At 37.9% G+C, this 288,358-nt stretch overlaps 11 protein-coding genes across 30 annotated transcripts in view; 6 read left to right on the top strand and 5 right to left on the bottom strand.

Annotated features, from left to right (window-relative positions):
• ABCB11 (ATP binding cassette subfamily B member 11) overlaps nt 1–12,246 on the bottom strand; it is a 39,556-nt gene extending 27,310 nt beyond the window's left edge. For 2 of the 4 annotated variants that reach the window (XM_041473393.1, XM_041473391.1), the window contains exons 1-6: nt 12,152–12,246; nt 7,491–7,539; nt 5,417–5,658; nt 2,383–2,470; nt 1,390–1,523; nt 560–731 (exon numbers count right to left, since the gene is read on the bottom strand). In XM_041473393.1, coding sequence (XP_041329327.1) covers nt 560–731; nt 1,390–1,523; nt 2,383–2,470; nt 5,417–5,658; nt 7,491–7,539; nt 12,152–12,246 — 780 coding nt within the window. Of the gene's footprint in view, nt 1–559; nt 732–1,389; nt 1,524–2,382; nt 2,471–5,416; nt 5,659–7,490; nt 7,540–7,630; nt 7,679–8,925; nt 8,948–11,198; nt 11,205–12,151 lie in introns of all 4 variants that reach the window. The other 2 variants (XM_041473390.1, XM_041473392.1) reach the window with 2 other exon arrangements.
• An 8,813-nt stretch (nt 12,247–21,059) lies between these two features.
• DHRS9 (dehydrogenase/reductase 9) lies at nt 21,060–29,672 on the top strand. Its single transcript, XM_041473274.1, has 5 exons — nt 21,060–21,107; nt 25,095–25,425; nt 26,973–27,231; nt 28,444–28,607; nt 29,422–29,672. Exons 1-5 carry the CDS (start codon nt 21,060–21,062, stop codon nt 29,670–29,672), a joined length of 1,053 nt encoding a protein of 350 aa, XP_041329208.1.
• Nucleotides 29,673–33,147: 3,475 nt separating this feature from the next.
• LRP2 (LDL receptor related protein 2) lies at nt 33,148–147,376 on the bottom strand. The gene is made up of 79 exons (XM_041473093.1): nt 147,283–147,376; nt 130,914–131,021; nt 128,835–128,957; nt 126,306–126,422; nt 118,266–118,376; nt 118,024–118,137; nt 117,446–117,562; nt 116,495–116,638; nt 114,979–115,098; nt 113,227–113,355; nt 111,898–112,067; nt 109,418–109,641; nt 108,438–108,644; nt 107,266–107,468; nt 106,492–106,632; nt 105,354–105,557; nt 104,279–104,471; nt 103,008–103,133; nt 102,582–102,712; nt 101,693–101,830; nt 100,490–100,771; nt 99,049–99,288; nt 98,291–98,410; nt 97,815–97,931; nt 96,289–96,666; nt 95,174–95,422; nt 92,803–93,014; nt 92,153–92,337; nt 91,015–91,243; nt 89,739–89,916; nt 87,620–87,748; nt 83,873–84,039; nt 82,018–82,161; nt 80,965–81,074; nt 79,889–80,066; nt 79,359–79,572; nt 78,661–78,900; nt 78,338–78,526; nt 76,429–77,349; nt 75,723–75,888; nt 75,092–75,250; nt 73,872–74,161; nt 72,675–72,878; nt 72,046–72,288; nt 71,291–71,416; nt 69,485–69,604; nt 68,525–68,656; nt 67,456–67,657; nt 66,709–67,004; nt 65,693–66,209; nt 63,935–64,087; nt 63,320–63,490; nt 61,812–62,035; nt 61,230–61,407; nt 60,092–60,288; nt 58,291–58,536; nt 57,490–57,618; nt 57,213–57,332; nt 56,548–56,664; nt 56,147–56,263; nt 54,576–54,713; nt 53,727–53,849; nt 52,650–52,778; nt 50,424–50,555; nt 48,962–49,093; nt 47,177–47,320; nt 46,277–46,442; nt 44,218–44,346; nt 43,328–43,548; nt 42,719–42,898; nt 42,084–42,203; nt 40,107–40,197; nt 39,468–39,535; nt 39,187–39,307; nt 36,482–36,611; nt 34,473–34,592; nt 34,270–34,377; nt 33,769–33,840; nt 33,148–33,309 (listed from the first exon to the last, which is right to left on the bottom strand). The coding sequence occupies exons 1-79, from the start codon at nt 147,374–147,376 to the stop codon at nt 33,148–33,150; spliced, it is 13,989 nt and encodes a 4,662-aa protein (XP_041329027.1).
• Nucleotides 147,377–169,115: 21,739 nt separating this feature from the next.
• LOC121356586 (collagen alpha-1(XXVIII) chain-like) lies at nt 169,116–201,633 on the top strand. The gene is made up of 35 exons (XM_041473220.1): nt 169,116–169,275; nt 170,066–170,634; nt 172,284–172,304; nt 173,632–173,691; nt 174,721–174,774; nt 174,852–174,896; nt 175,697–175,723; nt 175,991–176,035; nt 176,632–176,676; nt 177,305–177,358; nt 178,109–178,177; nt 178,845–178,913; nt 180,671–180,739; nt 182,903–182,971; nt 183,413–183,481; nt 183,567–183,635; nt 184,804–184,872; nt 186,072–186,143; nt 186,738–186,806; nt 187,479–187,550; nt 188,430–188,498; nt 188,915–188,983; nt 190,689–190,757; nt 191,779–191,847; nt 192,301–192,369; nt 193,748–193,816; nt 194,506–194,574; nt 195,381–195,461; nt 196,475–196,510; nt 197,631–197,667; nt 197,796–198,353; nt 199,025–199,266; nt 199,838–199,922; nt 200,007–200,096; nt 201,429–201,633. Exons 1-35 carry the CDS (start codon nt 169,116–169,118, stop codon nt 201,623–201,625), a joined length of 3,585 nt encoding a protein of 1,194 aa, XP_041329154.1. The 3' UTR covers nt 201,626–201,633.
• Nucleotides 201,634–203,477: 1,844 nt separating this feature from the next.
• On the top strand, nt 203,478–214,162 carry BBS5 (Bardet-Biedl syndrome 5). Of its 3 annotated transcripts, XM_041473310.1 has the most exons (12): nt 203,478–203,592; nt 204,745–204,827; nt 205,616–205,681; nt 206,525–206,574; nt 207,102–207,229; nt 208,092–208,227; nt 209,216–209,311; nt 209,821–209,883; nt 210,603–210,737; nt 210,849–210,932; nt 212,613–212,636; nt 212,751–214,162. In XM_041473310.1, exons 1-12 carry the CDS (start codon nt 203,531–203,533, stop codon nt 212,850–212,852), a joined length of 1,029 nt encoding a protein of 342 aa, XP_041329244.1. In that variant the 5' UTR covers nt 203,478–203,530; the 3' UTR covers nt 212,853–214,162. The 3 variants fall into 3 exon arrangements, with proteins under 3 accessions (XP_041329244.1, XP_041329246.1, XP_041329245.1); XM_041473312.1 differs by lacking the exon at nt 210,603–210,737; XM_041473311.1 differs by lacking the exons at nt 203,478–203,592; nt 204,745–204,827 and adding an exon at nt 205,302–205,415.
• Nucleotides 214,163–214,883: 721 nt separating this feature from the next.
• On the top strand, nt 214,884–222,606 carry KLHL41 (kelch like family member 41). The gene is made up of 6 exons (XM_041473308.1): nt 214,884–216,075; nt 218,704–218,861; nt 218,950–219,057; nt 219,923–220,108; nt 220,650–220,796; nt 221,596–222,606. Exons 1-6 carry the CDS (start codon nt 214,966–214,968, stop codon nt 221,705–221,707), a joined length of 1,821 nt encoding a protein of 606 aa, XP_041329242.1. The 5' UTR covers nt 214,884–214,965; the 3' UTR covers nt 221,708–222,606.
• On the bottom strand, nt 222,132–242,579 carry FASTKD1 (FAST kinase domains 1). Of its 3 annotated transcripts, none has more exons than XM_041473303.1 (16): nt 242,446–242,579; nt 239,068–239,154; nt 237,828–238,329; nt 237,407–237,472; nt 236,388–236,513; nt 234,817–235,212; nt 233,594–233,704; nt 232,324–232,455; nt 230,807–231,293; nt 229,943–230,057; nt 229,351–229,479; nt 228,446–228,577; nt 227,313–227,426; nt 226,912–227,053; nt 225,811–225,928; nt 222,132–224,795 (listed from the first exon to the last, which is right to left on the bottom strand). In XM_041473303.1, exons 3-16 carry the CDS (start codon nt 238,160–238,162, stop codon nt 224,706–224,708), a joined length of 2,493 nt encoding a protein of 830 aa, XP_041329237.1. In that variant the 5' UTR covers nt 238,163–238,329; nt 239,068–239,154; nt 242,446–242,579; the 3' UTR covers nt 222,132–224,705. The 3 variants fall into 3 exon arrangements, with proteins under 3 accessions (XP_041329237.1, XP_041329236.1, XP_041329238.1); XM_041473302.1 differs by lacking the exon at nt 242,446–242,579 and adding an exon at nt 240,660–240,768; XM_041473304.1 differs by lacking the exons at nt 232,324–232,455; nt 242,446–242,579 and adding an exon at nt 240,660–240,768.
• A 108-nt stretch (nt 242,580–242,687) lies between these two features.
• PPIG (peptidylprolyl isomerase G) lies at nt 242,688–263,966 on the top strand. Of its 3 annotated transcripts, none has more exons than XM_041473305.1 (13): nt 242,688–242,894; nt 249,203–249,282; nt 249,397–249,471; nt 251,613–251,720; nt 252,213–252,257; nt 254,103–254,190; nt 255,291–255,320; nt 255,414–255,553; nt 258,864–259,068; nt 260,737–260,904; nt 261,367–261,451; nt 262,233–262,369; nt 262,691–263,966. In XM_041473305.1, exons 2-13 carry the CDS (start codon nt 249,222–249,224, stop codon nt 263,808–263,810), a joined length of 2,262 nt encoding a protein of 753 aa, XP_041329239.1. In that variant the 5' UTR covers nt 242,688–242,894; nt 249,203–249,221; the 3' UTR covers nt 263,811–263,966. The 3 variants fall into 3 exon arrangements, with proteins under 3 accessions (XP_041329239.1, XP_041329241.1, XP_041329240.1); XM_041473307.1 differs by lacking the exon at nt 242,688–242,894 and adding an exon at nt 243,162–243,180; XM_041473306.1 differs by lacking the exon at nt 242,688–242,894 and adding an exon at nt 246,739–246,797.
• A 5,772-nt stretch (nt 263,967–269,738) lies between these two features.
• LOC121356427 (coiled-coil domain-containing protein 173-like) lies at nt 269,739–278,205 on the bottom strand. 2 transcript variants are annotated; one of them, XR_005955559.1, is made up of 8 exons: nt 277,964–278,205; nt 277,045–277,201; nt 275,919–276,058; nt 275,436–275,628; nt 274,713–274,877; nt 273,565–273,671; nt 272,665–272,861; nt 269,739–270,145 (listed from the first exon to the last, which is right to left on the bottom strand). XR_005955559.1 is itself a non-coding variant. In XM_041472784.1 (7 exons), the coding sequence occupies exons 1-6, from the start codon at nt 278,059–278,061 to the stop codon at nt 273,570–273,572; spliced, it is 855 nt and encodes a 284-aa protein (XP_041328718.1). In that variant the 5' UTR covers nt 278,062–278,205; the 3' UTR covers nt 269,739–270,145; nt 273,565–273,569. The 2 variants fall into 2 exon arrangements, 1 of the variants encoding a protein (XP_041328718.1); XM_041472784.1 differs by lacking the exon at nt 272,665–272,861.
• Nucleotides 278,206–278,308: 103 nt separating this feature from the next.
• Nucleotides 278,309–288,358, top strand: part of PHOSPHO2 (phosphatase, orphan 2) — a 13,540-nt gene continuing 3,490 nt past the window's right edge. For 3 of the 10 annotated variants that reach the window (XM_041472793.1, XM_041472792.1, XM_041472794.1), the window contains exons 1-3: nt 278,313–278,440; nt 283,068–283,189; nt 286,097–286,223. In XM_041472793.1, the coding sequence (XP_041328727.1) occupies nt 283,171–283,189; nt 286,097–286,223 (146 nt within the window). In that variant the 5' untranslated portion in view covers nt 278,313–278,440; nt 283,068–283,170. Of the gene's footprint in view, nt 278,441–278,779; nt 279,195–283,067; nt 283,190–283,452; nt 283,585–284,565; nt 284,719–285,229; nt 285,343–286,096; nt 286,224–287,122 lie in introns of those variants that run through there. The other 7 variants (XM_041472787.1, XM_041472785.1, XM_041472788.1 and 4 more) reach the window with 7 other exon arrangements.
• LOC121356425 (coiled-coil domain-containing protein 173-like) lies at nt 279,949–287,109 on the bottom strand. The gene is made up of 9 exons (XM_041472782.1): nt 286,734–287,109; nt 285,103–285,314; nt 284,683–284,856; nt 284,393–284,589; nt 283,324–283,480; nt 282,196–282,335; nt 281,178–281,370; nt 280,689–280,853; nt 279,949–280,192 (listed from the first exon to the last, which is right to left on the bottom strand). The coding sequence occupies exons 1-9, from the start codon at nt 286,771–286,773 to the stop codon at nt 279,983–279,985; spliced, it is 1,488 nt and encodes a 495-aa protein (XP_041328716.1). The 5' UTR covers nt 286,774–287,109; the 3' UTR covers nt 279,949–279,982.

The following is a 288,358-nucleotide window of genomic DNA, read 5'->3' on the forward strand; positions in this document are numbered from 1 at the left end:
CCCCTTTTCACTGTTCTTTGGACAGTGACAGGAAGTTCATAGGAAGTGGATGGAGAAGCAGAACAGAACAACTGGAGAAGGTGCAGCAGCTTCTGGGAGCAGGGACAGTTTGAGGTAAGTTTGAGTAGTTGTTTTCAACCATTTTATGTCTCTGAAACTTAGCACCCATAAAAGTCACTCATTTACATAGAGCAATCAAGTCCTGTATCTTGTAGCCATCTAAAGCAGGTGTGTAGTAATTGAGAAAGGTAAAGGCCAGCTTCTGATCTCAGCATTAATACCCATCCACAAGACCCACAAGAAGGTAAGCTTACACTCCCCTCTTAGAAGCAGGATTTATTATTATGGGAATCAGAAAAAACAAAGTGAAAGCAAAGCCCACCTCCCCTCTCCCACAATCCTCCCTCCATCCCTCCCCTCTCCCTCAGTGCTACTGGGACCATAATCTGTCTCTCTTGACTTTAAAGGGGTGTAATCAACTGCACCAATCCTCACAGTTTTCTGGCCAGATCTTTCCTGTTCATTATTGCTCAATGTGAACCTTTCACAATTCACTTACCAAGCCATAGAGAGCTGCTCCAACCCCAAGCAGAGGGCTGACTGCAATGATAACCAAGGTCAGTTTCCAGCCACTGACAAATCCCAGTAGGAATCCACCTACAAAGGTGGTTATGCGCTGGATGAAGATTGCTACTTGATCAGCAATAGCCTCATTAATTTTGTTAACATCACTGGAAAACAACAACAACAGCAAAAAAAGTCAACAGAAGAGCTGTGAGCATAACTTTTGTTTGTGTTGTGGGTCTCTTGGCCACGTTTGGGTTAGTTGCTTTTCACTAAAGAGGGCCCATCCTCATCCCTATTCTTTCACCATTACCCCATATAAAGACCTTGGAGTACAATGAGAAAACCTGATGCCTTCACAATGGAGAAGCCTTTTAGACATGATTATTGCACAGAATATACTATCCTTTCTCAGGAAATGTTCTGGCAGCAGACTGATACACTAACTGGCTCTTACTACTGTGCCCCAGCTGATTCAGGAAGTATGTACTGGTAGCCAAACTGCAGATCACTCTGAAAGGACTGAGGACAAAAGGAGAAGAGAGGAGAGGACAAACTGGAAAAAGAAATCCCACCCCAAAACCCATCTAACCCACACACACATTTGCTGTCAGACAAGGCATGAAATGGAAACAATTGTGGTTCAGCAGTTATGGTACTTAGTTAAAAGATGGGAGAGCTAATCAGTCTGGTTGCTGCTTCCACGAACATAGCTGTTTTTCTACTACAAGGTGTTTATCACATGCCTGATTATTGGCATTCTGCAGTGTTTGGAAGGAATTGCAAAATTTTTTCTGTAGCATATGGGCTTCTTAGATTACTTACTCAGAAATTCGGGTATTCAGTTCTCCTACAGATGTACAGTCAAACCAGCCTATATCCATTCGCATTATTTTCCTGAAATAAGCTTTCCTGATTTTCTGTATCTGACGAGCTGCAGACATAACCCAAAAGCAGATCTGGGAAAAGCACAAAATAGCTGATAATTGCAGTAAAAAGTCTTTCTACTCCCAACAAATCAGAAAAAACAATTTGGCTAGAATAGGAAAGGCTATTGGTAAAATTACTATTCAGGTAAAATACATTCTGGCTACATAGCTGTTTTGATCGTCAAATAATCCAACAATTTTTTATAGCCTCTGGATCAGGCATTTGTCTCAGTTCTGATAAGATGGGAGGAGAGGCAAGTGAAATTCCTTATGCTGTTACATGAATGCCATATGGACAACATTTTTTCCATCTACAAATGTAAGTAATACAGGGATGGCAGCCATCCTACCTCTGCAAAATTCTTGGATAGTTTTCAGGAAGGAGATTGAAAAGTCATTTTTGCGATTACAAAAAGCTTCAAAAGCCATGGGCCCTTCAGCAAACTATGCAGGGATCATCCAAGCTTTTGACTCACTTCATAAGGACTGAACAATTACTACAAAATATGTAGGGTACAATTCTTCTCCAACATTAGTTTTACACTAGTATTGCTCTGTAATATCTCTGTAACAGAAATAGGGCTCAACACAGTTGAGATGCCTACTGGGAATCTGCATGCCCTTCAGCTGTTATTTTTGGAGGGCATGTGGATTCCATAGTAGCCACAGTTGATCAAGTATTGCTTGTGGTGTGGGTAAAATGCATCCTTTTACAAAGGTATGCATGTGCAAATCCAAGGAGCTCTCAGATTGTCAGAGCTAACATATTTCAGCAATGGAATGAGAAAGCATCTGTTCTGCTCAAATAAGTAGTAGTAACATAATAATTATAAACTTAATTATTTAGTGATTTAAACTTTGAAATCAAAATGGAAAACAAAATACTGACTTGGAGGTATCCTAACACAAGTATGGCACAACCAATTCCTGCATAGTATCCTGCAAACTTGGTCATTTCATATTCAATATCCAGCAGCCTGAAAAAAGAAAAAGGAAAAAAAAGGAAAAAAGAAGTGAGTAATACTTTTTAAAGTTTCTCACAGGTTTCTAATCTGATCCTCAAGTTAGATTCAGACCAGGTGGAAGTCAGCTTGTTTTGCTAACAGAGGCATTGTCTCCCAATACCGAGGCTATTGCTAGTGGCTGGTTTCCTTGTTCTGGCTGTTGCACAGGGGTTCGGAGCTGGCAGCTACCAAAAAACGTTCCACCATCCCACAGCACCCCTGTAGTCTCCAGGAAATGGCCCCAGACTGCCTGCTCCAAAACAGCACAGGTGAGAGGGTGCTTCAAAGAGCTGCCCACCAAGTTTTCATTAGATGTTGAATGTGCTTGCTTCGTGCCATTATAGCAACTAGTAACATTCAGATTTCAACTGCATTTTATAGGGAGAAGTGAGGGCTGCTAAAGCCAAATAAAATATTACTTTGTCCCATAAACTTGCTAACCTAAAAGGATAACTTGTTCTGTTACACAAGTAGTAGTGATAATTACTCCTAGAATCAGTGAAGGCCACTGAATTGCTGCTTTTGCATTTAATCTACTTTGAAATAGGTTGTTATGGGTTATACATTTAGATAACTTTTTAAAAAACATCCTGCAGGACAGCAAATTTTACTTCATTTACCCAAAATTTTGTACCCTGAAATTTTAAGCCACAAGGGAACGCTCTGCACCTGACTAGATCTCTGACAAAAAACAAGCATGGAAACAACTTAGGTTGTTAACCTAAGTTATCTGACACAGATATCCACAACAATTTTACAGGATAATTAGGATCGTGGAGCAGATCCTCCTAGGAACCGTGCCAAGACACACGATAAATGAGGTGACTGGTGACAGCCAATGTGACTTCACTAAGGGCAACTCATGCTGGACAAATTTGGTGGCATTTTTTATCAGAATTACAGCATTGATGGATGAGGGAAGAGTGACTGACATCATCTACTAAATGGATTTGTGCAAACCATTTGATACTATCCTGCATGACATCCTTGTCTCTAAACTGGAGAGAGATGGTGGATGGACCACTTGGTGGATAAGGAAATGACTGGATGGTTGCACTCAAAGAGTTGCAGTCAAGGGCTCAATGTCCAAATAGAGACCAGTAGCAGATGATGTTTCTCAAGGGTTGTTATTGGGACCAGTGCTGTTTCACATCTTTGTCAATGACAAAGCGGACAGTGGGTTTGAGTGCACCCTCAGCAGGTTTGCTGATGACACCAAGCTATGTGGTGCAGTTGACACGCTGGAGAGTAGGGATGCCATCCAGAGGGATTTTGATAGGCTTGAGAGGTGGGACTGTGTGAACCTCAACAAGGTGAAATTCAACAAGGCCAAGTGCAAAGTCCTGCACCTCAGTTGGAGCAATCCCAAGCACAAACACAGGCTGGCTGAAGAATGGATTGTGAGCAGCCCTGGGGAGACAACTGGGGATGCTGGTGGACAAAGTTTAACGTGACTTAGCAATGGGTGCTCTCAGTCTAGAAAGCCAACCATGTCCTGGGCTGCATCCAGAGCAGTGTGGCCAGCAGATCAAAGGACTTTGCCTCTCTACTCTGCTCTGGTGACACCTGGAGAGCTGCATCCAGCTCTGGGGGCCCCAACATAAGGAGGACATGGACCTGCTGAAGCAAGTCCATGAAGGCCATGAAGATGATGAGTGGGCTGGAGCAGGCTGAGAGAGTTGGGTTTGTTCGGCCTAGAGAAGAGAAAGCTGTGGGGAGACCTAAGAGCACCTACCAGGACACTACGGGAGTTTACAAGAAAGCAGGAGAGAGACGTTTTACCTGGGCATGGAGGGAAATGGCTTTAAACTGTAAAAGAGCAGCTTTAGGTTATAAAGAAATTCTTCACTGTGAGGATGGTGAGACACTAATACAGGTTACCCAGAGAAGTTGTGGATTCTTCATCCATGGAATTGTTCAAGGACAGTTTGAATAAGGCTTTGAGCAACCTCATCTAGTGGAAAGTGTCCCTGTCCATTGCAAGGGGATTGAACTAGGGGATGATCCCTGAAGTCCCTTCTAACTCAAATTATTCTATGGTTCAATGAATGTGTCCTGCTCGGTCTGTAGTTGCTGCTTCAGAGGTACAGAGGTCAATAGTAAATCCTGTATGCTATCTGCCAGCCCATCTCCAAAAGCTGGTTTGGATGGCCTGGAGCAAAATAATTTGCCCCTAGTCACCTACATCTAAGAATATGAATAGCTTCCCATGTGCCCTGAATTTCAGAGACCTTTAGACAAGTAACTTTTAATTCCAATTAAGTATGTAATGAAATGTCACTCAGAGATTAGAAAACTTTTGTAATGATGCATCAAGAAATTATTCTTAGGAAAGGTTACAGGTTCAAATTTGGCCTTTACAGATATCTGTATCTGAATGAATTATCTAGACTACATTTATTATATTTAATGGAAAGAAACAGCCAGTCTTATGGGGCAGTTCTTTTGACCTGCCTCAGACATCCCCAATAAGCTAAGATGAATTGCATTCTAGAAATGCTCATTTTTCTCAGTGACAAAAGTTTAGCTAACTTGCTCAGGAGTCAGCAGGAACCTACAGGTAGCTAAGTCCTGGCCAGAATGACCAGAAGTCATTACTACCTACAGTGTAATCACAGAAAATAGATTAATGAACTCCGATATGTAACATATGTATCTGTTATCCGAACAATCAGAATCAAAAAATATTCTTGCAGACAACTGTAACTGAAAAACCAAGATCCCAGCTGACCTTCTGTCCCTCCAGATAATATCACCATCTCAGAAACAGGACTATGTAACAAGAACCATGCCTCTTTTCTACCTTATGAACAGAAAATATAACATTTAGAGGCTGAACAGGATCTTCAATAACAATGCATTCTCTGACAAGCTATGATAACAATGGGATACGAAAATAATGATAACATCCATACTTACCCACATCTTATTGTGGCATTCTTTTCATTCTGATGAATAGTACCATTAATCCACACTATGGTGTTATTTACACATGTCTTGTTTGGGTCTTTAAGCTCTTGCATTTCAATGTCATATTCGATAAATGTGTCTGCCATTGCACCGAACACAAGCAACACAGCTGGTTGGGCTACTCCATGAACAATAGCACACAAACTACCAGCAACCATCATTAAAATCTCCATAGATGATGAAAATCGAAACTAAAGAGGAAAGAAAAAAATATGATCTTTGCTGAGAGGCAGTCTTCATACTGGTGGTGTAATGATAAATCATTAACTAGGTGGATCAGATTAAAAAAATTCTCTTTACATTTCATAATTATCTTCAGTATAGAAAGAAGACAAATCTCTCTGTCCAATCTAATCTAATTACATCTGTGATTACAGCCTCATAAATTATTACAAGCTTCCTTTTAACATGTGAATGAATGTATTATCAGATAACATTAATAGCTCAATATCATTCTGCATTACCATCATTCCAGAAACTAGGTAAGAGATTAAGAATAGTAACGGTAATTCATATCTACAGTCTGCTTTGCAGACTTCCAGTGGAGAGAGTGGGAGGGGAGGAAAAAGCCTTAGGGCATTATGTAGAGCCTCTGAATAGTTAGCCAATTTCTCAAAAGTCTGCAGTGCTGTGGTAGGAAACCAACTAAACATCTCAGAGCAAGTTTTCATAGCTAAAATTCTAAAATGCTTTGGCTGAGCCAGGCAGTTGTGAATTGGCTCTTAATCTGAGAGAAATGTGTTGAAAAGAGTTTTCACACAGGTAGCTTGGCAAAGATACAGTGATGTAAGTTGCCTTTGTCATGATTGTATGAAATCTGATTCTCAGTGTGAAGTCAGGTGCAAATATATAAATTAAACTGTCCATATAGAATATCAGTATCAAATGCTATACATTTTAAAATAGAAGTGTCAAGAGGAATCATAGCCTGCTGAAGAACCTATCCAGGTTCTGTAGGTGCTATAATGTGTCCTAGAGAAGAAAGGGTGGGAATTTACAGCATATATGGAAGGGACATTAGGGCAAATACAATAGAAAGGAAAAACCAGTTAACACAAAAGATAAATAAATAAAACATCCTTCTTTAAAAAAAGAAGAAAACAAAAATAAAAGTCAGAAGAAAACTGTAGCTCCACCACTGTTTTACAAACCTTGCTCATAAGAATCCAGGGAATTCACTTGATTTTAAAAAAAGGCACACAGAAAGTGCACAGATATGTGATATCTGATCTCTCAGCACATCTGAAGCAAATATACTGTATTTACCAACTGCACTTCAGGAGTTAAATATCTGTGCAAAAGAAGCTACAGAATTCAAACCTGTCTGCTTGCCCTGTGTGGGGACAGACTGTTCTCTCCACCCATCCAGGAGTTGAGATACTTAGCCAGGTACACTGCAAGGGATGTTACTGCACCAGCCTGCTGCTACAGTCAGGACCATCCTCGTTTGGACACATTACAGACTAACTGACAGGACTGTGTGCAAAACAGGAGTAGTAAGATCTCTTAGCTGCATGCTGCTGGGTTGGATACTTCTTGACTATATTTATTTTAAAATTTAGATGTACCCAATGGAATTGCATCAAAGGCTAGGTGTAGCTCACAATACCATATGGTATTGTGCATCCACAAGTTCCCATGGCAACCAAATCTTCTAAAACCCATGGAACAATTATGAGGGAGCTAAATTATCTGCCAAATATTACACAGAAAATTTTTGGCAGAAATAAGAACAAACCAAGGTCACCTAAATCCCTGCTATGCAACTTACCTCATTTCCATATACGTACCTGTAGCTTAAATATAATGTGTTTAATAGACATTTTTGACACCAAACTGACAAGATGACAAGGGGTTCTAGTGAATTCCCACTGAATTTTATTGGTAAGATTTCAGGCCAAAAGATTTAATCCTTAAAAGTTCAGCTTAGTCACAGCTATACCCCAAAACAACCTTATTGGTTATTGTCACTTATTCTGCAACACAATACACATCAAATATTTATAGACATTGCTCTCATTACCAGCTGAAAGAAGCCAACATGAACACTCTTTTCTTTCTTCTTGGATGACCTTCAACAACAGAAAACATAAAATTATGAACTTGTATTTTAATACTTATTTTGTTTTATATGCTAAGTATAAAGAATTGAACTTAACTCACTTTTCACTTTTCTTCTCTATAAAAGGTTCTTCATATGCATAGAAATTTCTGGCAAAAAGGATAAGATTTTACATTATTACTTTTACTCCCTTGGTTGCTTCTCTGAAATTACATTTTACTTGAGACATTTTGCCCAGAATTTTAAGAGACAAGCTGTTTCTCTCAGATTTCTCTGGAACCAGTGATTTGATGGTTGAAATTTTAGACAGAAACTAGAATGGAGGTTAGGTTAAAATTCTCTAAAGGTTTATACTTTGTTCCATAAGCAGCTCCTCAACACACTGTTCCTATAATGTGGATTGTGGGTTCTTTGAGGTCAGCTAAAGAAAAACCTACTGGCCAAATTGTTGGTTAATCCTTCCTTTAAGACAGAGAAAGTTCCTGTTCCCATAGCAAGGAAACATCATCAGCTGTGTTCATTCAGTGATGAATGAGTAGGTATATTCTGTTTGTGGTGGGTTGTTTTGGTTTGGTTTTTAATGAAGCAAACTATTCAAGCTGTATTTGTCATAAACTGTTTTCAGAAACCAGATCCCAGGAAGCCTAAAGGAAGCTTTCCTTCAGGTATGTATGGATCACATGCATGTTAGATGTGAAAGTCCAGCTGGGGTTTCAAGGTGGAAAGATGTGGTACTCTTCCACCTTGAAACCACCTTTCCAGATAGTGGGCTGGTGCTGTCTTAGATGGGCAACCTGACAATGGGAAAAATGAAGAGATACTCTGGTTTCCCTGTTCTAGAGGTATCTCCCACACTGAGTACACAGTGTCAGAAAGTGTTGGCTCAAATTATAGTATTGTTACAGTCCATCCTGCTACAGAGTTGCCCAAAGGTCTAGGAAGGAGGATGCTCTTAATTCCAATCAGACCTATAATAATAGCTGAAGGTCAAATTCTCTAAATCATCCCAGATTTTAACTATGCAGAATTTTACACTGAAATCTTAGTATCTGAGACCTTTTGTTTTAAAATCTCACAGTTAAGTTTTAAGAGAAATTAATCAAGGCTGATTAAAATTCCTGAAAAATTGATTTCTCAAACTAAAAACACTGAAGAAAGATAAATTTGAATATCAAAAACATTTTCAGAAGGAAGATCATATTGCTGGCATTTTTGTTTTTTAAAGTTTCTAGGACTGCTTTGGTCTACCTGTTTCAGTTGTATCAAATAAGGAGGTTCAACCACTAGAGAACAGCTTTTTTAAAAAAATAAATATTCCATCAATTTGATCCGATAGCATTAACTTCTTTGAATATTCCTAGAAATATTGATTGCTCCAATCATGTGCATGACTTACTCTGATTTCTTGAAGCTGTTACCTGCGAGGGAAAATAAAAGCACAGTCTAGGTTAATGATTATTGTTAAAGTACATAACCTTCTGTAGACATGTGAAATATAAACTCTAGAACTCCATGGGACCTGATCATTCCTGAGTTATAAACATCTTATTCTCACTAATACATATAGCCAGGATGTGGTTTAAACTAAGAACATTATTCAGGACATTTGCCAAAAGTAATTTTCATTGCCAACTGTTTGCTAATATTCAAATAGTTGTCTTGGACACTCCCTCCTTAAGGATACTCAGCTAATGCTCACTCCATGCATGCTCCCTGAAAGGAGGAGTGGTAGCTCTTCACTCTTGTCTTCACAACTTAGAGCCTACAAATCCTGTGGAAGATGAGAAGTTGTGGTCTTGGAGGGTAGGATTAACTTTCCACACTGATGTCTGCTCTTGAGATATTGTTTAAGGAACCATAGCTTAGAGAAATGGAATCATACTACAAGATATAAATAAGTTGTAGGACAATTCCTTAGTTCTCAGAAAAGGTCTGGATTTAGCCCCCTTTCAAAAGATGTTGTGAAAGACGTAATAAAGCACAGCTTGTGTTATCAGGGGCCCCAAAGAAGCGTAATCTGAAGGTCTGATGTAGAAAATATTTGTTGTACATCACTTGAGATGACAATGAATAAAGAGTTAGTTTTATTTTTTTAAAACATTTATTTATTTAATTTTTTTTACCTTTTTTTTTTTTTAATTTTTTACATCACAATTTGGATAACATAAGGGCACTGAGCATATGTACTTTGCTCAATTACAGTGCATTTGCCAGTTCAACAGTAAGTTCAGAACCATAGTTTGCATTTCAAGCACTGCCTTCCTTTCTTCACATCTAGAGACTCATCACTGAGCATGCACAGGGCTGTTTCACACAGCAGTCACAGAGGAAGTTTGCACCACAATTCACAGAGGATACAAAGAAGTCATTGCAACCACAAATTTTGCCTCTACCCAGGGGAAGAAGGCTTTTCCATTACCTCCAGGGTTTTGCATTTCTCAGGAGCACAATGTTAGATGGAAACAGTCTGAGTTTGGGACTGAGAGAATAGCAAAGGCATCTCCTTTTTAGGGTTAATAAGATAACTTTCTTTGGCTTTTGTTAACAATTACTGTAGTGGTTGTATTTTACTCTCTTCTACTTTGGGATGGCAAAAAATATTATTTCAGTAAGGACACATATATCCCAAGAATCTCAGATATTTTCCAGGAAAGTTCTCATTTGTGAAACTGTTATTACAAAGGGTCATTTGGTTAGAAAACCTTTCTTTCGTGAAGAAAGAATATATCTGGTTATTTGAAGTTTGGCATCAGGTAACAACAGTAGTGTTTTGAAACCATTTCTGGAGGATTCTTTAAGGTTTATCAGAAAAGTCAAGGTTTAGAGAAAGCTCCTTCTATAGGCTGATAATGCAAAGTGTTTTGCAAGAAATAAATGAAATGGCTAGTGGAAGGAAAATGGGAGAAACAAGAGCCAAGTGTAAAAGCTCTCTGAGCCATGAATTTAGAGAGCAAAACAAGCACTCTCCAAATGTGAAAAATCCATAATCTATTAATTTGAAAAGGGAAACAAGAGTGTACCAATGCTATTCAATAGTGCAAGAAATTGCAGGCCAGCTCCTGTGAGCCAGCAGTTTTTAGGTCAAGAATTTGTAAGAGAAGAATGTGGAATTATGTTAATTTGAAAGAAAAAAGTAGATGAATAACAGCTTACACTGTGTGTACTGAAAAAGTAGAAAAAGAGGACATAGCATGTTCACAGAAAAGAAAAGACTGTAGGGAAGATATAAGAATTTATTAACCCAAAAGGAAAAAAGCCATAGTTATCTTTGAATGCCCAAAAAAATTCTGAAAGAGGAATTAAAGCATTTAAGAAAGAAATTTTACCATTTGGAAAAACAAAACCAAAAAAGCAGCAGAGACTCAATGAAAAGATGAAGAATACTGGCAAGAATTTTAGTGTTTACTGTTAAAGTGAGAACACACGAGGAAGTTCCATGAGAGTCAAGTGATGAAAAATTGTACTCAAAAAGTTCTCAAATAAGTCTCTCTCTTAACTACACTTAAATGTGTGGTGTTCAAGGGTAGATCCAGAGAGGGTTAATCCTAACTAATTTGCACAAAAGGTGGTTATCGAAGCAAGCCCCACTAGAGATGAGATCTATCAGCAGAATCCCAGTGGGGTTTTAAAGCTTTATCTGCTTTGGGAATAGTGTTCTAGCAGTTTAACAACCTTCTCCTTACATTAAGCAGAAAACAGGGCATATTTCCAAGGAAACCAAGAAACCAGAGGCAACCTCACTTGACAGCCCAAAAGAACAACCCAGCTGTCAAAAGAAGAATGGTCTTTTGCCAGTAGATAGCCTTTTGCCAAAATCTCACAACAAGTAAAAGCAACAAGTGTGTAAAACAAACAGGCAGACAAAGAACAACTCCTCAAACCAGCAAGATAAGTCTAAGCAACGTGGGAGTTCAAAGTAAGTGTCTGGAAGAGATGAACAGTTTTCTGTCCCAGAAGCTGGCCAAATCCCATTAATCTGTATTGCAATTTAGCTTCCATTAGGAACTATTGTTTTGCTTTCCTTTGTACTTTATGATCTGTATAAATATTTAACATCCTCTATTTTTTTTTGCTTTCCTCAGGTCTTACAAAGAGAACTCAAAATATTTAGCAGTTTCTCTTCATGTTTCTCCTTGACTCTTTTTGCATTTCAACTGACAAAATGGAAAAAGGCATATTGCAAAGGAAAAATGGGGAAAAAAGACAAGCTCTGATAAGAGGGAATGCAGATCTTAGCATTAGCTAAGATCTTAGAATTACCTCATAAGAATTCTGCTGAATACATGTATGACTAGAAATATGAGTGTTTGCTGAAAGAAACTGTGTAAGGTAGCACTTTTTATTTTTTTTCTTCAATAGAACCCTTTTACGTGTACAACAAAATATTGAGTGTAAAAACATATGTAGATACCTTGAACTTGTTAATTTATCCATAAAGATTGCCCATGAGTAGGGATTATTATATTTTTTACAGAAAAGTTTTGGGGACAGCATACTTTTGACAGCAGGTAGCATATAACACTATTTATTCCACAGACTACTTGCTTGTATTCTGTACACTACTTCCTTTGCTTAGGCCACCCACCACCTATTCTACATGCTTCACAACATAAGGAGGTGACTGAAGAATAAAGTTCTTACATTTGCCATCCGAGTCAAAAGCATAATTATCCTCTCCCAGTCTCTTGATGCTACGCAGAACTACTGGGTCAGACATGATGATTATTGACTTCAGTCAAAAGTCCTGAAAAGAGATGGGGTGTGGGGATGGGGAGAAGAAGAGTATCAGCTTACATTTGTCTGTGAACATGAAAACATTATGTTATACTCTCCCTTTGCCCTCATGATCCCAGGACAACACCACTGATTACAGCACAAGTTGTAACAGGACAGATGTCATTGACTCAGTGAAACCACAGTGTAGAAAAACACTTTGGAAAGTGCTCAACCCACCCCTGCCAGGCCTCTGAGGCTTCGCTGCCTCCTGCCTCGAGGTGAGGCCGCCCTGCAGGGCTTGGCAGCTCCTGGCAAACAGCCCTGTCCCCAGGCATGGCTCTGCTGAACTGAACTACTGCCTCTGGGAGGGTGGCATCTGGGAGGGTAGCTTAGAGACTGAGACCATAACAGGACAGATCCTGCCTCAGTCACAAGGGAGCAGCAGGACCTGCCCCTGCTTTGTGCTGTCCCAACTGGCAACAGCTGGGAGAACCATGACTGGGGCTCAAGAAGGGAGAGCAGTGAGAGCCCCAGGGCCACACTGACATCTGCATCATCACCACCTGCTGCACTCCCACAGCTCTTGGCTACCAGAGCTGCTCCTCTGGGCAGTTTTATTCCTGTGGTCACACTGATGTGCTAACCAGACATCATACATTAACAGAGATAAGAAGACGAAGTTAATACCTTTTTGTGCTTTCGTGAGGAAAAATCTGCCAGGGAAGCCTGGCATCTGAGATGCACCCAGGGGGAAATGCTGCAGAAGTCATCCCCAGAACACGCCCTTTCACAAGCAATGTTATCTCATCTACATATTTGCTTAATGTAATTATCCCAAGGCATAGTTACTGCACCTTCTTCCAGTCTTTAAGTATCAACTCTTACATGATTATACATCTGTATAAAACACTCACAACCTCTCATTTTAAGCATATTAAGCATTTAGATAACATAGTTCAGTTGTTCTTATTTAATTTTAAAAAATGTTTATCAATTTTGTAATTGACAATTTTAATTGTAACTTTTTTTTTAAGCCTGAATGCTGATACAGTTTTGAGTAACAGGAAAAGTGGAAAAACCCCAATGATTGGCAGACTTGACTGTCTCACATTTCTGAAACATTTTTCTTATTTTTTCTAAAGCTCAACACATCAACTGTTGTCCTGTTCCATAGGCATCATTCATTAGCTTACTTAAACAGATTAGTATAGCAGATTAATGTGCTAGATTATTAAAATAACCTTCCTCAGGGTCTGAATGTTTAATGGGGATCACTTAGAACATCTTGAAAAATACTGTTGCTGATGCTGCAATTTAAAATCAAGATAATAGAAATCAGAGAAAAGAGAAGGCAATAGATCTACCCATGTGTGCAGAATACAACCTAATAGCAGAGAATAACTCAAACTGCACTCAAATGAAATAGCATCTTACTCTAGCCAGTTACAGTGAGTGCAGTTGCTGGATTTTTCAGAAAAAAAAACCCCTCAAAATCCAGATTTAAATAAGTAATATTGAAAAATGCTAACAAAGGAACACATACTGTAAATGGAGTAACATTAGGACCTCATCCAAAGTCCTTTGAAACCTATTTCAAATCACCTCTTTATTCAGATCAGATCTTTATTTAACATAAATGGGAGTGGAGGGGTGGAGAAAAAAAAAAAAAAAAACAACAAGATTGCTCCTGAAAGCACTATCCTTCATGTTTCTCTGAAGTTAGGTTCCTCACATATTGGTGATAGCATTTATGCAGGAAGACATATATTACTTCAAAATAGAACTTAAATGTCTTGTTCTTCAAACAGTCACATTAAAAAAAAATTAAATAAAACTGGAAAAAAACCCAAAAAAAACAAAACCAAACCAAACCAAAAAACACCAGCACCAGCTGTGCACAGGAAATGCAGCATTGAGGTTAAATTGTCCCAAAGGAAAAAAAATACAAATACCTTTCAGTTCAGGAAGTGTCATCAGTTAACTCTGAAATAATAAACAGGACAAATTTGTTACTCACCTGTGGCTATGAAAAATCACAGGATCATAAACAAATTGCAAGGACTCTTCAATTAGTGAAGCACTCAAGCATTTTCCAGCATATTTTGATTATTTTAACCCATTTGTCAGAACTGAATCTTTCAATTGGGTATTGGCTATTTGCACCTGGGTCAATGACCACGCGGTCACGATGTTTTCAGTTCATTGACATCTAATGGAGTGTTTAAATTTGACTAATGCAATCTCAAAACAAAGTCAGTGCACTTGGAAAACAATTATACGTGAGGAGACCAGACAGTTTTCTGGAAAACAACTCACAGTTGAATGCACAGGAAGAATTATTATAGCATAATTTTAACAGCAACTTTATTTGGCAGACAATGTTTGTGTACGCTTTTGTCCCCAGCGTACATGGCAACATCAGCTGAATAACACGATAACTGCTTCAGAGATTAAGCTAAATTCAGATTAAGAACTTGCTCAAAAGCTTGGTTTTCTAACTAAGATTGCCCATCTCCACATGGCTTCTAACTTTTTCCAATTTTTCCTTTGAAATGAAGATTTTACAGCCTGGAAGCACATGCGTAGTAGTGAAATCTCATTGGATACAAGCCCTCCATGGATTTTTCAATAAGGGACACTGATGAGGACAGTGCTATGACCTCAGACAATACCACCACATAGCTTAGAGGGAAATGGCAAACAGGGTTTAGTTCCTCTCTGAAATCAGTTCTCACTACAGAGGGTCCTGACTGATAGGACAAGATAGAAAGACAATGTCTTAATCACAGTGACTGTCAGATCTCTTCAAGTCTTCTGTGCTCTCACACTTCCTATGATAAAGCCTCATGCCCAAAGGTGTGTCACAATTAAATGTAGCTAAGCAGAAATCCAATTTTCCTCAGTTAGCATCATTACTGTGTTTACAATGACAACATAAATAAATGCAAACCCAATGTTTCCTCCCACTATTTTACAGAAAGAGGTCTCCAACTATACCACTGTACGCAGCACAGATTTGAGAATAACAGTATTGGAGGTAACATCACAGTGATAATAATTTAGTCCTCCATGGCACAGAGCCAGAGTAAAACAAACAGTTACTTGCAGTGCAGGGACAGTTACCTTCATGGTAGTGGAAAGGCTGGAAGAAAAATTATATGATGAGCAGAACGCTGCTTTATTTCAATCCCCACTGAGAGCTTCTTCAGGAGCAACATGGCCAAAGGCAGTGCAATGCCTTTAGTTTTCAAGGTACTTTAGCAGAGTTCACACTGGGACACTCTTGACGAGCCCTTTGGGTTTTTTGTTTTTTTTTTCATATTTGGTTTGTGGCCTCTATAAAAATATGCAGGTAGATCTTTACATTGCAAAGTTGGACTGCAGACAGACTGAACCTCTCTGTCTCCCTGGCAGGCTGGAGATAAAACAGACTGTGGAAAGCACTCTAACTGAAAGCCTTGTAATTACAGCACTTCTATTAATTTGATATAAAGTTCCACTCACTGATTAAAGCCCACAGAGATCAGTTTAAGTCCCATGTTTGTAAACATGTCTATTGTCATGGAAAAAACAGGATTTCTCTGTCAGTCCAACTAAATTGGCTTTTATTTTTGTTTATTGACCAGACTGTAGATCAAGCCAAAACTCTGTTGTTTTTATACTGATTTACAGATATACATTATAGCTGATGAAACACAGTTCTGTCTCCTTCTCTAGAGGGACTATTCTCAGTGTCTCTGACCCTGGGCCCCTGGGTTGCTGCCATGGCCCTGCACAAGCATTAGCAGACACGTGGTGTAGCTCTCTGGCATGGCTAAAGTCTCAGGACAGGTAGGTGTGGGCTGGCAGGAGCGTCAGGAAAACAGGGATTCCTCTGTGCCAAGGAGGGCAGGTCCCTACACAGCCTCCAGAAGCAAGCCTGGCCCGGGCTCTGATGAGCAACAGCCAAGGACTACACAGACTGCAACACAGCTGCAGGCAAACAAATGCTTCAGCAAAGGAATACATCAACTCCAAGCAGAGTAAGGAATATTATAAAGAAAATGGTACTTTTAGTAAGGTTTGCAAGAGAAGGAAAGCCAGCCTGTGTACTGGGTCTGTTCTGTTTGCATAGATATGCCAAGAGAAAAATTTCCTTGACCTAAAGGAACTCAGAAATACTATACAGGGAAGGCGTTTACCTAATCTGTTCTTCATACTGTCTTCACTACTGATGCTGCAGAGGAAGTAAAGCAATAAAAACTAGCATCTCTCAATTGCAACTTTTACAACATGCTGGGTAACTTCCAGCCAGCACAAGAAGCTGCATTTCACCAGCATACGTGCTTATGTAAAGCACCAGGAGCAGCCATAGGGCTTGCAGTAAAAATGGGTATCTTAAATCTGCCACGCCAGAGCAGAAATCTGATGTATGAGCAGAAAATAAAAGCAGTGATCCTGTTCCTACTATTATGCTTAAAACATGTAAAGTGATTGCAATTTCCTTTTAAATTAAGCTTAGCCAGAGCAGAATTTGACCATAAGTGCAACTTCATTGCATCTTGCCCTGATGCTAATTGATTTCAGCAGGAGCAGTACTGCAGTAGAGCTTGTAAAAGCGCAAGATCCTACTGGGTAGATCCTACTAAATTTGAGTTTTAAATTTGGTCTATTATGATGTGCCATAGTACCAATTATACTTATTGCTAAATTCCAATCTCCATTTGGCATTTGATCTCTTCATAAAATTGCTTATAACTTGACAAATTATTTTTATTTGAACTATGTTTTCAGGCCAAAAGTGATTTTTTCCCCCTCGAAAAATTATGAATAAAGTCAGACCAGCAAAAGCCTTCACTGAACTCTAAGAGCTGATACAAGCTGGTTTATATTTTTATATTTTCCCCCCTCCCCCAAGTTTCTGAGGGCTCAGAAATGTTTTCCAAATAATTTCCAAACTGAGATGCCTTTGCAACATGAAAAGTGCATCTAGAAATTTCTCACAGCCACCCATCCAGAAAAAATACATACCATGAGTTATTGCACAGCAATAACTTCTGTCTAAGCTTTCTTCTCTGAATTAATTTTCTCTTAATTGTCACAATTGTTACAAATATCTAGAGAACACAGCAAACTAATTCTGGGAACTACCATGGTGGCTTCTTGTAGCACAGACAGGGAGCAATTTGTGTGTCTAAAAACATATAGTGCCATTTTAGATACCAGAACACTTACACAGGCGTGACAGATACCAGATGGGCCAGAAGAAACCCTACCACCAGCCAGAGGTCTTCCCTAAAGAAGGGATTTCCTAAGTTATAAATTGGCTCTACGTACTTGCATTTAGGCAGGCAGCCAGTCTTTCAGACAAGTCAGATAACTAATGATCTACTGCATTGAGAACTAGGAGCTGAATTACACTGTCAGCTACTCTACATGCACATTCTCTCTCTGGGAAGTAGGTAAGATAGCTCACCCCGCTTTCATTTATGGATAACAAGCTGAAAGTTCACATGAATCATGAATAAACCTTGCAGTATTTGTAGGCTGAGTGCCATATAAAGACAGAAATAGAAGTGTTAGTACAGCAAAAAATCCAACAGTGTAAATATTAATAATGTCTGAAGCAATTAAATCATAGGGCTGCCTTCAGGAAAGATATGAAAGCTTTTGGAGTAAAGGTTTGTTGCATTCAACCTAGACTGTTCAAAACAACATTATGAAATCCAGCAAAGATTACAAAAGAGAAAGAAGTTATATGAAGCAATATATATATTCTTCCAGATATTAAAATGCAATATGGAAAGGAGCACTTTCAAAAAGGTGAGGCAATTTCCAGATATTTTTGTCAAAAGAAGCAATACATTTCTCACTGAGAAAGCCTTGCACAGTAGCATTGTATCTCCTCATAATTCTGACTTTTTGGAAATACTGTCATATGAAAAGCTAATCTTAAATGCATCTGCACCATAATATGACTATGCACACATATTTGGTCTAGAAAGATTTATTCAAATCTCAGTTAAAGATTAATTATTCATGTTGGCATGTAGTTTAGAGTGAACTCCCAAACAGAAAAACTTTTATCTGCGGATGTATTCAATGTGCTCAATGTATTTTTTCTGTCATTATTGTTTGCTTATTTATTTAGAAATCAAACAGAAATCAAGAAATTCCCTTTCTTCTGCTAGCCCCAGTGATGAACCAACCATTCAGGACCTGTCAAACAGACACTTGCCAAGCCTGTTGGAGCAGGGCTGTTTGTCTTTTGATCCTTGGACTTTCTTGTTTCACACAGAGGCTTTTTAGAAAGGAAAGCTTTTTATCTTTTCTCCACCAAGATTACTCAGTTAGAAGGATTGATTAGGGAAACAAAGAAACTGTGAAATGACACCACCTACTATGATCTTTATCTTTAGGAATTAATGTTCTGTTAGTTGAATTCAGTCCCTGCCAGACCATGAGAATACCATTAGCTGCTGTGAGACACTATCACTGCAAACTTTAACATTTTTAAGAAAACATAAACAGGATTTGAGACAGGGCACACTAGTTGTAAATACATTATTTAAATTACAAATGCAGGAAAAAATACATTGCATAATGCTATTATTTCTCACTGTATGGAGGACCAGATTGTGCTGACATTTACTCTCCTGGGACCAGACACCTCATTTTCTCAAATGCCAGCAAAAGAAGCCAGTGACTTCTGGAAAGAAGCAAACCATGGTGTGCTGTGCTATGAGTAGCAAGATCTGACCTGTTCACAAGGCTCTATGAGGCAGGTGAGAACATATTTACATATATTTTTAAGGACTAGAAGGGACATTTCATGGGGGAAGATCCATAACATCCACAAGGTCAGAATGTCCTGGGGGATTGCATCCACAGAATATGGATTGGTTTACTTGTTAGAGTCAGCACAATGTGTGCTTCAACAACTTCACCTGTCAGCAGGAATAACTCCAGCTTCTTGCTTTTCCCTGGAGAACCAAATTTTCTTCCCCAATGTTATGGTTCAAGTATGGCAATTTTTCCTTTCTAAGAGTCAGAGATTTCATTACAAAATATACCTAAGGAATCAATAGGAAATTAGTCAAGGTCTGCTTTCTGCAGAGAAAAGCCTGTCTCATGCCACACTAACAGAAAACTATGAATAGAGCTCAGATTTTCCTTATGTGATTTCTTTTCCAGTAAGGTCCCTCACGTGCTGTGTTCTGAGAGAGTTGGAGAATACTCTGCGAAGAAGGGAACTTACTGGGAAAATTCCCCATTTTAATGTTTTCTGAGATGCGAAGCAGGTTCTATTCAGCTTTCTGAAATTATTTCTGCAGTTCAAAAGCAATTTACTGAGGAAAAAAACCAGCAGTAGAGAGAAACTCCTTTTATGTTTTTCTCTCCTATTCTTGCATGGCAAAGGATTGCTACCCACAATAGCAGGATCCCTGACCTGACAGTGATTGAGCAGTGTTTCCCTGCCACAGGCTTTGCATGCTGATGGAGTGCTGTTCTGTAATCATTCCAACCACACTGCAGAGCCTATCATTGGAATCAGGCCAGACAGAGCTATGCAGGCACTTCTGGCAGGCTTGCCCCAGAGAGGAAATTTTTGCCAGCCACCTGTTGAGCCCCATGTCTCCAGCAAGATGCATGCACATCCCGACTGCCCCAAGAGTGCTGAAAGTACAGTAACAACCAATATGCAGCCTGTGGCACTCACAAGCGACAAAAGAAAAATTTCTAGGCCCAAGCCAAAGGGAGCCAGGAGAGAAACGGGGGGAAGAGCTGCCTACCATGCAGAGGATGAACTAACAACTCTGCAGTTCTTGTCAGGGACCAACCACATGTCACCAGCCAGTCTGGGACAGGCTGCCATTACCATCATCCACTCAGCTGTATGGGCAAGATCATTTCCAGCTCCATCCTACCACTTTACTTGGTTTCCTCATTTTTCATTTCCTACTCATTCAGTTAGTTTCAAATCAATCTGCACAAGAAAGCTTATTCATTCATTTTGCTGTTGAAAATGGTCTTTGCCCAAGCCTCCTTGCTGACTGCAGCACCTGGCACCACAGAGCAATGTGAGAGAAGAGATATGAGAAAAGAAATTTTGCTGCCATGTTTATGCAGTAGTACAGAGCTGGATCAGAAGCACCCACCAGATTCTGGACCAAAGATTAAGCAAACAAGACACCCAGCAGTCACACGTTAGCATCTGTGCCCATTCAAACTCTAGAGATTCTGTTTGTACAGTTTGTAGTATCTGAGCATTTATTTGAGAAACACTGAAATTGGTTTGTTCCTAGTATCAAAAAACTGTTCCTAGACTAGTAAAAATAATTTAATCCCTGACATTTTTATACATAAAGAGGTATTTTGAGAGATTAAGTCACAACAACATCATTCACATTCAAAAGAAAAGCTGGAAGTCTGAAGCAAGCTCTATTAAATCAACAGAAGGACTCCTGATTTCACGACAAAGCACAAATCAGTGCTTTCAGCTCAGTAGATTAGTTGTCCTTAATGAGCCTTGACAGTCCCCCAGGCTCTTTAAGTCACTATATATAGCCAGCAATGCTTATACAACATAGGTAGGTGAGGCAGGCATAGAGCATAGCCAGAAGATTAATACCAAGTACATCCCTAAAATAGACAGATCACAGTACAAGTCATTAGCAATAGCAGGGAGAGGGGCCCTGCTGATGTGCTGATTAGGAAAGTACCACCAGACACAGAATTTATGAGATTTATTTTTTAACCAACATGCAGGTCTTGGAGCACAAGTTTATGAGCAATATATGTTCTGACACTGGAAATAACTGGTGAAGGCAACTCATGAGCACGTGGAGGTATAGACTGAGCTTGCAGATGTCTCCCCAGAATGTGAGTAGAACTTACATCTACTGTTATAGTGAGCAGTACCTATTATATGCATTTGCAGGATATCTAAGAGAGCTAAGCATTTGTTTTCTAGTGCACAGACAAGAGACTATGCAGTCCCTTCCTTTCTAGAGTAATTTCAACAATTGTTGCTTATCTTAGCACCTACAGGGTCTGAATAAAATGCTAACTCAGAAATGCTCTTCCCAATATGTGGAATCTTTCCCTACTTCAATTTTCAAGTATTGGGTTGGTGACCTAAGATTTTAAATGGTTTTGCTTCCCTGGGGCTTTTATGATGCTGCGGTAAAAATATGAAGTAGAAGCCATACAAAGAAGATATAATCACAGAGTTTTCATCAGCTGAAAACTCACTGTGCCAGACTACATTCATCTCCCTACAAAATGCTGTGTAGGAGAGTTTGGAGATGTCTTTCTTTTCAGGTAACACATTAATAAAGATCCTAACTTATTTGTTGATCACCAAACTAAATTATCACATATTTACACAGCATACCAAAAAGCACTCCTTTGCCATGAAATAGAAGTGCAAAGCTCTGCATGTACAGAACAGCTCAACTAAGAGATCTGATGTTTTGTGCCTGCCAATTTGTTCAATTAATTAACTGAAAACTAGAGGTTTATAGCTATGGAAGGGTGACTCTGGAGAGCTGTTGGATGATCTTTTAGTGGGCTGCCTGATATATCTAAACCTGCCACTCTGTGCTACGTGAGTGCTCATTCTGAAGAACCACAGTGCCTAAATTTCCCATTGGCAGTTCTTCAGGATGCCTGGCAGGTTGTTCTACCCATTGCAGAGCACTGACTTCTGGAGTTTTGCACTGTCTGCACAGTGGGGGGGGTGAAGGAATCCAAAGCACACACAGGCCCTGCACATCAGCCCAGCCTGAAATTCTGTGGCATAAGCAAACTTCCTGTGGGAGTAAATTAACACCCTCCTTTGATATGGTGTCTATGTGCTTCGGTTTCCTTCAGTGCAGAGCAGCAGAGGGATGCTGTACTTTGCAGTCATCTAGGGATCTTAGAGGGCTCTCAATGCAATCATGCTGCTTTTCTCTAAAATCAATTGCTTTTATAATGGCACATGTGTAGGCACGAGAAGCCAAGCTCTACCACACAAGTTCTCAATTTGCCAGGCAAATATCAAAGTTTGATGGAAAACAGAATTTGCCTTTAGTTATTTACTGGCTACATTATTAATCCAAATGCAATATTTATAAAGATACATCAATACTCTTGAAATATCATGCTGACATTTTCTCTGGAAATGCACTATTTGCCACTCCATACAGCTATTTCAAAATCAATACGATCTTGGAAGCCAAGTGGCTTTTTTTTTTGGCTTTTCTAGAACTTCACAATTATCAAACAAGAGATATTTTGGATAACATTGCACATTCACAGAATTAGAGGATTTTCTTGTAAGAGAACTTTAACTGAGATTTTTCTCTTGGTCCTGACCCCAGGTTCCTTCCAGTAATGACATCATCTAGCAGAATACATAAGGCAGAAGGCTCCAGCAGAGCAAAACCTACCATGATGCTCAGGTCACTGTGTTACTGCAGAAGGAGTGCTAGCACATGGCAAGAACTAGGCAGTTAGGAATTACAGACTTAGTAACACTGACCCAGGGCTGACAGGCAAAAGAAGAGCAGTGGAGACTCCACAGTGCTGCCCTCTCAGCTGTCTCCCCTAGAGTCTTTTGTCTTAGAGAGCTTCTGTGCCAATTATTGCTACATAAACACAGTGGCTAACACTAGTGTTTTCCTTACAGAAGCCAGGTTGGCATCCTGGCCAAACACTCCAGGACTTATCTACAGGTCCCTGTTTCAAATTTAACTTGCTTTCCAGTAGTGCAAGCTCACTGCCCACTGCTTCCTCCCTACAGCACAGCCAAGAAAGGAAGATGTGATTTACAAGTCCTTTTTTCAATTAGGTTGTTTGCCCAAAACTTGAATTTTTTTTATTTAATTTTGTATTGGAAAAAAGGAAACTTGAGTCCTAAAGTTATTTATATGTATCACTGCACTAGCTTGCCAAATACCTTGCTGTGATTTAGTGGCACGGGGTTACCACAGTCTGCTGACAGCAGCTCCTCTCTCTTTTTGTGTCTAGCACTGTTCCAAATTCTACATGGGCAGTCAACAGAAATGCCATTGCCTGGCACATCATTGCAAATGGACTGGGGGATCTATGATCAGCTGTTACAACATTCTGGTTTCAGACTTTATTTTACATTACAAAAGCCTTCATTAGCCTGAGTGCTTTCACATAGTTGTGGTGGCACTTTCAGAGCACTCTCTGAGTCCTCTCGGAAAATAAATGCCACCAACATAGGGAAAAATTACAAAGATGATTTGAAAGTGCACATATTCCTTGTCAAATTTAATGGGGACTTTCACAGCAAGAAAGCCAAGTGTCTAATCAAAGTACCTGAGCTAGAGGGCTGGTTACATCAACCTCAAAACAACAGTGAGATGGGCCACTAAAATAAGCAGTGCAAACATCCCAAAAATTTGGGATTTCAGTTTTCTTCTCCTTCTACTGCAGTTTACAGGAGGGCTTTCAGTGAAAGCCCTCCTGTAAACTGCAGTAGAAGGAGAAAACTCTTACCTGTATATATTTGCTTAGTGGTTTAAAATCAGAGATCATGAGTCCATAGCTCAGAAGTTCATGTTGATGGCTACTGAGGCACTCAAATATCATTAAGTGGTAATGGATGTTGTCACTTGTTATTCTTTATTAGCTTTGTAACTGATTTAATTATTTAATGAGAGTTCAACATCCATTCACTATCAGATTCTGAGATTTCTTTCCATACCTACTTGGTGACGTGACAGCAAAATGTAGGGTCAGAATAAATGCAAATCAGTTCATGAACTCAGTAGGAACAACAGACAGGGTCTAGCAAACAGGCCTAATATATTGAGCTTCCATTAATATTAATGTTTTGAGATAGAAATAATGTTACACAGAAGGCAGCCTTTAAAAATGTCACATTTTAAAGGGGAGATGTCTGCACATCTACACATGTGTAGGTAACTAGAGCCTAGGTGACTGCTTAGAACCTGTGAAAAAGCTCCTCTTAACAGGATGTCTGGAATGTGCTTATTGGATGTCCAATAAATATGTGCTTTAATGAATTAATTTAGTTTAGTTCTTGTAAAAACCAAAATACAAACAGAAAACTAGTAAGCAGTTATCAAGGTTAGGAAACCTTGAGTTTCCTCAGTACCTTTTTTTTTTTTTTTAAGGCAACATCTCCAGGCATTTCCACATTTCTTCATACAAACACACTTTCTATATAGTATGTTCTGCTGTGCTTTGTATCACTGCTAAGAGGCAAGAAGTGACAGAAGATTCAGGCACTGCCCCAAAGTCTATCTTGTCTAAAGGGCAGAGAACAAATCACTTACTGTCACACAAGTCACATAACGCAAGTCACATAACAAATTAGTCATCAGATCCACCACTGCAGCTTACACTTCTCATGACTTGTTCTCGGGGTCAGTCTGCTTCTGTGTTACAGATTAGAAAAGCAGCCTGGGTAACATCATAAAAGTGATCAAAGAGTATCATCCTTTTTCCCAGAGGAATTTCTCTCTCTGTTATCAGCATAAATAATGACCAATGTCCACAAAAAAAACCTTTCAGAACTGATAAGGTCATTCCTTTCAGTCTGAAATGTCCTTAAAGGACAGAGCTGACTAGAAAGTCTGGTCAGCAAAGCTTGAAAGCAGTGAAAATCTATTGAAGAAAGATACAGAAGGTTTTGTCAAGGCGCATGTTATTCATGGATCCCGATCGCATTGTGCCAAAGCTCCTACTCCTGCTCTCCTCTAACATACAATGGGTCTGAAAGGGCTGCAACCAGAAACAAAGCAGGAGTTGTGTCTCAGGAAGCTGGAGGGTTGGCTGAGCACATTTGCTTCACTGCACTTCTACATCATTAACTTTATTTGCTTGTAGCTCTCACTTTCAGACTTCCTGCACATAGCAGTTTTGGCTTCCATACTTTCTCTTATCATTTACTGGATCATCAGAGACAGATACAGAGTGAGAAACCTGGATGGAAAGCATATCTTTATAACAGGCTGTGACACGGGACTTGGAAATTCACTGGCTAAATGGCTTGACAAAAAGGGATTTTGTGTCATTGCTGCATGTGCCACAGAAAAAGGAAGCCAAGAGCTGCGGTGCTGCTCTTCACTCTCACTGAAGACAGTGAATCTGAACTTAGCAGACTCCAACAGCATTGCCAGGGCTGTGGTGTTTGTGACTGAACAGACAGCTGGCAAGGGTAAGTGACAAGGCAACTTCTCAGAAAGATGATTCAATATAACCAAATCTGGTCTAGCTAAAACTTCTGTTGCCTCTCTACTCACTGCAAAGGCATTTTTAATCTCACTGATGAAACACATTCACTCCTCAGTTCTGTCATTTCTCAGTTCAAAGATATTCTCTCCAGCAATGCTGCCCATTGCTTTCACCAACAGGATACCTAAAAATCTATTTGCTCGGTCTGTTAAAACCAAATCATTCCCAGGCGTGCTTTTTTAACTCCTTCTGGTGCAGTTGAAGAATGTCAGGGGAAGGAAGGTACTAACTGGTACCAGAAAATTTTCTTGACAATTCAGCCCACTCAATTAAAAATGGTTAATTCAGGGCTTCTGCAGTCCTCCTCTAGTAAAGAGTATATTTTTGCATGCCTGGATAAGTCTGACATTTGCATTGTACTCAACAATTGCACTGACTACAACAGTTAAACACTTGCAATTTCAGCCAGTTTTGTTGGAGTTGTTACAGAAGTAGCTCTCACTACCCCTATCATACACCTCTAAGCACTCCTGTACAAGAAGAGGAGCTTGGATACCTATGAGACTTCTGTGATGGGCTTGGCAAAGGCTAAAAAGATCTGCATGGTAAATATATTCAACTGTGGCAATACCCATTTATCAGCATTGATAGCTCAGACTAAAGGCTACCAAAGGGCATCACAGCACTACAACTACCAGTTGTAACACACAGTTATACCAACTATTCAAAAGGCTTATTAATAAATTAAGTACCTAAAACAGCAAAACATGTATCTTCTACCATAAGACTTTCTCCTCAAATCTTGTTAAAGGCTTTTGGCCTTATCATGAGTATTCCAGACCATTGCTGAATGCAGAGATCGAGAGCAAGTTTAACAAAACTATTAGTACTTACCCCCTCCAGCAGACTCTTGCTCCCAACCTGTAGAAAGCCACACGTTCTCAGCCAGGATAGTCACTGCTAATGCTTTCACCTCAGTGTGTAAGACTCTTTATGGAGGCTGAGTGCTGGACTTTCAGCCTCTCCCCTCAGGCACAGCTGTCCCCAGCGAACTCTAGGAAACGTCACTACTTATCTGAAGTTCCTTCTAGTAATTTAGAAAGGTAGTAAAACAGTATTATCAATACACAGGGCTAAGCTAGTATCTTTAGAAGCATTGACTAATTCTACACATTTGGTTCAGACCTTTAGACCCCAAACCAGAACTATCATTCTCTCCACTTCTATGCATAATATTTGATTTTCACAAGAATACGAATGTGTATTAGGAGCCTACATACCTGAGCGGATCTGGATAAAGCCCAGCATGGTGGCCCACATCTCCAAACAAAATAGTTTTCCTTTAACACTTTAGCCATGCTCTTCAGCAAATTCTAACAGGCATACAAAATAGACCATCCAAACAAACCCCAGATAATTGTATTCATCTCACTGAAGCTTTTGCAGACTGTATGCTTGATTCCAATGCACACATGATACTCCAGGGTAAGATATTGCCATATGCTGAAATAAATGGTTTTGCCCTTCTAGGGCTTTTTGGCTTGGTGAGCAATGCTGAAGGAACAGCACCTGTAGGACCCACTGACTGGCTAAGGATTGAAGACTTCCATTCGGTCCTGGATGTTAGCCTGCTGGGATTGATTGAAATCACACTCAAGCTTCTGCCACTTCTGAAAAAAGCAGAGGGAAGAGTTGTCAATCTAATTAATGCCAAAGGTCTCATGGCTTTTGTAGGGGGTGGCTACAGTCTGTCTAAATGGGGCATGGAAGCTTTCTCTGACACCTTACGGTGAGTAGCCAGAAACACATGCATGGACCCAAGAACATATTCCAGACATGCTAAGGAAGGGTGACTGTATGTTTGCCCATTTTGATTTCTCTCTGGATATCTTGCCTAAAGGGGAAAAGGAAAATAAGAGGACTGGTCACTTTTTTTAAGATTTCAGTCTCCAATACTATGGACAGACCCAGCAAGGAGCTGCACTTGGAAAATTTTCATGTTCCAGACAAGTTGTTAGCGTGCAGATTTCAGGCATGTGAATCCAGCGCATATCTGAAAGTAAATCAACAATATAGCCTGGTCAGACATCCAGTTTCTTGGGCAAGTTATACTTGCCCGTATATTTTGCTGTAATTCTCCACACCATTCTGAGCTGGCCAATTCCAGACAGCAACCACACTACCAAAGGTAATTGTAACTTCAGAAAATTAAGCTGAACACCCTTTGCTGAAACGGTTATGCTGCACTGCTTCTAGAAAGCTAAGGCCCAGCCCAGTGAGTCAAGTCTTCATGAGTCAGAACAACTAGGAAAGCTGGTTTCAAACCATTATGAGTACTTAAAGAAACCATATCCCCAAAGAAATAGAAACTCATGGCTAATGTACATGTGGTCCCTTCCTTTACACACTGTAGAACGTGGCTTCCTTGGTCTCTTGAGCTGTCCAGCAAGACAAAGATGCCATTTTCATCCCAAAGGAGTTGCACTGCAACTTGAAATTACATAGAGGGAACTACACTATGAGGAAGCCCACTAACCTTTATTGTATTAACATTTAATCATTTATCCATAGCCATTTAGCCATAGGATGAAGTTCTAATCCAACTGAAAATTGTTTTCACTTTTACATTTTCTCAGACACTTTAATAATCTACTGTTGCTGTGAACTAAAATAATGCAACAGTATATTAAATTGTCTAAAGTTTTAGTATGATAATACATGACTAAGATGCACCTAGCTGTTACACCCTTTGCAAGAGTCCAACATAAACCACACAGAGAATTGTGAATCTACTTGACACTGCTTTTTTTCTCTCCGTTGTCTGCTCTGCTTTTACAGAACAAGTACACTGCTATGAATCTAATTTGAACCTTTCAAAATAATTCTGATGAAGATGATCAAATTCTCAAATATTAATGTGACAGATTTTCAACTTACTTATGATTCATAGTTGTGCCATTATTGGATGGTCAGGGAAATTATTGGGTTTTTTTCCTTCTAGGATAGAAATGCGGCATTTTGGAGTGAAAGTAAGCATTGTTGAGCATGGTTTCTTTAAGGCAGAAGAAGTTAATTCAGGTATCACTGAGAAATACCTCTTCAAACTTTGGAACAGACTGACTCCTGAGATCAAGGGCTCCTATGGAGAAAAATACTTAGTTGAATGTAAGTAGAAAAAGGATTGCATGAAAGCTCAGGGGGATATTATCAAAATATATAAATACCTGAATTGAAGCTGTAAAGACAACAGAGCCAAGCCCTTTGAGTGTTGTCCAGGTATAGGACTCAAGGCAAAGGGCACACACTGAAACAAAGGATGTTCCTGCAGAACATTTTGGTGTGAGGGTGACTGAGGAGTAGCACAGATTGCCCAGGGCAGCTGCGGAGTTCCCCTCTTTGGAGATATTCAAAACCATCTGGACATGTCCTGGGCAGCCTGGTCTAAGAGACCCATCTTAAGTAGTGAGGCTTGATGCCAAAGGTCCCTTTCGACTTCACCCTATCTGTGATTCTGTAAACATTTACTAGACATCATTAATGCTCATTAAGGACCCATCACTGACTGTTCTTTATTATGTGTATGTTAGATGAGGCTAGAGATATTAGTTCACACATGAGACTGGTGAGATACAAGGTCATGATACCTTTCCTTGTCCCTCAATACTTACAGAAATGAGCTGCTATGGCCATATGCTACATTTATTGTTTATTGGTATCTGAAAAGTTAGTGCAGTGTGACACAGAACATACTGTATGGAACATCTGGCTCACAGTATGTGCCAGGGAGGTTTTTGTTTATTGGACTTCTGGGTGTTTTGTAGCCTTTACTGTCTCTGCTTTGCTGTAGTTACACTGCTCTCAGCACTCAAGACAGTAGTTTAAAGCAAGCCTGAAGCTGTAGCCAAAGCTTTGGATATAAAGAACACTCTTGCAGAGATGTTGTATATAAATGCTTTCAGGATTATTTTTTTGTTTACAGATATAAAAGCCCAAAGATCATCAGTGAAAAGACTGTGTGACTATGATATTTCTAATGTCATAAAATGCATGGAACATGCCCTGATAGCAAAGTACCCCAGGACACGATACAGAGCTGGATGGGATGCAAAGTTCTTCTGGCTGTTTCTCGCCTACGCCCCAAGCTGTCTGTCTGATATGCTGTTGCGTATTACATTTCCAGCTCCAGCAGAGAGCAGGAGACCAGTTCATGGAGTTCTAATGAATGTCTAGTATTAACACAGTATCAGCTGTGCAGAAATAAATATTCATCCTATCAAAACTAGATGTCCTCTTCTTTATCAGTCATGAGACTGTTAAAATTCTTTTTAAAAGACACTTTCTCCATCCCTCACCCCACCTTACCTGAAATTCTGAGTTCACAGGTAGACTTGTAAATCCAGCATGTTTTTGAAGGCTGTTACTCAGAAACTATACCTCTATAGGATCTGCATTCATAAAATTTTCAGCTACAAAGCTAGTTAATACTATTCACACAAGACATGAAGTCAATAATGAAGTCCAGCTATTGCAGCATATTCCAGAAATTACAATTATAGTATCTGACCACTTGATTATTTAATTCTGCAGGAAAAAAAAACACAAGCAGTTTTACAGATATGCAATTCTAGGAAAAATCAAAACTTAACTGTTCTATGCAAACAGAGCATCAAAATGCATACTTTAACTGTCTTCCTAATATTAGTATAGTTTATGGGGAAAATACAAAAACAATATGCAGTTGTATTTCTTTCATCCTCAGTGTGTTTTGCAAGTTAAAATTATTATTATTTCACTTATCAGATGAAATAGGTCATTAGTGTAGGCTATAGCAAATTCTTTCAGTTGTACAGAGCGTGTTCAGAATGGCAAAACATTAGCTCACGTTACTGTGCCTTTTGTACACTATTTCTGTCTCTTAAGCTGTTGGCCAGAGGCTCACAAATTGGTGCTCCTAGAGATATTAAAATTGAAGGGGTAAAGGTTTTATTTGCTGAAGTGCTGTGCTGGTGATTAATCATTAATGTGCAATTCAATTAAGCTTAAGAAAATACCATGTGCGGGTCAGAACTCCAAACATAAGAAAAGAAGTTTCATCACTATGTGTGAGAGGGCATGTGTGTGTGTTTGCAATGGGCAAAAAAAGGACAGTATGTAAAAAGGGATAGTAACCTTCAAGTATTTCACTGAAGTTCTATTCTCTAGCAAATGGCTTCAAGAATAAATTTATTTTACTTCATCTCATAATAAATACCTGCAGAGAGAGAAATCTTTCTATCTGGCCTGGCAGCTCTCAAGAGAATGTATATGAAAAAATTAATGGTATAATTTATCAGCTCTATAATTGCAGAATACAGACAGTTTTTGAAATCTCTAAAAATCAGCTTTCTTTGAAACAGAGTGTCCAAAATTTAAGAATTCAAGCAGGGACTGTCCTGATAAGGGAAAAAGAATACAAGTGAAAAATCAAGTTACAAGTATAATCTAAAACTTCTGTTGTACAAAGTACCAAAAGCTAAATTTTACATAATCAGAAGGGTATTCAGTAGCTATGCTCCTGAGAGGAGGAGTCCCAGTTGAAGCTTAGGAATCCTTCACCATCAGATATGCTAAACAACCAAACCAACATACTACCTAACTACAGAGTAACCCAGGGTTTTCTTCCGTATCTGAAAAGTTAAAGTTATTACAGGAAAAAAACCAAAAACATTTCTGACACATGGCTCACATATTAGCAGTTTTCACCAACACTGGTTCCAAATCTTTGAGTTGACAAAGACTATTCCCAAAACTGACACTACTTTTTCTCGTGGTATGGAACTGCAGGCAAGTCTTTCGGAAGGGTCAGCCCTGCCTTCTCCCTTTAAAACCTTGTGAATTCTTTCCTTAAGAACAGCACCTTGCATCTCAAAGAAATCCTTACAGATGTGTCTGCTGTGTTGCAGAACTCTAAGGAATTTTCTACATTAATGCACTCAGAAAAAAACTCTTTTAAAAACACATAATGTGCTTTAAAAAAAAAAAAAAAGCATCAGATTCTGACATCAAATATGAAAGGTAATTGAAATAAGGTTTTAATCACTTATGTCCATACTACCTTGATTGTCAGTCTCTCAATAGCAAGAGTTTCATGTTTCAAGGGCCAGTTTATTGAATGTGTGTAACAGGGCAGCTTTCACACTTACAGAGATACCATGCCAGTATCAAGACATCATCTGACAGGAAGAACTTTAGACAGCTGTGTGAAGCAGTAAGCACTATTCTTATTTGACTTTATCTAAAGCATTGTTGTTTTCATCTCAGAGTGCACGGAAGTCTCCACAACTGAAAAAAGTACATAGAGCCTTGACACAAATTATAGAATAGAAATGTGATAAAATAATATGTTTATTAGACTTATTCAGCAGCATCATTTTCCAGTTGTCTTTTCTAATCAAAGTATGTTACAATGTAATTACAAGCATTCTAATTAGAAATAGCATATATTTTGAGAATTTAGATATAAAACAATCAAATAGCAAAAGTCGCAATCATTATAAATTCAGGAAGCTTTTGTATGAGTAGCTAGCCAGGAATACTGAAGAACATGGTCCTGTAATCAGAATTTTCTCAAATGGTTCATGTTGTGGAAACTATCTTGGCTAACTAACAGAAGAGCTAAAAAGATCAACAGTATAGTCTGATGGAAGGTTAGAGGAAAAACCAGATAACTACAAAGACTGCATTAGTAGAAATTGTTTCCCTTTCTATCAATATCCACCTCAGGAAATAAATAGTCAATAAAATTAAATTTTCACATTAAAAAAAAACCTGAAGGATTTCTGAAATGAACCAATATCTTTCCTCTTCTGCTGTTTGGAAATGAGCTGTTACAGAAACCTAGCTACTTCATAGTACAAATTAGTTCCAGAGACTCCAGCCAAGAACAGAGGTATCCCATTGATGAGCAAGAGAAAAGCTCATTAAGTACTTGTGGCACTAAAATCTAAATATATCCAGTCTTCATAGGAGCACTATTAATGGAATTGTGTTATTGGAACCTAGAGGAAAGGTGTCTTATAGATTGAGAGGAAATTACATCAGGCAATTAAAATATTGTAAGAACAACATTTTGCACAGGTTACTATTCAGCACAATAATGCTGTATTGACTCTTTCATCTTTTGTTTAACACAAGATGAAGAGATACCCATTTTTATATACAGTACTATATAAAATAGGTGGCAAAGATGCCCAGAGCACCAGTAGAATTTTTAAAAGGTGCTGTTTTTAAAGGTACACTCTAAAGACCCTGTAAATCAGTAATTCCTTTATTTGCCGTGTTTGGTTTTCTTTTTCTTTTAGTTTCAAGCATTTATATAATTAATTTAGCCCTAAATATATGACCAATTCCATACAAATCTCTACTAGCAACATCACTGAACAAGATAATCTTAGAAAAATTTACAAATGTACAATATATTTATAACATTACTTTCAGACAGCTTCAGTGCAAAGATATACACATAGTACATCACGATAATTGTTCATAAAAATAGAAATTGGCATTTGTCAAAAAAAGAAGGCATAGTTTCAACGTATGTCTCCAGCCACTGGCTAAGAGATGTATATATTTTTATAAAGCATTTGAATGTGAACCTTACTCTTCTGTTTATAAAAAATATATGTGCAAATGGATGTGTCTAATTTTCCCTAAATGAGTTACCTAGTTACACCACAGAGTCCTCTTTAACAAGGTTGGCGGTGTCTTTAAATGTATCCTCTGTTGCCGTGTAAGCTAGTGGTTGGTCTCTCTTCAGAATAATCTTGGGAGGCAGTGAAGGAGCATGGGTAGGGACATTTTCTGTGTCCTGTTGCTGTTCCTTTTCCATCTGAAACAATAATCATAAAATAAAACCTTACATTCTAATGCACCATACATCCAACATTAGCTTTCAGAAACAGTAAATAAATATTCCTAAAGTTAAATGTCATGGTATAAATTATTTCTGCAAAACACCACCTGTAACAAAATGAAATGCTAATTTCACCTTAGATAGTGTACAGCTGAGTAAAAACAATACTAGAAACTTACTCCATGCACTGGAACTTCTACTTTAATGCTTAATGTCAGGAGCAGCTGCGCCACCTGAGCTGAGCCTGCTCAACAAACTCATTGTGCATGATATTTAGTAACCTCTGACAACCACTTCCTTCCCTAACCTGGACTGGAATTTCTGTGCTGTTCCACATAGCAGGAGAATCTACCAATAATCTTTATCCTATGAAAGCAAGAACAAAGTCCATCAGTACATTAGCTGAAAAACAGAACTATATAATATAAACAATACCTCTGCATATATTGGGTTTTCAAAATTAGTGTTTTGTTTCTTTTTTCTCTTGAAGAAACTCCACTTTGATTCCTGAAACATAAAAATTATTAGAACTTCACACATTTTTCTCAAAACTTCTTTGGAAACTGTCATTACAGTGTTGGATTTCACTTGCATTGACTGCTACCCCAGTGACTTCAGATGGATGTTCTTACATCACTATGTTGTAATTCTGAGCATGGAACACAAATTTCTCTTTTTGCTAGATTACCAAGTAATTTCACCTAAAGAAGTATTCACAAAAGACTAGGCAACAAAAATTACTGAATTACTTCATGGAAGCCTATACTCCAGACAAGTGCATCAAAAAGGAAAAAAACTGCCTTGAAAACAACACAAGGGAAATTATTGAGAGACGTGAAACTATAGTATGTTGACTGCAGCTTCCCTAGCATTTCAATTTTTCTGATCTGGAGCAGAAAACAAACAAGACAGCCTTAGAGCATTTTTATTTCCTACCGGAGGTGCATCTGTACTCTGAGCAGTTTCCTTCGGGCTAGTAGATATTACAGAGGAATACACAGGATTTTCAAAATTTTCATTTTCCTCACTACCAGCTGCTGCTGCCTGTAGGAGAAGAAAGAAAATCAACATTCTTCAAAGAAGAAAAGGTGGTCATAAGGGAAAATGAAAGGTGAAAGTCAAGCCAAAATTTATCTTACAAGTGTTGGCCGAATGACTGTAACTGCACCAGCTGTGCTGGCTCCACCATCTCTGGTTGTATACATTGGATTTTCAAACGTGATTGGTTGTTTCCCCGACTCCACTGCAAAGTTTTCATTCTATGGAGGAAAAACCCAACAACCGCAGTGGAATAAACACCTCCATACTCCTAGGAATTAATGTGCAGTCAAACTCTTCATCTTGGGGAACAACACATGTTTACTTTCACACAGGCTTAGACAAAACCTTTATCTGTTAAAATCATGACATCAATCTACTTTTACTCCCTGACTTGGCAGCCTGGACTACTGATTGTTCCAATATTCCCCCTTTCCTAGATGGACAAAAACCCCGACACACATTTCAATACTTGGAAAGTATTTTATGATGAGGAAAGATGACCTTCACAAATCACATCTTCAACAGGGAAGAGATATCAAAGGAAGAATAATATCCAAATAAATATTTTAATTTAGAGACTTCAAAATGACATACAAATTAATAAGCAGTAACTGATATATAAAAGAATGGGATTCATTCATTTTGTCCCAGCAAGGAGATTGCTGTATTTTTTGAGACAAAGCAGTGTGTCCCCTCAGTCATGTCAGATGAGTTACATCAGGTAGGAGGATAATAAAGGAGGATAAAACCCCACCCAGATGCACTTGTCCTGCTCTTTGACACAGCCTCATGACAGAACCAGCAAGGAATAGCACAGGAATAGTACAGCAGCTAGTTTCTTAAACCTGTCTCATTTTTACAAAACCACTCCTTCATGCTACTAGAATATGGCTTTTTTTAACACAGTAAACTCTTGCCAGCTCCCTCAAACTAGATTGACTAAGAATAGCCCCACGGAAAAATATCCAACATCTACTCATGCATATACGATGCTAAAATTTTAGGAGGTACATCCCACAGTTCATCACTGCTGTACACCAAACCCTTTGAATTCTTTCCCAGCGCACATAACAATTTTTTTGTTTATACTCTGATGACATAGGGAGAACTAATGCCACTTAAGTAGAGATAGTCTGGATCCAGACCTGTTATTGGCAATTTATAAACTTGAGCTTTGGTATGTCAGTATCAGGCCAGAAAATGCCAAGTTCTTCGAGCATGAAGAAGATTTGGGCAATATACAAGGCTAAAGCTATTTTTCCAGTATTTACCAAAATGCTCATATGGATGTTTTGTTACACCAGCTGCCTAATTTTAACAATGACTGTGTTTCTTCATCTAGGCAAAGGTCATATAGGAGCTTGTCTTCTTTAGCTGTTTCATTTCATATATATTCACTACCAGTTTAGGGAGTTTCCACCTTATACTTGGCAGCAAGTGCTTACTATTCAAACATATCCATGATCTGTCTCCTACAAGTAAAAGTCATTTGTACATTGTACTTCTTGTGGTAAGCAGGAATAACACAGGGATCTGTTATTTCTCAGATGTGCATAAAAAAACATGGATGACGTAGAGTTACACTTTATGATGTGCCTATAACTGTTCAACATGATTTGTTTAAACTTCATAAATTAAGAAATTTTCAAATCTATACTGTACTGCATAAAATAGTGAATCCTGTGGTTGGGAGTGAGTTTTACCTCTGAATGCTCTAACATACTATCTGGTTTTGAAAAGTACACATTTTAAACTGTTCTATGGAATACAAAGGTCCTAAAAAATTCCCTGTTACAATACTGACATTTGTCTATTCATTCCCTTTATACCCCATGAATGTACTGAAAGACAAAAGAGGGTAATTGACTTAATTTCTGCTATATAGATCTTGGAAAAATGCACATAATTTTAAAGAACATCCTATATTTGTCCTTGCTTTCAAATTATGAAAAGCTATTTCAGGAAACTATCAATCATTGTTCACTTCTTTTTCTAGAACACATTTATTATCCCACTATCATTTTATAGAGAAAAGGCTCCATTCTATAAGCTACTAATTACATTAAAAGAACACAATTTTAAAAATTATTTGAGAACTAAATCTTACCATTTGCATTGCTCTGTCTATAGCAGAATCTCCCCCAAAGCCAGAGACTCCTATGTCCATGGTCACATCTGCTCCAGATCGGAAAGTTACCCCATTGCCATTTTCATTAGATTTTACAAGACTGCTTAAACTATTAAAAAAAAACCCAAACAAACAAAAACAAACAGACAAAAATAAAAAGAAAGTAGAAGAGGGTACACAGAAAGAGAGTTTATAGTACAGGTTTTTTCACTAGCTCTTCTAGGCATAATTATCACTTTGAATTTTGGCAAGCTAGCATCAGAAGTTGTATTTCTTTATTAGTTTAATGAGTTTTTTAACCTATGTTAGCCCACTCAGAATCATCTCAAATACCTTTGTGTGCTCATGTAGACATCAAATTATGTCAATAAAATAAAATTTCAGAAAATTTACCTACATTTTGAACACTCTTACTTCAATGCTGATTTAAAGACAAATGCATGGATCCACACAATTATTCCAATTCATTGAAACTCATTTTTAAAACACCCATCTGAAATTTGACAAAATAAATCCACCAACACCTATACTGAAGACTTATGCATGCAAGTCATGAAGATATCTACAAGACACTGTTTTCATACTAGTGAATGTTCAATCTGTGTATAGATTCATGGCAACCACAAGTGCACTCTAGATATTTATGAATAATACTGGAAATGGTCTGAAAGCACACTGTTGGGCTAAAAAATAATCAGTGAAGTGAAAGATAGAAATCAGTAACCAAATACAGGACATTCCCACACAGAAATCCAAGTACGTAACATCCCCGAGGCATCTAACTACAAATCGGCTCCATAGGTAACCTTTGGTTTCATTTTGTCAAATGTGCCTAACATAAAGGAAGGAAGAAGTACTGGAATTGTATGTCCAGTTGTATGTCCTCACTGGATCTGGCTCATGCTAGACTTCTTTCCTGCAGGTGGTGCATTGTGTCCATACGTCACCAGTTGGCCCTGTAGGCATCAGCTGATTCGATTTTAAAAAGGCAGCTCTTAGCTATGATTCCTGTACGTGGACAGGTCTCATATCACAGGCAAGTGCTAAGCCATAGCTTGAGTGAAGTCAGTATGAGTTCTGAATTTAAAGAGGGATGGAGCAATGGCAGCACTAAGACATATTCATGGCAGAAATAAATGCAAATCAAACCTCATAGACAAAAAACTGGCATCTCCTTTTCATACAGTCTCGTAATTTATGTGGGAAGCATTGCTGAATAGTAAAGATCAAGTCAGAACATTAGAATTTCAGCTTGTTCACTATCTGACAATGCAGGAAGTTTCATTCAAAAAGGCAGGAAACAGGGAATTTCAGTGAGTAACCTGGTAATCTCCTAAAACCTCTTTGTCCTTCAGAATTTACCTCCACAAAAATTTTGCCCCAATTTAGGTACATAAACTCATTAATAAATTGGATTAGAATCACAGATTCATAGAATGGCTAGGGCTGGAAGGAACCTTAAGTATCATCTAGTTTCCAACCTCTCTCTCTGCCATTGGCAGGGACCTCTTCCACTAAACCAGGTTGCTCCTTCCAACCCAGCCTTGTGCAATGCCAGAGATAAGGCATCCACAACTTCTCTGGGAAATCTGTTCTAGTGCCTCACCACTCTCACAAAGAATTAATTCTCAATATCTAATCTAAACTTACTCTCAGTTTGAATCCATTCCCCCCTTGTCCTGTCATTATATACCTTGTAAAATTCTCTTCTCATTTTCCTTGTTGACTCCCTTCATCTACTAGAAAAATCACCCTCAGGTCACCCCTAAATCTTCTCTTTTCCAGGCTGAACAAACCCAATTCTCTCAGCCTTTCTATGCAGGAGAGTTGCTCTGTCCCTCTAATTATCTTGGTGGTCTTCATCTGGGCTCACTCAGTGTCACTAGTTCAGTGGAATCCTCCAGTGAGGAAGCAGTTTTAGCTTCATCCACATTACTGACTACAATGATTTAATTACATTGATTTAAGAGCTATAACTGGGAAACTGGTGCAACGACTACGAAGACGTGCTTTTATGCATTTTAAAACACATAATTAGCTTAAAGCTAAAAAAAAGCAACATATTCAAAGCAACATATTCTGACATCTTTTCTAAAACAAATTAATTTTAAATAATTTAAAATCTATTTCCTTCATCTTCCTTTGATTTAAAACATCTAATATTTTTGATGACATTTCACAAAGCTGTTTTTCACTCAACAGTATGACTGTCAGCAGTGTAGGCATCGTCTCAGGCATTGGAAACAGAAGTTCACTACACCCTGCCATATTTTTAAGCAAATGAATACAGCACTGCAGATGAGTACAGCCTTTCACTGTTAAAAGACCTCTTCAATTCATCTCAGGTCAAAGTTTCATAAAAAATGAAAACATCTAACTGTGGTCTTTTGCATCTTTTTGAACTAAATATGCAGCTTCAGATCTAGTAAACAGTCTTCTATATTGCCCATTATTTAAAAGCTAATTTAGAATGTCAAAGTTTTACAGTCATCCTTTGTTACGCAATAATGATCAGCTGGTATTGCCTGGAATGAAAAATTCACTGGAGTTGCTGCAACACTGCAGTTCCCATACTCCACCAGAATGGGCACACGGCAAAAAAAAAGATTTTTCAGAAATATTTAGAAACAAATATACATTTCCAGTTCACAGACATTCCTGCTCTGAAAGCCTTCAAAACATACCTTGGTAGTTTGGGAAGTGCTGGTAAAAGGGAGCCTGTTCGTCTGTAGTTAAAAAAGCCTCCAACCGCTAACACTCCAATTATTATGATTAGTATGACTGTCAGCAACACTGCTACTGCTGCTGTCAAAGACAGAAGAATAAGAAAACATTCAAGCAAGCATTGTTCAGTGCAAAAAAAAGAGCCCAGAAAATTAAAAGCCTGACCCTGAACAGGTATCATGGTGAGGTATTACAAATTCTTTAGCTCAAATGTCAAATGGAATATATTCTTGAAGCTTACTTGTTCCAGGAGGGACTCCTTTTGACAATCCTATTTCACAATAATTCCCAGTGTATCCATAAGAACATCTGTAAATGTAAGAAGGACAGCCGATTGAATGGCTTTTATTAAGTTTGGGATCTCAGCTTTATTATTATATTCTGAAATGTTTATCTACAATCCAGAAATTTTAACTCCATGCTCAGTAATTATATATTGCACTGACTGTATGTAAATATAGTATGTCTCCTATATTCAGAGAACTAAAAGTGAAAATAGAAAGTGCTGAGTCAGAAGGTCTGGTTTCAGTGGCGCATTGGTGGCACCTGCTGGCTGTTCTAAGCTACATTTATTGAGATTTACTTTTCTATTGTTATAATTTTGGGGTATAGCATTTTATTAGAATCTTCAGAGGTTTTCCTTTTTGGGATTTTGGTTTTGGAGTTTGTTTGGGCTTTTTTTCCCCAAACTGATACATTTACATTGCTTATTTGTTGATATATGTATGCATGTGTTTTTCCATAATTGTTATAAAAATGCTACTGCAGATGTATGACACCTTCTGAAGTGGTTCCAACAGATTTCAAAGAGTTTAATTGCTTCATGAGACTAAACCAGCACAGGCTGAGCCAGGACTACCCTAACAACATACAGACTTACTTGCATTTGGGAAGACTGCTTTCATCTATATAGCAAGTTCCACCATTCATGCACCTGCAAGCTGGTGGCATTGTGGGAGGGGATTCAATAGCTGCAAAATTCAGAAGCCACATATGCATTATCAAGACATCCTCAACAAACTAAATAATATCAACAATGCATTTTCTTTGTCTCTGTAGATCTTGCATGTGCAAACTCACAGGCTGCTTTTCAGAATTTTCAGTTTTGATAGCATATGTGCTTGTTGCTCTTGTGTCTGTTTTTTTCTGCCAAATCATCTTAAATTAATTGAAGCAGAACCTCTTCTCAGAACCTAACAACTTAGTAGAGTGTAGGCTCACACAGTCAGCTCAAGAGCTGTGTGTCTGCTCACTTTCTTTTTTTCATGCAATGCAGCCCAACACCACACTTCACACCTCTCCATTCAGAAAGCAGCAATGCTTTCTTTCTTCTGTCCAGACCCTTCCATTCTACCAGCAGGAAGTTGTACAAAGAAGGCCAAATTGGAATGCAATTACTTATGAAGAAAAGCAATGGATGGAAATACACACAGAGGAAGAGCATTATTCCAATGCTGAATCAAGTGGGGGAAAAAATCATACTAGTCTTCAGTATGAGCTCTGGATATACTGTCAGAAAAGTGTACTTAACATAGGAAAACCCCTAGATCTGAGTCATTATTATAGGCTACAGATTGAGGATGGACATAAATCACAAAATTGTATTCAGCCAGAGGAAGAAAGTGTTGCTACAATGTTTCCTACAGGTAAAACACCCTTCAAGTAAACGGGGTACAAAAACCAGGAAAGGCAGAGGTTTTACAGGCTGTTTCTCAGTAGCTGCAATAGGGCCAAATAAACTAAGTATATGTACAAAAGCTATGTTTGGTCACTGCACAAGCACAGTTTTCTTAATTCCCAAACATTTTATATAAAGTAGTGTGAGTAAAGAATATCAAATTCAGTGTCCCCAGAGCAATAAGCAGCAATTAGCAAACGCAATCAACACAGCTACGGATCCCTAATTTAAACAAAAATTGCATACATTCATTCACTATTACATATTACTATAACCTCTTTCTGCAGCTCACATACATGGCGATAGGAAAAATCACTAATAATTATAAAGAAAATGTAACTTAGAGGTAAGGCAGTGTAAAAGTGATGACATTTTCTCTTTCAGTGCCATAAGAATATAATTCAGAGAAGATTAACCATAGGAAAGATGCCAGACATAATGTTACAAATAATAATACATTAAAGATATGTTCCAAGGACAAGTACAAGGACATCTGGCTACCACCCACACCACTGTAAGCTAAGAATGCAGACTCTAAGCTAGAGAGAAACAGAAATTCTGCAGTGGTATTTTCACTGTTCTCAGTAAAGGTTGAGAAATTCTATTTGATTTGTGCTCCTAGAAGCACTGTGAGGGTTTTGCTGCAATGCAACAAATGCATTGCAAGCATTAAATTCTGGTGCCTAAAAGACTTTCCAGAGTATAACTATCCAGAAGTTATCTCTGTCCACGCTCTTGAGTTCTGTAAACTTTACGTTTCTGTGATACTGATTAAGTAAGATTTTCTACAGAATTGTAAACAAAATTCTTAACAATAATTTGTCAGAAATTCTTAGTTGTGAAATCAAGGCATTCTTAAAAAAAAATTTGAAATTTCAAAAATATTTTGGAATTTCAAAACAAAAATCAGAAAGTGTGACCATTTTTGTAGCTGGGTCTGCTCTGGATGGATTGACAGACCTATATTCATTTTACAAATGACATGCACAGGCATTAAAGAAAATGTACAAGATGACCACAAATCAGTGATGACTGAGAATGTGAAGCCAGATATTCTGACTTACCAATATCTATTACATCAGTTAGCATATCTCTCCATACTTCTAAATCAGTAATGCATTTATATTCCTAAAGAAAAGCTTCTGTTGCTTTCATTTCCAGTTTGACAAATTATTCTACCTGCATCACATTCTGTGCTGCTGCCTTCTAGGAACCGAGTCCCTTGAGGACATGAGCAAGTGTATCCTCCTGGTCTCAGCAAACAGAGGTGGCTGCAGACATCTTTACAAGGATTAGGCACTGAAAAAGTGATAAAGTGATAAAGATTTGAAGAAGCAATGCAGCATATTCTCGAGGTAAGGCAGGGCAATTCCACAGACAGCTGTGTCAACACACCACATTTATACTAAAACTTTCTCACTGCCTTTTCTTGCACCCTGACATTCTTAAGGAGAGACAATGGCTGCCGAGAGCCCAGATAGCACCAGGAACAAACCACTCCAAGTATTAAATGATCAGCACTTTGCCAGAATAAATATGTATCACAACAGTTCTCGTGAGGGAGGGGGAAAAGAAAAATGACAGGGTCATATTTCAGAGAATTGAAAGACCAGTGTATAGTGTTCCACTGTTGATTTCATTTTGGGTGTGCAGAAAATACTTGTCAGCCTCTATTTAATTTTTAGGTTTTCAGAAACTAGTATTTTCATTTACTTATAGACACATTATCAAAAGTTTACTAAGCTCTTTGCAGACATCAATACCAACTTCAATTTCATAGCAGGAAATGGCTCACTGGGATCCTGATTACCCACCTGATTGATTGTATCTGTGCTGGTGATAGATGCGCACTTGGGTAAGCCATGGATTTACAGTCAGCACTTTCACTTTTTCTCCACTTCCAAATTTATCCTTCTTCCAGACTTCTCCTCGTTCTTTAGCTATCCAATATAAATGGCCTTCAAAGACATCAAGGCTGTATGGACTGCCTACTTCTCAAAGGAACCAAATAACAGACTCTCAGCAAGCAAATCTCCAGTAGAGCAGACAAAAATGTTGTTCTTCAGCTTAAATACATGATGTATTGTTTTCATTTTAGGACACATGCATTCATATATTTATATCCTCATGTGCCTGACCTCTTCATGTCTCAGTGTCCACGCTGATTAATACTGATTAATAGTATACATAAAAAAGCAAGAATCCAGTTTTCCACATTATTTCCTATTTGTGTCACAAACTCGACTCTAGGAGTCCGGTTACCAGGTATCCCTGAGCCTTGTTTGCCATTGATCACTGTATAAAGGAGAAAACACTACCAAGACTTAATGTTGAAAAGCTCCCAAATGTAGCCCCACTTATGAAGCCCAAGTGTTTCATAAGTACACATCTTGGTTACTATGAATTGCATAGTACATTCTTACCTCCATGTAGTACAATAGTTCTGTCTGTCCCATCAGGTCTCATGGATTCAATTATATTTTCTTTAGAATCACTCCAGTAGATCCTATCATTGTTCAAATAATCAATAGAAAGACCAGTTGGCCAGCCAAGGTCTTCAGAGACCAGAGTTTGTCTTTGCTGTCCATCCATCCAGGCACATTCAATCTTTGGCTGCCTTCCCCAGTCAGTCCAATACATAAGCCTGAAAAGACAGAATGAGAAATGGATAAGGTTCAGAATTTGGTCACTGTGATTATCCTTTGGAGTTTCATGGAAAAGGTCAGTAACGGAAAAAAAAGCTGTTCAGGAACTTATGTTTTGCACATGTGATTGGGAAGGTCACAGAGTTCACTGAACAATAAATACCGAAAGAACACCCATCAGTCACAATAAAGCTGTAGCATCCATGTCACTTCAGGAAGTTATGCTGCTGTACTCCAACTGAGAGAAGCACGTATCACAATATCTCATGATCTACCATTTAATCCAAGTTGCAGCAAGCCCAGCTATTGAATCTAAAAGTGCATTTACATTGCTTTTCCCCATGGAGGAGACTATGACTGTCCTGCTTGGAGCTGGTGAAGAGACATTCCCATCTATTTCCCTGTTTCAGTAGTAACAGAGAAATTTGGTGGGCACATAATAATGTGGAAAAGAGATTTTTATTTGACCATCTGGCCTTGTCACCGACACAGGCATCCCCGTTAAATCTAATCCTGCAATGCTTTCCCATGCTCACAAACTTTGCAGTGTTAGTAAAAGGAAGTTCCAGAAAACATTCCCTTAGTCTTTCCTGAAAAATTTACCACTGTGGAGTTTTTTGGTTTTGAATAGCATTAGAAATAATTCTGGTAAGCCCTGCAATACTCACCCACGTTTTGGATTGACAGCAATAGCTGCTGGTTGATCCAGGTGAGAAAAAATAAGCCATTTTCTATACCGTCCATCTAATTTTGCGACCTCTATGCGATTAGTCCCTGCATCAGTCCAGTAAAGATGTCTGAATTGCATAAAACACAAGACATTCCAAAACTAAATAGCTTACACTTGGAAGAGGAATAAAAAAATTAAGAAGAAACACTCTATCAAACTTGAAGAAAATTAATATAAAGAAACTGCATTGATTACTGAACTTGTATAGAATATACAGACCCTAAGTATAGGTAAGTTTAGCAAATGTGTGTGATCTGTTGGCTTACTTGTTTTTTTCCTGTGAAAAAGTTTCTGCAGCTACCTCTGGTCCCTGTCAAATAAAGGGCTACTGCAAACTTTCATTGTTACTTTTAAGCAGCAGAAGTGGCTAATAAGCATCTTTAAATACTGTTTTTCAGGAGAAGATGAGGTTCATTACAAGTAAAAATTCATTTACCATGTAATTTATGCAGCAGGTCTAAAGATATCCAGCTTATTAGTTCACAGCTCCTTTCTAACTTTTGTCTTCTGACAGAGATACTAATGAATAAATTGTTCTCACATTAGAAGAAAATGCTTTTAGTCCGAATAAACAGGGTGCTCAGTCTACTCTTCCTTGAATTTTGTTTATCTTTAAAATAATGCCTTTATAAATTTTTTGACCTTAGATAATACACAGACTCATTATTATGCACTCACTAATCACACGGTGCCTTCTGCTTGAATAAATTATCTCCTAGCTGGCCTGGGAATGTGAAAAAATAATTTCTGTAATTTCTATTTGGCAGATGAGCAGCAAGACTAAGTGTCTCAAACCAAGTGTAGCATTTTATATAATGTGCAGATAATGAAACGTAGTTTTTTAAAATACATTTCAACATTGTTCTGAAATCAGCGCAGCACTATATTTGAAGTGCTGGCTGTTCACCAAGATGAAGCTGAAGACTCATCAAGATGCTTTTGATATATATTGTGGATGCTTGCTCTCATGACCATATGAATTTGTGAACAGAATTCCAACACTCCCTTTTGCCTTCAGAGACATTTTGTTTTCTAGGTGCCTCCAGTTTATGAAGCAAACAGCAAAATAACCTGAGGGCTTGCCCAGACCCTAATATATCTATCTCTAAACTGCTGGAAGAAAAGATACAATTTTTCACTTTCTCTCATCATTTTGTATCCAAAATCCAGCAATAGCATTCAGAAGGTTGACTAATCTCTATGACTTCTGTCCATGCAGCTTCCAACAGAACCCTGACTACATTTTATAGTGTTCATCTTCAAACATCAGGTTCCTCTCAACATTATACCACATGAGCTACAGCTGTGCCTGTCCACCACGTCCTTTAACAGTTATATCACAAGATGAATTGACACCATAAACATCAAACTCCCAAGAGTCAGGCCCAGCTTTGTCTCCAAGGTAGTAAACATAAGGGGTGATCTCATGATTTTTATGATTAAGTTTAAAAAATTACCATGTTTTAGGCTAAAAAAATCCACAGTCAGTAAAAGAAAGAAAGGCTTCTGAAACACAATTACAAAAGCCTAACCATTTTCTGAGAAAATGCATCTATTCAAAAACTTCAGAGCTCCTTCTGTTTTGGGATTGCTCATACAGCACAGGGTTGGTAAGGAATGAGCGAAGATAAAAGATAAAATTCCATTGTGGGTTGGGGAGCTTTCCTTCCAACAGCAAAGAAAGCTTGTTCCCTGGAGCATACCTAAGTCATTGAAGAAGAATCCATCTGACATGGAGGCTCGTGTATTATCACTTTACTGATGCACAGCTGATCTGCCAGTTGCACAGAATACGTGATGCAGTCAGCCACATGCACATCTATTAACCTGCTGTCCGGGCAAGGACAGCTTACTACATTGTTCTGAACTACCTTCAGGCTAGACACATTCAGAGACAATTCATAAGGAAGAAAAAATTGGATTTTGCACAGCCTGATCAAACTTACAAACTGACACATTGAAGGTACAGCATTTTTCTAGCTTTTCAGTATACTTACCTTCCAACCCAGTCAACAGCTAACCCATCAGGATTAACTATGTATTTGAGATTCAAGTCAACTTCCTTTGTTGGATTGTTCCTACTGCTGTCAAATGTGGGGAGATAAGCACGTTTGATGGCTCCAAACTCAGAGCCTTGTCCCAGAATGCTGAAGTACACAACACCTTAAAAAAAGATGAGAAATGTCTAGTTAATTACATATTTGTCAAAAATTCTAATTTTTCTGAGGCTCTTATGTGAAGTTACCAGCCTCATTTATTTACGAGTAAGGTTGCTTTTTAGTGTGTAAATTCTAAAGTCATCCATCATATGCAAGATACACATCCAAAGTCATCTTGAGCTAGATTATCAAGAAATATATATTTTTCAAGAGCAGAGGATCTTAGCTCTGAAACCTTTACACATGATTTTGAGAGTAACTTAGATTCTCATAACCCTAAGGAGCAAGTATGGCCCAGGACAGTGGCACTGTGGAAATAGCAAAGAGAGGGAACTTGAGGAATAAGCAAAAATATAAGTTAATACAGGGATCTATTGGTCATTCCTGCTTAGTATAAATTCTTGCAAGACTTGGACCAGGTTTGGGAACTGCAGAGACAGAAGGAAAAGGAAGGGGTTAATCTTCTACTGCAGCATAATCCTAAAGAGCCACAATTCTACAGCTAAACTCACACTAAAATGAAAGGAAAAACAGATCAAAATCCAGCTAAACTAAATTAAAGCATTAAAAGAAACCACAGTGATGCTGGAGAATGAGGAAAGGGGAGGGGCACATTCAGTGGAGACATGGCCAGTGGATCTAATTTGATTTTGCTTTCCAGTGTAAATTAAACACCCATGCTGCAGAAATGCATCTTTTTAAACCAACCACTGCATGGCTGAGTGTTAGCATACTCACTCAGGCCTATCCCTTCAGGGTCCCAGTCGTAATCCAGAGCTTGGATGCGCTCCTGGTTATCAATATAGTCAGAGTACTGTTCTGATGAGATATTGTACCTTCGAATCCGCACATTATCTGGCAGCAGTAACAATGGAGGATTACCTGGGAAACAATAATGAATTTATTTTTATGCATTTCTCATTTTAGAAAAAACAGATGAAAGTAATTTCTAATTAAAACTAGTTGTATCGGTACAAGAAGAAGAGGGAATCTAGGGTCTCTTCTAAAGCTTCAGAGCTATTCAAATTTCATGGCTTTCCAAAATTCATAAAAATTGAAATGCTTACCACTTATTATCCTTTATTATCCCTTTCACCATAGACCTTGCACAGATATAATTCCTTAAAAATTCGTAAACATTACATTGTTGGCATATCACCACATCTCAAAAACAGAATGCCACTACACAATACGCAGTTCCACTTTCCCCCTCAAAATACAGCAAACAATTTTGAAAGTACAAATAAATTGCCAGTCACTTAAGCCATGACATGTCCAAGTTCTACCTTGAAGTTTGTGAATTCTAATGTCTCCATATTCAGATGAATGTTCTCCTGGCCACAGTTTAATTTTGGGTTAGCCTGATAATATCCCATCAGGCCCTCATTTATGAGGGCTGTGAGATTGTATGACAAAGCAGGGCAGAGTTCTATTCTATAGAAATAGAACTTAGGCACAACAAATTTCATTGTTACCAGCTACAATATAATTATCTTCTATCACTTAGCCATCAACACACTTCCTGTCTAGATGCTTCCTGAGCAAAGCCTGTGAAGAAGGGTATCAAAGAACTGGATTTCTGACACAGGCACAAACAGGCAGGCAGGCAGGCAGAAACTGAAGTGTAAATGTCCTCTGCATTTCCAGCCTAACATTCAGCAGTAAATATTTGCTGAACTAGGCCCCTGGACGGGTAACCTGGAGACCTCATTTTCTTGTAGCATTTTTCATATTACAAATAATTTTTAGGTTTCAAAACATCCAGTAGCATGTAAATTTGGTCACAGGCATTCTGCTCTGAAGATTTTACCATTTGACTAGGCATACAATTTTTCTATCATTTAGCTCTTAAAGCTGTTAAAGTGCAACTACTTTTCTAGATACAGTACTGCTTTTAGTTTTTATATAACACTGCTCCATTGTCACTTTTTTCTATTATCTTTACCTCTTTATTTTTATTATTACTGATCTATTACTATTATTTTCTGAGTTAGTCCTGCCTACAGAAGGACTGCCGCACATGGTAGTCACTGCACTGAGGTATGATAAAAAGCCAATGACTGATCTGAAACATTGGCCAAAGTCCTTCTGTTTGTGTGCATCAGTCCCTGAACAATGAATGGCAAACTGTCATCAAACTGCCTTTGATTTATGCCAGTTTAATGCAACTTTTTTCTGAAGCATTATTTTGTTGAAAAAATCTAAACTTGAGGAATAGGCAACATTGATTTCCTTCTGATGATAACCACTGGACAACAGGTTTTTGTGTGCAGAAAATTTCAGGAGGAATTAAGGCAGGCACACAAATCAAGGTATCATTTCTAATGTTTACAACTACAGAAGCAGAGATGAGCACTTCAGTTCCTAATTATGGAATAGGTGGAATACACAGATAGTATTATCTTACAGAATAAAGTTTGGCTTTCATTATCGTCTTATAAAAGAGAGGATTACATTCATTAAGTTGCTATATTGCACTTGCTCTTTACAGGTGGCAGTCAATCTTGCTGTCAGTTAACATACCATCAGCTGCACACTGTTTCCCTTGTTGATCACCCACAGACCTGAAGCCATCTGCACAGAAACATTCATAGCTTCCTTTGGAATTCTTGCAGTCCTGGGTGCATGTTCCAAAGATCTCACACTCATTGATATCTAGACATAAGAAGAGAAAAGATTCTTAAAACTTGATTTATTTCTAGTTCAGTCTTTAGGAGTCTCAGGGGTGACCTCATCACTCTATACAATTCCCTGAAGGGAGGCTGTAGTGAGGTGGGAGCTGGTCTCTTTTACGCTGCCAGCAGTGAGAGGAGCTGAGGAAATGGCCTTAAAATGAGACGGGGGAAATTCAGATTAGATATTAGAAAAAAAACTTTCACTCAGGGTAGTCAGGCATCAGAGTAGGTTGCCCAGGGACGTGGTGGAGTCACCATCCCTGGAGGTGTTTCAGAGGCATCTGCATATGGTGCTGGGTGACGGTCCAGTGATTTAGGGGTTACAGTGGTGATGCTGGGTTGATGGTTGGACTGGATATTCTTAAAGGCCTCATCCAACCTTGACAATTCTATGCTGGTCATCTTTACTCCATGAAGTGGTAGGGCTCTGCTTTCCCCACATACTCTAAAAGATCAGTGACCTAATAAGTGACCTTAAAATCAGCATCTGTTATCAAACAGAACTCCTCATCACTCATCTGCTGTTTACCATGTCTTAACTACAGATTGCCAATAATTACTGCAATCCTGCTTAACAGGTTTATTTTCAGAGATGTATTTTTGATCATGTATTTTTGTGTTAAATCAATAAGGCAAGGCAAAAGATGACTAAAATGAGATGCAAGAGCAAAGCTTTCTTGAAATGCTGAAGACAAGACACACAGTCCTCAGAAACTATATCAGCAGGCAGGAAAGGGAGGGGTTGCCTTGGATCGTGTTTAATAAAACTACACAAATTGTCCACAGGAGCTGGGAGAAACAAGCAGAAGGGTTCTCATGAAAACATACTGAAACACCAACTGGGAAGGGTCTATGTCACATGACCACAAACCATGGCCTTTGAGTAGACTCCTCACCACATTTTATTTGCATAAAATCCAGGGCAAAAATATGACACAACACACTTTTACTGTAGGTCTGTTCTAGAACAGAAGAGAAGGGGAGTATAACCAGCAGGAAGTTGTTTTCAATAAGGAAAACAAAACCCATCAAATTTCTATCCCTCAGATTGCAAACCTACGTGGTGTAAAACAAAAACATATGTACAGGTAGCAAAAGCTTAAAAGAAGTCTTAACTGTGGAGCCAATTTTTTGTTGAATGGGGTATACATGTTAGAAAACATGATTCAGCAGTGGAACATCTTAGGAAGCATCTGATAAACGTATAAAAATCATGTTAGAATGTGAAAATGAGTGGTCACATTAGAATGATGAAGTGACAGGTCACTGAACACTTATCAGCAAAAAGACATTTATAAGATCAAAAATACCTTCACAGGAGTTGCGATTACTTTCACTGGCCTTGTACCCTGGCCTACAGGAACAGATAAAGCCTCCTTCATTCAGATTGGTACAGTTATGTTCACAGATATTTTCTGCACAAGTTCTCTCTGTTCCAGGATCTGAAAAGAAAAAAAAAAAAAACCCAAGAAAGAAAGCAAATTGTACAATTATAACCAAAAAATGAAGTGATAAGGGGGAGGCATAATTTGATCATTATTACAATTAAAAATAGTTTTCAGATAGATTTAGTTAGTTTCCTTTTTTTTTTTCTAATAAAAATTAGAAGACAATAGTAACCACTGGTTAAAAGAGCTGTCAACTAGTGAAGAGGATCAGGAAAAGAGCCATAATCATTAAAGCACACCTTCCTTAACAGAAATTACTTTCTAAATTACCACCAATCTGCAGCAACTGCAGAATTTAAGATGTCTAACTTTGCCAACAGGGCTCACACTTATCCAGTGCTTTCTTATCAGCTTTACAAGAAATATTCTTAATTGATATCATGCATAACACAGGTCCTACATTATTATCAGGAAACGAGAGGGAAGATGACATGTAGCTCATGCCAAACCTAATCTAAAGCTCCTGCAGTCAGTACAGGTCATTGCACAGAATGCACTGCCCTTTAAAACATTCCTATAATGGACAAGCCAAGTCAGGCATAATAGTCAGTCTGTAACAGACAATGAAAATTATACCTGTCTGAAAGTACATATAGAATTCTATTGGCTCATATATACTCTATATATGCATAAAAATATTTGAGTACAAATGTAAATGTGTTCTATAAGCAGAAAAGATAAAGAGTATGCTTACTGGAAGATCATGAGGAAAAGATACAGATGTATGGCAAAAACTTTACATTAAGCTGATTATCTCCTTTTTACATACACATTCCAGCGCTGATTAAATTAAGTTTAAACAGCTCAATTTCATATACATGTAGAAGCATGAATTCATTATACACAAACACACACAAATATTCCACTTTCATTATAGCAGGTATTTGATGTTGGAAAGGCTCCAAATGTCACCATCTGATCTGTATTCACATTTATCCCCAAAGAGCTGAACGCAGACATCAGGAGGTGTCTCACACTGCTTCATTGCCTTTTTATACTTCTATATTTTCATCAAGTCATTGCATTGGGCTATATTACCTAAAGACCATTGGGATGGTAATTAAAAAAGAGAAATCAGCTGCTTCAAAAGGGACTACACTATAGGCTTTCCAAGTTATTTGTGTTTTGGAAGTCTGCTGGATTGCAAATCACCAGTGTAGCATTTGGCATACATTGATTGATGCCATCAGAGCCTGACAAAATGAAATTACAAGTGTATGCTCATATTACCACTCGTCTATACACTGACAAAAAATTAGGGGTTTGTTTTGGTTTTTTCTGAGATTCATGGAATACCTCTCATCTCAAAGTTCAAGTCAAAGCTTTTACATTTAAATGGATGCTAGTAAATACATAATAAATAGTTCATAAAAGCTGTACAGAGGATCTGAGAGGGCCAACAGGCAAAGGACTAGTGGTGCTTAGAAAGTTCTATGGTCACGTCTATAAAAATAAAAATAGAAGCATCTCAATATACTTTTATTTTTAACTGGGCTAGAGCAACATGTATCAGTTCAGAATCTACCCACTAATAACTCCATAGGTTGGTCTATTGCAGTTATGGTTGAAATAGATGGATGTTCTTACCTCTGTAACACAACCTATTTCAAAACAAGATCAAAACCAAGATCAAATATATATATATATATATTTGTGATGCATAAATACTCTAAGACTAAAAAAGACTGTGTTCAGAGCACTGAACTACATGTAATGATGGAATCATTCAAGCTGGAAAAGACCTTTAAAATCATCAAGTTGTACTATAAACGAAGACACACTAAGCCATATCTCTAAGTAGCACATCTACATGTTTTTGGAAGATATGTACAAAAAAATGAAAACAGAAGAGAATTAAAATAAACTAAAATAATGAAAGAATGAAAACAATAAATACTGTCCTTGCTAAGTGAATAATCCTAGAACAGGCTTATTGAAAAACAGTAAGGAAATTCAATTCACAAAGGCTACTTAAAAAACAATACTTTTTACTATGGCATTCAAGAAAAAACATTCATTGCTTTCAGTTTCAGAAAAATCTATTTCAACAGCATTGTAATTTTGTATTTTATTGATATTATTACTTACTGCAGCCTATTTCATCAAAATGGTCTCCACAGTCATCATAATTGTCACAGACATAATGTAGGGGAATGCAATTTCCATTACTGCACTTGAATTCTTCAGTTTTACAAGGTCTTGGTGTTGGCTCTCTACCTACAATCAAGAAGAGAAATATTCCTTTGTCACAGTTTAAACTATTAAGTACCTACAGACAGCTCTATTTCCCATTGCTAATGGGGAAGCTGATGCCATCTGGTAAAACAGTGGCAAGACTACTCTGCAAGTCTGTAGAAAGTTAAAACCATAAACAGGATGTATCATCCTCATTTCTAGTCACATCTCCATGAACTGAAAGAAGTCCTGCTGTTTTATAAAAAAGACAGAAGGAAAATTCTTCATTTTAATAGTTGAGTAAACTTTCCTTTTAATAATGCAAACTTATTAATATTCTTTAATGATATACTTCATACATCTACTGCAGACTTCAAGAAATTATAGAGATATTAGTAAACTATTAACATTTAGAACATTGTACAATAAAGCCAGTAAACAATATCATTAAGCAACCAAAAATATGATTACACTTGAAAATGTACAGCACAGTAAGCAAGAACGATGTAAGTTATCTGAGGGCAAAAACCTACTAAATATTAACAGAGCTGCTGCAGGGTCTGGGCCTAAATATCAAGACTGTTAATATGTGCTTAATAGTGCCACAACTTCAGGAAGTATTACCATTTGTTTATTTTAAAAGTCCCAGCTAACCATCCCATCCCAATTTTACGATACAGCCAAACTCTTTCCTCTTTCTCCTTTTAGGCAGAGCTCATAATAAGATGAGCAAATATGTAGCTGGTGCTTATACTAAAATCTAGTATTGCTTTGAAAATCATGCTCTTTACTTTTCAGACAAACGTTTGCCCAGTTTTGCTACTTGTACAAAGAGCTATAAATACACAGTACCAATAACCACAGTTAAAATTATTTCATAGTGAGCTCTTGTTATCATTATCTAAGGTTAACTTTGACATCCCTTGGGTATTATTGAATATTAAGCACATCAAAATCACTGAATTTGATGCTCAATTTTTGTAAACGTACAGTGTTCCTCTTTCTCGTCACTTCCATCTCCACAGTCATCCTCCTGGTTGCACAGCTCATGACTGTATATACAGCGATTGTTTTCACACCGGAAACGGAATGGAGATTCACAAGCAATATCCACTAAAAGCACAGAGATCAATCAGTCACACTTTGATACTTTAGGCCATTGGGTTACAAATTATTCATATAACTTTTCTCTTGGAATATTTGATATGTTTTGTGTATTTCAAAAGGTGAGGAGGCATTCAGACAAAAAAAATATTTTCTGCATATTTTGGCGATTGTATGTTAGAATGTTACACATTTTTTTATCAGAACACAGTACTTCATCTTTGGCCAAAGACAAATTCTCTAACTACATATAAAACTGAGGTTTCTAGTTTGTTTATGAAGAAAATTGACTGGAAATCTAACATGTTATTTAAGTGCATAACTGACAAAACCAGTTTACGTAGCACCTCCAACATTTAATTATTACACCTCAGGACTTCTCAGTCATATTTACAAAGATGTCCTGACAATACTAATAGCTTTGAAAGTTCAGCACCTGTGTCAGTATACACTATCTGAATTAATCTTTTATTTCAAAGTGATGCTCTTATTTTTGATAACCAACTTGAAAAACATGAAATAGTGACCTTATCTCTCTGATATGCTTCTCTCTACTTTCATAACGACATATACAAACATCTGCAAAGCTGTGAGACATACTGTCACAGAATGAACTTGCATGTAAAGCAAAATTCTTAGCACTCATCCCAAATAATTACAATTTATTTTCTAATTGATCTACTATATGTAGAGATTAAGCATATTATTCATTTTAATATAATTCCTCTCTCTTACAGCAAAGGTGAAGTTCTTCATCAGAATCATCTCCACAATCATTATCCCCATCACATTTCCAGTATGGCTGAATACAGACATGGTTTTTGCATTCAAACAGCATCGGTGGACAGTATGTACCATTAGGATACCGTGTTGCTGAAAAAAAGAAAATTATGACATTTTCTTTTACAATAAAAATTTAATGTTTTCATTAAAAATATTCAGTCCAACACCATATTATTTTTAAAAACACTTATCTCCATAATAGGAGATAAGTGTAATAGGATAAGAGGTGCTTCAAAGATGTACAGCAACAACAGGCTGCAAGGACTGAAGACTTCTTTGCAGCTGCAAGTAATTAATTCAGGTTTAACTGAAGAGTGAAATAACTTACGTTAGACAAGCTTTTGAAAATAAAATAATTTAACAAATGCTACTTGAATTTGTTATTGACAAATCTAGATCAATAATAAAGATAACTAACCTCACTGGCATCACATGGAAATGATTGAAGAAGCACATAAGATATGCAATTTCAAAAGGAGTCATGTTGATATAGCAAAAACCCGCCCCCACATATTCTGTAAAAACTGTGAAAGGAACTTAACTAAACCAAAGAAAAACCAAAAATATTCTTCTACCACCCTATATAAATAAACCATACACTTGCTCTTTCAATGGCTTCTCATATATTTTATTCTCCATTTAAGAACAAATGATTTTATAACTCAGGTTCTGAAAGCGAACTGGTGTGATGTATGTCACAGGATGTGGTAACCATCAGAAAAATAAAGATAGTACTGTGCAGATGCCCTTTCTTACTTAAAGTACAGGTATTAAAATTAAGTACATGGAAAGATGTACTTAATTGGTATCCTTTCTCTTCATGTTGGTGTCATGTTGTCCTGATACCAACCTGAAGAGAAAGGAATTGTCCCAAGTACTGAAGCCAAAGATCATGGAAACATATAAGTCAGAACCAACACATCAGTACCACCCAAAAAGCTGATGTCAGTCAACGCAGATATAGCACAAAGGGAATATTTTCATTCCAATTGGGAACAGTACTTTCTGGGTAAACAGCTGCAGCTGTAGATCCAGGCAAGCTACAGATATTTTTTTTCACAGAAGATCAATATACCAAAGGAAAACAGAAATGGAAAAGTATATTATTTCCTTGGCTTCACTGATACTTTAGGACACTTTACACTACTTTGAGAATTATAGAAAACAATCTCATTACAAATCTTGTTAGAATTTGGTACAACTGAAATAGTTTGGTTCTTGCAGTGCTTATGGGATAGTGAAAAATTTCAATTCAATCACGTGTGTATCTTCTCCTGGACTTGGTAAACACATTCATTTCCTACCATTAAGAATGTGTTTACAATCAGTGTAAGAGATGGCAACACATTATCATTTTAAAAAGCTGATTCAAAATACTATGCTTATCCTGAATTTTTACTAAAATCACTGACCATTGCAGAATTCTATACCTCTAAGGAGTCATCTCACTTAAAAATAGGGAAAAGTGCAAATCTTTCTGAAAGTGAGCACAATGGGCACCAATGGCAAAGCTTGTAACTCACGACAAGTTGCTTCATCAGAGAAATCAAGGCAGTCTGCATTTCCATCACATCTGAAGCGCTCTGCAACACAGTGTCCACTGTCACACTGGAAATAACCTGGGTGGCAGGTTCTCAGCTCTGAAAAGATTCAGAAGTAACTGTTGAAATGTCTTCTTATTCAAAGACAGAAAAGCTTTTTATGTTTTGAGTACAATCTTCTAAAAACACTGGAAAAATTCCAGACTACTAAAACTGTGGTATTCTCTACTTTTGGTGGGGTGACTAATGTGACAGGGTGAATATTACTTCTTTAAAGATGCTTCCCATTAAAGATAATTTTGCAGAATATTTTATCACATTAGAAACAACAGTGTGAACATGTAAGATGTAGATTATACATGTAAGATTCAGATAATACACACCACAGTCACGTTCATCTGAATTGTCTTCACAGTCATCATCGTGGTCGCAGATCCATCGGGAAGGAATGCAGCGCAGATTGTCACAACGGTATTCACTTTCTGTGCACTCACGAGGACCTTCATTTAAAATCAATGTACAAATATGAAAAGTTTCCCAGATGTAGAGTTAAACATCCACACCTATCTCATTGAACCAGACAAAAGTAATGTGGGCAGAGGTAAAATCTTAAAAATTAAATTATGTTAAAACATCATTACCCCCAAGTACTCTTTAAATATGGTAGATATTCCATGTCCCTCTTGACACAGAAAAAACAAAAATCACTGCAGACTTTGATTCAACACAGAATTATACAAAAGCTTTTAATTCAAATAAGGAAAAAAAATCTTCTATTATTGTTTAAGAAACTATACATTTGCACACAGGATAAAATTCAAATGCCAGTTCTCAGTGCAAAACAGAAATTTGTGTTATTGTGATGACTGGATGCATTAGTGTTTTTATGCATCCTTGATATCAGTGTGGTATTTCAGCAAATAAAAGAGAGACTACCATATAAAACAAAGAAGTGTTGCACTTGAGAGTTGCCTTGTTCTCATTAAAAATAGAAGGATATTTAAGTCAAAAGTGGGACTATATAATTACAAAGAAAACAAGAACTCACTGCAGTTATGCTCATCAGAGTTATCTCCACAGTCATCATCTCCATCACACTTCCAGCGCAGTGGGATACATCGATGATTGTCACAACGGAAATCTCCAGAAGGACTGCAAGTCATCTCCTCTGAAGTACAGAAAGTTTGTCAACAAAACAGCACACATTAGCATAGTCTTTGCCCAGGTACATTGTTACTGAGGGCTTTCAGAAAATCTGGGTGTTTGCAAATTGGAGAAATATTCTAGGGACAAAGTAACATTGAAATGACCTTCTCCAAACTTACCACAGCCTCGTTCATCACTGTTGTCTCTGCAGTCGTCATTCCCATTGCACACTGCCCACAATGCTACACAACGGTAGTTGGTTCTACAGCTGAATTGTGTGTGATTGTCGCATCGATAAGCAGGTCCCACTGAAAAAAGGCAGTTGTCAAAATTAATTGTGTTACTTAGCCATTAACCATCCTCCTTGCTTTTCAGCCTCTCCTAACCTTTTATGATTTACAGTCAATTATTTTGACTAAAAAGAGCTATCTGATAATTTTAGTGTTGTAAAAGAGAAAGCATTAAATGTATCTGATTTTACTATCTTTTCCAATCTATGCTCCTTGTATTCTGCATATGCTACAAACCCATCACTGGATCAAATCACACTCATTGTGTTTTTCCATAAACTATTCAGAGTTGGTGACACTGGCAATAGCCCCAAATGTGGAACCCAGAGGAGGCAGCTTGTCCTCAGATGGCAAAAACTTGGTCACAAGTTCTTGAAAACACACATTAGTTCAGAGAGACATGCTATAGCATATAGAAAAATCCTAGCATCAAGAAAGTCAAAGTGAGACGCTGCCAGTTTCTGACAATCTGGCCAGCATAAACAGGCTCTCTCTCCTTCAAGAATATGTAAATAGTAAATTATCACATAGTCTCTACGTTTTCTAACACTTTTTACTGTATGAATGCAATTCGCTTGCAGAAAATACTCCTTTCCAATAAACTTTCAATCTTAGGAAAATTAAATTATGTGGTTCACTCTGCTTTTAGTGCACTTTAATGTAGGCATTTTACTACAGCTGTGTGCTTACTGCATTCGTGGAATGGCTCATCAGAGTTATCACCACAATCATCATCCACATCACATTTCCAGGACTGTGGGATACAGCGGCCATTGTCACATTTAAATTGGCCGGGGGGACAGGTCCTACTGGCACAGTGAGCACTATCTTCATCCGAGTTGTCACCACAGTCATCCTCTCTATCACACTGCCAGGCTTCTGGGATGCATCGTTTGTTGGCACACTGCCACTGATGAGTTTCACACTGGTGATTAGCTGAAAGAATACAGATCAGCTGTTAAGATCCTGAAACTTACAAAAATGATCTGCTGCTGTTATATCAATTGAGCCCTTATGTTTACAACAGTTAAAAACAAAGCCAGAAAGAAATTTAAAGTGTCACATATACTTGTCCAGTTAAAGCAGTTGAGGTACACATTTCTAACATCACATGTTACATTTTCCCCAGGTACCTTCAGACAAGCTCACTAAGGCTCTACAGTTTTCTAGGAGCAAGACATATACTACCTTCTCCTAAAGCAGAGGGAAGTAAACCCAGCATTCAACATGATTGAGGCAGGGTCTCCCACTCACTTCACAGAGGAGCTAATGGCATATTGCCTCTGGCCATGCAATCTTTAGGAGTGTATTGCCTGATGAGCCTGTTTATCTACGAATGAACATGACAGACAACATAGGAGAAGACCATGCTAATATCAGCTGCAGAACCTACAAAAATATAGCCTCTATTCCCAAAGGGCAAAGCACTGGAAGGTGTTATCAGCAGTGCTGGCAAACTGGGGTAGCTCTGAAAACAGAAGTCAAAACTTATCTCTGCTTCCAGAATTTCTTGCTGTACTTCACTCTACTACTTTCTTTTACATACACTGCCAAACTGTACAAGAAAAAAATGTGTATTATAATTTCCATTGATGTTCTAGACCAAAGGATTCTGTTACCACGCATGAGATAAAAAGTAGAAGGAATTACATAGACCTAAACTGATTTTTTATTGTACCCAGTATGTTATGCCGTACCCAGCATTACACAGCTGCCATAATTCTACTTTTAAATTCTCCTGTGGCATACTTAAAATCTCAGCTATTTGAAACTCAGTTAAAATTGACATTCCATTTAATTCTGTCATTGTTAGAACCACGTTGGAATGGAAGGCAATGACACTATCAGTTACATAACCACACTGCTTTTCCCTTTGCTTTACATTACTTGCTTGCAACTGCCAGAACAACATTATTAACAAAAAGAGAAGGAAGGATATACTTTTTAAACTAGACATCAGTATGTGGAATAGCATAGGTTTATAAGGAGATAACATTATTCCAAAAGCATAATTATGCTATATTTCTATAAGACTGCTATCACAAATCGCTCTCCAAAAGAAATCTTTCCACGTGAACTGGATTTTGAGGATGTAATAATTTTGTCCCATCACACAAAGTAGAATAGAGGGAAAATTAGAGTGACCTGGGCATTAGGAAGCCCTAGATTCTTCATAATCACCATGGCTTTACTCAGAGCAAAACTAAGTGAGTCCTGTTTCTAAAATTTTATACCTCAGATGGTAATTTACCTCAGTGCAAATCTGTCTTGGAGGTACAGAAACTGTTTATGTTTTGATATAGTACATTTTTGCTCTCCTTTAACCTGCTTGCACAGAGGTGAATTGCTCTAGCAGGTGCAAGACTACAGAAGACTGCATCTGTCTATCTTACCTTTTTATCTTTGAAAAAGGGATATTTATTATGAAATTTATATGTTGATTACATGTTTTATACTGGCAGAACAGCTTAATTTATGTGTTGGAACATACCACAGAGTACAGGATCTTCATCTGATCTGTCATGGCAATCTGGCTGGGTATTGCATAAGAAATGTGAACTTGTGCAGTTCCCATCATTGCACTGGAACTGCCCCACAGGACAGTACCGGTGAGGACAGGTTGGGGGCTCATCAGAGCCATCTCGACAGTCCCTCTGTCCATCACATTTCCACCAGATGGGAATACACCTACAAAGAGAAAACAGTGTGTTCTTTATTGAGGATATGGCTTTACAGATGTAAAGCCATCCTTTTACAGCACAAAAGACAGTCTTGTCTTGGCGATATTTATTGAAACATCCAAAACACTTAGGATTTCTTCTATTTGTATTGAACACCATCTATTTCATTTGTCAAATGCTAATAAAATATGCCAGAACACTGACACCAGAAACAGATGATAAACAGATTATATTGGTGGACCTCTAGAAGGAAGTTCACAGAAAATAATAAAGATTTAATTTTTATGTTTATTTGTGGTAATCCCCTCTGATATTTTTTAGATCAGTTATTTAATAAGGCAATATTTCAATAATTCACCCAAACTTTAGCACGAAAAAATTTCACTAGGGATTATCATTACAACACTGCTTCAAAAGGCAACCCAATAAGCACACCTGCCTCATAGGCTCCAGGGTGATACATCAGTACAAGAGCTCTTATATCACCATTTCTCTCCCTCCACTACTGTCTCAGTAAAAGGGGTTAGAAATGTGCCCTCACATCAGCTAAATGGCTTTCCTGGGCCACTGGCAGACAGTATATATTTGGCAGAAACAGATAATTGTAAAAGTTGTTTAAAAAAAAATTTAAAAATTCCAGGTTCGAGAATTCAACAAGAAGTGGTTTCTGGAGGTACATGCTTCTAACAACCCAAACTTTGTTACATCAGCAATGCCTATAACAGAAAGAAAAATTAAAAAGTACTATTTAAGGAACCAGCCTACAAGTACTTTTCCAAAATGAAAGCCTGTCTTCCTGTCTTTTCCTGGTTTTCTCTCTGCAAGCATGTCACGAATTCATAATGAGAACAGAAGGAAGATCTAATTTCCTGCCCTTTTGAACAAACTAAACTGTAAACTATATCCTTAAAAACACATAGAAAAAGTGATGGTGAGCAGCAGACTTACCTCTCAGTGTCTGCACAGAGAAACTGGGTGCTAGAGCACATTGGAAGGCAGTGGGCTGTATTGCCAAACTGTATGACCATGAAGTTATCAGGACACTCACAGGAAAACCCCTGACCACCAGCTTTTATTAGGCAAAGATGGGAACAACCACCATTATTGGTGCCACAAGGATTATTAACTGGTAAAATAGAAAAATAAATATTACCATACTTCGTAAATTCCAGAACACAAAGGTTTCAATCTATGACAGATTCCTCTAATACTGTTTTGAAACCTTAAATGTAAGAGGCTGAAAACCAAAACCTAGATAAGTAGGCATTTCAGGAGAGAAATATATGTCACTTCACGTACACAAAATCTATGCTATCAAGCAACGATGTTTTAGAAAGCTAATTTAAAATTATGCATTAGCAGTTATTGCTTTTCAAAGAAAGGGCAATTTGCAAATGTAAACTAGATGCCTACATTTACTCTGTGCATTTTATTCCAGTCAGCAAAGGCAGAAGCTGAGTGCACTTGGGGTCCTTTACTACTAGTCCCCCAATAACAGCTGACCCTCTAAATGCAAATCTGTTTTCTCACCAAATGGTTGTCTGTATGGATGGTAAACATGGATGTCAAATGGTCTGTGTGTGGTATTCACAAGAACAGTCCTTTCTGATCCATCATATTTATTTCCTTTTTCAACTGTCCTTGTGTTCCAGTCAGTCCAATATATTGTGTCTTCAAAAATTGTTACTGCAAATGGATGAGGTAGAGTCCCATCGTATACCGTGTGACGATGATGTCCATCCAGGTCAGAATACCTCCACAAAGAAAAATTTGTGCAAAACATTCAGATAAATGCTAAAATTTCTTTCCATCTTTTCTCTTCACATATTATGTATGCTTATGGTCCTTCATTATTGGTGATCAGAAACATGAAATGTAGAATTGCAGCTTCTTTATGCCCTAAAGACAGATCACCATCCTTAGCAAATTCATTTTAGTATATGGAGGAAAGTAAAACAGGCCATTTCAGGGAAATAAATGGAATAGAGTAACATCCACTGAAATGTATAGTCCTCCAGAAGCACATTAGCAAAGAACAATGAAATTTTGCACATTTATTGCCTTAACAGTAAGTTATTTTTGTCACAAAAGAGACTAGCTTGCCTAGATGATTCAGACTGATAATAATGAAACACTAAAAACAATAAAAGGCTTCCTATATACCTAAATTTTACATGTTTTTCTGATTTAGAGCCTCCTTTGCTGAGCTATCTTTGGCAAGACTTTACATTTTTCTATCATCTTCCCCATATATGGGGAAATTATGAAATACAGGAGAGGAGAAACATACATGTAATTAACTTACATTTTTAAAAAGACATCTCTAATACTATATCATAGAAAAGGCTGCCAAAAGAATTAATGTAGAGAAAAACAGAAGTAAATACAAACATAAATCTAAATGTACAGGTAAATATGAATACAAATATGAACACTAACATAAATACAAGTTATTGGTTTCAAAATATTTCAGTATTATGAGTTTCAAAACAATTTAAATAGTCATATATATATTACTTATTTTTACTGCTATTTAGGTGGGAATTTTCTAGTACTAGAAGCAATGTATAGATTTTTCTTGACTGACAAAAGAATCCCACTTGCCTACAGGAAATTCCATATCAAACTTATGGACATTCAGACATCTTCTAAATGTTTGCATACAACTTACTAGCACATAACTAGTTTAGTTACAGCTCAATTCTCATCTATAAGCAAAAACAAGAGAATCAGAAAATAGGGAATTTATAGTCAATTTTTTGGTTCAGGTTGTATAACTAGACAGAGAAGTTGCATATTTTAGTACAGAGTGTGAACCTTTTCACTGTAATTTTTGGACAATTTTCACTGAATGTAGCAACTCGGTTACTGTGTAATCTAATGATCCATATCATCTACTACTCCAGACATTTTGACTCAAATTTTCTACAGAGTCAGTGGGCAGAAGTATGTATTCTTTTTACAGCATCTATAAATTCTCCCACCACAATCTGACACGAGTGACCATTCAGTTGTTTTAATATTTCCTGCGTACATACTCAATATAATTTAGGTGGGCATCTGTCCAGTAGAGCTTGTCATTGGTGTAATCTATGGTAAGTCCATTGGGCCACTCTAACTTTGTAGAGATGATTACAGTCTTCTCCTTGCCATCCATGCCAGCTCGTCCAATATAGGCTCGATCTGCCCAGTCTGTCCAGTAAATCTGTCTGTTCAAATGAATACTTAAGAGTTAGGATTGTTGAAGTAAATACTAGAAGTCATGCCTCAAATACAGTATTTCCTGTCACAGAACTAAAGCAGAGATCAAGGAAGAAGAAAGCCAATATACATCTTAGTTTAACTGCTACAGCAGACAATTGTGCAATCACAATTGAATTCAGTCAGCCCAAACATCTACCAAACCATATACACTTCTATTAACCTTTTTAGCCTTGCAATCAGAACTCTCTAGTCCATATGGAACCAAATTCCACTTTCAGTGGTAGCTGACAGCCATGCATATACACCCACAACAGGCAAGCTACTATTTCTCCTGAGCTGCAAATAAGTACTAACACCACAGAAATCTAAATGCAAGCAGCCCATATTTCCTTCAGAATACTGCAAGATTATTTGCAAAATAAAGGAAAAGGACTCTTGGAAGGTCATACCCATATTTTGGATGAACAACAATTGCTCTGGGATACTGAAAGCAGAAAGTATTGTTGGCATCCACACACCGATCCACCAGTTTTTTCCGGAATCTTCCATCAAGTTCAGAGACATAGAGACAATCTCGGTAGGCATCCACCCAGTACAATTTTCTGAAATATTTTAGAGTTAATTTATTAAATATTTTTCCCCCTTATTTTGCTTTACAGCATCTTTAATTTTTTTTCCCCCTAGAAGCAATTATCCACTGCAAATGAACACAATACTTCATTGACATCTCTCCTATACCATGCTCCAGGCTGCCCTTTTCACTTCTGTTTTTCCTGTAACCACAATCAGTGGTGCCAAATTCAAACTTGCAAGTGCCCAGTTGAGTAATATTATGCCATTTGCCTACAAATTCCTAAACCTCTCTTCCCTTTCTTTCCTACCAACAATGGCCAGGAGCAGGAAAACAGACATGCAGTGCAATGGACTGTGACCAGGGCTGTAAGGCATTGTAGAGAATCCTCAGCTGTCCCATGCTGCCACCTCTGCTCTCATCAAACAGGTAGAAAAGTCCTAAGTGGTTTGACACCCTAATTTAAACTTCATCTTGAATTTTCTAATACTTCTATTACTTTGCCTCTATCACAGCTGTAAGCCAAGAAATCATACAAGCAGAAGCAATGATTTTTTTAAAAGCCTGCATCAAAGCAAAGCATTAAATTCAATTAGAACTACAGCAGGATACTTTGAAATTTGCTGCAGAGCTGGTCAGCTCCAGCATTCACAGTGTCATTCCAGAAATAGCCCAACAGATATAATTCTGCCTACACCACCCTAAGTAGCACCATTCCCACTAGGGAGGAGGAGAAAACAGTCTTCTCCAACCTGCATATCATGGCATCCTTTAATCCTCTCTCTACACAGAAAACAAGCAGGAAAATTCAACCATTGTACTGCTCTTCAGCCTGCCTGGAACACCTAAAAAAGAACTGACTGAAGGCATAACTAATGGTAGCTGAAATCATTCAATAATTCAAAAGCTGTATTAGAAATGAAGTAGGACCAGTTCAGCTAAAATTTGCCTTTTGCTTCATCATCTCTCCATGCTTCATAAAGCACTTGGGGCTTCTGGCAACATTAATTATCACTAGGTTTAGAGTGGCCACCACATAATGACAGAGGGTCTGTGGCAGTCAATCAGACTACTTTTTGAAACACACAGGCAATTAAAAATTTACCAGAATGAGATGTGTTTTCCATTTACCTCAACCATATGCTGGCCTCCTGACAGAAAATTATGTGGATCATGTTGCTTGAATGTGTCAGTTAAATGTGCAACTTTCAAAAGCCAAAGACACATGCTTTTCACATTGGTACAGGAGCTAAATTTCACTAAGGTTTACTATTTCTTACTTCACTGGGATCTAGTTACCTGTTACAATATTTTGTTTATGCAGAGTGAAATCTTCATGCCAATCCCAACAACTGCTAGCAAATGATCAAAGGGAGAGCAAGTCTGACAGAACCTCAGTATACTACATATCAGAGTAATTTAAGTGTTATGTATTTTTTTAGATTTTAGTTTAGTTTTAGTTTATTAGATGCTAATAAACAATTTCAAAACAGTTGTGTAAACACTGCATCTACAGCCCAAACTATTTCACTACTCATCTGGAATTTCATATGGAGTGGGGAAAAACCCCTAAGATAAACTCCTTCACACATCATTTCTTCAGTAGCTCAGAAAGACAAAAAATGTATTTTCTTACCTGCCAACCCAGTCAACAGCGATACCTTCCCCGTTGGGCACATCATCATTTATCACTGTCTCCTTATTTGTCCCATTTAGGAACATTCGTTCAATGACATTCCTCCCCACATCAATCCAGTATAACCTCTTTTCCACCCTGTCAAAGTCCAGTGCCACCACATTTCTCAGTCCTTGCAAAATGAGAGAGTAAGACTGGCCATCTGCTGTGAGATTTCTCAGATAGTAACGGTTGCTAAAAATAAGGTATGGGGAGATATTACTATTTTGCCGGCAACTTTTTCCATCAGGCTCCCGGATATAGCCTGGGGCACACTTACAGATGTAGGAGCCAGCTGTGTTCTCACAAATCTGGCTACATACTGATGGAGTTTCATTGCACTCATCAATATCATCACAAGTCCGTTTATCAGACATAAGTTTGTATCCAGGATGACAAGTACAGTAGAAACTTGTCTGTGTGTCTGTACAGTCATGATCACATCCACTGATTGAAGGGTCGCTGCATTCATTTACACCTGGGGAAGGAAAGGAGTCCTATTCAAGGAGCCAGCTAGCAGATAATAGTGCAGTCACTTTCCAGTGCACTCTGTCTCTCTCTCCTTGCTACCCCCTGAAAAAGCTGAATGTGGAAGTGGGCTGCTGTAATAAAGGAAAAAAGTAAACAACATAATCTAATATAAAATTATTCTACCACCTCTGAAGTTTGTCACAAAACACCAAGTGCAAAGTATGGACTATGGCATATTTTGGAAATGCAAGAGCAATGCATAACAATGCATGAAATACATTTTGTTTCTATCATTAGCGCATCGACATAGTCAGTTAAAGCAGCACATGATAAGTATGACTTAATTAAAGCAAAAAAATGTAAAAGTTACATTTCTTATCATTTTAATTTCTGAGGAACAGCCATGGAATAGATATGACTGGAATTAAGGAATTGTCTTAAGAGTGTATTTTTTCAAAGGTGCCGAAGATTTTTACATTAGACAGTACAAATGAATCTATACATACCACATCCTTTTTCATCACTGTTATCCAAGCAATCATCCAGCCGATTGCAGACTTTAACCAGCTCAATGCAGTTTCCATTGTCACATTTAAAATGATGGGGAGAGCAGGTCGCTTCTGGTGTACTACAGAGATGTTCCAGCTCATCAGATTCATCACCACAGTCATTATCCCCATCACAGATGTAGGCTTTGGAAATGCAGCGCCCATTCTGACAAGTAAACTGGTGCTGTTGACATGGTTCATAGATGCATCCTCTTTCATCACTGCTGTCACCACAGTCATTCCGCCTGTCACACCTGAAGAAGAATGAACACTTCCTTCAAATATAAGAAGGCAATCACTGTCTTCAGGGAAGATGGATACATACACTCTCCCAGTTTCCAAAGAAGGTTGATATTTTTGGCTCAAATAGAAGAGACTTTCAGAAACTGGGGTCATATTGTATAGTCTGATCTTGTGAGTCCTGCTAATATCCTTATGTGCATTACAGGCTAGACAGAATCATCCCAGGAGAGGTTACTAGTAACAATAAGGATTAAATGCTAATGGTGAGCAATGGAAATATTAACAGAAAATTCTAGAGCATATTCAAGTCAAATCTAATGCACATATGCAGAGCAAATAAACAGTTTCATTACAATATGTAGATCTAATTACAACTAAATGGTGGGGAAAAAAAAGGTTGAATTAGCTCCTTCACAATAAGCAATTTTGGTAATTTCCACAACTGCTTGGGTAGTTACAAACCTGTATGTGTTACGGATGCACAAGCCATTACTGCAGGTAAACTCATTTTCTGTGCAAGACCTTCGTGTGCAGTTCTGGTGTTCATCAAGAGCATCACTGCAGTCAGCATCACCATCACAGACCCACGCCCGAGGAATGCACCTCCTGAGCGGGGGTCGATTGTTGGCACAAGTGAACTCTGCTGCTGTGCAGTTGCGGTTTGCTGAAGGAAAAGCACACTCACTAACCAAGTTATACTCTGTGTATGTGACACCCTCCTCCACCACCCACACAAACAGCTTGGATATCCACCCATAATCCACAGCAGAGCCATGTCCTGCTGCACATGCAGAGACAGATACCACTGCACCTTCTCATGTACAAGACTGCACATTGCTTTTTGTGGGAGCCAAAGCATTCCTTAGGCAGTGTTGACACATGCAGAAATCTGCATCTTACTGCATTCTCAAATAAGCTTTTTCAGCCAGATTTTCTGGGAGCTGAACAGCCTCTTTTCCCTATTTTGTTCAAGGTATTCTGTGCTCCAGGGAGCAAGCAGAGGTAGAAATACTACAGTTAATAAGGGCAAGGACTACAAGTATAACCAGTTGTTCTCAAAAAAAATCACGAAGCAGGACCAGACTTGGTGAACCTTCTTCTCTTTGTTCACCCTCTAAACAGATATACTTCTTTTGTTCACTACTTTTTAAAGATTTTAAGCCACGAACATGTGGTTATTAGTACGCACAAGATGCAGTGCATGATCACTAGGGAGTATCTCCACTGAAGCTCCTCTAGCTGCCCAGATCATACACACAACCCAGGTTAATTATATCTCCATTTCAACTCAACAATACAAAGAAGAGTAATTACAAAATTAGAACAATGGTTTTTTGGGTTTTTTAACCAGTAAAATGTTCGATTTTGATTCAATATCATGAAAATGAAGGTATAGGAAAACTGTACCTCATGCTTAATGTGCACCTTTATAGGGTAGAAAAATTGGCAGTGAGTGAGAGATTGGTCGTTGGTTGTTTTCTAAAAACTCCTGCAGGACGAAGTGCAGTATCTACTTGCACTAACCACCTACCACAATTATGTCTTTGATCCTCATCGCTCATATCCCCACAGTCATTATCACCATCACAGATCCACGTTGCTGGGATACATCTGCCATCATCACATCTGAACTGGTCACTCGAACAAGTCCGCATTTGGGGCACTTAAAAATGAACACAATCGCTGTGCTTGTTAAACTAACCTGCACTGCCATGAAATCTACTGAGGACTATTTCAGGCAGAAGCTTAGGAGAGTGAAATGTAAAAAGAAAGCTGAATTGTAAAATAGTTAATGTATAAGATGCAAAACAGTTTCTTAAGATGCAACTCCAGTAATGTGGAAAGTGACCTACCAGCCCTGCTGAAACCACAGAAGAACCTTGCCTTGTGTTATTTTTACTTTTACAGTGAGAATAATAACTATGTCATAATATCAACTGTCAGTGACTTCAGTTAACTCCTTCTCTTCTTCCCTGGAGATCGCTGTCCTTTTTTTCACCTCCTACCCTACTCCTCTGCTTATTCCCATCAGTTTCTATTGTACATACAGGATTTGTTTACTGTAATACTATGATACCCATATACTGTGTCAACACTGCTCCCCTCTGCATCCCATATTCTCTTTTTCTCCAAACGTAATACTGCATGCACACTTTCTGAACAGCATGACATCTGCTTTTACAGGCAAAACAATACCAAAATACTTGCTATTTTTTGCCATTTGATTCACTACCATCATAGTCTTATAGGAGGTTATATATCAGGAGTAATCACATTACAAGCAATCAGTTGTTGAAACTAAAACCTTCATATTCCATACACAGCTTTAAGTATTTAAAACTCAAATTACTCAGTGACTCAGATTAGAAAGAGTGAATAAAACCCAGAAGATACTTATTTTCCACCTAGTCTGGATTAAACCGTTTGCCTACAAGACAAATTACTGATTTGCCACAACCCATCATGTTGTATCTTCTGAGAGCAGACTTACCACAAGAGGCAGGTTCATCAGAGCCATCAGCACAATCTATTCCTTGATCACAGTACCAATGAGCAGGAATACAACGTCCCGATGTACAACGAAACTCACTATTTGTGCAAGTCAGAGAGACTGGAAGAAAAAACCTATGCATGACTTCTTTTTTTTTATGATACCTTTCCAACTTGTTTTAAGTTGCTTTTGAGTCCATGTTATGCAAAAAATATTACAGTTCCCAAAAATGAAAGAGAAAAATTATGCTAGGAAGGATGTCTTTTCGCAGCCTCTCTGGAAACAGTTCATTGTACAAACTAGCTTTTTATTTGTATGCAAAAAAATGCACTTCATTTTCTCCTATCAGCCAGTACGTAGACAGAATTTGCCCTGGAAATAGGATTGCATGCAGCACCTGTACATATATTCTACATTTATACTTGAGATTTGTGCACAGGAAAATGACCACATTCCAGTGTACTCATTTCTCCAGTGCTCACATCAGGCATAACAGACTCAGTGTTTTACAGGAAATCAAAACGTGCACTAAGGAAGTAATATCTCATGGCAGAGAATTTTCCTCCTACCAATTTTTCTTCACTTGCTGGTAGGAATCTTTCCTTAACAGCAGTGAAGAACAAACCATAACACTGAATAGTTCCAGCTCAGCATGCTGCAAGTACTCTCTGCACTTTAGCCAAGCCCCATACATCCTGGCAGTACTGAATTTCTTCAGTAGTTACCAACACCTTCCTGTACCCTCTGATAGTTTCAAAATACCAGAAGGATTAAGACTGGCCTTTTAACTTGCTCTTCCCTGTGCCTTTAATGATGGAAATCAAAGACAGTTAACTATTGCTCAATAACATCTCAGTGTTTCTTTCATATCTCATTCTCTCTCTCCCTCTTCCTTGCCCTTCACCACTTCTCAATTTATGTAAGTCAGCGGGGACATAAACAGTAGAAGGGACAAAGCACACCTTTTACAAGCAGAACAAGGCTCACTATAGCGACATATTCTTGACATACTGGTGTCCATAGATAAAAGTGGCCACATTTTGGCTACAAAAATTGAACTCATATTTTAGAAAAACTGTGGAAGTTAGTTCAAGGCATGTACCGTTAGAAAAAATAGTGAAAGCAAAAATAATCTACTCAGGCAATACTAAAACTAAATCACGACCTGAAAATATCCATTAAAAATATCCATTATGTTTTACAAATTGATCCATCGTATTTCGTATGGGAAAACTACTATCTAACTTCTGCCTAATAAAAATGTCCTGGCAGAGTTAATCTGGTTTGTAATTAAGGCTGATTCAAAACTAGGCACTTCCATATCCTAACTGGAAGATACAAAAAAGAATGAATCATATGCTAAAGCATAACCACATGAAAGAGCTAAAAGAAATTTGAGACCATAGACAAATTCATTCAGTTAGAAGGAAGAATATTCTAAAGTTCTAAAATATTCTAAAGGAGAATATTCTAAAGTTCTAGAATATTCTAAAGGAAAAAGACAACTTTCTATAATACTTAAGTGCCAAACACCTTGTAAAACAATAAAAAATACAGACCAAAATAAGCAAAAGGAACAATCCTGAAATGCTATACTAAAACTCTGCAAAAATGTATCATCTTTTTTATTAGATACAAGCATTATTTAGATAATTATGAGATAATAGTATCATGCATCTATAACTTCAGTTCTATAAAAGTAGGTGTTTTGAGAACAGTTGGAGTTATATTAAAATAAAAGAGCAGTGGAATAAATTATAGAAGTATCAGAGAAGCAATAAAGGCCCTTTAACTCTCTTAACTTACCACAGTGAGTAGGACTCTCATCACTCATATCTCCACAGTCGTTATCACCATCACACAAGTACGTTCGAGGAATGCAAATATTTGTACTTTGGCATTTTGTAAAACCAGACTGGCATGTACGCTCCGCTTTAAGGAGAGAGGAAAAAAACAAAAGTGCTTTAGCACTATTTTAAACACTGTTATGCTGTTATTTTCATGAACTGCAAAAGTAGCCAATATTGAACTAATCACAGTTTACATCTTAAAGAAAACAAACATAACTGATAACTTTTATAAGGTATGTAATTTTAAACTGTGCCATTATGGGATCACAATAAACACTCCTGATTATTAAATATGGTGTAATTAATATAGCATGACACAAAGTAAAAGGCCATTGTCAAATTACATGCTAATCCTGCAAAAATATAAACCCTGAATCCAAGTTATCTGAAATGATATTTTTGAAATGCATGGAATTACTCACAAGAATTAATATCACATACTGCATGAGTATTCGTTGCTTAGAGCAACATTTATTACTATGTATAACATAATAATTACATTATTATGTAATATCTTAGGGTGCTCCAGAACATGATTTAGCAACTCTATTTGCTTCAAACAGCACTAAACAGTACCTGTAATGTAAATTTAAAAAACTTTTGTCCTTCTCACTGGTTTTGTCAGATTTCTTCACATAAAACCACATTCCCCTCTTCCTTTGTCTAGAGAGTCAGACACCAATAGGCACTAGGTACTAAGGCTCAACTTACGACAATTCCTCTCATCTGATGTGCCATTGTCATAACAGTTGTTTACTCCATTGCAGACATACTGAAGGGATATACACCTTCCATTATTGCAAGTAAATTCTGTGTGGGGGTCACAGGTTCGGAACAAGCAGCCAATCTCATCACTGTTATCTCCACAGTCATTGTAGTGATCGCAGCGGTAATGATAGGGTACACATCGCCCATTGCCACAGGTGAAAGCTGTTGGCTGACAAGTATGGAAAGCTGCAGAAAATAAGAAAGAAAAAAAAAAAGTGGATAAAATATAATCTAAGTTCTCTGGCAAAGGAACAAGTAAAATCACAGTATTTTTACCTGCCAGGGCAAACACAGCTGCAAAACGGACTGCATGAAAGGTAAAATACATATTTAAATTAAAAAACTAGAAATTGGCTATACATGACAAACATTCAATACTACAGTGCTTCTGGATTCTAAAGCAAACCACTAGTCTTTCAGACCTGAAATCTGTGAGCAAGCGAGGGATCATTTCTAAACTACAGCCATAAGACAGCCATAAGATCCATAATCATAAAACCATAAAAGTGACAGAGACTACAGAACAGGCAAGACAGAGTATACTTTCTAAAGCAGTCCTTTTAAATGCTTACCACACACACTTTCCAACTCATCACTGCCATCACCACAATCATTGTCATTGTCACATTTCCACCGCTCAGAGATACAATGTCCATTAAGGCATGTGAAGAAACCAGTATCACACCTGGTACCATTATCCACAATACAGTGCTTGTTGTTATTGGCTAAATACCAGCGACCTTCAGAGGGGCACTGACATTCTGCACCAGCTGGACCTAAATTTGTTTGACAGTTTAAAAAAAATAAAAATAGGACACAACAAAAAGGAAACAAATTCAACATTGATGTTTTATATAGGTTTCGGTGAAAATGTTCACAGTTGTAACACTGGAAAAGGCAAAGCAATTTTCATAATTCCTATGCAATCTATTTACTTAGATAGCAGGGTGATGACTTAGCCAGACTTTTTTCTCAGTTAAGCATATGCATACTCATTAAAACCCACAAAAGTTATTTCAGAGTTCCTTAGAGTTCCTGAGAGGAACTGACCAGAATTTGGAGTATCTTAGTACTTGCTTGTCCAAATGCCTTTTTAGTGGCAGCAAGATGGCATGTGATGCTTTAAAATATCACATAATCAAATATCACATATATACTGATACTTTATCCCTCAAAATCAAAACAGGTGTTCAAAATTTCTTGCAATAGACAAGCTGCTCTTCTCAAAATTAATGAGAAGTGTGAGTTGTTTTCAGGCAAGATAGATCTTTAATGGTATGTAAGACGCTACAAATGAAAACAGGCACTGAATGACTTTTTCAAAGTCAAGCCTTCCAAAAATCTACAACACATGAAACAGCTCTGTAACACTTATGCAAAGAAATAGCAACCATAAATTTTTAGAATGTCTTGTAGGAAGCATCTGATCAGTAAGAGCATATACTCTTAAGGTAAGCATATCCTGCAGCACTCACTTCATGTCTCATCCAAGGAAAGTTTAAACCCCAGAAAACAATGGTTTGGTTTAAGTTAGAGAAACCCATAATTTTCACTTGTGAGGATTCTCAGACACAACCCCTGGGTGTGTTGGTGAAATACCATGATCTTAAATGGCAATTATTCTGACTGCATTTATAAATTAAAGAGATATTAAAAAATTGTGAACACCAAGAAATATTTCAGCTGTCCCCATGTGACTAGAATTGTTATAGTCTAAACTCTAATACAGGCAAGAGTAATAGCTCACAGTATCAAGCATAACAGCTTACCTGGTGCACAGATGTGACTGCAGCCACCATTGAACTGGTTGCAAGGGTTCATACACTGCTGCTGCTTACTTTTAGCCCAGACATGAATATCCATTGGTCTTTGTGGAAGATTCATGATCATTACAATCTGATCTGAACCATCATACTTATTAGCTCTATAAATGCTCCGTGTGTTCCAGTCTGTCCAATATATGTGCTGATCAAACACTGTCATTGCAAATGGATGCAGAGCAGTGCTAACAATTACCTCACGATTTGTACCAGTGAGAGTGCATCTCTCAATCTTCTGCCTACAATAACAAAGAAATTATTACATCTTAAAGAAGTCTTTTAACTTATGTATAAAACCATTCCCTAATTAGTCTGGCAACTGACATCCAGCACAAGTAGTGCTCACCACTAGAGCATTTCAGTAGTGCTCACCAGTATCTCAGGTGCTGCTATGCTCCCCCAACTTCCCCAAACTAGAGTTTGAAACAGAAAAGTGTACGTTCCATTTCACGTCCTGAATCCCTCTTAAGACAAACATCCCATTACAAGTGCCTCGCCCTCCTGCATGCAGATAAATCCAAACAGCCACCTTCTTCCCAGAAGATTCCATAGAGACACGGGCCATGGGATTTATTACACTGCAGAGAACACTCTTCTGATACAACAAAAAAGTCTGAAAAATAACTTCTATGCTGAAGGAATCAGAGGGGAAAGGTCTGATTGCTGCAGTGGTTTCTCCGAGACCATGGGTAAATTTGAATACTTAGAAAACAAAACCATTTTTTAAAACTTTCTTGCTGAGGGAACAAATTCTGTGGCACAAATTCAAGGGTAGAGCTCTGTCTGGTAGGCAACAGCAAGAAGATCAGGCCAAATTTCACAGGTGACAGGCATTAACCATGAGCAATGAATACTGTAAAATGTGCACTGCAATTGTATTTGTTGGAGAAGGCACTTATGAAAGTCCTGAACTGCATGCAAGACAAACAAACAGACAGTGGGTGCAAGTGCATAAAGCAGAGAACAAAATCTACACTGTGACATAATACAACTCATTGCACGGTAGTTTCACAGCAATACTAAACCTGACATTGCATTGCTATTAACTCCTAGCATTCTATAATGTCAATTCAACTGAAATGCTAACCAGCTAAGAAATGAGGAAAAATAAATACAGCTATTAAAATATTAATTAAATGTAAACCAACAAGTGTGTTATCAATACATACAGATTTGCATCAGCCCAGTACAGCTGCTGTTCTTCATAGTCCAGGGTAAGTCCATTTGGCCATACCAAGTTTGTGCTCACAATGGGTGTTCGGAAGTTTCCTCCAAGTGTAGCTCGTTCAATCTTTGCATTTGAACTCCAGTCAGTCCAGTACATATACCTGTCAATAACATAATTATATTTTCACAAAACAAAACTTACAAACTCTGCTTTTGGTGGTATTTCCACCCTTGTGTCCCTCACTGAATTGTGCATTGCAAAACTACAGGAAAAGATCTTCCTCTCTTTTGGCTCGCACTGACAAGGGAGTCTACTAGAGGGATCAGTGGGGTCCACTGCAGTGAACTTCAGAAAATTTTTTCCAGCTCCTATGTGAATCCAGTAAAGCCAGTTAATCTCTTTCTTATATTTTTAATTATAACATTTTTTATGTATAACTGGTAATGAAATTAAAAGCACAGCATCATACAGTAATCCTCTCAGGAAATGTTCTGATATTGAAACAAGGATTCTTCTGAAGCATTCAAGGAATACAACAGAAAAAGAGCTAGGGTTATAGGAAGTCTCTGGCAGTCTTTGTCAAGGTCTAAATTGTAATTTCACCTGCAGTCAAAACAAAGTGCAACACATACCCTCTGCAGGGATCTAATACAACGGCTCTCGGCCGTGGCACCCGGGCGATCACTGTGCGGTTTGATCCATCCACAGCCATCGAGCTGATGGTCTGATTGAGGTAGTCACTGTAGTAAACTCTGTTGTTGATCCAGTCAAAGGCTATGCCATCTGGAGTCCCCAGGTCTTAGGCACATGCAAGCAAACACACATAAGCTCAGCACCGTTTCCTGACATACTAGAGCACTCTTCATCTATTATAATTTGGCTACACCGAAGACTTCTTTGAAATGCCATTGCAAATCTGTCCATTTAAAAACTTAGAGTAGTAATACCTGGGAATCAGGCAGACTGGGGTATACAACAGTGTTATAAAGAACTTTCCCTCACATAGGTTTAAATTCTGGTTGCTATTCTTCAAGTAGCAGGAATCCTCCCTCCCTCCATTATATTAATTTATTACATCTAATTTTAATTTAATATATATCATTTTATCTACAGAATAATATCAATCCAGTTTTATATTTCCATTTCATTGGGATCATGAAATAAGAATCTCAGAAAAGGAAAAAATGAGGAAAAAAAAGGTATCATTTTATTAGATATCTTAACTAAGTGGTCAACCTTGACCTTTAGCATAAAAATACCTGTTGAGATAGTGGTAAGTGCTGCAGGTAATTTTTTTTAAATATCTGATTACTTTGTACTATATTTCAGTGCACTTACCAGATGCAACTACAGTTGGAGAGCTAATTCCTGAGTAAATACTAACATAACTGATTCTTCCTGTTCCTGAAGGATAACTTTGTGTAAAATATATTCGGTTGTTTATGCTGTCAAAATCCAGGGCCACAGCAGTTCTTAACACATTGACTGTGCGGAAGGGAGGACTGTGGTTTTCAGGATCTAGGTGGATACTTCTGAGGGCATTTTCAAGAGCAAAAATCAGGTAATCATCTGTTGAAATGGAACATCTCTTGCCATCACTGCCTAGTGTTCCAAAGGCACAACCACATTTCGGTGTCTGAATGTCAGGGAGGGCAAAACAGAGGTGAGAACAACCTCCATTGTTGTCCAAACAAGGATTGTTGTTGACATCAAGGGGAGAACGTGACTGGAAATTACTGTTGTAAATTGTAACATCCCTTAGCCAATTAATGTTATCTCTTATTACTGTTGGCTGATCAGTATTGCCTGGCTGCTTGCTGGCTTGGAAGACTTTTTTCAGGTTTCGATCCACCCAGATCATGGAATTGCCGAAGATAGTGATACCATATGGAGTTGGATAGCGACTGCCATAACGTACAATTTCAACATCACCACCATCAGGCTGAATTCTTGCAATCATATCTAAGGAATCATCCACCCAGTAAACGTAGCCATTGCTGTGATCTATGGCCAACCCACGAGGTGTGACAATGCCCTCAGACACAAGAACTGTTCTGTTGGTGCAGTCAAGAAAAGCACGTTCGATCTTTGGATTTTGCCCATAATCAGCCCAGAAGACATATCTGTTTTTTGGGTCAACTACTATGTGCCTTGGCATGTCTATGGTAGTTTTCAGAAGAACACGGCGATAAGTTGTGTTTAAACGCAGAACTTCTATAAAAGTCTCTGTCAGGAAGGCATTTGTAAAATAAAGATTTCCTGTATACAAAAAACCAAAACAAAACAAATCAGAAAAGCAAAAGAGAAAGTTAATATTAGCATCAATACCTGAGAAACACAAGTTGCTAAAATACCAAACCACAAAATGAATAACCATCAGAAATCTGTTACTAGTTGGAAGCATAAGGTATTTGACTACCATCTGATAAATTAGAAAGAAGACAGCCAAACTGACAGTAGTCAATTAATTTCTAAATTTTCATGGATGGCCATGGGTATCCGTAGCACAGTTGCCTTTTAAAACACACAACTATGAAATCCATTTAATGGCACAAGACTGTATACAGGAACTAAATGAAGCCTTTACAACAGATGATTATCCTAAAACTCATCCCAACAAGCCTATCAATCAACAGAACAACCTCTGCAAAACACATACACAATACATATACATATATATACAAAACTAAAGTGCTAATGGCAGTTGTTGATTAATGCTTTCTGAAGAGTTAATATTTCAATTAATCTCTAATATGTTTAAATAGGAACAGGGAGTACACATGGAAATTACAGTTCAATGATAAATATTTCTTCTGCTTTTTTTACTTTTCATTATAACTTATGTGTACACACCAGTCTGAGGGTAGATAAAAAGTCCTTTCTTATTTACAATGTCATAACACAGGTTTTGTGCGTTCTTCTCTGGTACATGTTTTCACAATGATAGTTCACAGGTACATACAAACGTACAGACAAGAACAGAGGCCTAAGACAAATATTAAAGCATCAGGTTCTCTACATCTTCTCTGATAAACTTTCAACTTTAAACTTTTTCAACTTTTATAGTTATATATATATAAATAAACATAAGAGCCATTCACTAATTCCTCTTATTTTAAAATCAGTCCATTAAACCACAAGCTAGAACCATGGCACTTCCATTCAAAATAGTTCCATCAGAATCTGCTTATGTTAAGAATATAAAGAATATAAAGAATAACATTCTCCTAAATTCAGCTGTGCTTACCTGCTACCCAGTCAATTGCAATGCCACGGATCCCATTTCGTCCTATTCCATTTGTAACAACATTTCTAAAATAAGAACCATCAGGTTTAATTTTACGTATTGCATTCTGAGAAGAAACTGTGCTACTGAAGTCACACCAGTAAATGAAACCAGACGGCATGTGAACATCCACATGAAGAGCATTTCGTCCTGAAATATTTTGAAAAGTTTTAATTAATGATTTCTTCTATATAAACTAAATTATTTAAAGTATGTGCTATGCTAGAAAGAAATGCCAAAATATTGGCATGACAAGATTTTTTCCTATTATAATATTCACATACCTCTTCCTGCCAGTGGTACCATGGCTTCAGAGTGATCTGATGTCTCTAAACTAAATCCTTTAATTGCAGAGAGCATAGAAACAACTACAAAAGAACTGTATGGCGAACAGGTTCTGTTATCAGGATTTAGCTGAAAGCCGGTAGCACAGGCACAGGCGAATAATCCACCAGGTACAGGCAGGCAAAGCTGCTGGCAAACTCCAATATTATTACTGCAGCCATTTGTGGAACCAGCAGAATCTGCAAAAGACATACATGGCATAACAAAAATCTCAACTGTATCATCACAAACACCCATAGTTATACACCCAAATGCATATAGTTGTATAGTATTAACAATCAGCTGACAAAAATAAAGGTCCTAATCAGAATACATTTTAGCACAGATGTGATAGCACTGAGTTTACTGGTCTCTTGTCATCTAAGATCAATGGGACCAACAATCGGGTAAAACAAATTGAAGCTACAGTAACAACGTTTCTTAGTCAACATGACTTTAATAAAACTACATGAGCCAACAGATGCCTTAACCAGATGGTGGAGCATCTCTTTACCAAAACCAGGCAAAATGCTTCTGACACTTTTCCTGTAAGCCAAATCAAAGCATATCCTTTGAAAGAGCAACCATTCTGTCTCTAAGGAAAGTTTGAGTTTTTGCAAGTTGAATATCCTGAAACATCTCTCTAGCAAATACTCACTGTCTCTGTAATATACTCGTAGGCTCTTCAGTCTTGGGACATTATCTCTCAGTGCTACTTTGTTTGCACCGGTGGCCTTGTCAACTCGTTCAATTACTTCATAATCTCGATCAGTATAGTACAGAAAGGTACCATACACAGCAACTCCCCAGGGATGAGAAAGATGAACCACCAGAGTCACACGATTTGTACCATCCACATTGCCTCTCTCAATCTAAGAAAACATTTTAAAGATTAAGATTATATTTCCTATAGCAACAGTTCAGTGTTATAATACAAAACTAAAATGCAATGCATAATACTAAAATCTCTTTTGTGCATGAAATATTTAGGTACAAGGTAGGAAGAAAAGGCAGGCAGTATATGATTTCTGATCTTATACTTTTGATGGTATTTAATAACAGCTATCCAGATTTTGCTTGGTCCTGCAACTGCCATTTATAAGAGAAAACCGAAGTAACTGAATCACTCATGTGAACCATAGACACAGAGACAGGTAAAGAAGCAATTATTTAAAAAATATGTCCTACCATTCCTGTGCTTGTAACAGCCCAGTACAACTTTTGTTCCTTAATGTCAATGGTAAGAAACTCTACATGGTCCAGGTTGCCAGTGAAGAGGGTTTGTATGCCTGAACCATCCATGTTTGCACTGGCAATCTTTGCCGGGACACCACTGTCAGTTCCCTGGTCTGTCCAGTACAACTTCCTGTAACAGACATTATCAGATCTGTCAGCAAAACTGGCCAGAGAAAGCAGTGGACCAGAGTCACTTGAGCATATGCTTAAAACTGATTCCTCTGTCAGACAAATACTCCAGCACATGCTGAACAGAGCTCACATTGAATCAAACCACAGTGAAAAAAAGCTTATTTGAGAAAGAGAAGAATGCTTGTTCTCTTGACAAAGATAAACACCTGGCTCTCTTGGAAGAGAGAAATGCCTCTTAAATAATTTTTAGAAATCCATAACCTCACCTATTTCATCCCATTATACGATCAGCAGGTAAATGCACTAGAGTATTACAACTATAATATAAAAGAAAGAGAATAATAATTCTGTTTCACAGATGGCTGCAACACTTCAGAGTGAGTTTGGTTTCAATTTTCAATTAAAACTACAGAATCAGAAAAAACCTAGATGAAACAGAAAAAAGGCAAATTGTTCTTTTTGGGAGCAAGCAGCAAAATTATATTTAGTGCTATGCTTTTTGACATGTGACATTTTTCCCGTGTAATACGTCTTTCTACTAGGCTCAAGTCAGACATCACAAGATATTTTGCAGAAAAGACTTTGGAGTACTCTTTATTCTGGGTTCTCCTTTTTCAGGGATTTTTTCACAATCATAATACTCTGCTTTTTTGTTTTTTAATTAAAAAATGGTACTATACAAGCATATTGTAAATTAAGGAGGATTAACATCTATGTAATAATTTAGGAAGCCATGCACTTATTTTTTACAGCTTAAAAAGAGTAAATAAATTCTGCACAAATATGAAACAAATAAAACCATGTCAAATCCAGGATGAAACCTGAAAACCCTAAAAACAAGAAAAATATGGAGAATACACTCATGAGCAAATACAACAGCAGTTTTGGAAATTTACCCTCTTGCTGGATCAACTGCCAAACCAATTGGTGTGCCAGCTCCCAGAGAGGTGCCATCATTGGTAATCAGTGTTTTCCTGTACCTTATGTCACCATGCAGCTTCAGGACCTATGCAAACATTGAACTTATCAGGCCATGCAATATAGAACTTACAGTGCATTTTCAAATTACACGAATGAAGCCTAAATCAACACGGAGTTGAAATTGCAGAAGACTTTCTCAAATACCATGAAAAAAAAGCACATTGTTCTCTACTCCAACCATCTCCCTTCTCTAACACACATCCATTGAAGGAGCTGCTTGCAGCTAAGAACCTGTCTATGGTAACAAGGATCCTAGGTATAAAAACAGTTTATCTCTCAATTTCCATAATATCTTCAAGGCCTGAATGGGTTGATTAAATTCTGATTTAGGAAACATCCCATTTTATTTGCTCAAATTAGCTGCCTTTTAATTTAATAGTAGGCATTTATATTTTGGAACAAGACCACTAATGACTGTGTTTATTCACAGTCATTACTGTATTATGTATTATTTATCCTCCATTTCTCTACTCTGAATGACAATTTTATCCTTCACATACCACAAGACTGCTTGTCTCTAGAGAGCTACATGATACATTATCAAAGCATTTGGGAATGGATCTTACTGCGTTCAATGGCAGCATTCCTTTACTATCAGAGGCATTGCATTGGGATCATTGATTTGAAGTAAGGATAGTAGTAACTAGTCATCATAGTTGCTGTGTGTTAAGCACTAGAAGCCTAAGGTGTTGTAGGGAGAAAACAAAAAGAGAGATTTAGACATAAATAAAATTTTCAGGATAGATCTATGCACAAATAAAGTGTCCAGAATATATTGCTTTCAATCGTTTTGACTATGTTTAAATTTAAGTTTCTGCTGAAGTTTGTAAAGTATTTTTCTACAGACAGATTACACTTTAAAATAAATCTAAGATTTCCATGAAATAAATTTTACTAATTTCAACCTGTATATGTAGCAGTGAAAAATCTAGGCTCTTGTTTTCCAATTGTCCCTCTTAAATAATTACCTCAATTGACTGTGTCCCTGGGTTACTGTAATACAGGTTTGCAGATATCCAGTCTAGTGCCAGACCAGTAGGAGCACCAATAACAGCTGCTGGAGCAAAAACTGTCCTGTTGGCTCCATCTGACCTCACTCTGTGAATTTCACCCTTGGAAAGAAAAATAACAAAAGTTTAAAAAATGTCAAGAGCAGAAAACACTCTTCTATTCCAACTACACCAGCACTTCTATACTGCAACCTCTCCCAGCACAGTTCTAGGAGGAAGAAGGCAAAGGCAGAGATAGGGCAGAACCAGGAACATAAAATGGAGCACAGAAACTAGAGAAATAGCTTTATTGCAGAGGGTGATCCATGACTGACACAGGCATTCCAGCTCTGTTTGGGAGCAATAGAAGCCTGAGGCCTGCAGGTCAGGGATACAGCTGGGGGGCACAGCCCAGAGGCACACATTTGTCAGGCTTTGTCAAGACCCACCTAAAGCAGACCTAACACTTGCCCTGCGAAGGCACCTGCCATTCCACTTGCCAGGACTTAACTTGCTGTTAATGGATGTATCAATCCTTGACCTCCTACACTATTGTACATGTCAGCTGTATCTGCTGGCTGACATCTGTCAATAATATTTTTTCAGACTGCAAGGAAGGTGAAACAGATTCCCAAGTACTTAAGTAGTTTCTCAGGCAAAGATTTGCTTAAATGGGTCTATTTAAATACTTCATTGAACTAAATATTCTAACTCTAAAAGAACAAATAATTAAACAAGTTGTAATTTCTTTATTAGTGGCACAGAATACACTTTAATTATTTTAAAAATTGTATTTACTTCAGAGCTGCAAAATGTAAAGAAAGCAGGTTGGGGAAAAAAGCAAAAATCTTGTGTGGATGAAACATAACAAGTTTTGTGTGAATTGTTTCTGTTAAAACATAATTACAGAAATCTCCTTATCATACTTCATACCATCATACTTCTCCAAGACCTAGTTATTGCTTTTCTTGACAAAAAGAATTGTTTTTAAGTTTCCAAGAGTGAAGACATATTGCAGAATCAGTAGTTTCCTATCACAGCTGTCTCACAGATGACCACAGATATTTTCCTTTTGAAGTGTTCACAAAAATTATGCATTTTTTTGTCTTTTGTTTTTTGTGACAAGTTAGCCTTATAGAACACATATAGTTTCTTAGTTCATGACCAGCAATAAAAGTAATTAGTCAAACAATTATAATTAACTATTAAAAATTAGTTCAAATTCATTCTTAAATCTATAAGCCTCACATGTGCTAGCTGGAAATTATTGTGAGTTTGCAACCATTTTCTACTTAAAGAAAGAGATGCTTCTCTATGATAGTTCATTAAGTGCTCAGACTAAATGCACATACATTCATTCTAATGCTAAGTGTCACTGTGTCCAGTGCACTGCTCCCATGGAGAAGTGCTCTGGCTGTGTTTGCAGAATTGACTCCCAAGTCAAGAGAGCAGAGAGAGTCGACTACAGCACAGCAGAGCCGAGAGTGTGGGTCTGTCAGTGCTCTCCAATCTTCCCTGTTCATGCCTCCGAGCCAAAAAAAAACACTAATCAGATGTCTCTGCTGACAAAAATAAGAACTGCTTTACAAAAGAGATGAAGCTTCTTTACTTGTCCTAGGAAAACAACCAATCAAATAAGAAAAAAATGTTAAAAACCTAAATAAACCCAAAAACCCCAAAAAAACCAACCCCCCCAAAAAACACAAACCAAACAACAAAAAAACCCAAACCAAACAACAACAAAAAAAAGCTAACCTACTTCAGTCCAAAGCACATTTCAAAAATATAAAAGGTTTTAATTTAGTGCACATTTTGAACACAAATAGTAACTTACTGGATTTTCAACCCAATAAATCATCTGTTCAGAGTCATCAAAGTCAACATCAACACCGTTTTGAACTCCTGCTATTGGAACCATAGCATCATTTGTCTTCTCCTCAGGGTTCAGAGAAATTCCGTAAATTATATTATCTCTTACAGCAATAAGGAAAGGGTGTTCAACTGTGAAAACAAAGACTAATTCAGAGTTGCTTGTGGTCAAGAAAAAGGCATTATGATACCTTTCCCCCTCCCAAAAGTTCCCTGATGCTGAGAATGGTGATGTTTTGAAACCACTTACATAAAGGTTTGTTCCCTCACCAGGAGCACAGTTACCAGTTATTTAAAGTGCTGTAACATTTTAAGTTTCAGCACTGTGCAATCACAATGCAAATTCTGAGCAGAAGGAAGTAAATAAGACAGGATCACTCACTGCCAGATAAAAGGATATTTGTGCAGCTGCTCTAAGCTGCTTTTTTCAAATCTCTGAGAAGGGGAACCAGCCAAAGCTCTGAGGATTCTGCAGAACCTGCCTGTGATAGGTTCTAATGCATATTAAGCAGGACCATGGAACAACATCACAGCGGCAACTGCTGATCATTATTACAAAATATAACTGCAGTTCTGTTTCCTTGTTTAATCCCTAAGGGAACAGACATACTCACTTATGGTATATTTACTTTTAGGTAAACTTGTACCCTTATGCTTAAATCTTATTAACAAAAGACAATGCATCAGGTGATCTGAGAAAATGCATCAAAGAGCTGCAGATTAAGAGTCAGCAACTGCATTTCTCATCTGCTAGGGACTAGGGGAAGAGAATCTCCTGAACACAGATTCTCTCTCCTCTTCCTTGTGCTTTGCTCTTTGGAGAACAAATCCTAGCCTCTTCTTCCCACAAGCACAAGCTGCCATTTAACAAGGAACTGGGCTGCTGTAGTAACCCATTTCCTCTTTTACAATAGATCAAAGACTTGCTTCATTGGTTTGATTGTGATTTTCTTTACTGGCTGCTTAACACATTTATATAAATTTTTGCAGTAAAAATTCTGGCATGAAAAGCCACAAAACACAGCATCACTGCACCTCTCAAAAATTATTCTCCATACTTCTCTCTGGCTTCTAGAAGTATTTGTCAAATCTGACTTACTACTTCAAGTTTTACACTTGCAAATCTATACAATCTGATGATTCCTCATTCTTGTGATAGAAAACAGGCAAATTCATTGAGCTATAGAGACATAAAAACCAATGTAGCTTCATCAGATTGGCATTAATATAACTTCTACAATTATTAAACCTAATAGAATTTACAAGAAAAATTACAGTCCATATAATATTAGTGTATTGTTATATTAAATATGCAAATATACCATGTTAATACAATATTTTAATATACACAAATTCTATTGTTTCCAACAGCTTGCTGCATTACCATCTTTTATATCATCCTGAAACATGGTTTAAAAAAAAATAAGTTCAAAGGCAAGTTTTCTTCATCTTATATAAAGACAAAAATGGTGCAATCCTAGAATCAATGAAGTTGGTAGTATTTAACATGCAAAGAAAGTAAGCAAAGACCAGCAACATCACTGCTTGTAGAGACACTGGGCAATCAAACACATGCAGCTCAGTTCAGTCTTTCTTCTGAAAAATTTTGCTGGCTTATTAAACAATGACAGCAAGGATAAGGAAAACAGTAAATATTAGAAAAGAAATGACAAATGCCTATTTGTGTAATATAATCATAAAACAGCCTAAGTTGGAAGAGACCTTAAAGGACCTTAAAGATCATCTAGTTCCACCCTTTCTGCCATTGGCAGGGACAATTAATCATTAGCAATTATTAAAATGTTTTACGATTACAAGAATCAGTATACTTTTTATAACTTTTTCTGGTATACTGACCTTCAGCAAATACATTTATTTTAATTACCCAAATCTGTATATATTTTCTATATACTGTTTTAACTGTATAAATTAAATCCAAATAGAAAAAAATAAACCCATATAGTTTAAAAGAATTGCGCTTCACAGAAAGATAGTGCTATTTCTCTCTTACAGAACATTTATGTCAATAAAAGGGCCACAGCTGTACCAAAGCAGACACAGGGAAATTTGCAACATGTGAAAAATAGAGATAAGAAATGTCAATAGCTCAATTCAGTGGCAAATTGGGTCAACCTCTACACATACATGTGCTTCATCACGTTTCTTTTATCATGATCCCTCTATAAGCCTGTACATGATAAAACAGTGTCGATTTCTAAAAGAATCCCTCTTTTTTGTAATAGATTAAACAAATTTACACTCCATTTCAGATTATATAAATTGGTAATTCCCTTGCTGCTGACTAAGAAACACGTGAATGCAATACAGCCCTTTAAAAAGCAAATTGCCAAGTATCAAGAAGGAAAAGAATGTGATATTGGTCTTTAACATTTAAATAGTTTTAAAAGAAAAGGGTCTTTTGACTGACATATTTCTAGTGCTAGCTCATCCCCAAGATAATTTCAATTAAATTTCAGTTATTTGAAGCCTCCTATATAGAGAGGCACCAAAGCACACTTAATATCTGTACAATTGATGGAAAAATTAATAATGAATGCTTCATCTGACAAAAGCAATGTGGTAACATTTCTAGTCACAAATTGCTTACCACTGATTTGAATTTTTGTGACTTCTTTTTAAATGAACTGGCTATATGACTTTTACAAATTGCTGAGATCTGTGGACTATCCAAAGAAAATTCAGTGGTACTTTTTGATATGAAGTTTTGTTTGCAAAGCTTAGTTCTGTTACAGCTGCATCACATGTAATCATATGTAATTTTAGGCTGTGTTTCTAGACCTTCTGCATTTGGCAAGCTACTTTTTACAATGGAGAGGGGAAAAGCTGCAGATGAGAAATTTTGATCTGAATTTCAAAATGCATTAATTCAGATAGGCTGAAGCCAGTCCTGAGTAGCTGGAAGAACATCTCGCCTGATTAGAGGAAACCAAAAGATCATTAATTACTTCTTAGCAAAATACAGGCTGAGAAAGAATGTGACAGTCACTTCAAATATATATAAAACAAAACCTACCAGTGCTAAAGGACAACTACTCGTGCTATTTATTGTGAAAGACAAAAATAGCATCAGAAATGCTCATAAAATGGGGAAAGACTATATTTGAACAGAAAACTAGTTTTCCAAATATCAAAATTGTGAGGTTCAAATTGTGAATTTTAGGGGCAAGAACCCAGATTAATCTAAAACTGGAGCTTGACTGGTAGAAGGCAACATATATTCGAAGTCAAGGGCAACAAAGAAAAAAACTTCAGCGACCAAGGAAGTGCCTTCTAGTCCTGCATCATGACACTCTTACAATTACAACCCCTGCTTTCAAGCTGAACACTTAAAATGAACACAATGATCTGCCACAGCATGTTTTTATTTTTAACTGATACTAAGCTCCTTCAATATGTATTTCAACAGCCAGACATTCCATGTGGTGAGAAATTCTAAAGTGTGGCTTCTTTAAAGTGCTTATAAGAAAACCAATTTCACCCACTTTCCCCAAATGAAGAATCTGAATCTCTGATTCAGCTCTTTCCCAAACCTTTAGGCCAAGTATATTCCATGTGTCCTAAATGAAGTCTGTCTGGAGTGGCCCAAACTGATTTCATGAGCAGCAGCCCACACAAGTATGCATTTCGCCTGGGAGAGGGATGGATTTGACAATATCAGGTCTTTTTTATCATCTCATTAATACTGCCCTACCTCTCATGCAGTTCCTGTCATCAGGAGAAAGGATCCATCCTGAAGGGCAAGCACAGGAAAAAAAAAGTGGTCCAGATGAAGAAAGTAAGCAGAGGTGGCTACAGGGGGACGATGCACAGGAATTAATACCTGAAAATAAGAAAGGAACTATGAGCAGCTACAACAATATAAGCAACTATAGAGAATATTCTCATTGCTACTGACATTAACCCAGAACTAAGACAGTTTTGCTATTTCTTTAAAATTAAAATAATGAAATTATTTCTAAGAACCACAAGCAATACAATATACTTGTGACAGGATACCATTTTCCACGGAAAACCTGTGCATTATCATAGTGATCTTTGTAACTTTTCTGCATCACAAAAAAAACTTTCAAATTCTATTTCAAACTTTTCTTAATTGCATGGGGAAACCTGTGGGATTTGCAGTCCTTGATTGCAATAACCCTTCTAGATGGGGAATTTAAATTATTTGCTGAAACTTCTTGGACAAACTAAAGACAAAATAGTTGCAATGTCTGACTCAAAGATAGTGGGAATTCAACGCCAAATTTCTTAGCTCACTTTGAAACTGTGAATCAAAAGTTGTAAAATGTAATAAAGAAGACACTGAAAATCTCTCCTGACTGCTATTATTACTATACACTAAAATTCAACCTAAACCACCTCCACAAACTTGCTGGTGAAGATTTTTCAGAATGAGTAATCTTCATAAGAAAACAAAAATCAGATTTTTAGTACATCCTTAGGAATGGCAGCAGACCTTACTCTAAAAAGCTTAGAAGTTCCAGGAATTTACACAATTGTTACTAATATAAAAACTAACAAGAGCTGAAAACAAATTAACATGACAATAAAATAATGGCATAAACGCAGAACTAAAACTGTAAGAAAATTGCTCATGTCATCAGTATAAAAAAATCTAAACTCTGGTTAGTGTAAGATGCAATGGTTTACAAAATAGGAGTGTGGACGACAGTTTTATTACTGCATCTGGAATTTCAATCAGCATGTAATTATTTCTTCATTTGTCAACATCAGTATGTTTTGCTATTCTTCAAGTACTCTATTCCCTCCTTTTTTTGCCTGGCCACATAAAGTACAATAGAATAATTCAGAATGAAAAATTATATAATGTACTAAATACAATGAAGAAAAAGAAGAAAAAGTTCTCCAGGGATATAATTTTTTTTTAAACCTTGGGTTTTAAAATAAAACCTCTCAAACCATAATTATGATTAATCAATTAATGCTATGCCCTGCTAACTGAACAATTTACAGTGAGAATAGGTGGCTATAGTTCTGAACATGTCTGAGGAAGCATTTGGTCCAAAAAAAAAGTGATCCAAAAGTACTAGTGCCTTACTCAGATACTCAGGGAAGTCTCCACCTTCCCTGGCATGGGGGTGTATTTCAAGCAAAAAAAAAAAAAAAGTAATATTTATTAGCTGGAAACATTCCATACACAAGAAATACAACTAAAGCTGAAAGATAATATTCATATCAATATGCTCCCCACTCTTCAAGTCATGCCATGAAATAACAAAAAAGTCTGATATGAGAGATCTCTACCTAACAGAAATAATGTAGGGTTTTTTTAGTCTTTAAGCTGCAAGAGATCACCTGCACAAGATCTCAGAGAGAATATTTAATGCAATGAAGGGGATTATTTATCATTATTGTTTCTAACTAAAAATAATTGTTTCTGACTAAAATAATGTAGAAGTACTTTCAGAGGAATTTGATGACAGTAATCTTTTCAAAAAGAATTATTACTGCACAAGAAGCTGAATCTAGTATGCCACAGAGAGATTTTTTTTTAATTAAAATGCTTTCCAAAAATGCTTCAATTGTCTTGTAAAAACATTCAGAATAAAATGCAAGAAAATGGCACATACTACCTCCTTGTTATTCTCTGAAATTTTTATTATCCTGAAATGCTGCCTAGGTGGATACCTTCCCTAGCACCAGATTGAACAGCTGCAACTCAATAATATGAATTATTTGCTTGTTTTAACCCAACCTATTTGCTGAAAATACTGATTCTTGGTGTTCCAATGAATGACATTACTGCATGCCTATTTCTCCAATTACCAAAGTTGTTTTGATGAACTTACCATTAGGCTGCTTTACTGGATGGACTGCCACAAGACCCAATGGCTGGTGAATGTTATAAATCATAACTGTCTGGTTTCCTCCATGCCATTTATTGGCCCGAATTACTCGATTAGTATAGCGGTCACTCCAGTACACAAAATCTTCAAAAACAGTTAGACCATGTGGATGCTGCAATATCTGAAAAGGCAAGGTTGATTACCAATTTACTTCTGGAGATTTGCAGATGTAAAGCTTTGCAATGAAGTAATAACAGAGGTGAGCATAACTTTAAATAAATAAATAATGAAGCAACTGTGTATCAAAAGACATTTTTCAGGAAAAAAAATGGAGTATCATGTACTGTCTAAAAACAATACATTAATAATGAGGAAAATAGATACTTTTTAAAGCTGGAATGCTATACAGACCCTGTGAGCTGAAGAGAATGAGGAATTAACACAGCAGTCTAGCTATTTTGGGCAGAACCCACAGAAAAAGAGGCAACTAATTGTAGATTTTCAAAAGCACAAGAGGAAATGTCTAGTGAGAATTATGGACCTGTCAAGAATCTGCATTCTTGATAAGCTCCCCTAAAATTTACCAGAGGATCAAAGAAGGTGGAGTATCTAGATTTCAGACAACCAGGAGTGGAAAGATTGCCTTGTCTCCTATATCACACTAATTGTCTCTCCAGTCAAAAGTAAAAGCCCCAAGAATCAATTATTGAAAACATTCACATGGTTACTGATACAGTTTCTGTGTGCCAGCTGAACATCTGCACTATTGTGTTGGTACAAGGACAGTGTTACAAGCTGTCAGCAGCACTTCACTGGGACATAGACTGTAAGAGAGATGGTCTTGATGGAGCTGCTGCACACAAGTCATAGCACAAAACCCTCCACTGCTGTCAAGAATAGTAGTAATAATCACTCACAAAAGACAGGAAAAGTTTCTTCAGGCTTTCTTTACTATATTTGCCTACAGAAAATGCACCACCTAGTAGCAGCAGTGTTAGATGTCACCTTCAGATTTCATACATACAGACAGAACAGATGAGAATGTTATAAAGCACCAAGTCTACATGCAGCTCCAGACTCTGCTGAAGATCTCCTGAGAGACTGAACAGGATTGGCAATTTCTCTTTTTCCAGCAGCAGGAAGCAGATAAAATACTTCACATCTGCTTCACTCAATAATTTTGAAGAAAAATACACCCAAGTCTATGACAATGATAAAATATTTTTAAGTACTATCAGCAGGGACACAGGAAAACAACGGGTTTTTATTAATGTCTTACCAGATCACTTGCAACCACCTGTCGCCTGTTGTTTCCATTGTAATCACAGAAATCAATATAATCAAGATAAGCATCAGCAAAATAGAGAAGTTTATTTGGGTAATCAATGGAAAGTCCATTGGGCCAGTAGATTTTATTATTAATAATCACTGTGCGCATTTTGCCATCCATGCTGGCTTTTTCAATGCGAGGGTTTTGGCCCCAGTCCGTCCAGAACATTACATGAGCACTGAAAAAATAACTCATGGTTAGCAATCTGGGAAAAAAATCTAGCTGCCTATAGAGAAACATTACATAAAGAGTCATTAGCCAAAAAGTAGAAGCAATCTTTCTATGAACAGTACTACATAATGATACTGAAATAATTTATTTTAGCAACATGCTTACTGAAGGTATTACAGTAATTTCTGTTATAAAAATTCTTTCAATACTTCTACTGCTGTTTCTATTTGTCAATAATAGCAGCATATGGAAGCTACTGGTGTCACTGGTTTTTAATGTTGATTATAATCTCATTCTCCAGCTGCTACATAATAATTTAATACAGGCTTTTACTCTAACAGGTATGCATTGATAATGTTAACAGCACTGAAACTAGCAGTAAACAGAGTTCAAGGCATTGAAAACCTCAAAAAAAGAGTAAAATTTTGTACATGAACAGTTCAAATCATCACATTAACTCTATACCACTTGCTGTCTGAAATGGGAAGGTGCTTTTGTGATAACAACACAATCTAGATAATTATTTCAGACTGGAACTATGAAGGTAGGCATATGACATGAAATCACATTAAGTTTGTGGTATACCACCAACTGAAGAGATACATCATAATTTTGAATTAATACTTCTTAACTCAGAAGCAAATGTAGAAAAATCTTTTATAGGTAAAAAGCCATCTTGTTACACTGAAACAGAGCAATCTGTCACCAGTATTTACTTCATGACTTGAAATATTAATCAACTCTGCAAACACACTACAATTACTTGCTTAATTAATTACTTTACAACTTAAAACAATTGTTTTAAGTTGTCTCTTCCACTTATTTATAATTCCAATACAATCTGGGCATGTCTTAAATTTTAATAGTTACATCATAAAATAAGCATCTTAATAAAAAAAAGTTTGAAAAATCTTACTCAGATCTGGGATCTAACACTAGTCCTCTTGGGTTTGTTATATTTTCACTGATCAGCACAGTCCTGTGGCTCCCATCCATTTTGGAGACTTCAATTGTTTCCAGAACGAAGTCAGTCCAGTAAAGGTTACGACCCACCCAATCCACTGCTATACTCTCAGTCACAGTGACACCACTGTCAAACACCTGTTCAATGACACAAAAGCAGGTGGGGGGGAGGAAAAAAAAGATTATATTAAATTTTACCCTTTGCATTTCTATAGATATGGAAAATGATGAACCAAGTTTTCAATATCTTCTAGGTCTATTATGCAGAATGAATCACAATGTACATAACCAAAATGGTGGCAAAGCATAAACCCAAACACTCCTACTAACTCCAGCAGGTCTATTGAAGAAGTTCAAATTTACTAACAGGAAAACCAGTTTATATTTTTATGTTTAAAAAATGGTTTCTTGAAAGCACTCAGTTTCCTTTTTTGAACAGCTATATGAAATGTTAGCTTAGCATCTACAAAGTTGTTTCACTTTGTCTCTGTTATGTCTCTTCTTACTATATTTGGATTTCTCTCTCCCCCTTCGTTAACTGAAGATACAGTGTCTTCATTTTGTCTCCATAAAAGACAAGAAAACTTACTCAGCAAAACTTACTATTTTGCGGTCAGTCCCATTTTGATATGCACTCCAAATCTTATCCTGTGTTGTATCAGACCAAAAGATACGATCTGTGATTGAATCAAAATCAATAGCCACAATATTTGTGCCATCCCGAACCAGAGAATAAATACTGTGTGACTGAGAAGTGATGTTATCCACAACGATTTGATTACGACTTGCCACCAGCAAAAGAAGATTCCCAGATTCTGTCAGAGGAATAGAAATTAAAATAAACCAATGAGCTATTCAAAAGTAAATGGGAGAAAAAGAAACACTGAGTAATTTAACATGACTTTATAGCATCAAAAATGTAGAACCTAGACATACATATTGAAAGGACAAATTCAAATCAGTTCTCAGGCCAAGATATCCAGTCTGTCCATCCTGACTTTTAAATCTACCTTGGCTTTTCTCCATAACTCTTTTTACAGATTTCCCTTCCAGTCTCCTATCTGGACCTTAGATCCCATTCCCCAGTGTCTAACCAGTTTGCTGTCTAACCAGTTTGCTGCTGACATCCAACACTCATTCCTCCATAAACCTCTTTCATCTCCCACTCCCAATTGAACTCCCAAAGTTTTTGGCACCTCCAATTAATCTACTCAGCCTGGTCTCCCTCCTTTGTAACTCACCTTCTCTTTTTTCCACCTTTAGACCATGTGGGAACAAGGGAGAAGAAACAGATTACAGGAAAGCCATAGATTGCTGTAATTAGGTTGCACAGATAAAATGCTGAAAAACAACTGAAGAGTAGCAACCATAAAGACAGCAAAGTACAAGAAACTCGCTATTAGTAACAGCCAAGCTTAAGTGCAGGGAAAATGCAAGGATCTTCCACAACCTGAGTAAATCCCTAAACCAGGAAACCTGTAGAGACAAATTCCACTGGGTTTATGGCTTCTCTGCCCTGTCAGTGTACTATGAAAGAGACAGAGACCAACTGGCATCCAGGCTGTACCAGTGATGTCTGCTCCATTTCGTAAGCATTTAAATTCGTAAGCATTTCATTTTATGAACAGTTAATTTTGACCTATGGCTTACAAGCCTTTCACATTGCTTTTCTTCAAAACATTCTTTTTGACCATTGCAGGCTAAAAATAACAGTGTTCATTTAAATACACTAATTCAATGTAATATTAGTTTCTAATTAACACTACAGCTGACAGTCTTAATTTTCAAGGTCATCTCCTATGAACAGCTCTAAATGGCTGTTTACATTAAGTCTTTTAAAAGAGAAAAATATCATAACCAAAGTGTTGGGGGTTAGGATTTTTCCTTTAGTTGCTTTCTCTCAGGGAATTTTCTCCCATTTGTTGCTATGAGACAACAATGACTCTTAAGAGAGACACTAAGGACATAGCCAAGGAGATAGGGGATGAGTGCAGCTGGCTGCACTGCCTAGCTGAGGGGCATTCTCTCGGGAAGGGCAGCAATACCAGATTCTGGCTGGAGGGTGAGGGGCTGGGCTGGACTGTTCTTGCTCTTGCTGTCAGCATTGGACAGTCGGTCGAGCTGTTGCCACTGCCATCGCCCAGCCCTGTACTGCTTCTTCCTTACTGTGGGTGAGCCTCTGCTCGTAAGAGCAGCAGTTGGACTGGCACCTTATTGACACTCTACCTTGCTAGAAAGGACCCTCACCATCTACCAGAGTGCCTCAGGGGAAAACCCTGGACCCTGAGGCCCCTCCAAAGGAGCCTCACCAGGCTGCACGGAGCCAGGCTGCCGCTGCCCAGCCCTGTCGTTTTTCTGCCACTACTCCGGGTTTTCGCTACACTCTAACCCGGCACCCCTGCCTGCCGGGAAACCCCTGCTGCTCCTGCTACAGCTGTGGAGTTTCCTTTGCTACTCTGGGGTTCCAGCTGCCGCCCCGAGGTTCCCGCTGCAGCCCAATTCTCCATCCAGCTGCCGCCACTGCCCCATGAGGGAGACGCGGCCGAGCTCGCGCCACAGCGCCCCCTGCCGGCGCAGGGGAACCAGCGCACCCGCCCTGCCGGGCCGGAGCCAGCAGCGCCCCTGCCGGCCGAGACCGGAACTGCACGGAAGGGGAAGCGCCCGCAGCGGGAGAAGGCGGCCACGGGGCTCTGCTGCTGCTGCTGCTGCTGCCAGAGTTGTTGGCTCTTCGTCTTGTTATACGTATCTACATGTGTATATATATTAATAAAGAACTGCTATTCCTTTTCCCATATCTTTGCCTGAAAGCCCCTTAATTTCAAAATTATAACAATTCGGAGGGAAGGAGGTCATATTTTCCATTACAAGGGAGGTTCCCACCTTCCTCAGCAGACATCTGTCTTTCAAACTGAGAGACAAAGCTGGACAGTTTTCAGGCACTGCTGTCATTCTTAGACTGACATCAATTTCTCACCTGCTGCTTTACAAATCCTCCCATTAGCTTCTAGAATGTATCCTTCATCACAGTAACACCTAAAAGATCCTCTCTCATTGTAACAGTGCTGACTACAAAAGCCTGGAGGGTCACATTCATTAATATCTTCACAGGTCTTGGAGTCATTTGCAAGCTGGTATCCAATAGGACAGGTACACTGAGCTCCAAAAGGTCCTTGAATACATTCATGAGTGCAGCCAGCATTATTGTCAGAACAGCTTTCCTGATCTGAAGTTGGGTTGCGGAAAGAGATAAACAAATAGTCAATAAATGCTTCCTATGATAAATTTAAGTCTTTACAATTGCATTATTAGCCAAAGCCTGCTACTAAAACAACTGCAGAATCGTCAGTTATGCAGCTTGAGAATGGACTGTGGTCCTTATACAAAATACAACATACACCGTGCACATTAAGGCAAGAAACAACACCGTATGTACTGAATCCCATCAAATGCCAAACAGAAGGCTAAGTATATACAACAACTTTTTCAAAAATAGCTAGAAATATATGAAAATTTTCTGTACCACTCCAATCCTAAAGCTGTATAAATAATAATTTAAAATAGTTTATAATCATACCTGGCTGGGGTTCATCTGAGAATGTGCATTGATTAAAGAGAAGAAGGAGAAAAGAAGGAAAGAAAAAGATTATGTTTAAATCAATTCATAATCAATATAAATACAAATTTTTGCTACAAATTAACTTCTTGATTTTGATAATGATTCTTGAAGTTAAAAATTTAAAAGAGAATATTAAGGACTGAATCACATTTCATCTGAATATAAAGCATGCTATGCTTTAGTGAATGTGTCCAGGAATACAACGTTCATTCCCATGTTATATAAGAATCTAAAGTCAGTGGGAGTCACACTGGAATTCAGAGCACACGATTGGACATAGCAGATGAATTCCTCAGTCATAATTGTAGCATCTTTTCACTGAAAGCAAGTTCCACTTAGAAATTTGAGCTCAAATTACATTGTGCTCACATTTCTGCCAGAAACATTGTGACACTAAATAGAGCATGCTGAATATTCCATTTCTTTCTGAAGACATGACATAGTCTACAGTAGATACTTGAAGAGTAACTTACTGCACAATGGGGATTCATCAGCTCCATTAGGACAATCAGCAGAATTATCACATACTTTGCTGAGATTCACACAGATACTGTGCCCTGGACACTGCCACTGCCAGCTGGGGCACCGGAAAGGCTGAGTCGGACAATCTCTCTCATCGCTCATATCCCTGCAGTCGTTATCACCATCACAGATCCACGCTCGATACACACAGTTGCCATTATCACAGCGGAAAAGCGACGGAGGACACGTTCTGGCAGGACACCTGTGATGTTCATCTGAGCCATCTGCACAATCAGCATGGCCATCACATTCCCAGTTATCAGGAACACAACTTCCATCTGATTGACACTGGAATTCATTCTGGTGGCACATCCCTGGTGGTCTTGTAGCTAGAAAAGTGACATTCAACAGCTCAGAAGCGATTTCAATTTTAGACAGAGAAGCAAAACCACTATGTTCAGTTCATCTCTTATATAACTAGTTACAGTGCTATCAAGAAATGTGTTGCTTTTAGATCAGGCCACAGATTCACAGTCAGTCAATCTACATGACATTTCAAAATGTGACTAATTTAACTTCTACTTTATAATGTGGTCAACAAGGCAATTAAATTATTGTTATACTTTGAGCAAACACATATTTATACCTATGTACCTGTCCAAAGCTACAAATAATCAGTTTCTCTTTCACCACCCTGTGCTGTAGCATTTTAACTAATTTAAGTGTAAAAAATTACTCAACAAAAGTTTCAATCTAATTCTCATGAATACCAGGTTTTTCAGATTAATAGACTTTATTTTACTTTAAAATCCTGAGACTGAAATGCCAAGTAAAACAAAATGTTATAGCCAAAAGGAATGCAAACTGTCCTCTTTGCTTGGACCACCTATTCTTGCCAGCATAATCTGCTTAGTCTACTCCAATATGATTAGAGGGATGAAGCACCTCTCCTATAAGAAAAGACTAAAAGAATTGAAATTGTTCAGCCTGGAAAAGAGTAAGCTTAGGGGTGATGTAATTGTGGCCTTTCTTATAGGCTCCCTTCAGATACTGAAAGATGGGGAGAAAATTTTTACAAGGGCATGTAGTTACAGGACAAAGAGGAATGGCTTCAAACTGAAAGAAAACAGATTTAGATTAGATATCAGGAATAAATTCTTTACAGTGAGGATGGTGAGGCACTGGAACAGGTTTTCCAGAGAAAGTGTGGATGCCATATCCCCGGAAGTGTTCAAGACCAGATGGGGTGGGGCTTTGAGCAACCTGGTCTAGTGAAAGATATCTCTGCCCATGGCAGGGGGGTTGAAATTAGACGATTTTTAAGGTTCCTCCCAACCCATGCCATTCTATGATTCTATTATATTCTTGCACTGGAACCTCTGCTTGAAATTCCTGCTCAGGAAAATGACATTAAGACAAGTTTTCCTGAAAAGAATATTAAGATTTCAAGGAGAGTATTTGACATAACAGATTAAAGGAAATTTCCAGAAGCATCACTCAATAACTGAAGTCTTTCTTTCAGCACCAATATACTTACGGCAGTCAGCCTCGTCTGAGTGATCGTTACAGTCAAAAACGCCATCACACTGGTAGTAGGTGCTGATACACTGGTCTCCACTTAGACATTTAAACTCCGTGGCACTGCAGTTATATACTACAAAATTTAAAAATATTGAATGTTATTTATTTATTTATTTTACAAAGCTAGATGGCATCAGATTTTTCCTACAGGTGCTTAAGTCTGATATGGTATCAATTCCACTGAAGACCATAATTTCCCTGAGGCACAGAAAATGCAGTGACTTTGTAATCCACAGAAAAGAGAGGAAACAGATTTCGGCCCTCCACAAGCAGCCCAGAGATCAAAAGCATTACAAACAGGATTAATTTATGGATAGGTTTATTATGCATTCTGCTGTCTTGGAGCTGGTAATATGAGATCACCAAAGACTCCTTTGGGGGCAAGTGTGAGGAAACAATAAAGAGGCATTCAACAAAGAAAGTTACACTTACTGCAGCCACGCTCATCAGCACCATCTATACAATCTTTGTCTCCATCACAGACATAGAATGGGTCAATACAGCGATGGTCTGGACACTGGAATTGCCTGGGTTCACAAGTACCTGTGAAAGCTATTAAGAATGACAATAAATGTAAATGTGTTTCTTTCCTCTCTTTTGAAATCAGCATATTGCTGAGAAAGTAGAAAAACATTATCCCTAACTTGCAGCATATAATACAGCAACTAGCAATCATATAAATTATAAGTACTAATAAATTAATATCAGGTAATTTTTCATTTATATGTAGGCTTGGGCTCACGGAAAATAAACAAAAGATTCCACGTAGTGGTAAATAACCCAAAAGAAAGTATATTAAAAAATCTTCTATCTTACTTCTGGTAAAAACTTCCAGCCTAGGTTAGCTGGCTACACCATTAGCCATCAGTGAGATCACTCATGAAGTAGGTGTTTAGAACATCTCAGCTTTAACTGCTTTTTGCTAATTACTGTATATGACGTTATGCAACACCATGATTACGATTATCACATTTGCCCCTTTTAAATTTTTTAAGTATTTCTCTGCATTCTACCTGGCCCTGGAACTTCAAATTAGACAAGTTTTCCACATCTAAGGACTACAAAATATCAGTCTAAATTAGATACTAGTCCTTTTTTCCCAATTTCATTTATCATCCTTATACCAACAGATATATCTATAAAGATATGTACAGTTGACTATAAAAACAACAGATAGTCATGATACTCACTGCAGTTTTTTTCATCTGAGCCATCACCACAGTCATTATCAGTATCACACAGCCAGATTCTTGGAACACATCTTCTATTATCACAGGTAAACTGGGTTGCAGGGCATGAAGAGGGTTCTTGTGTAGGACAATGCAATTCATCACTGCCATCAAAACAGTCAATATGTTTATCACAATGCCAGCGACCCGGAATACACTGTCCGCTGGCACAGGTAAAAGCTGAAGAAGCACAAGTATTGTCTGAATAAAAAAAAAAAAAAGTCTTTATAAAGATCTCCAAAACTTGCCTTTCCTGCAACAGTTATCAGTACATTCACTACACTTAGAGAATGTACTAAAATATGCATCAAATTCTAAAGTGCACATTGCTTAGAATTAAAATGTCTGTTATGCAACATGCTACAGAACTGAACAGAATACTTACAAGCTTATTTAAACTGCAAGAAGCAATAAAAAATTAAACAGTTAAGCACTCCACAACAATCTAAAGAACAAGAAAAGGAACTTCTTCTAGTAACCATTTGCTTTATACTTTTCCCCAAGAGATATTCTAGTTATTCTAAAATGGCCCATTAATAAGATACAGTTTACACCTCAGTCATACTAGTTAGTCCTGTGCATTAAGGAGCACATTTTACTACTCTGTCCTATTTTCTTGTTCATGATTTAAAATAATTAACTCTGAAGAAGCACCAGATATGTCATAAACGCCTCTTTGATATCTTCAGTATCTTATTCTCTCTTCCATGCCTTATCAACTGTTATTATCCCACTGTTCTCTCAATTTACTTGAAAAACAAAATACTTTGTGTGAGACACTTTAGTGTAAAACCAGGACATGAACCAACGTGCTTTTAATTTACTTAACTGTTAAAATCCAGATGTAACAAACAGATCAGCATTGCCCAAATATTACAAAAACCAAATCTTATATTCTGATGTTAAGTGAAATAAAAGGTGCTGCTTTAATCTTAGAGGAAGGTTAGGCAATATATATGGTTTTGTTATTTTTCTTATGGTGCTATTTTTTAAGTGTCTTCATCTTTACTAAGATGGCTTGTTCCTCTCCATGCATCCAAATTAGATAAGCTATTGATATTCCAATATCTTTCAAAATTTACAAAAAAATAAGAAGACAACATTTTTCTGTAGAAAATAAATTTTTGTTACTCTGTAAATTGAATTTTTAAAATAGCAAGACATTAATATTTTCATGCATTGTTTAGCTGGCTTGTACTGAATCCTATATTACTATGATATAATTTCCAAAGTAACTAATTATATTCCAAGTAAATTCCAAAGTAACTAATTTCCCAGGAAGATGTCAGGATTTATTCACAGATGCAACCCTAAAAAATTGGAGCTTATTCCAATGAAGCCATACTGACTCATTGAATTTCCTGAACTGCAAACAAGGAACACCAACTGAAGTATTACTTACTTAAAGAACCACAGTTTTGTTCATCACTGTTATCATGGCAGTCATCAACACCATCACACTGATAGTATCGAGGCACACATCTTCCATTGCCACAGGAAAATGAGTAAGAGCCACACTGCAGAGTGGGTGGCTCATTGGATGGATCTTCAACGCATGTGAGTTGATTTGGAGCCAGCTTCATGCCATAAGGACACCCACAAACTCTCTGAAAGTTTGGTACTGGGAAGCAGAAATGGCTGCAGTCTCCATTGGGATTTGTTCCTCTATTACAGTAGTTGGAGCCTTAAATAGTGATAGAGAAGATCAATGCACACACTACAGATAACATCTTGGGAACTATTAAAAGTGCACAATAACTGTAAAAAAAAGTGCTGTAGCAAGTCCTGGTTTTGCATACACTGCACAATAAGGTCAAGCTCATTGACAGCAAGAGTAGCAGTAACATAAAAGAAGTGTTGTATTCCGTATACTCCTCCTGACATAAATGTTTATGGAAGACGAAAACATACTATTAAATTTCATCCAATTTTCTGACAATACTCAGCAACTGTCTGGAAATAAGTATACTACCACAAAAGAGAACCTCTGTCTGATCAAGGCTGTGAGACCAGATCCAATCTTTTGATACCAAGTAGTCAGTGAACCTTAGATTTTATCATGTTTGATGAGTGTATTGGCTGTTTCACAAAATTAACTACAATACCAAATCCTTGGCTTAGATCATACAACCACACAGAATTCGAGAAAATAAGAAAATAAGAAAAAATTACTGATTTATACATAGTAGTTACTTGAAGAATAGTAATTTGATTAATAAACATTTACCCAATTCCAAAAAATAAATAATTCAGTTTAAATAAAACTTCTACCAGAAAAGGAGAAATACGAAGTTGTAGTTGGTGATACAATTGCATAAAACACAATGGAATAATTTAATTTTGTTCAGTTGTTAAGTACAGTAACAGGAGGGGTAGAGGGAAATTGCATCCAGTCACAAAGCAGTGACTGGATGCAATAAAACAATGGATTTAAACAACTAGAAATAAACAACATGTGATTGTAAGTGCCTGTGCTGCCTCCTGTGCATGTCACTTATGATTCAGTGAAGCCATTCATAGAATTGAAACTGGAAATCTGCTGTCCTGACATTTTGTCTCTTATTCCCTATTTCACATCCTTCCTCTGCAGAAGAAAGGGGCTCACCTATTTGGGAATGAGCGTCGTATGCTTTAACATGCATAATGTTACTAATGCCCCTCCGAATAATAGTCATTTCTCCTCCATCAGACTTCCTTACTCGAACTATTCCACCAAGTCTCCAGTCAGTGAAATAGGCATAACCTGTTTTGAAAAATATTTAACATATTATATAGGTATGGCATAAAAGATCAAGTATCATAAAAAAACCTTAGAAGACTTTTCATGAAAATTTAACCATTTTTCATAATTGTTTCATGAAAAAGACAAAAGGACCTTCACCACTTAAAATGCTGCAAAGTGAGCCTTCAGTCACAGGCAGACATAACTTAGGGAAGCCTTCTCAAATTTTACTGAAATTGACACATAGCAAACCCAACTAGAATTACAAATTCCAAGGCAATTTTAAGTAATTCATTAAAAACTACTTCACAGAAAATTTTAGAGCATTTTTGAAGATATTTTTATACACGATGAAAAAGGGTCACATACTGACATCTTTCTTCAGACACAACATAAATTCAGTAATAAACTTTACATATAATTATTAGAAATCCTGAAGTGTTGACTATCTCTGGAGTGGTAATTCACTTTGTCTGTTCAGCATGAATAGCTCACCTTGGAAGCTATAATTAGTACAGCATATCTGATTTGTTGCACTACATTAATTACCTGACCTATCTAAAACTATTTAAAAATAAATATACATAAAACCAGTTCTAAAAACAAGCAAGAACTACTAAATACATATTTTTGGTAGAAACGTTCAAGAGTGCTTTTTGGGAAAACCAGTATTACAAAATCTCTGTCAATTTATGGCACAAACTCACAGATAACCATATGAAAATAAAAATTTGTGATAATGATAGATAATATTTTTCAGTGCCAGACTTACCTCCAAAAATTGTAAGGCCAAATGGGTGAGTCATCTGAGTAATATGTTCAAGAGTCCGTCTGTCCAGCCCATCAAAGGTGCTGTGCTCAATTTTATCAAAAAAAGCATCCACCCAGTACAACCTCAGAGAACTAGAAATAATGAAAATGTTATATTTTTTTAAGTGACATAATGTCCATTACAAAGCACTAGAATTTTCTTACATAATAATATTCAAGCTACAATGAGCTATTGGGCTGTGTGGGGAGGGATTCTGAGAAAACCCTACATTTTAAGGCTTTTCAACCAATTGGAAGATAAGGTCTTCAAGAAAAGAGTGCCAGTGCACGCAATCTGACATCATTCCTTTATTTTTACTCCCTAACAGTTTAAAGGAAGTAACATGTTTGCTCAAAAAAGCCTCTCTGTCTTCTGTGTTGCCCTCACCTCCAGTCAATGGCGAGGCCATTGGGCCAGCCTAGCGTTGTATTGACAATTGGCAAGGCATGGGATCCATCGCTCCAGGCCCTCATGACTTTTGCCGGACGGAACCAATCTGTCCAGAATATATACCTGAAAGGACACATGTCAGAAGACACATAAACTAAATTATATAATGTGATTAAACAGAACAAACATTTGAAAGCGGATTAACACTTTTCTTTGTATCACATCCTTCACATAACTTAAAAAAATACCATTTTGTGTTGTCACTCTCCTCAATTAGCAGTAGTATCAACAATTTGTATTTATCCTGTATACAACCACCAGAATCTTTGGAAGTATTTTGGTCCTTTAGATATAAAATATCATTACTTTGTTAAAATTGTTAAGGTTCTTGTGTAATTACTGATAGAGAAATAGATGCAATCAAAAATGCATCTTCCACATGAATGCTGCAAAGAATTTTCTCCTGATCCATTTAACTTATGATTACAGTCAAAGAGTTGAAGTTAATATTAAATAATTTTATAAAGCAGCAAACAAAAAATGTTGGGATATCCAAGGATCCAGGTTCAAGATTATTATTATGAGATGACTTTCAAAATAGAGTATTTGGTTACTCATGAAAAATCAGTATCCAAGAATCAAGAAATTCAGTAGTACAACATTATGAAGCCAAACTATGCTGTGAAAGAAACACTGCCTTGGCATTGGCAAAGAACACAGAGTATGGAATTTGAAAGTAAGCATTTCCATCAAAAAAAAAGCAGGGCTTTATTTTGTATATGGAGTCACATGTTTTAAGGTCTGTAATCCAGGACATCATCAAATACTACAGACAGTAGTATCCCATATGGTTCAAATAAAGAAACTTAGAGAGATAAAACTACAGAACCAATGCTAGCAGTCTGGGAATTGAAAGTATATTAAAAATAACTTAGCAAACTCCATCTTTCAACTATGAGAAATAGCTTTGTGAGTGACACAAAGAAACCAAGTTCTTTTGCCTTTTTATCAATGAACAGGAGTAAAATGAAAAAGGCATAGTGCTTTTAAAGAGAGTTCTTTTGAGTGCTTCTGTCATGTGGAATTTCTCTCACCATGCCCTTTCCTCTGAATGCTGAATCCTAGGCTGGAATAAAACAAATGAAATAAAGGCAAGACAACTGAAAAGAGATGGTATTTTGAAAAGAGCAAAAACCCAGAACCAGATGTTTAAATCTGTTTAAATCATGAATTTGTACATATAGTTTAAAATGAGAATCTAAACTTACCCAATAACAGGATGAACCACTATAGAACGAGGATTATTTAAATTCTGAACAATAGCTCTCCTGGATTTATCTGCCAGCCTCATCACACTAATGCTCCTGTATCGAGGATCTGTCCAGTAGAGGTTCTTTGAGATCCAGTCAAAAGCTAAATCTTCAACACTTTCCACTCTATTAGCAGTCAAGATCTCTCTTCCTAGAATTTATAACACACATAATGATTGCAAATGTTTAGGAACAGGAGAAATAACATCAGTGCAGTATTCTATTGACAAAACTTGTGGTTCCCCTTGGTAAAAATGCTACCTCTGTGCTACTTAATATAAAGACCAATAACCAAGGGGAGGGAGGGGTGCCCTTTGCTCTAGACCAAGAAGGTGCATGTCCACAAGCACAACTGGAAAAGAGGGGAAATAAAGACTAGCCAAAGGTCAGAGAAAATTCTGTCACTAAGTTTACACTGAGAGTTTTACAAATGAAGGTCAGTAAAGTCAGTGCAGTAACGACACCTCGCTCAATAGCCAGACTTTACCTACTCTTTGCATAGTAATGGTCAGCTGCAGTCTACCATTAACCTGACCCAAGGCAGCAAGCAAGTTCAGAAGACTATATGCTAACATTTGATCATCATTATAAATTAGAGAGAAACATTCTTTACACTAGCATAAATAGGATTTCCAAAAATCTCACAAAGTTAATCTTTTTTCTGTACTACAGTATCATAGAAAACATCCTACTCTCCAGATAGGGAAATTAGAATAGAAACACATAGTTTCATACTAGTGAACAGCATACTTGTCTGCATAAACAGACTGGTGAGGGCAAATACCAGTTGTGAGAAGTACTAAAAATAGTTCATTCCCAAATACATTCAGCAAGTTTGTCAAACAACAAGAGAATTCAACAAGCTTAATATGAATTGTACAAACATTTTTGAGAAAATTTTCCAGGTTACTGGGGTCACACTGAGATTTATCTGTATATCTCATAATGTGACTTTAAACTATTTTTTTTAGAAAAATATATATTACAGTCTCCTTACCATAATTACTCTGCAATTCTCAAGCATGATTCTCACCTGAACCATCAGTTTTCTGTTTATAGATCATGTCTTTACTTGTGTCTGAAAAAAAAATTGTGTCATCCTGAGCAGAGAAGTCAATTCCAACAAAGTATGAAGGGCTCCCTGTTACAGGTATGATCACATCTTCCTGGGTGGAGAGATTGAATGGAATTCCCCGCACTGCCGTTTGTGATGAAAACAGCAGAAACTGTCGCACAGCTGTGAAAGGAAAAATCAAACACAGGCTTTACTCATGCACAAGGGAAGACACCTGAGCATTAAGAAAACCTTTGTTTTATTTTGACAACACTAATAGCCTGGAAGTAGGAAAAAGAAGAATGAGAAAACAGGGATTTAAATACTGACAAGACATAAAAACTGAGGAAGAAAATCAAAACCCAATCCAGAATATTAGGTGATGTGGTCAAGTATTCTACTTTCATTGTAACTGTGGTTCTTACACACTTTTAAAGCAAACATGCCTATGGAAGCAGAAAGCATTTTCTGTACTCTTCTCTTTATAATAATCTATTAAAAATAACTCACAGGCTTTGTCAAGCCACCATAAAACTAGACAATACCTGGGGCAGCCAGATAAATGAATGGCCAAATACTAAAGTTATAGACAACATAATATAACATACTTTGTCAGTAGACAGTCATAGTAAATGTGCATCAGTGACAATTCTGACCTCAAACAGGAAGCAGAAGATTGCTGATGGAAACACATAGCTCTAAAACTGTACCTACTATTCTTGCCATGTGTTCAAAGGGAGATAGGCCAACCTAATCTGCACAGTACTGCACAGGAAAGCAGGCTTATATGCTCAATATAATGCAAAATCTGTGTATTAGCAAGCATTCATGCTTGATTTCAGGATAAAGAGCTCAATCATACAGCTGTCTGCATATATTCCATATATTCCATTTCCATTTAACTCAAAATCCTCATTAAAGGAGGTGAGTTTAAGTTGTGGTTTGAAATGAACATCAGCAGAAATTACTAATGTAAAAGCTGTCGAAAAGAGTTGTGGTGAAAAGACAAAACGTCCTCAGTATATTGGAGCTACTGAAGAGAGGAAAGATGTTCTAGAAACAGCTCTAGAGCTAATGGAGTAGCATTACTTCCAACAATTGTAAGGCATTTTCTTACCAACACAATGTCGTCCATCCACGTGTAGGTCAAAGCCCAGGATACACCTACAGCGATAACCTAGGCCATCATTATCTGTTTTGTGGCTGAGAACACAGACCTGTTCACATCCCCCATTATTGCTTCCACAAGGATTTCTTACTGGAAAATAATACAGATAGAATTATAACTTCCTGTTAACTGAATGGCATCATTATCTTGATTTTTCAGGATTTTCTCCAACATCCACAATAAATCGTGTAGATCATGTGAGAGTTACATCACATGGACAATATACCCCACCAGTTCTACTGTGGAATGCACCAAAATCACACCAGAGGTAACCATCATTAAGGAATTCAGCTTATACAGAGACACTCAGCACACAGCATTAAGACCATAATTTGGGCAATAGTCTTCTGCACACAGACCTATTTCAGAACTATATCTCACAGAATTAATTGAATAATGGTAGCCTTTTCACTGCATTCATTGCAGTGTTGAGAAAAAAAAGTCCTAAACACCAATACTACTCAAACCCAAAGGTTTGACTCCACCAAGTATCAATCTATTTATAAAGCTCCCCCTACTCTTGAATGTTGCATTTGACAGTTCATCAGCTACAGGTGCTGGATGAAACAACTGGGTGATAAAAATCAGCCCAGTTTTACAATACAAATTTATGTATCATAATTACACCTCCTTACAGCAAAGTAAAAGTCTTATAATTTTTACCAACCAGTTTTTGGTAACATACTCCCTAAATCTCCCTTCATAATCTACTTATGGTCTTACCAAACGGCTGCCTGGCAGCATGGTAAACTGTCACTCCATAAGGTCTCAGTGAAGATTGGTAGATCACTTGAGGGTTAGACTCTGAAAATTTGTTAGCTTTCACCACTGCCATTTTGGTCCAATCAGTGAAATAAACACTGTGTTCAAATAAAGTGATTCCATATGGATGAGGAATCAGTGAGCCTCCATGAGCTACTGTTTTCCTGTTATAAAGATGATTTAACATTATTTACCAAACAATAACATTATTAACAGAAGAAAGGATACAGTAATTTTAATTCATTCACTGATTTTTAACAGAGAAGCTACTAAAGTACAAATGAAAAAGATCAAACGAACTGAAGAGAAAAAGCTGAACATACACAGTGCATCAATCTAAAGGATACGGCAGTGAAAATAGACAAGTGTTAGCAAATTCCACGAAAATACAGCGAGTAAAGATGAGAGGAGAAAAGACACCAACATTAATTTTATAATTTACTAATAAAAAATACATTGAATAATAGACCTGTCAAATAAGCAAAAGCCTGTTTTTCAAGTCAATACATAGAAGGTATGCTAAAGAGGACATTTTTTTTCTAGTTTTGAGTAACTTATACTAATCAGAGATTCAGAGATAAGCAAGCTTCTAAACAACACTTGCTGTAAGACACAGTCCCATAAAAACTCAAGGACTCCCTTCTTGCATGCTGTGATTTAGTCTCCCCAGCATCATAATAAGGTGAAGGATGACTTAATTTTTGACAGCAAAGATTTATAAAACGTAAGAAAAGCATTTAACACCTATCACATAAATTAGTGCTTTAAGTGGGATAGTTCATATAAATTCATTCATTAAAAAAAGTGCAAAGAAATTATGATGGAAAATAATGAATATAATTGAAAAATAATAAAAAGCAAATGCTCTAAAAAATGTGTACTGTACTGGTGGACTATAAAATGTACATTATAACATAAGGGCAAGAGGCATTCAAGGTCAAAAAAGAGCAAAGAATAATGAATAAAAGAATGTCTAGAAGTAGCATGACACCATAGACACAAAGGTGCATCACATTCATTATGTTGTAATTTTCATCCTTTATGCATCTCGTTTTGTTAGAGAAATCTTTTTTTGAACTAGACATAAAATAATCAGTGTATCTGTAGCCTGCAAGGAATAATATTTCACCTACCTTTGAAGTCCATCATAAGTTACAGTCTCAATGTAATCAAACCGGCTGTCAACCCAGTAGAGCCTCTTTGACACAATATCCAGGGTTATTCCAGCAGGCCAGCCTAATTTTGTTTTTATCAAATCCTGACGATTTGTGCCATCCATGAAGGCCCTTTCCACTTTAGGATCACCAGACAGACTGTCCCAGTCTGAGAAAAACAAATAACTATAAAGAGATAAAAAAGAAAAAAGGTCACATTTCCTTGAGATTTTATAAGAAACCCCAGCATTCCACATGGAATTTAAAACCAGCACCCTTGCAGAACAGAATTTGTTTCTGACATATTATGAAAACATACTTTATACTTTCTAAACAAAAAGTAATTTTCATTTTCTTTTATAGAATAAATCCATAAAGAAGCATGCTTTCACCCAAAAGACCTCAGAAGTACTAGTTTTCCTTATTAAATCACAGGCTTAAGTTTACTGCCAGAAAAAAAAATAATGACAAATAGGTGCATCATGAAAGCAGCAGCCACAATTACAAGTTGCATGAAATTCCCCTTCCCATTCTCTGAAGATCCATGTTTTCATGGTTCACATATACTTCTGAAGCATATGGATTAAGAGACACTAATTTTCCTGGCTTCATTCCACCTCTTTATTTCAGATAGTAGGAGAACTGTGGGTGCTACCATAACTGAAATCTTTAAGGATAATACTCCTCTGCAGGGCAATTCCACAGATGCCATTTTCAGTGTGGCTCATGCACACAGAACTCCAGCCATGAAACAGATTCCACATGTTATAAATAAATGCATTGCACAGTCCTCTCATAAATTAAGGTGCAGAATAGGTTAGGATAGAATGCAAATGTCCAAAATATTTTATATCTGATTCCAAAATGACCACTCTTGCTGTTTCCTAGCTGTTTTCAATTTACATGGGGATAAGGGAATTTCTGACGTCTTTTACCATTATCTGATAAATATCACTTACCCAACAGTTGGATCAAGTGCTATTCCTCTAGGATTTCCAAGATTTTCAGCAATAAGAGTCACACGGTTTGTTCCATCCAAGTTAACCATATCTATTCTGTTCACACTGGTCTCAACCACATATAGCTTATTGTTAACCCAATCCACTGCTAGATTTTCAGGTGTGTCAACTGAAATATTTAAAACTTCTTGGAAATCAGAGCCATCAATATTAATAGAAAAAACCTGAAAACAATACAAATATTGTCAGTACCCACATGATGTTTTGAATCACAAGTCACGTGGTTTTGTCTTTTATCATCGCATTGATCACCAATCCACAACTATATCTGTATCTGCCAGCAGATACAAGCAAGTTACCGTCTAAGTTATTCCTTAGGTAAGGATTTTTTGCAAAAATCTGGAAACTAATGCAAAAATTATAGAAGGCTTGCCTTCAACTAGTATTTCTGCAAATTGGACAAGATAAAAGACTAAACCAGCCTTGTCTGTTAGCAAATGGTTTAAGAAAAAAAAAACCACACAAAAAAAAACGAAAGTGCATTTGCTTTCCTGGAATCTAGCAAAACCCAGCATGTTTATTGATTGAAAACAAATGACCATGCTTTGGTTAAGCTCTCAACAGTGGCCAGAAACAAGAGGGGGAGCTCTTACTACAGATACCACTAAGGGGAAATAGCAAAATGAAGAAAGTATGGTTCTGTCCATCCTCACAGAAAGGAAGTCTCAGCTTGTGGTCTCCTTTATCTAAGGCTAATTTTAAGAGCATCCTGCTCAAGAGGAATAATGCTGTTATTTTACAAGCAAGTTCAGAGCTACACGAAGTAAACAGTCCAAACACAATAATTTTACAAATACAGTAATTGTGTGATTATAACACTGGGTAATATGAAATGGTAGAATTTTTTTTTTTTTTTGTAACAACAGCATGAGATTTGGAAGGCATTTAAATGAAAATTGAGATGACCAAGTAAATATACGCACAAAAATAAGAGCTGAAAGAGTTGTATAATTTTAAATATTCTTCAGTTCCAAGTAACAATAATCAAGATAACCACTTAACTGTCTACTCTGTTCTTTGGAAATCCTGTTGATGAAAGAGCTTATGGGCATTAGGTTATCTGGCAGTACACTAAATGAGATAAAGATGACACAAAACACAACTCACAATTTTCTGGTTTCATTTATGTCTTAAACTTAAAAAAGAAAAAAAAAGACAAAAAATGCCCTAGTAATATCATTATTTTAAAACATGAGGTGGAAATATTCATCACTTAAGAAAATTCTAAATGCAAATGTTTTTGTCAAAATAGTCTAGCTAGGACTTAATTAGATTAATTAATCTTAATTAATTAATTAGGATTAAACTATATTGGGCAGATAAAAAGGCAGTTCTGGCCACCTGGGGTGTGCAGCAAAAAACCCCATATTATCTTTTATTTTTACCTATTACAAAGCCAGAACAAATCTCCTGTCTCATAAAAGTGAAGATTAGACTCTGACTACATTCAGCCATTGACAAAGCAACTGCAGCAACAGGAACCTACTACAGCCACAATAAAAATGCCAGAACTGTGAACAAGTCAAAAACTGTGCACATAAATCTTGTTCTACTTGACAGCCACGCAGTGAATGTTCTTTCCACAGAACCAGCATGGAACTGTGGTTCCATATACAAAACCTATAGTTTTTATTAGATGTCTTATGTGTAGGTTCAGAATTATGACAGTGGCACCAAATTGATCCATCAGTGGCATTAGCAGGAGCCAGGTCACAGATTCTCCTTCACTCTGCATGACAATCAATCAACATGAGGACAAAGACTATGAAGTTTCAGCATTTGATCTAAGACTTTCTTTGGTTTATGTAATTTATGCACAGAAAAAAGAACAAGGCTGCCATCCAACTTCCACAAACAGTTCTGGAGACTATTTTTTTAAATTACTGTGCTCTACTGTGTCTTGAAGCTAAAATAATTACTCTTAAAAAAAAAAAAAAGAGAGAAAAGTAACACAATATTGGCTCATTACACAAAATACTGTCAATATTTGTTATTCAAGCTCAATTACAGTGTCATTTGAAGTATATGAAGAAGTCTGATTTTTATCATCTTGGAAGGCACACGGCTTTTACGTTTTAAATGATCATGTTTCAAAAATTACCAAGAAAAATTTGCTCCGTTTTGAAAGAATGTCTACTATTTCTCTTAATTAGATTTTTGGACTCCGTCTCAAGTAAAATTAAAAGTTGCTCAAGACATTCCCATATAATAGGATTCTTTGTTTAATATGTCACATGTAATAGTATAGTTGAAAAAATGCAGTCATTAACATAAAACATTTCAAGGAGCTTTTTTGTTAGAAAACAAAAATACAGCCAGCTTTGGCTCTCAAAAATGAGGGCCTATCAACACATTCTGCCTCTTGAAGTTCTCTACTTCCAGGTACACAGAAATACATTCTTCTTGAAACTTCCACCAACCTTATCTTGCACTGTGTCAGTCCAAAAGATTCTGTGCAGGTAAAAGTGAAAGTCCACTCCCACTGCAATCCCACGATTCTGTGACTGCACCAAAGTACGAAAATTCCTTCCATGAAGATCTCCAATCAGTAAATCACGGCCATTGGAAAAAATAATCGATGCAACACCAGCTGAAAGAAGGAGTGACAGAGACAGGATTACTCTGCAGGCAAGATATTTTACAAAGGGGCATTGCAATATATACATACTGGCTCATACACACTGGACACAAAGTCTTAAATAGATGCTCAGACTACAACCTGTATAAAGTTTCTATGTGAGTACTAACTTGGCTGTGATTTGCCTTTGGTTTGTATACTTGGAGCAAATCAGGCAGGAACATGTATTGAAAGCATTTAAAGCCATACCAGCTAAAACTTTTATAAAACCCCTGTGCAAACACCAAAAGACTATTTCTATTAATGCTAAAATGAACCCAGTGAGACTGACTTACAGCAGGTACTAAATTCTCCCATTCTTAAGAGAGAAATATTTAGAAAATGGTGAGCTGAAGACTGGTCTGCAAATGGAGCTGAAGAAAGAAGGAAGGGGGAGGAAACTGAGCAGTTCTTCTTTTCTAAGAACCAAAACTGCTAATCAGCTATGCCAAGCAGGAACTCCCATTCCCACCAATTCTCTGCAGGCAGGAACACCTGCCTTACACAAAAGCCCGTTAGGACATTACATCTCCACAAAGCAGAGTTTCCTTGGGCCTGCTTTCAGAACCGAGCAGAAGGTCAGGAGGAGCCTACAGCTGATGAGAAACTACACTCTGAGAGACAAGTATTCTTCAGAGTTCAGACTCTGGGACACTCAAAGCCAAGAGCATGGCTTCTCTCACAGGCAAGTGTTTGATCTCACCATTCAGCAAAACCATCTTCTGGCAGAGTTCTAGAAAAAATGAGGTTTCCCGATTTCTTGACAACACTAAGTTCCATAGACAGCATGACAGAAAACTGTCCCTCACAGAAATAAGAATTTTTTTTTTCAGGAGTGCTCTGACAATAACCTCCCAACTCTGCAGAAGTCAGGAGTGCTGAAAAAGCAGTGGAGCCTAAAAGACATTTGTTGATAAGAGGAGAAGCAGCCCTGATGAGCAACCAACACTAACCTGCACACGCCAGCACATACAGAGTTGTGACATTTGCTGATATTCTGAAAGCTGTCCTGACGGTAACTCCTTAAGGGCAGAGTTAAAATCAAAGAGAGCTGTGTGGCACAGACATTAAAACTACCTCATGTTACCTAGCTTTATCTATTTGCTCAACAAGACACTTGAAGTGCACTCACCTGAAGTGTTGGCCCGACAGTGCCGGTGATGCTCTAGGAAATAACCTTCCACACAGTGGCACTGGTGATGTCCCACACGATCTTCACACAGCTGGTCACAGACACCCCACATCTGACAGTCATCAAAATCTGTCAAGTGAGTAAGACATATTTATAAAAACCACTTTGTATAAAATTCATGTCACAATTAAGAAGCTGCAACTTTGTCCTCTCTGTTTGCTTTATATTTGCAAAACTATAGCATGAAGAAAGTGAGTTTGCATGTTTTCCCACAGTGTTTCAGTTTTGTATTTCTGGATAACAAAAAAACTGTGTTTCCTGCCCAAGGACCTACCTGCAATTTGGTCGTCTCCCCTGCCCCGCCAAAAAAAACCACTAACCAACCAAAAAAAAAAAAAGGAGAAAAGAAAAATCATTTGAAGGGATGTCATTGTCTACTTTCCACAATACAGAATATGTCTATGAAGTATTTTTCCTGCAAAAGATCTCTACACTTGGCACACACAAGGACTTGGCTGGATTTAAGCTCACTCTGAAGATGAGTTCCACCTTTATTTTAGTGCAGTGCTTAAGCCTTTAAGTCCTACTTGAAGGCAGTGTTTATTAGCTCAGATTTAGTACCATGCTAACAGGTATCTGATTTATAATTAAAAGCTGTCTGTGCACCAGAACCAGCAAGAAAATGTTCCTTTTAGCATGCAAAATACCATATAGGTAGAGTACTGGATCTGGAATTATACAGTACTGACTGTCAGCCTTTTCTTCATGACAAGTTTTGCTCTGGTCACAAATATGTGCTTAGATTTCAGCAAACCGAAATACATTGACTCAGATTTACAAGCCAGAATCTGATAACAGGACAGTCAAAAAAACAACAGAAGACTCACTGAAACTGCAACAGATTTGGGAATGTGTCCTTCATTTATTTCCCACAAAAGCGTGAAAAAATGGAGGAAATTTCATGCCTTATTTCTCTGCCTCTACAAAGAGCAATCGTTCTGCCACTGTAGCTTATACAGCCTTAGGCCACCCAGTATTCTCAAAAATATAAAAATCTCATTAGAGACTGAGCATCTGAAATACTTTTAATGGCACAAACACCATAGCTTGGGTTGAAAACTCATAACAGATATTTACCTCTTTTATTAGGCAGTGCTAACTTTCATGATTCTGAAGTTACTCAATTGCCAGCTACTGAGATAAATCATTTGTCTAATATTCTTCTTTTTTGTGTAAATTATGTATATACTGAAACCCCAAAGAAGACACAACCATTCCATAATGCAAATACAAAATACCCTTTTTATTTTCAAGTATAATGTTCTGCTGTCTTCATATACAGCCACTTTCCAAAAGTAACCAACAATTCAACATCATTAACTGTTTTTCCAGGCATGCAACACACATTACTGAGGCAGAAACAAACTCTCTCTATGTAAACACTTAAAGACCAGTAAAAACTTTTGATAATAAGCCAGCCATCCAAGAGTACATATTTTTAAACCTAATCATGCTGTCACAGTGTCTTTAGGTCAAAGTGAAAGAGGTCTTTATGATGTTTCTCTGGTTTGTTTCTGTGTCAGCATGCTGCCATTGTGCTACTAAAATTTTCATACATTTGCTGACTCCTGAGATTTTCTTATTTGTCAGTACATCCACACAATTTGAAGTAAGTTGCCTTTCTGGAATCCCAACTTTCCCAATGGGTTGTGAGAAGGTACTGGGTATCTGTAGTCCCTGGACTTTACTCACCAATACAAGTACGACTGTCATTGCTGCTTACTGTATATCCTGCAGGGCAATAGCACATCCCTCCTGATGGAGAGGAATGGCAGCGGTACTGGCAGCTCAGCGCAGCGCAGCGTGATACGTCTGAAAGGCAAATAAAATATCTCAGAAACACACCTACTACAGAAGAACAGCTTTCTGCCTTATTAAGAGCTACAAAGCTGAAGTTTTTTCTATGATGAGCCTTCAATTTCAAGTACAGCTTCTTAAAACTAGTCTGCAGAGAAAATGATGTACAAAGTTCCACAAAATCACATACATTTACATACATGCAAGCAAGGGCATAGAACACAGAAGAGAAGGTACTGTTTTTAATAGGTTTTTAGAACAGAGTTAAAGGATAAGCATCAATCTTATATGAACCACCAATGGTAAGTGCTGTGTAAAAAGGTGACCAGAGGAAGCCATCTGTAATGCACCAAAACTTCCAATGGTTCCACAAGACCTACTTATGAGCATCACATCCTTGAGCTCCATCTGTTGGTACATAACCTCATCATTTACTCTTCTATGTGAAAAACCTCTAGTATGCTATATTAAGAAGAATATGTGTATCATTCCAAGATATTAGAATATATGTTTGCATTGTGTTCATGGACAAATGATTCTTTATCATTTCATTCTCCCTCTCTCTCTCTTTTCCTTCACTAATTCTACTACTATTTAATAAACAATTCAGTGGCCAGTGAGTAAGTTATGATTGTAAAACACTTGATAAAGAAAGAGGTGAAAGTCAGCATTTTCCTTTTCCTCCAATTCTTCTGTTAAATGCCTTGCTTTGCAGCTCGTATCTGCTGTAACAATCAAACACTCATCAAAGCAAGAGGTGCATTTTTACAATAAAGTTTCATTTCCTCTTATTTTTTCTGCCCTCCTATTCCAAAAGGCATGATTTTGTTAATAAGAATTTTTATCTTCCTAGAAATTAAAATACACTGGTCCTTGTCCTCAGAGGAAATTGATATTTGTAAGGTTAGAGTGAAATTAACAGGAACATTTAACATGCTCATTGCCTCCAACATAAAAACGCAGTGTACTACTAACTGGAGAAACAGACATCCCAGGTAAAAAGATTTTTTTAAAACCTAATCTTTAAAATGAATTAGTCAAAGCTTAGGATATACTGATTCAGTGCTGTGTTCTGATCAGCACAAATCTTTACTTCTTACACAAAGGGACAAACAGATATTTAAATAAAGAAGGCATGTAGCACACCTTTCCCTGACTTCACAAACATATTTTAGGGTATGGAGAGCAAGTTAAAATCCCTATTTTGAAATTTCATATACAAATTTTTAAAAAATAAATGGTCTCTTTGCAGCATATATGCCTGTTTCAGATCATCCAGTCAAAACAGTGCCAGTGAAAATAGTGAGCTTCCAAAATTTTAGTATTGTTTAGGAGACAAAAGGTGAATATAAAAAGATGTCAATGTTGATGTTTCTGCTAGTCTGTGTATGTTTTTCATTCTAATACATACTGCAGTGTCTGCCTGCAGTGATGTTAGTTTCATCCTCTCCTTCAGGACAGTCTGCAGCTCCATCACACACTTTCCCAATTGGAATGCAATGCCCTGATCCAGGGCAGGCCCACTCTCCTGGGTAGCATTCATGGCGACCACTTTCTATGGAAAAGAAAAACAAGAATAATGAAAAGTATATTTCAAATACTAAAATTTCTTCTCTAACAGCTTTCAAAAGCGTCTCTATCCTTCAATATCCAGTTTCCATTTCTTGCACACAGCTGGGAAAGACTATAAAGAAACATTATCTATACTTACTTGTCATGCTTTCTTTTACATTCAAACTACAATGCCAATGATACTTGGGTAGACAACATATGAATCCCTTTAGTTTTCTGTTTTGTTAGAAACAGTAACACCATTTAGCTTTAAACTAACCAGTGCACCAGAAAGGGAACTATAGTTTTGTGCTTTCAAAACATATAAATGCTAGCTGGATAAACAGAATCATGGTCATCATAGAAAAGGCCAATGTAAAAGAAATCGCATTCACACTTTCATTCATTAAAGCTTCTGTTGCTCACATGACGAAACTTGGCAGGAACTGAGTAAATTTCATTTTGAATCAATGGGGTTGGGTTATTAGAAGCCTCATGTCTCTTAACAGATAACCTGTTCTCCTCCACAGGCAGAAGAACCAAAACAAAATATAAAAGAGAATATAAAAAAAAAAAAAAAATGTTATATGCTAAACTTAGTTTGCATCATACCCAGTATCACAATAATTCTCACACACAACAACAAAAATATTGCCAAAGTTAAAAAAATAAATAAAAATGAAGGTGGAATTCTAAGATTTTAAAAGAAATCAAAAGTATTTAGAACATCTTGACTGGTCTAAATTTCATAGATGTAGGTTAGTGTCATCTTCCTCTGAAAATACCATTGGAAGTTAGCAATAGTATTTACCACATCCTCTTTCATCTTCATTGTCTTCACAATCATCGTCTCCATCGCAAATCCAGCTTTGATGAATGCAACGGCCACTCGGGCAAGTGAAGAAGTTGCCTCTGCAAGTTGCATAAGCTACAGAAACAAACATAAGAAAAACCAATTGCTCTAAGCAGCTAAAAGGTTAAAAATAACAATATTGTCTCATATACAATCATTTATTACATCTCAAAAATTTAAGCGGTCCCATATTTTGTATGTATTGCAAACACTGCTGGTTTCTTCTCATTTAGGTATGAATTACCAGGCTGAAATTAAGATGACAACAACGTAAGTGTAACTATATGTATTAAGAACCAAACTGTCACTCAGTCCAGCAAATTCAAATAGTAACGATATACCCAGGAAACTAGCAGCAAAGACAACGTCTATCAAAATAGCATTGCAATTTTCATCTTTCTGTACAGAAGAATACTTGTAGAACAGTGATTAGCTTTTGATGGCTGCACAGCCAAGCAATCTGCTTCCTGCTATCTGCTTGAACCAGATCTTAGTAAAACAGTTAGAGAAAGTGGGGAAAAAAACAAACATCATACTGCAAGAGTTTTCATCACTCCTATCTCCACAGTCATCATCGTGGTCACAGATAAAGGCTTGCGGGATACACTCTCCATTGGCACACTGGAACTGCGTACTGGTACATCCATGTGCTGAAAAAGATTTTAGCACAGAAACACATACAGAAAATCTGTTTAACTCCAAAAGAAGGTCTATAAAGCAAATTTAGCTTTGGGATGTTTGGGTGTTCAAACACTATCACTCTACACAGGGGACTTACTGCAATTAGCTTCATCAGAAGAATCTCTGCAATCAACTTTGCCATCACATCGCTGGCTCGCATTAAAACATGCTCCATTTGCACATGATAACTGTTCACATCTTGGGTAGTCTAAAATAAAAAATCCTTTATATTAGCATGAAGTTAGACTATAATGAGTCATATCCACCTAGTGTCAACAGAATATCTTGGTTTAAAGGAAAAAGGGAATACAAAACTCCATTACTATAGTCCTATATTAGTAATCCATTTATACAGTATATTGTCTTCTCCAACAGTTATTAAAGAATATCCTCTAGATGGAAGCTATAAAAACTTGCAAGCAACAAGAAAAAAATTAAATGCCTTCCCACAGTCCAAAAAGATTTGCAACCCAAACCGTTTACGATATGATAGAAAGCAATGGAACACAAAAGGAGAGCAAGCAGTGAACATTTGTTTTATTTCTTTATACCTCAGTTTCACACTATCCCAATCTTAATAAAAGTATTTTGATAACAAGGAATTTCCTGAAATTTACAGTTCGTAAAACAGTCCTCTTCAAGTGTCTTGAGTTCTCAAACTCAGAGACATCAGGTCTTAATGTTTTTATACCAATTAAGCCAAGGATATTAAATTTCCAGGTTCCATGAACAATGTTAGAACCGTTGTCTTTTATTACTTGCTTCCCCCTTCAAAAAAGCAAACAGATTCTGCAGAAATAATGACTTTTTAGGTTTTAGATATTCTACTTACATAGATGACCTATATGCAAATACAAGGGATTGTTTCAAATGTTTCAAATTAAAACAAATTCTGAGAACACTTATTCATACAAGCAGCAGTGAGTTCAGTGGAAGTATCCGACAAATTAAGCATATGCACATGCTAGAGTTGAGTAGGAGAGCATGAGCTCATAGCTTATCTTGTTTCTATGCAGACAAAACTTACATTTTTTCAGTCAAATGGCAAGAAAGCAAAGAATTGGTAATTTTAGAAATCAGATTGATAGCACCTTTGTCTCTATATAGAAGATAAATGAACTCAAGACATAGAAGAGTCAAATAGCATATTTTACCTTTTAGATTTTCAGTTTGAATCCTTATCCCATTTTACTTTTCTAGGAGTTAATAAAGCAGATAGAGAAGGCTGACACTTAGGCACATTTTCATCCATACCATGGAATCCAAAACATGGGTTATAAAATTGCTTCAAGCAGATATCAAGAATCCTGAAATTTTTCCACACAGTGGCAAACAATTTTGCTTGCTTCTGCTGTTTTGTGTATTATCACATTCCCACGAAACTTCAATTACCTATGGAATAGGCTTATACGACTTTAACTGTTAAATTGTTAAAATCAGGGGATAAGTAGCTGTGTTCATGTCCACTACAAGTCTAGCCAGACTATCTCCCCAGCTGATTCATTTACATTTCATTTGTTTTCAATTAATTTCATTTTTGTTTACATTTCATTATATTAACTGCAGTTAATATAACGTGCAACCTGCACGTAGGAACAGCGTGCACCTAAGCAAAGAACAGTAGTTACAGATTAGCAGGGTTCCAGCTTCAGCACTGTTGCCTGTGGCCTTCCAGTGATAGTTCCCAATCTTCTATTCTGAAAGTCTGAAAATGTCAACATGTTCCCTAAACATTCTTTGGTCCCACTTCTCAACCAGACAATCACCTTTCTAATACATCCTTTTCTTGCTTCACTTAGGCTCAGATAAAACTCATAATGCTTTGGAAATAACATGGGGTTTTAAGTGTTATCTCCGCCTACAGAAAGGACTAAAGAAAGGCCTGACCTGAGGCCAAGTTTTAAGTTCACCATGGAATTAATGCTTCTTCCCTGTCTGAAAGCAGAGAACCATCAGGAGATCTATGGGCCAGCAGAAACAGCTATGCCAGTACACTGTATTATAGGGCAGTTGGAAGAAAAGGAGGAATACAAGGTATGCAATACCTTGTAAATGCACTGAAGTAGAAAAGCTTCCATGGGATGTATAATGGATGCTTTTGTAATTTTCTTCACTTTTCTTCACATCCCACAGAAATACCTCCAGTGATGTTCCAAACTGTTTCCAATGGACTGATGGCAAGCAAATAAACAATTGAACCCACTGTCTTGCACTGCCTGTTTCTTCAAGAATGCCCAGGCAGACTAAGAATCTAGCCAGTAATAAGATTTTTCTCAAGCTCATATTAAACTCCTTTACAAGAAGAAAAACTTTGTCAAAGTCTTCTCTCCAGCAGCAGACCGGGAAATGCCCTCAGCCTAGAAAAATCTTTATTATATTATAAAGTCTAGAGTATTGTATAAACACAATCACTATTAAAAAATACCAAGAAGATCCATAAGTAAAGATGTTTTGAAGATACTTCAAAGTATACATTCTGACTAAATTGGTGTTTTACTAGAATGTGAACAAATGCTTTTTTTTCTTATTCTCTTTTCAGAACTGGTGTACAGATTCTTTATTTTAATTGTACTTGCACAAGAAAGAACGTTCTTTGAAAAGCCTGACAGAGATTAATATAACTTTTAACTCTGTACAGGTAATCCCATTTCCAATCCCTTGTCAAAAGACCACGGTTAGTAAATTATAGTTCTGATCACAGCCTGCTCACTGATCTGAAAGATATTTTTCACTGCATTCTGCACTGCAGATTGCACTCTTTGTATTAATAGCATATTATTTTAATAAATTGGTTTTAATTATTTGAGGCATTAAGAACTAAGCCTCATGAAAATAGGCAAAGCTGTGAGCTACACCAAAGGTTGTAGTCAATGCACTGCATGGTTCAGGAGCATCTGTGCCATCAGGACAGTTCCTCAGTACCTGGGTTAGTTTCATGTAAGGAGAAGTAGAAAAGGTAAAAGAATCAAGGAAGAAATGCTGACTTCTGTGAGGGCTCAATGCTGAGAGAATGAAGGAAGCCGAAACAGAACTTCAAAACAATACTAGGACATCTGAAAACAAAGGAATGACTGTCCTTGCAATTGTAAAAACCCCAGGACTTAAACTTCCTTTCTTTCTCTCCAAAATTTAGAAGACATTGGTCATGACCTTAGTTCTTCTACTCCCATCACCAAATGGGGACTTCTTAAAAGAAAAAGAAGAATCTGAACCTTGGCAGCAAGAACGGAGGAATGGAATTAATTCCCTAAACAGAATGACCTGTACAATCCAGCTTAATGAAAAGCTCTCCAGCAAATGAAGTTGGAAAGTGAGTATCACATTTTAAATTTAAGTGGAAAGGTCTTACATCAGTCACTGCATTTGGGGCTTGCAAAATAAACATTTCCTAGCTTTTATTTTAATTTTTATTTAAACTAAACACACCTGATCCAAGATTAGTGCATTTGAGTCTAAAATCCCACAGCTGTGCAAGAACTGATAACAATCAGAGAAATTGATTGCACTGTCTCTGTTGTAGGGAGCATATGGAAAAAGTGTCAGTGCTCTGTGAATGACTTGAAGGGGTTCTCTTCCAGGCAATGGGACTTTTTTTTTCTTTCTATGTTGGTGACAAATGGACTAGAAAGAGCAAAACAGGAAGGATAAGGTTCTGAGGTAAAAGGACAACAAGGTAGGTAGTTTGCACCTGAGGAGGTCTGGGAATACAGCTGTACAAGAGACTGAAAGGAGACAATATGAACACAACATTAAGAGAAAAGTGAAGGGAGAGAAAAAAATATAAACACTGTTTTCTTTCACCTTGTTTTGAATGGTCAATAGCTTCCAACATAAATACTGTTTCCTTTACTTTCTCCTCCCAAAAACCTAATTTTACAGAAAACTAAAAAGAAGAAATGTTTCATAGTCATGACAATTCCTATAAGATAACATGAGCTTTGTGAAAACAGGGGGAATGTTTTTCACCTATGTTCATTCCAGTGCTCAGGAAGAAAGGGAGCTCTTCTTTCTCTCCCCACCTCTCAGGCTTTTTCGTAGTCAAAATACTTCCACACAATCTGTCTCCCTGATGCATGCCAATGCTTCAGTTGCAAAACATAAACAACTGGCAAATACCAGCACAAATGACAGACTAAGCACCTTGCTCCTTGTAATTGTTTTGGGGCAACACTTGCAAACATATTTGAATGGAATCTTTCAATGGACACATGGAAGATGCTTGAAATCTATGGCACAGGGATTACTAAACCTGCAGTATTTTGTGCTGTGCCTAACACTTCTGTTCTGCAAGCTGGAAATAAATCCATGCAAATACAGCAACAGGAAATAGTTGCAACTAGTATTTGATTCAGCACAAGCTGATTTCTGTCACACAGCCAGCACTGTAAGCTTCTATACCCTCACCCATGTTACAAGGAGTAGAAACAAAAGGAAAAGAAAAAAGGCAATTTCCTACTAACAAGTGTCTTTTATTGCAACACGTAAAAAATTTTTACAAAATACAGTTAATTAAAAACTCTTTGGTTCACTGCCATGAGTCACCACCTCACAGTGGTCAAAGCATTGCCCAGACAGCTCACAGCCTACCAGAGACACCAGGAGGGAGACTTACTCCAAGCCCGAGTCCTGTGAGCTGCATGACACCAGGCAGTGTTCATAGCAAAGATGCTTTCAGAGCTGGCAGACAGACCAGACCCTCATTCCTAGCCTTAATTCCTGATTTTGATCCCTGAGACTCTGGTCTTTGGCTGCCTGCCTTAGATTGCTCCAGTTTTGCTACTTCCCTGTCCCAAACTCTTCCTGGTGGAGGTATTTCCTTCAGCCTGAACTTCTCCCTCACCCGATAGCTGCTACATGTAATTTGTCCAACATCCAGAATATTAGTCTCTGACTATGGCCTTTTTCTTCTTTCTTGGACTACATCCCTTATGATCTCCTCAGTTCTTGATCTCTGTTCACTTTCACCCTGGTCTCTGCAAATTAATCCCAGACCTGGCTGCCCACTTCCTGACCACAACAGTTATTTAGCATAGCAAACAAGAGGCAGGAATTCACAGGTTAGGCAGCTGACCTATGGCAGCAGCTCAACATCAAAATTAGAATCAAAAATCCAGTGTATCTTGGAAAACACTCAGCCCACTAGCATTGAACAACATGTCTTTAAAGTACTGCCCCTTTCTCCCTCACAGCCTCAGTGTAGTGCTCAGCTGCCAGAGCAGTATCCAGAAAGGTTGTTCTGTCACAGCAAAGCAAAATGGACATGGCTGGGATTTTCATTTCTCAGCTATGAAGCTGAGGCAGGAGAGAGAATTCTATCTTAACTGAAATAAATAAAGTATATAACAGAAAAATTATACCAGTATTGGCTGCCTACTCCCAAAAAGTGTTTGCTACCCCCCAAATAACATGTTTCTGAAATTTTAAAATTAAAGTATTTGCTAGCTGCTGACTATTCAAAAAGCTAGAAAACAGCCTGATATGTGTATTTAAAAAAAACCTAAAAGCCGTAATTTTATGAAATCAAAACAGCTTCAGGGCACTAATTGTAAGACATGTAGCTGAAGCATTTGTTCTGATGTTTATCTTAGTCTCTGCATGGGCAGTTTTCCCTTGCTGCTAATCCCATTAGCAATAAAATGGACTAAGGCACTGAATTCCTTTGTTCTGGTTTTTTACGTGTTTAATTGCAGACTTACTTTATATTGGTGACATTTTGCATTCGACTACTTTCTTATATAATGTAACTTATTCAGGAATAGAAGTTTATCTTCTTTACAATCTAAATCTGTTTTCAGACAGATGAGTGAGTGTAAAGCATAAGTAAAGAGACCTAAGTTTCCATTTTGTTATGCTCCACGAAACACCACAATCAATTATAAATAGCTTTGTTCTTTCATTGTTCATGGATGTTTCATTTTTATAAATTAAAACTTTTAGCTCAAATTAAATAAGGGGGATTTAGTGACAAAGGGAAAGGCCAAAATAGTACTATTCTTCTTACATTTGTTTATATCAGATAATGTGGAAAAGGAAATACATTAAACACTGGGGAAAATGAACATTCAAAGCAAGTATTAGAATCTGCTCCAAAACTAATATGCTAGTACACTATTCTGTACTATACAGTTAATCATATAATCCCCAATTTGTAACTTTTATTTTATGGCTTCTGTTGAAAGTTCCAGGTCTTGCAAAGACAAAAAGGGAATGAAATTAACCAGCCTTCCTCAAGAGTCTTGTCATTACATTCTCCTTGGATCCTCTTGTCTTCAGCACTGTCACATTTCTTTAAACTAGTCTAACTGCTTTCAAGGTTCCAAGTCACAGTCATTCTTCTGTCTCAGAGGGACTGTCAACACATATTCTAATAAACCAGAGTAGAGGCTGTTGAATGATAGGAGGCAGTCCCTCTCCTTGGGGCTAAATATGCTGCCCCCACTACAGTCATGGGGCCCATTTGCTGATGCAGCAATGGCTGGCTTTCCCTCACAGCAGTAGAGTGCTACTGCTGACGTATCTAGAGGGTCCTTTCCTAACTGCCCTTTTAATTTACCTAGCTGAGAATGTTAAACATGAAATAAAATGTGTACTTCAATTTTCAAACATCACAGAAGTGCCTAGTTTGGAAAAAGAGTTTTAAGTATAATCCTTAGGACTCCACTCCAGACTGACACAGATCTACTGATTTATAACAATCACACCATGGCACCTGGCTGTTCCACACTGTATTCAGTGACTGCTCACAGGTTTCTCAGAGATGCTCAGCAATTCCAGTTCTTTAATTCATGGATAATACATTTTTAAAACAGATATCTTTTCTTCAGGATTTTTTTCATGTGTGACAGATTTGCTAAATTAAGTTACCAACTTCATTTCTTACTTTAAGAGAAAAAAATGCCAACCTACAGAAGATATTCTTCCACAATGAGATGGGGTACTCTGGATCTTGGCTTTTAGCCATCTGTATTGGTTACCAGAAGTGACTGTGGGTTCATCACATGACAAATTGCAGGCTGGATGACTTAGCAACATTTTATTCCAGAATATCACATAGTCCTAAATACCCTTCATTCTACATAGGGATAATTTCAGCCGTTTGTGAGTCAAGGATAAACCACATTAGCAGTCAGATGACCATATAGTCTTCCTTTACACAGCATAGGCATATGCCCTTTTTTCCTGTAAACACAGCCATTAACAAAATTTAATTTTTTGCTTCTTTGTGCATCCATTACCACCCCAGTCTCTTCCCCCACCTCCTGCTCTGGGCCTGGTTCTAAGTGGATTTTACAGTTATGCCTGTTTCCCAAAGGCACACTATGTTCTAACAGCTGAAATAGCAGCTTATATGTTAGAAGTCACTCAGGATGTGTGAAGCTTTTCCTTAATACTAACAATGAACAGACATGCCTGTTGCACGCTGTTGTGTAGGTATTAGACAAAAGCACTTCTGAAAAACATTGCCTCTATTCTGGTCAGCTTTCCTTTCCATCAATATTCAACCTAGGCCAGAATTTAGGGAGACTGTCACCAGAGAGGCAGCCTCAACTCTGGAGAAGTTAGGGTGAAAAAAACTATTGTCCATCTGCATTTTTCTGGCACAATATAAACAACACATCTGAATACAATATGACTAAATAATCTCCACAGGAAGCTGCAGTCTAGAATAAAATGCTTTTGAAGAGATTAAATCTCCTCAAATAAGTAATTTGGAGTCAAATTTTGCTCTTCTGTACAGGCTATAACTACTACTGATTGTATATGGAGTATGCAAAAACAACTTGGAAAACTTCAGTAAAGTTAGTTCCGAGTGTCCCAAAGCCATAAGGCAACTAAACATGGTTGCCTTTTTACAGTGCAATATTAATTATCTTTCAGACAATGAGAAACAATATGACCTGTGAAGAAAGAGAAACAGCTGATCCTGTGCTGACAGTTTGCACTTGAGTTCTGTGGTAACAGATCTGTATCAGAACATCAGCTCTAATACACAGAAGAATCTGAAATGAAACTCTTCTAACAAAAAGCATATTGTGGTCATCCTGTCTATCAACAAGCCCTTTAATCTTATAAATGTATTAAAATGCCACAGAGACACGAGGTGAAATCAGATCTGGTGCTAGGAGTTAACACTCACGGCAGCCTCTTTCATCTGCGCCATCGGTGCAGTCCTCCACTCGATCGCACCAGTACGCGCCGGGGACGCACTGGCCATTGGAGCACGTGAACTGCTGACTCGAGCACGTCCTCCCCGCTGCAACAAACAGGCACACTGTCAGTCTTCCCTATCAACCACGGCTTTTTAGAAGGAAAAATATTTTCCTTCCTCTTTAACTACTTCATCTTTCTCATAAATATCAGTATAACATTTTCTCCCCTGGTATCTGGGTGTATTCAAGAGATTAAAGAACACTTGACAAGCACATAGCAGACAGCATAGCTCTGGGAGGGCTCCTGCAGTCTGCAAGATCACTGCTTTTCTCCACTGAAAAACTGACCTAGGTTAAAAAGTACCTCCCTATAATTATTCTGCCTAAAACATTTAATTACCAATTCTCACTGATTTAAAGTTTTCTCTTATTTTATTTACTGGGTCAAAATCTGTCAGTAACTCTTAAGTTATTCAGTCAACTAGAATGCCACAATGCAAACACAGCAGAGTTGGAGGCAAGGTACCACTTTCTAATACAGCCAGGGCCTGAACAGTGAGGAATAGCTTGCATATGTAACTAATGGAGCATTGGGAATGATTATATCTCTTCTTTTGACAGCTGTCAGGAAAAAGCAGCCACATAAAACTGTTCAATTCTACTTTGATTCCCCTACAGTTAAATGACATTTTCAGTTCTTAGGCAAGCTAACATGAATCTGTGAAGATACAGTTGAAGAACAAGCTTACTACTAACTTTCCCTTCCCTCTGCCCCTGCACATTTGTTTCCTTCAAACTCATGTTGTTTCTCAACATCATCCCAGTCTATACATTGGCACCTTGTCATCTGCTGCTCTACAGGGGCTCTCTCTGCTGCCTTCTGTCAGCAGTGCTCCCAAAATAAGATCAGCTACTGGGATACTAGTGACATGAGGAAATACAAGAGCATGACAGTAAAACAAATTTCTGCATTTATGAGTTCCAGAGCTGTCAGACAGTTTTACCAAGAAAAACTTAAAATATTTCAAGGAGGAAAATCTCCTCTAGCTTTCCTAAACACTGAGATAAAAAAGTCCTTTTAGAACAACAAGGACAAATACCAGGAGATAACTCAAAAATGGCAGCAGCACAGTCCCACTGTGTAGAAACTGACACTCATGATTAACCAGTACATGGTGAACAGTGTTACAGTGACCCAGATCCAAGGTCAAACTCAGAGCTTTTGCTCATTTTGCATTTTGTATCTACCGATCCTTTAGTTAAAACATAACCAGCATTTGTGCTGACTCCTCAGAGGAAGAGGGAAGCAAAAGGTAGTTATCTACTATTCAAAAATTTCCATCCTCATTGGATTAAGATGGAATCAATATACAAAAGCTAAAACCAAGTCTGTGAGCAAAATACTTCAAAAATAAACCTTTTAACCTCTCCAGGGGTTGGTGAGTCGCTCCAGAGCTGTTCAGTTCAAAGAAGTTATCAAAAATTATACATACAATCAAAATGAAAATAAATTAATCTTATCTTCATCACTTAGAGTAACCTTTAATACTTGAAATGGCAGAAAAACCATCCTTCAGAACACTACATCTGTTCTCTTGTCTTATGCAATAATGCAGAGAATGTAATTTGGTGCAGTAATCAGCTCAGTTCACTCTTCACCACTTCAGCATATACTTATAGCCCTTCAAATGCTTAGTCATGAAATTCTAAGCCAGAGTAACATATTTTATTTGTCCATCAATACTAAGAAAAGAGCAAAGTCTATGGCTGTGGCAGTTAGGCTGTTACAATATTTTCTTGATCTAAACTGTGCAGAGAACACTAAACACTTTACTTGAAAACAGCAATTCAGACATGAATAATACACTGTTTAGCACATTTAAAGTGGAATATTAATCAGAATTATGTTCTAAGTTTAAACTGTCCAAATCATAATGAAAGACTAGACTCCCACCAGACACCAAGACCATAGATATTTCTCCTCTCTGAGTGTGAGAAAGAATGGCTCTGTTAATTCTAAATAATAATGTTACTAATATAATTGCTGAAAATAATACAATACTGGCCAATATTTGCTGATTATTGACAATTCCTCCTATTTTATATAAAAATATATTTCAAAGTCATCTAAAAATAATTAAAATTTGTAATTTATAGTTCTGAGAAGTCACTGTCCATTTTGCTAGCCAATGGATATGCATATTACTATATCTGCTGTATTTCACCATTTTTGAAATTACTAAACTTTTTATTAAGTATAAAACTAGTATACACTTTATGTTTTTTCTCTTTTTAATGAAAAGAAACATGAGTAATTTTCAGATTTCAATACCTGAATATATCTTTTTAGACATATTTTCTGTATTTTATCTACTTCAGATTATTTTATTTCTATAAATACTTTAGAGAGATTTCTGTACTTATAGAAGGCTTGTTTCTCTATATTCTCAATATGCTGTAATGTAAACTACATTGTTTCACAAAGCTGGTATAACACTGGAAGTTAAAATACTTACGACATTGTTGATGTTCATCTGAGCCATCCTCACAATCCTCCTCATCATCACAAACCCATGACTGTGGAATACATTCCCCATCAGTCTGACACTGAAACTGATTTCCTTCACAGGTAGGTTGTGCTAGTGTAAGCAATGAAAAAAATTGTCATTTCACAGACATCTGTGAAAGCACTTTCAAAGAACATAATAGCATAAGGGAAAAGAAGGTCTAAGATTCAATTGTCAATGAATTGTAACTTCCATGAAACACATGAAGCATTTAACAGATCAAAGAAAATGGACAGGCCAGAGAGTTGAAAATGGACCAGCAAAAGGATGCTCAAAGGCAAAATTCAGCTTAGTAAACTCCTGCATAGATTCTTCAGCCTTATATCCTCTCCTGGAGACACAGGCGCCTCTAGAAGGGAGACCCCAAAAAAGGCAGAGCCCTTTTTTTCACTTTTGTATAGAGCCACAGTAGCTTCCCCAGTCTCACAGGAGGTCTGTTCAACTGCTCCCACTCCACCTCTGTTGCTTTATCCCTGGTAAGAACATGATCTCCCAAAACAAGCTCACTATTCTTCCCTGTGAATTCATGAGGCAAAAGTGAGGGTTCAGATCAGAACAAGCTGAATGCTGTTGTTCCAGCTCCACTCTGTACTCTTCAAATAGACAAACAACAAGGAACCATCAAAGAGAAAGATCAAAATAAGTGTTTGAGACTGTGTCACAGCTCACTCCATTCCTAGTTAATACTCCTGGAAGAATCTCTAGTACAACACAGTCCAGTAAACAGGACTCTGGTCTTGATCATCTACATTCTCAGGATTATGTTTTTGCAGAAATACAAGGTCAACTTTGTGCTCATGGGATGATATGCAAGCACAGCTATCAATTTAACCAAAGTACGAGGGAGAAAATTAAAACAATTTGTAGATTTAGAGTTGAAAATTACAAAATAACAACCATAGTAAACTAATTAGAAGGATAAAATTGATCACACACTACAGACATGTACTTCATGCACACTTTTTCCCACTTCAAGAACCAAAGAATAATCTTTTAGTATGATTTGAACCTCAGCCCAGTTTTAAACAATCTTGCTAGGCACTCACGTGCCCCCTACTTATAGCATATTAACATATTGTTTTTAAAGGACAACTAACTCCAACAGATAAAGTTTAATTTTTATTACTGCTGTGGGACAACACCATTTTGTTTTGCCAGTTTAGAGGCATTCTTTACCCAGGACTATGCAAGATTTTTTGGACATAAAGTGCTAAGCAAAAAATCAGACTGCCAAGCCATGCCAATGGCCTCCAATTATTACGTGGGTCAAGCAGCAAAGAAATAATCACAGTGTAAAAATAACAGACATAAATTAGTCTCACTCCCTATCAGCTGAGTGGCAAAAACTGGCCTAATCTGTAAGTGGGTTGATAATTGCACCAATCCAAAAGACTCAAAGAACACTAGCACTGAGAAGGTAAAATACCAGCAAGTTCCTGGAAACAGACTGTGGAGGGCAATTCTTCCTTTTCACAACTTTTCCAGAGAATCCAGTTTCTCCATATGAGAGAATCTTTGTGCATGGATATTACACTCCATATGAATAAAATTGTTGCCTGTGAGCTGCTGACACAGCACAATCAACTCTAGACAATTAAGCATGACTCTACTTTGGGCACAGTACATACAGTTGTCTAGGGTCTGAAAATGCAAAGATTTTGAGCACAAGTGATGCTGGTGATAGCTGTATATACATCCAATATTCAGGATTACTACAGTAACAGAATACAATACATTTCTACATCTACTTAGAACATTACTCATAATATGAAACTGCATTATTGGACACTCAGATTTTTAAGAAAAGGTTAAAGTCATGTTAGAAGCTGAGCACTACTTGATTTTCTGTGTACCAAAGCCAAATGAGCTCATGGAATATGACTCAAATAGATTCTGCAGCATCTCATGACAACTCGTAGTTTTCTCCCAATTCAATATTCATTCTTGTACCATAGGTACACTTGAGCACATTGGAATCTCCCAATTTCTTAGATTACAAAGGAGCTGCTCTGTACTTGTTTCACTTACGGCAGCCAGCTTCATCGGTATCATCCGAGCAGTCCCGGGCCCCATCACACCTCCAGTCTGCAGGAATGCAGCGACCGTCGCCGCAGCGGAACTGCCCCCGCTCACATCCTGCGGGGAAACACACGAACACGCAGCTCAGCAGGACGAGCACACAAAAACAGCGAAATTCACCAAGAACTCTGGTTTATCCACTGCCTTGCAGCATGAAGATAAAACGATAATACGAAAAATAATAGAAAAGGTACTACAAAAATATTTAAAACTATATATATATAAAAAAAGAACTCTATAAAAACATTCATAAAAACTCTATATACCTAGTCAAACAAGCAGACAAAAAAAAAAAGCAAAGAACCATCTTTAAGTATTACAGAAATCTCCAACTAAATTCCTAGAAAATTCCAACGATTTTAGCATTTGTGTATTATACAAACAAAACAAAAATAGTTATAAAAAAGGAAAAAATAACCAAACAAGTCTCAGAGTACATACACTACAGAAACCTATTTAGCAGGAATGTATCAATTTTAAATTTCCAAGCAGTACAGACTTTAAATAAACGTAAGGCATCATTTTCCACATTATATCTAAGGGCTAAACATGCTAAACATTAGTGCTTTCCCAAGTGCATGAGGATTTAAAAACATACAATAATAATCCCCTTAGCTGATGTGGAAATCTTGTTTCAGTGGTAACAGCTTGAAAGTAGAGAAGGATCTCAGTTTTGTTTTGCTTTTTAATAATGCCCTCGTACTTAAAATATTTCCTCTGAAGTACAGGAAAGCATGTCTTGAGTCAAGATTTGAATAGCAAATAATTTTTTTAAAAATTAAGCTTTCAGACATTTATGGCTGATCAAAAGCTATCCTGCTGTCATTCTCTCCTGCTTGATCTACTAAGGATTAAGACCTGATAAAGAAGCATTCATTCCCAGGTGTAAATGCAGCTGGATCAGGCCTTTATTAGAGTCAACTAATGAAATCTCCAGTCTGTAGGAAAGAGAAAAGGCACTGTTTATGGCCTTTTATTGTGACTACAGCCTCATAAAAAGGGAGTGAACAGTTTTATAGGTCCTCAAAACAATAAGCTACAACATAATTAGGTTCAACAGAGCTCTGTTTCATGTTAATCTGTTGTCAGCACCTCAGAAAGGGGAACACTGAAAAAACCTGAAGTAGTAGCAAAGTCCAATTCTGAAAAAAAAAAAATCCCATTTCCTGATTAAATTAATAACCATATAATAAAATTACATCTTTCAGTTCTTCAGAGTGATCTGTCCAGAGAAGCTAACCTCAGTACACATAAAGCACAACCACCTATTTTGTGAATTCATGATGACATAAATAACATGCTACCTAACTTTCATGTAAAACCAGGATTATCAACACTGTCACATAAACACAGTTAAGTGATGTATTCCTCAGGGATATAGGCAAGCTACTTTATGCAAGGAATGTTCAAATCTGATTGTCTGTTAGTGACACCCTGATTTATAATGTATCCTGCAAATGGTCAAAAATTTCACTTGGATAAATGGTGGTACGGAGTGGTACAGGAGTAAGTTCACCCAAATACCTTCTATAGACTAATGCATGATGGTGGTTGGTGGTGCAGGTCTGGGGTTGGTGGTGCAGGTCTCTTATCAACTACCTTTAAAACACAACAACCTCCCTTGCAAAAATGCCCTGAAGGAATGTACAAGTTCACTCTGGAATCCCAGGCCCTCTCCCTGAATTTTGCCCTACAAAGCAACATTTTCATATGAGATTAGCAGTTAAAGCACTAAAAACACAACATATAACCCACCATTTATCAATTGCAATTGCTATGCAAAATAAATACTAAATCTTCTTGTATATTTAGCATATTATGGCTATTCAAAAATATTCATAGTCACTTACTTAAAAAAGGAAGTTACAATATAGAATCAAATCTGCATCCACGTGATTAGGATTTTTAATTAAACATGCTTATAAACAAGCAATATGAGCAACTTGCATATTATTTCTAAATAATAACTAGCTAAAAAAATTTAAGCACTATGTACAACAATAATTTTACCTATCTTGTATTAAGTTCTTACAGTTAAACATACCCTTATAGTGATTAAAATGAGGTGATAACACTGATAAACCTTTTTAAAAGCAGTATAAACACAGCAGTCTTTGTACAGTACCAGAAATGGTAACTGAATGTTAACAGAAAACCTGAAAGTCACACAATTCTGCTACTCTTTATAATACTTCCCAGAATTACAATTTAAGATGCTCACACCTATATACAGTAAGCACCAAATCAATGTCCACTTGTACAATTATTCAGCAGACTTGTTACAATTAATTTCATCATGGCGATAAGCTTTACAATGTTATCTGCTGTGCTTACTTATAACTGAAGGCAAAGAGCTCTGAAACACCTACAAATGTTATGAAAGACTAATGCTTCAATTATCACTGTTTTACATTATCTTTAGAACAAAGAAAATTACCTAGCAGATAATTATGCAAATTCATTTTAAAAACCCAGTGTTTGAAAATCAGTAATATGAAAGAAGTAAAAGTGATCTGCAGTATCGAGGGCACTTCTCACAGGGGTTCTAAAAAGCTTGTGTTTCATCTGTGAGCGAAAACAATTCTAACTTTGATAAAGGAGAAAGTAATCAGGGGAAAAATACAAGATTACAAAGTTACTGCTACAAATACCCAGGAGAAAGAACCAGAATGAAATAAAAATAACCATGTCAGCAATAACCAGATTTGGTATATTCTATGCAATGTGAGCCTGCAGCACCTGGGTTTCAGCAAGACAGGGACTTCAGAAAAAAAGGGAATTCACTTGTTTATTGATATTATTTGAAGCTTCAAGTCACTGAAGAATTAGTAATCAGTAGTTTTATGGAAGGTTTTCCTTTCAATAAATTTTTGTGGGTTTTTTAAATGGTAAGACAGCTCATTAATCAGTCAGATATTACAAAAAAAAATTATACTAATGAACTAATTTCCATAGAAATTCAGATTCACTGTGACAAACACGGATAGGAAGGAAATTACCATTGAGTTTAAAAATGAGCAATAATCAGTCTTCATTTTCATGTTTAAAATTTGCTAATAGAAGAGAATTTGGGTGACTTTTGAAAGTTCAAGTTCCAGAAATTATTGAATTTTTGGTGATGCTCTACGATTACTATAATTCAGTTGCAGTCTTCTGACTGTGATTAAAGCACTACTAAAATATGGGCTAAAAAAATGCTTGGCAGATCTTAGGAATCACATCAGAACATATATATGTAAAGAAGAATCTCTTGGCATTAAAAAAAATAATTTTGAAAGGAAAAATTGGTTTCAACTGCTCAATATTAAGGAAAACACCAAAGAAATAACAAATATATTATATTGGCTTTAATATAAACCAGTCTTAAAATTGCAAAGCAAAGATCAGAAGCATTACTGGAAAAATGTAGACCAAAGCACTATTTTGAAACTTCTCGTTATACTCACTATCTTGGGGCTTCATGCTAAATTGGTCACTGGAATTTATATTGTTCTCTGTGTCTGGGATTCTCTTGTAAGAGAATCTCAGTAGATGTTTCAGATTCAGAATTTGGCCCAGGTAAAACAAGAAGTCTTGTGTTACTAGCTCTGGGAAAGCTACTTGTAGAAAGGTTTTGTCAGGTAGTCATTTTCCACTGGAACAGAACAACATATTAGTGATTTTATCAGAGAAAAGATTGAGCTAATTACTAACTAAACACTTTTAACTTATTAAAAATAAGTACATCTTCTACCATTATTCACCTTATTTTTCTGCAAGAATTGTTGCCTGCATATGAATGAAGTACCCTATGGTAAACCACTGCCAAAGACAAACCTCACTGCCAGTAGGGGATGGTACTCAACACTTCACACCACTAATGAATGTTACTCAATGTCACATTAAGTCACAGGGAATTCCAGCAGAAGAGAGAGGTTAATAGCATCACACATTTCACAGTGCAGTGCTTTAACCCATAGGGACACAGTCTTAACAGGAAGGCAGGCCACTACACGCTCTCAGCCTCCACTGGCCTTCACTTCATGTAGAAACATTTTGTTTCAGAATTAAACCTAAAATTCAATCCTTTTGTATTAAAACCAGAATGCTATGTTTGGCTTATAACAGAACCAAAACAGCCTTACCATTCGCCTCTCTGTGTTACTTTTGACTCCTTGCAGTACCTCTCTGAACAGTTCCAGTCTTTTCTATTACTTTCATATATTTTCTACCTGCACATTTAACCTTGAAGTCCCTCACACTTTTAACTCTGACTACACATCTTCTGAATTACGTTTGTCATCCACAGATTAAGGGCCACGACTGCTCATTCTGACTACACAGAATAGGCCAAAACCCCTCGTTAGTTCCTTCTTCCTTGTGCTCAAAATGCCTTTGAGAACTGCTAACACTTCTTTAACAGTTAAGTCTGAATGAAGAATTTAAAGTAATGAGGAATGTATTAAGCCCAGGGTAGATTGTACCACTGTCAAAATGTCCACTCAGAAATCAAACTTACACTGCTGCAATTACTTTACACTTCAGGAATCAACACTCTCAACAGATTTATTTGCATCTAAAAGAGTCATGTTCTTCCAGGCAATATTTTTTCAACTGAGCACTTAACACTTGTAATACATCTTCAGATTTTCAACAAGTAAATGCAAACAGACTGTGCATTACAAACCTCTTCCACACAAAACTTACAAATAGAAAAATAAGTGACAAGCTCTTTTTCTCTCGCTTTCTGGCTTCCAGGAAAGGGTATTCTCTTTCCCATTTGGCCCCCAAACAGAGCAGCCCACTCTAGGGGCCTTGCAGGTAAAAGAATCCTGAAGAATCATCTTCCATCCACTTTGATGTTAGATTTTTGCCTAGCTTAATTACATGTCAAACAGCCTGAGGTTTTGGAATGTTCAAGGAGGGAAGGCTGAAACTCTGGAAATTCCACCTCTGTTCCCCCTCACTAATGTAGAAAGAAGCAAAATTCAAAGTTTAGGAAAAACTTTAGCTTATTTTCAAATAACGCCCTATGATACTAAAAAGCAGTATTCTGCTAGCAATTATAATAGGAGAATGAATATTATTTAATAGGCAAGAAAAATATCTGTCTGATGAAAGTCTAATGAAATTATGGTAACTTTCATATATCTCAACATGATATTTAACATTCAGTCCTTCTACACTCTTTAAACTTCATTACATTTAATACAAATTATTCAGATTTTTTAAAAAACCACAGCACACAAAATTTATAGGTATTACACAAAGTAGAGAAAAGGTTTATCTGGAGCTTTCAAGCCCTTGCAACACAAAACATATTTTGTACCTACATATTTCTAAATTAGATTAAAGAAGTAATTTTTACTGGGAATATCAACAAAAAGACAGTACAAATGTGCCTCTGCACCCACTCCACATGACTGCAAGATCTTTACAGACAGATTGATAGGCGACAGAGGAGTAGTCAAGGGACAACCTGAGGCATAAAAGCTCAAGTGCCAGATATACCGCAATGCATTGATAAAAGGGAAGTGTAGGATTTCTTTTACTGAATTATCATCCAATTACATATAACAATATTATTAGTAGTATAATAGCATCTACAGACTCAGCAGCTGATCAAGAACTCCTCGTGCCTTGCACTGTACAACCATGTAACAACAAGAGCCATGCCCTGGATAGTTTGCACACAAAGACAGCAGGCTCTTGAACGCCCGGGGCTGTGCCAATTGCAAGAGGCCAAATGGGCCTGCTCTTCCTTTCACCAACACAGATTCATATTTTATCTTTAATCTGTTAGCACTCAAAAAAAGGCACAATCCATGAGAGGCACACTCTGTTTTGCTGGTATGTTTATTAGACAGTACAAGAAACAAGGCACATATCAGATTGTTTGGGGGTGGGAGGCAGGGGCAGTGGTGGAAATGATAAAGGACTGAACATGAAGCAGGAGATCTGCTTCTTCACCAGTACTGGCTGGACTTATTTTTGAGTTAACCACATTCTGTGTTCAGCACAATGACAGGTATCAGAAACTATAATAAACAAGTTCTACTCTGACAGGTAAGATCCAATACCTACATTTGAAATTTTTACTCACTGATTTTTTTAAAAAAACACTTTAAAATTCAAGACCAAAAGTGAAAATATTGTCTTTCATTATGGACTTAGAAATACCATGCTTCCCATATTTTTATGGTTTGCCTTTACTTGCCAAGCAGCAAAAAAGCCCAGCAAAATCTACATTACATTCAGTGCTTTGTACAGATATTTGTCAGCTAAAGCAATTGTTAAAACTAAAGAATCAAATATCATTTTAACAATGCTCACATGCAAAATCTTTGATAAAAATGCTTAAAATCATTGTATTCAATGTTAAACTATTTGTTTTCAGTTAATACAGTTATAAAAGGGCTATAGATTAATTTCTGCTAATGCCCCAACGTAAATCAAAGAATTAAAGAAATTCAGGATTTTAATCTACTGAAACTAAGCAGGAAAGCTTTCCCGCAAAGATAAAAGGGTTCAGATCTCCTGCAGACAAGAAGTTCAAACGAATGACACTGTAAATGCTTCCTAGCAACATTAAAGATATTCATAATCCTCATCTCCTCTACCTTGCTCCAATTTCATTAATTGAAAAAGCAGCAAACAGACTGATAAAAATGGAAGTGGTTTATTAATTTGCTCTTAACAAACCTATTCAATTTTAATTTTTTTTCAATTTTAAGCCTGAATCAATAAAGAGAACAAACTTTTTTTTTCTTTTTTTTTTTTAATATACCACATATGGACCTCCTAGGAAAAAAAAAAAAAAAAATTCAGTTTTAATGTTTTCTTCTTAAGGCTCTGGTATTCAGAACAAAAATAAAAATGGTTTCTACATTACCACTTTCAAACCAATTATTCTGGAAAAAGTAAAAAAAAAAAATTAAGATTTTCAGTCTTTTAAAGTTGTTCACATTGATTCCAAATGTAAAAACCCCAACCTTATAAATTTAAAACCATGACAGTTTATTTATCATACATGCTCACAAAAAGTACATATCCATACTATGTATCTTTCCCATCATACAGTACCACAAACAAAATAATAAAAATTAGGTTACTTTATAATATTTCAACTCACTTTTTTAAAGCAACAAATAAACTTTTACTATGTTTTTAGTGCTATAACAAGGCAGGAATAAGAAATAATCCTTTTAAGCAAGGACTAATTCTAATAGACAGGAGGTGATAGTCCTTTCTACTGATAAAGTCAATATTCTTTATATTGAACAGACCAGGCTCCTTCTTTCATTTAAGTCACTGACAAATTTCTTGTATTTCAGTGATAACTGAGGGTAAGCCATTAATTTTTCTTGGACACCTTCTTTAATCTAAACTGTAAATAAAGTACTTTCCAGGAGGACACTAACAAAAACTACTTGTACTCCTTAGAGATTTTAGTAACATTATTATCTGTATAGCCAAATTCAAGAGAACCAGTACTTGCAGTGTTGCTGAAAGATTAACCTTTTCAATATAAAAATGTGTTTCAGACATTACATGTGAAGAACATGTTCTGCCTTCAACTGGATAACCCCACCCAGTTGCCTTGACATTAGGTGTCTTAATCCACATAAATCAGTTGTGACTGTGTTAGTTGGGGAAGTGAAGCAAGAACTGTGGATCTCTAGGGAAGCATACACCTCCCAGCTCTCCCAAAGCTTAATAGCTTATTTTTCATGAATGGCAAACTAAATATGCAAAAATCTGTTCTAATTGACCATATGACATAAAGAGGAAGAAGAACATACAAACACCACAGAAATAAAGACAGCCTCAGTTACTCACAGAAGGAAGCACCCCAAGCATTTTCATAAGAATGAACCTTGCTAATGGCCCCAAGGCTGCTGTAGAATAACAATTGGGTAAGAGAAGGTGGGGGGGAATATGACCAAAAGAGGAGAATCTTCAAGGCTAGGAAGTATTTACAACTACACAGTGTGTGGAAAGTGGGGGAAAAAAAAAAAAAAAGAAAGAAAAAAAAAAAAACCACGAAAAAAAACCAACTTAACTTAGAGAGAACATGTACAGTATATATCACTGAGAAAATCAGATGCAGTAGCTGATGATAAAACAACCCTCTCAGGAAGCTTTTATCGTTTTGAAATCCTGTACAATTTTTAAAATAAATTTACCAACCCATGTGCTGTTTTTTCTCAAAATTAGACCCCATGCTGAGATGATGACCTGCATTCAATTCTGTCATGCTCTCCTGAAAGCTGATGAGTCACTGTAGCACTAGGAACTGGCCTCAGTAAGAGCTTTCCAGTGCAGCTGGTGACTGTGAAATTGTTTCATTTTTGTATTTGTTTTCTGTATCATAGAATGAAAATGGCTATGCAACGTATAACATTTTGCCAAATTATAAACCTTACTATAATTTTATATTACAAGTTATTAAACGAAAAATGAAACCTGCCATGCAAAAAATAAACCACTTTCCCTTACAGATAATAAACATGGTAAGCACATAAAATGAAAGCCATTTCTGTCTTCCCCCCCCAGAACCCATATTCACAACAAAATTCTTTAGCATCATACCAGTAGGACTCTAGATATTTTAAAAAAAAAAAAAAATTAAAATGTGTCCCAAAGCTTCACAGGGCACTAGTAATTTTGCACAAATTTCAAAAATTGCACCAGTTACTCACTGCAAACTAAACGTGTGGGATCACTGTCAGAACAGCAGAACTGACGTGTCAGTACAGAGTAGAGAGACCACATGCTACAAGCACCTAGTGTGCCTAGACAGACATTCTAATGCTGCTTACTACTGCCCATGACATTGGGAACTACATCTATTCCTTTGGATGCATTGACACATCACATTTCTCCCTCATTCAGTAGTGACTGTTTCAGTTAGCAGCTAATGGCTGGTCACTCCTTATCAAGCTTTCCGAGAAGGAAATTCCATATGGCAAGGCAGGCCCGAGTAAATGATGGATCACAGAATCATAGAGGAGTTTGGGCTCAAAGGGACCTTAAAGATCATCTAGTTCCACACCTCCTGCCAGGATCACCTGAACTGAAACAACAATGTTGACTGATGTGCTCACACAAAATGCAGTTTTATCTAAAAGAACCTGAACGAACAATAAGAATTAAACAGTCCTTTGGCTGTTTAATTTCTAAGTGTAGCATATTTTCTTTCTAGTTTTTGATTTAAAAAATAATTCAAGAAATCCTTTTACACAAATAGTAATATTAATGAGTGTACCACATTAAAAAGACAGTCCTTGAATTCATCAGAAGAAGATAAATATAAGAAATATCATCTTCTCCTGAAACATTACTCTTCCTGTCAATCCAAATGGAAGTATTTTACCTATAATTTCCCTAAGCATCAGATTTACTCACCCATTTTGACTTTTTAAGGATGCTTGATTCTGCTGTGATTCTCCCTTCATTAGTGGCTGCTGGCCACTATGTTAAATAATTCTTATTTTAAATAATTCATAAATTATTATTATGACATAATAATCAATAAATTTGTATTTTAAATAATTCTTTAAATTACATTAAATTAGCTAGCTACTCTAAGCAGCATTCCAGACACAGAGGTTAATAGCAGGGAAGAACTTCTCTAGCTGGTATAGCTGCATAAGCGCTACACTTGCAAACGTGCCTGGAAACACAAAAGCATACATGTACTGCACCCTATGTCCTTACATCCAGAAGCAAGCACAAAAAACTACAGGAAAGGCATACACTGTCTCCCAGGTATCTCAGTGGTAACACACAACATACAATCACATTGCTCAGAGGACTGCAGGCACTTGCCTACAGGTCTGTAACCTTTAACTTGGAATCCCCTCCTTATAGCAATACTTTTCCATCAGTCTTTCACAATGTCTGCTAGGAGAAGATTGCAACCACACCTGTTATATTGCTGTCCAGAGAGTCAGTATCTCCACACAGCCTGTTTAAAGACAAGATTTTTCCTTTAACAGAGTGATCTTTTGGGGCTCTACCTTCCTCTACTGTCTTACAGGATTTAAGTCTCTGAGAATTCTTAACTCCTATCAGAAAAAGTTGCATAGCCAAGAATTAAAAAGTTTTATATAAGCTTTAAAGTGCATTCTGAGGCTGACTTCACACAGAAAATTAATAACTGCAGAGCTAATAAACACAGCTCAAATATTCTTATAGAATACATCACAGACTTTGTCACTCATTTCAGACAAACTGGAATTTTTTTCACATGAAAAGGTTTTAAAAAGTATTAGACATTGCAGTAGTAAAAGTAATTTTTATTTACATACTAGAAGGCCAACAAGAACTGCAGCAACACTCCATGTGCTTGGTTATCATCCAAATCACTTCTTACATTGCAGGTTGAGAACAGCCCTACAACCCTGCTCAAAAGTGAACATGTGAGCAGCCCCATTCAAGTCAAGCCATCTGTTTACTCAAGACAACTTTACAAAAGGGTTTCCAGCAGCACTACCACATGTTCATAGCCCTGATAGGACTACTGTTGTTCCCAGCATGGTAAGGTTTTTAGCAGCAGCATTAGACAGTGGTTGCATGGCCACCCTGACTTACCATAGGAAAATGGAGTGTCTCTTTCTCGCCCTCTTTCCCACACCTCTCCTTGTGCATGATGCCAAGGTTCCCTTTATTTTCTAAAGTCCAGGAACTACCAGGCCTTTCTTTCTGCATGCTGCTCAAAATCCCTAAGCCATAATTCCATAGGTCTGGTTTATTTTTCCCACAGGTTTCTAAGTGAAGGCAGCTCAGAAAAGGTCCAATGAGCAGTGGCACAAAGGAAGTACCAAAAACTCAAGGTTGTCAGCAACAGGAGCATAGGATACTGGAGAAGAGAGGAAGATGAGTGGGGGCATCCTGCTCATCCTGCATCACTTCTTATGAAACTGTACCCTTAGATGACAAGGTATGACAAGGGCTTGATCAGATCAAAATGGGTATTGAATTATACGAACTTGACATAGTAGATTTCCTTCTTTGGGACAAATCTGGGACACATATGACTGCATTCCAGTTCTGCAGGCCTTCCACTTCCTCAAAGTAAACTGAAAACTTTCTGTGGTATATTTATTTGAGTTGATAATGTGCACCATGGTTTCTGAAGATAAAAACTGTTACCTAGATTCTAAATACATCAGTGAATGTATCAGTTCCTGGGATATCTTGTGGACTATGCCTTCTTTTTTTGTTGTTGTTTTTGTTTGTTTGTTTTGTTTTTGTTGTTTTTTGTTTGTTTGGTTTGGTTTTGTTTTGTTTTTTTAAGAGATACCACCACAACTAAAGCCGCAGCCTTCTTGGTCCACAAAAGCATGACCCTGCAATCCCCCTTAAAGGGAGTCCCAATTCCCCATTCTCTGACTTGACTCAGCAGGCTGTAGTAACATGACTTGGCTGCGCAGCAAAATAACTGGGCAGACATGCTGCTGCTGTAAAGTCCCTTTTTGCTGAAGATCTGGCTTCTTGATTGTAAAATAAAGGCAACTTATTAATGTTAAAACAATAAAATAGAACAGGTCATAGAAACAGAACCATTTCAGTCAACTTTTATATGTCGTTTCATTAATCCAAAACAAAACTTGTAACAGCGATCCTTTGATCTCTAATCCACTTTAGGCATTGCAAAACAAAGAAAACATTAAAACCCCTGAAACCAACAGTAAAAGCTTAAGGAATACACTAAAGGCTATCCATCTAATTTAACAATTCTATTTTTACTCATTAAACTTATTTCTTATTCAACTGTTCTGTAAGTGTACCAAGTAAAGGGAGAAAAAAGTTGTTAAAAAATTAACATCATAACAAAATGGACTTCAGAATGGATCTCAAACAATTAAGAGCTATTTAAAGAGATGTTCACTCTTCACTGAATCACATTTTCTGTCTTAGATCAGTACAACTTGATAATTTCTTTGAAATTGAAGGAATCACACTGGGTTGACTTAGAAAAAACCTTGTTATTCTTTCATCTAGAAACAGCTCAAGGTATTTTTAAAAACAGTGTATTATTATCAAATTATATACAGAAGCACTTTAGTTTTAAATAATTTTTAAAGTAGCTCTTTGATCTGCCACATTCAGTAAAAGCTATTAAAAAGAACCTGATAAATTATGATTATCATCACTAATTAGTCAAAGTAGAATAAAAACATCCACTTCTCTTTAAACAGAAGTCAACCTCTAGATCCTTAATTAGAAGGGACCTTTAATGTTTTTCAACAATGACAACTTCTAGAAAGTGTAAGTTCCTTTGAAACAGCCAAACTATACGGTTCCAGTGTGTTTTAAGTAGAGCTCTGAAAGAGAAGATTCCACTCCTGCTTAAAAAAGTGCCAGTACAGTGTGATTCAAGTTACGTATTTGTCTATCTGAACCACAAATACTACGTATTTGTCTATCACAACCACTCAGATCTAAACATAAGTATTGTAGAAGACTGAATGGATCCAATAACATAGATAAAATAAACTACGTCTACAACATGCCTGCTTACTGCTCAACTAAAAAGAAGAGTATTCACATTCAGAAGAACCTCCAGGTTCAGTGTTAAAGAACGAGAAGCTGAGTGTGAGAAGGTGCATAGAGGGGAAAGGCTCCAAACAGTACTACAAGTGATTTCATGTCAACCCAGAAAGTCCAAAAGGAAAAGAATTAAAAGGCTGTAATGAAATTGCACTCTACCTTTACCCCAAATGAATCTTTGCTATTTCCTGCAAAACACATGGCAAGTAAATCTGGATTAAAGTAGGATTTCATTGCTCAAATTTCCAATCAGCTCAATTTATGAAAGAAGGTTTTGGTTTGTCTTAGAGGGAAATAGAAGCATCGCACACATCATACATTTATCTTACTTGAAATCTCCTTGGATGCTCTGTGTCTGTTTGTCTTCACTCCTGTAGCTTAATTATTGACTGTAATTCTAGCATTTGGCATAGAACCTAAATCTAACCAGGTGTCATCCCATTACTGCTTTCAATATTTAACTAAAATTGTGGGATTTGACCCATTCTTTGATTTAGCTGATTACTTAGCAAATACCTGATATGCTTTACTGAACAGAATACAGAAAAAGAGTGAATTATTAAGAAAATTCTGACTTAGAAAAAACCTTGTTATTCTTTCATCTAGAAACAGCTCAGATGTAAGAGATGTACTAGAATTGGGCTATTCATTAAAAAGAACAAAGAAAAAAACCGCTAAACCCCTGTTAGTGCACAGAAAAACTCATTAAAATGTGAGAAGACTATAACGTGTTTCACTGACAGATACTTGCAAATTGGCAGGCCTCACAAAGTAAACCAGTTTAGAAGCCAGGTAGGTGGACACACAGTGCAATTTGTGCTCTTCATTTTGTGTGAGTACATCTTCAAGAGAAACCAAGAAAATTGTACTAGCAGAGGATTATGAACACTGAAATGCACAAAACCCAGTAAACTGTATGTCAGGATTGCATCAGTATATTCATACTTCTTGCCATACTTGTTCCTTTCCTGTTACTTCTAAATCTTCGGTCCCCAGTCACTCAAGTCTCCAAACTCTAGGTCTTGGCAGGGGTGGAATGTAACAGACAGGCTTCTCTGTCATTTAAAAGTGTACAGTGCTGTACAAGGCAGTATGAATAGTGACTCTGACCTGTCGCCCATAGCAACGTCACTGTACATCATCCTACAGACAAATTAAATAGTTTTGAGTGAAGACATTGTCTAAAAAACACTGAATTATTAATTTGGAGATTGAACTATTACAATGCCTTATGGAAAATATGTTTCTCCAAGACTTCCAGAAAGAACTGCTGTACCTCTTCTCTACTTGGTCTTACCATACCTATTTCTTAATGGCCTGCCACACTTCATGCAAATGTTCATTGTGATTTCTGATATCTCTTATCATACCATATGATTCATTCTTAGAATAGCCTTCATTCTCAGCCTAATAGAGACCTCATAATGGTAACAAATTTTAGTTGTATTTGCCTGGGATGTATCAAGCTGATCATTTATCAGAGGTGCAGGATACAAATCAAATTTGGCACACTAACATCCATTCATTGTCTCTAGTTTATGGCTGAGTGTGAAGCACTTTGATATTTCTCAAAACAAACTCGAGCAACAGTCCTGTGATGTTCTGCTTGACACTACCTACTTCACTTAACTAATTTTTAGATTCCAGTTACACTTTTTCTGACAACAATTACCCCACGGACAACAAGACCTATAGAGTAAAGGTTGGAGAAACAGGCCCTGCTGGCAATTACAAAACACAGCATTTTTATTCTGTTTATGAGCACTACGGTTACTCTCAGTAAAACCAGAATTAGGTAAATTGAGGAAGAGTACTATCATTTGAGCAAGTCCTTTGGTGAAATTCTTCTAGAAACATCCATCTTATATTGGGAACAATCAGATATTGCCAACAAAAATCTCAAAAAACATCAGTGAAGTGCCTTTGGAAATACTGAGGATTAGGCAAGATAATAGATTTTCTCCATTTTCCTTCAAAGGCTTGGGATTACTTTCATGGTTCCCCAAATTTTCTTTTGGAAATAAAGAGTCTGACACGATCTCAACATTCAAGGAACTGTAACTTAAGGTTACCAAATGTTTCACCATCATAATCACAGTGCAGCCAAAATTGCTATCCAGGTATTTTGCTACTATCAGTCACCCATTACTAAAATTATAGTGTTTGATTTCCACAGTTATTCTACTGTGGAGGCAGGGGGGAGGGGAGAATGGGAGAAAGAGGGGGAGGAACACCATAAAAGTAAAAAAAAAAATTCTGTACTTCAGAATGGATACTAGTTCAGAGCCTCTCTCTGCTTATTCTGTCATGTCTTTTATCAGGTACGTTCTGGACAATCAGAAGCAGCTGCAGAACAGCAAAAAAAAATTTTTTTTGATCTGTACTGCAGGTTCCATTCTATCCAATGTAAAATAATAGTGCATAGGATTAATTCTGCCCAGTGTGACCTCCTTGGCTGGAGTTTTTGCAGGTCTCCAGCACATTAGCTATCTCTTATTTCCCTGTTCATAAGTGGGAGCTGCTAGCAGCAGTTGCTATATAATTACTTAGTTGATTCTGTCTAAGGAGCTTAAACTAAGAGTTGAGCAAAGAAAGCAGATTAACAATTTGAACACACACGTAATACACAGACACACACAGAAGCAGCAGGACTGCAGGTCAACACGCAGGGCGGAGGAAGTGCACTTTAGCCACTCTTGCTCCAACAAGACAGGCTTGATTTTCAATGCAAGGCAATTAAACAGCGTGAAGAAGGGGAGGCAGGAAGATCGGCTGCAGTCACAGCCGGAGGGAGGACTGGAGCACACGGCTACTCCATCCCTAGCAGCCAGATTAGTACCGGAGGAGCGGCACTCAGCCTGCTCTGCCAGTCACATGCTCCTCGATGTCGCCTAGCAACAGTAAAGCCCAGAGAAAAAGTTCTCCCTCTCTCAACTTCAAATCTGCGTCTGAGACCGACTGAGGGGAGCTTATTGTGCTCCAGACTAAGCATCTGTTTCTTTCTTATAGCCTTCTGTAAATGACTGCATATACCCACACGTACGCAAGCATGCCCATGCATAACCCCCTACCCCCCCCGGCCCAAACTGTCTACGTGCAAGTGCTGCAGCCTGTGCACTCCTCACCAAAAACAGCTCTAGGTACAATTTCAGTGGTCACCAAACCAGCTCTTGGAATGCAGGTGAACTCTGCTCTGCAAAACCACCCGTATTTCAGTAGCAAGAAAGGCACAAAGATCGCAAGGAAAAAATGCAAAAAGTCTGGGGTGACTTTTTTTTTTTTTTCTTTTTGGCCTTATTCACAGCCAGTAATCAGGACTCACAGAAGAACCTGCCTGCTTGCATTTCCGTAAAACCATGAGTTTAGACCGTGGAGTTGCAAAGTCTGATGTCCCTCAAAATTTAGCCACATTTGTGTGTTGCTGTCTTACACAACTAGGAAAAAAAAAAAAAAAAAGTTTGTACAAACGAGAAAAACAATCAAAGGAAGTATCCTAGGATAATATAAAACCAAGATGAAGTGAAGCTAAAGAATCGGTGGTGTTTGCAGTGCTTTTGCTTTTAAGGCGCTACTTACTTTTCCACAACAGAAACCGACTCCATCAAATGACTCCTGGAAAGAGCCAACTGTCTCCCCTAGCTAATAGAAAGAAGTCCGTGAATCAGCGCCCGTTAACCCTCTACTTTCAGGCACTTCTTTTTCTTATAAAAGTCCCCGGAGTAGGGATATGCACCTTGCAGATACAATGCCCATTCCGGAGAGGCTGGAGCTTAGCGCTTACCTTGGCAACTGCCCTGCATCATGCATGCAGTGAATAATATGAGCAGTTTGCAAGCAGTTGCTGCTCTTCCATCCATCCGATGATGAGGTCCCATCTGGGCTGGGATGCTCCAGCTTCCTCAGAAGCTGGCTCCTGGACTCCGGGGTGCTGATCTGCACAGCAGCAGCACAAGGAGTCTGGTGTCTTTTTCTTATCCTGCTAGTTGCAGAAGAAAGGCGTGTTCGCCTGTTGAGACATCGCGTTTTCTATAAACTCCCACCCTCCAGACATTGCATAAAGCTCTTTATACCCGGCGGCCCCGGAACCAGCATGAGGGAATCAGGCACTGCTCCAGGCCCTGCAGCCACAGGCTGCCTCTGCCCCTCCTTCCACACTTTGCAGGATAGCCAAGATGCTTCCAAGACCCTGCACTTTGCTGACTTCGTATCAGAGTCCATTGGTGCTGTATTTAATGTGCTCATCTGTTTTGAGTAGCTCTGGGAATTGCAGGTGGCAAGTGAAGTGTGTCACTGGTTTTTGTGTCCCAAATGAATGCTCCAAATAAGAAAAAGTATTTTTTGATAACTGAAAAAAATCCATCCTCTACTCACCAATGCAGAGGTAAAGCTTAGACCTTAGTAGTCCTCACACAAATACTATGAAAGGAAAATGTAGGGATGAAACTTACTTTTGCACTTTCTTAGCAGATAAAATCAGTTTGGTAAAGTGCTTTGCCTGTGAATTCTCAAGATGTCAGCTGAAGACATGCTCCTTTAGTTCTAACTCTCCAACAGTGTGTGCAATACACAAAGAAATATCTCCTCGTGTTTTACTGCTGCCATTTCAGGAACCATATACCCACTAACAAGGGAAGAGCAGTTTGTAGGATCACAGGGAAAAGATAAAGACTAACGTCAGGCTGGAATGCAGCCTTGGTAAAAAGGACAAACATTTTGGAGGCTTTGCTTGTAAGATCAGAAGCATCATATATAAAATGTGTGAAGTTAAATATTTTTTTAAATATTAGTCAAAAATAGGCTTTCATATAGGAAATTTATGCCAATCTGTACTTTCACACATACACATGCATGTCAATAGTGACTATTGTGCATACATGTCATGGGAGGAAGACTGGTCTATCTGTCTTCCAAGAGGCTCTGTCAGATTAATTTTAGTTTTATAATTTTTATAAATACCACATATCTTTTGCATTAGCACCATGCCATGCTCATTATACTGCAATGGTTGTTTGCTGATGCTGCAAAAGAACTTATGCAATATTTCAAACCTTAACTCTTCTTTTTGCCATGGATTGCAAGTTCAATGAAGGGGTTGAGGTGCCTGTATTGTTCCTGCAGAAGTTGCATAGGAACATGTTGCTGCTTATTAGCAGACTGTGATTTCTCTCCAGGTCCTGTAGGACGCTAATCCCTCTAAACCTTTCCGTAAAGGCTTTCTATCTATCAAGATAGTAAAGAGGGGGGGTGGGGAGAGAAGATGTGGAGCATAGGCTTTTGCAAGGTTGTGATTTATGCAGGTTCAGGGCTGTTTGGTGTAGTGGTACGACACAGCACCGGGGTCAAGCCACAAGAAACACTGGGGGCAGATCAGAATATTCAATTAGCTTCCTGGCACCTCTGAATCACAAAGAGAGGATAAGATCTCTCCATCACAAGATCCAGAGCTGCCGGGGGAGGGGGAGACATGCCCTCTTCAAATCTCCCTCCTCCCTCCCACCCTCTCTCCTTTCACTGTAGGGGAATAGTGCCTGAAACATTCCTTTCTGCACGGAAGGTCTTTTCCTATTGTTGTTTTCTTTGTGTTTCAGTGTTGCCAACTTACTGGAATTCTTGTCGTGGTTTCACAGCAAGGCTCAGGCTGACCAAACGGAACCAGCTGCGTTTGTGTATGGGGCCGCTGCTGCTTTAATCTCCCAACAAGGCCGATGGGGAGGGAACGAAGGGATCCTCAGAGGGGAGCAAGCAGATCTGCTCTCTACAGATGGGTGCCTGCAAAGCCAACACAGACTGACCGTACTTCATTAGAACAGGAATTGTTTAAAGCAGTTCACACCCCAGCAACATGCAGAGAGGGCAAACAGTGCTTGGGAGCTGCACCCCCAGGCTGGCAGCTATGTGTACTCTTCAATCACTGTATGCTTGAAGTGACCTGGATGCAAGCTTTGGGAGGCACCTACCTGTTTCACTCCCTCACTGCTGGCAGCCAGAAGGTCTGCTCCTGCCCCATTCACCATTTCTACCCATCTCTATTTCCCATGGGTGAGAGACTAGGAGTCTCCAACAGGAATGGTGGCAATGCTGTTGACAGTGAGCTGAGATGGTGGGTCATGCCCTTCCCACCCATTATTCTTTGCACTCACAAGACAAAGTTTTCATTTAGAGACATATAAACTGATAAGCCCAGACATTTTACTGCTGAATAATAACAAAGGGGCCAGCACAAGACAATGCTATCCTCTGTTTACTTCATCTAAAATTTTCTCCTCTCACTTTACCATGGCACCTCATCATGCAACTAAAGGGACCCTGTCCTGCTGGACACCATTAAATGGGACTTCTTTGAGACTAGAGACATCAAGATCAGAATAAAAACTCCTCAAGGCTTTCCCATAACTACACCCAAAACTGCCCATGTGGGTGCAAAACATCTCCTTCTCTCATCTTTCTGTTGACTGTTCCTGTTGGCAGCTCATGATTTCTTCCTGAAGTACACCTAGGGATTTTTAGTTGATTATGCATGTTTAAGAAGATGCAGACTACATCTGTTAGAAGGTTAGAGGCAGAAAACACAGGCAATGCTGTTGTTCATTGAACTCTACTTTTGATTCAAAATACAGTTTGGGATGTCTTTTCTTGCCTAGTTTTTAGTGTAAGCAAGAGCTCAAAAAAGCAGTTAAAGGTATAATTTAGAAGTAACAACAACACGCTTACTTATTAAAGATATCTGCTAAGCAAGGAAGTTAAAAATTAAAAGGCTTCATTTTTGACCAAGGTTCGGTCTAAATTAGAGTCCAAACTCATGCAGTTCTTCACAGACAGATAGAAACATCCTGGTTGATGTATGACTAGATAAAGATAGAAAGCTGATGGTTAAGGAAAGTAAAAAAACATATATATATATATATTCACTATAGGAAATGTGGGTCAGATCTGTAAATTTGTCTCTTCTGAACTTCTTGGAGCTAGGACAGTTTAGAGAGGCTAAGGATTCTGCCCAGTGCATTATCCAATAAGGCTGTAATTGCCAGTGGCATTCAGTAATCTTGTGGTCAATCTGTCCTCGGATAAACCCAGGTGTTTCCACATAGAAAATATTTTAAGTTACAAGCTGTGTTTCCAATTTCACATTTAAAGTTTAATCATTAAATTCTCTGCCTTTATCATGACAAGCTTTTTTTATTATTTTTGTGCAATCATGCTAAAGCAAGGCTATATTTTAAACATGCTGAAGCTGTGCTCATTTTTTGGGAGAATACTGGTAATGACAAGTCATGCAAGTCTAAACTAAAGACTCTCTCTCTGCCTGGGTAATAATATAAGTACCCAACAGCAGCAATTAACTCTTCAGATTTCATCCATCTTTGCTATCCTACAATCTAAAGCATCCAATTTCTTTAACTGAACCTTAGTTTTATAGCAAGCAACAGTGTGTGTGTGTGTGTGTGTGTGTGTGTGTGTGTGTGTTAGAGGCTTCCTTTCTTAACAGACTATTTATGGCAGGATAGCTCTTCAGAGATACTATTTTTGAGACATTTCCTTCACCTAAGGCCCACTTCAGTTTGCATCAAAGACATCAGACTTCAGGGAGAGCAGATTAAGCTGTTTTCAAGGGGATCCACGGTAGCAATGTGTATTTGGACTTCACCACTTATTTTTTCCAAATGCATGTGTTGTGAGCAGAAATTTCCTTAAAAGGTCATGTTTTAGGGAGCATGCACCTTGTACAAAGAACCAGTATTAATTTCAACTCTACAACACATGAAAAAACCCAAACAGACAATAGCCCTAAGTTCACCACGTTTCTCATATAAGCCACATCACATTTCACAGTATCTAAAACAACGGAAATTATTTCCCAGGGAAGTATTTTCTTCCAAGGATTTAAAGACACACAAAAAAAAAAATCCACCTAATCTCAAACTAAGAAAAAGAGAGCCTTAGTTGATATAATACCCAAACATCTAATGCATATTTGTAACTAAAGCACAGATTTCCAGAAGACTGGATCAAAAGTGGGTCTCCAGACCACACAAATGTGAGAAACATTAAGCTGAGGAGATACGAATTGGTCCAGAACAGAAATCACAGAGTCAGAATTGCACAATGCAGCTGGCACTGTGGCCAAAAGTTTCCTCAAGGTCTTCTGGTTAGTGACATATTACAACTTCTCTCTTTCAACCTAGTATTATATTACTGCATCCTGGAACAAGAAGCAGGAACATGGGAACTTTTTCAGTAACTGCCACTGAACAAGTGAGACTAGTAGAAAGACAGTCAGTAAAGGAGCTTCCAAAACACCCCTGGTATATTTCATCGGCAGAAATGGGCCTGTGGTGGAGTTTAACATTTACCATGTAGAGATGAGAGAGTTTTTTTATTCACCTGGAAGGCAGAAGAAAGTGGAGAAAGATTAAACAGATTGCAGTTGTCTTTTCTAGTTGTCCTTTGGTCAGCACTGTATGGTCCACCCTGGAAGTCCCTGTGCCCCATCCTGGAGACACAGTCACAAAGTAAGGGCAAGTATGCTCGACCTCAGCTGCATCTCTAACTACCAAAGATCTTGGTACTTGCCTTACTTCAAACAGATTTCTTTGGAACTTTCTCTGTCCATAAGGAACAAAGGTCCTCGTTTTTGCTCCAGTTCACTGGCCCTTCAGTGCCATTCTGCCCTGCAAGGAAGCAACAAATGAGATTTGTACCTGAAAAAGAATGGGAGATGAAGAAGCATTTGCAAATTACTTATGATCTAAAAACTTTATTCACAAGGGAATTATATTATATATTATACAGGATAGGCAGGAATAACTCTGAATCTCCTTCACTCTTTTCATTGGTTTACTTTCCCATTAATAACAGATATGAAGTCTATTCAAGACAAACACCTTTGTAAGTGGGATTCATACTAAAAATGGTTAGGTCTCATTCCTCCAATAGCTAGGATGAAATGCTTGAGAGATCACAAAAGCAGTCAGTCAAAGACCTGAGAAAAGATAAATAATAAGACCTCAGTAGTATTAATTAGAAACCCAGGCCAAACCCAGGGTAATAACAGTAAACAAAGAAGAACATGGTTTAGCAGTATAGGGATTGCAGTTGACAGATTCTCACAGTTTTGATATGTATTTCAGAACACCAATGTTCACCACTGCTCACTTTATGAAAAAAAGTTGAAAATATGGCTTAACTCTAAAATTTCTAAACAAGCCTCCACACTTCCTGAAAAAGAGAACTAGACATCAGTAGGCCTATTAGATACCATCTAAGAACAAAGACACTGAGTGTAAGCTGAAAATATAGCTACCCTGCAACACCCTGTGAATGACAACCACTGATTTGTATGCAGAGATATTTGTAGTATTTTTAATGTTAAATTAAATGGAAAAACACAAAGAAAAGCATAGCTCAAGATAAGCCACACTAGCAATTCTTAACTGATTGCAAAGGAACAATACCCAAAATATTTGGTTTGAAAATAGCACCTGATTCAGTCAACCCGCAAAACTACTTTGACAAGAAGAGACCAAACTCATGAATGCATGAGGTCAAAAGGATTACAATAATTAAAAAAACCTAACCTCTCTCCTCCTTGGGGGACTTGTTCACAGGAATGAGATATAGGACAGTTCAGTGAGCACAAACTTTGGTAAGCAGGGTGACTGGCTTGAGTAGTCTACCCTTCCCCCTTTATCCACTTTCCTTCAGAGCTGTAGCACAGCCACTGCCAGTCCCTTTGTCCCCTCAGTCAGCAGACTCTTAGGGGAGCACTGGCAGCTGTGCCCACTTCACAGCACAGCCCCACAAATGCACCGCAGAGCGGCCAACGGCAGCGGGAACACAACAGCCTCACACCGGCTGCACTGCTCTGCCAGAGTCTCAGCAGCTTGTACCTCACTGGTCAGGAGGAGCAGGATAATATGCCTGGAGAAGCTACATCCACCTGAGGCACCACGAAAAGAGTCTATAATGGTGTTTTTATAGTCACTTCACAGAATACAAAATTGTGAGGTAGAAGTTTGCCATCAAAAATAGCTTGATGGCATGATTTGTACTTCACAAGATAGCTAATTGAATTACTCCTTCCCATCAGCATAATTTTTTTGCATTCAGAAGTTATTATTGTATAACCCAGTTTCAAAATTTAAGATTTTCCTAATTAGGATTCATCTAAAGACCTCGGCACAGTAAAGGCTACCTCCTGTTGCTTTACTATTTTGAATACATGATGAATGATGAGATCTCAAAAGCCACACGGAAGTTACTTTTCTAGAAAGAAAAGGAACTTTAAGAAAATTTAGATATGCAACACTTGAGTTTCTAGTGCATAAGTACAGTAGCATAAGCTGAAGAGCATATTCAAGAAACTGAAACACATTCTTGACTCCTTTTGCCTAAGTTCTCACTGGAACAGTAGTTTGTGAGTTCTAAAAATATGTATGAGAACAGCTAAGCAATATACTCATTGTAATTATCAATGTCTTAAAATGCTTTGGAGGGGCTATCTATTGTTTGGGTTTTTTTTCTTTAATAATTGTGCTAAAGTGTCATTGTAAGCCAGAGCCAGAAACTACTAAAGGGAAATAGAAGTTATATATCACATCCCCTAGTACTAAAACTTCTTTGTTCCTTAAGAGCAACTTTAATACTTAGCCTTCTAGAAAAACTGAAGCTATGTCACTTTGTGTCAGACATGTTAAGAGATACTAATGAAAATGCCCTTGGTCGCCATAATCCTCTGTGGCTGATTAGGTACAGTAGAAGAAGTTGTTTCATTAATTTGAAGGCCATTAGCTTGAGCTCTCATATTGACCTGAAAGTAATGTTTTATTCATATTGTAGTGTTGTAGTCAAAACTCCAGAAATAATTAAAAGGACAAGTCTCAAACCTTAGACCTTTGATTTATGAAGCTGGATACACAGTTAATTATTGCATGATGAAAAAAGTGGAGCAGGGAACCAGCAGTCCTGATATATTATTATTGCCATCTTCCTGTGAAAAACTGATGGGTAATCAAATACATATCAATTAGAATGTCTTCAATTCCACAAACATTCCAATTATTTCCACAGGTCACAGTTAAAAACCTTCCTTCTAAATTAAAAAAAAAAAAAAAACAAAATAGACATTAGGTTAAATTCAGGCTCCAATAGACTTTGGAGGCAAAAATCCAAAGTTCAGTAGTTTCAGTTAAGATTCATCAGCAGTCAGTGAACAGCTACCCATAGCCATTATTCACATGAAACACAAGATGCCTGGATCTACTACAGGAACAAAAGAGAGCTAATAAAAGATGACAAAAACCTATGCCTGACTTTAGAAATTAGGTTTCTAGTTTTCCTAGATATAAGTAGGAAGTCACAGTGTAGTCAACAATCAGTTCTTCCATTCAACCTTTCAAATAATCAGTCCCCTGAATTTTTATTAGCTGTTGTTTGAGTGGTGTTCAAGTTTGATACCTTTTGAATGTAATTAAATTATTCAGCCTGAAGTGCAAAGGCACATACATATGAATGGTAAAGTTTTCCAAAAAAAGTTGTTAAAAATCGGTTACAACGGGCAGCCAGTGATATTAAGAAATACTGAAATAAAGACTAGTAAATAGAAAGTCTACTGATCGGTCTTTACCTTTTCCAGCAGAAGTTTATTTCATTCTCTTTATATCCAGCAAAGAAACGTAGTGAAAATTCAAGACAAAGATCTATGCCATTGTAGTCAACACAGGCATCCCACACCATCCTTGCAGTATGATTTAGTCATACCTGTTCCTTTATGCACCTCATTGCCAAGAGCCACTACGGATTCCGTCTTGCTTGGGATTTGACAAGTCTCGTAAGTGTGGCAATACATTATCTTTAGATAAGCTTTTTAATATTTTAAATCAAGTGAGATAAGTGAGCTTCAATGAAACTTACAGAACACATGCAAAATATGTGAAACTCTTCTCCTGTTTTACTGTCATTCAACTTTTCCATGTCATCAGACTACAACTGCTTCAAATATTGAATCACCAACTAAAGTCAGCAGAGATTCAGATAATATATAGTGTTAGTGTCAGCACTCTTCATTTCTGCACCAAAGTATTTTTAATAAAAGAGAATATTAAACCCAAACTTTGCTCTCAGAGCCACAGCACCAATAACCATTTACTGTTCTCTTAAAGAACACCATGGTCTTCCCTTTATTTCTGTTGCTATACTTGTGCTTATTCCAGTATGGATTACATATTCTTCTACATTGCTCTTTGCTTTTCCTTCATTCCCAGTATATTTTGGTCTTCCTAATATTTCATTGCAGATTAAGTTACAAGACACAGCAAAAAGGAATGCAAGCCAAAACCAATATAATCAATATATGCAGAAGTCCTTACTACTCCTCTTACAGCAAAACAATTGCTTTTTATGTGAACTGACATATTGATCAAGTTGCACTAGGAGATACAAGGTCAGATTCACAACTGCTGATTTGAACTAACTCACCAGTATAAGAAAAGCCATACAAACTGAATATAGTTTAAGATCACCAGAGCAAATCTTACTCCAGCACACAACTAGAATACATAGCAGAAAGAGATGAAGGTACAACACTATAACCTCTATATTTTCCTACTTCACAGGGATCCTTGGAAACTGTGTATGAGATGGAACATTTCATTGACTACTTACTATGCCTGTGATGCTTAAATCCCCATAAACCAGGATTAGGAAGGGACAAAAGGTACTTTAAAGACACCTGTCATTATCTCACGCTCATCCTGAGTTAAACACAGTGAAAGACTAGGGATTCATGGGCAGTTTTCCATTTTTGTTTGACCTTTAGGTTTTAACAGTATAAGGTTATATTAGAAGAAAGCTATGCAGAATACAATTCTCACTGGGATCCAGCTAAGGGCTGGAATAACAGAAAAAAAAAAAATAATACATAAAAACATGTCAGAAATGACTGATTTCCACAGGGACACAATTGCACTCCATACCCTCAATCATATGCTGCAGGAGGTGCCCTTTTTTTCCCTCCATAGCAAAAGGTAGCTTCTCATGGGTCACATTCCCAAAATGATGCTAAAGAATCTATCATCCCTGTTCATGTTTCATTATTTCTAAATATAGAACGCATAAGGATATTTCAAATAGAATTTTTCATTAAAACCTACCATCTAGGAGCCTAATCATACAAGAAATTTGAATACACTAAATATTGGTTTAGTGGGTTTACCTTAGAAGATAATAAAATATTCCCACTTAGTTTTAATGCCGTTTAGATCTTTATGTTTTCATTCCCCTATCTGCAAAACAAAGCAGAGATCATAACTCCTGTCACTTGTTTTCTTAAACTAAAATAATAACCATTAGTGAGGAGGATCAGAGGTAAAGTTTTCCAGTGAACATTATCATTTACATTTTCAGACTACTTAAGTTTGAAACTTAAGTCAGTTTAAACTAATAGTCAGTTTAAATAAGCCAAAACTAAATTCAACAAGAAACCTCTCAGATTTTGGTTTGTAGCTCTTTTAGTATTTGATTTACACAATTTTCCATAGAGGATGAATGATACAGAGGAGTCAACAGAATCTTTTCTATCAACTCAAATGCAACATCAAAAAAGAGCTCCACTGTACACACACATTTGCCAAAATAAGCTCTATTTTCTTTGAATTTGCATTTGTGCACATTCGAAGCAGACTCAAATTCTGCAGCTAGTGTCTGCTCTTTTTCTCAGCAAATTTCTTCAGGTGGAAAACTGGGAGATGGTTGGAAGGAAGCCTGGTTCTTTTAATCTTATCTAAGCAGTCCTGAAAGGAGTTGCAGCTGAAGATAAGGGATGTGGAGTCACATGCCTTTCTCCCTTAGAGTTTGTATTGTGTTACGGGGAATGATCCCATTTCTGTAGCACCAATTTGAAGCTACTGCAATTCCAGCATCTTTACAGGAGATGTTCCTGATATGCACAAATATGAAGAGTACTAGGCACAGTCATAACATTTAATTGTGGCAGTACAATTAGAACTACCATCTACTGCCACTGCAATGCCATGTTAAAAAAAAAAAAAAAAAAGGAAAAAAAAAAAGCCATGCTTTGCCTTTGAAGTGATTTTTTCTTGGGCTGTCCCTGGCTAAAAGGGTTTAAGGGGAGGAGGTGAAATTTTTCCTCATCTTTGAGGTGACATTTAACAGACCTGGGAAACAGACATCAGCTGTGATGGTCTACTCAGGAAGGGCTATGCCATGAATGACTTCTAAAAGCAAATAAAAGAGTAATGCATTCAGCATATTTGAAGTCTCATTCTTTGACAAAGGACTTTTTCTTCTTGACTGTATCTTCTTCTTGATAGTAACTGAGGGCTGAGACAGACCAAATACTTGACACAGTGAAGACTGTAGTAAAAAAAAATACAATACTCAAAGAATGCTACTTCAAAATCCTTGTAAACTGCAAATTCCTCCTGCTTGTATTTGACAGAGTAACTCTGAACTATGTACAGCATGCTTCATAATATACAATGATTAGAACCAGGAGCAAGCATTTACATTTGAGGCAACATCACATTTTTCCCCCTCAAATTATTTTAAAATCCTTCTACTAGAGCTGCATATATTTAGAGTGGGGTAAGAAGTTCAACTCCAGGCTAGAGTTCTCAAGAGGTTCCCAAGCCAAGGAGGCAAAAAGATCTAAGATGTACTGTTTTGCACCACAGCACAAGTAACAGGCAGGTTGTTTAAGTGGTTGTTGCTTTGTCTAGGTCAGGCCCCATGAGCATGCAGGGAAAAAAAAAAAAGTAAATAAAAGTTCTGCTGTTTGCTAACCTTACTGCATCATCCATAATCTCCCAGTTCCCAGTTACAGCTTAGAACCATCATCCCAGGACTCAGGAACATCTACAGGTATGTGGTAGTTGTCATTATATAACTCATGGAAGCGAGTTTTGAACCATATTTTGAGCAGTTCTGTCCCACAGTGCTCCCAGCATCTCTAATGTCTACAAACCGCTGTGAAATAATTAAAGACGCTCCACAAAAAAAAGTCACTAATCTGTAAATTAAATTGAGTTCACATATGCACATAAAAAACTGCCTAGAACAGAAAAAAATGTAATGAAGATGCTTCAGGATCCTGCTCACAGGCACTGGGCCTTTCAATGTTCTCATATGCAGCTAGCATGTATTTGAAGTTCTCAACATATCATCTCAAGAATAAAGAATACAAAACTAAGAAGTTTCTTAACTTTAACCAGAAGGAACATTCCTTCCCAGTTATGACCCCTTCATCAGCACTACCACCTCATTATTGAAAACTTTCATCAGGGAAAAAAGATTTCCTGAAAATGTGAGTGAGCAATGAATGAAGTTAATTAAAAGAAGCAGAGTAGGAGCAGACTGTTAGGCTACCTTTGGATCCAGAAAAAGACAGAAAAGATGAGCTTGTAATCTGCTCACTTTAGATAGCTTCTCAAATGAATTTCCTTTAACTAGAATTATATTTTTACACGTTTCTTTGAATTTGGTTACTCTTTTCTGAAGGTCTTCATACTCTGATATGATCCAAAACAGAACTCATTTTAACCACTAAAACATTACAGAATATTAAGTCACAAATAGAGTGTAGCAAAACTAATTTACTATTTGATGCTCTGTAAGTAATGTTTTTATTTCCCTGTCCATCAGGTGAAGATATGGTTAACGTAAGAAAATACAATATAGCCTTAGACACTTATTGTGTATGCAGTATCCAAAGCTCAGTAAAAAACACTTTTGTGAAGAGAGTGTAGAAATCTATTGTTCAAAAATCCACTTTATTTTCCACAGTACAGAAAAACTGAAGATCTTCAAGAGGTTTTCAGAAAAGAAGGCTGAAGTCTGCCACATCACAATAACACTAAAAAGGTCTACGTTATTATAAAAAGGAAAAGTACATACGAAGGGCAACCATATACTAAGCAGCCTAACAAACTCTCTCCACCATTGCAATAGGTGACACTTTCATACAAGAGATCTTTTCCATGTCTCCTTTTCTCTCTACTTCAAGGACACCTCCAGTAGCCCACACCACATTACATGCCAGGCGGGAGGATAAATAAGCTATTCCCATCCTGATATTTCTAATCCATAGGTAGTACACAATGCCCAAATAGACCATTCAAAAGAAAACTATAAAAGCATCTACCATATAACGAGTTTTGGTCTCTTTTTGAACCAAAGTGGCTATAGTGATAGCACTGTGACTCCTACATTACATACCTTTCCTGAAGTTTTAAAAAAAGCTGTTAGCTGTAGTACTGATATTAACAGCCTTGCTCTATCAATCATCTCTCAGCCACCCTATGCAGTCAGCAATAAACACACAACCTTCAAACGTGAATCAAGGCTGACACCCCGTGGACATATCTCGTAACTGATTTGTTTGTTTTTTTCAACCTGACTTTTTAAGAACTGAGATTCCACATTGAAATTTTACCCCAGACCTTCAGGACCCTTCTGAAAAACATTTGAAAAGATTCAGTTGTTCAATAAGATTCATAAGACAAAAATTAAATCAGCTGAAAACTTACATATGTATAAAATTCCTTGTTTTCTTAAGAGTCTCTAACAAATCAGATGTTTCATAGGACTGCACACAAGCATTTAACAAGTTAAGAATCCTGCAACCTTAAAAAAAAATTAGAGAATCTAGTCCCACCCACTATCATTAATCATTACAGTTAATATATGATAATACCAAAAGCAGAGTAGAAAGATGTTTTGACATTAAAGCTTTGTGGTAGGTAAACTACTTCAGAAATGGACATCTATTTTCTGTATTTCCACATAATCCTTTTTACAAGCATTACAAAGCATAAGCATGGTATTAGATTCAAATATTAGTGGTTATTTAGAAACTACAATATTAATACACACTTCTAGCCACTGAATTTCAATCTACCACCAAGGGAAGTAATTTTTTGTGGAAGTAGAATACACAACACATGTAAAATGACCACTTATACATCAAAAAATAAGTTCACTTTCTATGTCTCCTGCTTCATTTATTTCAAAAGCATCAGTGCTATCACAGACAAGTCGATTTTGATTGGGGGAGTATCATTAAATCTAACAGAGAGATAGGTAAGCTTTGCACATGTTTGCAAAATACTGCAAAATGGAGAAGTTTACATTATTCTCCCTCAAAGGCATCAGCTGTTGTGATTTTGTCCATGCATAGTTCCTAAACCATGTCTTCACTACAAAAATATGTTATAGTGCACCAAATGTGTCACACAGCTTTTGTGAATACTTAAGCATTTAAAAACCCAGCCTCCTTCCCTCGGCTTCACACTGCACACTGTACTCCTCACTCCTACAGAGTATTTTATGGCTATCTCAGATGCTTAAGCAACCTTGTACGTCAACTGCAGCAGGAACCAGGTCCGTACTCCAGAAAGCCACTAGCCATTTATTGTCTCCACTCCTGGGAAAACATCCCTCTCAGGTTAAATGGACTTCAGCCTTCCGAGTTCAGGAGGCCTTTACAGCAGCTGCCGGTAAGAGCCAAGCCGGTTGCACTCGGGAGAGGAGTTGTTGGCTGTACGCAGAGGTGCTGCAGCACTTCCAGCCCTGCGTACCAGCTCAGCGGCAGCCGGCAATCGAACGCCGCCTCTGAAAGGCCGCAGGCACCGAGCGCAGCCAGCGGGGCCGCCGAGGCAAGGGCGACACAGCCCCGCGTCCGGCAGCACGGCCACTCCCCGCCTGGGGCCGCCTACTCGCTTCGCTCGGCAGCTCGACCGTAATTCAGCTTACAGCAAGGGTCATTTTGTCACCCACGTATCTTAAAGCGCCTTCTTAACCACCTTCTGCTAAAAAGCAAAATCCAGCAAGCTTGGTGCTGCACATGTTTAAGTATAAAGATGATTAAACGCTGCCTACTGCCATCAGTTGTACCTCAGTAATAACTGCATGTCTTTAAGCTCTTTACTCACCAAACCATACTACAGACTGCCTCAGCTACTGTGTGCCTACACTTAAAAACCTATCTATGGACTCTGCTACAGGTGCACCAAAAGGACAGAGCTGTTTGAACACCACAAAAATTAATAGATAAGATTTTCTATCACAACACAACTCCACAAAAATGCTGTTTACATTTTACAAGTTTTCATTGAGAAATCATACAATAGTTTGCATTGGAAGGGACCTTTAAAAGTCCCCTAGTCCAACCCCCTTGCAGTGCACAGGGATACCTTCAACCAGATCAGGTTGTTAAAAGCTCCATCTAACCTCCATCAAATGTTTCCAGACATGATACATCTACCACATCTCTGAACAATCTGGTCCAGTGTTTTATCATCTTCATTGCAAAGAGTGTTATATATATATCTAATCTACCCTCTTTTAGTCCAAAAACATTACCCCTTGACCTATTCCAACAAACTCTGCTAAAAAAGTCTATTCCCATCTTTCTCACAGGTCCTCTTCAAGTACTGGAAGGCCACCATGAGGTCTCCCTTGAGCCTGCTCTTCTCCAGACTGAACAACCTCAATCTCTCAGCCTTTAAACATATACGTACCTTTTTAAAAAGCTCTGAATGCGGTAGAGGTTTACTAGTTTATGAGTGTGAGGACCTACCCCTGCCTCCCAGCAGGGGTAGCACAGCATTTCACCACAAGCAAATGCTGTGTAACAGGGCTGATGTTTCACTGAGGGCTCTTCGAGGGGTTTGTGAAGAACTGCAGATACCCACTGACATTGAGATGCACACCAGCATTCATGATGACCTGTAAATAATAGCACCAATTCTGTCAGGAGCAGCAGAACAGCTGCATTGCTGGGGCGGGGAGAACAGCAAGTCCCAAATGGGACAGCAGAGCTGGGCTTCTAATCCCATTGCGCACAACAAGGAACAGGGGCTGAGAGCAGCCTCTAGCCCAGGGTATCAGGCACCAATACAGGACAGGACAGTATGGGACACCAGCATACACAGACAAGGCTGTGGTAGAGCCAGTGACCCACTGGCCCTTGCACCACTATGGGCAAGGTGGATGGCCTCAGGCTGAGCTGAAATGGAGCCCTCAGGTGCCAGGGGTGGAGGTGTCAGCTGAGGCTGGTCAGGATCACTAAATGCACTGAGAGCTAGTTTACAAGCACAATTACTGCTCCGAGCTCAGAGGCTAATGTGTATTACAAACATTTTGAAAATAGGTCAAAAGATCAAATTCTAACACTAATGCAAGTTTGGAGTTATATTGACAACAATGCTTGTAAGATAAATCTGTGCCTCTTTACAACACTATAATCACCTCTCTGAAGGACAAAATCTATTCCCAGCATGAAAAGGATCACAACATTAGAACTGTATAGAACATGACTTTTTCTACTAAAACTCTGTCATTTGCTAATATGGTGTACCACATACAGCAACACGTTTTAACTACCTGATTAAATTTCCAGCAGAGTTATTCTGCTTAAAATTATTGGAAAATATCTTCTCAAAATGTGCTAGGTGAAATTAATGCATCTGCTATTTATTGCACCTTCCTTAAAAAGCTATGAGCTTCCACTCCTTAAAAATGTATTTATTGTATTATAAAAAGAGTTTTGTATTGCTAATTACAGTTATCAACATAAAAATCAGGCAGGTGGAAGAAAATAATTATGCAAAGTGTATTGTACAATAAGAAGTAACTGGCGTGTAACGGCAAATTAAAAAAAATTATTTGTCAAATACATTTTCATTGGCACCAATGTAGCAAATCAAATGATATCTTTAAGAAATAATTTAAAAAGTATTCTTGATCTAGTTAAATGTTCATGTTTGTACCATCAAATGTTAAGTCAAATATTTAGTATGTTAGAGCTGTAGCTGTACTATTTTATTAGCATGCTTTCATTGTCTTGTTAGGCTAAATGCTTCAAATACTTTTGAAAATAACTTGCTTATGTATAGATAAACTTACATACTTAGGCTGTAAGATGGAATATATCTCTTGGTGAGGGAAACTGAAAATGAAAGGAGAATTATTAGAATAAAAGTAGAAATAAACAAATACCATAAAAACAAAACAAAAGCTTTGACATTGATTGATACTGCATGCAGATTATGAGTACTTAATTACCATTAAAATGCTCAGAGTGAGTTTTTGGCTGTATTGTCTCTAGATAGAATAAAATAGGAAAGTACTGAAGACAGCCTCCTCCCTTTTATGCCTTGTTAGAGTCTTTTTCTTGCCACACCTCCTGAAAAAACATTGCAGACGAGCAGTATTTAAAAAGTGGAAGATGGAGACCCACGTTTATACCAGCTGCAAAAGAAAAAGACATGTTTACTACTCCAGTCTCAATCACTAAAATCTGTTGGGAACTATACAAAGAGCAAGTCTCTGCCATCAAAGCCTTTGCTTACAGCATTTTCTGTGACAGTGGGTTCAGAGGAAAACAGCTGATTTGCTTTGATCAGCTCTTTCAGACTACAAGCTCAAGATATGTACTAAAAAGCAAAGATAAAATTCTGATTTTGCTGGAATCAATAGTTCTGCAACTGCCTTTGTGTACACCAAGATTTCCTTACTGTTTTTTATAAGGCTGTGATATTAGATGATCATTTTTCATACAGAATAAAAAGGTGAAGTTGCAGAACATAAGTCCATATTTAAAAAGAAAAATTAAACTGTAGCCTCAAGAATTGACAAACAGAAGTCAAGATTGTCAAGAAGTCAAATTTGTCAAGAATTAACCATGATTAACTGACTGCTTCGTTGAATCCTGGGCTGTCAAATTCACTAGAACACATTTTGTAGTCAAAAGGTGAAATAAGGTTTTTATCTTTCTTGAGATACAATCCTCAGTAAAGTTCTGATTTTTTAAAAGTTTCTTGTTCTTCAATTACTTCAACTATTTGAACTTCTGAACTGTTGTTTGTTTTTTTTTTTCCACAAAATTTGCCTATGTGATACAACTTACAGGACTGTGAACCACATTCTTTATAACATTATTCTTTAGTGTCAGGATTCAAAATGTAAATTATGTGCTTTCATTGTTTTACAAATTCAAGTCAGGTAGGTTTTTGTTTCTTCTGGACACTTTCGTCATGTACTGACTTGTATAATAGAATGAAAAAAATACTCTTGAAATACCATTACACCATGATGCAATCAGGTTAAATGGTCAAGACTGTCTTGAGGCCATGAAACACCAGAAGTTTGTGTGAAGTATGCGTTCACAGCAGATTTGATATGTGAATTATTCACACTGAGGTAGCAAAAAAATGCAAACATATTTCAGGAACATCATGTCAAGCTCTTTGGGACCAAAAAAATTACCATCAGAGCAGAGGAAAATTGAAGGCATGGTCTGTCTGCTTCATGCTGCTCCCACAAACTGGCCTCCCTGTTTCAGTATTCCTTTAGCATATGGAAATATTCAGATGGTATTTTGCCAGCTATGCTGGCTCATGATTACTCCACATCCAGTGATGTTGCAGCCTTGTAGGACAGCTGAAGGGCTAATCAGGACTCTATCACATTCTAGTGACATGATATCATGCTAGAAGATACTAGTTACTTTATCTTAAGATAAATTAGTCAAGGCTTCTCAATAATGTACTGAAATTTGTTAAACAGTGGAGGAAGGAGTCACAGTTGAACCAGACCAGGCTCAAGAGTGTGTAAAGCAGGCACCCACAGACAAAAGGGAGGGGCAGACAAAGAAGGGAGCTCTAGGGAAGAAGTTTGGAACTGTCAGGCTTCCTGCTACTTCTGCCCATCAAGAGGCAATAGTGAGGGCTGCTGCTGACACAAGAGGTCATGCTACACCACAGCAAGTGGCATCTAAGCCCGTTCTTCATTCAGTGTCCCTTCAAAGTGCTCTTGCAGCCTCATGTAGCTCTGAAGCTGTCACCACCAATGGTAATGCCACTAACAAAGGGTCATAAATATCACCCTATTTTTTTCCTTTCATAAAAGTGCTTAAACACACTCACTTGCAAAAAGATCTTGCAGATCTTTCTTCATGATGCCTTTCCTCATGGTTCTGAAATTGTAAGGAATTCCCTTTGACTGAGTATAACCTATTTAGATGTGATTTTAAATAGCTCTCATATACCCCTCTATTCTTTGGAAAAAAGTGTTAGACCTCATTGCAAAGATTTGAAATACTGGGATCAGACAGCTGAGAACTCTTGGATTTCAAACAGTGATGGAAAAAATCCAGAGATCTGAATATGCAGCTATATCTGCAATCTCAGCTTCAGTTGGTGTGACCGTAACATAGCCTTATATTCATGTCAGTCTTTGACTCCTGCAAAGATTACCAGTCCTAATGCAGGAAGCATATATGAGGTAAGATAGCTGTGTCCAACTTAATCAACTAAGTACAGAAGTCTGTAGTGTCATCTTCCAGAGATGTGAAAGATACTTAAATATGTATAAATATGACTGGAATGGAAATGCAATTAATTGTGTGCAGAAGCATCTGATGTCTAGATTCCTCAAGAAAAAATACAACACTTTTTTACAAAAAAAAAAAAATTAAAATTCAGCAATAAATTTATAACACTTTAATGACAGCATGGATGTTCCTTAGCATAGGTTTTAAGGCATTTATTTTATTTTAAAAATACATACAGAATAATGTCATTAAAATATTAAATAAGCACTTAGTAAAGTTTGTGGTACATGAGGCAAGAAGTCTTGCTGTTAATTTTTAGTTTTAAGAGTTAACTCAGATGTATCAGGACATGCATATTTTACATAGGTATCATTCAGGTTTTGATAAGCTGTCACTATAAGAATAGTGCAGGTATTGAGGACTTCACAAGTTCAGAAGACTGCAAGTCTAGAAGTGTACTGTGTTGTCACATAGCTGGAATTTTGAACAGAATAATACCATGCAAACAGGTATAAAATGTGGAGGCCTCATTAAGCTTTAAAGTAGCACCTGGCCAAGATAAAAAGAGAAAAATTTGTCCCGAAGGTAAACATTATTTAAACATCAATAAAAGGAAATAGCCTGAAGCCAGGAACTTGCTATTCAACATGCAAGCAGAATAGTTACGTAATTAAGAAAATATTTGCCAGCTATGATTTGAGGTAGGAATTAGCAGTGAAAATGAAAGAATTACAATGTTTTGCTTATGGGAGGCATACAGTCCCAACCATAAATAACATGCTTTTTCTTGCTAAAATTAAAATTTTTTCTCAATAAGATTTAGGGGCTATGGGAAATTTATTATACCTATTTCAGTTAACCATATAATTTGTGTTCCCAAATATTGCCTTTTCATTCCTTGCCTTAATCAAAATCTGAATATGGCAGTCTAAGCACAGAAAAATCAAAGTGGCTGGAGAGAAATAAACATCAATTGTTTCCAGCCCTGAAAGAATATTCTTTCTTAGCTGTAATTGTGGCACAAATAGCTGTAGCTGAGTTAGTTTCAGCTTAGGTAAGGATAAGCAGCTGTACAATAGGTAGAATTGCTTTCAGCCATCCTAGTTCACCAATTTTGGACTAATTACCGGCAAATACGGAAAATAGAAAATGGGGTTAGAACCATAGCAAATGGCTTCAGCATCCAGCTGCATTGTCCTGCCAGTGTCTCTCACAGATCTAAACTGGAGCCAAAGCTGCATTCTTTCCCCACAATCTCCTCAGCTGTCTTGGCTGTGCCTGTGATAAGTGGGCTGAGCTGGTTGGACACTGAAGATGGAAAGGAGGACAGCAGTTAGCACTGGGTCCTCTTTGTGTGCCTGTTGGTGGAAAATGATGAGTCCACAATAAAAAAAAAAAAAAAAAAAAGGTATTTCTGTGAAAAAAAAAAACCCTACTTGTTTAATATGTTAATTTGGAATGTGAAGTTTTCTGAGGATCTTTGAAGAATTAGGTAACAAGCTGCAATCACTGGTAAAAGAGATAGCCTTCAGGATCCTTAGCCACCCAGCTCAGATTTTGAAGGCATTATACTATGAGTCAGTCATTGTTCCCTATTACAGTCTTTAAAAGGAGATATGTGACAAAGACAAATCAGCAGAAAGTGAAACTGGCTTTCAGACTGGCCTGCCTTTTTTGGACCACCTCATGCTGAACAGTTTCACCGGGAACTGAAATTTCAGTTGGCCAAGGTCATGGGACAGTAAATATCTTTTTAGTTCAGTAGTTAACAGTAAGTGCTCATTATGAGGAGATCCTTTTAGGTTTGAAAGGGATCCAACAGCCATCAGTTGCTAAGATGATGCTGACAACATGATGCCCATTACAAAAAGCTGCCTAGTCAAGCATGAGAGATGTCAGATGTATGAGGGTAAAGTGTGTATAGTAGTGATGGAAGAAGAGAGTGAACAGAGCTAGACTGATGTGTAGGGAAGTGTGTTGGGGTAAGAACAGCCCTCTTCTATTCATGTCCCAGTTAGGGATGAGCATTTTCGTGTGTAAACGGCTGTGGGGGCTAAACCTAGAATGTACATGCATAGCCTCGGGGAGAGGAGAGGAGCGGGTGGGTGCAGAGGAGGGGGAGCCAGGATTGCTGTTCTTTGCCTTACTCCTTTCTGCTGGCCCCTCCTGACATATGACACCGATCCTCACACGAGCTTACCGCCCGGCTTCTCCCTCCTTTCCTCGCAGGGCATCCATCACAGGGAGGGCAACGCAGCTGCCAGCGAGCCCCGAGCAGCATCCTGCATCCCTGCACAGCCTTTTGCTTAGGAGCATTGAGGTAAGGACCCCCTGCCCTCTATGCCTGTGTCTGTGGGCACAGGAATTCCCACCCTGAACTATGAGAAGCCAAGAAACCCTGCAGTCAAGGCTGTGTTAGGGAATTTTATGAGTCAGATGACTTATGGTCAGTCCTGGGAGGTTCATTTTTGCCACCAAACTGCCCTTTTGGTATGCACTGTAGTTACCTGGGGAGAATTTGCAGGGAGATGGCAATGAAACCGAAGTGCAGCAGGAATGATTTATCAGACTCTGAGCAGGCTGTGAGCTACTTTGGGTGTGCATGTGAGACCAGGACAAACCAGTATAATCCCTTCTGAAGGAAAAAGTCCTATCAGTAGGTAGCTGTTGAGCCTAGGCTCAGCACTCTAGGCCCATGTCCCCAGGACTGCACAGCAGTACATTCATGCCTTGACAGCACCCTCAGGCCATGACTGTTCTCCATAGGACTGTTGAGGCCCGGGGAATGGAATAGCAGGGAGAAATGTGCACAGCTGTCAGTTCTTAAGTAAAGAGAACAGGAAAAAACTGACATTTGCCTCAGTACCTCCTTCTCTCTATGTCAGCCATGGAAAAAGCAGGTTTAGAAAAAAACACCTCTGTGAATTACACTTGGGGTTCACAGTGCATCCACATGGGTACAGCCATGGCTTGTACAAGCAATACCAGGCAATGAGAGAGAACTGAAGTATGTTTGTAAAAGTCTGTCTCCAGTGTCTCACAAGCTAGAATGATGTGCACCATGCTTGAAAATTCCAGTATGTCTCTATTTATTATTTATAGTGTGATTTTGAAAAGATTTTACCCAAAGAAAGCAAAATCAGCTTTTTTTCAGGGATGATAGTTTAAAATACAAGACTGCTAAGCAGCCTGTTGAAGCAAAATTGAATCATGTTTTATCATCCTTGTACTGCTGTGCTTCTGTATTTGTGTTGTTTAGGAAACAAATGATGTTCCTCAGATTCTGGTGGCTTTTGTGGATACTTGAACATCATGAATTTTTAGCAGAAAATCTCAGGGAAGAGAAGATATATGGATTGAGAAGATCAAAACCTAAACACATTCTGTCAAATATTGTAGAAAAATATCCCAGCTCAAGTGATCAAGGTGAATATTGTAATTTTAAAACAGATGTGATTTTAAAGATCCTGATTTGTTTGGATTCTGTAGTGTATGGTTAATTTGCCTTCTAGATGCTTATAATCAGCTAGGTTTGCCTCATCCTACATTTGCACATGCCTTACTTTTGCACTTTTCTCTTTTTACTCCCATCTTTTCCCTCCCTTTTTGTGTATTTCAGAAAAGGAGATGGCATCTGTATTTTGGTATGATGTGGCTGAGAGTCCCTTACTGTCATAAGAATAACAGCCCATATAACTATTTTCATAGAAGTAATGCCATCAGTATTTCAGAAAATTAATACCCTACAGAATCTGCTTTTGGAAATTTTTGTATCTGGATGCAAGTGTTAGTACTAGGGACAGTACTAACACTCACTCACTCACTCAAAATCCAGCTCTTGTCAAATCACATTCCAGTGTCTTGTTCAGTAAGCCTCATTTTCTTATACATGACTTCCACCTATGTTGGTAGGACATACAGTGAAATACCGGGCAAGATGACAGAATGAAATTTAAAAACCACTACAACATTTCTCATTTCATGCTACATGACATCAACACACCTTCAGTTTTTTATTCCTTGGGGCATCTGTTCTGGAGCAAATCCCTCAGCCTCTATCAGCTCTGTCTTCATGAAGGGCTCACACTTGTGAACACAGATGTCATCAAAACTTTCCATTTTTTCAATCCCACTCTTCAACCCTAAAATACATGTAAGGGTAGAATGAGATTTAGTATGAAGTCACTCCACTCACCTACATACCTATTTATTCTAGATGAAGATTGCATTCTGGAAATTGCTTTTTTACTGGACAGCTCCGAAAGTGCTAAGGACTATAATCATGAACAACAGAAAAGATTTGTACTGCAAACAGTAGACAGAATGAAAAGTCTGCAGCTTAGTTCTGGACGTACCCTGCGCTGGAGGATGGCCTTACTTCAGTACAGCAGCACTGTTTTCATAGAGCAAACTTTCCATGACTGGAAAGGTCCTGAAGCATTCAAATCCCACATTGCTCCCATCGCCCACATAGGTCATGGCACCTACACAACTTATGCTATAACTAACCTTACCCAGCTCTACATGTCTGAAGGGACTTTGGGTAGTGTCAAAGTAGCCGTGCTTTTCACTGATGGAGTGGATCATCCAAGAAACCCAGATATTTTTGCAGCTACAGCTGATGCTAAACACCAAGGAATTGTATTTTTCACAATGGGAATGACAAGAGTGGCTGAGGAGGTTAGCAATGCTGCCAAGCTCCGGCTCCTGGCCAGTGTCCCAGCATCCAGGTTTGTTTTCAACCTCCAGGAGAAAGGAACTGTGGAGAAGGTTCTCAAAGAAATGGTATGTATGAGATAGAATTTGAAATAGTGTTAGCAACATATGTAAATCTTTTCTTATTTCCAATATTTTGAAAATACATTTCTTCAATATACCATTGAAGAAAATGGTACATTTTACATATTAAAGTAGCCCAATTATTAATGAGGTCACTGTACCAAAATACAGATTTCCTTTCTTTTCCCACCATTCAGATCTTGTAATGCAAAATATTTGATACTGCAAACTGAATTAGATTGAAACATTATTTTTATCTTTGTTTTTCCTCCTAAGAAAGGTATTTAAAATCTCTTGTCTTAAAAAAACCTTTTTTTTTTTTTTACATCCTAGTGCTTTATTCTGTAGCAAGTAGGAAAGTGAAGCTGCCTTTTGTATCAGAAAAAGATGCAGCTCTTGTAGAAGTGAAAATAAATTTGCAGACCATGGAGATAGCTCAATTTAGATAAAATTTAAACTTGGTGATAGACATCTTTAAATTTCCATGGAAAATCTACCACATAATCAAGAGGAGATATGTAAATTGAGCTTGAAGCTTTGTTTGGATGCCTTTCTTCTCCATTTAAACTTAATATATAAAAACCATTCTCTGCCAAGTATGGAGAATACAACCATATTCTATCCTGGTGACACAAGCTGTGGATGGAGTCCTTATCTGAGCATGCACAGAGATATAAACTAGAATTATGAATAACAACCAGGAGACTTCTCTAATGAAATGGACACCAAAGTGATCTCACACAGGCCTAGAACGAGCACCTGTGTTGGCTTTTCTGTCTCCCTGTCCTTCACTTTGACAGCCTGCTACTTTGCATTGGTTCCCTGAAGAGCACAATTCCCATCTTCTCTGGCGCTATCCCTGCTTCCTGTGTCACAGTAACCACCTCTTAAGTAACAAAACACACTTTATTTCACCTCTTCTAAACAGGCAGTCATTCTCAGGTGCCTTCTTTCAATAACATGGCTGCTGTTTGGATTAAATAATGGCTTTGTCATAACTATATATGCACGCATGAGAATTTTAGAGATCTGTATTACATTGCTGCTCATCAACACCTTTATGTCCTCTCAAGAGACTGCATTAGTTGTGCAAAGTGGGAGGAATGCTTTGGATGAGGGTGTCTCAGCTCTACAGATCTTCTCAAAAATAACAGCTAAATCAATGATGATAATTTTATGTGATCATTGGCAAAGTCAAATCTTTTCCTGTTCTCATTCTGTGTGTGCTTAACAGTAGGAATACATGAGCTTCTGGTTTTCCAAGTGTAGAACATTCATCCTTCACTTCTGCTAAAGAGCAGCTGCCATTCAGCAGTTTGTAAACAATGCAGTTTGTGGGTGCATTGTTCCCATATATCTAGCTAACCTGTTTACCATTGTAATTTTAGCAAAATAAGGCTGGATATGGAGAGTCAGTGATTTCAGTCAACAATCTATAATAAGAATTGAAAATATTTAAATTATTTTTTAGAATGGAGAGATTGCTAGAATGTTTCTCAGATATTACAGTTTAATTAATGTTAGTCAATATATTAATTGTATAATTTAATTAGCTAGTTGCTGAATTATTTATTTTCACATCTTGCAGTGTCTTTTCTGTAGAGGTGGATTAAGACTAAGTTTCTAATGTTGTTTTCAATATCTGTCTTTTACAGAAAGATCTGTCTGAGGAGGAGGTAAATATTTTAAGTATTTTTTTTTTCCTGTATAGACTTACTGCTTAATATAGATATTTACAATTATATGGAAACATAATTCAGGAAAACTGATAGCTCAGGAAGCTGGTTAAATGCTGAGTCTAATGGGATTGTCTTCAAGTTATACATGTTTTTGAATTTGTGGGACAGAGCTTTAATTTGCTATCCTAAGGTAACTTACTAATGTATTTAGTAATTAATAATTTATTAATTTTCTAACTACTAATGTAATTTGCTAACCCAAAGTGTTTTCAAAAAAAAAAAAAACAAACAAACCATGCTGTGTCACCCTGACTGCAGGCATTGATAGGTCTGGCTGGCATTTTGTGGGGAATAAAGTTAGTTTTTCTTTTAAAGTTCTTAGTGCTATTTAAGGCACAGTTATCTAAGACAAAAAATGTTCTTCTAAACAGCTCAAGCAGACTGATAAACAGCATGAGTATTCACAAAACTTTGAAATATTTCATTTTTCATTCATTTCCACTGACATGTTGATTTTTCTCCATCAATATAGAAGTAGTAAGACACTCAATGTTAGCTTTAGAAAACATATTGTGACTAATATGGATATTCAGATAAGAATGATATTTGAACCCTTCACTTCTAGACATCTTCAAGACTAACAGAGGTTTAATAAATAACTAAACCAAAAATAAAAATTACATTCATTATCCCTCCTTCAAAAATAATTCCAGTATCTGTGATAACTCTGTATTTATGTCATGATCTTAAAGTTTCCAAAAGACCTTAAAAAGCACATAAATATATACCATAATGATGTTTGACTGCAACACCGAATGGTAGAGATGACAGAGGAGAAAGAAAGATTATCAAGTGTTATAATGAGTTGCATTAACTAAAAGTATATATCAATACATATTTTGTTTATAGATCTAGCTATACCTAAACTATGAACTATCCTGGATGCAATGGAATTAAGTAAAGGGATGTAAGATGCTTTTCTACTTCATCTTCTTGGCTATCTCTACAGTGCCTAGTAATGAAAACAAAACAGACACAGCATACCCATAAACTGATCTTGTGAAGAGTTTGGAGGTAAAGCCATTATCAAGATGATTGAAATTTTAGGAGTAGGAATGATACAAAATTTTGGATGGAGTGTAGGAGGTCACATTCTGGATGGGCCATAAACTGATAGTTAAAATATTTCTGTAAAACAGGTAAATATAATTTCTGGTCATTACAGGTGTATTTAAACTAGCCATACAGTTACTTAAAGGAAATGTCTGTGTGTTTTCTGTCTCTTCCATTAAAATGTGCTGATTTGTACTATTTTAATTCAAAGTGTCCCCAGGTTGACACATGTCACTGTGAGAAGGGGGAAAGAGGCCTTCCTGGTCCTGCCGTAAGTAGCTGTCATTTCTCAAATAATTGATATACAGTATAAGTTAAAATGTAATTCGCTGTTAAAATTTTTAAAAGAAATTATTTGAACCCAAATCCTGAGACAACAGAAGTTCAAGGGTCAATACATACTCCTCCATGGTTACTTTGCATGAAGATGCCACAGCAGCAGGAAGCGCACAGAGAGACCTGAGAATGCCATGAGACATTCCCTCTGTGTGGGCACAGACAGGAGGAGGAACAGTGTGGTCTGGTGAGGCTCTCCTTTGAGAAAGGCAGAAAGGAACACCTTTCCTGTTGCAATCAGACAAGACCAGATGGATCTAACTAGCCTCAAATCAAACATTAATATCCAAAAAGCTCTTTGAAAGCAAGAGAGCAAAATACTGAAGCATTAGGAACAACTGAGACAAGAATAAAGTGGACTGGACTTCTTTCAGAATATTCTTACAAATAGAACCCATTAGCAAATCTAGGGGGTTGCTTCATACAAGGCTTGGTGATCTAAGCTGCAGGGCTTACGTTTGGAAAAGAACTGAATGATATGATATTATACCCCTGACACTGAACTAAAAGCACTATAGTACCTTATAGCCCTTGCTCAAGGTGAAGGGACAGTGTCAGAGCTTGAAAGAGAACACTGAATTTGCCCATCTTCATCCTTTTGACCTGAATATCCTATACATACACAAGCAGCAAGACACCCTGGGTTTATGCATCACAGTACAATGCACTTGAATTGAAAATGTACCCTCTACTGTGTGCAAACAGTAGTTTTGTTTGGGTTAATATCTGCTGTCTTTACTTGGAAAGTGCAGGTATTGCTTACACAGAAGCATACACTCCAAAGAGTTGAGAAGAAAACAAAACATCCCCTTAGCAAGCTGGGTAGTTACAAAAATAGCTATCACCTCTTTACTTCAGAGAAGAACTGAACAAACTAGTTTTGTTCAGAAAATAGCATATGTATTGTAAAACAAAATTATGTTTATTAACATATATCATAAGAATTGTAATTTGTTTTTTCCAGGGTAAAAAGGGTCGCACTGGGGACGATGGAGCTCCAGGCCTGAAAGGAGCAAAGGTGATTGGATTTTCAGATTTAGTAGAAAGATCTGTCTTGTCCTTATTTCACTGATCTTGATGTTGAATTATTCATAGGGGGAGCCAGGTCTTCATGGAATCCCAGGACGAGATGGAATAGAGGTAAAAAATACTTTTTCTCTCCTCCAGTGAGCAGTGTTCCTTTAAATAAAAATACTACTTTTTTTTTTTTTTTTTTATTATTGTTATAAGAACAAATTTCAGTTCTGGTTTACCATCTAATGATTCATTAGTGTTAGAAGAACTGAAAACATTCTCATTGCTTAAAAAAAAAGGATAATTCTTTTTTATATGTGTGATCTAGAAAATACTCTCCAATAATACATAGTACTTCCAAAACAATGAAATGCTCGGATGTGATAATCTAAGAACATTACAGAAATTTACACTCTGCCTGCATCATTCTGGGTTTATTTAAATTTGACAAATAAAGGACCCCGTGTATAACAGCAGTGAAAAATTTGAATGAAATACATATAGGGAGTAAGTGTAGGACCAGTCTCTTAGTGCATAATTCTGAATGTATTCACATATTAATTCCTCTACTTTATGCTTTCTTATTTATTCAGTACATCCTCTTTAATTAGTATCTTTTTCTTGTTATCTTATTTTAGCATGTGTTTCACTAAGATGAAAATATCAACTCTGCTTGATCTGCTTTTACATCACCAGAATCCCAGTCTAAAATGACACATTCAAACAACTTATTTACCCATAAACAGCATCTGCCATGACTAAAAAGCACAGTACTTAAAATAATATTGCCATATTTATCAGAGTCATATTTTCTATTTAAAATGCTATTTTTCTGAAGAGAGTAGAATATTAAGGATGCCAATACTCATGTTCCTACTTTTGGGTTATATATCATCACAACTTGCTTTACTTTTTTGTTTTCCCAGGGGAAATCTGGATATAAAGGAGAGAAGGTACTTCTTTTTTAGTCAGAATTGATGCCTACATCTTTGTTGTTATTTATTATATATAGTGTCATATTTCTTTTAAATACTAGTAAGGAACAATAGCATCATCTTAGCAGCTGCTCCACAAGCTGTAATGGAAGATGTAACTGTTCCTCAATGAACTTACAGCACAATTGCTATAATAAGTCTTGAATAGAATAACATTTAGGTTTTCAACTAAAGCACCTAGAGAATAAGGATGATATATAAGTATTTATTCCTATTCCTTTCCAGGGTGAAAGAGGTGAATGTGGAATCCCAGGAATAAAAGGAGACAGAGTAAGTAGCCACAAAGTTGTTATGTTTCTAAGAAACACAGTTAAATCACAAAAAAAATACAGTTCCCTGAATAACAACTTCATGGTGATAGATTTAAGGCATATATTAGTTCTAAGGCTGAGGGAAACTGACATCTGACAGTTTTGAAATATGTAGTGAGCAAGAACACCATTTTTACTAACTTTCTGAGCTCTTTCTACATTTTCATGTGATTTCTTTTATGGCCCAAGGCTGAGCCTGTTTAAAACAATGCTAAAACCCTACTTTAACAGAGGCAGAAGGCTTGAAATAGTAAGCAAAGGTAATGAGGCATAAAAATGAAAAAAGATTTCTTACTCCAATTTAAGATTTAGTGCATAATTGCTTTAAATATTTCAAATAGAGCAAATAGAGTTTAATCCTGGATTACTGGTCCTTGATAATGAACTCAGTTCATCATTATTTAATACTTTGTGGCTGCTGAATTTCTCTTAAATTTAGTTTCAATTTTAATGTAAAGATATCTAAATAAGATACCTTAGTAAAAAGTTACCTAAAAGTGGTTTTGACAAAATCTAAATACACAGAAATATATCATTTTTTCACTTATCTTTCAGGGTCCTGAAGGTCCAGTAGGTCCCAGAGGAGTAAGAGGGATCCAGGTAAAAGAAAAAAAAAAAAAAAAAGAAAAACAAACTATGAAAACAACAATGCCTGGTTCCCTGGGATTCAAAGATTCAAAGATCTGAAATAATATCACACCCCTACTGACATGGAATCTTTGAGTTGCTTTGTTCAAGGCACCCAAAATCTGTCTTCTTAAATAGCAAAATTAATAAGAATTCAGAGAAGCAATCTAGACAAATCATCCTTATAATTCATTCAGTCTCAAAGACCACAGCAAATACATTTCCATAAAACCAAAATCACTCATTTCTCTTTCAGTGTCTTAACTATTTAATTTCCTCAAGAAGTACATGAAAAATATTTAGTCTCTTATCATCCCAATACTCTCAGACCCATCATAGATGTTTCAGTAGATCTTGACTGTGGATTAGCTTTAATTGTATTCAAAAAAAGGGAGAAACAATTTCTCTCCCAAATACCAGAACCAGCTCCTACTGGGTTGAGTAACTAAAAATATACATGCATCACAAAGCAACGCTTCAGTTCTGCTATGTTTAAAACTCTTATTTTCATGCAGACTTCAGCGAATAATAGATTGTTTTTCAAGCTGCCGTTTTTATAAAAGCTTGAAAAATCTCATTGAAACCACTCCTGTTTTAATAGGGTCTGCAAGGACAATCTGGAGATCAAGGGCCTGAAGGCCTGCAAGGAGCAAAGGCAAGAACTGCTCTATTTCTTCTCTTTATTAATGTTAAAAGGTATTAATATAGCCTCACACAATTATGATTGTATCCTTATATTCTATACCCTTCTTGTAGTGGATGCTGTTTAACGTGACACAGCAAATTGTGTACTTTTTGTATTCTACAAGGTTCTTAAGAAAGCTATTTATTACTTTGCTCTTTGTATTGAATTCAGGTCCAAATCATACTCCCATCTTTATTAATCAACAGTTAAAAGATGGTAAAGTCACAGAATACTACTTAGCATTTCACTTCTTCAGTTTTCAGTTTAAAACTTTTTTTTCCCTACATGCCAAACAGGAATTCTGTTTGGCATCTCAAATCAAGCCTTTTCTTGAAACTGAACATTCTCAAGAAGAATTCTGTAGTTCAAAAGGAATATTGTCCTGAGGAATACTTGAAAATAAGTGTATAAGGGACATTATTTGTTATCTCTCTTGATATCTTCTTTGCACCAACTGGCCAACAGTGATACACAGAACAGTTGAGTTTCAAAACTTACATGATATGAAACATTTTTCCTTTTGTTTAATCTCTTATCTTTGTATGAGAGGAATCATCACAAGGGAATTTTGAAGCTTTGGAAAATGAACAGATGAAGTACTTTTTAGGACAATTCCAATGGGCTGAAATTCAGGATGCACTAAATCTGCAATGTGAGTTAAACTGATTTTCCTAGATACCAATTTATAAGCAAAGCTGTTTTCTTTTCATTCTTTGAAAGGGTGAAAGAGGTCTCCCTGGGCCACCTGGCTTGCCTGGAGAGACTGGAATAGGACTGCCAGGCCCAAAGGTACAAAAATCTCATCTTCTGTAGTGCATGTATTGTAGGATAAAGATCAAGACAGCTGAGCTAATAGACTTTCTGATTCACAAGATAATTCAAGGCTGTAAATGCTGGTTTTGTGGTACTGGAAATGTATGTTATCAAAACTGTTTACAAACAGTTGCAAACAAAAAGTACATTTTAAGTATATACTTTAAAGGATTTTTTTACAGTAGTTGTTATGCTTGACATAATCTCAACCCAAGAAGGCTATGGTTAGGTAAAAACACATTCGTAGTCTTAAACAGAAATTAATCTGTGCAAAACAGGCTTGTTGGTTTAGATGATGGGCATAAAAAGAACAGAAAGTCCATGATAGAAATACTGACTTCTTGGGAAAGGACAATAAGTGATACATGACTGGGTGCATGAAGGGAATAATTAATTTTTTAGACTCAACATTGTCTTCTCTCAGATGCAGAACTGACCTCCCCTAAAGCTGTGAAACTGCCCCAGTTCAATGCCTGCTGGGCCTTGTGTGGTGTATGACTCTGAGGACACTCAGATTTTCTCTACTGTTCCTGTATTCTCCTACATCCAGTATTTCAGTCACAGAATGCCTGATGAGTTGTTATATGCTGCACACATAAAAATACCTAAATCAGGAGTATTCAAAGTACATCTTTCTTTGAAGGGTGACATTGGTTTGACAGGAAGACCGGGCCCTGTTGGTCCACCTGGAGTTGGTGAGCCAGGATTTATGGTATGTCTGGTTTTTTATTTGGTGAGAGGAAAGCAGGACAGAAAGCAAAAATTCTCAATGCTTCCCCATAAAAATGGGGAAGATTTAGCACACATAAAAATGTGTGCTAAATTATACCATATCTTTTCTTTCTTCTACCATTTTTCACTCTTACACATATGATGCTGTCTGACTCTCATTTACCTCAATAAACTGGAAATGTTTCCAATTTCTTAACTTTTCTAATTATCTTATCTTCAAAACAGGTATGAAAATATAACATCTGATGCAAAACCACACAAAATAAATCTGTCCCCTAATAGATTTAATAGTGTCAAATCCCTATTTGATAACTTTGAAGTCAACTGCTTTTCAGTATCACTAGAACATTAACATCAGCATGGCTTTGAGGAGGAGACTTTCAGAATTTATAGTAGGTTTAGTTCTGAAGTCTCTCTCTGCTTTTCCCTCCCTTCTTCTTCCTGGCAGTTGTAAACTCCATCTCTTTGTGGTAATTCAGAAAACCAGCATGTCAATTTTATGGTCCTTTTTTTCTAAATATCAGGCAGCACCTTTTACTGAGCTATTTACAATACAACAGACTTAAATTAATTTCTCTTCACCTGGATGAAAGATTTCTAGTGTAACCACAAGGGAAATTTTGTTCCGTTTTTTCACAAGTACCTTTTCCCCATTAACAAGGTAAAATTTGGAATAAACATTTCATAAGAGATGCTCACATGAAAAAGAGAATCATTGTTTGGTAGGTGAACTGACTGATTTCAAACCTGCTTGAAAATACTGGAGAGCAGTGAGTTCTTGCTGAAGAGCCCAAGGAGAAGAGCATTGCAAATAAGGCTGGTGGTGACAGTCCAAGCAGGGCAGTAACACTTACAGAGTCTCTTCAGTAACACCATAGAGCAAAGACCACTCTGTAGGGGAAGAGGTGCCTGTGATGTGAATCTTTCCTAGCTAAAAAAAGTACTGCTATAAAAAGAGATTCTGATTTTTTAAAAAAATATTCTAAATATGCTTCTTTTATTTATTTAAAGTTTATTTGCTTCAAAAGAAGTTCCTTTTAATGGCTTAATAGAGTCCAAATATCTATACCTCAGGAATGATTCTAAAGCTCTGTGCAGAAGGAGAAGCATATTTAGGCTATGCAGAGACAAATCTACCAGCATTCTGTGATCTATGTGTAACCCCAAGCAACAAATCTGAGAAAAAACCCTCAAAGAACAGATGTGAGAAAACACTGTGAAGCAGGCTCAATATGCACAGGTGTTGGACATGCTTTTTTTTTTTTTTTTATTTGCCCCTTGTCCTTCTATCAGATCTTTTTTCAAAAAGAGAAGGGCATGCAATTTCTCTCTTTCCCAATTACAGTCAAATCTTTCTACTGCTTTGTCTCTTTCAGCATTACTCTGCATGGGCTTTAATCTGGTTCTGCCTCTCATGATTATACTGATACATTAATAAAGATTAGCAAGAATTTGTAAAATGGAAATTTAGGGAGTGAAGATTTCCAAAATGTAAGGAATAGAAATTTCATCTATACAATCTGTGATTCCTTAGTAACCTGACGGGTATTGTTACTGCTACAGGCCAGAATGCTCATCACATATTCACTGGGAATACTGTGTTACTGCATTATTTGTAACATTATAACTACACCAATATCTGAAGATACCCTTATAACAGACAATGCCATAGAATACACTGCTGTTCATCTGAGTGATTAATACACATTCTAGTCCATTTTAAACTTATGTTAACAGGGGCCTCAAGGACCACAAGGTATTCAAGGAGAAAGAGGTTCACCAGGAGAAGGGCTTCCAGGAGCAAAGGTACAACAATCAAAGGGTTCTCAGACCAGAACATCACCATTAAATGAGTGCATGCCAAAACAAGTCTATAGAAGGCATAGGAATCTGAGAAAGTACCTTGTAAATTAAAAAATTTTCCATCAAACAATCCAATATATTTTGATGGAACTCACTTGATCCAAACATGACTTGTAGGCACAGCTAGCCTTTGGGGTCTATAAAGCCAATATTTAATTTACCTGATGCTTGATTTGTGGGATCTAAGCCTGGAATGAATTCTATAATTTTAAAACAGCCTCAAGCATTTGACTTTAAATAAAATACCATTAAAATGTTCCTAGATGAAAAATTTAGCATTTTGTTGTTGGGTTTTTTTCTTAATCCTTATATAGAGATCTTTACTGTCACTATAAAGACAGGCTTCTAAGCTTCTTATATACCTTAGCCACTGGCTTATGCATTTTAGCAGAAGACTGAATTCAGTTTGTTGGAAAAGAAAGGTGCTGTTACTAATTTGCAGATCCAGTGGAAGTAATGAGGGTGGTAGTTGTACCTACATGGATGGACTTACTGGAAGATTCTTTTGCTGCCCACTGAAAACCAGTTCCTAGGCTGAGTTGTTGTTTTGGCCTTTGGTTACAATTACAAAGAGACACAGATTGTACATGAACTAAATGAGCAACTAAACAGTTTTCTCAGATTTATGCAAGTACTAATTCTGCTTGAGAAAACAATAAAAAATGGTTTCACAGATGCAGAGCACAACTAAAAATTAGATTTTCTCTGAGAGCAGCCCTTTACTAAAAATCTTACGATTTCTGCTTAGCACAATACTGTTGTCAGCCAGGTTGAAATTTAACTGCTGCTAGCAACATAATATCTTCAAACATCCAGTGTGTATTTTATGATGATGAATTATATACATTATTTAACCTCATTGTTGATGGCTTGTATATGCTTAGCAGATCTCATGAATGAAAACTAACAAAAATACAATTTGAAGAAAATGCATTTCAAAATCACTCAACTGCCGCTGCAATACCAATTTGTGTGGGAAGAAACACTACAACTAATAACTAAAACACAGCAATAAGGCACAGTGGGAACAAGTACAGATGAATGCATAATCTAACCAAAACTATTAAGCAGTTGAGATGGATAGGCAGAATAAAATAATCAAAGTGAAATTCAGCATTATTGGAACTCTTCATTCTATGAAAACTGTGCTACTTACTACTGCCAAGTCTGACCTGGAGCCAAGCATGTATCAACAGAGTCCATATGTATCTCTAATCCAATCTGTGGCTGCCAAGCAAGTCAGTTCTTTGGTTTTAAACATATTATAAACAGGTGATTTGTTAATCTAAGCAAATTTTACAGTTGCTTTCTTCACGACTTTTTACTACAAGCTCACAGTTTAGTAAAAAGGATAAGGAAGGCAGATGTTCTAAAGCATCAGGAGTAAAGAATGTTATTTCAAATACAAATCCTCATAATGAATTCCTGTCAAAGTTAAAATTATGGAATCAGTTACTAAGGATAGAAAATATCTGTCTGGGGCATAATTTATACAGGCTAATATCTGCCTCTGTTTTATTAAGAGAAGTACAGGAAAGCACAATATTGTATTAATATTATATTATTATAAATATATTTTATATATAATATACAATTTTATATTATATGTCTTATATAATAGATATAAAATAATATATAATATTATTATAAATATACTTTATTAGTATCTGGCAAATGCTTAGTGGGAGCCAGATCCTCATTACCCCACTTCAATGAGATCAACCCACACTTTAATGAGATTAACCCATGAAAAAATAAACAGAATTCAGTTTTTAGTTAGTCTCAATACTCAGGCCTGCAGGCATTTAAATCAGTTGTGGTTTTGCCATTGATTTGAGAGGAAGCAGAACAGGACCTTAAGTAATTGAGGTGGGCAGAAAGATAAAAAAGAAGCTTGTTCAGCCCTTTCATCAGCAATTTCAAATTGCAGGGCAAACTCTTTTGAAAAGATAATCTCTTTGGTATCCTGGAGCACAGATCCAGGAGCAGTTCGCTGGTTCTTTTCATTTTGGTTTTCATTATGACAGAGAAAACATTGTCTCTAGTTACTTCAGAGAGAACAGCTGTGTGTCTCCACAGTTAACAGCTTATTATTTTTTCATGTAGGGAGACCGTGGCTTTGATGGACCAAAAGGCCCTCGTGGACTGCCAGGCATCAGCATAAAAGGTGAAAAGGTGAGCAATAAATACACCAGGGGATTAATGGAGTGCAAATAAATCATAAATCTAATATAGGGAATACAGAGTTGATACTCAACTACAGAAGGTACAGTGAGGCAAGGAACCCATAAAAGACACCGGGTAATGTGGTATTTAGTTGAGATTTATGCCCAATAAATTCTTCCAACCCATTTTAACATCTCCTCATATTAAAATAGAGGATGTTAGAAAAAGCATCTGATTCTGTGTGAAAGTTAAGTTTTAAAAAGGGAAAAGAAGACTAGAGGTTGTTTGCAACTGAACCAGTGGGGAATAAATGCATGTGTTAAAGATAAAAGATGAGATCCCCAGCTTTACTGACTTCAAAAGAAGTCAACATGTACTGACTAGCATGGGAGCTGTCCCAGATTGTTTCTGTACCTTTGCACAATTAAGCAACTGTACTTTGTTTGCCAGGGTGAGTGTGGTCCTCCTGGTTTACCAGGATCAGTTGGATTACCTGGAATTGGAATTCAAGGAGAAAAGGTACAATTTTCCCCCTACCCCACACTTCAGTGTATAGTAATAGAGATTATTTTATTTTTAATAATTACTTAACTACTCTTCTCAGGGAGTGGAGGGCCCAAAAGGACCACCTGGCTCTAGAGGGCTACCAGGACAGGGGATACCTGGACCAAAGGTCAGGGAATTTTCTGAAGTAAAAGCTACTGCACTGTTTTTACTGTTATGTTTCATGATCAAGAAACGGTCTGTCTCTATAATTATCCACATTAAACTAAATTGTTGAACACCAATCTAAGTACTGACATAGAGGCAGGAAAATATTTTCTTTATTAATATTATAAACTGTACAGCAGATCCTACTCCACTGAAAAGCCTTGGTAAACTCAAGCCACTCATGCCGTGGCTATTCATTTAGCTTTTTGCTTGACTGACAGAGAAGCTTTCAGGTACCACATACCAGACAGTGAGCTGCACTTTGCCTCATACACTTCCACTGAGAGGGTTGTCTGCCTTGAGCTTCTTCATGGCACGTGGAGGTGTCGTAAACCTGTTACAAAAACTAGTTGCACTTAAAAGAGCGGACCATCCCAATTTCCATATCATCTTTTATTCTCACTGTACTGTTTCCATTCCAGAAAAATACATACAGAGATACATTAGAGATTGATTGCCTTCCTTGCAACTTCTGCTACCTATTGTCTCTCCTGAATTTGTGTATCTACTGTATCTAGATGTTTAAAATGGTCTAAGGTGTAAGAAAAACTACTTTTTCAGAAGAAAAACTGTCAGAATAATTCAGCCTTAAGTGATTCACAAAATAGAGGACTGTTAATGAAAGACATCACCCTAGAGGTGTTTGGAATGGAGATTTAAAGTAATTTCCTGAAAGATGTGACAAAGTTCTGAATGACTGAAGGCTATTAAAGCACGCTATAAAGGAACGAGAGGTGTAAGTGGGTCAAGTGTCCATGACAAGTAAAGAACTTTGCAGAATTAAGTATCACCTCTTACCCTTCAAGTGACTGTGCAGGGATATGATTACCACTGCTAAAAAGTTTAAAAAAAATTGTCTTTGGATGTCATATATGCTCCTGAAATATCAACTCCTTGGCAGGAAAGATTCCTGGGGACATACAAGTGTACATTGACAGCATTAATAATTTCCACCAACAGCTCTTCGGTGACAGCTCAAAACATGTGGCAAATTGCCAATCTTTGTGACCAAGGGTTTTTAACACTTACTACAGACAATATTACACTAATCTTTCTTAAAATTTAAGCAATTAAGCATGTGCTTTTATATTTTTCATAATAATGCTGTTAAAAACTAATATCTGCTTAAGGGTGAACAAGGCTTACCAGGAGAGACTGGAGTGCCAGGAGAAAGAGGTATTGGAGAACCTGGTTCTAAGGTACATTGTTTATAGAGGAATTATTTAATCTATTTATTCATTTGGATTATAAATATATATTTCCTGAGTATGCTTTCAGAAGCCACATAAAAAGTTTTAGAAATAAATTTTAGGTTCGTCTTTTGAATTTTTAACACAGACTTTCAATAACCTCCATATGGCAGCATTTTAAATACCCCTGTTCTGTAAAAAAATAGTAAGAGTTATGGTGACTGGAAATTTCCACCTGCCGGGCTCATGCTCAAGTCATCATTGCACACAGCTCACCTACAGCTCTGTGCAGAAAACCATCCAGAATATCAAACAGCTGCCAGAACTCGCAGTCCCAAGTCTAAACTACACTGTAGGCAGAGAGGTGAAAAAAAGCCCTGAACAGTGGTTATTGTGCTGCTCCTTCCCTTTCCACACAGAATACGGTGGAAACAGAACAGCTACGTCCTCACACCTTCATACAAGAAACAAGCTGTGCTGGTGGACAGAAAGAGCAGTTGAGTTGCTAAGAGGAGAGGAAGCTGTAACCAGGTTGTCTTAGTGCTGAAGTGCCCAAGATGGTAGCCAGTCCCTATGTCATTAACAGCCAGATTAACACAGAATAGGGGCATCAATGAAAAAGTACTTTTGTGACTGGAAAGGCACAAGGCTGTCCTGGTTTTGCTCTTGTTTGTTAGGGATTTGTGACAGGGGCTGGAAAAGAAAATAAATTTTTCAATTTCTGTCTTTAATTTCACAAAATACAGTAATGCTGATTGAACCCATTTGACCCCAAATTCATCAAAAACCAGGTCAGGCTCCTGAATCTTACATAAGAGGGCCATGATAATTCCACTGGCATTAAATGATTTGCGTTGATATTCATCAGCAAGATGTCAATCATTGTGTCACAGTCAGTTAAATTTGATATTTCCTTCAAATGCTGCCACTTAATGAAAAGATTGCATTATTTTTTAAGAATAAGCTGAATCATTAACAGCTAATAATTTTAATTGCATAGATAAAATGCACACTTGAAAACAACCAGACAGTAGGTTAGTTCCAAGTAATGAGAACTGTCTTTATAAAAAGACAAGACTTCATATGCATAAATGTTTTCTACAAATATATTTAAACTTTTTAAAAAATTAAATAGATTTCCTTAATTCAGAGAAGGAATAGTACTGAGTCTGCATTGAATAGAAGAGCTTACTTTTTACTGATGTCAGGGTGATCCAGGGCCTTCAGGACTAGCAGGTCTGCCCGGTCTTCCAGGAGAAGATGGAGCCCCTGGACAAAAGGTTGGTGTATCTCTCTCTGCAGTCTATCTGCTTCACCCCGAGCATTGCTACTGCTCTCTCTGTGCTGACATCCAAATCTAGAAGAGAGAGTGTTCATGGACAACGGGAAAAGTACCACATTTTTTTCAGCAAAAAAAATCTCTTTTCAATATACCTTTTTAGTAAAAACATCACTTTTTCTAATTTTTTGGGGTGGGGCATTGCTTTATCTTGTTTACTCTTTTTTGCTTTGTGTAATTCATTAAATGCCTTGCAACTCAGGAGGGGAACCACTAAAATGGCTATGGGCAAGCCTTCATGGCCTTCTGACCATGTTTTTTTCTAGATTCAGAAACTCCATTATTTAAGGTTATATACTCAAGAGTTCAGCTGTCTCTAAGGAAGTTGCTACTTCTTGCACTCCACATGGAGTTGTACAGTTCTTGCTTCTGAATATGGGAAAAAACCTCTGGACACGCCTGACATCAGTGGGAGTTTTGTCATTGACTCTGAAAGGTCTATGGTTTTAATGAATTTATTCAAGGGAATGCAAAGTTTGTCTTGCACCATGTCCATGCAGTGCTCTGAAACACTCCTTTGATTTTTCTGTTCAAGGGTGAACCAGGGTTGCCTGGTCTTAGAGGTCCTGAAGGTGCTCCAGGGATTGGAATACAGGGGGAAAAGGTGAGGATTTCTTACTAAAGGTGTCACTCAAAATCGTAATGTTCCAGGAACAGGTTTGTCAAAAACTTCTCTCTTTTTTTTTTGTCCAGTATAAAAATATTATCCAGTACAAAAAAATATTATTCTGGAATCATAGTTGTTTCATTTTTGTTGTAATTATTACATTTGTACTGTACTGCAGTACAGTAATCTGCCTGAACAACAGTTTTCCCTTTAGAACTTTACAACATTCTTAGCTTTTCTTTATGATCAATTGATTTGCCCTATTTGCCTTCAAATTAAAAAAAAAAAAAGTAGTAGCAACTGCATTATATTTTCCTGTTTTGATTATTTTTCTTAGTATCTTTTTAATTTAATTGCTTAACTTGCTTTTCAGCTGCAATTATTCAACCTTTAAGATTCCTTTTTGACTTTTATTTTTCTCACAGTATTCTGTGGTAAACTGGTTTATTTAATTTCAGATGAAATCTATGTTATTATAATTGTACAAATTCAACACTGGACAATTCCTGAGCAGAATTAACTGACTTGCCAGTGAAGGCAATAGGAACAGCTCATATGCGCCACCTACAAATAGAAGTTTGCTATCTTTCACTGACATTTACAAGTGATTTCAGTTAACACATTCTCAAATTATTTGACATATGTGACATGTCTTTTCCATTTTTGTAGGGAGATCAAGGACAGAGAGGAATACGTGGATTAACAGGACCAACAGGAGTGCCTGGACCTGTCGGAGCTAAAGTGAGTTTATTACTATGTTATATGTGTAAAATACTCTCCCAAAGCTGTACATTGTTCCAGATCTCAGAAGCAATTGTTTTAGAATGAACTCGCTTCATAAAAAAATAACTTCAAAAAAATTCAGCAAAGGCTTCTCCTAGCAAGAATCACCATGATTCCTACAAACAACTAGCAGTGTTTTTTAAAAACCTTTGCATTTATCATTTTGCTTCCCTGTTGGTTTGGAGAAAGTAAAGCTATATATTGATATTTTTATATGGAAATATTTGAGAAGATAGTATGGTGTATGGCATATAAATACATGACAGGACTTTATTTCCCCTTGCACTGACTCATGGCTGATATTCTTTTATGGATTTGGAGTTTCTGTTAAAATACTAAGTACTTACTGAAAGTGAGAGAAGAGCTACTCCAAGTTTCTCCTCCAGTTTCTTATTCTTCTATTACTTATACGCACAAGAGTATTTCCATAAAAATGAAAAAGAGGTAAAAAAGTAAACTGAAAGATAAATTTTTAAAAATCTACTCTAACAGAAATGTATAAATGTTTTCAGTATACCTACACAGCTGGGAAGGGAGTCTTGAGCACTGTATGTGGTGGACCAAGTCTTGAATACACTAAGAAAGGGACTTCTAAAAACTTCAAAAATGTTTGTTTAGTGACTGAGAAGAATCTCATTTCCATGGAGAAAACAAAATATGGTTTTTATCAGTTCTCCAAATAGTTAGATTATCTCTGCATATAATAGCTTATTAGAAATTCTAATGGAATTTTAATGGAATTAAATGTAAAATGTTGCATAAATATTTTCTCTATATGATAGTCATGCTCATTTTCACAGAAATCCATTGTTTTTTTCTCTCCTACCTTCACTGCAGGGGGAGCCTGGTGCACCAGGACGTCTTGGAATGCCTGGCCCTCCTGGAAGATCTGTGCCTGGACCAAAGGTACCATCCACATTCCATCTCCTAGTGCTTAGAAACTCAGGGTGAAAACTGAAGTAGGCTATGCTAATATTTGTGTAAACAATTCCAGCCTTATGAGATCAACTAAAACTTCTGGATTGCATCCAGTCTAGTTACCACTGTGCCCTGGTATTAATTGTATGGCAGCTTGAGGTGTGGCCTACCTTTGTTCATTTCTTTATTTTGAATAACTTTGCATATCAAAGCATATTTGTTTATCCCTTGTATTTTTTTATTTAATCTTTCATTTTATTTATGCTTTTGGTGTTTAATGTTTGCAATAGCAGTAAGTAAAATAAGTTGTTATATTCGTTATATATGAATTTGTATAAAAGAAACCCACAGCCTGTGGTGTTTAATAAGATATGTAACGAAAGGATTTATTTTCTTCATTGCAGGGTGACATTGGGTTACCTGGTCTTGCTGGACCAGTTGGAGAACCAGGTTTTGGGCTTCCTGGGGCAAAGGTAGCTCCTAAATTGTTAAACTAATTTCTGATACAACTGTAAAATAAGGCAGGAGGATTTCAGTGAAGCAGCAACAAATCTCCTAGGACGGCCAGAGTGTTACACTAAAATGTTCCACAGTTAATGTGTGTGTCCTACAACTCTGGCAGAGTATAAGGATTTGCAGAGCTGAAAAACCATGGATGGTCAATCCTCCAGAGTCTGTAACTGTAACCTTTCAGATGGCAGAGAACCAGGAGAGGAATGACTGTTTCTAACTGCTGCAGAGTGAATTCAGAGAGAACACCTGATTAACCCTGCTTACAACAGCCTACATGTTAATTAGCAAGCAGCTGATTTTTCTCAGCCAGGCTTCTTTTCTTCATTCATAACTTCAGGGTTAACTTCATAACATTCATAACACAGGGTTATAGTGTAAGAAGAATATGAATATGTAGCTAATCTCCAATGGCTTCCGTATACCACTGCCTCAGTGGTACCGAGATTCAACTTTCTTAAGCCACTCTTCATTCCAGGAAAGATTTTGTCTGGAGACCAACAAACTCAGGACATATAAACCTGTGTTTCTCCAAATATACTGGATCTTGCCTGCCCCTCCCTCACCTTTTTTTCTTAGTGAGTTTGACAGTACTTTTGAATACATCCCAATCCCTTGTTCTTTGAGTGAACTGCAGAGTAACAGAAGCATGAGAAACATGTGACAATCCCTATCTCTTTTTGATCAGTCAGTGGTATTCAAGATTTTTACATTTATTTTCATCAGGAGAAGATTATGCTGATGGAATCTCATAATTTTCTGGTGTAGTCCAGTCAATTCAGAGAACTTCATCTTGTCCCATTTCTGGGGATCTAACAGGAATTAATTAACTGGAAGCACATCCTTTGCTCAGAGTTGCAAGTCTCTCTCCCTCAGCCTTGAGCCCCGCAAAGCTCTTTCAATTCGGCGATACTGCATGTTTCTGTGACTACATTCTTCACTTTTTGCTGTCTTTGTCAGCATTAGTGGTCCTGCTTTTGCTTAGTTCTTAGACACACAACCACACTGGGTAAAGCCATAGAGGGTAAAGCTTTTCACAGTCTAATTTTTTTAAGTTATTTTTGCATGGGTCTTTTCTTGCCACTGTTTTAAATGCCCGTATTTTGGGTTGCTACAGGAACAAATGCAATCTTGATCATCCATTCTATAGCAACTGAGCAACTCACTGCACCCCCCAGTGTGGCTGGGAGAGTTAAGGTCCTCTGAGTTTTCTTAGTAAATCTGTTCCCAAGATACTCCAGCTGTCTGGATCCATGAAAGGAGTTTAGTTGTACATTTCCCATAGGAAGATCTGTTATATTCAAAAGGTTTAATGAGGTTCCACAGCATTACAGGAAAACAGAATTCTAGAACAAATTATGATAAAAATATGAGAAATATAACTAAAGTAATTTATTCTTATATGTAGGCCACAAATGACAACAGACAGAGGTCTTGAAAAATATTAAAATTAGTGACTCAGGAGTGCAGATCATGAGCACTATTAAATGTCACTGGTTTAGTCCAGGATTAAATAAACCTAAAATAATAATTCACATAGTAAAATATATTAGCTGATAGATAAAATCAAATTACAGAATATTTGCCAAGTAAGTTTCACTTTCATTGATAATTTCCTGCTAGCAATTGCCTTGGCATTCACTCAGCTGTTTCTCCTGCCTTCATCAGGGTGACCAAGGCCTTCCAGGACCCCCTGGGCCCTTTGGGCAAAAAGGAGATGGTTATCCCGGCCCACCTGTAAGTTTATAGACTTTTGTTTTATGTGAATGGGGAACAAATAAGTGCTACACCTAAGGGACTACCCTACATGTCTGACATGCTAGGAAAGATTTGCTGGTCTAAAAGCCGTAAAAGCCTAAAACTCCTCAACTGTAGAAATGAACTTCAACACAGAATAAAATGAAATCTCTCTCTGAAATAGCACAAGATCATCCCTGTCCTCTTCTCTTGATTACACCCTGTAACATATTCCAAGTGGGTTCTTTTGGCCCTCAAAATCTTCCTGCAGGGTCCTGTCTTCTGCCCAACCACACAAAATTCATTCCCACACAGGAAAATACAATCTAGCTAAGCAGCTGGATCCATATACATCCCAAAACTGCTAAAAAAGCAACTGGCGTGCAAAGAGCCAGAACTGATCTTTACAGAGGCCTTTATTTGTAGATATAACCAATCCCTGCAAAAAAGGATGCAAAGAGAAAAGGCTCTTTCCTCTGTCTTCCCTGCACATGTGTGCAATGCTGACTCACATATCCAGTGTGCTCATCAGCATGCTCCACCAGCCCTGGCAGTTACCTGCCTGTGCAGCGAGGAAGTCTCAGAAAGATTGCTAGCTACAATCAGGGAGTTTGGACCACACATACTTGCATTTGCCTATGCTAAAGACAACAGCAGAAGTGCTTGCATTTGCCACACTGAGTAACCAAAATTAACAAATATCAACATGGAAATTGGAAATTTATTTATAAAACTTTCTGATATTTTTGTGCAACCCAATGAAGAACTGCTTCTGCAACTGCCTCTCCAGATTAGAATCCTCTACCTTCAAACACACAGAAGCCCCTGCATGACATGCAACACACATGTAAATGCTACTGACACTTCTTCTGGTATATCAGAGTAAAGTTTAACCAGTTGTAGATCACAGTAAGTGACAATATAGTGATCTCATTAAGAGACAATATAGTTAAGATACTACCATATGAATATTAACAAATGCATGTAGTCAATGTAGCTGTAAATTAAATTTATATTTCAGGGCTTGCCAGGTCTCCCTGGGATTCCCGGTGAACAAGGCCCAGATGGAGTTGGACTACCAGGACCTAAGGTACAGACTTCAAGTTCTAGAAAAGCAAATGCTTGTGTATACTCTACTTCATAGAGATACAATTCCTATTTATAGGTCACAGTCAGAATACCTATTTAATCCTGCTTTAACTTTCTTCCTACTTTAAAAAGGTAGATCTTCTTTGGTTTAGGTTTGTCAGGGTTTTTTTTTGGTTTGGAGAATCTGGAGTTTATTTTATAATATGGGAATTGCAATTCCTGTGTAACTGTGCATAATTGACTTGAATATGTTTAGACCGCCAGCCGCTGTTTATTCCCAATAACTTCCTTGCCCTGCCAGCAATATCCTTGGGTTAGCATTGTTTGGACATGCACAGTGCAGTTTAATAGTTCTCTTCTCTTTGTCCCATTTGGGTGTAACATATGCTTGGAGTTCTAGAGATACATTAAACTTTGGTATTCACTACTTACCTCTTAAAGTATTGGCTTTCAGGGTGATCCTGGTAGTAGAGGACCAGCTGGCCCTGCTGGTCCCCCAGGAAAAGGCTTGCCAGGACCAAAAGTAAGAGATTTAAACTATTATGTCTCTCTTTGTCTAATTTCTAAAATAGGGGGGGAAAGTATACTATAAAAATGTGTGATTGTGTATAGATATCTGCATGTTTTATGTCTTCATTGGAAACAACTAATCCAACAAATAATCTTTATTTTATAAAAAAATCAAAAATATTTCTGCTGACTAGCCATAAACCATAGCCTCCTTGTGGCTGCATATGATAAATGATAAGGTGATAACCTTATCTTAGTGAAGATCAGTGACAAAACATTTAGCTCCTGCAGAAATTAGCTGCAACTGAGTGGCAAAAATTTATTCAGACCTAGCATTGATCAGAATTAAGGGTTGGGCAAGCACTTAGTATGTCTTGCCTATACTATTGTTACAGCTATAGGCACTACTGTTGAATTCTTCTGGAATTTATTCCTCTTTTTTATTGTATAAATCAAATAGTCATCTAATAGCCAGTATGAGGATTGATCCCTGCTAAAAGGATTATAATTATTTTGTAACCGTGACAAAGGCCTGAAAATAACTAACTATAAAAAGCAATTTTCACTGTGAAACCTCCCAAACTGGAAACTCTTATGCTCCTACAGCTGTTTTAGAAGTCTACTGAATACAAAAGAAATTGTTTGAATGTAAATATAAAGGAACTCAACAATGTTAAATGCAAAGATTATGCAACATAATAATGAGTTACCTGCACATTGTGACTTATTGGTCCCTGAGATACAGTTTCCATTGACAGGAAGACAGGGTCCAGAGAAAAGCAGTGGTGGAGCACCTTCTCAGGCAGCACTAGTACCAAGAAATAGCATGTCCATGGGATCCTTACAAATGAGGAAATTGAGAATTTCATGCAGGGATACTAGAATAGCAGTATAGACATAAAATTAATATGTACTATGTGGGTTTTGATTGCTTCCTGTGAGTAACATGGAATGGGAACCTTTTTTTTTCTAGAATTCTATTGAAAACTAGCTTATAAATTAGCAATAAGTGTTTATTTGCAATGCCACATTACTGTGTGTATGTGTATAGGTCTTGTGTGTAATGGTGGTAAAAGATAAAAAACCAATAATAATCTTCTGTTAAATTCTAGTTCAGTCCCCAATGTCCCACCAATACAATCCATCCTTCAATGCAGCATATATCTCTATCAGCAAGGTGATTCATGTTCACTAAGTATTAAGCCAACTGACTCCTTCAAAGTATAAACTGGATTATTAAAATCTGATAAAGGCCAAAAAGAGTCTTTTTCAGCTAGAGCAATCTTATTCTTACTACTTATAAAAAGACATGTTTGAGGGTTGAGGAAGGACAAGAAATTACACAGTGGTATAACAATTTATTGTGTATTTTTATTGTGAACATTCTCTAGGGAACCACAGGACGCCCAGGGCCACCTGGCTCTCTGGGACCTCCTGGTGAAGGTATTCAAGGAGCTAAGGTAAAAAGACTCAGTGTCTTCAATATTTAACCTGTGCTGAGTGGTCAATCTGACCACCACGGTGTTAAGGAGATTTCACATTGTTTCTTTTATGAAGAGAGCCCCAGGCTAGAAAATGAGAAGGATAATGTGAGCACCAGCAAAGTATGTTCTGTCTGCTGCTGCAAACTAGCCCAAGCATGTTGAGGAAAGAAGAATGAACTTTTATCAGTTAAAGATACCTTTACAAAATTAAAAATACCACTCCCTCTTCCTCAAATCTCATGCCCAGAGAAACAGTCTGATTTAGTTATGTGTACTAACACTATTCAGTAGAGAAAAAGCCTCCATCCTGAATGTGAGTACGATTAATTTTTCCTTGTAATATGCACTTTTACCCAAAGCATCAGTCAGATAAGACAGACTCAAAAGATAGAAATAAGAAAGGCAGAATGAGAAGAAATAAAATGGGATGGAAAGAGGGAAAAAATTCAAATTGCAATAAAATTAAACTTAAATCCAATAATGATCAGATGGGTTTTCAATACTGAAGAAGTATTTGAGAAATATAAGTTAGGAACTAAATTGTCTCAAGTGCCTCAAGATCCTTGTTAAAATGCAGTTAAAAAAAACTTTCTCTTTTAACATTTTAAATTACTGTGTGATGAATGATTACAAAGGGTTAATATCACTACCTGGATTATCATTAGGGAGAACAAGGTATTCAAGGAATGCCAGGACCACGAGGCCCCCCTGGAGACGGGCTTCTGGGAGAGAAGGTATGATACCTAAATGAGAGATCATAGTGAGATAATGCCCTAGATGGAAGCCAACACACTCAAAATGCTCTTTTGCAGTCAGTTCTTATTGAACACATGTGAATTCTGTATAAAAGGAGCCCCAGAAGACAGGACACCAGAAGACTATATTATTGTTAGAAGTTATATTGTTATTAGAATTTATATTAGTCTTTTATTATTAACATAAATATTAGATTTAATATCACTTTCACTGACCTGCTATGCCAAATTTTGTAACTAAATCAATGTTAAGAAAAAGAGAATGGTGGGTTGGAATCAGTTTTTAGATGTGAACACAATGGCTCAGAAAGGCTGTACTAAGTCCCACAGTCTTCTAAAAATCAAACCACGATACACTAATACATTTGTTTGCTACGCCAAACATCTTTTCTGGGCCAGAAGGTTTCTCAGAGTGATACTCCCTTTATTCATTCTAAGGATACTCTTGGATTTCTTTTCTGTTTCTCTAGTGTTATCTTATTTTTCTAAGGCACAGATAATAATTTCCATCATGCAATAGCCCATGAAACCCCTCAGTCTGCATGTAGTTGTTTGAGATGCTTCATTGTTCAAACCACTTCAGGTATTTTTTCCCATAAAAATGCTTAGTCAATACTACAAGTTATTAATGAAAGTACCAATTTATTTAAATGATCTCTAACAAAGATTTATAACTCATGTCACCATCTTAATGTGCATTCAACAAAGGCTATGAGAGAGAAATTTGAAAAGTGTAACAAAAACTGACTTAAAATTTCTTTCTGCTTACCACCATGGTTTTAAAGGGAGATCGAGGAGCTACAGGTGACAAGGGGAAAAAAGGAGAAAAAGGTGATGTGGGTGACCCTGGTTTATCTGGAGAACCTGTAAGTAACTCAGGTTTATCACATATATTTTCGTAAACCACCTAGAAACAAAGTTGGGTTGTGTGTTCTTCTTTGTCTTTAATTACATATAATCTGAAACATTTAAGAAACTGAAACTATTAAAAACTTTGAAAGCACAAAGAAGACATTTACTTGATTAATACCCCACTTCCCACATGGATGTGGTTTCTTCCTTAAGGCAGTTGTCATGGTTTAACCCCAACCAGCAGCCAAATACTACACACCCACTCGATCATCTACCTCCCAACACTGGTGTGATGCAGAGGAAAATCAGGGAAAAAAAGTGAAAAAAAAAAAAAAACCTAAACAAGCAGAAGACTCATGGATGGATATAAAACCAGTCTAATAATTGAACCAAGAATAATCATAATCATAACCATAAAAAAGCCAGGTGCAGCCCAATAAGATTGCTCACCACCCACTGCTGGATGCCCAGCCCATCCCCGAGCAGCGATGAGCCCCTCCCGGCCAACTCCCCCGGTTTCTGTACTGAGTGAGCCCTCCCATGCTGTGGAATATCCCTTTGGCCTGCCCAGCTCGGCTGTCCTGGCCATGCTCCCCCCAGCTCCTTGTGCAGCTTCTCACTGACAGAGCATGGGAAACTGAAAAGTCCTTGAATATGGGTAAGCACCACTTCTAATATCCAAAACAACAGTGTGTTATCAACATGATTCCCATAATAAATCCAAAACACAGCACTGAACCAGCTACTAAGAAAATGAACTCTATCCCAGCCAAAACCAGGACAGCAGTGAAAGACAGCTGACAGTGACCCAGTGGGAGAACTGAGGTCGTCCACTAACCATAAAGCACCTTAGGAGGTTGCAGGTACTACATGCACAAGGCAGTGCATGTGCATCACAAGCACACGTTTTCCAGTTTAACTTTCTATTGGAAAAATATTATTCTAATAACGGTATGGATGAAGTTGTATTCTGAATTACAATGTTACTATCTAATTGCAGTAGCTTAATTAGCAATCACTGTTACAGGGCAAAACCGGACCAAAGGGAGACCAAGGCCTAACAGTAAGCAAATTCCATTATTTAAATCCCATTACAGCAAGATATAAACAACACTATCAGATGAAACGTAGCCTTTTAATTATTTTGGAAAGAGCTTTCTGATTAGAAGCCACCTCAGCAATAATATAGAAAGAAACCAACTCAAAGATTTCTGATTTTTTCTTATTTACTTTATGCAGAAATGGAATTAGAAGTTCCTGGTGACTTTAGGTATTTTTCTGCTATATTTTCTTTTATAGCTAGTGTTAGATCACCCAGGTGTGTACTTGCTGCAGGAAGGTTTTTTGCAAGTATTTAAGAGTGTAAAGAGCAAAGATCTTCAAACTTATCATGGTCAATTATGCTATGAACTTATTTATATTTCTGCTAAGCCTGTACCACATTTGAGTCAAATTCAGTAAAGTATGTCAGTGAGTACTGAACACTAGTACAGTTTATTATGAAAACTGAGAAGCAGTAGCAAAAGGTTGTATTTGAAAGGCTGACTCAATGCCAGATGAGTCCTCTCAAGCACTTCAAAATATATATCAAATGATTGCTTTGAGAAACACTTTGTTCACACATCACAGAAGCTATCATTGTTCTGAACAGACAGCTCTGAAGGCAGCAGTTTTGGGGTTTTGTGCTGATGAAGGCTGGGTAATAGGGGCCAGGTACATCAAGGCTGACAACTCCCAATTCCATTCTGTATTGGTGCTCTGGGATACATCACCTCACAACAAGCAATCCTACACTTCCTAAAGTTGGGTCTATTTCTCTGCTCCCAGAACATTTAAAAGGGATATCATATTATTTAGATGCTAAAATATTTATGCCTTTCAGTTTTAATGAGAATCAATTAATCACAAACCATTTTTTAAAATAACAGGAGTTAATTGTTTTAGATAGAGATGTTAATGTGTTATGAAGTTATTGATCCTTGTATGCATATGAAATAGTTCATTGTAAAATGTGGAACTCATTCTCAAGGAGACGTTTGGAAGTTAAACAGTAAGATTTTTCTAAGTCACTGTAGGACACAAATATTAATTATAAACAAAATCTTTGTTAGTGTCAATATTGTAGCTCATTTGAAAGAGGCAAATTTTAAAATATTTTAATATTTATTTTTTTTCACATCCAGAGAGAAGATATCATTAAATTAATTAAAGAGATATGTGGTAAGGACTCAGGAAATCTTTATGTTCAAATTCTATATTTCCTTCATAACATTTGCATTCTTCTCTTTTCCTAAAGCATGCCAAATCAAGTCATTGTGATCTGGGTTTCTTTTCTCTTTCCTTTGTAGGTTGCAGTATTAAATGTAAGGAAATTCCTATGGAGCTGGTATTTGTGATTGACAGCTCTGAGAGTGTGGGACCAGAAAATTTTGAGATTATCAAAGACTTTGTAACTGCTTTAGTAGACAGAGTAACTGTAGGCAGAAATGCTACCAGAATTGGCCTTGTGTTATACAGTTTAGAAGTTCGGCTAGAATTTGGTCTCAACAAGTATCCAACCCGCCAGGATGTTAAGAGAGCAATTAGAAAAATGCAATACATGGGAGAAGGCACTTACACAGGAACTGCTATCCGCAAAGCAACCCAGGAAGGATTTTCTGGTGCTCGAGCAGGGGTGAGGAAAGTAGCTATTGTGCTAACAGATGGCCAAACAGACAAGAGAGAAGCTGTAAAACTAGATCTTGTTGTTCGAGAGGCTCATGCAGCAAACATCGAAATGTATGCAATAGGAATCGTAAATACTTCAGATCCAACACAGGCTGAGTTTGTGCGTGAGCTAAATCTGATTGCTTCAGACCCAGACGGAGAACACATGTATCTCATCGATGACTTTAACACCCTCTCAGGTGCGTTCACTGAAGTTTTATTCTGCCTTGCATGGATGTTTCTCACAAGGGGGCAGGGTGGGAGAGAAGCATTATCTTTGTGGATATGTTTTGATGCTGCAAAGTAATAGGAATCTAGAGATACAGATCCCCTTTCTTTATGGTGTCACATTATGGGACAACATGCCAATGGGGGAATGTCAATCACCCAGTCTAGGAAAACAGCTGCTTAAACAAGTTTTCTAAGATGAGTAAGTGCTCATGCACTGAAAATCTGACTATAAATCAGAATGAAACCCATTGTTGTAAATGCTACTTGTTCACTCCCCTGGGGAAATAATCCATTTTCATGTGGTTATTCACGGGAGAAAGATAAGCAGTTATTTTCCCATTACCAGCTAGTAGTTGTTACTAAGCTTAGATGAACACCCTAATGTGAGTTCACTGTATTTTCTACCATGTAGAGGACTTACATGCTGGCAAATCTGTGCCAGCATGTAAGTCCATACTCCAAAGAATCTGGAATCATCTTCTTAGATGCGTGTAAACAATCGGAAGGAGTTCTGGATTACATATGTACTAGTGACATATATAAGTAATTCAAATTTTAAGAATACATGGAATTTCTCCGTATGATAAGTTTTCTACTTCTTTTTTTTTTTTCTTTTTTTTTTTTTTTTTCTTTTTAACAGCTCTGGAGTCCAAATTAGTGAATCAATTTTGTGAAGATGAACATGGCACCTTAGTATACAACCATAATAAAAATGGTGCAAGTATAAGTGGGCGATCCTTCCATTCCGTATCTCCAAGTTCTTTACATTACATACTTCAGAAGAACAATGTTAATAGACAATCACTTTCAGCACAGACACTTAGAGTATCTACAGTAGAAAGTCCTCTGAGTCTTGGCCATCTTCCTCAACCATTAGCTCCGGTATGAAAATTCAGCAGGCTTTAATGAGCAGAAGTTTAAAGTATACATCTTTCTGTGCCACCTAACGTAATTTGTACCATTTCCCTTAATTTTCTGAAGGACAGGTACTTTAACTTGGTGTGCTCAGAGCTGGTTGTTCTGAGTAAGAGCTCTGATGTTGCATGCAGGCAATTAACTAATAGCTATAACTTATTCCTGATACTGTTACAAGGATTCCTTTGTTTAATAGAGTAATATTTGTGCCACAGTGTGAATCATAACAATATTAAAAAGCAATTACACTGTTATAATTAAGTCTAAGAACAGTAATTGAACTCAATTGTAGATTATAATTTTAAGTCTATAAATAAACTTCTCTAAAGCTCAACTAAGAAAATATTTATCCAACACTTACATATGACAACTTTCCTGGTAAACCAACCAGGAGAAGTTAAAATTCTGGTTCTTAACACTGAAGTCAGGGTAAATGGAAAGGAAAAACACTAGAAAATCTCTAAGTCATGGAGGGCTTGTTCATTTTGAAACACTTCACAGTATCTGGAAAGAAAAAAAAATCAAATGCTTATTTCAGACCAACATACCTCCTGTAGTCTATGACACCTATGAAGAGGAACAAGATGAAGAACAACAGCCAACCTTAACAGGAAACACTAGAGGTATTTCTATTGTCATTCATTTCTTCATTTTCATTTTTGGCTGATGAAAAATCAATGTCTCATTCTGTTTCTTTTCACCTGCAGCTGTGTTACCATTATTGTCATCTAAACAACCACCATCCAGTAAAGTGATGACATCATCTCTTTCAACTGCAGGCCCCACCCCAAGACCCGGTGGGTAATAGATCATTTTTCATTTTGTTACCTATTTTCCTGGTACTAACTTTTAATAAGGCTTTAAATCAGAGTAATTTTATTCCATTCTCCAAAGATTTTGTGAGTCTGTGATGTAGAAGAGAAGTCGTTTCAGGATTTTATAACACATCTAGTTGCAGTTCTTGTCTTCCCAAGTTCCGGATCCCACCGCTTGACTTAAAGCAAGGTTGTCTATAACCTGAGAGGGAGCTCCTAAGGGGCATCAAAAAGGGAACAAAATGCTCACTGAGGGTGGGCCAGTCAGCAGGCCATTCATCAGCCAAGGAGGGGCAGTCCACAGAGGTGGGAGACGTCATTAAACACAAAGATAGCGATTTCAGAATTGGACAGAAAGAATCTATTTCTCTTTCAGAGGAGCAAAAGGAAAAAAACAGTGTTTAGTCATTTTAAGTATAATAATTAGCTGAGTGCTTAAAGGGTTGATTCTTTTCTATGAAATGTCCAAATGTATTTTGTTCATCATTTTCAGTTCCAGTAATAGTGTATTATGATGGGAGCAACAGAAGAGAGTGATGGAAACATGTTCCCAGTGTTTCCTGGGAACAGTGGCATGACTTATTCAGTCTCTGGCACTAACATTTTCTTCAAAAAAAGTGACAAGATACCAGTTGCAAAAGACAAAGTAATAGTCACAACGGTAAACTTCACAGAAAACTGTTTTCTATCTCATGGTATTATTAAAGTGAGACTAGATTAGTATGTCACAGTTCTCTAATCCATATCTGTAGGAGTTTTAAATTCAAAACTTATGTACATAATTACTACCATTTTATTAGATAAGCAGCACAAATATCTTACAAAAGCAAGGCAAGAGTTTTATATTCTTCTCAGTATTTTAATGTCTCTTCTCCCACACCACAAGAAAAATTAATGTACCGCAGAAGGATGCAGCAGATGGAACTAGCCTACAGCTCTTTGGCTTACAATTTCAGTTTGCTGACAAGACTGGTTGAACATAATCAGATTTCAAAAAAATATATTTTAAAACTATCATATTCATATTGTTTGCTCTTTTTGTATATGGAGCCACAATACTTTTATTTCTGGTAATTACTAGAATCGTGCCAGTAAAGGAACAGTTTATTTGACTACCAAGATGCACTTACAGCTTGTCTTCAATATTAACATCTTTAGAACTAAAAGTGAATCTTATACTATTGTATAAGACTAGCAGGAAAAAAAAAACCCACAAAGAACCAAAGTAAGAGTTTTAAAGGTAAAATCTATGGAATACAATTGGCTTTTACAAACTGAATGGTTTCTATTGCTCTTTTTTTTTTTTCGTTTTAGAAAGTACTGTGGACCTCCGCTGCAAGCTAAGGCTGGATCAAGGGCCGTGCCGTGTTTATACAATCAGGTGGTATTACGATAGACAAGCCAATGCCTGTGCTCAGTTTTGGTATGGTGGCTGCCACGGAAATGCAAACCGCTTTGAGTCTGAACAGGAATGTAGACAGGCTTGTGTTTTTTCTGGAGGTAGAAATTAGTCTCTACATTAAAAATTATAAGGTTGAAGCTATTGATTGTTTGGCTTTTTTTATCAAGTATCCAGCATGGTATCTAAAATCAAACCAAATAATTTATAGAATGCTAACATTATGAAGTCACATGCCCACTAACTAAAAAAATGTCTACCAATGCAAGCATACTTAAATACTTTTAGCATTTATTATATGACAGAAATTATAACAAAATAGCAAATTTTCAACAGGATCGAGAGTACAAAATTTCCTTTTTTACTCAGTTATAGTAAGGCCAGTGTAGCATTTGCCATAGCAGTTGCCCCTCCTTCACCTAGATCTTTAAATACTACTGTTTGCAATCACTAACTAGACCTTATTTTAAACTACATATATTGCTTTGGAAACCAATCCTTGGTCATTATGTAAGTTCTTTCCCCTTTATTATGGAAATCTAATAATATGGATCCTGAGTATGAAAACTTCACTTTTTTTAAACGAAACTATTCTCACAAATAGTATTTTACTATTTAAAGCACAAAACATCAACTTCTAAATGACATGCAGAGTACTGCTTAATGCAGATAAATACAACAAATGCATCAGCTTGTGGCCTACGTGCTCTCTGGGCCACAGGACAGGGAGTTGTTCAGTTACCCATCTTTCCTAAGCACATCACAGGTACATTCCATCCTTTTTTTTCAGTAAACTCTCCTCAGGTTTTATTAGCTAGCCAAGATCCATGACAATTACACTTCTATGAGTGAATATACCAATATTCATTGGTATTACTGTGTTGGGTTAGTTCATGTCTAAAATGGTCTTTCCAACGTGTGGCTTCTGAAAGCCAAGTCTGATTTTTAAATGCATTTTAGTATTTTCATCTTCCTTAGTTAACTATTTAAACTTATGTTTAAAACATTAAACACGGCACAGTTTATTGGCTGTCACTGTGATATTGCTTTTTACATTTATGTCTGCCTGTATATGTTGCACTTCCTGTTATTTAATACACTTTAAAGCTTATTTCTAATAAAACATTTTTGGTTATACTGCCAGGACAGAAAATGGATAATGGTCCATTAACAGGACTAAAAACTTACCTCACAGCTAAATGACATTCACTGTGTCATGTGTTTCTGATAACCGGATTTCTGCCACAGCTCTTAACAAGGCCAAACATCTCAGATTATGCACTCCTGTAATGAAACTCGTCGATCATTTTTAGTTGGATTTGTGTGGTTTGTTTGGGTTTTTTTTCCCTGAGCAAATGATAACTTCAAGCGTATCAACAAAAAGCGGAGTTTGGCCTCAGCTAAGCCACCCTCTGGCCTTTGTGCTTTCAGAACGCTCAGCCCCTCTCCTGAGGGCTCGGGGCACTTCCCGCCCGCTGCTTTATTTCATCCAGCTTGTGTCCCTTTCCACGTGGGTGCAACGGGCTCCTCGCCAACCCAGCGACAAGCTTTAAGGGAAGAACTACTAAAGGACAAGGTTGTTTCTTATGAGTCTTATCTGGAGTGTTATTTTTTAAATTTGAAAGTGGTAGGGCACTGCAATCAAAATCTGGATACAGTTTTCAAGTAATTCCAAATTAAAAATGACACATCTCATCTATTTTAAAATAAACCCAAAACCACCAAACAAACACTCAGACCCGCAAATCCCGAGGGCTCCAGGCTGCATTACCAAGAACGCCAGGGTCCCTCAGGTTTTGTCACCTGTCAGATTGCTTGTCACCCTCACGTTTCGTGTTTCAGCCCCTCAGGGGAGCCGGGGGAGGAGCCAGGGCGGGAGAGAGTGCGCGCGCGCTCGTCACGTGCGGCGCCGCAGCCAATCCCGACCGCCGCGGGAGCGCGAGACACCACCCACCCCCCACCCCTCCCCACGCCGTTGCCAGGGCGGCGCGCGGACTCGTCGGGGCGGGTGGCGGCCATGAGCGGGGTGCTGGACGTGCTGTGGGAGGACAGGGATGTCCGCTTCGACATCTCCCCGCAGTGAGTGTCTGTGGCCACGTCCCGACCCGGCCCTGCCCTCACAGCGGCGCTCTGGGGCCCGCCCGGCGCCGGCAGGCGGGCGCTTGAGCGCTGTCTCCGCACGCTGAGGCCGACCACTGGTGTGGGCGCGGTGCACGGCGGGAGAGCCCCAGCGTGGGCCGGGAGCGCCCCGGTGTGGCGGCGGCGGGGGAAGAGCGACTTCGCCTGGCGGAGCGGGGCGGGACGGGACAGGCCGGGCAGAGCTTGCGGGGTGGGGTCCACGCACCGGTTCCAATCTATAAAAAGAGAGTAAAACAAAACAAAAGATTGGACACTGGAGGATTGAGGGAAGGGTGCGTACTTTTGCCAGCTGAGCTTTTCTAGCCCTGAGAAGTACAACCAAACTGAAGGCGTGTGTCTGCCGGGACGGGGGCACTCGGGGTTACCGGGACTTGGCATCCTCCGCAGGGAGCGGGGCGGCGGCCCTGCAGTGTTTCACGAAATTCACGTTTTAATAATACGTTTTGTTTCTGTCATGCCATACATTGGCTGCTTTTGACATTACGACTAAAATATAGCAAAAATTCTCGCTGCATTGGTTGTTGTGTAATTGAGTGGTTAGATCAGTTAAATAAAGCAAAATAATAATATTAACAAATAAATAGAAGACTTCACCAAAAAAAAAAAAAACAAACGAAAAACGAAACCACACCCTTTGTGGAGAATTTAGCAGAGCATTTCACATATCCTTATACATCTGATATTTCCTTTGCTGGCATGTCTCCATTCCTGAGCCTAGCTCCACTCCTTGTGACCTGAATTTACATCAAGAGGCAATAAACTCTGTCCTCTAAAAATTATGTGAATGCAAGTAGTGTTTTTTTTGCATTTTCCACACACTTTGTCCTTATTTTGGGGTATAGTTTTCATGGTCACACTTTCTACATAATTATTTATTTACTGTTATAATTTAGTAATACATATATTAGTATTTTTTCATCAATGAGCTGTAGTGACAATTTCAGGTATGTGAAGTTGATTTGTATTTATGTGTGCACCTGTGTTTTTTTCATTGCATGATTTACTGAGCAGAAAACAGAGGAAAGCAAAGCAGGGAAATAAAAATGGCCTTATTTTTGGAAGATAAATCATATTATTTTCCCTTTTTTTTAGACAAATGAAAATGAGACCTGGAGAGGTACTTATAGACTGCTTAGAGTCTGTTGAAGATACCAAAGGAAACAATGGAGACAGAGGTAACTGCATACTCAGGGAAATTGTAAACTTTCTGCACTTTAACCTGTGTAGGTTTATGAAAGCCCTGTCAGGTTCCCATTGAACTCTGTATCAGTGCTCTGTTGCACAGAAGAGATCCTGCCTATTTCTCAGATCTGCCTTGGAATGTTTTCTTAAAGTTGTAGGAACGTGGTTCTTATCTCAGAATTTGCTTGGAATTGGAAGCCTGGTAGGAATAATCCATTTATAAACAGTGTGGTGCTGTTGTGCTGTAATCCTCTTTAATGCTTAGCTTGTCCCACCCTGTTTTTAACTGAACCAGTAAGGAATACGTAGCGGGCAGGGGCTGAAGCTGCCAACATGCTGAGATGACCCTTCAGGGACGTTGGACGTGCTGCTCTCCAGGGTCCAGAATGGAATAAATTAGCATATGGCAAAGGGGTGAGGTTTTTCATGAATACTGCTGTGATAGTTAACTCACTGCCTTCCCTTCTCCTCCCCAGAGCAGTTCTGCACTAATTGTGTCTACATTTTTTTCTATAAGCATCTGGACTGGAATCAATAACTGTTCTTGGTTTGATTTTGAGGAATGCTGGTATTTATTAGAGGTTCTTTAATTTGTTCCTTGTTGAATTTTCTCTGCTAGCATTTTAAGCATTTAAGTGTTTAGTGGTTTAGTGATTTTTCTGGTGGGGTGTCCTGTGCTTTTCTTCTTTTTCCTCTCAAGGGGAATGAATATCCTGTTGTTTCAGAATGTTTCATTTAATGGAATTTATTTAGATTAAAAATAGCTACACTCTATCTCCAGGCAGACTGCTTGTGACAAATTTGCGGATCATTTGGCGCTCACTGTCATTGCCCAGAGTCAACCTCTGTAAGTATTGCCTTTTGTTTCCTTTGTGGTGGCTTGCTATTCCTTCACAAAGTATTGATTTCAGTACAGAATACTGAAGTATAGCTGTGTTGCTCTGGACAGTCTGAAATAAACTTGTTACTAATGAATCTCTTTATAATATAGGAATGCGATGATAATTCATAGCAAAATTGTAATAATCAATATTCTATGTTAATTTCTCAGAAAATTAATTAAATTCATTCGTTTCTTCGGACATATTTTTCATTTGGTCGATATATAATACCATAATGCCATCTGATTGATGTGTTTTTTTAGAAAAAGTTTGAGCTTCATCATACATTGCTTTACTTGTAGCTCTTGTTGCCACCTGTTTATTCACAGTCTGCATTTCTCTATTTATTCCCCACAAGTACCTGCCTTTCCCATTTTAGTATTGTAAACTCTGAATAAGTTAATTTTAACTGTATGAGTTAAAACTGTATGAGCAGTGAGAGGTTTGCTCATATTTCATTTAAAGAGCTGAAACAGAGGCAGGATGCAGTTACTTTGTACGTAAATTATTTCCAGTGCTCAGTGTGGAATTCCCTTCTGTGGAAATACTTACTGGATTGGTTGGTACACTGAGCAGCCAGAGTTGGTCCTGATTTGAGAACAGCACTTGACCAAAGAACCTTCCAAGATCCTTTCTAGCTTAAATTAGTCTTCAGGGTTGTGATGAGGACCCAGGGTATTAACCACAAAGTGTAATTCTCACACATAGCATCCAAAGCTGCATTAAAAAATTCAGTAATATACTTTGTAATTTTGACTGTTATTTTTCTTGTTCTCAAAACAATGTTTTTTTCTCCCTTGACTTTTAAGCTGTCGGTTACAACTGTGTTATAAATATAACTACAAGAACTGCCAACTCAGTAAGTTCCAAAAAATACTTTTAAAAATAATAAAAGAAGCTGTAATTAGTTGCTTATATTTACTGCACTGTATCAACAGTAATCTGAAAGTTTACTTGCAAGAACAGTAAAGAATAGTAATTGAAGTTTTGTTTTAAAAGCTGATAGGTCTCAAATGCATAGCCTGACTGGAATTGCATGCAGCTGTGAAGCTGTTTGTTTGGCCTGCCACAAAGGACTGGCAGGAAGGTGATGTAGATTTCCTGGGCAATCATATGATAACAAAACCAAAAATACAGTTTCAGTCATGATATTGCAAATGTAGAGCAGGCAGGCTGCATTAGTTTTACTGTTGATGGAGCTGCTAGTTGGTCAAAAAGAAAAATAAATTCAGTGGAAGACAGTAATAGATTAGTGGAAGAATCAGGATTACACCTCCATAAACACTGTTTAAAACCATATCTTAGACAATATCTGGAGATTATTTATGATTTGTACAATCAAGCTACTATTTTGAGAAAATGTAAAATTTCATTTTTTCCTTACAGAAATTACGAGGGCAGACAGAAGCTCTGTATATATTGACTAAATGTAACAATACTCGGTTTGAGTTCATATTTACCAATGTTGTTCCTGGAAGTCCCAGACTCTTCACTTCAGTTATTGCTGTGCACAGGTAGTGTACTTAAAATAGTGTTTGATCAAGGACTCAAATATGGGGGATTACAACTGCTGATAGACACAGTATGTGACTGTCCATATTCAACATTCAGAAAACTTTCCCAAAAGTGAACAATCTCTGAAAGGAAGGGGAAGAATGATCACAAATTTTAGTAGATAGCTACACATAATAAAAATTAATGTTTATTTATACTAGTTATTGATCACAATTTATACACCTCGTGTATAAACTATCTGAACAAATAAGAGTATAAAGGAGCTAATTTTAGTGTGCGTTTTCTAGCTACAATTTCTGTCTGCAGTAATTTCCTGTAATTTCAGACCATGTAAAGGAAATGAAGAGTTAAATCCTGGTCAGAACTCTTCATCGATTACAAAACACTGTATGCTTCCCACCTAAAGACAAGTCATCTGAATGAACGTGTGCATAATGCAGTACCATGGGTGTCTATTTAAGAGCTATGGAATACTGTCATATATACTGGATGTTTGTGATTAAACTGGCAATGAAAAATAAAGGATTGTTGATGTCTGTGCTATGTATCTCATGGGACCCAAAGAACTTAAGCTTTGCAATAGAGGCTGGGTGATGACTGTCTTAAGGAAAAGGAAAAAATAGTATAGACATGAACACTACGGGAGATCAAAAAGTTGTTAAAAGCCTGTCTTAAGTTTGAAGATAATTTCATTGAGGAAAGCTGGAATATACTTAATTATGTTGAAAAAGTTTTAATAGTACTCTCACTTTTGTGCAGTGTGGTGATAAGAAAAGCTGAAAATAAACATGAAACAAAAGGCAAAGATAGTAGAAAAACAGAACTGTGTATGAACTAATACGTATTTTATATTTTTTGTAGAGCTTATGAGACTTCCAAAATGTATCGTGATCTGAAACTGAGAAGTGCATTGATTCAAAACAAGCAACTGAGATTGTTACCACAAGAACAAATATATGATAAAGTCAATGGAGTTTGGAATTTATCAAGTGACCAGGTAAAGAATCAGAATACATTGACTACAGAAAAGTTAAAATGTTTCAGCTTTCATCTAGCAATTGTACTATAGTTTTGTAACCTCCAAGGAATTACCTTTAATGCTGTTCTGTTCGTCAGCTGATGTGTGCAGAGAAACTGATCCTATATATTTGCTACTCACTACAACAAAATCTCCTTTTGGTAACCTGAAGTCTAATGACCTGGCTAATATGCCAGGAAGTAGATATACAATTTTTGTTAAAAATATATATTTAGGAGCCTAAAGCTCTGTATGATACTGAAAGTAAATCATGTTTCTGAAGTGCTCTGCTGAATATTTGTATGTTTACATGCAGCTTTGACTAAACAGTAGTAAGATTATATTGTCTTTTGATTAATGAAAATTGAAAATACTGGCAGGGATTCTGTGTCTTAAAAAAAAAAAAATAAAAACTTTAAGATAAAAATAGAAAACATTTATTATTTTACAGGGCACTAGTTGCAAGCATTTCCCGGAGCAGTGAAACAAAACAGGAGCTGATATTTCTGTCTGTGCAATTTTAGTCCAGAATAGAAATATGATCCACTCTGACAAGCTAAAAAGTTCTTTCCTCTAAATTCCCTTGGCACACACACATCTCCTCAATTACCTAAGTTTAACCCACATGCCTTTATACTTACGCTTTATGCCAATTCCAGATCTGTACAGTTAATAACGCTCTCAGATGCTTCATGTATTCCCATGAGGTTGGCTGGGCTGTGACTTGATCCAGCTTTGCTGCACTAGTAGGCACTCACAGCTATTTTCATTACTCAGGTTCTGGAAGTCTGCTTCCTTGCAATCAATAGAAACATTTCAACTGGGTTTGGTAGGGAAGAATCAGGCTTTTAGTGAAAGTAATATGAAGCTGTATCTCGCTTATAAATAAATGGATAGCAGTAGTCATCATGTTTGGGAAAAAAAGGTCTGTACTTAAAGCAATTCTAACATAACTTCTCTTTAACAGGGAAATCTGGGAACATTTTTTATTACTAATGTGAGAATAGTTTGGCATGCAAATATGAATGACAGCTTTAATGTCAGCATACCGTATCTACAAATCGTAAGTATCTCACATAACCATTTTCAAAATGAAACAGCATATGCTCACATCCTTGGTTAAAACTCCCAGCTTATCAAAATTTTATTTCATCTCCCTCATTCAGAGAGGAATTTAGTCTTGCTAGCATCAACCACAGGGTATATTTTCTTTTCTGTGCAGATTAGTTGGGGAATTTCCTGTGCAGGTACAGGTGTTGAAAATGGCGTGTATTTCAAACTTTTTAATACTTACTCTGATGTTTCATGGCACCTACATACACTGGGATTAATGATCTGTGAACCTGATGTTCAGAAATTTACTGTTACCGTTGTTATCACTGCTAATAAAACACTTCTTTCTGAGATTTCAGGGGTTCAGATTTGTAATGGCAAATGGGAGGGAATGCTGGTAACCAAGCTTCCAGAGTCAGTAATTGTAATTATTACACTGTAAAAGAACAAACTGAAACAATGAGATTTTTATCCAGTAATTAGAAAATTTTTAACAGTGTTATACCTCTTTATCGTTAGCGTTCAATAAAAATGAGAGACTCAAAGTTTGGCTTGGCACTTGTGATAGAGAGTTCTCAGCAGGTAAGAAGCTTTAAAAGCCTTTTTCTATCAATTACATTTTTATTATACATATATACAATATTTCTCTAGATGCAGTATTTTTATATACAATATTTCTCTAAATCTGAAATATCATGAGTCCACTTTTAAGTTGTATAGAGCATTTCTTCTGTGTGGCATTTTGAAAACTTTAAGTTCTCTTGGCACTGCTTTTAAGTGTATGTTATGGTCAATGTGGCTATTGGGAGTTACAGTTCCTCTAAGCAAAGCAACAATAGGTCAGCATGATTAGCTTGTAACTGTCAAATATACTGTCTTCTGACAGATTATCTTTGGGATATAATTAATTCTGTACTTAATTAAGACCATTCTTTTAAATCTTTTTTATTATTTCTGTGTATCTGAAAGCTTCTTTAATAACATCCTCAAGACCTAACAGACTCAACATTTGCTGAGTGGTTAGGAATAAATCATTAATATCACTTCTGAATTTGTCCCACCCTTATTTGCTTGTGTTTTTCTGTATAAGGAATTTGTTCCCCTTTTATATAATGGGCTAATGGTTAAAAGCTTACCTACCTCATAGAGAAGCATTGTCATTGTTTTTATTTCACCCATGATTCAAGTTTTCTCAGCAAGCTGAAAATTGCTATCATTAAACTGGAAATCACTATGAAGGAGAAAAATGTTTAAAAAATAAGACTAATAAATAGATGTTGTCTTTTTTTTCTGTTATATAGAGTGGAGGATATGTACTTGGTTTTAAAATAGACCCTGTAGAGAAACTACAGGAGGCAGTGAAAGAGATTAATTCACTTCACAAAGTTTATTCAGCTAATCCTATATTTGGTGTGGATTATGAAATGGAAGAAAAGGTACTCCATTTATTTATTTTAAATTAGATACAATACTGTGTTAACAATAATAAAAATATATTAAACATATTAGATATGTAAATTTACTTACTACAGTGTTACAATTTGCAGCCTCAACCCCTTGAAGACCTAACAGTGGAGCAGGTTCCAGATGATGTGGAAATAGAAGCTGATGAACATACAGATGCTTTTGTGGTAAGCGACTCCACAAAAAACCCAGAAAAACAGAATCATTCTTGTTTGGTTATTCAGATTTAAGCAATGTACAGCTGTAATCCTCTGTTAAAGATAAGCTGCAACTGCACTTTATATTTAAAACACATTTACATGCCTTTTATTAAACATCCTGATTATTACAGGAGTTTATTCTGTATATGAATTTTTAATTTAAGAACAAATTATTATTCAAAATAAATACTAGTAGATGTTTAAACAAATAGTTATATGTAATTTCTCAACACATTAAAATTGGGAGTGACTTGAAAATCAGCAGTACAATATAATCAGATAGATTATATTGCAACAATAATTCACCTTCTCTTAAAATAGACGAATAGATGGTGATATCTATATGCTCAATACTCACCTAAGATTCAAACTTGGAATACTTTTAGAAAGGCAGCAATAATTTTACATTATTATGTCTCCCAGTATTTTGGAAAATTTACTTTGAAATGCATTAGGTTGCTTGATTGACCCTCTTTCAACAAAGTTCCAAACTTAGTGTGCAACCAGTTACACTTGGTTCCTTGACTGACTGCAAGGGTAGATGGCACATGTTTTCAAGTGGTAGCCTTGATGCATTGACCAATCTCTGAAATTTGATAAATTAACAGGCCTAGCATGAATGTTATTTCCACTCCTTTTAATTTTGCAGCCTCTTACTAACACAGATAAGCTCTTGTTTTTTCCTTTCCCTCTTTCCTGGCTTTTTGGCATATTTCTTTTCCTTTTTGCACATTTTTATTCAGTCTTCAGCATATTTGAAGACATACCTTCTCTTTAAAAGGAGAGCTGTTTGCTCTATTAGTGCCTTTGTCACCTGAACTAAATAACTCTGCTGTTCTCAAACAAAAACTGGAAGCTGAAGATAGTTAGAAGGTTGTTGCTGTAGAGACACAGGTTGCCTAGGACCCAAGGAGCAGCTACACACCAATATTCCACAATCCTTGATGCCGCAGGAAAGCACTTTCTTTGCTGCCCCTCACCAGTCCACAGGGGCAGCTGAAGCAAGACTGGGGTCTTTTTGGTCAATAAGATCTAGAACCTGCTGATCCAGAGATTTCTAGAGTGTGGATATTTTCGGAGATCTGATATCCCTAAGAGTTTGAGCCTCAATTTCCACCCACACAGCATAGGAAAGATGGTATCTCTTTCCCACATCTCTGTTTATGGAGTTGTTCTATTGCTCTGTGTTCTTTTCTTAGATGGAGTATGATGTCAACTGAATTTTGATATTATACATTTTAAGCTAGTTTTTGATGTTGAATAGTAAAAGCTGCTGCACATGAGGCAAAAAGATACCAGGATGCTGTCAGTTTGTCTTCATATTAATATTCCCTGTAAAGTGTTTGTCAGTGTAACAAATGTAATACAAAAATGTTGGCATTTAAAAAGTCTTTCTTTATTGTGATGGAAATTTCAAAGGTTGGTATTCAGTGAAAAATACCATAATCCAGTGGTATCTAATCTATAATCCAAAACAGAAAATCCTGTTAGAACCCTTTTGTAAATTATTTTAACATAGAAGTAAAACCCATATAGACTGGATTCTTGTGGAAGACCTACTCAATACAGTTTTGACCCCAAGGAATTATTAGCATATGTGGTTTTTAGACTTCTGTTTTCATGGTTCTTTTTTGTTTTCCTTTGCAGGCTTACTTTGCTGATGAAAACAAGGTAAGGAGATACTTTTTCATACTATCAAATTCCTGTTGATAAAATGGGATAATGAAATTAAAAGGTGCCTTCTGCTTTATTTTATTTTCTCTCATGTGCCACGTATTCAAAAAGCAACATGATCGGGAGCCCGTTTTTTCAGAAGAACTGGGACTTGCAATAGAGAAGCTAAAGGATGGATTCACACTCCAGGGACTCTGGGAAGTAATGACCTGATTTAGATTGGCACATGTTTGTTTCCTAAGCAGGGAAAAACTCTCGGTTCTTGCTGCATTTAGATCTATAGAAGATAATTTGGACATATCAGAGTAGCAGAGAAAGAACATGCCAAAGCTAAAGAGCAGGCAAATATTATATAATAAGCCCTCAGGCTATGTCATAAAAGCAAGGTTACTCAAAAACCTTGTATGCTTAAGAGCTGTGCATTTCCTTGTTGCCTGTCTGAGCGGTGGGACGAGAGCCGCTCTGCGGCAGGCGGGGCCGCGCAGCTGCTGCGGGAAGCGCTGCCCCCTGCAGGCCCCGCGCGGCCACGGCTGCACGGAGCGGCGCGTTCCCTCTGCCTGTCAGCCTGGGAGCACCTGGGGGTGCCGTTTGACACACTTGTAACCTCCGCTCTTTTCAGGATTGTCCTCTTTCTTCCTCCCCTGACAACACAAATTGGGCCATGGTGCTTCAGACGCCATTTCATGGCAGGTAGCCACCATTTTTTTATAACTTCATGGCTTCTTTGTTTATGTATTGCCCTTTGGCTGCCAGGACCAGGCACTGCTTGCCATTTTACACAGCACTATGTCAGAAAAAGAAGCCTCCTCCTTTTCTGCACATAGAGACCACTGCCTGAGACAGGGCAGTGTGGGGTATGCAGTTTGATGCTAAATTTCAAGTATTCATGTAATTATACAGAGTGATGTACTTTCCCATAATGATTATGTTTGAATTACATTTCCATAACTTGTTTAATGATTTGCAACACAGAAATACCATCATACAGAGAGCATTTTGTATGTAGGCATATTGGCTGTGTTATTGATAGCTTTCAGCAAAAGCAGTTCTGTTCCAAATAATAGCTTTCATTTATCATAATTTTGCTAAATGTTCAGCATGTATTATTCCAAGTATTTAATTGTAGTCCAGATATCCTCTTACAGTTGTTGTTTGTTTGTTTTTGCTAGAGCACTTTTTAAAGCAATGATTTAGAAAACAGGGCACATGCAAATAGCTTCAGTGTGTGAGTCATTAGACCTTTTATGATGTTATGTGTTATAGAGAAATGAGTCATTTATTGTTTAAAGGAAGACACAGCTGTTACGTTTTCTAGTGAGATAAAACCTCTGTGCTGTTTTCTATAAATGGAAAAAGTCAAATGAGCTGTCCTCTCAGCTGTTGTTTCAGCAGCTGACTGTTAAAGTAACTGTGGTGTGAATGTAATACTGGTGTTTGTAGAAAATCTTTCAAAGTATATACTTTAATGAAATACAACCTATATTGAAAAGCAGTCATTACTTCAATAAACTTTGATAATATTATATATTGTTGTAAATCTTCCATTTGAGTAGTTGTATTTTGTATTTTGATCCTGTTTCCATTACATTCAAAGAACATTTTACCATATGGGTGGGGACTTCAATTTGAATTATTTTGGAAAGCAAAACTTTACCTGAAATAACACATATTTTATGTCTAAACAGTAGTGTTTGGTTTAAAACCAAATGGCTATTAAGAAGCAGCTCAAAATTTCGAGGCCTTAATACCTGAAGAAATTGTATATGTGATATGGTTATGTATAAAAAAAATCTTAGAACAAGGGCAATTGATACAAAGTTATGGAGTTTTTTAGTATCTTTATGACTGCAGCAATGAGCTGTATTAAGCAACTCTGAAAAAGTGAACAGTAGTTAAAACTGACAACTCGATTAATAATATTTCTATTTCAGAATATTTAGTAACATGTATCTGTGCAATCTTGCTCATAGCTGTCTCACTGAGGGTCAGGTTCTGCTGTCCTTACTCATGTCAAATAATTTATTACATTGCACATAATCTTACTGATTCAATGTGGAGAATGATGGCAAAACCTGACCATAGTGACTAAGAGCAACAGTTGCTTCTTTCAGTCTTTGACAGCTGCAAGAGCAACTCTGTTTTTCCAAACCGTCCATCCCAAATTCCGACCTGTAAGAGTATGTACCTATATTTAGCTAGTGAGATTAAGTTGCAGAGGCTTCAAGCAGGGCAAAAAGCACATTGGTCTGCCTTTTTTACAGACAAACCTTTGGGCAGACAACAGCTAAAGCTTTCTACTCCCTCCCCTTTCCCAAGTGTTTGCGAAATGGATTCCCAAAGGGAACTCACTGAAGAGCTCAGACTTTACCAATCCACCCTCCTTCAGGATGGCCTCAAGGAACTCCTTGAAGAGAAAAAGTTTGTAGATTGCTCTCTAAAAGCTGGTGACAGAAGCCTGCCTTGCCACAGATTGATTCTGTCGGCATGTAGCCCTTATTTTCGTGAGTATTTCTTATCTGATCAAAATGAAGAGAAAAAGAAGGAAGTAGTTCTAGATAATGTTGACCCCAACATCTTGGATATGATTGTCAAATACCTTTATTCAGCAAGTATTGACCTCAATGATTCTAACGTGCAAGATATTTTTGCTTTGGCCAGCCGCTTTCAGATCCCTTCTGTATTCACTGTGTGTGTCTCCTACCTTCAGAAGAGGCTTGCTGTTGGTAACTGTCTGGCCATCCTTCGGTTAGGTGTTCTGCTTGATTGCCCAAGACTTGCATTTTCTGCCCGTGATTTTGTTTCAGATCACTTTGTGCAGATCTGCAAAGAAGAGGACTTCATGCAGCTTGCCCCTCATGAACTTATCTCAGTTATTTCACCTGACAGTTTAAACGTAGAGAAGGAAGAACTGGTATTTGAAGCAGTAATGAGATGGGTCCGAACAGACAAGGAGAACAGAGTAAAAAGCCTGGCGGAAATTTTTGACTGCATACGTTTTCGTCTAATGCCAGAAAAATATTTCAAAGAACAGGTTGAGAAGGATGATATAATTAAAAGCAACTCAGACCTTCAGAAAAAAGTAAAGATTATTAAGGATGCTTTTGCTGGAAAACTGCCTGATTCTAGCAAAAGCACAGAAAAGTCAACCAAAGGGGAGGTGAATGGCGATGTAGGAGATGAAGATTTACTGCCTGGCTACCTAAATGACCTTCCCAGGCATGGCATGTTCGTCAAAGACCTGATTCTTCTGGTTAATGACACAGCTGCAGTAGCTTATGATCCTCTTGAAAATGAATGCTACCTAGCAGCCCTTGCAGAACAGATTCCCAGAAATCATTCCAGTATAGTCACCAAACAAAATCAGGTCTATATTGTTGGAGGACTCTATGTGGAAGAGGAGAACAAGGATCAGCCTTTCCAGTCATACTTCTTCCAGGTACAAGCTTTATAATTGTGGGTATAATAATAGGTGTTTATAAGGGTTACTGAAAAGTGTTCTCTGTGCAAGTGAGATGTCTAGTGTCTTTGTATGGTGATGGAGAGAAGTATCTAGAGAGAGTTATTTTTGTCTCAGCGACAGAAATGAAACTGAGGGACTTGCATCTTTTTCAAGATTAACCCCTGGTGAGATCTCAGAAAATATTAAAAAGATCAGTATATTCTGTCTAGGCACTGGCTTTCATTGAGGCCCAGATTTTTCATTGTACAGATGTCTAAATTTAGGTCTAATCATATTTTTGTAAAATACTTCTTGTATATTTTTGTTAACTTTGATTAAAGCTGGAGTGCTTTAGCTGGTTTAGATCTGATGTCTTTTGCATCCGAAATACTTTCATGATAGCAGAAATGTGTATATTTTAAGTGCAATTTATGCCACTAAAACTGCAGAAGTCCTTTTTGTCATATCTACATTTGAAAACCTAAGGGCGATATAAATATGTAATTTAGAGGCAGAAGGTTTTTTTCTTGACAAACTGTCAGTACACTAAATACCATATTTCAACTGAGTGTAATTGTATATCTTTGTAATAAGGCTGATGAGTACTAACTGTAACTCCACAATATATTTCAGGAAAATTAGCAAAAATGCAGTTTTATGCTTATACCATAAACTAAGTCTGTTGTATTTTTAGCTACATGCTTTGGTGTATATTTAAACTATTTTTTGCTGAATTACGCAATGTGCTGCTGGCCACGTCCTCTCTTTAAGCACATTGGCCTGAAAGAGTAAAAGTAAGCCCTGTTTCAATATGAAATAAAGCACAGTAATGAGCAGTGATAGAATTTTGAAGCCTTCAGATATTAAAAAATTCACATATTTATAGGAGCATGGCTTGCTCATTTCACACACAATAAAAGATTTGGTTTCAGACATTTGTTACATTGATGAGAGGGAAATCTTAGTTTGTAGGGAAGAGACTAACACTGTTTCATTTCCTTATGTAGGTGTAAAACACTAATCACTGAAGTGAAAAACTTGTTACAAAAATATTCTTCCAATAGAAATAACACACTGAGGTAGTAATGTGTATTTAGTCCAGAACTGAATAAGTCTCAGGCTACTAGAAAGGGGCCTCTGAGAAACTAAACCTCAAGACTGATACTAAAAATAGATTAAGTTTTCGAAATTCTACTTTATATGTCGACATCCATTTCCTGAAATCATGTTTGTTTGCTTGTCGTCTTTAAGCTTGTTTACTGCTGCTATTCCCTACAGTTACAATGCTTGTATGCATTACCCATGTAGCTGTTGTTCTCTCCAAAATACTAATGCAGTGCCAAACCAATTTTCACTTGCGGATCTTCCTTTTTCTACCAGTGAAGCATTGCATTTGGTAGCTTGCAACCTGAGAGAAAACAAGGCTGCCACTGGCTCGAAAATGCATGACAAGTTGATGCCCTACCAGCAGTAGATACGTCATCTTGACTTAAAAATTAAGCTGTGATCTCTGAGGGGTACATCTTGCTATTACCCCACCCAGATCCAGCTACTGGGGAAATCTGTGTCCACAAACTACATTTCACTGTTGCAGTAAAACTTTCTGTCCAACAGGGGTGGTCAAATTTGGGAGATGTACTTAGCATGGAAACCTTGACCTGTAGAACATACTTCTGGAAGAAGACTGTCACCAAGCTAAATCCTGAACTTTATTTTGACTGAACTTTCCTTTACTTTCTATCAAAAGCCTTTACACCCACACAAACTTATCTTACCCTCCCTTCCTATACCAATGTCCAGCAAATCTATATGCAGTGGGTCTGAGAAAATAGTTCTTTTTCAATGTTAGAGGTAATTTAATTTCAATCACAAATTGTCAGATCAAAACAAAAAATAAGTACCACGGTTCTAGGAAAATCCTGGTTTATTTTCTCATCTGTCCTCCTGCTGCTACTTCTCCCTAGGTGTTTTCAGCATACTGCAATGTCAATTAATTAGAGAGAGCCCTGAGAGTACTACAGTAGAAATGGCATCAATATTATTGCCAAGGAAGGCTGCAGTGATTTCCTATTTTGCTTAGGAGTGAAGTGTTTTTTGTGTCTTCAGAGATCTCATGAACTTTTGAGGGTATTTGTGATGAAACACACATCTGTGCCATGTGACGCCTCCTGATCAGTAAGCAGAACCATGTACACATGTCTGGCACCTCACTGTAGCGATGAGCACAACCAGCTAAACATAAACCAGGTGTGGAACTGCAGGAGTGGCTGCTTCCTCGGCAGGAAGAAGAACCACTTGTTCTTTCCAACATGAGAGGGAACCGAGAGTGAGGAACCTTTGCATAAGGAAGAAGAGCTTAATAAAGAGGCAGGGAAACAGTGAGGGTGAGCAGACACAAAGAGAGTTGTATGGCATTGACTCTGCTAGATCTCAGCACAGTGAAGCATGGGTGGGTAGAAGACATCATTCATTAGCTGCACTGAGGGAAAGGCATGTTGTTCAGGCAAGCACATTTGTTGTTGAGAAACACTGAGTGCCAATAGATAAATTCTGTGGAACAATATTCATTGTGTGGATTTTTAGTCTTTGCCTTTCCTAATCCTTCCTGTTCTGATGCTCTTTCAGCTGGATAGCATTGCTGGTGAGTGGGTTGCCCTTCCTCCACTGCCGTCAGCCAGGTGTCTCTTCGGGCTGGGAGAGTCAGACAACAAGATCTATGTAATAGCAGGCAAGGACCTTCGCACGGAGGAGTCGCTAGATTCAGTCTTGTGCTATGACCCTGTGTATGTTTCAAATTTAATTACCCCACTGAGGATATGTAGGTGGCCCTTTGTTAATTGAAAAAACCTAACAGTGATCTTCTTGTTCCAGGGCAATGAAATGGGGTGAGATCAAAAAACTGCCCATCAAAGTATATGGCCATGCAACTATCTCAAACAATGGACTGATATATTGTCTTGGTGGAAAAACTGATGATAAGTGAGTCTCTTAAGTCTTTCTATGACAGTAACATTATCTTCTTGGTCCTTAATAAATAATACGTCCTCACACTCAGAAATGAGGTTTTCCCTTTTCTGCATCTCTGGATTAAGGTTGGTAACAGTCTGGCAGAGGGGAACACATTATGGTATGTAGGATATATTTTTAAGTGATGAAGTAAATTACACATAAATTGTAATCCAACTTGCTATTTTAATAACCATACTTATTTCCAAGGCAAATTTTACTTACACTGCAGACAAATTAGTAATACCTAGCTATGAGGACCTTCACTGAAAGTACTCTTTCCTTTCAGATAGAAATATGTAAGTGCCCTGGATTTACAGTCTCAGTTTTTCCAATTTTCTGGCCTGTGATACCTGTTATACCTTATTGGGTATGACATTAAAAAAATATAAGTTTTCACTGAAATTTCATTTCATTTCACACTGAATATGGAGTGGTGATTTTTAAGTGTTTTATAGGGGATATTTAAGATAAAAGTTTGTCATATCAGCCAAAACACCATCATAATCTTTCCTTTACTATATATATAAGCTTTGCTATACATTCCTCTACAAATCCATGTAAATACTATATGCTGGGAAAGGATGTTGTCTTTCTCCTCAAAAGTACAGTGAAATGGCTGCCCTGTGTAATGTAAACCACATTTGATTTAGTCCTACGGATGTGAGTAATGCTTTGTAGACATTGCAGGGATTCTCAGATTAGATACAATAAAGGATTCTCCAGGAGAGGAAAGAGGCAGTACAGATAAACCCATACAGTCTACCTCAATTAGATCTACTAGGAACAAGTCAAAAGTTCATTAGAAATAATCACCAATTTTCTTTTTGCTCCTCAGGAAATGCACTAATAGATTATTTGTGTACAATCCCAAGAAAGGAGACTGGAGAGACCTGGCTCCAATGAAAGTGCCTCGCTCTATGTTTGGAACAGCCATCCATAAGGGCAAGATTGTCATTGCAGGTGGTGTCACTGAGGAAGGCCTTACTGCATCTGTTGAAGCTTTTGATCTGACCACCAATAAGTGAGTGCAATATTCAAGCTATTTTAATCAAGTGTTTTATCATCTAGGCTTTTAGGAGCCCTGAAATAAGTCACAAAGCTGTTCAGGTACCTATCCTCTCACTGAGACATTTGGTCTCCAGTCACATCTTCAGCAACAACAGCAGCCAAACAGAGCGGGTCTCTAGATGTTTTTCCTGCACCCTCACACACTCCAATTATTGTGCTAATGCTATTTGAAATAAATATGCATTTTGGAAACTGTAGGGAGAAATGAGAATAACTGGGGAACAATATGTTTGTATGAAGCATATTACTGAACAATCAGGGAATCTGTAAGTTGTCCGTGAGAAGAGATGTCTTAACAGTGTAATTGTGTCACTTAACAGTTGCAGAAGTCCCTGAGGGGATGGAGACACTGGAACTTACTGCTATAAATCTCAGAATTTTTTCTTTTTACTAAACCATGGTCTTGGTACCTGAATTTCTTGCCCAGACAAGTATTTTAATGCATTCAGTTTGCAATATTTCTTATGTGTATAACTTTTTCTTTTGATCCTTAGATGGGAGATAATGCCTGAATTTCCCCAGGAGAGAAGTTCCATTAGTTTAGTCACTTTAAGCGGAGCTTTATATGCTATTGGAGGCTTTGCAATGATTCAGCTTGAATCGAAAGAATTTGCACCTAGTGAAGTCACTGACATATGGAAGTAAGTTTAATTTTAGTCACTCTTTCCTGGTCAAAAGTAATATCTAAAATTGAGGTTTGTAGACACTGGAGGCTAACACTATTTACAGCACAGGCTGTAAAGCATTTGTTGACAGATAAAAAAGTTTGTCAGAAAGTAACAAATAAGCATGAGACCTGCATCTAATGACTATTTCCACCTACTAATTATTTGACCAGTCCAAGTCATGATCTTCAGTTTCTTTCAAAGAGAAAATTGCCATCTCTTGGCATGTTTAGCCTTGCCAATAAAAACATTTTTTGTGACACTGTGATGCAGAAAAGCATGTATCTACCGAGGCCTGTACATACTGATGTGTTGATGGTCAAATGAGTAACTGTTCCAAGAGAATCACAAGTCCCTATCTCCTAGGTTTTTTTGAGCTAATCAGAGCAGCAGTGATGAGACACCGTATCTCTGCTGTGACTCTTAATTCCTAATGTAAATTCAGAAGCTTTAGTTGGCAGTAGGAAGGAAAACCTCCCAGCTTTATATGCAAGAATCTGACGAAATTCAGAAGGGATGCTTAAGGAGGAAGCTTTTTTTAAAGCATGACACAGGTCAGCAACAAGCTTTAGGGACTAGGAAAAGAATAGCTTGTGTGCAAGAACATCTTTCTGTTCTGGAGTAGGGGACAAAAGCAGCCTTTTGTGGCACCCTTCAGCACATGGTTGCTACAAGCCTTTGCAGCAGGTGGACTATTGTCCTTTCCATGTATGTGTGCTGAAGCATCAAACTCAAATTTAAAGAAGCTATTTTCTAACTTTTTTTTTAAATGCAGGTATGATGATGAGAAGAAAGAATGGGTTGGCATACTGAAAGAGATACGATATGCTACTGGAGCCTCCTGCCTGGCCACACGCTTAAACCTCTTCAAGTTATCAAAACTGTAAACAAAATGTGGGAAGATATGATATTGTGAGGGAGTTTTGACAGGCTCTTCTGGTTTTGTTGCATGAAAATGTCCCCAAATTGTACAGTTTATAGCAGCATACTAGTCATACTGGGAACTGTTAAATTGTTCATTTGTCTGTCCACTTATTAAGATATTTTCTAGTTAACCAACAACCACTGAATTTTTGCCAGTGTTTAAATTTCTAAAGGGTTATAATTAATGTTGATTAGATTAAGATTTTGGCAAGAACTCAATTTTCCACTCTGTGAAATTGCAAATAACACTAGTTAGCCTTCCTTGCACTCAATACAATCCAGGTATTGGTGGCTTGTCCTCCAAACAATGTGCAAGAATTAATTGTTAAGTTAAATACAACTAATAGGTAGCTAATTTTATTCTAACTGGCTGTTTGTATGGCCAGATTTCCCCTTTTAGTAATTTATGTAAATCCTTCAGTCTTCAGCGATATCTTGAAAATATTCTCATCACAGACCTCAAAAAAATTTAGCTTGGAATTGAAATGAATGTTTTAAAAGTGGCTTAATATTATGTGACCTAATAAATGCCAGTCTCAGCCAAAGCTATACTAGTAGACAGAGGAGAGGGTAGACAGAGAAATTCATAAGGTTAGTAGCTCTATTGTTTTACCTACTATGTTTAGACTTCTGATAACAAGGATTTTCCACTTTTTTAAATGCTTTTATATTTATTTCCAAAGCAGATATTTTATGGAAGTTTTTCTCAGCGATCTGAGGCCAATAACAAGCATTCATGAAAAAGTCCTAAAAGAACTGTCTTTAGCAAATACCTGTGACAGAGAGGACTTTTTCATTTACTATAGAGTTAATGCATTTTGACTTTGAAACTTTTAACAATTAAACTTTGTTTTTAAAAGTATAAAAATATCACTTGATGGCGTCTTTTTTTAGTGATTAGCTCATCATCACTATAATATTGACAGGACACAGATCTCTTAGTACAGCCTTTGCCCAAAATAGAGCACTCAGTTTTCTTCAGAGCTTGCTTACCATTTTTTTGTCAAGTAGCTCTTCAGAGGATTTCTCCATTGCATAAAGAGGGTGTCATCAATCTAAAGGATTTTATAAATTTAAATTTAAACTGGAAAAGAAGGCCACCACACCTGATTGAATAGCAATACCAATTATCAAATGACCTCTTGCATTGCTCTCCTATGAGACATATGCAGAGGCACAGCCATCATAGCTCATTTCAGTATGTTACTCACTACTAGTACTTAATCTGTGGGGCATTTTCCCTTTAGTACCCACATCTGCAGCTGTGCTTAGCACCTATTTTTATAGTTAGATCACTGGTTTACACCACTCATCTGCTCTAACACTTGCTGATTTAATATAGAAAGAATGAGTGCAAAGAATCAAGAGCAACACATTTTACTGAATTGCTTTTTTTTTTTCTTTTCATCAATGCCCTTTCTGGACCACTCATGTCAAGTTTTAATCCTCTTCCCATTGTGCATACTCATAACTTTATCCATACATAATTTGAAGAAAACTGGCTTGGTACAGTGACTGCTAGAACCCTGAAAAGCAGTGTTCAGCTGCTGACTGATAACTTCAGCCACTGCCACCTTTCTTATACTCCGAGGCTGATACTTGAAGGCTGTCTGTACAGAAGCAGAGTCATGCGAGACTTCTTTGATAGGGAGTCCACCTTGTGAAATACTAACCTACATTTATGATTGTCTTCTCCATTTTATACAAAATATAATGCACACAGAATCTTTCTATGTGCTGTGCCTTCAAAGACATTTCCTCAAAGCAGTCATTACATCTTGGAGCCCTTGTCCATTTGATAACCCTAAGTGTCTAGACTACCATCTGCTAGTTTTGTCAGTCATCCCACAAACATGAGGGCTGCCTCAGGAGGAAAGTACCTTACAGCTTAGATCAGTTCTGTTGGTTTTTCCTGACTTTCTCTTCCTGTCCTGGCTTGTACTCAGTTAATAAAACATTTTTATTCTTCTACTGAATAGTTAAAAAAAAAGTGACAGCCAGATGCATAATGGCCAATTTAGATATACAGCTGCTTATTTCTGCCAGGTTTCAGGTGAAGTAATAAAAGGATGTGTCCTGTTTCTACTAAATAAGCAAGGACACATATCCTCATTGCACGTGTGAGAAAACAGGCACAGCTGGCAGTCACCCTAAGGTGATGGCAGCTGTAGGCACAATGTGGCTGCCTCTGGAAATGGGATGATTTGCCAAGCATGATGCCCCTGCAGTTACTGCTCCACAATGAACATTCTCCTGGCTATTCCACTTCTTCCTTCTGCATTTCAGTGTCTTATACCTCCTGCACAAAGCCTGGCTGGATTTTCCAGTATGTGAAGGTGTTCCAGAAGGCTCAGCCATTCTTCTGCACACACCAGATCACAGGGCAGGAGCAGCAGCTGGAGGTTCCTCACCACACAACACTCTCCCCCAGCACAGTCCTCCACAGTACGTCTGTTCTGAGAATGGAAACTGAATGGCTCTAAAAGCAGCCTTATTCTTAGAAAATCTGCATTTCAGTTTCTTGGTTTCAGATTCCTGACTGCTTCTTCTGTCACATGCTGGAGGACAGACATAATTTCCGGTATATTGCTGACTCCACTCTCCTACTCAATAGTATTTCCAACTTTTTTTGTGCAGAGTTTTATGTCTGGCTAAGCCTCTGTGCTATTTATTTAGGAAATAATAATGTAATTTGATTGCAAAACTGCCAGCTTCAAGTGCTTGTAGTATCTTCCAGATAATGAGAAATTAAGCATCCTTATCACATCTTCACAGCCCACTGTGACCTGCCTTTTGCAATCCCTAACAAAATGAGGATTAAATCTCTTTACATCTGATGACCTCGGCAAGTCTTGATCCAGTTGATACAGACAAAGAGGTTTTTGAAACTTCCAGGATTATGAGACGTTTGATGACACATAAACTGTTTTTCTAAAAGTACTTTAGATGGCATGTCTGATATCACTGTATTCCATATAGCTGCTGTCTCAGGTATTCCAGCTGTTCACTTTTTGTTGACAGAACCATAGAATTCCATTCGAAGTGAGGAATCTGTAGAACAGAATGGTACAAACTGACTTCTAGCATTGGTATAAGCCACATACCACGTAAGAGCAAAGAAAAGGCTCTCCAATATGAGTTGTTCTTCACTTGAAGTTATTTCCGACCTGTGTCCTTCCAAAAGCCTGGCTTACTCTAATACTGAAAACATCCATTTCTTATTGTAAGATTCTGCTTTATGCAAGTAGAGTCAGTCTGCTTCCAAAAAGCAGCAAAGTTGCAGAGATATAAAACAGATGTCCACACAATACAGGCTGTGACAACTCCATTACACCCTCCCCTCTTCTAAAACCCAAATTGAGAGAAAAATTCCAGGTCACTGTAGTTTGTAATGCTAATCTATCAGACTGGAATGGTAATGTAGCAGACTGGAATGGTGTATCAGTAGTATAACATGAAAAAGGATAATTATTCTATTCAAAAAAACTCCCAACCAACAAAATTTAAGCTTAAAGAATGATTCTGGCTAAAATTAGATTAGGTGATTAAATATATAGGAGGCTCTGCATTAATGAGTCTACAATTCCCCAATGTTTCAGTGCTGGTTGTGTCTGGCCTTTAGTGTTCCTTGTCACAGCACTATCATTGCAGTAGACAAACAGCATCCATATCCCATCTGGCAGCTGCCAAATTGTCTTATCACTCAAAGATATGTTCAATCTTTTTCTACCATAGAAATCTTCAGTGAATTGAACTGAAACTCTCATTTGACTTTTTTTCCTTTACTTAGGCTACAATGAGATTGCTAGTTTGCCTGCAGTAAGGTCAGACTGGGACCTTTTGACTTCAGTTTTGCTTCACCCTCTTTCAGAGAAGATGTGAGTTCTGTGAAGTCCTTACACCATTTTGAGAACAGCTTAGAGTTTCCCCCCAGCTACAAAAATTGCTTTCTCCCAGTAGGTGCTTTTAACAATAAAACTGCCTCTAAATCTGTTGTGAGGAAAATTGATCATTTTGCACTGCTGATACAATCCAGAAAAGACACAAAATATTGCTGACTGCTCACCTGAACAACTCGGTACCCCAGCATTTCCAGGTGTCGCCTTTTCACTGCAGCTTCTCCTTTCAGATGACGTGAATAATCTTTGCTAAAAGCTTTTGAATCAAGAAATTCCAAAGCAATTCTGCAAACAGTAAAAATGTGCATTTACTTCCAGGTCCTACCTGAATAGCAAGAACTGATAGTTCCAGTTCAGTATTGATAGTTACAGCAAGACTAGATAAACCTGACAATTCTCAGAAAACAAAAATTAAACAACTCCCTGGAATTAGACAAAACATTTTCCTCCTATTTATCTAGAGATACTTGAATTCAGAAAAAGCATTTTCTCCCTGGATCTGTTTTTGTTCCAATGGTAAAAACAGCTAACCAGCATTTTCAAGGCTTGCATTTGAAAAAGTGGGAGGAAAACAGTATTCCAATCTCATGAAACACATGTCAAGAAGCTGTACTGGGTTTGGCTGGGATGGAGGTACTCTTCCTCATACCAGTTTGTATGAGGCTGTGTTTTGAACTTGTGACCAGAACTGTCCATAACACACCAGTATCTTGGCTACTGCTGAAAAGCGCTTGCACAGCACCAAGGCCTTCCCGGTTTCTCCCTCTGCACCCACAGTGCACACAGGCTGCATTGACAAGAGGAAGGGACACAGCTGGGAGGGAACCTCAGCTGCCTGAAGTGGTATTTCACACCATACAACATCATGCTCAGCTGTAAAGCAGAGGGGACTTTATCTCACACAGCCATTGCTCTGGCACAGGTCTGCTGTAGGTGAATGACTGCATGGCTATCGATTGCTTTGTTTCTCCCTCCCCCTTTTTTTTCCTCTCCACTTATTAAACTGCCCTAATTGCAGCCCAAGAGTTTTCTTCCTTGCTGTTTCCCTCCACATTTTCTCCCCCATCACACTGCAGGGGCATGAGCCATGCCATGCAAATGGGAGGGAGCAGCTGTGGCTAACCCACCACACCTCAAAAGGCTAAACCTCATTAGACAAAAATGAGGTTAGAAAAAGGAACAGAACATTAGGACACGATCATCAAAAACCCAGTCTAAACTGGGTGTAAGCTTGGAAGAGCTAATGTGCAAGAATTCAATGTACTGACCTTTGAGCTCCTGGTGGCAGAGCCTTTCTCCCTTCATCCTTGATGTCATGTCTCAAGTGTATTCCCCCCACACCACCCAAAGCTATATTCTGAGCCATATAGGAAAGAGGCTTTTTATTTACATCCAGGACACACTCAAAATCTGCCAGAAAACAAAACAAACCTGTTTAGTGACAAAACAAAAACAGAAGAATTTGATCTGTACAATGTTTACTTCTAGAAAAACTGATAGCCATAATTAGAGATACCCAACATTATTTATACTATAACGAATGTTTTGGAAACTGTATTTTATACAACAATTTCTTCTTTGCAATATCTTGTGTTATTTCGGGGCCAAATCTTGGTAATAAGTGATATGAAAGGACTTCATAACAATTTTTAGAGTATTAACTTCTCACCTATTTCATAGTAGTATGGTGTGAGAACAGATATTCTTGAGTAATGGCTCCCTCCTAAGATCTCTGTCAGCATTCTGTGAATATGCTGTCGCTGTGGATTTATTTGGCTCATGCCTACAAAGACAAAATAAAGAATTCATACATCAAAACTTCCACAGCCAAAATTCTGAAAATAGTGCTTTGAGACATCGTATTTTTGACAGCCAGGCTACTGAATTAAATCTTTTCCAAAGATCCCGAGTGCTATTCCATCATAATTCAGAGACAAAGTGATAATATTTTAGCTAGAAAGTGGCAGGTGCATGCTATTAAGTAAATTTCAAAGCCAGAGTTAGACCCCAGGATTTTTTCATTCACATACTACAAAACATCAAGTTTTAGGTTTCACCTGGTGGATTTTGTTTGTTTTTAGTTATGTTTACACATAACTAAAACTTGGGTTTATCACAGCCATACCCCACTATCTGCCACTTCTCTGTCCATTGCAGATTAACACCTTGCTCCATTAAACATCTTCAGTCTTAGAGACCAAGTAGCTGAGTTCTGTGGGTAGCACACACAGCAGATCTCCCCATGAGAATTAGCGGAGGAGATACTGTGTTTGCGTTAGATGGATTCCGAATTGATCGCTATTCTGAAACATCTCAGCTGCTACACTTGATCACTAGCTTACTTCTCTATCTCTCATCCCTGATGGATCTTGATTCTTGTGAAGGAAAAGGGAGGATCAAGTTCAAAATGAGGCAGTAAAAATGTTTACCTTGAAAAATTTAAGTCAAATGTTTAGTTTTCTAAGTGAAGCAGGGAGCAAAATGACCAATCTCCTCCAGTACAGAATGATCATCTTCCTGCCTTTCCATCCTTCATGCCATATACACTGTTTCTGTGTATTTAAATTTTAATTCTTCTGCAGAAATATCCCATCTCTACTACATTAATTCTCACAAGGAAAACCAGTTTGTTCCCAGTTACACTACTAAGTGGTTGCACTACTAAATGCTCAGCAGACAGAGGTGTGCCTTCTATTGTGTGCTGGTGTCAGTATGACAGATTTAGAAGAAACATCTAGTATATTGCTAAAAATAGACTATTATGAGTAGCAAGGGCAGTTTTTCCTGTCCTAAATTACTTACTGTTATGAAAGACACGTTGGCAGTATGGCTCATGAAACCAAGGGATGTGAAACTCTGGACATTCCAGACAGACTGCTCTGTTCAATTTCATGAGGCTTGAGTGGACTCTCTTCTTCAACCTATCAGGCAGGACTGATTAAAAAAACCCAACAAAACAACATAGAAATGTGTGAATTGAAAAGTGAAAAATCCAACAAATTGAACTAAATGGTAACCTCCAAATTTCTTACTAGAAAAAGCAAGTATCTGTCTACTACAGCATTTATACAACTCATGCTGCAGAATTTTAGAATTTCTTACTAGAAAAGCAAATATCTGTATACTACAGCATTTATACAACTCATGCTGCAGAATTTTAGAAAGGTTCTCAAAATCCCTGAGAAAATAAATGAAAAAACACAGTTCTGCTCAACATTAAGACTGCAAGACAGAAATTGCTTCTATTGTGTAAATCTAATTAAGTAGTTGAGGGCAAAATGGCAAGAGTACATTGATAATGAACAACGTAGAGGTAGAGAGGAATGAAACAGCCAAACATTCAGTCTCTTATTTAGAGAAAAGAGACAGGATACATTTCTTGCAGACAAGAATTCCTTCACTTTTGTTACTTACTTTTAGTAATAAACGCCACAGTCGGGCAATTTTATTTCCAATAAAACTGAAGAATTATTAAATACAGAGTGCAATAAGATTACTATAAAACTCATTTTATATTAGTTTCTCTCATCATTTTGCTCATTCCTGCCCTTTTAGCACTCAAACTATGACTACATTATAAAGACGGTGTCTTTCCCAAAAGCAGAATCATTTAAAGAGTAATTCTATATCTCAAGTCATATGTAAGTCCAAATTGGATTTTATGCCAAATGCTACACAATGAAATTCATTAAAAGCGAGATAGTTACCTTTAAGTTGAGCATCCAGTTTGCTTAGGAAGGAAACATTAAATATTGTTGTTATCAGAACTGGAGGAAAATACCCAGCCATTGCCAAAACATGACCAAGCAGCACCAAGTGATAAGTTTCAAGATGACCTTGAAAAACCAGAGAGAAACCCATATTAACACATGACAAAGTTGAAAGGATTTGCAATGCCCTTTCCCTGGCCTCTCAAATCATCTGATTTTCTCTCTTAATGTACAACACAAATCCATACATGCTTCCTCTACAATTTTAACTATTTCTTTGTCACGAATAGCAAAATGTACCCTGTTCCCAAATGATGATTCCTTGGGGAACACAACAATTCTCTCCAATAACAGCACATTGAATTAATCAGAATTTTCACTTACATTTTACTATGCCAAAAAAATTCTTTGCTAGTCCCTTATCAACAGTCATTTTTAGCAGGTGAAACAAAACCCAAAATTGAATTGTCATGCTTTAATCCCAGTAGGCAGAGTATTAGGAGTAACATATTTAACTTTTCTTTGCTTAACAAAAGTACCATTCTATTCCCATTTTCATTCATTAAAAATCTTTGTCTATTGCACTTACTCAAGTTAGAAGTAAGATGCTGGATACAACTCTTAAAGAATTCTTCATTGTCAGGAGGGTCATAATTCAAAGCAGAGAAAAGGAAGAGAATAAAATAGATTTCAGAGGTGGGAATCTGAAAAAAAAGACATCCTAAATCAAGTTACTGCAAAATATCCTAATATGGCTTTATAATAAAGACAAGCTTTATAATTAATTCAAAATTTGGAGATTTAGGAGTAGATTAACTATTTTCTATTTTGTTTTCTTTGGTCAACTCTTCCTGGAGAAAATAATAAAAAATAAAATTGTTGAAACCGCACCACAACTAAAAATTTATTTCATGTAGGCAATCCAAGTGTTTCTATACACTTAAAGAAACTTTTAAGAAGGTTTTGCATTAAGTGTTCTTAAAGAAACTAAACTGCAAGAGAATAAAATTGAAGATTTATATGAACACCAGATTGAGTATGAGAAAAAAGACAGTAAGAAAAAAAGAGTAATTTTGACCAAGTAGACAGGCTACTGGGGAAATCCCCACAGTATAATTAATGCTGTTAAAATATCCACCATGTGATGTGACTATTTATCAAGAAGTTAAAAAAAAATTTAAGATGGTCAAATGTAAAGTTGAATGCAAATGATTATGGCTGATCTAACACTGAATAAACAATAAAAAAGAAATGAAAATTAATGCTAAGTGCAAATTTATACACATAGAAGTAAAATGGCTTTAAGTGAGCACAAAAAAGATGATCTCCAAATCAGCTACACTAAAGAAAACTGTTAAAAACATGTGTGGATTGTGCTCTGAAACACATCAACTACTAATGTGTCCTTTCCTACTGAATAACTCACAGTAGATAGAAAGAAAAACTGGGGCACCTTGTCTATATTTTCAACAGTCACAGATGCTATTCTGTCAAATAACGCAGGACAACGATGTTCTGATTTTATGAGAAAATAAGACAAGGGTAAAACATTTGCCCATGTTATTTGATCTATCAAGTGCTGACACACGGCCAGAGTTTCCTCATTCAGGACTTCTTCAAACCACTCTCCATTCACATATGGAAGCTCTTCCAACAGAAGACTTAAGTTGTTGGCTTTCTGAAGCCTCTGAAATCCATAGTCATTTAGTTTTTGGAGAAGCTTGGCACATAGCTCAGAGCTGTTTTGCCAGTGAAACTGGCCATGATGATTCCACTTGACAAGGGCTGTAGCAATGCAATTCAAGTGATGGAGTCTGCATTGAGGCAAAACTGCTGCTGCTTTGTTTATAATCATTTCCTCCACTTGGAAAGAAGGAAGCATGGCCAGAACACGAATTACAGCTGCAGTATCAGCAGGTATCACACTAGATTTTAAATAACTGGAAGAGAGATAGAAATAAAAAGTCCATCAGTAGTGACAAAGTGCAAATATTTAAACAAAACAAAAAAAATTTACATGCTTGAAACATCTAATTTGGAAGTCAAAAGCTGCACATCAAACATGAATAAGAAGAATATTAATGACTTGGCAGAAATCCATATATCTTTTTTTTCAGTGAGATTAACTTCTTCCTTCTTATGAATAAGAAGAAATGGCAGAAATCCATATATCTTTTTTTTCAGTGAGATTAACTTCTTCCTTCTAATTTATTCAAAACTGAAGAAGGGGAAGAAGACAGTGAGCAGCTCAGTCAGCTGGTGAGACTCCACCTGTTACTGATAAACACAGTTCTTAGTAAGGCCAGAAGGTCCACATTTGTCAAGGTTATATGTGTGTTTATGGGCCTGGTTAATTTCTGTGATTTCTGTCCTAGGGAGCACCAGGTTTTGAGGAGTCTGAAGAACATGAAGACATCATTCACCAAAAAAAAATAAATTTACAGCCAAGGCATTACATTCCCATAGAGGCTGAGCAATCAAAGCAAGATCTCTTGTCTGGCAACTTTCCATTGTTCTCTAGAAGCCTAAGAACTAACTGGACAGTTCATCAATCAAAAGAGTACTTCTGTGTCACACTTTCACTTGTCCCAGCCAAGGCATTCTGTCTCTTTTTCATTACTTCTTCTTTCAAACATCAAATACAATATTAATATCTACCCATCCTATCAAATACCAGTCAAAATTTATTGTCATTTCGACATCATTATATTACAGTGGTCAGAAGAAAAAGGGAAAAAATATTTTTAACAGGTATCATAGGTATTAGCAGATACTGTTGGGTTTATAGTCAAGACAACATCTACTTTCCATCATCTGATTTACATGTTTAATAGAATCAAATACTTGTAACAGTTTGTTACTTCTTTGTATTTTATGGGAACAAAACACTAACATCCAAGACTGCTATTTTAAATCTTAAGTAGAGAACTGTTTAAAACTCAAATAGCTACATTTCTAATATACACTTACCCTAACAGTAACACTTTTAGTTTGGCAAACAGCTCCAGATCCTGGCAATGCAACGCCACCAAGTACTGCGATAACTTTACCAACTGTAATGCATGATAGCTATCCAAGTGTTTGTGCAGAACAGAAGCCATTCTGAATACAAGGAGGAAAAGATTACATGGTATTAAGCTAATACAAAAGATACTGCAAACTCCAACATGCCACATGAAATAGAGGTCTTGTGATGCACAGTACCTATGTGGAGGGTTTTACACTCCTGCACTAGTCTCCACATTGATTTTGACACTATTCCACTTAGAGCAGCCTCTCTCAACTTACTGAATTGCAAAACTAAAGTCCTCATCACAACAAATCAGCTACTTCACACTACTGATTTCTGTTGCAGATTTCACAGTTGTTTAAATTTAGAGTGGACCAAGAACATAAACCAGAACAGCATCAGCGCCTTCACACTCACGTAACAGTGGTTGCTACAGCTGTGTTGGTCTAAATCTGCAGAGGGGGATAGATTTGTAGGGAAAGATAATACCTTAAGACCTTCTTTAGTCAATGACACTCAGGAAGAAAAGGCATTAATTCACCTGATCTTCCTTTCAGTATCCCTTTGTGCCACAGAACACAAGTATGTTCTTTTTCTTTCAAGGACCTATTTGATTCATACAAGTACCTTCGATCCCATAACTGTTCACAACCTGCACTTAACTCTGCTGTGTCTCTGACATATCGAATGCTACATCTTCTTTGCCTAAAACATCAACTTCTTTTCCATTCACTGTATAACAGACACTACCCCTCCCTATAAATAGCTTGCAGCTCCAAACTGTAGAAAATATGGCCCAGGATCTTAAAAACACAAGGTTTAATAGTCCAAAATAGGACACAATGACTTTTGAACAAAAAATTCACAACAGTAACAGAATCTCCAAGACAGGATATGTTCTCTGCAACTTACTATATTTCATTTGCACTCTCATGAGTTTACAGCAATTGTTAGAGGCTAAGTTTAGTGCAATAGGATCACATATGTGTAAATTAGACAGTTCTATCCAACAGTAACTTGGTAAAGATTAAATGCCTTTCTTCGAAATTCCTAAATTGCCTCAATTATTTCTGGGTCAAGCTGCAATATTCTAGAATCTGTAATAGCCAATAAGTTATAGTGTATGAGCACTTGTGTGCAAGTGATGCACCCACTGCTCCTAACGTACTGGATACGTCAAAGTTTTCCACACTAAAGAATACAACTTCTTAGTAATATCAAAAACATTACTTTTTGAGTAGATGAGAATTTCTGCATTTCATTTTCCGCATAGTCTTCAGTATCATCAATACTTCGTGACTGCTAAATTCTTCTGCCATGTTTACTGCAGTTGCTAGCAACCTAAAGAAGAAAAGACGTATTTTCCAATTTAAAAAAGTTGAAAATCTCTGGCAAAGATTGCAGCCAGTTTCTTTACCTATGAGGAATAGAACCAAAGACTATTTCTGGAAGCAAAATCCTCCCAAACTAGAGACTTTTGTTCTGCGGACTTTTCTTCTAAACAGCTGGTCTGTCTAGCACAGATAAAGGGGTGTGAGTGTGTTGGATCAGTGCATGTTGTTCTGATGCTAGAAAACAGCAAGTCCAACAATTCTAAAAGTAGACAAGAAGTAGGGAAGGTACTCTAAGACACAAAACAATTCATGACCCATCAGCAAGTTACAGATAACAGAATCAAACATGAACTGAACTGGTTCTGTGGTAATTAAAGAAAATGTTTATGATAAACAATATAAATTTTAAAAAAATTAAGAAAAGCTTTTGGAACTAAATCAGCCACGGCAAAACCAACACAGGTTTGCAGCATGTCCAAATCTCTGAATAAAGGAAATGTTCATGAAGAAAAGTATGAATATATGACTTATTATAATTAATACAGAAAATTCTGCCTAGAACTGCATGCTTTGAGAGATGAGTAATATCACCCCCAAAGAGGATTTTGTGGCACAAGAAAAACAGGCAGAGAAAATAAAATGTTGTCACACAATACTATGCTCTAAATAAATGCTGAAATGTTCTCTGATGATGATCTTTCATAAAGAATAGGAAGTCAGCAATCTAATATAGGACAAGATTCAGGCTTTTTCAGCTACTGACAGTCTTTAAAAGGAAAAAGCAACAGGTATCACTGCATATATTTCTCAGGAGAAAGACAGAAAGGTTTTTACTACCACCCTCTGCGAAAGGAAGGCTGTAATCTAAGAGACAGAGCTACAGGGTGCATAACAGCATTCACACCCCCCTTAACTGATGGATCTGATTCAACTTAATAAAACATACTGCTTTGACAGTGTTTCCATGATGAAATCATCCATTGCTACAATGTTACAACCAGGAAACCTAAGGCTCAGCTCACAGATGGGCTCAGAAATTCCTCCAAACACCGGTACATTTTTAATTTCTCTGTAAGAATACATGGATCATAAATAAGACAAAATTATTAATAAACTTACCTTTCTCTAACCTTGGATCCTGCCATAGGCCCGAGAGAAAAAAATAACTTTGCAAATGTTTCAGGATCATAATAATCATCTACAGTTTCAGATAGCAGCTGTTTAGCAATCAAGCGAAATTCAGCACTGTCAAAACCCAGTTGCTCATACAGTCCAAAAATATGACTAATACTGCGTATATCAAGATGGGAGGCACTTTTAAGGAAAATCCTGTTGCATTTTTCTAGCACTGGATGATATTTCAGCTTAACATTTTGGAGAAACTGTAGTATTCTTCTAGCATAGTTGAAGTGGGCTTCATGCTCTTCTAAGAGCTGTTCAGCCTTGTGTAGTAATCGATCTCGAAAACTCTCCGTGATAACTTCAGATATGCTGATCATCAAAACTGACAAGATCCTAAAAAATTCAAAAGGTTTCCTATTGACACGTTGAACACAGTAAGCAATACATTTTATATTTATTAAATGAAGTGCACAAAGAAAGGAAAGATAGTTGAGGTGTTGTTAGCTTCTGTGCAAAAAGAATTTTAAATCTAATGCAGAAAACATGGATGAGTAAAAAACCATTTATCCTACTAAAGTAAAAATTCTGCTTTCAGTGAACTTCTGAAATTATTCGAATTTTTCAGCCATCCCTTAGAAAGTTACACATGATAAAAGCATTTGCCTACAGCAAGACACTGATTTGCCTGATTCATATTTGCAAAAATATCTTTAATGTTCAATAGACACTAAAGAAGCCCGAACAATTCACAAGTGACAGGATGGGGAGAAGAGTCATTGTCACTCCTAAATAAAGAATCCCTTCCTAAGGGAATAAAACTTACGACCACAGAGAAAGTGATTTCAGTAAAGAAATGCAGTCCTGTTCAAGGAGTTTCATAAGCAGGCTGCTCATATCTGAAAAAATCAGTGTTGGGACTGCTGGTGTTATATAAAGCAGAAGAAAGAGAAGCCTTTGCTGTAACAGCCCCAGGGGAACAGAATCAAGAAAAAAATTAGCTTGGTCGTCTTTGACTAGGGCTATGTTTAAAGTAGTTTAAGTAAGAAGGTAATGTGCTAGACATGCTAGCAAGAGAATTTATTAATTCAGCTTGACCAGAAAAACAATGCTCTGAAGATAAACAATATTTCTTTAAAACCTGTTACTGCTGTTAACAAAGACATGTCATGGTAGAGAAACTATCAATATCAAGGGAGAAAAAAGAGAGAAAAGCATCTTCTGGTGAGTCAACAGCCTCTAAATTACCCAAAAAAGTCCATATTTTGAATCAGGATAATGCTGATTGTAAATATCTGCTGTACTGTAAGTAGAATTGTGGAAATTAATTAAATTTTTATAAATCAAACAATCAAGCCGTAGTTTCAATTATTTAGACTGGTTATAAGGAAATTCTTCATAAAGTCATTGGGAAAAGGCATTCTCTTGTCAATCAATGCACAAATACAAAACACTTCCTTCCCACAAACCCCCAGCTGAAGCAAAGTAGCCTCCGGCTGAGAAAATGGGAAAGTTCAGAAAAGACAGACCAGTAATTGCAACATTTTGCTTCTTCTGCTTCCCACACTTACCTTATATCCTGTATAGAATCTAGTTTCATGTCCACAATATGAGCTACTTGGCCAATTATGGGACTGAAGTGCCTGTGCTGCTTGTATAAGCACAGAGCGAATTTAGACAGAGCAGGCAAACTAAGCCTGTCAAGACATTAAAGTCAGACAGGATATCTACCTTTTATTTCTAGTCAATAATTAAAGACAAAATCTATTTTAACAATTATATAAAATCCAAGGTTATAGTCAAATTACAAAACAAGGAAACAAAGTATCTAAGCAAAAATCCTAGGTGTTTAATATTAAAGCATGTTGTGTATATGGAGTTCTACAAGAGTTAGCTGTCCTTCACTTAACCAGACTAAGAAATTTATAAAGATTATATTCTCAAGCAATTATGTCAAATGAATAAAATCAATGTAAGCAATTTATTACTTGAATGTAATTTTGTTTTCAAGCTACACTGTATTTATTTACTTCCAGATGCTCTACATATTAAGAAGAGGCAATTCTGTGATGCAAGTGCCAAGACCGACATTCAGTTCTGCCATTATCCCAAGATTAAAGAATGAAAACTACAATATACCTCCTCCAAAAAGGAAAACAAAACAAAATACAACAAAATACAACAACAAAATGCACAAAGGGAAAAAGTTGCTGTTTAAATACAAAATGTTTTACAAAAATTGAGATAAGCATGGTTCTAATAACCATTTAAGACCTAGACAGCAAGCACTGAGGTAAAATTGTAAATATGAAAACCTGCAATTAATTTCAAACACATAAATCTACACAGATAATATATTCAAAAATCTCAAATGCTGGACCCTGTTGCTGCAGTACCTGAATCTCTCAAGCATTTGTGTACCAAATCATTTGTATAATTTTCAAAACCTTCAAAAACACAACTGACATTTAAAATACTCATATTCTATTTTAAACATAAATTATCTTTGAGAACTCTTGAGTAACCTCACATGAAGCAAATCATGCTTGAAGCTTATACCTTTCACAAAGCAGAGCAGGACAATACTTGCCTTTCTAATCTTTTCCATGCTTCTGTAACAAGCACTTTTGTTAGAGAAATGTCTTCAACATTGAGCCTTCAAAATAAAGACAATGTTTTATTCCAATAGTTATAAAGAAAATAGGCATACGTCTTTTCATTATTTATCACAATGTTTTACTTTTCTATCATTCTCTCCATTCAAACAGATTGTAAACATTTGTGCATGAGTAATCAGAATTCATAAAAATCATAAAACATATTTAATGGGACTGCAAAACAGATATGTTCTGCCTGTATCTCCAAAACTGAGGCACAGGACATTATGTTGTCTGAGTCACACAGTCAAGAGTACAGGGCAGTCTCATCACAGTCTCCTTATGAGATAGCTCTGTAGTCAAAATTCCTTCTCTTTTTTTTACCAAATACAAAATGTATTTCATGCTCTTTACCTCAGGATGCTATATAAGGTGTCCACTATCACCTCATCTTCCATGTGTTCCACCTTGTTTTCTGCCAAAACGCAAAGGGTAAGAAACTGGGAGTGATTTCTTACGTAGTCACTAGTCCTTAAGAGAAAGGGCCTCTTCTTTTGCAATTGCCACAGCACGTTCAATGCAATTCCCACATGCTTTTCAGAAAGTCTGGCCTTGTTCCTTCCAACAAGGCTGAACACTTCATCTTCATGGGTGCAGTCATTTATCTGGCTCAAAAGCAGATCGCTACACAGAGTCCGAGCTTGGTAACGTCTCAGTGTGAACAAGCAAACCTGCCTCAAACAAAGCATTTTGCTTTGCCTACCAGCTAGCTTTAAACCGTCCAGAAAGACTCTTCTTTCACTTTTCACAGAAAACCATGCTGTTACAGACAACAAACTCAAATATTTGAAAAACAGAACACCATTTTTCTTTGATCCTCTACGGTCACTGTATTAAGAAGTCAATTCTGAGGAACCTGAAATGAAAAAGCACTTAAATTCAGTCACAACAACCAAGTAAAAATCAGTGTCTCTACATTATGATGTTCTAAGTAAGGTAAACTTAAGAACCTACAGCCTGGACTCTTCTCATAGAAAAGCTCCCAACAACAAACACTAACATGCTCACAAGTACTACAAAGTTAGTCCACTTGGTAAGTTTTCAAATTTAGAGAACTGCCTTTAAAAGGTCATATCAATGCTACTACTGAGAAGGAAAAGCTGAAGATTTTAACAAGCCAGTACTGCATTACTAAGTGAGGCTTGTTTTCACTAGGCCATAATCCCAAACTGAGGTCCAGAACTGCCAGAAAATACAACTATTGGTCGTAAAATGAAGTGAGATGGCTTCTAGTCGAGAAGGTTGATCACCTTCTCGACTAGATACTGATCAATCACACACCATCAGCTGAAACTGCCATTGCACTAAAGAAAAGCAACCTGATTCCAAATTATAATAGAAGCTACAGCCTTATCTAATGAAATTTAATAAGCGTTCGTTTTCTTAGAATATACCCCTATTTGTACAGAGTGCTATCAACTACATATTCTACAACCTACACAACTGATTCCAAGCTGCAGTAGACAAACCACTAGTGATAAAAGCCTTAGTACACCGAAGAACCCTCATCAAATTCCCTCAACACAGAGATCATGGAAAAGTCTAGAAGTCTTGCTTCAGAAGATATAACATTAACAACTAAAATTATCAATACCTTCAGCAAACTTGAATGCTCTTCAACTGTAGGCGTGATTCCATCAGTGCAACATTATCAAGGCGATGGCAGCAGTACCCACTAGATCTGTTGAGGAAGAAAAAACCTTATTTGTGCAGCCTGTGCAAGGTACTGAAATCATTCCAGAAAAATGGATATAGGTGGATTCCTCTGACATCTGTACAATCCTCTTCTTAGAACAAAAAGCTATATAGCATATTGTACTACACTGCTGTCACTGACACCGGGGCAGATACAAGCAAGGCTAAAATGAAGTAATTTCAATTTATGATCTGCTATAATAAGAAATCCCTTCTTTCCTATTCAAAATGAAAAAATACCAAAAAAAGGGATAACTTTTTTAAAATAGTATGTATTAAGTACTTTTTATAATAATGAATTGCTTTATAGTCCCTTTTCAGATATTGCTTTTATTTTTTTCATATGGTAGATGCCTTTAGAAAGAATTTACTTCCTACAGTAGTGGCAAGCTAAGCTGCAAGAAGTCAGGATAAAGTAGATACCTGAAGAAAATATAAAAACATTCAGACTCAGTATCCTGTAAATCCACATGACACATCCTTTCCCTTCTTGTGCTGCAAAGGACCTTGCATATCCGATTGATGGGGAACCAGGATCTCTATCTAAAACAGCTTGCAGGAAGCTTCAAAATATTTCTCTATTCCATTGAGCAAGTGATTTACCACAAACTTTTATACCATTTTAAATCATAGTAAACTCCACAGTATCTTTTAAGAAGTTCATCAATAGAAAACATTGGGTGTTTTCAAACATCCAATTACATAGAGTAAACCGAGAAATTTGGATCTACTTAAAGAACTATTTCTAAGATGTCCTACTTACTACGCAAAACACACACTAGAAGGACAAGAAGGTCTTTAAAATTATTTTCTATCGGTTGAAACGCAATAAGCACTTTCAAGCCTGTATTACAAAACACAGCGAGCCAGGAAATCTCCCAAAAAGGAGAAAATGTGGACACTCACCACTCCCCAAGAACTACCAGAGATTTAAGTAGCTAAGCCTTAAGAGAGCTGCTTGTGCAGTACGGGCACCGGCTCGCCCCAGTTCCCGTGAGCCCAGCCGCGGGCAGTACAACACCGCTGTCCCCAGCTACGGGCGCCAGCGCCGCACCGCCGGCGAGCCCGGAGAGCCCGCCCGCTGCCACCGGCGCGCCGCCTGCTCCGTCACCGGGGAATGCTGCCCCAGAGGGTCCCAGAGAGAGCGTGGCAAGCGGCCGAGCCGCCGCTGGAGGGGCGCGACCCGCGCCGCCAGACTCCATTCCCGCCTCCGGGGGCGCGGGCACCGCTGAGGGGCGCTCCCTGCGCGCCCCAGGCACCGGGCGGGCGGCAGGCAGCGGGAAGCCGGGAGGCACCGGGAGGCCGGGAGGCACCGGGAGGGCGGGCACGGCCCAGCTGCCGCGCGGCACGGGGCGGCTGCGGCTGCCGGCGCTGGCTTCAGCGAGGGCTCGTCACGCGGTAAACTCCACCAGCCGGCGGGGTTAAACGAGCAAGCAAAGGAGCCAGTGCCAGTTCCGCAGGAGCGGACGCGAGGAGAAGCTCTCGGTTTACCTTTGCACAGCAGCCTTCCTGCTTTCGAGGCACAGCCGCACACCGCTCCCCGCAAAGGCGGCGGCTGCAGCCCGGCACCCACGTGCCCCGGCACCGCCATTCACCGCGCGCATGCGCCGAGGCACGGCATTTCCCGGGAGCTGCCGGGAAGCGAAGGGGGAAAGGGAAAAGTCCAGCCAGTTAAGACTTTCCAAAGGAAATAAAAATAATAATTAAAAAGGTCCAAGGTTCATACTGACTACTGCATATTAAATAAAGCAACGTTTTTATAATTCATTCTCAAGGGGGGGGGGGGAAGTCTTCCCTGCCTAGGAAAAGCAAAAAGGCACTGAAGTTCGGAAGGGTAAAGTTGAAGAGCCAGGCTTTGTTGTACTGCACTTAATGTTATTTTATTTTACCATTTTTTAATGCTTTGCAACAACAATAAATTTAAAATGAATGAGTTTTGGGAGACAAATCTAACATATATTGCAACAAGTATGCTGCTTATGCGGAATATACACATCTCCAGGTCATCTTCCTGGACCCTTTCTCACCATCATTGATAGCAGCAAAGACATTTAGAAAGAATGATAAGAATCTCAGATTGCTCTGTATTCTATCCAAAAAACTGAATTAGAACTATGACTATGACCAGTTCTGACCAGCTGTATGGCAGCTGTCTACCAAATGTTCCGGGTTTTTTAGTTTTTTTCCGTCATCTCCTAATATACTGGATGTCTATGAATAAGGAACTCACTCAAACAAATAGAATAGACCCTAAATTATTTATCACAGGTATGTGGTATTTTAGAAAAAGAGCATGTAATTTTTTTAAACTGGATTAGTTACAATTTTCATAATAGTGGAATTTATAACTTGGACAGATTCTGTATCGTCGTGTAAACAAATTCCAGATTGCCCCACTTCCCGTTTACACAGGCATGCAAGTAACCCCAAACCCTGTCAGGTAAGCTCAAAGGGTGGCACATAAAGTCCCTCTTTCCAGAATGTCAGGCCTTGTGCAAACTCACATAACAATTCCAAGGCATCTGAGAAGAAAACTGTAGCAGAAAACAATTCCATGTTCATATAAAGGAGACTTCTGTAAATCATACAGATTTTTCATTTACAAGATGCTGAACTTTTCACTTTTGACTTGTGAAGTACATTTGGATAAAATAAAACAATGCCTAAACCAAATTTAAAATGCTAGATAAAATGATGTTAAATTTTAAATTGAAAACCTAGGGGAGAAAAACAAGATTTAACAAAGCATGCTGTGCTGAAGCCATTTACTGAACAGGTGTTCACCCATCAGCTTCTTCAGGATTTCAGAACTCACAGGTGTCAGTTTCACATTTTACATTGGTTTTCTTGGTTTGTTTTTTTTTTTTTTTTTTGCCAGAAACCCATAAGGAGGTCATTGGGTTTTCTACTTCTAAAAAACTTCCCATCAGCCAGTCACCTAACTTCCATTACTTCCCATTATGTATGTGATTACTGACCCAAATGCCTACTGGTTTGAATTAAAACCCATCAAAGGAGGTACGTACTTCAGTGCCAGTCTCCGTTAATTTACAAGGTGCTCACAACTTTAGGCATTGTCATAAACTTTCATTCCTTAATTTTTAGATACATTAACTTTGAATTGCAATACACACATACGGGATACTGTTATCAGTTGCTCATTTTTTGCACAGTTGGCCTAAATTCCCGTTTCAATTCTTTACAAGCCCCGGCGAGGTGTACTGCTGGAGGAGCCCTGTGCGCTTCCAGCACCATGCAGGACGGTTCATTTACCAACCCTTGGCCTTTTCGCGGGCTCATCGGCGGGGAAGACCAGCACTGTTCTCGAGACTTTTGGCTAGAAAGGGCCCGTGTACCTGCGGCGCTCCAGCCTCCCCGGCTCCTTCCCGCGCCGCGCCCGCTCGGGCCAGGGGCGCGGGGCCGCGGCAGGGGCGGAGCGCCGCTGACGAGCCCGAGGAGGCGGGAGCCCCTCCCCCAGTCGCTCGGGCTCCTCGCGAGCGGCCCACGCCGCCGGGCTGGGCTGTGTCGGTGCTCGCGACCCCTCGCACCGTGCCCGGGCCGGGGAAGCGCCGCTCCCGCCGCCACGCTCCCCCGCCCGCCCCCGGCGCGCCGCCCCCGGGTCGCCGCTCCCGCCCTGTCCGCCACTGACGCAGTCCGTGCCGCACCAGCTCCAACATGGCGGCAGCGCGGCGCTGAGCAGCGCGGGGCTTCACGGGCCGCCAGCGGGTGAGTGCCGGCCGCGCCGCCGGGCAGCGCCGGGCGCCGGCGCGGCCGAGTGAGGGCCGTCGCCCGGGCCGCGCCTCGGGCTGGGCGGACGGTGGAGGAGGAGGTCGCAGCTCCGCGGGGCCTGAGCCTCGGTCACGGTGCGGGTAGGAGCTCCGGCCCCTCCCGACCGCCGCTTCGGAGCGGGCCTGGGGCGGCCGCCCGCGCTGCCTCCCCGCACACGCCCCTGGCAAGGCCCGGCCGCCCGTGTGCGCGGGGCAGGCAGACCGCGGCGCCCGGCGCATCCCGGGTGAGGGCGGCCCCTGGGAGGGAAGGGGTGCGAGGAGCTGCGAGTGCGGCCCGAGGCGGGCGGGAGCGGCAGGGGTGGGTGAAGCGGCGCACGGGGCCTGGCGCGCATCGCGCCGGGGGTCGGGTCTGCCGGGCCGGCCGTGCCTCCGCAGCCTGGCTAGCCGCGGGTCTGTGCCCACAGCGAGCGCCCTGCTCGGGTGCTGGCTGGGGAGTTTGAATGAGTCTTCCCTCCTCCCCTAGAAGAGGAAGGAGCGGGGCTGTCTGCGTGCCACATGTTCTCCCCTCTGCAGGCCTCTCCTAGGAAAGTGGAGCCTGTAGGAGCTACCATGTCTGGCAGGAGACTCCTCTGTCCCTCTTTTAGGGATTTCTTCAGGCGTTCCAAAGATTTCTATGAGTATTGAGTTTCAGGCTTATTCTGTTTGCAGCCATGACCAAACTAGAAGTACTGCGTATATATGGCTGTTCTTTGAGGCCTTGAAGAGGCTTTGGGAGACTTAAGAGAAATAGCTCACTGAAACTGTGGACAGAATATCTGTTGTAGTGCTAAACATTGCCTTTAAGTTCAGTCACAATTAGAAAATTTATAAATAATGATAAAGTCATTTTGGCCAGTAGTTTCCTAATGTTTGACTGGATAAGTTAATTATATGTAGTAGTCATCTAAGACCTGATTTAAGAGAAGCATCAGAATATTATCTTGCATATAGTCTGTTTTCTAAGATGTATTTTTTCTGAGAGAATATTTTGGAAGTTTCATAGTTTTTTCTATATTGTCAGCAGAAGAGGCTGTTCTTTGGACAAGGATACTAGTAGGTGGTTTTTTGGGGTTTTTTTTGGTGTGGTTTTATGTTGTTGGGTTTTTTTAAAGCTTCTTCCTGCCATTTTGTTTCACTATTCCCATTGCATTGGGGTCCAGCATTGCTCAGATTTTCAGGTGCTGTCATGATAAAAATATGGTAACAGTTTGTAGGTTAGACATGATTTATGAAGCATTAGTTTGTCTAAACTCACAGAGCTTTATTTATCCATTTGTAAAAATTATTTATAAATATTTCACAAGTAATGTAGTTTCCTGTAGGTGCAGTAGATCTGAAGGGTAGCATAAAAAGGATAGCAGCTTCAGTAGTTCTCTGAGAGCACCCTTTGGGACTACATTTCTCATTAAGACTTCCCATTCTTTCAGCCCTCTTCTGTGAAACAAACATTATTGCTTTAATTAGCTAGCAGTCATCAAGCTGCTATCAAGAGAAGATTTGGGTTTTTTTCCTCATAGGATCTCAGAAAATCTGGGGATTATGGGGGAATTTAGAGTGAAGAATATGTAATGGAGTGGAGGATTTTACTGTGTTGCTGCATAATTTCTCCACTACCAGTTCAATGCAATGGTAATTTAGGAGCCAGCTTCCATTTGGAAGAGAGTCAGTGAGTGTCGTTGCTGCTAATTCAGTTTTGAGATCATGAAGTACAGAGGAAAAGGTGGTGGTGTTTAGGGAAAAATGCTAAGGAAATTATGGAGATAGAGGGTTGATCTGTTAAGGTTTTTGTTGTTCACATTTTTGGTATCATGCTCACACAGCTGCAAGCTCTGTTACAGGAATGGATCTATAAAAAATTTTCATGTCTCCCAGTTCAAAATCGTAAATTTACTTCTAGTTTAATCCATACTGGAAAGAACTTGTAATATTTTTAGTCTGTGCCTCTGCCATCACTTTTGGCTGATATGTGCTGCTGCTGTATCATTCTGTGGAGGGAGGAGGAAAGGGTGGTTTTTATGCAGCCAGGTACCCACTTGTCTGCAAGCTAAAATAGAGGGTGTAGGAACCCTCTATTGTAGTATCAGCCCACATTTATATTGTTTTCAAGTGAGTGCAGCCACAGCCTTAAGGAATATATGTTCTGTGTTCACTTTGTGCATTTCCATTTTCTGAATGCAAAGTTTTGCTTTAAAATACATTTCTGGAGATTTTGCATGCCTGTCTTTTAAATATGTATCAATGTAGTTTAGTCTTGCTGCCTTTAGATGGTGTGAAGCTAAATGCTAGGAATATGAATTTATGTACTTTACTGTTTGCATTGTTTGGGCATTGAATGAAGATCAGTGCAGGTAATTGTAAGTTGATGAAGGAAGCACATTCAAAGGCAAGGTAAAGGAAGAATGAAAAATCTGGAAGAATTGTTGATGACAGGGAAGCAAGTGAAGGAATAGGACACAGTGTATCTTTTTCCTGCTAAGTATGTCTTTGCTTACTATTCTGTCCTGTACTGGGACTGAAACAAATCAGTAGTTCAACACAGTTATAAAGGAACTTTTTAACTTCTCCCTGCTATAAAACAAGGAAATACTGCTGTATTGCTGGTTGCTGTCACTTTCTTTGGGATGCATGACATGCTGATACTCAGTTGATGTGCATCTGTGAGTGCTTTCTAGCCTGTTCAGTCAAAAGGCTCTAGTACTTGTTAAAAAGTATTATTACCAGGTCCCCGCTAGCACAGGTGATTTTGGAAATAAAATTCCACAAGATGTGTTTTTTAAACACATCAGCAAATATCAGTGGTAATCCCTGGTGGAAAGATGCTTGTGAACAGTTTGGGGTAGTTATCTTTTCCCGTTGGCACGGATCATTTTGGAGGAATAGAACTACTGGCAGCCTGGCCTTGATCTGGCCAGTTTTATCCTGCAAATATTTAAACAAAATAATGAGTGATGGAGGTGTGAAGTAATGTAAACCCTGAGGGACACAGTTGAAGTGTTGGTTGTGGGTGCAGCTGTTCTGGCAAGACTGAGTACTTCTGGTGTATTTGTCAACAAATACCAATATGCTCTAAGCTGAGCTGTAATTCTACTTTCAGATATAAAAGAAAGAAGCCCTTTTTTTAGATATGCTGAAGTGATGTTCTAGGTGCTTGGTTGGGTGTGGGGTTTTTTTTGGTTGTAGGTTCTACTTAGACTTAGTAAGAGCCTCTTCAAACAGAAGGTGGTTGAGAATGATGTATAATTTGAAAATTTCAGAGTAGTACTTGGGCTGATATTTTGTCCTTTCGTAGAGTTTTGGAAGGAAAAAGTGAACTGACTTACCAAGATTGTCCTGCATAGCACATTTTTTGAATGTCTGTATAGTAAGCATCTTTAGGGTTGACATCAAATTCATATTCCTTTCACTAGTGAAATTCCATCAAGTTCACAATTAAAAAATGCAGGGTATTGAGGGTTAAGAATATCCATGTTCTAACTGAAAAGAAATTTTGAGAGAGAAATAGCAGAAATCATTTAAGCCTTATTGTTATCAGACATGTAGTGCTACTGAGTCTGTTATTTTCTGACTTAATTGTTGATATTTTCTGACTTTTTTTCTTGGCATATTTTTGGTCATTTTCTTTGCTGATTTTGTGTTTAACATTCAGACCCCTTGTACTTGCTTTTGATACGGACAGGTTTTAAACGATCACTATGTAGAAGATTGTGTTTGGTGTTACTACATGAATAGAAATTACTATTTTTAAGGACCATTTGTAACTTGGTACTTTGCCCTGTAGCACATCAGGAAAAGGTCTGGCTGAAATAACAGTGCAAAGGATACTTAAGTATATTGGAGAAGAAACGCTCACTTGATTTGCGAGGTAGGTAGGATAAATGTCGCTGATGTCTTAGCCTGGTTTTCTGGGCACCATGAGCTTGAGAGTGACATACATTTGCTTGGCCTGGTGTCTGTTCAGGGCGGTCATACTGACCCCTTGCCATACCTGTCTTTTAGAATCTGGTGCAGCTGGTGTTTAGGGGATATTATTGGAGGATTTAGGGAAGGTGCAGGGTACACTGAAGGTAATGGTTAGAATATGGACTAACTTTGTTCCCCTGTTCATGAAACAATGTAAAAGTAGAAAAACATCAAATTGAGAAAACTTGATAGTGATAGGGAGTTGGGTAGAAGTCTTTATTTCTGATTTCTCTCTCCCCTTGCCTACAAAACAGTTTATAAAAAGAGTTAAAAATTGACTGACATAGATATATTTATATTTGTTTCACAGCGTAGCTTTAGTTATTATCAGTGTTTGAAATAAAAGTTATTTCACGTATTATTTGACATGTCATATATTAATTATTTCACGTGTCACGTATTAAGATAGTTGCCATTTATTTTGGCTAAAATACTGTATATAAATGTTAAGGCATACCTCTACATTTCTCAAGCAAACTGCTTGTAAAGCAGGAAATTCCTTCTCACTTAAGCATTAGAATTAAATGCTTGAAGTTTGAGTACAGCAGCCAATCAGTTGTGGTACTGATGATCCTTAGACGTCTCAGTTCAGTTAAAACTGGCAGTCCTACCACCCAACAATATTTATTACAGCATTCCTTGTGAAAGGTTTCATTGAAAGAAGTACCCCGTGCAGCTGTGTAGTCTGTTCTGCCCCTGACAGTGGGTGGCTGTGCTTTGGCTGGTGTCAGTTCTGAAAGCAGCCTGTCCACACCCTCCCATCTCATCCCCTCCCTTGGCCACACCCTGCCTTCCTTGCACTGCTCCTGTGCAGCGGGGCGGTGACCTGGGCAGCCTCCTGCTAACCTGATGGCATCGGAGTTTTCAGCTGTGAGCATCCTCTCTGTTTCTCTGCTGGCTACAAAATTGGTTGTACTAAATAGGAGGGAAATGCTAATTCAATTCAAGAAGACTGAGGTAAACCTGCTGCTTTGGACCAGGATCTGGCTTGTGTGTATGAATGTATTTGTTACACACCTAGAGAATATCTAGTGAGATTGTGCATTTTTTTTTAAAATCTTCTCATGCTAAAAGTCTCATGAATAATGAACTGCTGAGTGGTGTTTAATTTAAACCAGTCCTGCATGGTTCCTGTGATTTTTGCTGTGTAATCTCAGTAAAATGTTAGGAGTGACAGCACAAGTAGAGAGAATATAGGCTAACATGATTACGCTGCTGTCTTGGTTTTTTACAGCCTCTTGGTCATATGCTGAGAGTGACAGATGGTGACAATTGAATTTTTCAAGGATGTTCTGTGGTGCAGCTATGAGTGAAGCTTTAGGAGAGATATGTGCAGTATGTCAGCTAGATTTGAGCCATGATTTCTGGCAATAAAAATAATTAGGACTGAAAATGTATGGATTGTATTCCAGATTCTGGAGAAGATACTCCTGTCTTACAGATCCTTTTGCTGTCAGTGTTTGGGGTTTTTTTTCCAAGTCTGAAGTAACTCAGAGAAGATAGGGATTTAGAAAAGAAAAAGAATATGTTTGTACATAATGTTGGAATGTTGGAGGGGCAAAAGGAATTAAGACATAGCTTGTTACACAAAAACAAAAGGATTAATATAGTATAAGGCAAAAGTTGCTTTAAAATTCTCTATAAGGAATCATAGAATCATTTAGGCTGGAAAAACTCCTCTAAGACCATTAAGTCCAATAGTAAATCTAACAGTACCAAGTCTACAACCAAACCATGTCCTTAAGCAGCACTATGCATCTATAGGTCTTCTGAATGATACCAGTGGTGGTGTCCCAAGAGATAAAGAATGACATAAAAGGAAAAGAGGCAATGAAAAACCAGAATAATTTCACTTAGCAGCAGTTGTGGAACAGCTACACCTTTCTATTATTTTTGTCAAGAATGGTTTGAATCCTAATTGGAGCAGTGCCTGGTAACTGCCATGACAGGAGTCCAGGAAATACTGAATTTTGAAATTTGAAAATTGAATTCTAAAGTCTTGCCCATATCTCACAGTATCTTTTCCTTTTGTATTTCCCCACCTGAAGTATGGCACTCAAGTTTAAATTTAATGTTATTGCAGCAAACGTGAAGAAAATCAGTCATTTGGGGCTACAACACTTAAAAATGACCTAAAGTACTTGGTGTTTTTTGAACTTCAAAAAATGCTAAGGTTTGCTGTCTGGGGTTTTTTGTTTGCTTTTCTGCAGTTTTTATTGACTTTTGTATTGACTTACACCTGTATTGACTTACACATGATTTCAGTACACAGAAGGAAAAACTGAATTTTATTTTTATTGCTTACAGTAATTAGAGTTCAGAAGCCATGGGAGTAAAGGTCCAGAGGCCTCGTTGCTTTTTTGACATAGCCATCAACAATGTACCCGGTAAGAAAATTAAAGTATCAATTCAGTAGCATGATATTCATATGAGATATGTATAGGAATAATAAAAATACCATTTAACTTCACAATAAATATGGTGGTTTTTTATTTTTCTAGCTGGAAGAGTGGTCTTTGAATTGTTTTCAGATGTGTGTCCAAAGACATGTGAGAATTTTCGCTGCCTTTGCACAGGTTTGTAGATTTACTATTTAATCTGTAATTTTTAATGTAATGCCATGTTAACTAGCTTGATGTCTGTTATTATTCGTGACATTTTCTTAAATATGAAAGTAAGTTCAGCATTGGTCCTTGACACCTCTGAATATTTAGCTGATGGTACACATATGATCCTACACATATGACATAGAGTCAAAGCAGTTGTAGCTTTGGCTTAGAGTGTTGCAGAGAGTATATACTAACCAACTTTAAATACAGGCACAGTAAGCTGATTTTCTGTTACTAGCACAGATATTACTGTTCACATTATGTAACATCATCCAGTCTTGAAAGGTAGCCAGCAGGAGGTCAACCATGCAGACTTACGTTTCAGTCTTATGATACTTTGTGGAATTTGAAAGGTGATGCTTTTATTCATCTGTTGTTTTTTCTGTTATTTTAATTTCTTGATAGACACTGGTGATTTCTGCTCCTATTGAAAGTATAGTTGTTGAGGAAAATACTCGGGAGATTCTCCCTTGGAAACATTTACAAACAGAATTACTTTCCTGTGGACTGCATGCTTTTGTCGCAAATGCTGACAGCTTAGCAAAACTTGAGTTTATTGTCGCAAGAATAACTTTGTGAATATATAAATAGCATATCTGCTTTCTGTCTTTAGCTTTTTCTGCTTCCTTTCCTGCCAGCTTGGTTGTTTTTCAGGTCAAGGGTCTGCAGCTGTTACTAGTGAATCCCTCAGCAGTACTAATATGATCTGAATCAGGTGTGGATACATGATTGCATTCCTGTTAAGTTAACTAGATCGTGCAGCACACCATTGACGATGTCTGCAGGAATGTAGGCATTATCTGATCTGACAGTAGGTTTACTGGCACAAAATCAGGTTATCAAAATTTGTTAACAGATTTGAACTTTAATGATTTTTAATGGCTGTGACTATGTTAACATGTGACTGGCATTCTTGATCTGCTGTCAACCGTCCAAAAGTCAAATTACTGAATAAAAGTGTTACTCCCTACTGCTGCCTTATATTTGTGAATTGAAGTCTGCAGCAATGTTTCAGGTCAGCAACAACTATGACTAAGTTCATCCTTTGTTGCTGACATCCATAATCAAATTCCGATCCTGACCTATTGTGCTGCCTTAACACATATAAAAATAGTGAGACAAATATGCAGAAAGTTTAATATTGATAATCAGCAAATTATTCAGACTTTTAATTTCTGTTTTCCTTACTCATCTTTCTTTCTGGAAGTTTTGAAAAGTGTGTGCTGTCTTCATAAAACAGGGATCAACAGCTCCATGTTTTCCTGGCATATGCCAAGTTAGTGGAACATACACAGCTTCACATTTATCAGAGTTCCTCTCAAAAGTGGGGTTTTTTCTAGCTGTTCAAATCCATATGGAGACACCAGTCTGTAAGTTCAGAGTCAACTGCCCTTGACAAAAGCTGCCAGTTTAATTGCTCAGAATAAGATTATAGGAAGATGCTGTCTAACAGTTTGCCAATATGAAGAGGAAGTGGTCTTCCCTGAGAAGTCCCATTGATTACCCCATTGATTACCTTACTGTTACCTTCACAGGACCCACCACGAGCCATTCATCCTGCTAACTCAGCAGAAATCCTCTCTCTGAGCAGGGAGAGGCCTTTGTGTTGTAGTTGAAGCAGAGTTTGCTTAAACAGCAGAGCTGATGCAAGGGAGGAAGATGGCAGTTGTCATCATGAGCAGGGGAGGGAATGAGAGTCCTCCTCCTTCCCCCTGCCTCTGGCTTTCTTACAAGTTTTTATGGTACCTTAACCTTGCTGTGTTTTAACTACAGGTGTGATTGTTTCTTGCACATTTCTGAGCCATACCAGTTGTCATGAATGTAAACTGGATGTTTAGCTTCAGTCAATCTGCTTGGCAGTGGCCAGAGTTGTATACTAGTGTCAGTAAGGAGTTCTTCTAGTATAACTGTAGAGACAGAAAGTAGTTTCTGAACTGCTTTCTTAAATCCCAGTTTCTTACTGGTATTACAGGTAAGTGTCTGCCTCACAAGCCAGTTTTTCAGAGCACAGATGATTTTGGTTGAGTGCTTTACATAGAACTGTTTTTGTAATGAAGATTCTACAGATGCAGAGAGTAATTTTTGGTTTTGTACATTCTCTTCTTTAGGTGAAAAGGGTACAGGAAAGTCCACCCAAAAGCCATTGCATTACAAAAGTTGTCTGTTTCACAGGGTTGTGAAAGATTTTATGATCCAAGGAGGTGACTTCAGTGAAGGTATGACATAAATCTTTAAAGAAAATTTGCTGCTTACGTAATAAAACATTGCAAAAGTTCTATATAGAACTATTTACTTAATTATTCTCTGACAGACATCACTGCTTTTTACCCTTCTGTGTGAGAACCTTTCCATGAGAACTTGCATAATAAACTTATGTATGTGCATTCACACACTTTTGCTCAAGTTGTCTCAATTATTCCAAGAACTAAAAACCTGCTATTGAAAGGTTGAAGCGTGAGAATAAAATATTTTATCTGCTGCTGGGAAATAAAGGAAAAAAGGAGACTGTTGCTGAATACATGGGAGAATACTTTCTTGTTTTCCAAGTTTTTTGGTTTTGGATTACAAAGATGCATCTTGATTGTGTTTGCATATCTTGAAGAATAATGTCAGTGACTTGGACACAGTTACATCAGTATTATGAAGTACCTTCCACATAATGTAACTCTTTTAATCAGTACTTTAACTGTCACTTCTCCTCTTTTAAGGAAATGGCCGAGGAGGAGAATCCATTTATGGTGGCTTTTTTGAAGGTAAGAATTCTATCAGTCTGTTCTATTTTGGTGTTAAAATAAACAGTCACCTTCACGTTCTGTAGTATGTGTTCTGTAAACCTGAATTCCGTTTTTTAAGAAGATTTTGTCTGGTCTTGAAGGCCTTTGACTGTACCATTTAAGTTATTTTACTTTTAAGATGTGAACCATTTTAACAAATGAAAAACTAAAACTGAACTCCTTTGTATTTGTCCCTTTTACCGGACTTACATTTTTATTGCTGGTTTTAGACATCTAGTTTTTGCTTGCTCAGCTTAAAAGCTGGAGATGGTCTTCCCTTTGAGGGAAAAGGGGAAAGGTGTTGATGGAGTTGGGTTTCCTTGCAAAGAGCCCTGCTTTCCTGAACTGAAGATGGAGCTTTTAGTTTTCTCACAGTCCTGGTTCTTTCTCAGCCAGTGTTGCAGAAGAGGTTACACTTGCTGTGTTTCTCAGCCTGTGTTTGTCCAGAATGTAGTGGAACATCTGTGTTTATTGGAGCAGTTGTTTTGTTACACCTAAGCCCAGGTGCTGTGTAGCTGCCACCCAGGCAAGGTTAAGCCCCTCTCCCCTCCTGGATACTTTTTTTTTTGCCATTGGTTGTTGTCCAAGCTTGCAGCCCACACAATAATTATTCACTGCTGTAGTTGGGCCAGGCTGCAAATTTATATCAGGCCTTGAGTGGAATCAACAGTTTGCAACTGCCAAAAGGGGGAGGAGGCCTTACCTTGCACTGACTCTCTGATCAAACTTTAGCCTGATTCAGCTTGCTAAAATGCCTAAAGATTATTGCAGAAAAAAAAATATTCCCATGTTAGTGAATTTGAGGAAATGTATGGCTGGGAGAAATGGAAAAATGAGCACAACCTCCACTTATCTTCTGACAGTAGCGGGCTGGCTGTTCAACTTGGCTGGTCACAGTATGGAACTGAATTTGTGAAAAGTTTTGCGTTTGTGAATCAATTAACCAGTGCATCATAGGATTAGATTGACATTTGATGCTATTGTACAAGTGATTGGAGAGTGAGTGGGACCATCCCTTTCATGGCGAGTGACAGTAGCATTATGAATATTGTACATTTTCTTTGTTAATACTTCCTCTTGCCATCTGTATCCAAACAGTATTGAACAAATGTCCTCATGTCTGCAGAATTTCCTTCCCCCAAAAGCCTTTTTGCTGTTTTGGGAAAGAAGGGAGAGGATGATTTCTTACAGGTGTCTTAAATGAAGAATAGTGATTACATTTTACACCTTCTTCATTTCATAGTTTTGTTGGGATTTAGTTTGAACTATTAACAATTCCTTGCTCATAAGAAGTAGGATTCATTGAAGTTAAACTCATTTTCTTAATGGCTAAATTGATAAATTTATCTCTGTCTGTCAGACAAACAAGTTGTTTGGGATTGCTATCAAACTATCTGTGTGTACTAAAAAAAAAAAACAACAAAAAAAACCAAACAAAAACAAACACCAGAGCAACAAAATGCCTGAAGATTAGGGATTTATTAAAAGTTAATACACAGCTTCTGTTCCAGAGAAAAACAGAGCAACAATTTAAACATCTCTACTAACGTTCGTAGGAGACAGATCTTTTGTACAAGAATACTAAATTTTTAATTTTTTTTTTTCCTCTCAGGCTATAAACCATTCTATTCATATTTCTCCTTGTTACATAGAATGAACAGAATGATGTTTTAAAAAGAGCTGCTATTTTTAGTCTATTTTTAATACAACTTTTCATTCAAGTGACTAACAGATTTATTTAATTAGGATTAATTTACTTAGACGATAGCATTTACCTAAGCATATATCGTATGCTTAAAAAGTAACTGAAAACACTTTCTTTAGATGAAAGTTTTGCTGTAAAGCACAACAAAGAATTTCTCCTTTCAATGGCCAACCGAGGGAAAGATACAAATGGTTCACAGTTCTTTATGTAAGTATTGAAATGTCTTGAAATGTGTATATGGTTTGCTATTTGTAAGCTGTAAAGGGAATCCTTTTAGATGTTGAAGACTAGTTCCAACAAAGCAAAGTTGATGGTTTTTTACCAGGCTCCCTGGAAGTAGCCATTTTCCTAATGTACTTATTTTTACCCCTAATGTGCTTATTTGTATTTAATTTTCAGTGCAAAAGGGCTTTCAGTAGTTTCAGTAACTGTGTTCTAATTTGGACAAAAAAGCAAACCTGTTAGTTTCTTGTAAAATTCTTAGTAAATGCTCTAATAAATTGTTTTCAGGAAGGCGGCAGAACAGCTCTAGGGGTTCTCCAAAGTAGTAGAGGGCTTTTTCTAATCACAAAATAGCTTTCCAGTACAGTCTTACTTATAGGTAAATCTTAAATTCTGAAAATACATTGCAGTAGACTCTTCTAAATTCTAAATTACGTAGAGAAAATATTCTCAAAATACATCACTCTACTCTTACCCGTGTTTCAAGGCCTTAGTTAACATAACAAGTTGTGGATGTCAGCATTAAAACCTTATTTTGGGATTCCTAAATGATCATTATTCTAATCATCTCAGTTTTCTACTCTTCCATAACTGACATGTATGCCTTAGTAATGCTGGTATGGGGGAAAGCTGAGAGAGAGTCAGTTCTGCTTCTGTGTCAAGTAATCTCTACATGCAGATACTTTTTCTTCCAGTTTTCTGGTTATTTTCTAATGTGTAAAAGGTTATTTGCATTTTTCCTGCAGATTTTTGTATCTGTTCCTGGTAGTGTTTATATAATTCAATAAGCAGAAACTTATTATATCTTATATGAGGATTCTGTCTAAAAATTTATGTGCAATTTTGGGGTTTTTTTCAGTAAAATGTAATAAAGTGTTTCATTGAATAGGTAGTTTAACATAAACATTAAATACTGCTAACTGCACACAAACATAGACTGATATGTCTTGGTTTTGTTCAATTTTATTAGTGTACTCAAAATAATGTTCACCTTCTTGTGTGTAGATTATATGATTTGAATGCTGCCTGCTTTTCACTAATACTGATTTTGTTTTTCTCTTTAAATTAAAATCTGGAAACAACAGAACAACTAAACCTACACCTCATTTGGATGGGTAAATATCTCTTCTTTTCTTCTTGCATTTCTTTGCGAGCTGCCTTGAGAAAGTTAAGTGCAAAGAATACTTACTTTTGTTTATGTTCTTCAGGCATCATGTTGTTTTTGGACAAGTCATCTCAGGGCAGGAAGTTGTGAGAGAAATAGAAAACCAGAAAACAGATGCATCTAGTAAACCATATGCTGAAGTACGCATACTGAGTTGTGGAGAGTTAATTCCAAAATCCAAAGGTAAACTTGAACTGTATATATGAGGTAATTTTGCTTGTTTTCTTCCATGCTGGCTGCTTATAAAAATATTTAGAAACTTGTAATAGATGATGGCATGGTTGGTGAAAAGGTGTATAACATTGCAGAGCAGTCTGTTTTCTACAGAGCTTAAAAGTTGTTGATGCAAAAGACATTAAAGAACACTCATATGTACTTTTTTTCAAAGCTTCTCCTGTCTTGAATTTTCTTACACTCACTACATTTTAGTACAAAGCTGGCAAGCACTTGTGATATCCAGTAGAGTGCTAAGAAGATTGGTGGCAGTCTGACTTCATTTGATAATTCATACTTCTTTGGAAGGTATTGAACTTGTTTCATGTTGCTCTAAGGTAACTCTTCAAAACAGGCACTTAGATTGTAAAAGTCTAGATTTGGCCCTTTAGCGCATACACTTTATAGGTTCCTATAAACAATTCTTAAAGAGGAATATGACAGAACCTGTCTTTATTTCTGGAAGGGATGTCCTGCTCTGCCATTGCAGAATAGAACATAGTATGAGAGCTTGGATCAAGCCTTATTTTCTAACAGAAGCAGAATCTAAGATGTTCCTGTCACCATGGAGAATCTCATCAGCAGAAAGCCAAGATGCTTTCTAGTGAAAATTTCTCATGAAAAGTGAATTTCTAGGGCATTCTGCACGGAGCAGTGCTAGACTTGATTCATGACTTTCATTGATGTCACAGATCTCCCTGTAGAATCAGTGCTTGTAAGAGTGTGCTTTCTGCAATTAAGGTAGATTATGGCTGCATTCATAATTTATAAGGTTATTTGATTTGCTATAAAGTAACTATTGGCATGTCACTGCTGTGAATTACAACATGGTATGTTTTGTTATGACTTTTATGCCTGAATCCAACTGTTTTCTGGTCTGGTCACTTCTTAATTTCAAGCCATGGGGCTAATGTAAGACTTACTACAGTTCCTGACCAGCTGAGATGCAGAGAGTACTTGTCTGTGTCATGCAGCGTGATCACAAAGTCTGACAAATACTGTAGGTCAGAATGAACGGAGTAGGAACTGATGTATGTTTCATGAGTTGATGTACGTGGTCATGAGTTGAAAGCTGCTCCTGAAGGTGATGAGCTGAAACATTTGAACTGTACACATAAGTCTGTTTCTTGATGACCTTCATGTTCTAGGATTGATCTCATTTGTTGTAATCTGTAGTTGTACAGTACCAGGTTGGTTCAGTACTCAAAACAGCATTTGCTGCTGGACAGAGATAGTTAGATATCACCAGAAAGTACATCCAAACCCTCTTGCCAGATTCTCTGTCTTTGCTGTATAACTAGTTGTGGGCTTTTTAGTTTCGTTTGTTGTTTGGGGCTTTTTTCCCCCATGTCATTTTACTCCCTAGCTGCCATAGGATTTCCTAGATACATCTCCCACTGGCAGCTTGCTGCACGTTAAGAATCACATATTTGTTGTAGCAGCAGCTCACTAACTTGCCTCCAGTTCTATTTATTACTTACTCACTTTAAAGTAGTAACTTTAACATACCTGAACTTGTTACAACAATGCAGACAAAACTGTCACACATTTGGACACACTTAAAACATATGCAGGAGGAAGAAAATACAGGAAATCACTGCATTTAATAATGAAATAATTATGAAAGCATGTAAGAAACATTGTAGTGCCGTATGAGGATTTTTCCCCTTTGAATGGACCAAAACTGAGGGTGTAATAGATCAGAAACATTTAACTTTTTTAATACATTTTTGTATTCATAGTATTTAGAGGTGAGGTGAGATTCTTGTTTGTTTCATTGCCACCTGGCCTACACCTAGATCCTTTGATTGACATTATTTAGAAAAATGTTCATTTTTCTTTTATAAATATGTACTCATTACATTCTGTAAATACATATGTATTTAGGCAATCTAAAACTGATACACAATATTGCAGAGAATTTTTATTAAATATAGTACTAAAATAAGGATGTTGAGCAAAAGTTTGAGAACAGAGAGCAGTTATCTTGGTCTAGACATACAAGAAAAATCAGAATCATAGAGAATTGTGTTTTGGAAGCATTTTGCAAGAAGCTCTAAAATCTTCTGATGAGAATGAGCTGATTCCAGTCAGCAGGCTGTCCTAAACTGGTAAGAGTACTTGCTAGTTTATACTGCACGTGGAAGGGACTGGAAGGCCAATATACTCTGTCAAGGGTGGAAGTTTTTCAGTGGGTTGTCAGGCTTTTGTTAGTCTGTATCAAGCGAGGCTTGTGAATAAACACATGGAAAACCCCCTGTGTAAGTCACAGAATTACAGTGTATTCTGAGTTGGAAGGGGCACACAGGAATCATCAAGTCCAGCTCTTACGGAGTGTGAATTATGGACCAAGTGAATGGTCTGGTCCATACCAGGGTCAAACCTTGGTGCTCTGACCAGCTGAGCTCATCTCAGTTGTCACACAGCTATGACTTGTGTCTGTGATGCTAAGCTGAAAAATAAATGAGATTTAGTGCAATGGGGTTGAATTTCATCCACACTACCAGTGTGGAGATTTGTTAATGATGTAACATGAAGAAAGGTATCTATAAAGTGTATTACTATAAAAGTAGGCCAGGATTGTTTCTGTTGGGGTACATGCCACACATCTGATGCAGTTCTGTGAATTAAGCTCTAGCTAGCTTGTTGTTAGAAGTGTTCTCAGCCTGTTGAATTGGAAGTGAGTGTGCTACATCACTGTAAAGAGGAGACCTTTCACCACTCTCTGTATCACTGCTTTCTGAATGTAAGACCCAACAAATTAGGATAGTGAGCTAAATTCAGTGAGTACTTGGTTTAATCTGTGCCTCTTATTTTCTGCTTCAAAATTTCTCTTATTAGTGATTTAATGAAGTCAGGTGAAACCTGAAGCTAAAGAATTATTTTTATAAACACGTGTAAATAAGTTTTAAAGAATTCTTTGTATGTTGCTTATGTTGTATAAAACATCATCAGAAAACTTAGATGGTTCTGCAAGTGCTTGACAGTATAAATTCTAGACTTAAAGTTTCATAAATCCAAATTATGAAAATGTCTTGTTTTTCTAGACATATCATTTATTGTACTATGGAGAAACAATGTTTTTCCTAAATGTCAATTTTTTCTTAAGTATTTTGATGAAGTAATCTCATGATACAATTATAAGAATCTGAGAGATACAAGATAGTCTGGTCCATACCAGGATACAAGATACAGCGACAGATACAAGATGGGTGATTTTTCTGAGATTAGTTTAGAAGTGTTTGATATTAAATTGTGTCTTTGCTATTCTGATCTAAAGCTAAGAAAGAAGAAAAGAAGAGACACAAGTCATCTTCCTCATCCAGTGACTCGGAAAGTTCAAGCGATTCAGAATCGTCTTCTGATTCATCGTCGGATTCTGAGAGTGCTTCAGAAGAGAAATCTAAAAAACGAAAAAAGAAACACAAAAGAAATTCCAAGAAACATAAGAGAGAAAAGAAAAAGAGAAAGAAAAGCAAAAAAAGGTCAGTTTTGAGATTTGTTTTGTTACATGTACACCATACAGTACCATTCTCTTGTCTTAATAGCTACAGTCTACATTTGTGTAAACTAGCAATGCAGGTTTCACAGTCTAGGAGATCATTGGTTTCCATGTACAAGAAGACATTTTCTGATATGATCATGAAGGGTCATGTTCATGTGCCTATGTACTGCAGCATGTAAAGGAGTAAACAAATGGACTAAGACTTCAGTTGTCTTGAAAATTTGGAGTGGTAGGTTGGAAATGGGTAGGAATAGTTCGTTGCCATAAATTTACTTCTGTACAATTCAGTTTGAACCATATGCAATGGAACTTAGAAAAAATGTAGTATGCAGGAATATAGCAAAAATAAATATAAAATTAGTAAATTAACATAATTTTTTTTGTCTGATATGCCAAGACTCTTGCAGTTTCACTGGAAGATAATAAAACTGAGAAAGCAGCCTTGCTTCTGAGAATGTTATTTTGAATCTAATAATTTTGTTATAGTTCAGTGTGAGATAAAAGTAGTGTCAGTTTGTCCTGGTTTAAGGCAAATTTGGGAGGAAACTCCTAAAGGGGTCCTTCTAGAAAAGCAGATTCAAGTGGCCCTTCTCCCAACTGGTTTAGGAAAAGATTTTCTTGGAGAAAAGTGGAAAAAAATGTTTCTTTAAAAAGCAAAGTATTCACAAGCATAAAAAATGAATAATATTAAACAGTAAGACTTCTCGCTGTTCTAAAGAGACGGCAGATTCAGAAAGGCCTTGTCATGGGCTGTAACTTGGCTCACTCAGTCTGTTATCAGTCCCTCTGGTGCTGGAATGCAGGGTCCCAAGCCCTGGTGGCCACAGGTGTGAGCTCCTGGTGCTCTTCTGGGTTTTCAGTCCAGAGTAGGTTTGAGCAGTTCCAAGAAAATGAAACATTGCAGTCCAAGGAAATTCACTGCCTCAGCTAGCTAAAAACTGACTAAAAGCACAGGAGAGCTCTCTCTCACTGTCTGTGATGCAGACAGCACAGTCCAGGAGTAGGATGCAGGGGAGCAAGTGCAGCTCCTGATAACAAATTCTGAGCTGCTTCTCCCCCACTTTGCTCTCAGAACCAGTCTTTAAGGTGCAGAACCTGATATCCAGCATAAACAGAGCAGATGACTGGGCATACAGGCCTCATAAACTCACCCCAGGACACAGTGCAAGTCACATTTTTCTAAGATGGCAGTGAAATTTAAGAAATGTTCACTTAGGGCAGTGCTGCCTAAATACTGTTTCTGTGCACCTAAGCCCTTTTCACAGAAGTTTGTAAATTGCTTGAAATTAGTATAGTCTGTAGACAGTTATATATGCTAGTGTAAAATCTGAATTTTTAGTCTCTTGAGATTGTTTTTAACAGAAAATAATTAGAACTAAAAAGTTGCGTCTAAATAGACAGTGTGTATATGTTTGGTGTTGCACCGTTGTAATTAGTGGAGAAAAAGTGTTGGTCAGAAATCTACTGCTGTTATATACTTTGGAACAAATATATCATGGGGTGGGAAAGTTGTTTCTAAAATAGCTCTGTTTTCTGAGATTCTTGTGATATTGTTGTGTATTGAATTAAGGGAATTTCTGAATTATTTAAATAGATGGGTCTTCCCTCATCCAAATAACTCATGCATATTTTCTATACAAAAATAAAGCTCATCCAGTGAAAGTGAAGATGAAAATACTGAAGCACAGCCATTATCTACTGTCCGTCCTGAAGAAATTCCTCCTATACCTGAAAACCGGTTCCTGATGAGGAAAAGTCCTCCTAAAGTAGATGAGAAAGAAAAAGAGAGAAAAAGCAGAGAGAAGGAAAGAGAGAGGTAATATATCTGGTTTAAGTCTGATTATGTGCTGGCAGTGGTATGGTCACGTTACTGTTTTAGAACTCTAATGTTGAATCTTTTCCATATTGAACAGTTCCATGTTGTAAGCACTGCTGGATGGAAAATAGATTTCTCCGTTTATTGGAAACTGTTGTCTTCATCCTAGAACAAAGGCTTAGTCTTTGAAAATGGTTTTAGTGAGTAAAGAATGTATAATGACAGGCTTAATTTCATTTAGCATGCCTTGGAACTGTCCAGTCTCAGTCCTTTTTTAATTTTATTTATTTATTCTTTCTTCAAAAATTGAAAAACCTGGAAATCTTGTAAAATTATTGTGGTCACAGATGGAGGTTTTACTGTGTGGATGTTACTGTCTGCTGAAAAATAAAATGGTGTGTTTTTATTTAGTTCCTGAAAAGGTTTTAATACTGGTTTTCATTATTTTTAAATTATTTTTAGTAATCTATCAAACTCACAGTCAACATACCAGAGAAGACTGTTAGTCACCAGATCTGGAAGGAAAATAAAAGGAAGAGGACCAAGGGTAAATGTTTGTAATCTGTTCTTCAAAATAAGCAAGGTGGTAGCACAGTCTCACTGCTGGTGGTACTGATCATATTCATCGGGATAGTTATTTTTAAAAAGGAAGTGCATCGTAATTTATTTGAGGACTGAGGCTTGAAGGAGGACAGAAAAGAGAAGAAGGTGGTGAGAAAAAAGCATTAAAATACTTTAAGTTAATATGGTAATATTTAAATTGGTGAATGGAACTAGCTCAAGAAGGGTTCTGGTGAACACAGAACCAGTAACATCCGTGCCAAGAGGGTGGGGAAGACTTTTTCCCGTTTTGGCAGGGGGTAGCTGTCAAATTGGCTCTTTCAATATTGTGAAGCCATATGGTATGTGCTGCATGTAGCAAATGTTTTTAATAACTGAAGTCTCTATCCCTCAAATTTTTAGTAAAATTCTTAACCAGTGTGAAGTATTGTTTTTGCTTGCCTGTCAAAGATAAGAATCTTCATTGTTAGTAAACAAACATTTGTGCAAATTAAAAGTAGCAGAAAGCCTCTCATCAGACTGCAAAATTCCTGATGTAGACCTTACCTTAAAATCAGTTATTTGATCAGATTTTGTATTCCCTCTATAGTTAAATGTCAGATACATTTTCAGTACGTTAATAACTTGTCAGTGGAAACTTGGTGTATACATGTGAAGTATCATGTTAGGTGCTATGTAGGAACCCAGTGCCGGGGTGAAAATCTTGCGTAGATGTCACAGCATGTGAAATTCAAACTAAGACATGATTTTCTCTTTTTTCCTCCAAGCGCTACCGGACGCCTTCCAGATCCAGGTCAAGAGATCGATTCCGGCGCAGTGAAACTCCTCCACATTGGAGGCAAGAAATGCAAAGAGCTCAAAGAATGAGAGTGTCTAGTGGAGAAAGGTGGATAAAAGGCGACAAGTAAGACTATTTCTTTCTGGAGCATGTGCATATGGGATTTTTTAAAATTTTTAGTTTTTAATTTTTTTTGGTTGTTTATTTAAAAGTAATACCTATTATCTTGGATTTTCAATACAATTGCATTTAAGAAGACAGGGTTCTGACTTGATTATTCCATTATTTAATTGTGTGTGAGTTTAACCATGGTACTGCAAATACGTAGTTATTAATAAAAATTAGCTGATGTGAAGTTTTAGTTGTGAACCTGTCTCACTTCGGGTTTAATTTTTCAGAGTGGAGGAAAATGAAAAGTTTTTTAAACTTGTATCTTTTCTCTCCAAGGAGTGAAATAAATGAAACCAAGAAAGATAATCAAAAGAGCCCAGGAAGAGGTAGAGAGAGAAGAATATCAGACCACAGGCAAGTTTCTGAAAGTCCAAGCCGAAGAGGGGAAAAAGAGAAGAAAAAAGATCACAAATCCAGCAGTAAAGACAGAGAGACAAGAAGAAATTCAGAAAAAGATGACAAGCATAACAAAAGCAAAGCCAAGAAGAGAGCTAAATCTAGAAGCCATAGTAAAAGCAGAGAGAAATCAAAAAGTAAAGAAAGAGATTCCAGGCACAGCAGACATGACGAAAAGAGATTAAGATCAAGAAGCAAAGAGAGAGACCATGAGAAAGGTAGAGAAAAAGAAAAGCACTATGATTCTAGAGGGAGAGAGAAAGAAAGAAGTAGGAGCAAGGAGAGAAGTAAAAGAGCAGGCTCAAGAAATAATGAACAAGAGCATAGGAAGAGCAAAGACAGGGAGAAACGCAAGTCAAGAAGCAAAGAGCGTGAGCATGCTAGAGGAAAACACAGCTCCAGCAGCAGAACAAGGGATCGAAGCAAAAGCAGAGATAGGGGTAGGAGAGGAAGATCGAGGAGCAGGGACAGGGATCGCAGTCGGAGTAAGGACTATTCAAGGAATAGAGATAGAGAAACAAGAAGGAGAGGAAGATCAAGAAGCAGAGAAAGGAGAGGTACACCAGATAAATACAGAGGAAGAGAAAATAGGAGGAGGAGAGAATCAAGGAGTTCAGAGAGGGATGAAAGTCAAAGCAGAAACAGAGAGAGATATTCAAATAGGGAAAGTAGAAGCTCATATAAGAGGAATGATAGTGAAAGCCAAAGGAAGAGGCGTTCAAAAAGCCGTGAAAGTAGTAGTCCTGAATCTGGCAGAGATAAGAAGTCTAGTAGAGATCAGGATAGAAGTCCAGACTCAAAAAAGAGACCAAGTAGCAAAGAGAGAGAAGAAAAAAAATCACACTCACGCAGCAGTAAAGAAAAGGAAAAGACCAGATCCTCATCAGAAAAAGAAATAAACCAAAAATCAAAGAGTCAGGAGAGAGATCATGCCCCTAGTAAGGATAAAAAGTCTGATCGTGAAACAAGTCCTGGAACAGATGATGACAGGCATGGATGAGTTTGTGGACTTAATGTTTCCATTGTCTCAAAGTTTTAGAGACGTTTTGGGGAACGCCTTTTTTAAAGATGTGGACTTCAGTTTGGTCTTTTGATAATCTAAAACCTGGATCATTTGTACTGCTAAAGTTTTAATAAACTTGAAATGAAAAACAAATTACATGTGTAATACAGTGTGCTGTGTTTTAAATATTTCATTGGATTATGTATCCTCCGTGTGTGTTGTCAGCTAAAAGGTAACTTCCATGCCACTTTTATTTTTTACCTGATGAACATAGTTCAGTGCAAGTAATGGCTGCCTGCAGAGAGGCTTGTTCCATATATGAAGAAGAAAGCTGCAGATAAACTACATGTCATCTTAAAGCTAGGAGGATATTGCAAGGTGTCCATTACTCCAGTCTTGCTACATCTGTTTTTCAGTAGGTATAAATCCTAAGGAAATTATTTGTAGAGGTAAATTGTGTTAGTTTTTATTGTAATCACGAAGTGAATTAATTTAAGTAAATCTTTCTTTGTGCTTCTGTCACTGCCAGCAGTAGAATTCATTCATGTAGTAAGGCAGTCATCTGTGTTTAGGAGTTATTTCTTTGTCCTAAAAAAAATTTTTAAGTGCTCATCAGCATGCCTTTTTTCCCTGTAACCTCTCCATTCCGTGCTTTCATGTTGTCTACTGCAGAAATGAATGCTTCAGACTACCCTGCCTCAGTTGCCTATTCAGTGGATGCACAGAGATGAAACAGATTACCAGAATTTACAGTGGGATCAGATAAGAAACCAGGAAATCCTTCCAACGTTGTTTCTTAACAAGTCCATGAGAAAACTCTTGCAGTTCTCCAGTACTGGTTTTTGGAGTAGTTGAAACAGAATTTCAAGTAATGTTTTAAAACATGCTCTTAATTTTTTTTTAACTGAAATTTGCTTTCTTCCTTGTTTCCCTGCATTCTGAAGAATGTAACTGTGAATTCCTTCTCATTCTCTACTGTCCCTCAAACCAATTCCTTCCCTTTTCTGCTTTCCTCTCCTGCCTCTAGGTCCCACCCCAGTTTGTATTTCACCACCACACCTTCACGTGGAAGAGAAGGAGTTTGGCTTGTGCTGCTGCAGCAGTGCCCCCATATGTGCAGTCCCCAGAGAGCAGCTGGTATGTGGTGACTCAGTGCAGTGGTCTGAAGGATAGATTTGGTACAAATCCCAACGCTCCTTTCAGTCCATGAAACTATCCACATCTATGACTGGCAAATCTTGAAAGTCGTAAAGGGAAGTGACAAGCATTAATCTTAAACTGTGTCAAAGCAAAACAATATTGTTTAAATTTTTGCCAAATCTTTCACTAGATGAAACAGCTCACTTTTACTGTCTTGGTAATAAGTTTGTTAACATTTTCACTTCGTGATCAGTGTTTGTTTACAGCAGATTAGGAGAAATGCCAAAGCTTGCTTGACATTGTGATCCAGACAGTTGTTATTCTAAAGAAAAATTGTTGTGTCTTGAAAACAAAAGAAAACCTAGGATTGTGAGCAACATAAGCAGTGTTTTCCAAGGAAGAAAACTAGAAGTGTGTAGAGTGACTTTTTAGCAGAATAGTTACTGGAGCTGCTTTGGCTGTCAAGTACTTTTTTACTTTTTTGCTGTGTTTTAGAAACATCTCCTATGGATTTTGCATTTCGGTGGTCATTTTACGCAGAAGGTTTAAAAATGTTCCTGGTCCACCTGTGGGTGAATGACACAGCAGTTACTTAAGAGAACTCAGAGGAGTGAGCCAAAAAGCTTTATAGTGGATCTCTGAACTTTGTAGGACTTTGGAGAAGTTGTAGTCCTCCTTTGGGGGACTGTAGTAAGAGTAAAGGTAGGAAGTTAGACTTCAGAAAATTGTGTGGCATCTTAACCATGCATTTATACTGTGCTATGCATGCCATGTGCTTCAGAGTCTCATTTAAAAACTGTTTGCAATGTTGTTTCATTATTTTAAATATAGCTGACACGTGAGCAAGCTATTGCTGAAGAAGTTTATTTGCGCTACTGAGAATATTCTTGCCAATATCACTGAAGCTTGTATAAGCATGTAAACACAACAATCTGCAACTATACTGACTCTGCTGTAGAAGAAGAGGGGAAAATACAGGCAGTCAGCAATACAGCAATCCATAGAATATATTTTCTTTAATTGTGTTTAGTTTAGAATTTCAAAATGGATATTAAATCCAATTGTAGTTTGCAGTTGTAGCTATTTCTTTTAAAATACGCACTTGCATACCCTTTTGTATGGACTTTGTTACATTTCAGAAAATTATTTGCGCAACTTAAATGGACTTTAATTCTTTCACAGCACATTAAAAATTCATCTGAGTTGGTGGCACAAAGCCCATTTTCTTTTTGGTAATGTACTTGGGTCTTGTTTAAAAGCTGGCTACACTAAATTGCAGGTGGTGGGATACAGTTGCCTGTGTTGTATTCGGTGGTAAATTGGGTTAGTGCTGAGCACAGAAACACGACTGCAATCTTTTACAAGGGAAGGTTTGCTAGATTGTGCTTTTCTTTATCAAATTGAAAGCTGAGAATGTTGCTTAAGAACTTGGTGGGACTAAAGCCCAATCCCAGGGACAGCAAGATGTCCCCAAGCACTGGTCAGTTCTTACTGCCTTGTCAGGAGGCACTGAGTGTTGCTCTTGCAGTCCTGAGTCTGTTTATTCCCTCAGTGACAGAGCTTTCCTGTTCTCAGCCTCACAGCAGTCACCTTGTGCTGTAGACACATTATAGCTCAGTGCCATCTTTGACATCTGTGTCAGGTCATTCTTGGCTTGTGGCTCAGAGGACTGGTTTGGAAGAATTTAAGTATTCCAGAGGCAGTAAAAACAATGCTCGTGGTCTTTCGTTGTGAATGCGGGAAAAAAGTAGATTGCAGCTTTTTCTGCTGGTGCCCCAGAACTGACTTTGTTCCAGGGAATTAATGAACCCCAATACACAATGTAAAGTGAGGGCAGGGATTACTGATTAACTTTGTAAGTGTATGTTTAAGTGTCCATACAGGTTTGAAATAACTTCCAAAGGTTAGACATGCTTTCTCTGTTGTATCCACAATAGATGCTGAGATTTTACTAATACCATGCAACATAAAGATACCTGGAATGCTAAATTTATAACTGACATTGGCTTTCCAAACTTGGTTAGAAACAGACTGTTTATGCTGGATTCTCTGGGTACTGCCATCAACTCAGAAGCAGAAATTCTTGCTGAGGGTGGATAGATAGAATGTGCAGTTATGTAGACACTATTACCCGTAAAAAGTGTGTTGCTGTCTGCTAATTCTTTAACACAGCCATAGTGTTTCAGTTGTTGTTTGTTTCAGTTGGTTGTTTTTAAGAAAGAAAAAAGGCAATGGTTACATTTTAATGCTTTGTTCTAATTTGGCTGTTAGAATTTTAGCCTGAAACTTTGCACTTTGTATTTGAAATTCCAGACTACAGGCTTTTCTTGCAGTGTTCTTTGTCAGATGCGTTGAAGAATTTGCAGTGATCCCCAATAATGTCTGATTTGTAATAGTGTCAGCCTGGCAAATGGATTTTAGGTTAATGTAAACAAAAGAATCAGTCCTTTAGCTGCCTTTTCTGGAACTGTTGATTTATTGAAGCAAATAAAGTATTTTTGGAAACACCTCTGGGGGCATAGTAGACTCATTGTTTTTCTGATAAACAAAAATGTATATTCCTGCTTTTAGGACTTTCCTTGTAAAAGAAAACCTAAAGATATACATACTATGCTTCTATAAAAGCAGCAGCCATGAAAGTGTTCTTTTTGGAGGGATTGTTAATTTTGTTTTGGTGTTTTGAAGGGTTTTTTTTTGTGCAGGAGGGGCATGGTTGGCCACATTTCTAGAGTCGATGTAATGGAAATGTAAAGAACTGTTATGTACCTTCCCTTTGCTGAAAATAGGCATTTTCATAATGCAGTATTTAACTATATTATTAAAGAAAATGCATATCAAAAAGTCTGTGAACTGCATTTTGCGAAATTTGAATTTACTACAGTTCTGCAGTTGCCTAGCAGAAAACTTTAGCTTTCCATTTTGGTGCTTGTGTACTTCTAGTTTAACTCCTACTTCTCACCCTTGAACAATTCATGTCATTAGGAACGCTGTTTCAACAAAACTTTTTCGTGTAAAGGCCAAAAGTAATGTTCATCTGTTTGTTTTTAAGTATCATATGAAAATAAGTTTTTTAATTCTAGTATGAAATTTCACAAAAGGAATAGCAGTAATAAAATACATTAAAAAAAAAGTGATGAGTGTTGATAGTAAAACTAGATAAAGGTAAAGGTATATTTTGTGAAAATATTATTAAGTTAGTATCTTTCCTTAAACAGTTGTTGTTGTTCAAATAAAACTAATAGGGCAGTTAACATGCATAAGTTCAGAGGAGAAATCTTGAACTGCTGAATATGCATATGATTGGTTTTAAATTTATATTTGTACTCATGGAAGTTCTAAGACATTAAAAGGAGTAAATAAGCTGAATTAATGCAGCACTCTGATTTTGAATTTAAATTTTGCAGTATATAAAGCACTTCAGGAAACTTACTATTTTTAGCAGGAAGTTCGACATGGCTACATACCCCCATTGTAAAAGGTAATCTCTATGTGGCTTCAGCCATAGCTGCTATTGGAAAGAGTGATTGAAAAGATTGGAAAGAATTTAGGCATACTATATTCTGAACAATGGTAAGAGGAACTAGCTGATAACTGGGTTCCTTCAGCTAAAATAATTGTTAATTATATCAGCAGTATTGTGCATGCAGTATTTATCAAAGTATTTTGTAATTAATCATAGTCTTTTGGACATTTTGTAATTTATAGTTCATAACAGGGAAAATTATTTAGTTGTAAGCTGGGAGAATGAATTCTTGATTTGAAATGTACAAAATTGTGTACTAAAGTACTTCTCAGAAATAAATGCTTTTTTTACTTATTTGTTAGAGTATTCCATGTCTGCCACATGTGCTTCTTGCAGTACTAGCATCTTCTGCATTTAAAGAAATAATTGTTTCTAAGTCATATGGTGCAACCTGTGCTTGTAAATTCACAGAATATTCCAAGTTGGTCCTACAAGAATCATCAGGTCAGCTCTTAGGTGAGTGGACCATACAGGATCAAACCCATGAGCTCAGTGTTTTTAGCACTGTGCTCTGACCCAAGTGAGCTCATCTCAGGGTAAATGTGCTTGGCTGACCTCCAGCCTTCTGACGTGCTGATGCTTGGAGTACAGATTTACAAGGCAGAGTGATTTGATCTCAGGTTATTACCTCCTCAGTTAAACCAAGATCGATAATTTTTTACTGAAGATGTGAAGTTAGATTTTTATTCCACGTTACATTAGATGATAGTGTCAAACAGTAGGTGCAGTTTATAATTTCTATGACCAAATGGCAAATGACAGTCTATTAGTTTGTATTGTAGCATATAAAAATGCAGCCATGTAATGAAGCTGACCCAGTGTCTAATTGCAAACTCTGCTTGTTGCCAACTATGGTCTTTTACTTGAAAAAATACAAGTCTTTGTATGTGTGTCTAAATGTGAAGCAGATTAGTTTTCACTAGTTGCAGAAGAAATTTCTGTTCAATATGAACATAAATGGAATGAACACAGCTTACAGTCAAGTTTATAACTGAGTGAAAAAGCAACTTTCAATCAAAAAGTCACCTACAGCAGTATCACAGCCTGGCTGGTTGGCAGCAGAGTGCTTAGGAGACAACAGGAAAGTGTTTTTCCCATTTGGTGTTGTCAGGGTAGCTGGAGTGGTAGATAGTCTTGCTGCCAACATCTCCCATAAAGGATTAAAGGACTCAGACAATGCCACAAGATCTCAAGATACTGTTTCTACCTTCCGTTGCATTCTCCAAAGTAAAAGTAAGTAGAAAACTCTCACAAATAAAAGGTACAGTCAACATGGATTTTATTCTTACAGACAGATGTACCCAATTTTATTTGCTCAGTAAGATTTTTCTTTTTTTCAAAACAGAAGGTCTGAGTTAAGCCTGGAGGCCCAGCAATATTCAAGTACAGTACAGATGAACTGATAGTTTACCTTTGGTTGTTACCTCTTGACTTTCTGAAAAGAATCTACTGCTTTGTTCCATAATGAAATTAGTTACAGTGCAGTTGCAAGCTATGGCACTTATTTCTTGAGCTTGAGTTATAGGCAGGTTATAGCAAATAGCGTGTCTTGTAACTTGGTCCACAGTTAGCTTCTGCTCTTGGGCACTGATTGGTTTTGCAGGCACACAGAACTTGGAAGGAGTGAGTGGCTAGCTTCTTACTCCTTTGTAGATGCTTCTGTAGTTTTCTGAAGAAAAAAGAAACCGTTTAAGTGTATAATTAGTAGCTTCTATTAATTGTATATGCACTGAGAGATTGTAGCTGAAACTAATGCAGAAATACTTGGAAGCTTTACCAAAGATGGTTCCAAACTTTGCCCTTGCCCACTGTGCCAGCTGTTGGATTTTTTTGGTCTGCTCATTAACACACTTCACTAGATGTTGCTTTTTCTTTCTAATCTTTGCTGCTTTTCCTTTTACACAGAAAAGGAGTCAGACCAGATGCTACTCCTTGTGAGGCATGTGTGTGCAATTACTGTGTTAACAGAGATACAGTGTTGAATTTTACTGGACCTGGAGTTCTGATGTTCCAGCCCTTCAGTACCCAAGAGAATAGTTAATTTCTCTGGCTATTGTGTTGAAGCTGAGGCAATCTACAGAAAAACAAAGCACTGTGCTGGTTTATACAAAATAGTGTCAGCAAGCTACAAACAGCTCTGCTTTAAGACTGCTTGTTAGAGATTGGTTTACCAGATCAGAGGCCAGATTTGAATCATTCATGTATTCACTTAAATATCTAATAATATCAAAGCCATGATATACCAAAACAAAAAGAAATTTAGCTTAAAGTGGTGGGAGTTCAGTAGTATGAAAGCAATGACTTCACACACTACAAGCTTAACAAAGCCTATACCACAACTTATTCTAAACAGAAAGAAATTAAGAAAACATCTCATATGGTCCTCTCTAATCTCTCACCTTCACCTCTCTCCACCATCTTAGCTTTCACTGATTATGGGGATTTTTGCATGCTATTTTGAGGTGGTGAATTTTCTGTCTCTCAGAAATACACTGCCTGAATGGGAAGGAAGATTAGTATCAGAAACAAGGATGCACTGCCACAACAAGGAAGATTACAGACTAGTTAGAGCACTCTTCCATTCAAAAGATAACAGGAAGGCCTAAGTTAATAACAGACATTTGAAAGAATTTAACTGTTAAAACAGAGTAAATTATTTGATCTATTTGACATGACAAGGAAGCTTTGAAATTTTTTTTTTCTTTTTCAGAAGTACAGAGCAAATGTTCATCCTTGATAGTCCCATAGTGCCAGCTCTTCTGTTCATGGGACATTTGTTTCCAGGTATGTATCTTCTTCAAACTTCCTCAGAGCTAACTGGTAACAAAGACTCATGCGAAAAGACTTTGCACAGACCTAGTAACTCCAGCCTGGAACACTACCTAACAGTAAAGAGCTGCAGTTATTGAATTCAAATTCCCTTAGGATATAAGGCATTTTAGAGAGCTGTTCTCTTCCATTTCCTAGGGAGGAGTTGTATTAGATCCATGAGAACAGTACTCTTGTATGTGTACTGCCACACAGGTGTGAGTTGAAATACTCATGGGAATACCATGTTAGACACTGGAGGCCCACATGTTCAAACTAAAGTTGTTGTTCTATTTCCAGAACTGGATCACAAGTGTGGAAAAAATGCAGTTGGATTTAAGGTCTCTGTTTCAGTCCCTCTGAGGATTGCCTTGCATTTCTAAGGTCTTGGTCTTCAAATAAGGCTAATATCTGTCATGACTCTCACCTGCTGCGATGTCCTGTAGCAGAACAATATCTGAGAGGATGCTTTTTTGAACAAAACCAAACATTAAAATTTACTAGTCAAATTATTTCTCAAAGCATTTTCTGATTTGCTAGCTATTATTTAAAACTTTATAGAATAATTTAGATTGGAGGAGACCTTTAAGATCAAGTTCAGCTGTTAACCCAGTACTGAAGTCCAACACTAGCTAATCCATGTCCCTAAACACCATGAACACATCTAAATACCTTTGGGAATGGTGACTCCAGCTAATAACTAACACAAGAGTGGCCCTAGGCATTAAATGAGAGGTACCTCTCAATGAGGAGACTCTTCCAGGTCAACAATTCCCCTTCTTATCAGCTGCAGTTCATCTCCCTGTATTTTAATCTCCCTATCTTTAAATGGCAGCTGAAAAGGACTCTGGTGAGCAGCTAGACCAGTCTCCTGCTTACACAGGACACCTTTTACCAGCAACATTCCACTACCTCTGGCCATTCTGATCTAGTGTCATCATACTATGCTTTACAGAGGTTTTACAGAAAATTACTAACTAGAATTAGTTATTTAAAACAAGCATACGAAGTGTGTACATCTCAGAGTCAAGAGAATAAATTGAGATCGTGATTGCTGCTGGATTTTTTTTCATGCTGAATTTGGGTAACTAAATCTATATTTAGCCAACATGCTTTAAAAATACACAGAATTCCCACTTTATTCTAGGTGTACTGAAATGAATAGTTTTCTGGTACTGGAGTGTACTGGGTTTGATGGGTTTTCAGTAGATGTTCAAAGTAAAAGAAGTAGAAGCCTGATGGAAGCAGGCTGTAGACTTCAAATGTAGACGTACGTAATCTGCAGAACAGGACATTTCTGGAAGCTGAGTAGGAAATGAGGCTGCAATCCACCTTGTTTCTTGCTGCTGTAGAAGTAGACTAAAAACCCATTTAACTCACCAATTGCATAGTAGTGAGCATGTGCAAATTTGCACTTAAGGATGCATTTGGAGCATTAGCGAGCTCTGCAGGTTTCAGCACCACTCCTGCTGTAGTCAGTACTTCTTAAGGCTCCAGCTTCTGCCATCAAAAGGCTTTTATAAAAGTTTCCATTCTTTCTGCTTGCTGCAAAGAAGCTTGATGTAATAAAATGAGCACTGGCTCAGAGAGAAGGGAAATAAATTTTTCATTAGTGAATGAAGGAAAAAAGTACTGAGGGACAATTTCACAAGTTAATTGTCATGTTTCTTTTTGTAATATGTAATTTTCAAAATTAACTACTCCAAGATAATTGGAGAGAACTGTGTGGTTTTTAGTTGATAGTGCAGCAATGTTGGTCTTTTACTTTAGGTCAGAAGTGAGGTTTTGAAACAAGTCTTCATGTTTCTACTTACTGTGCTTTGGTTCACATTACAGAATAATGAGCCATGCTAATTGACATGGGTAAAGACTCAGTCAGCTCCACCCAGCCATGTTCTTCTATCCAGAAAGAATGCAGCCACCCAGACCACAGCAGGACTGACCAAGACAATGAAAGTCTGTGCTGGCCCTGAGGAGAGTTCTTGGCCCTGCCTTCAGGCAGAGCTATGAGGGCCAAAGCAGGCTCTAAAAGTCGTGGCAAAATACCAAATATTTTCTCAGTCCTGAGCAAGCTGGGAGCTCATACACAAGGCAAGAAAGCATTGCATCAACCATCTTCACCCACCCGCCCCCCAGTTTTTACTGTTTTTAATACTTCAGATTATCCACTCCACCATTCTTGCAGTTGTCCTAATTAGGAAGCCCACATCTTGTTCCTTCCTTGAATGTTTGGAGAGAATAGAAGTTACATCCAGTAATGGCACTGATTCAGTTACTCACTGCCTTTATCTCTGAAATGCTCGATCCCGATGAAAAGCAGCCTCTCTCTGAGCATCACAGGCCAAGTCTGCTTGCTTTTCCTGCTCTTTTCTTGCCTGTTTTTCAGCCTGATGAAGAAAAGGGAATAACAAAGCTTAGTATTTTGTTCTCAACATCACCATCCTGTACAGCTGAGAGAGGGTCAAAGTTTACAGAGGGTTTATGGCATCCTTAGCTGAAACTTGGCACCTATCATCCCTCCCCACTTCTCTCCCCAGAAAGGGTAGATGAAATAGCTGAGTGAACATCAGCATTAGCTGCTGCTCTTTGGTGACCTGCCCACAAGATGCAAGAGGACAGCAGTGCATAGTTGAAAAAATGTCATAATGGCACAGGAGAGGATGTGACTGGTCCTTATTGATCTCTTATTACCAGTCCTCACAGTAATCCTCCCTGACTCACATGGGCCAAGTCCACCTGGAAGAGGCTTCTGTTCTACTGCTCTAAGAGGAGGCCCATTAACCTCTGAAATGTGTATTGTGCATTGTCAAGTTTTCAGCAGTAACCTTCTCATTCCACAAAAGATGTACATCACACCCACAGTAACCTTTCTCTCTCTTTCTCTGTCTCACTCCCTCCCCCTTGTCTCTTCTGCCCAAGAGGTCGAGGACTATGGATTTATAAGTGTGCTTCTTTCTGAAGGGATTGACAGTATACAGTTCTTCTGTTCACCATTTGCTGGAGCTGAAATTTCTGTACTTCCATGTTTGCATCACGCTGTCTTTGTTTCTTGGCTTTTTCCATTTCCAAGTAGACGTCATTTTCTGTCATCCACTGATTACGATCCTTCTTACCCTCTTCTTTTTCCTCTCTCTTCTTTTCCTCTTTGAAATTCATCTGTAGTTTACAAAACACAAAAAAGTTAAGCAAGGAGCTGGCCTGCTAAGCTGCAAGTTGTATCTCTCTGAATCATTATCACCCTGATAAGCACGGTCACTGTGGCTGGCCAGTGTCCAAGGCCAGCGCTTTCAGCAGCCCTGGCAGAGGTGCACCCAACACAGAGTCTCACTCCCTCCCCCTTGTCTCTTCTGCCCAAGAGGTCGAGGACTATGGATTTATAAGTGTGCTTCTTTCTGAAGGGATTGACAGTATACAGTTCTTCTGTTCACCATTTGCTGGAGCTGAAATTTCTGTACTTCCATGTTTGCATCACGCTGTCTTTGTTTCTTGGCTTTTTCCATTTCCAAGTAGACGTCATTTTCTGTCATCCACTGATTACGATCCTTCTTACCCTCTTCTTTTTCCTCTCTCTTCTTTTCCTCTTTGAAATTCATCTGTAGTTTACAAAACACAAAAAAGTTAAGCAAGGAGCTGGCCTGCTAAGCTGCAAGTTGTATCTATCTGCAGAAGCAGCCCTGAATCATTATCACCCTGATAAGCACGGTCAGTGTGGCTGGCCAGTGTCCAAGGCCAGCGCTTTCAGCAGCCCTGGCAGAGGTGCACCCAACACAGAAGGGAGAAGGGAGAGGGGCTCCAGGAGAGGTGTCAGCAGGCTTGCTGAAGCCTGCTGATGCATGGCACCAGAGTCACCAGCTATGGCCTGGGCCAGGCTCCTCAGCTGGGGTAAGCAGTGTAGAGTTTGCACAAATTACAAACAATTACAGAGCCTTCCCAGTCTAATTTTTTTGAAGAGAGGATCACCATATATGCTGCTTGCACTTTTCTTAAGGATTTAATTCTAAAACTCTAGATGATAAATGAAAAGCAACTGGTGAGAACCTGCATGTGTGTCTCACTCCAGATGACTGTGCTAGAAACTGGCATTTCCAAACCCTATTCCTATGTACAAGTATATGACAGAAAGAGGAACAAGGACAGCCCTCGTTTCTTACCGCAGTGACTCTGTTTTCTTCAATGGATTCCAGAGCAGCCTGTTTTTTCACTTCTTTCTCTTTACTTTTTATTTGGTACTCAACTTCTACCTCTGCAGCTCCTCTAGCAAGACGATCATCTTCAATCTTAAATTTCTCATTCATCTGTGCATCTAATTTTTCAAAAGCTTTGTCCTTTTGCTTCTCTATCATCCTGCAGGAGAACATGAGCTACTGTAACATCCCAGGACATCCGCTCAGATTACCAGAGGTAATTGCTACCTGTTGCTTCTAATAACACCAGCGATTCTACCTCCACCCCAACAGCACCATTTACTACTGGAACTGGTAGGCATTTTTTCTGCACTTTCTACTCCAAGTTTTAATTACAGAAAACTTGCCTCAAAGTTTTGATCTTGCTGATATAACAACTGAGAATACCGTTTGTCACAAAATGAAATTGCAAGTTTGAATCTTAACACTGAAAATTATCCCTGGACCCACCTGTTAGTCTCTGCATTTTTTTCTCTTGTCAGATCAGCCATCATTTCTTTTCCTTTAATATAAGCCTCAATCTGATCATCATCTTTGTCTTCTTTTTGTTTCTCTTCAGCTTTAAGTATTTTCTGTTCAGCTACATATTCCTGTTTAAATGGAAAACTGTGTTTATTTTCATGTAGAACTAAATTTTGGAAACATGAACTAAAACAAATCCTAGCAAATACTTTAGGCTAGCCAGTAATAAGGAGTTCTTTAAATCAGTGAAGAAGCTACAGAAGATAGAAACCCAGAGATAAAAGAATTTTTATTATCTACTTATCACAAACCACAGCAAAAGTAAAATTAGTATGTGGTTGCGGCTCCAGGATTATAGCATCTTTATATTCTCTCCTCTACATTCCCAGTGGCTCCAACTGTACTGTTCCCATCCTGTGTATCATTCATATGGTGCAGACTCTGAAGGGCTGAACAATAAGTCTGTAGACCATCAAAATAAGGCATTTTGTAATGACTTAGAAATGGCTCTTGTACAGCTTGGCAGTATGTGTAGCTTTTGTTGCACGTACAAGGTTGGGGGGAAATTTGTGTACTTGGGATGAGGAGTATGGAAGGAAAAAAAGCAACTAGGGTTTTAGTGGAATTCTCTCCTTTTACTCCCTCACATGGTAATGAATCATCACAGTACCTCTACTTCAGTTTCCCTGCTCAAGCAGGTATTGGCAGGAAAACAGTATGTGTGGTAAGTAGGTCATCACCAAGTTTATAAGATATTGTCAGACTCAGGCTATTCCCTCTCCCTAACAAAGTAAAATGTACTTAAAACAGAGCAAGTACATGGAACCTAAATCCAGTTCTCAAGTCAGCAAGGACAATCTCCTTGCTGACTCTAGCAGACTTTTCCATTGTAAACCAGTCCAAGCTCAGGTGCCGCATTAAAACTTCCAAGAGGTCTTTCTCAAAAGAGGAAAGACCTGGCCTGCAACTGGCAGGGTAGGCATTTGATCCCAGGCTACTAAAGCTGTCCACAAAGACCTTGTGACCCATAATCCTATTTATCTGTGGGCTGAGTCCAGGCATCACAGTCAAGGTGAAATACATATTTTTAACTGTCTGCTTTCCTGCTACTTACATGATGCTGCCTCCGGAATTCAACTTTTTTCTCCTGATCCTTTTCTTTATCTCTCTGAATTTCCAGTTGGTACAATTGGCTTGATCGCTGTATGCGTTCCCCTTCTCGTCTCTTTTCCAGCTTAGCCAGATCTGCTTGATCCCTGTGCTCCTGTATTCTGAATCAGAAAAGGGAAGTGAATAAATGAGCTAGGGACAGCATGAAGTAATAATGAACAGATATAGATTACGCACATCTATGGGTACTTATCAGCAAAAAACTCTGATACTTCGAAGTAAACCATCAGTGATCAAAACCAGAATAAATTTCTATAAGCTAACACCAAATTGGTTGGCCAAAGCTCAGTTCCAGTCTGAAGGCACTAGGGAAGTCTATGCTAGCAAAAGTGAGCATGAACAGTGTATGGACTGAAATGTTAGACTGGATTTGATTTCCTGTTTCATTGTTATCCCACTCCCTGTACAACCTCCGCCTTTTCCAGCAAGCAGTCTTGTAAGCAGTGCCACAGCACCGGGCAAGACACGGCCATGATGCCCATGCCAGCTGCAAGGGTGAAGGCTTCTAGGCAGGGAGAAGCAGCAATAGTGAGACAAGCCACTTGCTCTCGGTGCCAGAATTGAAACAGTCTTGTTGGATGTGTTGGGATAGACATAACCCCTGACAGCAAGAGACGTTTCTGAAGCTGGAGAACAGAATTACAGAGGATGGGGAAAGGTCCATCTGACCACGAGGTGAGGATGATCCCTCGTTCACAAGCAGTGAGTCACGGAGCCCCGGGCACGGAACGCGGGTCAGCGCCCAAGAGCCGCCCCTTTCGGCGGGCTCTGCAGCCGGGACCCGCCCGGGCCCGGGCTTCCCACGGTAAAGTTTTTAACCCAAACCCTCTGGCCCCACTCCCTAGCCCCGCCGCCGGACTCACTGCGCCAGCTGCTCCTGGGCCACGGCCCGGCGGCTCAGGTAGCGGCCGCGCTCCACCTCCGCCTCCTGCCGAATGGCGTCCGGCCCATCGCGGTCCATCGTCGGCCTTCTTTGTCGCCTCTGTGCAGACGGAACGTCTGCCGAAGGACAAGCAGGGATCCTCACCGACGGCTCTGCTTCCCGGGAAATGGGGGCTCCTTCTCCCGCTCCGCTCAAAGGCGGTGGCCACAAGATCGTTCCGGCGCCGAGGCGGGAATGGCACCCGAGTGGGCGGCGGGCGCTGTGTCGTGAGAGATGGAGCAGCGCCGCGCCCAGCCCGGCCCCGCCCCGGGGAGCTGCGGGCGGGCGGCGTCCGGTCCGTCACACGGAGCGAGGGGAGGGGCGGGGAGGGAGCAGCCATCCCCCAGCCCCGGAGGCCGGCCCATCCTCCGAAGCCGGTTCCTGAACATCTCGTTTCCCTGCGGTGCGTCCGTGCCCGGTAAGAGGCTGAAATGGCCCCTCCGCCTCTGTCCTTCTGCTCCGGCCGCGATCCGCTCCCTCCGGTTCGCCGGGGCCGGGGCCGTGGCGCTCGGCCTGGCTCCGTGCGCTGCCGCGCCTCGCAGGAGCCTTCGCCCCGCCAGGCCTGCCTGCTGCCGGGGCCCGGAGCCCTTGGCGGCCCTGGGAGCTGGATGAGGAGGTCGGGCCTCCTTCGCCTCCCAGGAATTCATCCCTTGCCTTGCCTGGAAAAGACGCCTCGAGGAGGTGGCTGCTGCACCCGGGAAGGACGGCGCCCACCTTACACCCAGCGTTTGTACGGTGTAGGGGAGGTAAAGCCAGTTCTGCTTGGCCCTCGGCTTCCTAGAGGTACCTTGCCTCCGGGGTGGCCTCACATCTTCCTCGAAGCCCTGTGCTTTCTCCAAGGCCTGGCTGCTTTTGGCAGCTAAGCCAAGGAACTTGAGGACACACCTAAGACCCACTTTCAAAACTAAAATATTGGCAAGCGCCCTTTTTTTTTTAAAGACTTGTATTATTTTCTGGTCTGGCCAGCAGAGACTGGCAGCTGTGGGGTGCAACAAAGCAAAGCTTCAGGTTTCTTGGACTTTGCTTCCAGTGGACACCAGGATAGAGGGATACCCTGTTTAAACCCAGTGTACTGCTGGAGGAAGTCATTACAGGAACCCCTAACTTCCAAGGCAAGGAAATGAAAGAAACCTTAGCTTAAGGAGGGAAAAGTCTCTGTGGCTTGGGTGTTGGTGAGTAAATCTGCTGAGGAATCTGAGGTACAATTTTAGATCACATCCATTTACCTATTTAATAGATCACATCTATTTACAGACTGAATTGCTGATAGTCTTTTTGAAGCCCAAGTATGTTGTCTCTTTTTGATGTGCTGATTTTGTAGGCCCTATTTACAGCTGCATTGGGACCTATTTGCCTCTTTGGTGACTTTTTAAGGGCTGGGATCAAATTACATTAATATTTTCATGTAATAAAACTGATTTATAGCATGACATTTGTTTTTCAGACATAGTTGCAAAATACTACCAAAACTGCACATCCTAACTGTTCAAACTTTCACATATGTTCTCTTTTTTTTTGTCCCATGCAGTTGTAACCTGGGACAGTGAATTTTTAGAACAATGAATATTAAAAATAGAAGTAGTGAGCTTTTGGTTGGAATGGGTTACAGTGAGAGTCAATTATATAATATGAATTCCTGTCTCAAGTTTAATAAACTAACATTCATGAGATACAGGCTGGGGATGTTTGAATATAACCAGTTATACAGCAATCTTATTTTTTCAAATGGAAGTCCATATTAATGGAATATATTTTATATCAATAATTTACAGTTTAACTCTGCCTGTGTGGTTGAAAAACATATTTATTTAACTTGAAAATGGCTTCTGCCTTTCCTTGGTGGACAGTTTAAATATTATTTCATATTTTTGTTTCTTGAGCAGCACTACAGCTACAACAAGGTAACTGGGTCCCAACATAGAATTATATGTTTGGAAACTAGTATTTATTTCTTCTCCTCTCAGAAAAATGGCCTATGTCCAAGTCCTCTTCCATCTTCACATGCTTTGAGAAGAGGATAAAGATGATGTGTCGTCTTGGATTCTGTTTCGATTAATTCCTTTGCATATTTCTGAAACTCTTGCTCTTTATAAAGTGCAATAGCCTCTCTCTGAGCATTGTAGTCCAATTCTGCTTGCTTTTCCTGCTCTTTTCTTGCCTGTTTTTCAGCCTGATGAAGAAAAGGGAATAACAAAGCTTAGTATTTTGTTCTCAACATCACCATCCTGTACAGCTGAGAGAGGGTCAAAGTTTACAGAGGGTTTATGGCATCCTTAGCTGAAACTTGGCACCTATCATCCCTCCCCACTTCTCTCCCCTGCCTTATCTCCCCAGAAAGGGTAGATGAAATAGCATTAGCTGCTGCTCTTTGGTGACCTGCCCAGAAGATACAAGAGGACAGCAGCACACAGTTAAAAAAATGTCATAATGGCACAGGACGGGACAGTGATCTGTCTTTGCAAACCAGCCTTGATTTGCACCAGTGCTCTGAGGAAGCTGGTCTCCAACACCAGTGTATGCCAAGCACACATGATTAAAAACAACCCAACAAACAATAAAATCCAAACAAAACAGCAAACTTCCTCTTGATCTCAGCGGAACTAGTGTATTGGTTTAGGTGCAAGCTTATTTCTGAAGAGATTGACAGGGTACACGTTTCTACTTACTATTTGCTGGAGCTGAATTTTCTGTACTTCTCTGTTTGCCTCATCTCGTCCATGTTTTTTGTTGTTTTCCATTTCCAGGTGGATGCGGGCTTTTTCCATTAACGCATCACGTTCTTTTTCAGCCTCTTCTTTCTCCTGTCTCTCCTTTTCCTCTTTCAACTTTATCTGTAGTTTACAAAACACAAAAAAGTTAAGCAAGGAGCTGGCCTGCTAAGCTGCAAGTTGTATCTATCTGCAGAAGCAGCCCTGAATCATTATCACCCTGATAAGCACGGTCAGTGTGGCTGGCCAGTGTCCAAGGCCAGCGCTTTCAGCAGCCCTGGCAGAGGTGCACCCAGCACAGAAGGGAGAAAGGGAGAGGGGCTCCAGGAGAGGTGTCAGCAGGCTTGCTGAAGCCTGCTGATGCATGGCACCAGAGTCACCAGCTGTGGCCTGGGCCAGGCTCCTCAGCTGGGGTAAGCAGAAGTAAGATCAGCCCAAGGTTCTTACCACAGTGGCTCTGTGTTCAGCAATAGATTCAATAGCAGCCTTTTGTTTTGCTTCTTTCTCTTTGCGTTTTTTTTCTTCTTCAGCTTCTTTTCTTGCAACATCTCTAGCCAGTCGATCATCTTCCTTCTTTAGTGCCTCACCCATTTGTTCAGCTAATCGACTAATGATTTTGTCCTGTTGTTCCTGTACTTGTCTGCAGAAGAACATGAGCTTCCATAACATACCAGGGCAACACACCTGGGTCTACCTGAAGCTACCAAACTCAGCAGTTCTGGTTCTAGAGTTCTCTCCTCTTGACCACACAGGCTGGCCCACCCACCCAACTCATGATCTCCTTCTGTTCCTTCTGTTTGGTTTATTTTTATATCATCTGATTTAGCAAGTAAATGTTCCCAGTGTTCTTGTATCACTAGTTTCTCCTGCAGTAATGATCTGGATCACTCAGTAAGGATTCCAGCAAGCACCTTGCCATCAGAAGGGGAATGTTGGCTAGAAGCAGGAAGGGAAGAAAACTCTTTGATTGACTCAGTGGTATCATCACATTGTACCCTGAATGTTAAACTGGTAAAATATCTCCCCTTAAGAACATGATGTAGTTAATTAATGTTTGTGCCTTGTTGAGAAGTCAAATAATTTTTCTTGAGCTGACTCAGAGAAATATAGCTTATACTCAAAAATATTTTCATCAAGGATCTTAATTGTCTTTAATTATTGAGGAGGTGGAGATTTGGCAGGCTACATGGAAAATCACTCTTCTTAATACACTGGTGCAAAGCTTTGCACTTTCATAAGCCTCTGTACTTTGAAAGGTGGAGAGATTGCTCCCTCACACTCTTACTATGGAACCTGTGAAAAAAATTTCCTTTTTCTCTTGAATTCCCTGCTCTCCCTATCAGTAGAATTTAGAATGTGTTAGAATAACTGTTGCTTGTGTTATATTGTTAGTCTAAATGATCTGAAATCAACTACAGTACAATTTTTAGATCATTTATGATTTATACTCTAGCATTGCACCTACCTACGCATTTCAGCTTCTTTCTTTTTTCTCATCTTGGCAATAATTTCCTTTGCTTTAAAATGAGCTTTGATCCGATCATCTGCTTCCATTTGGTTTTGTTCCTCTATTGCTTTGATTATTTTCTGGTCATTTACATACGCCTGTATGGGCAAAATGGTCCTGATGTAACAGAGGATGTTTAGAATACCTGGACCTGGGGTAGCAGCTTACAGGAATCACTCCCTGTTCCCCCTCCTCAAGTTTCTTTCAAAAACAGAAGAGAGAAAAGGGATCCTCAGGAAAGGAGAGAGAAGACAAGAAAGGGATACATCCACTTACTTCTGCCTCCCTATTCAAACATGCATCAAGATGAGACAGTAGATGTGAGAGTGGGGAACTGGAATTGAGCATCAAACAGCTGCTTCTCTGGTGCATTGCACCAACAAATTGCTGAGTGATGGAGAGACCATTGTCCCCTGCTCCCACTGACACACATGGGCCAGGGGAATGGTCCAACTACCACCCACACATGATCATTCTGCTCCTGGCCCCAGTTCATCCAAAACTACTCCTAAGAGCTTAATCCAAAACACAATGGAGAGGAGTTTTCTATACTTTTATGTAAAAAACCAACTGTCTTTTGCATGCTGGCCAGAACTGCTCTGAGGCACTTCTTGTTTGTACCTTAGTAGCATGCCTTTAAAGATTAAATGAGATGGCAGCAAGTCTTGACTAAATCCCAAAACTTCTGCAATCATAAAGTCAAATTGAAAAGATACATTCAGTCCCTGTCTATTCCCTCTTTCTAACAAACTAAAATGGGCTTAAAACAGCAGGAATGTGAAAATTAAATCCAGTTCTCAAGTCAAGGAGGTATTCCTTGATGTCTACAGGCAAAGACCATAGACCAGTCAAAGCATCAAGTGCCAACATCCCTTCAGACAACAGAAGGGAGGGGCCTCCAAGAGGTCTTTCTCAAAAGCACAGAGGAAGGATATGGCCTGCAACTGGCAAGGTAGGCATTTAATCCCAGGCTGCTAAAGCTGTCAGCAAAGACCCTGTTGCCAGTAGATCCCTTTATTTGTGGGCTGAGTCCAGCCATCAGAGGTGAAATACGCATTTTGAACTGTCTGCTTTCCTGCTACTTACGTGATACAGCTTCCGGCGTTCAATTTTTTCCTCGTGTTCCTTTTCTTTTTTTCTCTGAGTTTCTAGTTGGTACAGTTGGATAGATCTCTGTATTTCTTCCTCTTCTCTTTTTTTTTCCTGTTTGGCCAGATCTGCCTGATGCTCACGCTCCTTTATTCTGAATCAGGAAAAGGTGAATAAATTGTCTAGGAACTGCATGAAGTAATGAACTGCATAACTATAGGTACCTTGCAGTGAAGAATGTGATACTTTGAGTTGAAGGTAGGTAGAATATCAAGAAGTGAATAACAGCATGATTGTTTCTAATGGTAGCCCTGGTCAGAAATGAGCTACCTGATATGCTCACAGTTTGCAGTCTTGTGGTGATAAGTTTTAGCTGGATGACTCATTAGCACCACTGCACTGCTAATGCTCTGGCCTGTATCTGCAGCGTCCTTGGAGAACAAAATTTCCCCAGTATGACCCACCATACCTGTGTTCCTTCTGGGCATGCAGGCAGCAGCTTAAACTGGTTATGTTCTATACTAAGTTCTGCAAGAATCTATGTGTTGCACCTGGAATGTGTAAGACCAGACTTTGAACCCTTCCTCTGCCTTGGGAAATTTCATTCCTTCTGTCAGACCAACAGGGCCTGTCCTGTAAATACCACTGGGGACCCTTCCACAAGATTTACGGAAAACCTAAGAGAAGGAATAGAAGTGACAGTAATGCCTTCTCTTGTTGTGCAGTCTGGAATCTCATTATGGGTAAATGGAAAATCTAATTTAACGTTTTCCTTGTCTGGAACAAAAACTGAGTAAAGTACACTTAAATTTCATTAACAACATTTGAACAGTGATTTGACTAAAGCCTGCTGATGCTTCCCAGAGGCAATTTTGCATGTAGACTGTTGGCAACTAAAAACACATATAGCTTTTCCCTTTTGGATGAGATCTTCTGTGATCTTCTTTTAAAAGAATGCCATTTGTGAAACAAATTATTAGCAAGTTTCTGTAAAAGCCTCATAGAATGTATTTTGAGAAGAGTTTAAGTAAATAATGAAGTAGGGTTGCTTTTAATTATTACTTACTGTTGTAACTGATCTTTGCATAGTGCCTGTTTATTCATATAATGCTGACGTGCTTTTTCTTGCTCACTGAGAATGTATTCTTTAAATTGACGTTGCTCTTCTTCATAGTCCCTCTTTTTGCTATCAACTAATCTTGACTTCAGAAATTCAACTTGAGCATCTCTTTCTTTTAGGACCTTAGTAAGTAGAAGTGCGCTCTGCAAGAGAACATTTAAAGTCATTTTTATGTTCAGAAGTCTTTAGAGACATTCAGTACAATTTCAATGTAAAATAGTAAGTTGTCAACAAACATGGAACTGTCTCATTCTGTCGTCCTGATAACATAGGTAGGTTTTTGCACGATCAATAACCTCCTTCCGTTTTGCTGCTTGGAACTTCGCTTCTTCCAAATCAAGTAACTTTCTTTCTTCCTCTTCCTTTTCTTCACGTAATTTTTTGGCTTGAAGTTTCTGTTGTATCAGGCTCTACAGTGCAGAAGAAATTAAAAATCACACTTAAATTGTGGATTGCTTTTTTAATTTGCATTTTAACTTTAAGTAAAAAAACCCAATGTTTAAGTTAGATGTTAAATATATTTAAATGGTATTTAGCTGAAATACATATTCAAAAGCAAATGTCAAACAACTGGAGTATAACTAGAAATGTTACTATGTGTGTTTTTGTATATACAAAAGCGACTACCCTTGTTTCCAAATGTATCTTGTACTTACCAGAGTGACACTGCGTGGATCTTCTTTTCCAGCAGCTTTGGAGTCCAAGTGCACTTCTTCCTGTTCTTTCTTCTCATCCATGTGTGGTGCTTCTCTAATGCTGTCCTGAATCCTTTCCCATTGTGCTTTTGACAATACAGTGACCTGACGAAGATCTGTTTCGTTTGGAAGGAAAAACTCATCTAGAACATCCTTTTCTTTCCAATGATGTGCTGTGCAGAGGGAAGATAAAATACAAAGGTTACTTGATACCAGAAAATCCAATAATCAAACGTGTATCAGGATTTGAATGCTGGCATGGTAGTAATATAAGTTATCCTTAGTGTTACTTAGTCCCCCATCCCAAACCCCAGAGCTAAGACAGGGTATCTGTATCTGTAGTCTACCTACGGCCAGTGCATGGACTTGGACGGGCACTGACTGTCTGCACTGTTTGTACATGCCCTTGCCTGTGTATGTGTGGGGTTGGCTTGTAGTAACACTCTTCCAGGCAGTACTTGGGCATGATTCTTAGAAGAGCAGGGAGCAGAGACCATTCCCAAAATGAACAGGAAAATTGGTAGAGCCATTCTGCTGCCTGCATGAGGCGGCAATTTGGGCACAGATTGTGCCTTCCTGCCATGTTCTGCACACTCATCATATTAACTGAAATAGTTCTGTTGTAGAGCAGTTCTTGATTTCTTAGCAAGACTAGGATTTCTTAGTTGCATTACGCTCACATACGTGTGTGCAGGCATAAATGCAGCTTTTCTAGTTGGCGTCTAGGTTTTGTGAAATGCTCTTTCAAGTGTCACCACCATTTTTGAAGGGAGTAGCACTGTACAGAACAGTGTTCTGTAGAAATTGTGTGATTTGCAGCAGACTAACAGGCCAAGTCTGAAAGGTAAGGAGGCTTTCCCTTAGAGTGACACCGGTGTCAAAGTCTGTTTCCCAGATGCCGTTGCTGACCAGTCTCCCGACAGGGCTCAGACCTGATGCTCTCCCTCTGTCCTAGGTGAAGACAGCCTCATCAGAAGCAAAGGCGCACTGATGCGGCTGCGCCCTGCAGGCAGCAATCTGCCAAGCCCCTCGTTCTTGCCCAGCTGCTGCCCCTGGAGGTTCTGGACCTGCGCTGCGTTCAGGTCAGTTCTCTCCCCTCCGTTCCTAGGGAGAAACAGCCCCTCTTGCCGTCTGCAGCTGGGGGAGCTTTGGGGAGAGTCACGCTGAGCACCCCTACAGCCTCCCGGAGCCTTGCGCCCGCGGGCTCGGCACTGCCCTCCCGCCGGCTCCGCTGCCCGCGGGGCAGCCGCACTCACGGGCGCCGCGCCGCCGCCGCCCGGCCGCTGCCGCCATCTTCCCGGGCCGCGGGGCCGTTGCTGGGGCCGGGCCCCGGGCGCTACCCCTTCCCTTCACGGGCCAGGCCGCGGCCCTGGGCGCTGCCCCCGCGGCTGCGGCCCCGCCGGCGAGGCTGCTCTGCCGCTGCGGCAGTGGCTGCGGGGCCCGGAGCAGGGCTGGCCCTCCCGGGAGGGATCGGCAGGTTCAGCTCCGCTAACGGCTGCGTTGCGTTTCGTTTCGTTGGCTGCTTGGATTTAGTGCGGCCTCGTTGAAGGCACTGGCTCCATCTGTTCGGTGAACGTTTCCTTCCGAAATACCTATTGAGGCGTTTTGCCAGGAGAATTCCAGAATTTGCATTGGTAAATGGTAACGGAGAAATTAGTATCTGCTCAAACTTGTGGTATGTGGATGCAGGAAGATTGATGCTGTGTTAGCAAGTATTAGTAACATTAGCAGCATGAGTTAGATACTGTCACAGTAACTATTTTAAACAGAAGTTGGACACTGAACTTTGGCATTTACAAGTTGCGCTTTTAGCTACAGCACAGCTTCCCATCACGGTAGTGGCCATAAATAGTTTATTTTGTTCCGATGTTTTCTTCCAGAATTTTTCTCTTCTGAGCACAAGGTCAGGGTAGGAATATAGTACTTCTGTTTATATAAATAATTTTCTTATTTGTTTGTTTTGGAAACTATTTTCTCACAGCTATGAAATTTCTGTTGGTTTTTGATTTTGACCATACAATCATAGATGAAAATAGTGACACCTGGATTGTGAAATGTGCTCCTGAAAGAAAACTTCCTAGTGAATTAAGAAACTCTTACCAACCAGGACATTGGACAGAATATATGGGCAGAGTCTTTGTCTACTTGGGAGACAATGGTGTCAAAGAAGATGAGATGAAAAGAACTATGACAACAATTCCTTTCACTGCGGGAATGATAGATCTTCTGGGATTTGTTGGCAAGAACAAGGAGTTGTTTGATTGTATAATTGTTTCAGATTCTAATACAGTATTTATTGACTGGATTTTGAAAGCTGCTGACTTCCATCAAGTGTTTGATGAAGTGTTTACAAACCCTGCAGCATTCAGCAGTACTGGCTATCTTACTGTACAGCACTTCCATGCTCACCACTGTACAAAGTGCCCTAAAAACCTTTGCAAAAGGAAAGTTTTAAAAGAATTTCTAGATAAACAGTTGGAGCGAGGAGTGAGTTATACACAAATTATATATATAGGTGATGGTGGGAATGACTTATGTCCAGTAATGTTTTTGAATAAGAATGATATTGCTATGCCCAGGCAAGGGTATACCTTGGAGAAAAGGATTTCTCAACTGGCCCAAAGTCTCAGTCCTGTACAGTGTTCTGTTCTGGTTTGGTCATCTGCAATGGACATTATGTCTTACCTGAAACTACTTATAAAGGAATGATTCAAATGATAAAAGGAAACGGATAAAGTTACATTTTAACTTATTAGGAGAGAAAAACTGCATGTGTATGAAAGCTCAACATTGTAAAATTGGGCTATTATCTGAAAGTATGGAGCTTTTAACCCCAAACAGAAAACTGCTTATGTTCAATCCTGGTGATAATGCGAAAGTGCAGTAAAAAAGGCCTTCTAACACAGTACAGATTCCAACACAAGTGGAAAAGGGGCATTGGGACAGGACTTGTCATTAGTTTTTGGCTACTCCCTTCCCTCCAACCTTTTACAAGTATATAGCTGGTATATACTTGCAATCCTACACACTTAGGGGAAGGAGTAGGATTCCTGTTCAAAAGAATGAAATTCTTTATTAGAAAACATTAGGTGCCAGGAGCATGCTTCTAGAGCTTCTAGAGCTGGCTTTTATACTTCTTTGATGTCAAATTATTTGCTTGTAATCTTGTTTAATCCAAAGATGCATTTATATTTTCAATTTATTATTTTACCAAACA

Source organism: Pyrgilauda ruficollis, unplaced genomic scaffold, assembly GCF_017590135.1.
Source record: "Pyrgilauda ruficollis isolate IOZ18807 unplaced genomic scaffold, ASM1759013v1 scaffold3, whole genome shotgun sequence".
Classification (NCBI taxonomy): Eukaryota; Metazoa; Chordata; class Aves; order Passeriformes; family Passeridae; genus Pyrgilauda; species Pyrgilauda ruficollis.

Excerpts from the sequence above, each read along its gene's own strand:
- BBS5 (XM_041473310.1), top strand. The coding sequence starts at position 203,531 with ATGAGCGGGGTGCTGGACGTGCTGTGGGAGGACAGGGATGTCCGCTTC. Across the intron at positions 204,828-205,615 it reads AGGAAACAATGGAGACAGAG|GCAGACTGCTTGTGACAAAT; the intron begins GTAACTGCATAC and ends CTCTATCTCCAG. Across the intron at positions 209,312-209,820 it reads GCATACCGTATCTACAAATC|CGTTCAATAAAAATGAGAGA; the intron begins GTAAGTATCTCA and ends CTTTATCGTTAG.
- FASTKD1 (XM_041473303.1), bottom strand. The coding sequence starts at position 238,162 with ATGCTTTGTTTGAGGCAGGTTTGCTTGTTCACACTGAGACGTTACCAA. Across the intron at positions 232,456-233,593 it reads AATTCTCATCTACTCAAAAA|AATGGCTTCTGTTCTGCACA; the intron begins GTAATGTTTTTG and ends CCTTGTATTCAG. Across the intron at positions 227,427-228,445 it reads CCAACGTGTCTTTCATAACA|GCATGAGCCAAATAAATCCA; the intron begins GTAAGTAATTTA and ends TTGTCTTTGTAG.
- DHRS9 (XM_041473274.1), top strand. The coding sequence starts at position 21,060 with ATGAGCACGTGGAGGTATAGACTGAGCTTGCAGATGTCTCCCCAGAAT. Across the intron at positions 21,108-25,094 it reads TGCAGATGTCTCCCCAGAAT|CTCTCACTTTCAGACTTCCT; the intron begins GTGAGTAGAACT and ends ATTTGCTTGTAG. Across the intron at positions 27,232-28,443 it reads GCTTTCTCTGACACCTTACG|GATAGAAATGCGGCATTTTG; the intron begins GTGAGTAGCCAG and ends TTTTCCTTCTAG.
- LOC121356427 (XM_041472784.1), bottom strand. The coding sequence starts at position 278,061 with ATGGACCGCGATGGGCCGGACGCCATTCGGCAGGAGGCGGAGGTGGAG. Across the intron at positions 274,878-275,435 it reads AAGAAAACAGAGTCACTGCG|ATGAATTTCAAAGAGGAAAA; the intron begins GTAAGAAACGAG and ends TGTAAACTACAG. Across the intron at positions 273,672-274,712 it reads AATTTCAGCTCCAGCAAATG|GCTGAAAAACAGGCAAGAAA; the intron begins GTGAACAGAAGA and ends TTTCTTCATCAG.
- PPIG (XM_041473305.1), top strand. The coding sequence starts at position 249,222 with ATGGGAGTAAAGGTCCAGAGGCCTCGTTGCTTTTTTGACATAGCCATC. Across the intron at positions 252,258-254,102 it reads TTATGGTGGCTTTTTTGAAG|ATGAAAGTTTTGCTGTAAAG; the intron begins GTAAGAATTCTA and ends CACTTTCTTTAG. Across the intron at positions 255,321-255,413 it reads CCTACACCTCATTTGGATGG|GCATCATGTTGTTTTTGGAC; the intron begins GTAAATATCTCT and ends TATGTTCTTCAG.
- KLHL41 (XM_041473308.1), top strand. The coding sequence starts at position 214,966 with ATGGATTCCCAAAGGGAACTCACTGAAGAGCTCAGACTTTACCAATCC. Across the intron at positions 218,862-218,949 it reads GTCTTGTGCTATGACCCTGT|GGCAATGAAATGGGGTGAGA; the intron begins GTATGTTTCAAA and ends TTCTTGTTCCAG. Across the intron at positions 220,797-221,595 it reads GAAGTCACTGACATATGGAA|GTATGATGATGAGAAGAAAG; the intron begins GTAAGTTTAATT and ends TTTTAAATGCAG.
- LOC121356425 (XM_041472782.1), bottom strand. The coding sequence starts at position 286,773 with ATGCAAATTCTGGAATTCTCCTGGCAAAACGCCTCAATAG. Across the intron at positions 285,315-286,733 it reads CTGGCAAAACGCCTCAATAG|CACATCATTGGAAAGAAAAG; the intron begins GTATTTCGGAAG and ends CCCTCTGCACAG. Across the intron at positions 283,481-284,392 it reads TGCAAAGATCAGTTACAACA|AATAAAGGAGCGTGAGCATC; the intron begins GTAAGTAATAAT and ends TTCCTGATTCAG.
- LOC121356586 (XM_041473220.1), top strand. The coding sequence starts at position 169,116 with ATGATGTTCCTCAGATTCTGGTGGCTTTTGTGGATACTTGAACATCAT. Across the intron at positions 194,575-195,380 it reads ACGGGCTTCTGGGAGAGAAG|GGAGATCGAGGAGCTACAGG; the intron begins GTATGATACCTA and ends ATGGTTTTAAAG. Across the intron at positions 198,354-199,024 it reads TGACTTTAACACCCTCTCAG|CTCTGGAGTCCAAATTAGTG; the intron begins GTGCGTTCACTG and ends TCTTTTTAACAG.
- LRP2 (XM_041473093.1), bottom strand. The coding sequence starts at position 147,376 with ATGGGACCTCATCATCGGATGGATGGAAGAGCAGCAACTGCTTGCAAA. Across the intron at positions 80,067-80,964 it reads GCAGTTGATCCAGCAAGAGG|GAAGTTGTACTGGACAGACC; the intron begins GTAAATTTCCAA and ends TGTCTGTTACAG. Across the intron at positions 61,408-61,811 it reads TCCATACAGACAACCATTTG|TTAATAATCCTTGTGGCACC; the intron begins GTGAGAAAACAG and ends CTATTTTACCAG.